Source organism: Pimephales promelas, chromosome 21, assembly GCF_988280905.1.
Source record: "Pimephales promelas chromosome 21, fPimPro1.hap1.1, whole genome shotgun sequence".
Classification (NCBI taxonomy): domain Eukaryota; kingdom Metazoa; phylum Chordata; class Actinopteri; order Cypriniformes; family Leuciscidae; genus Pimephales; species Pimephales promelas.
The window spans coordinates 9034961-9323318 of NC_142789.1; the positions used below are offsets into that span (position 1 = coordinate 9034961).

The 288358-nt window shown below is 43.5% G+C and overlaps 3 protein-coding genes and 5 long non-coding RNA genes across 10 annotated transcripts; 3 read left to right on the forward strand and 5 right to left on the reverse strand.

Moving 5' to 3' along the window:
• Window positions 1-50380: 50380 nt before the first annotated feature.
• On the reverse strand, window positions 50381-52721 carry LOC120473642 (uncharacterized). The gene is made up of 2 exons (XR_005621637.2): window positions 51653-52721; window positions 50381-50833 (listed from the first exon to the last, which is right to left on the reverse strand). It is a non-coding gene; the product is annotated as an uncharacterized LOC120473642 (long non-coding RNA).
• A 38318-nt stretch (window positions 52722-91039) lies between these two features.
• On the forward strand, window positions 91040-95601 carry LOC120487527 (uncharacterized). Its single transcript, XM_039683726.2, has 14 exons — window positions 91040-92047; window positions 92126-92200; window positions 92332-92406; window positions 92493-92588; window positions 92716-93031; window positions 93266-93551; window positions 93664-93687; window positions 93771-93980; window positions 94081-94166; window positions 94323-94427; window positions 94542-94656; window positions 94734-94815; window positions 95069-95233; window positions 95309-95601. The coding sequence occupies exons 1-14, from the start codon at window positions 91968-91970 to the stop codon at window positions 95565-95567; spliced, it is 1974 nt and encodes a 657-aa protein (XP_039539660.1). The 5' UTR covers window positions 91040-91967; the 3' UTR covers window positions 95568-95601.
• A 50-nt stretch (window positions 95602-95651) lies between these two features.
• LOC148970122 (P2X purinoceptor 7-like) lies at window positions 95652-100019 on the reverse strand. The gene is made up of 3 exons (XM_089125328.1): window positions 98199-100019; window positions 96592-96765; window positions 95652-96405 (listed from the first exon to the last, which is right to left on the reverse strand). Exons 1-3 carry the CDS (start codon window positions 98235-98237, stop codon window positions 95899-95901), a joined length of 720 nt encoding a protein of 239 aa, XP_088981454.1. The 5' UTR covers window positions 98238-100019; the 3' UTR covers window positions 95652-95898.
• On the forward strand, window positions 98840-199137 carry LOC148970123 (uncharacterized). Its single transcript, XR_016148699.1, has 2 exons — window positions 98840-98926; window positions 198705-199137. It is a non-coding gene; the product is annotated as an uncharacterized LOC148970123 (long non-coding RNA).
• draxina (dorsal inhibitory axon guidance protein a) lies at window positions 101317-214662 on the reverse strand. Of its 3 annotated transcripts, none has more exons than XM_089125326.1 (7): window positions 214552-214662; window positions 166297-166792; window positions 153861-154096; window positions 112449-112569; window positions 112087-112179; window positions 107292-107381; window positions 101317-103389 (listed from the first exon to the last, which is right to left on the reverse strand). In XM_089125326.1, exons 2-7 carry the CDS (start codon window positions 166769-166771, stop codon window positions 103277-103279), a joined length of 1128 nt encoding a protein of 375 aa, XP_088981452.1. In that variant the 5' UTR covers window positions 166772-166792; window positions 214552-214662; the 3' UTR covers window positions 101317-103276. The 3 variants fall into 3 exon arrangements, with proteins under 3 accessions (XP_088981452.1, XP_088981453.1, XP_088981451.1); XM_089125327.1 differs by having other exon boundaries at window positions 153897-154096; window positions 166297-166789; window positions 214552-214658; XM_089125325.1 differs by having other exon boundaries at window positions 166297-166789; window positions 214552-214658.
• LOC120467198 (uncharacterized) lies at window positions 141038-142895 on the reverse strand. Its single transcript, XR_016148638.1, has 4 exons — window positions 142515-142895; window positions 142320-142388; window positions 141806-141874; window positions 141038-141676 (listed from the first exon to the last, which is right to left on the reverse strand). It is a non-coding gene; the product is annotated as an uncharacterized LOC120467198 (long non-coding RNA).
• Window positions 214663-244428: 29766 nt separating the features above from the next.
• LOC148970124 (uncharacterized) lies at window positions 244429-245042 on the reverse strand. The gene is made up of 2 exons (XR_016148462.1): window positions 244664-245042; window positions 244429-244555 (listed from the first exon to the last, which is right to left on the reverse strand). It is a non-coding gene; the product is annotated as an uncharacterized LOC148970124 (long non-coding RNA).
• A 24477-nt stretch (window positions 245043-269519) lies between these two features.
• On the forward strand, window positions 269520-274494 carry LOC148970125 (uncharacterized). Its single transcript, XR_016148535.1, has 5 exons — window positions 269520-269668; window positions 270501-270580; window positions 270731-270840; window positions 271111-271214; window positions 274126-274494. It is a non-coding gene; the product is annotated as an uncharacterized LOC148970125 (long non-coding RNA).
• The last annotated feature ends 13864 nt before the right edge of the window (window positions 274495-288358 follow it).

Sequence of the window (288358 nt, forward strand, 5' to 3'; positions counted from 1 at the left end):
TCGGTTGCTTCTTCGGTGGCACCGGCTGCTTCGGGCAGCGCTCCAGATGATGATGCGATGTCGATCACAGCATCACTAGGCGGGCTTGACTCCTCGGGAAGTGAGGATGCGGCCGCGTTGCCTCCCTCGGGAGCGTCAGCGCCACCGTGTCTGATCCCGCGATGATGGCCGTGCATCTCGGGTAGGGTTGGGAATCGTGAGAAATTTTCCGGTTCCGGTTCCGATTCCGGTTCCGCCAAACGATTCCGGTTCCGGTTCCGGTTCCCATTCAATTAAAAATATTAGTAAGAGAAAAATCCACAATCCTTTTTGTGTTTATTTCTATAGTACATGACAAATTAGTTTAACAGACTGGTAATGTAAATAAACTCAAAATATTATTAAGCAATCTTTGCAAAAAAAAAAAATATATATATATATATAAAGAAAATTAAAAAATTCTGCATTCTCTATAATAATTTAGACCTCTTCTTTATTGTATCTCCAACAGTGAAGAATACCCTCTCAGAAGGAATAGTATGCTTTAACACACATATGTGTGTAGAACAGATTATTTTTTAAAACGGTTTGAATGATTGATTCATAAAGACTTTACTTATTTCATTACTGGATAAATCGGCGCTCTAGCAGTTAATAAACAGAACTGCATGCGTCTTGCGGAAGAACATTGTTGCCGGAGCTACTTCTCTCTGTTTATGTCCATGACGAGTCACGCAGGCGTTGGGCTACTCCGCAGCAGCTGCGATCCGCCGGCCAGTCTAAAGAAGTCCGAGTATTAACGCTTATTACAGGCTTTACGTAGTGATTCAAGATAAGACAAAAACACGGTTTGAAAAAAAAACATTATGATGCACTCGCTCATTGTATATATTTTGTAAATTCTGAACACAAAAAATATACGGACTGCATCTGTTTTGACCACTACCGTCAATGTTTACTCAAACTATAATCTCACTAATTCTGTAACGGAAATCATTTGAATATGTGAAACAAATAAATATTGAGACTGTGATTGTAAAGCAGTTTCATATCGACAACTGCTTTCTCTCTCTCAGCGCAAACAGATTTGAATGTAGGCTAGAGAGTGACTCGGCGGTCGGCGCGCGCAGCGTGCGTGTGTCTGTGTGTGACAAATGCAGCGCGTGTGAGAGCAAATCGCAACTTCAGTGGTGAAGTTTTTGTCATTTAGGAATAAGACGGCGTCTTCTACTCCCAGCACTTCGCCCACATGATGATATCGCATCGGCATCAGAACCGTTTTCGGAACCGAAACTTAGGATTTTTGCACGGTTCCGGTATTTCTTCAAAAACACAACCGGTTCTGGAAAAGAACCGGTTCTCGGTTCCCAACCCTAATCTCGGGCCTCCGTGAGCGTCGGGTGGGGGTGGAACTCCGCCCTATCCCGATCTCTCGCGGCTGAATAATTGATTTTTGGGTAACGCTGCCGCCTCACGGCCACGGCCAACCCCAATTTCCTTTTTTTCCCCGAGTTGCATGCGGAACTGACACGCACTAAAAAATAAATAAATAAATAAATAATTAAAAAAAAAAAAAAAGCGTGCTTCAGTTCCCCGCCCTTCCTCCCCTTGGCGATGCGGCTGTCTGTGGGTACGCTGGGGCTCCCCCGGTTATCCGGCGGTTGCTCTCAGATGCCCCTCCAAAGCCTATGGGTTCTCGTCGTCTATGGCGGCGCGATTCTGTAGAGCGGCGGGACAGGCAGCCTCCGCCCTGCATATGATGAGCACCTACAAAGCTAGCTGCTCAGGAATGTGCACGAGGAGGTGACAGACCAAGCGAGCTGCGAGCCTGCCGCCTACCTTTCCCTTAAACGGGTCACGGAGGCGGTCGCTCGCTCCCTTGGTCAGGTGATGCCCGCCTCTGTGGTCCAGGAGCATCATAATGTTCGGCGGTGCGGTCCAGGACTTTGCCCAGCACTTCTCGACCGCCTAGGAGCAGACGAAGGCGGTTTCTCTGCCCCGACGGCCAGCTGCTGCCTCCAACCAGCCATCGGCTCAGACGCCTCCACCAGCTCGCCGCCGAGGACGCCCCCCTGCGGCTCCCTTCCCTCCCACGCGGCCCCAGCAGCAGCCTTCAGCCGGTTCGCGTCGCGGAGGAGGCCACAGGTAAGCGTCCCCCCCCCCCCTCAGGCCGTGTGCCCCGCTAAACGCCAGGCGAAGCGATGTTCCTGAGGCGGGCCGCTCAGTGATAGTGTCATGGTTTTTCTCAGGAGGCGGTAGCAGGGCCCCTCCTTCCCCGGTGGAGGGCCGGTGGAGAATCTTTTGTTCTAGCTAGCTCCCTGAGCTGGTTGAGGAAAAGCTGACACTGTCATTGAGCACACAGACTGGAATGAGCGCACACGACGTCCAGTGCGTCGCCCCGTTCATTCCTCTCTGTCTCTGAGGGCGCGGAAGGGTGCGTGTGTCGTCCCCGTGCTACGCCAATCCCTTCCCCCTCTATCGCCAGACCCCCGGCAGAACAGACCCCCGTGGAACGCTCTGCCTTCCCTGGTCTCTTCTGTCGGGGAGCGGGCTTCGACGGTGCATCCGGACGGGGTAACTCCTGCACGCATGCCGGTCGACCCGCCTCGCTGCCCCTCCGGGGGGACGTCTGTGGTTCGCATGACCCGCTGGCTCACTTCCTGGAAGCCTGGCTAGCGCTTCCTGGGCTGTCCCGCTGGGTCATCAGAACAATCAGATTCGGCTACGCGATTCAGTTCGCACGGTCTCCTCCCCGTTTCAGGGGAGTTCGCTCCACGATGGTCGGTGGCAACACCCCGGTCATGAGAGCGGAGATTGTGACCCTGCTGGAGAAGGGTGCAATCGAGACGGTCCCTCCAGCCGAGATGAGGTCCGGGTTTTACAGCCCCTACTTCATTGTCCCCAAAAAGACCGGTGGGTTACGACCGATCCTGGACCTGCGCATTTTGAACCGTTCTCTCCATCGACTACCGTTCAAAATGCTCACAGCCAAACGCATTCTCGAATGCGTTCAGTTTCAGGATTGGTTTGCAGCGATCGACCTGAAGGACGCGTACTTCCATGTCTCCTTTTTGCCTCGACACAGACCGTTTCTTCGGTTTGCTTCGAGGGCACGGCATATCAGTACACGGTTGTCCCATTCGGGTTAGCTCTGTCCCCTCGCGTCTTCACGAAGATCGTCGAGGCAGCCCTTGTCCCCCTTCGCGAGCACGGGGTTCGCTTCCTGAACTATCTCGACGACTGGCTGATACTGGCACACTCTCGAGCTCAGGTTTGCGAACACAGAGACCTGGTGCTCCGGCACCTAGCCCGTCTGGGCCTTCGGGTCAACCGGGAAAAGAGTAAACTTTGCCCCGAGCAGAGGATCTCTTTTCTCGGCATGGAGATAGACTCGGTCGCCATGTCCGCGCAGCTCACGAACGAGCGCGCGCACTCACTGCTGACTTGTCTTCGACAGTTCGAGGGCAAGAGTGCGGTTCCACTGAAACTATTTCAGAGGCTCCTGGGGCATATGGCATCCGTGGCCGCGGTAACGCCGCTCGGTTTGCTTCATATGAGACCGCTTCAGCTGTGGCTTCGCGATCGAGTCCCGAGGTGGGCATGGCATCGCGGTTCGCTCCGAGTTCCAGTGACTCCAGCGTGCCGCCGAACCTTCTTCCCGTGGTCGAACCTCAGCTTCTTACGGACCGGCGTCCCTATTCAGCGAGTTTCCAGGCATCTCGTTGTCTCCACGGATGCGTCTACCACGGGTTGGGGTGCCATGTGCAATGGGCATGCAGCCGCCGGTTCCTGGACAGGAGCCCAGCGCCTCATGCACATCAATTGCCTCGAGCTGCTGGCAGTACGGCTCGCCCTGCACCACTTCAGAGCGTTGCTCTCGGGCCAGCACGTGCTTGTCCGTTTAGACAACACTACGGCAGTAGCATACATTAACCACCAGGGGGGTCTACGCTCGCGCCGGTTGTCGCAGCTCGCCCGCCACCTCTTGATATGGAGTCAGAAGCACCTGAGGTCCCTTCGTGCAGTATACATTCCTGGAGACCGGAACCTGGCAGCCGACGAGCTGTCACGGGTCCGTTCCATCTCCGGCGAATGGCGACTCCATCCCCAGTCGGTCCAGCTGATTTGGGACCAGTTCGGGGAGGCACAGATAGATCTGTTCGCCTCTCGGGACTCGTCCCACTGCGCCCAGTATTATTCCCTGACCTGGGGTACGCTCGGCTCAGATGCGCTGGCGCACAGCTGGCCACGGGGCCCACGCAAGTATGCGTTTCCCCCAGTAAGCCTCCTTGCACGGGTGTTGTGCAAGATCAAGGAGGACGAGGAGCAGGTCTTGCTGGTAGCCCCCTACTGGCCCACCAAGACGTGGTTCTCCGAACTCATGCTCCTCGCGACAGCACCTCCTTGGCCTATTCCTCTGAGACAGGACCTACTCTCTCAGAGACGGGGCACTCTGTGGCACCCTCGTCCCGATCTTTGGAGGCTACACGTGTGGCTCCTGGACAGGACGAGGCAGGTTTGAGTTCGCTGCCACCTGCGGTGGCGGCAACCATCACTTCCGCAAGAGCGTCGTCCACGAGACACCTTTATGCGTTGAAGTGGAACCTCTTCGTCAATTGGTGTTCTTCTCGCAGAGAAGACCCCCGGAGGTGTTCGATCGAGGTCGTGCTTTCCTTCCTGCAAGAAGGGTTGGAGCGCAGGCTGTCGCCCTCCACCCTTAAGGTTTACGTCGCGGCCATTGCCACTTCTCATGTAGCAGTGGAAGGTAAGTCCTTAGGGAAGCACGACCTGGTCATCAGGCTGCATCCGCCTCGTCCTCCCCTCGTACCCTCTTGGGACCTCTCGGTAGTTTTAAGTGCTCTGCAGAGGCATCCCTTTGAGCCTTTGCAATCGGTAGAGTTAAAGTTTCTGTCCATGAAGACAGCACTCCTGGTTGCATTGGCCTCCATCAAGAGGGTAGGGGACCTGCACGCATTCTCCATTGACGAAGCGTGCCTGGAGTTCGGGCCGGCTTACTCTCACGTGATCCTGAGACCCCGGCCTGGATATGTGCCCAAGGTTCCCACCACTCCCTTCCGGGACCAGGTGGTGAACCTGCAAGCGCTGCCCCTGGAGGAGGCAGACCCAGCCTTGGCACTGCTCTGTCCGGTACGTGCTCTCCGCACCTATGTCGACAGAATGCAGTGTTTCAGGACCTCAGACCAGCTCTTTGTCTGTTATGGGGGGAGCCAGAAGGGAAGGGCTCTCTCAAAGCAACGGCTGTCCCACTGGATAGTGGACGACATTGCTTTGTCTTACCAGCAGCAAGGCTGTCCGTAGCCCCTTGGTGTGACGGCCCATTCCACTCGGAGTGTGGCCTCCTCTTGGGCTTTAGCACACGGTGCCTCGCTAACAGACATCTGCAGAGCTGCAGGCTGGGCGACACCCAACACCTTCGCCAGATTCTATAATCTGCGAATTGAGCCAGTGTCCTCTCACGTTCTTGTTTCGGCCAGTTCTGGACCTGCTCACGTGTCTTCGCTTGCTCGCCACTCCACTCCCCGGACTGGATAAGTGCGATATTTCCTCAGTTCTTCCATTGAAGTCTTGAGTCCTCCAGCACCGACGATGCGGGCACCACTGCTGTTGCTCTGGATGCTGGCTAGGTGCCTCCATGCGTACGGTTCCCCCATGGTAACCGTCTCATGTGTATTATACACTGTAAGCCTCTCTGAGCATGTGTCTTCCCTTGGCAAGCCATCTGCCACCCCTGGAGCTGAAATCTTAGCAGCCACCTGCGGTTGGTGCTCCAGTGTCTCCATATGCGTTCCTTCGTGGCCATATGTGTATTCTTAAGTACTCCCTTCGGTAGGCATCTGGTAACATGTCCCTCCCGGGATATGTTTCCCAGTGTACCTTGGTAATCCTGTGTCAAAGTAGAATCCCTAAAAAAGAGAGGAGGGGTCCAGACTTTCGCAGGGCACTGGAAGACAGCTTGAAGATGGCGTGATGGCACAGACCCCCAATCTCCGTCACTTCTGACGTAACTCGAAGTGACTACGAAAGGGAACGTCTCGGTTACGTATGTAACCCTCGTTCCCTGAGTAGGGAACGGAGACGTTACGTCTCCCTGCCACTTCTGCTGTATCGCTGGGTAGACGCCGAGTTCAGTCTTGGCTCCTCAGCGAAGACATACTGCGGTTGCGTTCACTTCCTCCTTTTATACTCACGGAGTAGGGCGGAGTACGCTATGCAAATTTCCGCAGCCCCAAGGCATTGCATGCCATTGGCTCGTTTTTAAATACTCGAAGAGGATTGGCTTTCTATGCGAAACCCCCAATCTCCGTCACTTCTGACGTAACATCTCCGTTCCCTACTCAGGGAACGAGGGTTACATACGTAACCGAGACGTTATTTATGTATGTTGAAACTTGGTCAGCCAATCTTGTTCACTTTTAGCAGACTGCAAGTTATTTTTTCTTAGCACAAACTTTATCTACAATGGAATACTTTTTTTTTTTCAATTCGTCTTAAGGGATAATGAGATACAAATTTTAGACGTCTTCAGATTTAAGATATAATAAATTAAGCACGTGCATTTATATTCATCTTTATCAATAAGTATATATATACATATATATATATACATACATATACACACACATATACATACATATATCATTAAAATTATTAATTAAATATTTATTTTATAACTTTAGCTTATTTCATACTACACTACAATAATCTCCCAGGTTAATATTTTGAAACAATTGTTCTCCTTTACTATTTCCTTTACTTACATCATTCAAACATTCCTTGTCCCCTATTTTTAACCATAGGCACAGTCAAGCAGACACACAGGATCCCACAGACACACACACATACACATACATGTACATAAAAGCTAAATTCTACTCACAGTTTTTCTCACTGTTTTTATAATCAATACATTAACAAACAACTGATTAACCTTAATCAGTACCGATGATAACCTTATCATCAAACATACATATAAACTAAACAATAGCTTCCCCGAGCAGACCATTGTCAAACAATGCGGTAACCGGAAGCTAAACTTACCTGTATGCATGCTATCCTATTAACCTTAATAAGAAATACAGTGTAATGAATCTTGGCCAGGCGAATTACATCAACACATACTACACGCACACACAAACCTTTCACTTCCCCCACACATCGGAATGTGTGGAATGTTTTTGAACAAAGAGAAGGACTTTTGGTGTTTAAAAACATTCAACAAAATGTTTTCAATGGTTTTTATGTATATGTGTCTTCCCCATGTCACAGTGAAATAACTTTGTTTGGTCACAGTTTAAATAGGAATTAAAAATACCTTCGTCATGCATTTGAAACATAAGTGTATATTCCTTTGATATAACATAATGTTCCTTGATATCTCTAGAATGCTTATTGAATGAAACACTCGAATATGCATAGAGATGTAAAGTAAAGTGTATTTTTAATTCGTTGTACTGCCAATGAAGATCAAATTGCTATTGCAAAACCCTCATTTAACACACCCCCTTCCACGAGAAGCGCGCGCTGAGGAACAAAAGAAAGCTTCCCGCGTGCAACATCCACTCTCCGATTGGCTCAAGCCAACAGGAAGGGGATGGATTTCTCCAAGGTGATAAATGTGAGAACGCAGGTCCGCCCTGTCTCTCTTCTGAACTTTCCAGCGCTCAACATGTAAACCTCACGGGACTCTGATCCAACGATGGATCTTTCCTTTTGTTCGTCTAAAAGTTTCATCTTTTCCTCAAGTGGACTACCAAGTTCGTCTTCCAGGAAAGGAAGTGGACTTTGCCGAACTATCTCCTCGGGTAACGTCACCTCAAAAACTCTCAGCCTTTCAAACACTGGCGCTAAATGCCGACGAACGCCACGTGACTCCCCACGGAACAAAGCAGCCATGAACGAGCCGGGACGGGCCGCGCAAACGTGCCGCGGCCGCGCTTCACGTGAGGCACGCGCGCAGGACAGGCGCGCCCCCAGCCGACACGTGGCCCGAACGGGCCGAGCAACGAGCCCACGACTCACACAGACCCAATGTGCCTTGCAAGTATATCTTCTTTTAGAGCTTCTAAGAAGCATTAAGAAAATGTTTTTGGTGGTGTTCAGAAAGGTTAACTGACTGTTTTGATGAACGTAACTCTCTCTCTCTCACAACTCACTCTCTCTCTCACTCTCTCTCCAACTCACTTAACTTGCGCGTATCCATTGTCTAAACGCTCTGCGTCGTCTTAGTTTGTGTTTAATGTTTGTAAATACCTGTATCATTGTAACGTAGTGAATGCTTAAGTAGTAACTTTATTAAATATAAAATATGCTTACCTTGACTGATTGTCTTGCTCATGATACGGGTCAATGAAATGTCAATTTAAAGCTACACGCTTTACAGAACTATAAATACCTAAGAGGGTATTTGGTTATAGAGCAGGGAAGGCAGATTCTAGTGGCCACAGAATTTGTTTTCACAAGCTATATAACTTAATTGAGCTAATTGATTTTACCTGTCTTGTAAAACGTGGTCCTTGCAATCAATAACAATTAATTTGTGGTTGATTGTGGGGATGCACATGTATGCATATGGGTAAAATTAATAAATTAACATGTAAGACCGGTCTGATCCAAATCTGTATGAATAATTATTAATTATCAATTATTAATTATGATATGCAAATTCCCCCCCCTGATCAGAACCGACCCAGAGTCTTAACAAGATACCACTGAGAACCTTATCAGTAACCTTAAACTTTTTTGAGCTCCCCCTTGCAGACCATTGTCATACAATGCGGTAACCGGAAGCTAAACTTATCTGTATCTTCCCCGAGCAGACCATTGTTATATACAATGCGGTAACCGGAAGCTTAACTTATCTATACCTTTTTTTAGCTACCCTGAGCAGACCATTGTTATACAATGCGGTAACCGGCAGCTGAACTTATCTGTACGCATGCTATCTAATTAACCTTAAGAAATACAGATAACCCTGATAACTTATCAGTAACCTTAAACTTTTTAGAGCTGCCCCTTGCAGACCATTGTTATACAATGCGGTAACCGGAAGCTAACCTATCTGTACGCATGCTATCTTATTAAATAAGAAATACAGATAACCCTGATAACCTTATCAGTAACCTTATCAGTATATATTCCCTTTTTAGTACCAAATTAATACCAATATTTATATAATTTGCATCAGACTACACAAATACTGGCAAACGAGAGCTCCGCTTTTACGATTTATTTTATATCCTCGAGGCCTTCTTATTAGACTACATGCAATCATTTCTGGAATGAGAGATCCCCTTTCAAATTTTGTCTTAGTTCTTTGAATTTAAAGAAGCTTATTTTAAATGTCTTACCGCAACAAGCAAATGTCTGGGTGAACTACACAAACTTTTTTAAGCAAATACTGCTTACCTCGTGGCCACTTTTAGTTTGTGTCGTTCGTCCAGCAAAGCTCGCCGCAGTTCAACATCAGCTCCTGAAAGTGTCCCATCTGGGGTGCCACTTGAAGTGGTTTCTGTCTTTTTAAATAACTTCACAGAGATCTCTAATGCGAGAAATATTAGACTTCATTCACAAACAAAGCCAAGCAACTTCTGCAGCATAGTTGCTCTAACGCTCTGGCCTGCTGGCCCTCCGGCCCTATTGCGCTATTGCCCTCTCGAGTCTTTTGTGTTCAGAGTTATATACATACATCCTCTTCCATAGAAGGTCAGACACCCTATAGATAGTTTTAAAAATACATTGTACCATGTGACATACTGAAGTATTCTGGTGTATCAGCATTGGGCTTCTAAAAGTTTCAGGAACTAAATGTGGTTTCTTATATAGCTAAGTTACTTGTTTTCTAAATAATAAAATCTTCTACACAAGTTAGGGGGGAAGTTGGAAGCATATACACGGTTTAGGTGTCTTACTTGATTTTCAAAATCAGGAGTTAGATCACTGAAATACTTAGTCATCAGTGGTTGGCACACAGAAGAGATTTTGTCCTCACAAATCTGCCTAACTTTCAGAACCGCATAAAACTCGTTCACAATATCAGCAATTCTCTGGAACCTAGTGTCTAAGTCACTGATGATACTATCCATAGCAGTGTAAAACACAGTATTCCGAAACTCTGTTTCTGAATCTTCCTGAGATGTCTCCTCTTCACAGGTTTCATCATGGAATCTTTTTCTTTTCTTCTTGCGACTGCACTCCTTGCTTAACTGAGGAGTAACTTGAGTCTCTCTAGCTATCAACTTTGCCTCAGCTAGGAGAGACCCCCATGCATCTCTCAGAGACTGCATCTCTTCTGTCAAGGCTCTGACATTGGCTGCCTCTATGTCAAGTGAGATTTTCCCTGACTGGAGAATAACGTTCCTGTCATCAATGCTCTGCAGTTCTTTCAGCCAGATAGTGAGAAGAAGAATAGCATCAAATGACATGAAGTATTTTCTGAGACCATTTGCATCTGATCTTGCTTCATTGGTGAGACTGCAAGTCATTAGTATGCCATCAAGTGCATTGATGACAGAGGGTAGGTGCTTTGCCACAGGTTTAACAGCCTCAATCCTTGCACTCCAGTGGGTATCAGATAGCTGATGCAATGAGCAACCTGTTTGCTCTTTGTAGATTGCCCAGCGCTCTGGGCTGCAACTTACAAATGTGTACAGGCGATTTATGCAGCCAAAAAAAGGTGGATACATCTGGACTTGATTGTGCAGCATGTACTCCAACAAGATTTCATGAATGAGAGGCACAAGGTGAATAAGTAGCTAGCTTGTTTTTCCTCAGTATTTCATCTTGGACTCCCTTTATCTTCCCTGACATATTTGCCCCGTTGTCATATCCCTGTCCTCTGCAATCACTGATGTCAATTCCATGCTCACAAAGAACTCAATCATCTCAGCTATCTCACTCCTTGTCTTTTTGTAAAAATCCTTGAATTCAAGGAACCTCTCAGTGATGTCCCACTCATCTTTTTCTTTGTCATATTTTACATACTGTAGCATCACCACGTTTTGCTCTGTATGGGAAATGTCTGGTGTGGCATCGGCGATGACTGCATAATAGATGGCATCCTTCCTTTCCTGTAGAATTCTTTTCAGAACTCGTCTGCCACATAAGTTAATGAACTCATTTTGACTTTCAGAGCTAAGATAATGTGTTACCCTGGTTTGTTTTCCTTCTTTTTGTTTTTGCTTGTTGTCCCTGATTTTTTGAAAGTGCTCTTTCAGCAAAGGATCATAATGTGACAAAAGCTCCAGTGTGCATAGGAAATTGCCATTATGAATGTCATCTAAGTCACTTGTTTTGCCTCTGAAAGGCAGGCAGGTAACATCTAACAGTCTCTCCAGGATGGCCCTATTTTTCTCTGCTTGGAACTCCCTGTTTAACAGAGAGTCTAAACCTTTATCTTGTAAAACAGATCTTTGCAGATTTTTCCATCTTAAGTAGCAGTCTCTGTGTGCATCACTCCTCTCATGGATTGGGAGTTTATTGTACATGCGACACCACTTTACATGACACATTTTAAACCCATTTTGACCAGGCCAGTGGCCAGTGCAGGAAGGCTTTTTCTGTATATTGGAGAAAAGCACACATGGTATGCAATAAAGCGACTGATTGCTTTGACTAAAAGTAAGCCAGTCTCTCTTAATTTTTTCTCTCTTATTGGCTGACTTTGTATAATTCAAGTATTCAGGAAACGGCTTCCCCTCTGAATCGCATGGCATTTCCACTTTCTTTTCTCTCATGGTCACAGCCAATTTTCTTACTATGTCCTCCCTATCCTGATCAGTACAAACTGCTGGCCACAAACCAGGGTCATTTGTCACAAGATTTTCTTCCCTTTCAAATCCCTCAACATTCAGTCCATCCTCTGCATCTGAATTCTCATCTCCATCTTCACTCTCTGCCATCTGTGTCTCACTTGCATCTATACCCTCTTCCACCTCTTCCTCCACTTCCTCAGTTCTCCCTGACAAACAGGAAGAGGGTCCTGGAACTGACAAAGTATATAGCATTTCCTATAGCCAATCTTTTCCATGCCTCTTATATTTTGTGTATCACTTTCAGACATTAATGTGTTGCCATTAAACCAATACTAATAGCCGCTCACCTTCTTCATGTGGGAGTGCAGTGGCTGATTCAGATATGCTGGAGTTAGGGGTTGGGAGACAGCCGGACCAGTTGCTGGTGCTGGTTCATTTTTATTTATTTATTTTTTTTTTTTTTGTGTAACATGATTTATGACATGATTTCTAAATGACTGACCGAAGAAATAAATAAATACAATACAAATACAATACAATTTGACTCTGTTTGGAACGAGGCATGATTTGACAAAGTGAGTTTGACTGCATGGAACGTTTTATTTTTATTTTTTCCAGCATTTTCTTGACCTGGGAGAAAATTGAGTTCCCCTATAATGCACTTTTAACACTAAACGGCCACCAGCAGTCATTTTAACCACAACATTTAAACTAATAATTATCTTTAACACCAGAACGAACAAGGCGTCATTTTGACCGTTTTTAAATTTCCATAGTCAATAACTTTGTCCAATAACTAAGTAAATCACAAAACCTTGCTGCTCCCTGACTTTTCCTAAACTACACGATTTTTCATTAAAACTAGTTTAAATAATTGTGTGAATAAAAACAGATATATAATCATTTCTACCTACAACGTCCACATGCAATCATTTTGCGTTGTTTATTCAGTTTAGCCGACGGTCTGGATCAGATAATGTGAAATTATTATATGAATATGGTTGGCAGAGATGAATCATGCTGTATTTGACAATATAGGGGCATTGTAGTAATATATCTCCACATCATCTTCAAAAGATGCACTGAAACCTCACAAACAGCTGATAGTTTGTACAGTAGCTGGCGGATGATTTTTTTTATCAGAGTTCATGAAGTTAGACTGCTTGCAAGACAGCAGGTGCAACAGTGGACCGCAGCATGGTGCTGAAAGTGGGTGGCGGAGCAGGGCCGGCGATTGCCTAGGGCGCCAAATGGGTTGGGGGCGCCGTGGGCGCGCGCTCTAGTGTCGCCCTGGACCTACTTCACATTATCTGCGACTCCCCATTAATTGAGAAATCACAGAGTTAAGGCCAATTTATACTTCTGCGTCGAGGGTGCGCCGTAGTGTACGGCGTTGGCTACGCACGTAGGCGACGCCGTTGTGAGCATTTATACTTCTGCGTTCAGGTCTTGGTTGCTCTGCAGTACTGCTCCGAAACGCTAGTTGGCGGCGGAGGGTTTTAATGTTCCACTGTGTTTAGATTCCTCGCAGCTAGGTTACTACAAGCAATAGCGATTGAAAGAGAGCTGATCATGTTGGAGTTGGAGCTTATTGAGGTGGAAAAACAGTTCACTTTAGTGAAATTACTAAAACTGAAAGGCAGAAACGAGAGAAGATGTCGGAGGAGATGGTACGTGTGAAAATCATAGACAGTGGTGGAAATGCGTGAGAAGGTACGTGCGGAAATGCGTAGGAGGAAATGCAATGCTACCAAGCCGACCAATCACCGATCTTGCGGTCCGCGTCGTCGCGACGTGTAGTAACATTTTTGAAGAGGTGCGCGTCAGGCGACGGCGAAGGGTACGCGGCATGGGACCATAGACTGTAAAAAAATATGGACGTAGTGTCCGTGACGTCACCCATAGGTTTCTGAAGAGCGTTTTTGAGGCCTAAAGTGGGCGTGGCCGGCCGGCGCCATCTTGGCAGTGCGTCACCTCTCGTCACTACCGGATAAATTAAAATGGGCAAAGAGGCGGGACGCGGGTGGAGCTGAGGTGCTAATGCTATGCTACTGCTCTACTCCCTCGCGCTGAATTGACAGCTGATTGAAAAAGTAAAGCCAATGGTTAAAGTTCATGTTTTGCCCTTCGAAATATTATAATAGTTAAGACGTAACTAAAAGTGAGACTATTTACTTTACTTTTTTATCAACTTTATTAATCTCACAAGGGGCATGTATACAAGTACATAACACAGATCACACACATTTCTCACAACATACAGTCAACTATCGCATCGTGATGCATTATTATTCTGCTAGTTACAAATCTATTAATTACTTAAATATTGCTCTAAGCTTGTGCATGTGACAGTGATTCTTCAAGGCAAGCACACGTCGGCATCTCACGTCAAGTTCGTAAAGAGCTTTAATTTAGTCCATTTTACAATTTGATTTTGGCCGCCTCTCAGTTCCCTATCGTAGTCACTTCGAGTTACGTCAGAAGTGACGGAGATTGGGGGTTTCGCATAGAAAGCCAATCCTCTTCGAGTATTAAAACACGAGCCAATGGCATGCAATGCCTTGGGGCTGCGGAAATTTGCATAGCGTACTCCGCCCTACTCCGTGAGTATAAAAGGAGGAAGTGAACGCAACCGCAGTATGTTTTCGCTTCGGAGCCAAGAGAACCTCTTCACTCCTCAAAGCTGATTCAAGACTCTTCGAGACGAGCGTCCTCTTCAGTGTTGGTGTGACGGCGGTACCCAGCGAGATTCTGCATTGCCTGCGATCTGTGCAGTGGTTTGCCAGACTTTGCGCTTCTCCCTGGTAGCCTCAGCGCTGAAAGAGTGAATTTCTCTCCTCTCTGTAAAAGAGCTGCACGCGGCACGTCTTTTTAAAGATGGCTCGCCCGTGCCCTTCTGGATGTGGTAGATTTCTGTCGTCATCTGATGGTCACGAACGCTGCTTTGTTTGCTTGGGCATTCAGCATGCAGCAGCAGCGTTCGTGGATGACTCATGTTCCTTCTGTGGGACCATGACCATCTCCACACTGAGGTCGCGGCTCAATGATCTCACTAGAGTGAGAGCCCCGGTCCCCCCTACTCGATCGGCTTCCTTCACGAGAGGGGGCCCGTCGACCCGGGGACCGGGCGATCTAACGGTGACGGTGTGGGATAAAGCCCCGACGATTCCTCGGGCCACACCTCCCGCCTCAGTGCGTGAGCCAGCGGGCGCTAGTTCGACTCGGTCGGTTGTCTCTTCGGCGGCACCGGCTGCTTCGAGCAGCGCCCCAGATGATGATGCGATGTCTATCACAGCATCACTAGGCGGGCTTGATTCCTCGGGAGAGGAAGATCCGGCTGCGTTGCCTCCTTCGGGAGTCCCAGCGTTGTCCGCGTCAGATCCCGAGATGACGGCCATGCTGTCTCGAGCCGCTGGGAGTATCGGGCTAGAATGGAAACCTCCATCCTGCCCCGACCTCTCACGGATGGATAATTGGTTTTTGGACAAGGCTGCCGCTGCAAAGCCACGGCCGACTCCAATACCTTTTTTCCCCGAGCTGCATGCGGAGTTATCGCGCTCTTGGGGGGCTCCTTTGTCCACTCGAGAGCGCGATCTCTCCCCCGCCTTTCCCCCCCTCGACGGCGGGGCCGCCCGTGGGTACACTGGGATGCCCCCGGTGGAGCGCTCTGTTGCGATGCAGCTGTGTCCACAGAGCGCCTCCACCCGTGGTCCTCCTAAGCACCCATCCAAAGCCTGTGGGTTCTCGTCTGCTATGGCGGCGCGATCCTACAGAGCGGCGGGACAGGCGGCCTCCGCTCTGCATGCTATGACCACTTTGCAGGTCTTCCAAGCGAAGTTGCTCAGAGACATGCACGAGGGCGGGACTGACACGACGGCATTCAAAGAGCTGCGGTCCGCCACTGACCTTGCTCTCCGGGCAACGAAAGTGGCTGCTCGCGCCGTTGGTCAGGTGATGGCCACTAGCGTGGTTCAGGAGCGTCATCTGTGGCTCAACCTGTCGGATACGCGGAGCGCTGAGCGGACTCGTCTGCTCGACGCTCCGCTGTCCCAGGTTGGCCTTTTCGGCGGTGCGGTCGAGGACTTCGCCCATCAGTTCTCCACCGCCCAGAAGCAGACGGAGGCCATCAAACACATCCTGCCCCGACGACCAGCTGCTGCCTCCACCCAGTCGTCGGCACAGGCGCCTCCCCCTGCTCGCCGCCGAGGACGCCCCCCTGCGGCTCCCCTCCCTCCCGCCCGGCCCCAGCAGCAGCCTTCACCCGGGCCCCGGCGTCGAGGAGGCCGCAGGCCGGCGTCACAGCCCCCTCAGGCCGCTCGCCCCGCTAAACGCCAGGCCAAGCGAAGATCCTGACACGGGCCGCTCAGTGACGATCTCGAGTCTTTCACAGGAGGCGGTAGCAGGCCCCCTCCTTCCCCCGGTGGAGGGCCGGGGGAGAATCTTTTGTTCTCAGCTCCCCGCTGCTCACCCACGGGTGGGCAGCACCCTGAACTGGTTAAAGAAAGACTTGACATCCTCACTGAGCTCACAGACTGGAGTGAGTGCCCCCGATGCCCCAGGGTGTCGGCCCACTCACTCCTCTCTGTCTCGGAGGGCGCGGAAGGGTGCGTGTGTCGTCCCCGGGCTACACCAATCCCTTCCCCCTCTCTCGCCAGACCCCCGGCAGAACGGACCCCCGTGGAACGCTCCGCTTTCCCTGGTCCCTTCTGTTGGGGAGCGGGCTTCGACGCATCCGAGCGGGGTAACCCCTGCACGCGTGCCAGTCGACCCGCCACGCTGCCCCTCCGGGGGGACGTCTGTGGTTCACATGACCCCGTTGGCTCACTTCCTGGAAGCCTGGCTAGCGCTTCCCGGGGTATCCCGCTGGGTCATCAGAACGATCAGATTCGGCTACGCGATTCAGTTCGCACGGTCTCCTCCCCGCTTCAGGGGAGTTCGCTCCACGATAGTCGGTGGCAATGCCCCAGTCCTGAGAGCGGAGATTGCGACCCTGCTGGCGAAGGGTGCAATCGAGACGGTCCCTCCAGCCGAGGTGAGGTCCGGGTTTTACAGCCCCTACTTCATTGTCCCCAAGAAGACCGGTGGGTTACGACCGATCCTGGACCTGCGCATTTTGAACCGTTCTCTCCATCGACTACCGTTCAAAATGCTCACGGCCAAACGCATTTTCGAATGTGTTCGGTATCAGGATTGGTTTGCAGCGATCGACCTGAAGGACGCGTACTTCCATGTGTCCATCTTACCTCGACACAGACCGTTTCTTCGGTTTGCCTTCGAGGGCCAGGCATATCAGTACGCCGTTCTCCCATTCGGGTTAGCTCTGTCCCCTCGCGTCTTCACGAAGATCGTCGAGGCAGCCCTTGTTCCCCTTCGCGAACACGGGGTTCGCATCCTGAATTATCTCGACGACTGGCTGATACTAGCACACTCTCGAGCTCAGCTTTGCGAACACAGAGACTTGGTGCTCCGGCACCTAGCCCGTCTGGGCCTTCGGGTCAACCGAGAAAAGAGCAAACTTTGCCCCGTGCAGAGGATCTCTTTTCTCGGCGTGGAGATAGACTCGGTCGCCATGTCCGCGCAGCTCACGATCGAGCGCGCGCACTCACTGCTGACTTGTCTTCGTCAGTTCGAGGGCAAGAGTGCGGTTCCACTGAAACTTTTTCAGAGGCTCCTGGGGCATATGGCATCCGCGGCCGCGGCAACGCCGCTCGGTTTGCTTCATATGAGACCGCTTCAGCTGTGGCTTCGCGATCGAGTCCCGAGGTGGGCATGGCATCGCGGCTCGCTCCGAGTCCCAGTGACTCCGACATGCCGGCGAACCTTCTTCCCGTGGTCGAACCTCAGCTTTTTACGGACGGGCGTCCCTATTCAGCGAGTTTCCAGGCATCTCATCATCTCCACGGATGCATCTACCACGGGTTGGGGTGCCATGTGCAATGGGCATGCAGCCGCCGGCTCCTGGACGGGGGCCCAGCGCCTCATGCACATCAATTGCCTCGAGCTGCTGGCAGTACGGCTCGCCCTGCACCGCTTCAGAGCGTTGCTCAAGGGCCAGCATGTGCTTGTCCGCTCAGACAACACTACGGCTGTAGCGTACATCAACCACCAGGGGGGTCTACGCTCGCGCCGGTTGTCGCAGCTCGCCCGCCACCTCTTGATATGGAGTCAGAAGCACCTGAGGTCCCTTCGTGCAGTTCACATTCCTGGAGACCGGAACGGGGCAGCCGACGAGCTGTCTCGGGTCCGCCCTATCTCCGGCGAGTGGCGACTCCATCCCCAGTCGGTCCAGCTGATCTGGAAAGAGTTCGGGGAGGCACAGATAGATCTGTTCGCCTCCCGGGACTCAGCCCACTGCGCCCAGTTTTATTCTCTGACCTGGGGCACTCTCGGTTCGGATGCGCTGGCGCACAGCTGGCCACGGGGCCCACGCAAGTATGCGTTTCCCCCAGTGAGCCTCCTTGCACGGGTGTTGTGCAAGATCAAGGAGGACGAGGAGCAGGTCTTGCTGGTAGCCCCCTACTGGCCCACCAAGACGTGGTTCTCCGATCTCATGCTCCTCGCGACAGCACCTCCTTGGCCTATTCCTCTGAGACAAGACCTACTCTCTCAGAGACGGGGCACTCTGTGGCACCCTCGTCCCGATCTCTGGAGGCTGCACGTGTGGCTCCTGGACGGGACGAGGCAGGTTTGAGTTCGCTGCCACCTGCGGTGGCGGCAACCATCACTTCCGCAAGAGCGTTGTCCACGAGACACCTTTATGCGTTGAAGTGGAACCTCTTCGTCAATTGGTGCTCTTCTCGCGGAGAAGACCCCCGGAGATGTTCGATCAGTGTCGTGCTTTCCTTCCTGCAAGAAGGGTTGGAGCGCAGGCTGTCGCCCTCCACCCTTAAGGTTTACGTCGCGGCCATTGCCGCTTCTCATGAAGCAGTGGAAGGTAAGTCCTTAGGGAAGCACGACCTGGTCATCAGGTTCCTGAGGGGAGCGAGGAGGCTGCATCCGCCTCGTCCTCCCCTCGTACCCTCTTGGGACCTCTCGGTAGTTTTAAGTGCTCTGCAGAGGCATCCCTTTGAGCCTTTGCAATCAGTAGAGTTAAAGTTTCTGTCCATGAAGACAGCACTCCTGGTTGCATTGGCCTCCATCAAGAGGGTGGGGGACCTGCACGCATTCTCCGTTGACGAAGCGTGCCTGGAGTTCGGGCCGGCTTACTCTCACGTGATCCTGAGACCCCGGCCTGGATATGTGCCCAAGGTTCCCACCACTCCCTTCCGGGACCAGGTGGTGAACCTGCAAGCGCTGCCCCCGGAGGAGGCAGACCCAGCCTTGGCACTGCTCTGTCCGGTACGTGCTCTCCGCACCTATGTCGACAGAACGCAGTGTTTCAGGACCTCAGACCAGCTCTTTGTCTGTCATGGAGGGAGCCAGAAGGGAAGGGCTCTCTCAAAGCAACGGCTGTCCCACTGGATAGTGGATGCCATTGCTTTGTCTTACCAGCAGCAAGGCCTTCCGTGCCCCCTTGGTGTGACGGCCCATTCCACTCGGAGTGTAGCCTCCTCTTGGGCTTTAGCGCACGGCGCCTCGCTAACAGACATCTGCAGAGCTGCAGGCTGGGCGACACCCAACACCTTCGCCAGATTCTATAATCTGCGAATTGAGCCGGTATCCTCTCACGTACTCGTTTCGGCCAGTTCTGGATCCGCTCAGGTGTCTTCGCTTGCTCGCCACTCCACTCCCCGGACTGGATAAGTGCGATATTTCCTCAGTTCTTCCATTGAAGTCTTGAGTCCTCCAGCACCGACGATGCGGGCACCACTGCGTGGCTCTGGATGCTAGCTAGGTGCCTCCATGCGCACGGTTCCCCATGGTAACCGTCTCATGTGTATTATCCACTGTAAGCCTCTCTGAGCATGTGTCTTCCCTTGGCAAGCCATCTGCCACCCCTGGAGTTTAAATCAGTAGCCACCTGCGGTTGGTACTCCAGTGTTCCATATGTGTCCCTATGTGGCCATATGTGTATTCTTAAGTCCTCCCTTCGGTAGGCAGCTGGTAGCATGTCCCCTTCGGGATATGTTTCCCAGTGTACCTTGGTAATCCTGTGTCAAAGTCGGATCCCCAAAAAAAAAAAAAAAAAAGAGGTAAGGCTCGGGGGTTCAGTCTTTCGCAGGGCACTGGAAGACAGCTTGAAGATGGCGTGATGGCACAGACCCCCAATCTCCGTCACTTCTGACGTAACTCGAAGTGACTACGATAGGGAACGTCTCGGTTACGTATGTAACCCTCGTTCCCTGAGTAGGGAACGGAGACGTTACGTCTCCCTGCCACTTCTGCTGTATCGCTGGGTAGAGGCCGAGTTCAGTCTTGGCTCCTCAGCGAAGACATACTGCGGTTGCGTTCACTTCCTCCTTTTATACTCACGGAGTAGGGCGGAGTACGCTATGCAAATTTCCGCAGCCCCAAGGCATTGCATGCCATTGGCTCGTGTTTTAATACTCGAAGAGGATTGGCTTTCTATGCGAAACCCCCAATCTCCGTCACTTCTGACGTAACGTCTCCGTTCCCTACTCAGGGAACGAGGGTTACATACGTAACCGAGACGTTTCTCAGATGGGTCAAACCAAAGATATTACCTCAGAACTTCAAGTAAATGAACTAGAAATCCGCGCTCATTCAAGGGTGTGCATCTGTTGCATGGACGGAGAGAAAGCAATGAAATCATCAGACATCCATTAGTGCATGCGAGGGAAACAGCTGGAAACACAGCGCTGGTTATTCTCTCCATGCTCAACACGACGGAATCCAACGGCGTGCACGGGCGAAGGTATAATACATATATTAAATTGTATGAAATAATCCCGGAAAAGCACAAACACAGCTGAGGGTGACGCTAACAGACAGCAGACAAACGACTAGCAGTGAAAGCAGCGGCACCTGTCACTCAAGTGTCCACGCCCTTAATTATGCAGAACGTTAAGGCTTAAATATCATTTAAACAGATGAGTTGTAAAAAAATTCACCCCCCTCACAGTTGTCATGAAGGGAAAAATGAGCTCTATAGGCCAAAGCCACGTTTTGCTCCAGGCTGTAAACATGTTTTTTTCTGCTGTAAAGTTGGGCATTTTAACATGGGGGAGATACAGATTTGACTCGCTTCTGCAGCCTGCCTCAAGCGGCCACTCGATAAATTGCAGTTTAATTCACTTCCGTGTTGGCTTCAAGCGGGAGACGGGGAGGTTGCCGCTTGCATGGGACGCGTCTGTGCGTATGCTACGCCGTACCTACTGCGCGCACCCTACGCAGAAGTATAAATTGGCCTTTAGAATGAGAAGCGAAAAAAATTGTGCTGCTGCTGATGACACTGTGGAGTGACGCTCGAGTGATCAAGTATTCCAATGTATATAAAAAAGCTTTTATTCGATTCCTCTGTCCTCCTTTCCTTTCCTCGCTTCCTTCCCTCGCGTCCTACAGGGGGTGGAGCTGAGACGCATGGAAAGGAAGCAAGAAAAGGAAATGAGGATGCACAAATAAGAAATGAGAATCACCCATACTAGGCATGGGCATGATTAATTGACGATCGAATGATTGATCATTAAGAATTTCATCGATCATGTTAATTTGTTATCGATTATCATTAAAATAATGCTGCTACGTTGCGTAGTGTGAGTGAGTGGAAAGTGAACGTGTTCCCCGGGCTGGTCATGTTTTTGCGGAGGGTCTGCATTCCGGCAACGTCAGTCCCCTCATCAGAGCGGCATTTTCAGCGGCTGGACTGAAGCATTTGTTCACACCCGACGCGTCCGCACGAGCGTGATGGTGTGTGCGGCAAAAAGTGTGCGCGCAGTCTGACTCTGCAGAGACTCAAGTGCCGTGCACACCGCCAGGCGCAATGGGGTCTTGCGGACCCTACGCGCACGACCACCCACACCGCAATGACGTCAATTTTGCCGCGCGCCCTTCGCGCTCTTGCGGATGCGTCGAGTATAAACAAGGCTTCACTCGCGCTGAAGAGCCAGGCGAAAGTGTAAACAAGGCTTGACAGTCACCATGCAGTTTGCAGTCGTGTCTGACCCCAGATCATGTCATCAACATGCTTATCTTTCTCAATAAAAATCAGTAGACTGGAGCAGAAGTTGTATGCAAGTTATTTTTTATGAGGCTTTAAGTAGCCTAGCCTAATGTTAGGTAGGCTAATCTCTCTCACCCTTTCTCGACTCCGTGCCTTGGATAGTTGAGTTACATTTTGACAAAACCTGTCAGATCTAAATATTATTATGTTTTTGGTTAAGTTATTTTTTGTATTATTTATTATTTTGGAACAAACGTGGGTCTCACGTGGGCCAACTCGCAGCTGCAGGTTCAGTTGCGTTAGAGCACTGCCGCGCATCTTCAAATTTAGCCTAACCGAACGCCCAGTTTAACTGCCACAAGTTGATCATCTTGTAATAAATATCTAATCGAGGAAAAACACGCTGTATTTTTGTATTTTCATTGCATTTTTAAATTATAAAAAGTTAAACAAATAATAAATTTGCATAAAAATATTAATGATTAATCGATAGTCGATCGTTAATTCTTTCGACGATCGACTAAGAAAATTTTTGCAAAAGCGTAAATATCCAACGCACATGGCACCCTTTAACGTAAAATGAGACGCAGATATATTTGGGCAGAAGGTGCCCCCTAGTGGTCTAACCCTTACCCTACACCATACCTAAACTTAACCATAACCACAGCGTCTCATTTTATACATTAAAGGGTGCCATGTGCGTTGGATATTTACGCTTTTGCAAAAGCGTTGTATATGGCGCTTTGGGATGAGAATGCGTTGCCCTAGTAGAGACATACTGTAGTCGAGCATATTGCCCACTTTTTGGAAAGCTGTTGGAATTGTGTTTTCTTAGCTTTTGATTGTGAATTCTGTTAAGTCATTGATAATGTTGTCCTTTTAGTGGTGTGTTGGCCACATTTAACATAAGAACAAACTGCAAACTGAGTCATGAATTGCTGTTGGGGCTTTTTTGCTTAGTTGAAGGAAAAATTCTTGTTATGCTGGGCTGTATACCAGTTCACACTGAATACCAGTGTTTACTTTGGTTGTTTAATTAACATTAATCACACACACCACCAGGTGTCTAAAGTTACTGTAATTTTAAGACCTAACTAACCAATATCCTCATGAGACCCATAAGGGGTAAAAAAGTTTTGTAAATGTGTTTGTTTTTATACATACATCTTTACATTATTTAGAGTATAAGAAGCAAATGGTGACATATTTTATCTCCTATAAACACCACCCTTGTGAAAAAAAGTGCACTTTAGTGTACTTTTACAAAGTGTACTTATTACAAAAATAATACACTTTAAATGTATACACTAAAGTGTGACTTAAATGCAATCTTTTCGGGGAACTGAATGCAAATTAAGTGTAATTTATTTCAAATATATCACATATTAAGTTTAAATAAAGTGTAATAAGTTGCAATTAAGAGTGATTTTTTTTGGAACAACTTAATTGGTACTTTAATACAACTTTATATATACTTTCAGAATTGCTTCAAGTGTATTTAAATTATAGTTAAAGTGCACTACACAATATAATGACACGCAATTAATGTGATTAAAATTTTACTTGTCAGTTAACAATACACTTAAGTGTGAATTAAAAGCAATGTTTTCAGCACACTGAATGCACATTAAATGTAATTAAGATCAAATTTCTCATATATTAATTTAAAATAAAATCTAATAAGTTGCCATTAAGAGTGATTTTTTTAAACAACTTAATTTGTACTTTACTACAACTTTATATATACTTTCACAATTGCTTCCAGTGTATTTAAAATACAGTTAAAGTGCACTACACAATACAACGACGCAATTAATGTGAACTAAAATATACTTTAATGTCAGTCAACAATACACTTAAGTAAGAATTAAAGCTGCATGCAGCATTTAGCAGGGTTCAAGCAGTTTAGGCCTTTAAGGCCTTTAAAGGAACACTCCGACTTTTTGGGACTTTAGCCTATTCACCTTACCCCCCAGAGTTAGATAAGTCCATACATACCTTTTTCATCTCCGTGCGTGCTATAAGTCTGTTTGACGCACCCACCGCTAGCCTAGCTTAGCACAAAGACTGGATGTGAATGGTTGCAGCTTTCATACTGATCCAAATGAGTGGCAAAATAACGCAAACGTTTTCCTATTTACATGTTGTGGTTTGTATAGTCACAGAGTGTGCAAATATCAAGGCCATATGAGACACAGACATCTTTTGACCGTATAAATACTATATTTTCTGAAGGGGAAGCACTGCTACTTGGGCAGAGTGATAACAATCACCTGAGACGCACCGTGACGAGGAGCAGAGAGTTCGCTTCGCTCAGCGTTGGAATAAAGAGTCAGCAATTACTAACGTTAGATAGAAAAGCATAGTTTATCATGGGTGTTTGCTTTATTGTATGAGCTGTGACAATAAACAGGGGAGACCAGGTAATACAGTACCATGTTTCATTGATTTCCAACCAAAAACGCACCCAGATTTATAAATATCACATGAATAAATAATTATTATTACAGGAATCAATATATTTTAAATGCAATTTATTAGCTGAACCAAATGTATTCAACAGTAGCCTATATAATATACAGTATTGCATTACTATAGGATAGAATAAGGGGAAAGTAATAGCACAAATTGTTTTTGCACAATGAACTCACAGCCTATCGTACCCTTTTGCACGCTCAAGTTCGTTATTTCCATGTTTATTTCAAATTTAGGCTAGGCGCGCAGGGTGCAAGTTCAACGCGGTGAACGCGCTCGTTTTTTTTTCCCAAGCGCGTCCGCACCGCATCAATATAAAAACATATTCATACCCTAATCATATAATAGTCTCACTAACGTTACATTAGATCTGGCTAAAGGCACTGTTACAGTAGGTCATCTAAAAACATAACGGAACACTTACCTCAGCCACAGGTGATCCACTTGTCCTGTCTGTGCTATCGATGGGATGGCCGTATCCTTCAGCACATTATGGTCCGTGTGGCAAATTCCATTTTTTCAAAATAGTCGTCCTCATTGAAATGTACCGAGCAAACATAATGTCCCTTGATAATCTTAGGTGTGTTTGGATAAATATCCAGAGTAAGTTAGCCATTTCTTCATCCAGTCAGCGTTTTTAGTTGGAATTCTGTGAAACATGGTTACCTCCCGTTTACAGTCGCAGCTATTTACAATAGAGCGAAAACCCATGACTCTAAACTACGCTTTTACTATTTATAAATTGCTGACTCTATTACCCAAACACCGAGCGAACTCTCCGCTCCTCACCACGGCGTGTCTCCGGTGATGCGGTTATTACGCCGTCAAAGTAGCAGTGCTTCGCCTTCAGAGAATAGTTCCCAGGTTTTATACGGTTAAAAGATGTCTGTGTCTCATTTGACTTTGTTATTTGTACATTATGTGACTATACAAATCACAACATGTAAATAGGAAAACGTTTGCGTTATTTTGCCACTCATTTGGATCAGTATGAAAGCTGCAACCAGTCACATCGAGTCTTTGTGCTAAGCTAGGCTAGCGGTGGGTGCGTCAAACAGACTTATAGCACGCACGGAGATGAAAAAGGTATGTATGGACTTATCTAACTCTGGGGGGTAAGGTGAATAGGCTAAAGTCCCAAAAAGTCGGAGTGTTCCTTTAAGCACAAAAGCATCAAAAGACATTAAGTTTTATGTAGCAAGCATGATTTACCATGATATACCATATTTAGAGTCAAGTATATCTCCATCTTTGTTCAAAGTAAAAAAAAATATCATACTTTATGATGCTAGTTTTAATTTAAAAAGAAAAAAAAATTAAAAGGAAATTTCTTTGGCATTTCTTTCTTTTTGTTGTATCTAAAACGAACTGAACCATGACACCAATGCATCGCACACAAAATCTTATACACCGAACCGTGAATTTTGTGAACTGTTGCACCCTACCGTTTCTTTTGGGATGAATGATTCAACAATGATTCAATTTCCGCAATTTGTGAAGAAAAATAAAAACTTTCAAACCCAATACTGGAATACAAATGAATTCTGATTCTGAATCCAATACAAATGGAATCCGATATTGGATTTGACTCAAAACACAATGCCTCACAATTCCTTCCAATAATCCACCTTGACTTTCAGTTGGAGATTTTTAGAGATTAGAGACTCAATGAACAACATCTCAGCACTAAATTATAAAGTCCGTCTCATAGACGCCTGTATCAAATACAAGCCGGTGCATTTCGACGATATGGAAAAAATAAGAAGCCCAGACTATATTTGTAGTTTAATGGTATTTGGTTTTTTTTCATATTACATTTCTATTGTTAGTTTGAATTAATTTGACAGAGAGCATTTACTGAGGTTGACCAAGCTAGTGCCATTCAGAGCTGCCAACTCTCATGAATTCTCCGCGAGACACGCAATTGACACTTTTTACACGCTCTCACGCCACACATCAATTTTGTCATGCACAGAAAAGGACACAGAGAATGACAAACAAGATGGAGCAGGTTAGTTATGATATATAAAAAATCTCAGCTCTCAGATTTTGTAAATTGTATTACGCAATTCAAACAATAAATACACTTTTGGTGCTTGTAAATGTTACACGACAGAGTGCACGTGAACCGATCATCTCTACAAGCTGATTGTAAAAGAACTCAAAAACTGTTGAAAGAAACAGTATGTTACAACTTACCAGAATATATTCCTTATGCATAATATCGACCAATAATTTTTTAAAATCTTCCCAGAACTGAAATGTAGTAGTGGGCTGTTTCCACATGATTGACATCAGGTTCACGTAGATGTAGACCCACAAGCCATGCGAGTTATTAGTGTATTGCAGTTTGACTGAATTCAAGGTTAATATCTCGGCAGCACTATAACTTGTTATTTTTTTAATGACATTTTTTCTTCTCATTCTTTTGATGCGTGTAGCTCATTTTTGGGATATTTTAACTTCAATTTTTACAGATGGCACCTTTAATAACACTATATATGGTAAATTATTGTTTTTGATATTTGGAATAAATGTTAGGTTCATTGACCTATGTAGCGTGTAGCGCACACGTAACTGATATGCTACACCTAACAATGCTATTCTGTATGGGCCACTGCAATCAAAAGCAAGGAACGTCTTTTAGAGGGAGGAAACAACGAATGCAGGTGAGTGTATAATCAAAGATTAAGTTCTTTATATTTTGTTTTGATTAAGTTTAACCAAATAAACCAATAACATTTAGTGAACAAAAGGGAAAATCATTTATCAACTGTTTTTTTCCTCTAGGGTGAAAAATTCAGCAACCTCAATTCAATACAGTGTTCACACTCAATTCAATGTGGAAATAAAAATAAATTGAAAAAACACCACTGTGTCTGTTCTTTTCACACCATGACCAAAACAAATTACATTAACAAAAATACAAAACCCCAATTGTGTGAATTTTAGATGTAAATATAAGTTTGATTCACACACAGAGCAATGATTCAGAATCTTCTTTACAGCAATTCACTTTTCTCGAACCTCAGAGTCCAACAATGTGAAATAGAATCACTGAATCCAATGAATTTGACTCAGTTGAACAAAACACAAGGGATGGATGATTCAGTTCAAGGAGTCATTTGACTCTTCGGATCAGTTAGAGTTTCAAAAACAAAGTTCTCTCCTCTCAAAGGCAAAAAAAATCGACGTAAACTCAGAAAAATGTCCCTTATGTGTCCAAAGAGTCCCTTATATGTCCAAAACAAACAAAATCAGAACAGTCCTACCATTTGATGGTCTCTCAAAGCACAGATCAAGGTAGATTTAGTCCGAGGACAGCTAGCTCGCCATTTGTGCATGTATAATCGTGTCGTTGGACCGACGATTCCCCTCCAGGAGATTATACTCGACACAAAACAGGAATACTCACAGGAATCACGTTCACATGCGTGGAAACAGAACACAAAACAAAAAAACCCAGCCTTGCAAAACACAAGGCAATGCAACAATCAGTATCTGATTCAAATATACATATACACACATCTCAATTATCATATCAACTTTTATAAATCAAATCGCTCTCATATCATGACACAATTATGCATTTTTTCCCTTTTTACACGTGGTAGCTTTAGCCCATGTGCTATTCAATTCAGCTCGTGCATTACATGCGGCCTGATCAACTCAGCTCTTTACTAAATAATTTTCGAGATTTTAGCACATCTGTTGTATGAAAAGTAGATTAATATCTGGATTTTCACTCACCAAGGTGATATATATAATCAGTCTCATAAAAGAAAGATTCTCATTATTCCACTCCGTTTCGATTCGGTCCAAAGTCCATCCATCTGCTCGTCTCCGATCAATTTACTCTTCTCTCATCTTTGTCAACTTTTCAGCTAACGTGTCCAACTCCAATTCTTCAGATGCACTTAGTTTTAAAGAATTTGAGCTTGTAGCACAAAGGTTTAAAGAAAATGCTCCGCATTACTGTCTCATCACATCCGATCTCTCTCACTCTCTCGTATATTCCCGCTCTGACAGCCCCCGCGTGACTCATGGTGCCTTGATCAATGCGCTGCTCAATTAATTGGCTCACTAAGGTGTCAGTCACCACAGCGCGATGTGATTGGGTGCATTCCTTTTTTCATCCAGAATATTTTTTTTCTGTTAACCCCTTACTTACAAAGGAATCAGGCTCTTCAAATGATGCAACAAAAGCTGTGCTGAGTCCCTGCAACAATGACTGTACAACCAGTGAAAGGGGGTTACCCAACCTAGGGCACTGCAGTCTCTTTGGCGGTTCACACTGTCTTTGCGAACGTCTAGGGACATCTGCCACATTCTGGCCAATCTCACCAAGTCTTGGTGAATCCTCAAATCAACAGATTCGTTCTGTGTCGGGCCATCAGTCCTTTCATTCTCTACACTGACATTCTCTCCATTGAGAGTTCCAGATGGGGATGTATCAGACTCCTGGGTCTGCAGTCCATTCTGCGCAGGCATATCACATATGACATCAAATCCTGTAGAGTCTCTCAACTGCAATCTCCTTTTTTCAGGTCCATCACGCTGACATTCATCTTCATCATCAAGTAGGTCAAGTAAGTCCCTTTGTGGCTCCACTAAAAAAGGATGCTCAGTGTCTGCGCTATTATCAGCTCTGACTTCTGGACATCTCCTTGCAGTTACTTCGCCTCTTGACTGCTCTTTGGGCCTAGAATTGGAGAAAATCCTACTTTCAACACTTGGTAGGTATCTCGGTGTGTAGTAACTTGCAGAGTCATCTTCAGATTCAGAATTATGAGGGTCACATTCAAACTCTCTTGTCCCAGGGTTTGCTCGAGTTCTAGGCTTACAAGGTTTTTCAGTTCTTACTGACTCAATTCTGTCTTCCTCTTGCAGAAATCCACAGGGTAGTAGCAAATCGCGATGGAGCATGCGGAGTGGCCCATCCTTGCCCTCAGGTCTAACAGTATATACTGGTAAGTCGCCAGCTTTCTTGATCACAACGTAAACTTCTTTCTCCCACTTATCTGCCAACTTATTCTTTCCACTTAGTCTGACATTCCTCACCAGAACACGATCGCCAACCTCAAGGAATGAAACGACCACTCGCTCATCGAACCTCCGCTTATTGCGCACAGCTACTTTTGCAGCATTCTCTCTTGCTACCCTGTAGCTCTCCTTCAGTCGCTCCTTCAAATTCCTCACATAACTCGAGTGAGACTGGGAAGATTCATCAGCTGTGTAAAGACTCTGGGTCGGTTCTGATCAGGGGGGAATTTGCATATCATAATTAATAATTGATAATTAATAATTATTCATACAGATTTGGATCAGACCGGTCTTACATATTAATTTATTAATTTTACCCATATGCATACATGTGCATCCCCGCAATCAACCACAAATTAATTGTTATTGATTGCAAGGACCACGTTTTACAAGACAGGCAAAATCAATTAGCTCAATTAAGTTATATAGCTTGTGAAAACAAATTCTGTGGCCACTAGAATCTGCCTTCCCTGCTCTATAACCAAATACCCTCTTAGGTATTTATAGTTCTGTAAAGCCTGTAGCTTTAAATTGACATTTCATTGACCCGTATTATGAGCAAGACAATCAGTCAAGGTAAGCATATTTTGTATTTAATAAAGTTACTACTTAAGCATTTACTACGTTACAATGATACATGTATTTACAAACATTAAAACACAAACTAAGACGACGCAGAGCGTTTAGACAATGGATACGCTTAAGTTGAGTGAGTTGGAGAGAGAGAGAGAGAGAGTGAGATAGAGTGAGTTGTAGAGCAAGTGAGAGAGAGTGGGTTACGTTTGCCACAACCGTCAGTTAACCTTTCTGAACACCAGTAAAACACTTTCTTAATGCTTCTTAGAAGCTCTAAAAAAAGGGTATACTTGCAGGGCACATTTGGTCTGTGTGAGTCGCGGGCTCGTTGCTCGGCCCGTTCGGGCCACGTGTCGGCTGGAGGTGCTGTCCTGCGTGCGCGCGTCACGTGGAGCGCGGCCGCAGCGTTTTTGCACCGGCGCGTGCATGGTCGGTTGCGTGGCTCTTTGTTCCGTGGGGAGTCACGTGGCGTTCGTTGGCATTTAGCGCGAGTGTTTGAAAGGCTTACAGTCTTTGAGGTGACGTTACCCGAGGAAGTAGTTCGGCAAAGTCCACTTCCTTTCTTATGAGACGAGCTTGGTAGTCCATTTGAGGAAAAGACGAGACTTTTAGACGAACAAAAGAAAAGATCCATGGTTGGATCAGAGTCCCGTGAGGTTTACATGCTGACGGATCGCTGGAAAGTTCAGAAGCGAGAGAGGGCGGACCTGCGTTCTCACATTTATCACCTTGGAGAAATCCATCCCCTTCCTGTTGGCTTGAGCCAATCGGAGAGTGGATGTTGCACGCGGGATGCCTTCTTTTATGGTCCTTTGTTCCTCAGCGCGCGCTTCTCGTGGAAGGGGGTGTGTTCGATGAGGGTTTTGCAATAACAATTTGATCTTCATTGGCAGTAAAACGAATTAAAAATACACTTTACTTTACATCTCTATGCATATTCGAGTGTTTCATTCAATAAGCATTCTAGAGATATCAAGGAACATTATGTTATATCAAAGGAATATACACTTATGTTTCAAATGCATGACGAAGGTATTTTTAATTCCTATTTAAACTGTGACCAAACAAAGTTATTTCACTGTGACATGGGGAAGACACATATACATAAAAACCATTGAAAACATTTTGTTGAATGTTTTTAAACACCAAAAGTCCTTCTCTTTGTTCAAAAACATTCCACACATTCCGATGTGTGGGGGAAGTGAAAGGTTTGTGTGTGCGTGTGTGTGTTTCAGAAATTCGCCTGGCCAAAATCCTTACATCTCCCCCCTTTTCGTTAGGTGAAGTCCTTGTGTGACTTCATCGAACGACACCATCGCAATGGACGGATGGCAGGTGAATCATGAGGGTCAGGTGGCAGGCGGCGGCTAGGCTGAGGTAGGGGCTCAGCTTGCTGAGGTTTGACGCAGTCTCCAGCGTGGTACCCTCTTCCTGAGGGTCCCGTGGTGGCTGTGGAGGTTTGCATTTCCTTGCCTCTTGTGCAGCGTGGATGTCAAGCGTCAGGGTGTGGTTGATTACCGTAGAGGTACCCAGTGCAGAATCAGCTGCAGTCCAGGATTGGACTACCGGTGAGGCAGTTGTGCAGTGCAACAGGTGTGCAGTTGAGACACAGCGGTCACTGGGAACAAGTCCAGTTTGGCTGGACCCCTCCTATCATCGTTCATAATTCCAGTTCTGGAATCAGGGTGAAATCGTGGGTTTCGTCCTGGCTGGGACTTGACTCAGGCTCGGTTGCAGCAGGGTAGCTCGGGTCTTGGAGCAAAGGCTGCTTGGTGAATTTTAGCAAAGTCATTCTGGCAGACAGTGAACAGTTGTCTCGCTGGAGCTCACTTGTCTGGTTCAGTAGAATGCTGTGTGCGTTGCGGATTTATCACAGTTCCTTTCAATTTCTTGATGGTCTGTGAGGAGGCACTCTGTGTTGTGAGTTACCTTTTGGCTGTGGGATTTCAGTTCGTTTGGTTGCTGGACAGGCCGGTGTTTGACTGCGTACTGACAGCAGCGGCGTGGGAGTCCATTTAGCTCTGCTTGCGTGGCAGTCGACCATATGCTGCCTGATGTCGGACCCGGCGGTGAGGCGGTCGACAGTAGCTGTCCTCTGGTTGGCTGGAGGCACAGGAAGACGACCACAGCAGCATCCTGTAACAGAGACAGGGGAGAGAGAGAAAGGGAGGAAAGAATTCAGCGGCTGTCGGCTGGGACAGTCTGATGCCTTTGAGGATGCCGAGATGTCCTGGTGCTGCGGTGTGCAGCCCACATGGTGCGTGACTGGGCATACACTGGCATATCCCCCTTTCTGCACCGTGGCAGCACAAGCCGTGGCGAAGTGATGTCACGAGGTGCATGAAACTGAGTTGTAGGGCCGTTGAGCAGCATGTTCTTGGTGAGCTGCCTGATGTTGTGTCCGACGGCAGGCTTGGGAGGTCGGAGGGGTAAAGAGGTGGTATTCTCAGAGTTCATTTGGTTAGTCAAAGTCTTTAGTGAGCTGAAAGGTGCAGAGTAGCAAGTTCACCTCTCCATTTGGTGCTGAGGCTGTGCCTTCATGGCTGGCTGCGGGAGTTCTTGTGACCTCTGTGACCTGCCAGTTAGGTTCTCTTGACCTGTATGACTGGAGGGGGAGGGGTTCTTGAACTTGAGCTCAGGCATTCAGTTGTTTAAAGTCTATTAAAGGCTCAAAGCGATCTAACAGATCTTGGGCAATCAGAAGTGGGTACGTGATCGTTCGTGATCGGTACCCTGGGTGAATCAGGCTCATAGGACCAAAAGGATGAATGGGAGCTACCTGTTTTGAGCCAGAAGTTGTTTTGGCTGTAGGGTTTTCATTCAGCTCACATGTTTGGGCTTTGAGAGTGGGTTCTTGACTCTTAGCTTTAGCAGTGAGTCTTTCGAAGAGTTGGGCTAACCTTAGGGTGATGTTTGAGCTAGTGTCTGACAGGCCTTCGAGGCTCAAATGATTGTCTCTCGTGGTGGCTATGTAGAGTCTTTTGTGCCACCCCCCTTTTGTTTAGGGTTCCCAGAAGTTTAGGCATCTGGGCTGGTGTTGTGATCGATGAGCGGTTAGGGCCGGTCTTGTGTGGGACACCGGACTGTCATGCTCAGGTTGTGCAGCTGTCAGTTGTGGTGGCTGCTTGGTGTTGTCGCTTTGTGATGCGACAGTGAGCTCTGTGGTCTGATGCTGACGAGCAGTGTTCTGGGTGTCTGGCTTGGGTCTTGCGCTGAGACATAGGATGTCTGACTTGTCTTCCTTGTGATGTCTCGTGCAGAAACGCTTTCAGTACCTTCAGGATTTCTGCCGTCTGTGACGTGGCTGCACTGTTGTTATCTGATGTGTGCTCAGACTTGTGCTTACCAGTGGCGTGTTGAGAGGGGTACCGCTCTGGGCTGGTTGGGCTTGAGTCTCTTGGTGCTGGGGGTGCGGCCCATTCTGGGTCGCCGGCTGGCTTCCAGAAATGTTTCAGAGCTCTTGCTCTGGGGCGTTAGATGAGCACCATGACTGTTGTGTTGCCCTCTGCTGGCCTGGAACGGTTTAACTCTCAGTGAAGGTGTTTGTGATGTGTGGGGTGCCTTCTAGAGGCAGCTCTGAGTCGTGCTCAGAGACAGGTTAGTTTGAGGGTTTTTACACAGTCTTTTTGGACAAAGTCTTTGCTTAATGTGAGCTTTGCGGGCCCAGTCTCGTAGCTGAGGTAGACATGCTACAAGCACAGGCCAGGGTGCTTACCGACTAACTCACTGTGGGATGCAGGTTTTAAGGGAACAAAGTTCTGAAACTGGTATCCTTTTCATACCTGGTGGTTTGCTTCTCGAAGTAGGCTTGCCGAAGTCGGTGGAATTTCAAGTCGGTCTTACTTGATGTCCCCGGCGGTGATAACCCTTGGTCTGATTCTGGATCAGGGAGTTAAGCGATCAAAGCTTATTGCAACAGCTGGTAGTCCATTTTGACAGTCTCTGTTTGACGATCTAGGAAGCTGTGCACCTCGACTGGACGTAATCCATATCAAGCAGAATCTGTTTCATGCAGTCAGGTTGGTTAGACAGTTTGCAAGTGAAAGTCTTGTCTGCATGTCGTGGGTTGATGTAGGGTTCCGAGCGAATGTCGGGACCCTTCTGGTTAGCTTTGTTACATCCTCTTTGGAGCCATGCCGTGGTTTGGGGCAGTGGTTCCTTGGCAGGTTGAGGTCGGGTTAAGCAGGGGCTCTGTGGCATTCTGGCACACTTGTTGTGAGTGACTAATGCATGGCCCTAAAAGTTCAGAACTACTGCTTAATAAGTTAGTTAAGTGTTTAGCATAAAGCTAAGCGTCTCTTGTGTCCTTATCTTAGCTGTGAATGTTAGGGCTAAGTCTTGTGTGGTTCCGAGCGTATTTCCTGGAAAGGACATATCCGAGATGAAATAAATAACGTAAGGTGGTCCTTATGACTAAATTATTTCTCTGGACTTAGCTGGTGGTCCACTATGGTTCGACGAAGTGAACAATAATAGGAAAAGGACCGCTTTCTTATTTAAATTCTGCTTGTTATTGACCCTCAGGACTCTAGTAGTGCCCTAGTAAATTGTTGAAATTACTTGCGTTGCAGGGTCACAAACGAGTGCATTGGTTGAAACTAAGCCAAAATAACAAATAAGGGGGTCTCTGTTTCCTTTCTGGGCCCTATGAGGAATAGAACCACACTCGGACAAGAGAGGAAATGAAATTAAATCATATAGATGACCTAAGGGAATAGCTGCTTGCTATTATCATCAAGGTCAAAGGAATGAAATAATCAATGAGGCAAAATAAAATTAACATTAAAGCAAAAGGAAATAAAATGATCAAAACACGGGAACGATCTGAGGTCGAGAGTGTTCAGTGGCATTAGTGACTAAACTTTGGATTTGCTTTGATCAACACTATAGTGGGTTGTAGCGGTTGGGTGTTCAAAACCACATTGTGTGTCCCTCCAAAGCTTTAGTCAACATGCCGATGAAAATTCCTACGGTTACACGCGTTATTCTGTAGTTAGTTACGCAGTTTTTATGTAGTTAAACTTAAGTTTAATTAACAAGGCATCTGCGAAGTTCGTCCTTAACGGTTAGCACGGAGTATTCCTAACCCAGTGAAGGTAAACTTTAGCTAATAAGAATGGTAAACATGGAAAGTGAGTAATTTAAAACCCTAACTGGTGTTGAGAAAGTATTCTAGAATACTTTGCACTGTGGAACACGAGCGGTGAGTAAGGGTTCACGTAAATGATGCTAACTGTTAACTGTGGAGGTTATTCAGCTTAGCCTATGTTGGATGGGAGCTAGGTTAGGTTAGCTTAGCCTAAGTTAGCTTGATGCTAAGCTAGCTTAGCTTAGCCTAAGTTAACTTAGTGCTGGGTTAGTTTAGCTTAGCCTAAGTTAGCTTGATGCTAGGCTAGCCACCCAGGCTGGTTTGTTTACAAAAGTGACATTACAAGGTAACACTTCCTGTGACAAGTTGTTGTCATGGGAACCGTGTCGCTAGGCTAGGTTAGCTTAGCCACCCAGGCTGGTTTGTTTACAAAAGTGACATTACAAGGTAACACTTCCTGTGACAAGTTGTTTTCATGGGAACCAGAGCGTGTCAGAGCAATTCAACAGTACCTGAAGAATGTCTGTATATTTTACATGAATCATGCACGTTTTAACGGGTTAAAAGGAGGTGCCTATACTTTATGATTTTCAAGAACTTTGGTTGCATTCAGTAAAACGCAAATGTGTTTTGGCATTTGCTGATTTTCTCATGGAACTCTGTTCTTTACTTTACACGTCTTCTATTTGTTTACAGAGTAAGGAAATAGATTTGCTGCAAGTCAAAGCTTGTCTTGTTCTATTTGTTTACAGAGTAAGGAAATAGATTTGCTGCTGAGTCAAAGCTCGTCTAAGCATATATAGGTACGTCTCTCTCATGCATGAGTGTTAGCTCTTCCGCGAGTAACTTGTTTTGATCGTTTAGTGACTTTCTGCTTGTTGATGCAGCTAAAATTTAGGTGAATTACATCGATCTAACAATAAAATCAAGGCCTTTACTCTGTAGAAAGGGGAGCGTCTCCCAGGTCTACCTACATATAACTCTGTCCTGGGCTTCCTTCGTCAGGAACAGGTTTAGTCATACCGCGATTTGGATTTCTTTTTAACCAAAGCAGAATAGATATCGGTACAGATTACAAGCTGCTGAGGTGATACCTTTGTTACACAGACTTACGCTTTAATGCTGAAGTTCTTGATATCAGTTGGGACTCTAAGGCTGTTTCTTTTTTTCAAAGTAGAGATGTCAATTTCAGCTATTTGTTTTATCTGCATTTAGATAAGCCAGCGATCAAAATGCGTGTTGCACGTTGCGTTTTAGTTGGGTCGCGATGATCGAGTGCACGCCTGTAGGTTAACAATAGTTAAAACTCGGGTGATTTTACTACACTCTGTCGTCAGGGTAACGTACTGTATGCCCTGTTCGGAGTTGGTGTTTTCTGTAACTCTTCACTGTCACGAAACCTAATGTTTAACGGTGCTGATTTAAACAACATCTAGAAACTGTCTGTTTCAAAAGAGTCGTGCATAGTCCGTCGGCCGTTGAGGCTTACATGCCTATCTCAGATTCCTTTAACTTAGTAAAATTCTAATTCTACAAACGCAGAGTCTTGCACGGTGTTCGTGCTGTGTGTCTTCTGGTTCTGCAGTTCAGAATAATTTGGGGTTTGAGGAATTTTTACTGGGGGCCTTCACGCCTCGTTGAGTGGGCATGGTGTGGGGCCGAGAGAACTATGGTGACTGACGGGTTTTTGGAGGGAAAGTTTCTTGAAACTGGCGTCCTCCTCAGTTACAGGTTCGTTGTAAGTTCCACAGAAAACTCGTTCGGAGCCGGTGGTGATGGTACAGGCCCTCCGGGGTCTGTCTTGCTGGGTGTCGGTGTCGTGTTCACCGGTTGGAGACAGCAGGTGAAAGGTCACTGTCTTGTAGATTGTCAGAGATGTTGTGGAAGGCGGGCTTTTCCACCCCCCTTTTTCAGCTCTTGTGCATTGGCTGAAATGTGCAGACTGGTCAGGGGAAGCTTGTGGTGTGTGTCCTCCCCTTTCCAGTCATGCTGCAGTCTATCAGAGTGTTGCAACTCTGTGGGTCAAGTTCGTGTTCGAGATCTTGTCTCTGCTGAACGAGCTTGTGGGTGGTCGCACGGGCCTCTTGCGCAGGCCGTGGCTTTTGAGTCTCTTTCAGTTCAGTCTCTGCTCTTTGCAAGAGACTTCACTTTGTCGGAGTTTCTCGTTGAATTCCTTTTACTTCTTTTCTCTGACTATTCTTCTTCAGTCTATGTAGAAAATTAGACAGGGCAGTTTGAAGTCTTTCCACTTCCTTCGGTAGCTCTGGGTCGTTGTCATCCTCGGCGTTACAACCTTGTGCTCCAGGGCGATGCGGCTCCTTTCGCGGAGGCGTGCGTGTGCGTTGAGCTGGTGAGCGAGGTTGTGACGTGTCTGGCCCAGTCTTTGTCAGCTGCTCTTGGCTCGGGACTCTGAGTCGCTGGTGGCTTTGGGCAGGGATGGAGATGTCATGAATCTCAGCCATGTCTCCAGGTTGTCCCAGGTCGTCCCAGCGGGTTGTGGGACTGTAGGACTGGAACATACTGGCTTCACTGTGGACGAAAGGAACACAACACACACAGACAGACCAATGCCAGTTCGACTACTTTTAACGAGCTATAATACAGGCTAAGCCGTGTATGAGAATTTTGGTTAACTGATGCAGACAGTTAAACCGTTTGGTGGGACAATTTGGGTAGGTCATCATGGGTCTGAATGAAGGTTTTTGACAGGGCGCTAGCTTAGGGGTCACCTGTTGGTGCTAACGACTTGGTTGTCAAACTATTCTTCAGCTTTCCTGGGTGTGTCAGAGAGGTTCTGTCTCTAGGTGAACTGAAAGGAACAGAGCACAACAGAACAGAGCAATGGCAATCTAGCAAAGTTTGAAGTAACATGCAACCATCAGAGATGGGGAGGTCTGTACTAAAATGGCAGTAGTACACCAGCAGTGTTAGAAAGGGGAAGAAGAGAAGGCCTAAGCCTGTTTGGAGCCGGTTTGTGGCTCGGAGAGGAGGAAGCTAATCACTTCAAATTACCAGGGGAATCTCTAGATTCTGTGGCAAATAGTAAGTGGATGGGTTTTAATACCTTTCCTAGTTTGCCTAGGGTGAAATGAGGTCATTCTGGCCGGAGTCAGCATCGTGGTTGGTCCTTCTGTCGCCCCACACATGACAGCAGTGTCCCGGGCCTTTCGGTGCATCTGTACCGAGGTGCGCCCTCTCAAGCAACTTGACCTTGAACACAACCGGCGGTGCCAGATTGGTGATATCGTGTTGCGGGCCGCACCAACAGAAGATACAGAAAAGTCCGAGACTCGCGCTCAGTCAGTGATGGTGACGCAGATCAGACGAACCAGCTCGCTGGACCCCAGGCAGAGATGACTGTCAAATCATCACAGCACGAGAGAGATTTCTACTTGCAAACACAAAACAGGATGAAGAACAAGTTTACTCAATGTGAATTAAAGCTCCTCTATCTAAATCAAATTGAGTGTTTTTTTTGTAGAAAAATCAAAGGCAACAGCTTTACTTAAATTATGGTATAAACAAAAAGGAAATTATGACAATGTTACTTATCAGAATAACCTAGCCTCCATTCAGGAAAGGGATAGAGTGCAGCAATGAAGAACACAGGAGGAAGCGAGCTGTAGTGGCGGGTTTTGGCCACTAAGGGTTTTGGGCCACTTCCTGCTAGTGTTTCACCGGGCTGACAGAGAGCTTGATTTAAATTGCATTCAAACTGATTTAAACACAATTCAAATTGAGCAAATGCATAGGGGTTAAGTAACCATTAGATTAGTAAGGATACAGTTGTACCGAGACCAGATCAAAATTATTAAAAATAATTTGAGGAGGAAATATAGAAATAAAGCCATAAACAATTCCCAATGGGAAATGAGAGAATTAATTCAAATTAACTTCGAAATTTGTCTGTTTCAAACCAAATTTGAATAAGTGTAGGAGATTAAAGGTTGGTGTCATATTTGATGATAATCACGATTACGGTGAGGGATCAGTGATAACCAGAATACAACCAACAGAGAGAGCTATGCAGAAAAGAGTGATGTTAGCTGACGACTCAGAAAAGGGACGGCCACAAGGGGGCGCTTTCCTCTAAGTGGTCATCAGAAGCTGCTAAGACTTAATTCTGAATTTTAAATTCAAACGTGGTTTGAACCAAATTCAAAACAAATGCCCACAGTCAAGGTAAAGAAAATCATGTTATTACAACGAGGCTGTAAATTGCACATGCATTGAAAGTTAGAGAAACTAGTTCAAAATTTCAGTAAGAAAATAGGAATTTTCTAACGGAGAATTTTGAGGAAAAGATGACCTAGCTGTTAGTGTCCACACGATGGCGCCACTGCGCTCACACGGGGTAAAGTCAGGACACCGGTGGAAATTTGATACTGCAAAGCACTCAAGGGCGCACCCTAGTGTCTGGCAGTAGTATTACAACCACCTGCTGCCCCTGTGATATTCTCAGAGGGAGAATAATCACAAATATTACGGAATTTTAAATCTCGACGGATTTCTTTCCGGTACGATATTTTACAAGCACGTTGGCAGGATTTTTTCCTTTTCGCTGCGTTGTGCAAAAGAAAACAGGAATTACTCGTCTGTTTCAAAACTCCAAATAACATTTATCACAACTAGTATTAATAATGGGAATGTTTTCAGTTTTGGATTTTTTTGGTGCTATATTTGTTTAAAAAACGTTCGCAGGTTTTCTTCGCTGCATTGTGCAAAGGAAAACAGGAATTACTCGTCTGTTTCCTGCTCCAACAGGCATATATCAAATAGCACTTATGATAATATGCTTGGCGGTTTTATACATTGAGTCGCTAAGTCAATGTTTTTTTTTAACCAGGAGCTTATCGTTACTCTAACGATTATAATATAGGCCTTTTAAGAACAGTAAAAGAGCATCGTTTTACCGTATCTTGTCTTCCATTGTTCAAAGAGCTTCGTTCGGACAATGGAGTTAAAATATTAAAAGTGTCGTTTATGCGCAGAGGTTTTTCTTCCATCTGTGCCAGAACAAATTTAATACTATGGAAACTGCAGTTTACTTTTAGCAATTAACAGTGACTAAAATGTTTGAACATTTAGCAGCTTGTTAAATGTGCTTGACTGAGGCAGCTTTCGTGCCCAGATCAGTCGTATCGTGAGTTCGCAAAGCGTTCACTCCGATGCGCGCGTGTAATATTAAATATTACATAAACAATATTAAATAACAATATACACATTAGCTTGAAATTGATTGCTCATAAACAAGTTTGAAATGCCCGCATTCTCCACCATTGTAAAGACTCTGGGTCGGTTCTGATCAGGGGGGAATTTGCATATCATAATTAATAATTGATAATTAATAATTATTCATACAGATTTGGATCAGACCGGTCTTACATATTAATTTATTAATTTTACCCATATGCATACATGTGCATCCCCGCAATCAACCACAAATTAATTGTTATTGATTGCAAGGACCACGTTTTACAAGACAGGCAAAATCAATTAGCTCAATTAAGTTATATAGCTTGTGAAAACAAATTCTGTGGCCACTAGAATCTGCCTTCCCTGCTCTATAACCAAATACCCTCTTAGGTATTTATAGTTCTGTAAAGCCTGTAGCTTTAAATTGACATTTCATTGACCCGTATTATGAGCAAGACAATCAGTCAAGGTAAGCATATTTTGTATTTAATAAAGTTACTACTTAAGCATTTACTACGTTACAATGATACATGTATTTACAAACATTAAAACACAAACTAAGACAACGCAGAGCGTTTAGACAATGTATACGCTTAAGTTGAGTGAGTTGGAGAGAGAGAGAGAGAGTGAGATAGAGTGAGTTGTAGAGCAAGTGAGAGAGAGTGGGTTACGTTTGCCACAACCGTCAGTTAACCTTTCTGAACACCAGTAAAACACTTTCTTAATGCTTCTTAGAAGCTCTAAAAAAAGGGTATACTTGCAGGGCACATTTGGTCTGTGTGAGTCGCGGGCTCGTTGCTCGGCCCGTTCGGGCCACGTGTCAGCTGGAGGTGCTGTCCTGCGTGCGCGCGTCACGTGGAGCGCGGCCGCAGCGTTTTTGCACCGGCGCGTGCATGGTCGGTTGCGTGGCTCTTTGTTCCGTGGGGAGTCACGTGGCGTTCGTTGACATTTAGTGCGAGTGTTTGAAAGGCTTACAGTCTTTGAGGTGACGTTACCCGAGGAAGTAGTTCGGCAAAGTCCACTTCCTTTCCTATGAGACGAGCTTGGTAGTCCATTTGAGGAAAAGACGAGACTTTTAGACGAACAAAAGAAAAGATCCATGGTTGGATCAGAGTCCCGTGAGGTTTACATGCTGACGGATCGCTGGAAAGTTCAGAAGCGAGAGAGGGCGGACCTGCGTTCTCACATTTATCACCTTGGAGAAATCCATCCCCTTCCTGTTGGCTTGAGCCAATCGGAGAGTGGATGTTGCACGCGGGAAGCCTTCTTTTATGGTCCTTTGTTCCTCAGCGCGCGCTTCTCGTGGAAGGGGGTGTGTTCGATGAGGGTTTTGCAATAACAATTTGATCTTCATAGGCAGTAAAACGAATTAAAAATACACTTTACTTTACATCTCTATGCATATTCGAGTGTTTCATTCAATAAGCATTCTAGAGATATCAAGGAACATTATGTTATATCAAAGGAATATACACTTATGTTTCAAATGCATGACGAAGGTATTTTTAATTCCTATTTAAACTGTGACCAAACAAAGTTATTTCACTGTGACATGGGGAAGACACATATACATAAAAACCATTGAAAACATTTTGTTGAATGTTTTTAAACACCAAAAGTCCTTCTCTTTGTTCAAAAACATTCCACACATTCCGATGTGTGGGGGAAGTGAAAGGTTTGTGTGTGCGTGTGTGTGTTTCAGAAATTCGCCTGGCCAAAATCCTTACAGCTGGTAATCCAAAGGCCAAATCGACAGGGAGCCAGGGTTGCCTCCCGAACATCAACTCGTATGGTGAGATCCCAGTTGAGTCATTACGAGTACAGTTGTACGCGTGTACCAGTGGCTTCACATAACTCTTCCAGCAGGTCTTTCCCTCATCATCGAGGGTCCCCAACATCTGGAGCAGCGTCCTATTGAAACGCTCCACGGGGTTGCCGCGAGGGTGATAAGGTGTCGTTCTCACTTTACGTATTCCGGCTATGGTGCAGAGCTCCTTAATCAATTTCGACTCGAAGTCGGGCCCTTGATCACTGTGGAGTTTCTCCGGGAATCCGTAATGGACTAGGAAGTCATCCCACAGGCATTTGGCCACAGTTTCAGCTTTCTGGTTTCTGGTGGGTATTGCCACAGCGTACCTGGTGAAATGATCGGTGATCACTAGAATGTCTTTTGTACCACTTCGATCAGGTTCAAGTGACAGAAAGTCCATGCAGACTAACTCAAGGGGTCTGCTTGTCACTATATTCACCAGGGGTGCAGCTCGCTCAGGGGGAGTCTTCCGCCTCACACAGCGCTCACAGGTCTTTATTTTCTCTTCCACAGTTGTCGCCATCCTTGGCCAGTAGAATCTGGATCTAACGAGGTCTAGGGTCCTCTCGATCCCTAGATGGCCCATGTCGTTGTGCAAGCTCGTCAGCACCATCTCTCGGAGACCTACAGGTAGCGGCAACTGGTAAAGTACACTTCCCCGGTCCTGTCTCCTCCTAAATAACACTCCATTTTTGAGCTCAAATTTGCTCCATTCTCTCAGCCATAAGGCTACTTCCACAGGTTCCACTTTCCCAACTGGTTTCTTACCAGACTCAAGATAATTGATAACTACTTTAAGTTCTGGATCAGCCCTTTGGTGTTCCTTCAGCTTCTCTTCAGACATTTGGGGAAGAATTGGAAGACCATGAGCGTCCTCTTGCTGGAACTCTTGGGGTATTCCATCAACACCGAGAGACAGCGACTCAAACACAGTAGGTTGGGAGTATGACATGTCAGGATCAGTACAGCTCTGATACACTTGGTGTCTCTCGCAGAGAGCTTTCACCGCTGCTGGCAGTATCATTGGTTGTTTGGATTCTGCTAGATGGTGAAGGGTGAATTTCTTGATTCTTTCACACTCTTTTTGAGAGATTAAGTCATCCAGAGGTCTGTCCTGAGGACGTCTTGAGAGTGCATCTGCATCCAGGTTTCGCTTGCCTGCTCGATATTGAATTTTGAAGTTAAATGTCGACAGGCTGGACAGCCACCTATAGCCAGTTGCGTCGAGCTTCGCAGACGTCAAGATGTAGGTGAGCGGGTTGCTGTCCGTTATCACAGTGAACTCTCCTCCATACAGATAATCACTGAATTTGGTCGTAACTGCCCACTTGAGCGCGAGGAACTCCAGTTTATGCGCTGGATATCTTGTTTCACTCTTAGTTAAACCTCTGCTTGCAAAGGCAATCACTCTCATTCGACCTTCTTGCTCTTGATAAAGGGCAGCTCCAAGTCCTGTGGTGCTCGCATCCGTGGTCAGCACATACGGAAGGCTGGGATCTGCAAATCCGAGGACTGGGGCTGAGGTCAACTTCTCCATGATGGTATTGAAGGCCCTTTGGCACTCTGGAGTCCGTCGGTCTCCAAATTGCTCTTTAGGATCTCTGTACTGTATACTTTCCTTCGGGCTTCGTCTCTGATTTTTCTGCAGAGGGGGGTAACCAACAGTAAGTTCGTTGAGAGGTCTTGTTATCTTGGAAAAGTCTTGGACGAACCTTCTGTAGTATCCAGCGAACCCGAGAAAGGACTTGAGGTCTTTAAGATTTCTTGGCCTTGGCCAGGTCTTGAGGGCTTCGATTTTGGATGGATCTGTCTCAACGCCATTTCCAGACACTATGTGACCCAGGTAACGGACTGACGTCTGGAAGAACTTGCACTTCTTTGGAGAAAGCTTCAGTCCGTAATCTCTCAACCGTTTTAGAACTTGGAGGAGTCTGGTCTCATGTTCTTCAAGAGTCTTAGAAAAGACTATGAGATCATCAATGAAAATGAGCACTTCTCTCCTGTTAAGATCGCCCATGCACTGCTTCATTAGTCTTTGAAAGGTACTCGGTGCATTTGTGATCCCTTGGGGCATTCGGTTGAACTCCCAGAACCCTAATGGACATACGAACGCTGTCTTCTGTTTGTCAGCCTCTTCCATCTCAACTTGGTAGAAACCCGATTTCAAATCAAGAACTGAAAACCACTTGGATCCAGTTAGAACGGAAAAGGCTTCTTCCAGATTTGGCAGAGCTTAAGCATCCTTTATGGTTCGGGAATTCAACTTTCTGAAGTCGATACACAATCGCACATCGTTGTTCTTCTTCCTTACAACTACTACTGGGGAAGCGAATGGGGATTCAGATTGTCTTATGACACCGGCATCGAGGAGCTCTTTGAGGTGTCTTCTCACTGCATCCACATCTTGTGGGTGGATGGGTCTAGAGCGCTGCTTAAATGGTGTCTGGTCATTAAGATTGATACAGTGTTTGACCTTATCAGTGTGGCCGTAATCCAGCTCGTGCAGTGCAAAAACATCTGCCATGGAGTTAACTAGATCCGTTATCCGCTCCTTCCATTCACATGACAAAGGAGATTCACCGAAGTCGGGAACAACTTTGACTTGCGAAGGATTTGCAGCTTTACACTCACGGCCACTCATGGAGTGGTTTCCTTCAATCACATGCTGGACGGCATGTACTTCGGCTAGTACTGCTCTTGGAGGGATTGTTAAATCAGTCTGTGTCTCGTTCTTCAGCACTATTGGTATCTGGACGTTGCGCTTCGGAGGTAAGGAGTGCAGACTGTTCGCCACCAGCAGCCCGCCAGGCAAGAAGGATGATTCTAATGGTTCCACTGTCACCCAAGTCTCCGATAACGGCCCAATGATATTGACACTGCAGTCGAGAACTACGATACTTCTGACTGCTACAACTTCAGGCGTACCGCCTTTCACTTTAACTTGGCCCAAGACGCTTGCACTTGCTCGTTGTCGTCTTGCTTTGAGAACTCTTAACACAGCTCGATACCCATGGTAATACGACTTAACTTGGGGCATGGCCGCTTGTGCATGATCAGCATACAGGACGTCCAACGTGTTGGTACCTATGAGGATTTGGGGTGCATGCGTCAAATCTGGGACAACTAGGGCCAACGTTGGAACTTCAGCTTCAATGCCTAAGAACTCCTGTGGAAACCTCAGAGTCAATTCAACATATCCTAAATAGGGAACAGCCTGTCCATTTGCCCCTTCAACTTCTAGCAGGTGGTTCAATGGTTGCATGGGATGCTGCGACAAGTGTCTGTTGTAGAAAGACAGGGGAATTGTCGTTACTTGAGACCCTGTGTCCAGCAAGCAGTTCACGCTCCTCCCTTCGACTTTAATTTGTGCAGTGGATTTCATTCCAACCAGTCCATCTGGTAACTTCAAGGGGCTTCTAGTATCGGCCTGCTTGTTAAACACTCGTTGATGCTTAGGGCGTTTGTGGAAGGGGGGGCGTGGTTTAGCGCTGTCTGCGGCGGGAGAGCGGGGAAGTCCAGTGCCACCGGCCAACGTCGCTGGACCAGGCCCGGCGCCCCGCCCTCCGCCTCGAAGTGGGACCCTGTCGGGGAGCGTCCTGCCATCTTCTGGCCCCGTGCTCTCCCCTCGCCAATCCCTTGACCCGTTGGCGGGGAGGCCTGGGCCGGCCTGTTGGCGTTGTGGGGACCCGGGCACTTTATTGATAGGTGTCCACTGATGGAGGTGGACACCTTCATTCGGGTCCCCTATGCGCCACAGGCCGCCCCCGATCAGACTGGGCTGTATCAGATACCTGTAAGTATCGAGGGGGCTACGTATCAAGCTTTGGTGGATTCAGGTTGTAACCAAACCTCCATCCACCAAAGGTTGATTCAGCCTGGGGCATTGGATAAGAGCCGCGAGGTTATGGTGCGGTGTGTGCACGGCGAGGTGATGGGATATCCCGTCGTGCCAGTTATGATCCAATTTAGGGGACAAAAGCATAGTGTGGAGGTGGCAGTTAATCCGCACCTCCGGCACCCGCTGATTCTGGGAACTAATTGGCCGGGGTTTCAATCTTTATTGGCATATTTGTGTGCGGGTGCTCCTGGGCAAAAACAACGGCAACGGGCGGGGGCGACTGTTCAGGTGGGCGAAGCTGTGCCGGGACCGTCGGCGGCTGTTTCAGGGGAACAGAGCGGGGCTGAAAATAACATCTTTTCAGACCGTGATGACTTTCCTCTGGAACAGTCCCGAGATGACACGCTGAAAAACGCGTTTGAGCAGGTCCGCGTCATCGACGGACAGCAAGTTCGGCCAGAACAGCCGCTCACGTACCCGTATTTTGCCGTGATTAAAGACCGGTTGTATCGGGTGACCCAGGATACCCAGACAAAACAAGATACAACCCAGTTATTAGTTCCTAAGAGCCGTCGGGAAATGCTTTTCCAGGCGGCTCATTGTAATCCGATGGCTGGACACCTCGGGCAGGCAGCCACATTAAATCGTTTAATGACCCGATTCTTTTGGCCGGGCATTCATGAGAATGTGCGCAGGTGGTGTGCGTCTTGTCATGAATGTCAGTTAGTGAACCCTCCGGCCCATAGTAAAGCACCATTGTGCCCCCTGCCGTTAGTCGAGGTCCCCTTCGAGCGAATTGGCATGGACCTCATCGGGCCATTAGAGCGATCAGCACGGGGGCATCGCTTTGCATTAGTCCTGGTGGATTATGCAACGCGATACCCTGAAGCAGTCCCACTACGCAATATTTCGGCTAAAAGCGTTGCGAGTGCGCTGTTTCAATTAATCTCCCGGGTGGGAATCCCAAAAGAGATTCTCACTGATCAGGGCACGGCGTTTATGTCACGGACGATACGCGAACTGTATGAATTATTGGGCATTAAATCGATTCGCACCAGCGTCTATCACCCACAAACAGACGGCCTGGTGGAACGATTTAATCGCACGTTAAAATCCATGATTCGTAAGTTTGTGCGGGAAGACGCCAAAAATTGGGATAAGTGGTTAGAACCCCTCTTGTTCGCAGTACGGTAGGTCCCCCAAGCCTCCACGGGGTTTTCCCCCTTTGAGCTTCTCTATGGCCGCCAGCCCCGCGGGGTTTTGGATGTCCTTAGGGAGGCTTGGGAGGACGGACCTTCTAATAGCAAAAACGAAATTCAATATGTCCTGGACCTGCGAACAAAACTCCACACTTTGGGGCGGCTCTCTATGGAGAACTTGTTACAGGCTCAGGACAAACAAAGTCGGCTGTACAATAGGGGGGCTAAGCTACGTAAATTTGCACAGGGAGATAAAGTGCTCGTATTACTTCCCACATCCAGCTCGATTACTCGCCAAGTGGCAAGGACCGTTTGTGGTTACACGGCGAGTTAATGATCTTAACTATGAAATCGTTCGTTCAGATAGGGGGGGGAGCGCATCAAATATACCACCTCAACCTCCTTAAAAGGTGGAATGAGGTGGAGTCAGCGATGCTGGCGACGGTGGTGAGTGGGGAGGAGGATCTCGGGCCAGTGGCGAATGTAAAAGTGCAATCCCTCCCTCTGGCCACTTGCGGAGACCACCTCTCGCCGTCCCAGGTCGCTGACATTCAGCAGTTACAAGCGGGTTTCGCAGATGTGTTCTCGCCCCTCCCTGGCCGAACGAATCTCATACAGCACCACGTTGAGACGGAGCCGGGCGTGGTGGTTCGCAGCCGGCCGTACAGATTACCTGAACACAAGAAAAAGGTAGTTCAGGATGAATTAGCGGCGATGCTGGATATGGGAGTAATCGAGGAATCCAACAGTGACTGGGCAAGCCCGATAGTTTTAGTGCCTAAAACCGACGGCACCGTCCGGTTCTGCGTGGATTACCGCAAGGTGAATGCTGTATCGAAGTTCGATGCATATCCAATGCCAAGGGTTGACGAGTTACTCGATCGGCTTGGCACGGCTCGTTTTTATTCGACACTGGATTTAACGAAGGGATATTGGCAGATCCCCTTATCTTCAATTTCCAAAGAAAAGACCGCTTTCACGACGCCGTTCAGATTACACCAATTTGTCACCCTTCCGTTCGGCTTGTTCGGGGCACCTGCCACCTTCCAGCGCTTGATGGACCGGATTCTACGGCCGCATGCTGCATATGCTGCGGCGTACTTGGATGACATTATCATCTATAGTAATGATTGGCCGCGGCATATGCAGCATTTGCAAGCGGTCCTCAAGTCGCTGAGGAAGGCGGGGCTCACGGCCAACCCGAAGAAGTGTGCGATTGGGCGCGTGGAGGTCAGGTATCTGGGCTTCCACTTGGGCCACGGGCAGGTGCGTCCCCAAATTGACAAGACAGCAGCGATTGCGACCTGCCCGAGACCCAAGACCAAAAAGGAGGTTAGACAGTTCCTGGGGCTGGCAGGATATTATAGGAGATTTGTGCCTGATTATTCGGACCTTGCTAGCCCGCTGACTGATCTAACTAAAAAGGGGGCGCCAGATACCGTCCAGTGGACGGAGCAATGTCAGCAGGCTTTTACCCGGATAAAAGCAGCTCTGTGTGGCGGCCCGCTGTTACAGGCTCCTAATTTTTCTCTTCCTTTTTCTCTGCAGACAGACGCGTCGGACAGAGGACTGGGGGCGGTCTTGACCCAGGAGATAGAGGGCGAGGAGCGGCCGGTGCTGTACATCAGTCGTAAGCTCTCTAAGAGGGAGACGATGTACAGCACCATTGAGAAAGAGGCATTAGCCATCAAATGGGCCGTCCTCACTCTCCGCTATTATCTCCTGGGTCGGGAGTTCACCCTCTGTACCGACCACGCTCCCCTGCAGTGGCTCCACCGCATGAAAGATGCCAACGCGCGGATCACCCGTTGGTATCTGGCACTACAACCTTTCAAATTCAAGGTGATCCACAGGCCGGGTGCACAGATGGCGGTGGCTGACTTTCTCTCCCGGAGGGGGGGGGGGGGAGGCTGCAGGCCGGACGGCTCCCCGGCCTGAGTCGGGCGGTGGGGGTATGTGGAAGGGGGGGCGTGGTTTAGCGCTGTCTGCGGCGGGAGAGCGGGGGAGGAGTCGAGCGGGAAGTAAGCGGGTCAAGTTCAAATGATAAACACCTGTCTGTAATTCCAGTGATTGGCGTTGGGAGAGGATTTAAGCGGGCCAGTTGGACACATCATTGAGAGAGACTGGAGCTTGTGTGCCCGTGTGCTGAACTGGAGCGGTTCATTGATCCTGATCGGAATCTAAAGGAAGCTGTGAATCAGCGGGAAAGAGTTTTGTTCTGTTGTGACTGAGATATTGTCAAGTGTGCTGAGGAAAGATTATTACTTGTGTATCTAATAAAACACACGAGCTCCAGTATTCGCCGACCCCTTGTCTTCTTCCATCACCTCCGTGAACCCTGAACTTTGTCACAGCGTTGTTTACTTTTCTCAGTCTCCATCAGCCCTGCCACAGAGACTGACTTTAATTTAAAGGCTCCGCAGCAAGTTCTTGTTGGAAGTCCCACTCAGCCTGCCTTTCTCTCAGCTTCCTTCTCTTTTCTTCAACTCTGGATGGATTTGGGGGACTTTCACAGTTGATGGCTAAGTGGCCGTCATCCCCACAACGGAAACAATTCCATGGTCGAGGCCGACTGGTCTTAACCTGTTAACCTTCAGCTCCACAAGGGGGCTCACAGCTGAAAATGACATGCCTGGATAACAATAAATACAGCTCCTGAGAACAGTGTACCACAGGCACAATTAAGGTATCTTTGGAAAGAAGACAGTTGGGACTCTACTAACAATCAATCAGATTTGATAATGCTCAAACAGAAAAAAAGTTATAAAAGTTAAAAGTGCCTCAAAAATAATGTGCGCCACAAAAATGTTTTAGTATTTCATGTACAAATATATAAAAATAGACCTGGAGTAATTCAGATAGATAAAGGATTGAAAGCCACAAGTCTCATCAGTTTATATTTCAAATTTGAGGAAGATATAATGAACAATGGGGTTCCTGCAAACTTTTTTCCAAGACTATGTCAGTTCCCTTTCTCCCTCCCCCTGCCTGAGGCACATCCCCAGAAATAACATGCCCAAACTAAAATATTTGCAGTTGCTCAACTATTTGCACTACATGCACAATTTAGACATGTTTAAAAAGAAGACACTTTAGAGTGTATTACCCAACTGTTAAAGTTGAAAAAACTTACACAGACAAAAAGTTATAGAATTTAAAGTGTCTTGAAGATAATTTATACTGCATGTAATATTTTACAATTTCATGTAAAAATAAATGAAAACAAACCTGTAGGAATCCAGTTAGGTAATTGATTGAAAGACATAAGTCTCATCAGTTTATATTTCAAATTTGAGGAAGATATTATGAAAAATGAGATTCCTACAATATTTTTTCCAAGACTATGTCCAGGTACCAAGAAACCTCCTTGGATACATCAAAAAGCAACCTAATGACCAAATGTTATGCAGGGCACTGCAAGCTATTTCAGTCAATTCATAAAATAATGCAATTATAAAATAATACACACAACCATTAGACTTTATGCAAGTGATTTATTTGCACAACAGAACAAAAAAATATATGTAAAATACATAAGTAAAATATTATGAAATATAAAAAATAAATAACTGAGGTTCTTTGCAATAGAAAATACAAGTGATATAAATACTGTACTTTGTTGGCTTGGCCTTCATATATTGCTTTAGTCCATTCCTAGCTTTTGATGCCACCATCCTCTGGTCAATTGCAATGTTCTGAAAAGTATGGAAAAAGTGAAGAATAGTGAAGAAACTGAGAGCTTGCATCTCTGGCTGGTGCTTGGATGCCATTCTTCATCTGAAGATTCAACTTGATGGCTGTTGCATGGGAAAGAATGGAAAGATAATTAGCACTGCATGTCAAGTAAATAATTCTGTTTAGTTTCTATATAGCTGGCCATTCATTCAACAATCAAACTGATGGGCAGTCGTTTACACAGCATTCGTACTAAAGCTCATCCATTCAATCAACAATCAATGGCCAGTGATATAGACAGCATTCATATGGATGACCAGACAAAGAACCAACAATCACACTGGTGGCCGGCCATCAGACAGGAATGTGGCATTTTGAAAGCATACAACTCCTTCCTATATAGCACATATTTTCTGCAATTCTTCCCACCAATTTCTGCAAAAAAAAAAAAAAACAAAACAAAAAAAAAACAATATATATATATATATATATATATATATATATATATACATACAACATATACATTTACAGTACAACATACATCATATTTACAGTACAAATATTTGCATTTGTACTATAAATATTATGTATATTAGACTGTAAAAATATACAGTATGTGTGCTAGGAAAAAATGTATATTGCACAGGTGTCCAGCCCCTCCATCCTTCAGATAGCACACCACATGTGCCAGAAAAAAACGGCAAACAACTGCATAACCGTACAACGCATATAAATACATATATACAAATAAATAAATGCATATAAAGTAGCATAATCTTTTCAGACACAACTTTACACAATGCATTTTCCGTATGAAACAACTGGAAACCAAACACAATAACACACTCTCTCTCTCTCTCTCTCACCCACCCACACACACACAGACACACATACAATGTATAATGTGTGCATGTTACATAATTATGTATAAAGCAACTCACCGAAAATTGGATAATCTTTTCCGCCCTCAAGCATAATTATCACCGTCGTCACGATCTTCTCATCACTCATCTTCTCATCAATGTCGACATAATCCATCTTCGAGTGATCTCGAATAACTACTTCAGCAGAAAAATACTTCTTTTGACAAATCATTTTATGACAGTCTGCATGTCTGCACGAACAGATGTTTGTTAGCTACCTCTTAGCTTGTTATCTTAGCTCTTAGCTATAGCAGGCCTGTCAAAACATGACCGCGGTGGGTGTGGCTCTGCAGAGCCTGAAGTTTAGCTCCTCTACCGGACGGAGAGCAAATAAAAACATATGTTCGTGTGAGAAATTCAAACTTCCCGGGCATCGTTGGAATCGTGCACTGGTTGGCTACATGTTTTACCAGTCATATCATGTCGTTTCTTTTATTGGCTTTCGTTATAAAGACAGAATGATATGATGTGCATATCATGACGTCAAAAAAACGGACTGCAGTGTTTGCATATTTTGAACTAGATATCGCTTATCTTTGTATTTGTGTGTGTGTGCGCGGTCGTAATTTGTTCATTACACTCTAAGCAACACACCCATATAAGGGTCTGCTACCGGGAGTCTGTTTTCTATGGACTATTTTATTGCATAACAAAACCGCATGATATTCACCCTGAAGAAACGCGATGTAAACAAAGGAATTACCATGGATATTACAACATTATTTTTTCTTTGGACAAAAAATGCTCTATGGGATGTTATTCAGTGGACCCTCAGCTTTCCATTCAATCTGGAATTTTTAACAGTGGATGCGTGTCTGGCTCGTCATTACAAAATAATGGTGAGTACTCCGTTTTTGTTTACGTGCGTTTTTATGTGTACTGCTTACCTAAATGCAAGAAATACATTTGTTATAAGCTTTCCATCGAAAAACAGTGCACTGACATCGATGCCCGAGGCTTAGACCTTTAAAATTATATATAGTTTGCCAAGATTAATGATCTTCTTTCATGTTAAATCCATTCATAAACATTAAACTAGTGGGGGGGGGAGGGCTTCAGAGCGCCGTCGGTTGCCCGAAGGTTAACTGGTTAATCTCGGTGTGCTTTGGTCTGTCAGGTTTGTGTTTGCTGTTCTCCTCTGCGCCTGGTCTAGTCAGGTTCCTTCTCTGACTGAGGGATCTTTCAGACTGGTATCTCTGGGCTCCAGAAGCAGCAACTTGGACTTTAAGCCCTGCTATCTGTTCTTTCAGTTCTTGGAGGTCACTCATCGCTGCTTGCTCTCTCACTTCCTGATGAGTAGCTGTTTTAATGGCTGCAACTTGGCTTTGGAGAGCTGCAATCTCTTTCTTCAAGATATCTACTTCAACCATTTCAGGGGGTTGCACTTTACACTTCTGCTTAGAGGCTTTCGGCTTGGGAGCAGCAAGAGCTGGGGAATCAGTGTCCTCCTCCGATGTGTTGCAATAAGTAGACTGTTGGTGTGCTCCTGCACGCAGTTTAAGGGGAACTGATTGGGGCTTACTCGTACCCAAATGTTTCCTCATTCTCTCCTCCTTTGATGTTTGCTTATCTTCCACTGTACGGATGAGTATGGCTAATTCAGCAAAAGGGGGTGGGTCTGTTTTTTTTCTCTCAAGCTGCAGATCAGCTATCAGGGCATTGTCCCAGCAGCCGCGGCAGAACTGCCTCAGCAGACAACGGTCTCTTTCACTTTCTGCAACTCCATTCCGTCTAATGGCAGCACTCAAAATTACATGTAATCTGTGAAGGTAGGTGGATGACCTCTCGCCAGGATTCTGCAGGGTGCTTATAAACTTGGCTAATAATTCGTCCCCATCTTCCACCGACCCATAGACGGACTCCAGCAGCCTAAGACACTCTGATCATGGAGCATTCGGGTTCACATGTTTGATTATGTCTGAAGCAGGTGGTAACAAGCTGTCCAGAATTTTCCGCGTCTTCTGCAGCTCAAGAAGGGATGGATCGTTTAGTAAGTAGTCAACACTTGCCCTCCATGTGTCGAAGTCAGGCTCATTGTTTGGACGAGGGCTCCTGACGGAGAAAGCTTTCAGGCGGATTGAGGCACTGTGTGGGGACACGGGATCACTTGTCCTCACAATGTGTTCCATCACTATTCTCTGGATGCCTGAAGGGTTCACAGCAGACATAGGGAGGTTAACTGATATAGATTCAGCAGAATTAGCATCTGCATCGTTCGAAAAGTGGGGCGATGAGGCGCCTATGTTCACCTTGACTGGGTTTTCAGGCTCTATTCTAAGTTCGGAGGGTGACTTGAAACTTTCCAACCGCGAAGGAGTGCTAGTCGTACTTGTCAAGGGGCTTGCCGCTAAGGGGTCTTGCTTTTGCCCAGTACCTGCTCTACGCGATACATCAGCTTGAGCTTTCACTCCACTAACCTTCATCAATTCTCGTTGCAGAACATCTCGTAGGGTCTCCCCATTGGCGCTTGCTATCGCTTGTAGTTTTTCCAAGCACTCGGCGGTGGCGCTACTAGTGGTGGAGGAGTAAACAGTGCTCAGAGCACGCACATGGAACACAGTGTCTGCATCAGTAGGGCTCACTAAGGTTAGCGGCAGCTTGGGCTCAAGATCGCACATGGCTGAACTGTGCGTGAACTCGACTACTACATTACGATGAAACTCAGATTGTGGATCGTCGATCAGGAAACTGCGTCGTATGGAGCCAAATTTCAAGAGACATGCCTCTAGAGCTTGATCTGATTCAGTCAGTGTTATGCCACTAACGATTACTGCATTTTGCACATTAACATCTTCCTTTTCCACAACATCCATTTCTGTCAGATTCTCAGTACGTACTTGTATCGATGATTATTTACCACAGTCGCTGTTGTGTCCTCTCTCCTGGCTGGCTCGCCAAAGTTTGTAGCGTGTAGCGCACACGTAACTGATTTGCTACACCTAACAATGCTATTCTGTATGGGCCACTGCAATCAAAAGCAAGGAACGTCTTTTAGAGGGAGGAACCAACAAATGCAGGTGAGTGTATAATCAAAGACTGAGTTCTTTATATTTTGTTTTGATTAAGTTTAACCAAATAAACCAATAACATTTAGTGAACAAAAGGGAAAATCATTCATCAACTGTTTTTTTTCCTCTAGGGTGAAAAATTCAGCAACCTCAATTCAATACAGTGTTCACACTCAATTCAATGTGGAAATAAAAATAAATTGAAAAAACACCACTGTGTCTGTTCTTTTCACACCATGACCAAAACAAATTACATTAACAAAAATACAAAACCCCAATTGTGTGAATTTTAGATGTAAATATAAGTTTGATTCACACACAGAGCAATGATTCAGAATCTTCTTTACAGCAATTCACTTTTCTCGAACCTCAGAGTCCAACAATGTGAAATAGAATCACTGAATCCAATGAATTTGACTCAGTTGAACAAAACACAAGGGATGGATGATTCAGTTCAAGGAGTCATTTGACTCTTCGGTTCAGTTTGAGTTTCAAAAACAAAGTTCTCTCCTCTCAAAGGCAAAAAAAATCGTCGTAAACTCAGAAAAATGTCCCTTATGTGTCCAAAGAGTCCCTTATATGTCCAAAACAAACAAAATCAGAACAGTCCTACCATTTGATGGTCTCTCAAAGCACAGATCAAGGTAGATTTAGTCCGAGGGCAGCTAGCTCGCCATTTGTGCATGTATAATCGTGTCGTTGGACCGACGATTCCCCTCCAGGAGATTATACTCGACACAAAACAGGAATACTCACAGGAATCACGTTCACATGCGTGGAAACAGAACACAAAACAAAATATAGCTGCGAGCAGCGATGGCGGGCCCAAGCCGGTGGCACCGCAACCCCGGTTCCTTTAGTTACCTAAAGGCACCCGGGTAGCGGTGCCGAAGGCTTTGGCCCTTTTATGATTAAATGTTAAAACGGCTTGCCATACTCTGTCATTTCGACTAGTCACAATTATGTTACAGATGTCTTAAATGATAATACAAACTATCCAAAATGTAATTACGAATAGACAGAAAGACGTTGTTGATATCTACAATGTTAATTCCGGACAGGCAAACTTAGCTTTTAAATGTTAAAAGGGCTTGCCATACAGGGACGTAGGCTCAGAGAGAGGCTCACCATATTCAAACCAAAATATCTGACTTCCTCTTGGTCCGAGCTAATGACTATGTATTAGAAAGTTGTCCGGCTTGAGGAGTACAATGTATATACCGATTTTTGTAACTGTAGATAAAACTAACAACCCCACTTTTGTCAAAAGGTGGCGCTATTTAGTCCTTGCACATTGCCCGTTTCTGAAACTTTGCACGTCTACTGGCTAATAAATGTGATGTATCTGTTGAGTTTCAAGCAATTTCAATTTCAATTTGACTGTTGAAAAGAAGTGCGCCGATTAGATACTCAGGATCGGTATCGGCTCTGACACTGCCATCTTTGACGAGGCTGATTCAAATTCTATATTGTGCATATACTATTCTGTTAGGCACAAAGGCACAAAAACTTTCTAAAGTACCATAAAGTTTTTGTGTACTGTATTATTAGTGTTCTGAAGCTATTATGTGATATAGAAATTAATATTTAAGTCATTAAATTCAAGAACACAAACTTTTCCCTCTCTGCGCCTGTCAGTCATTCTCCATTCAGCATTCAAACAGCACGTCACATTCGGTTACAGTCAATGATGAAACGATCTTCAATGATTCAATGTTAATCCTATTATACTGGATCTTTAAGATAAAGGTCTAAAGGTCTATATTTTCGAATGAAGAAACTTTTTCTTGCTGGACTTTATTGCTGTAACTTAATCGTGTTACTTTCTACCGGGTGTCGGACGCTGTCGGTTAGATCACAACACTAGAGTCAGAGCACTATAATTGTTCTTCACGCACACAGTAACTGAAATTTAAAACCTTTAAAAGAAAAGGCTCAATAAACTATTGCATAGATAGATAATGTATAATACACTGTTCATAAATATGTATTTCCTTTGTGCTTTGAACTTTTCAATACGGACTCAATGCGCTGTAACTTCATGTGGCTTCAAGCACATCATTCTCCGCTCGGGATGCACATAAGTGCTTTGTGCTGCACCGTATTGGAGCCGTAATATCATAATGCAGTGACGTAATGACAGATTATTAATTGCCTTTCAATTATATGTTGCTTTATAGCAGCCATGGCTATATTTTTTTTAATGATTTTTGTTATCTTGTTTTTCATGAATGTATTTTTCAAAAATAAGAGCAATGTGTATTATCTATTAATAATATGGTTTATAATAGCATTTTTGTCATAGATTATGACAAAGTAATCATATGATCCACCAGCGAGGAACCAGCAGAACAGAGTGAACATTCTTTCTGTTTAGTTCAATCCTACTTAATAGGAATTTATTTAAAATGCTCGCTCTACTCCACACCATTAATGTCTTGTGCGGACATCCGTATTTTGACTTTCGGTTTTAAGTAAGCGATTTAAAAGCTCCCAAGTCCCAGCGGAGTCACACGTTGATTAACCGGTGGGAATATACACAATAGGCCTACCTGATATTGAACACAAGAGGGCAGTATAGCACTACGTATGACTCAGATTATTATTTTTTTATGAATTTTACAACAATTCTGGCTGTTTTTGAACGTAAACACAATTCTTAAATGAAAAAAAAGGAAAAATTGGGGAAGTTATAATATTTGTATAATTTAATTTAGAAACAAATGATGTATAATTACATTTTTAGAAGATATGAGGCTTTTAGTGTTTACTTTTTTGACATTACTTTAATCTTTTGCCATAGTTGCACATGTCTATTGGCTAATAAATGTGATGTATCTGTTGAGTTTCAAGCAATTTCAAGCAAGCTAAGAGTCCCAAAAGCATCAAAAAATAATGTTAAAGTTTGTTTCGTTGCCACGGCATTTTGAAAGTGACACACTTCCTGCTGCCAGTTGGTGGCGCTATAACTTTGACTCACAATAGTCACATCCATGTGATCGGTCTCTTACAGCGAAAACACTGCTGAAGTTTCGTCAAGATCAGTTAATGTATGCTGAAGTTATAACACACATCCTGTTCCATGTTTCTCGCCATAATTTCGTTTCCTCGCCACGGCCAAACCGTTCGAGATATCAAAAATCCCGTGGCACTTTTTCATCCTTAATGTCTTGACTTCACGCTGATCGAGTTTCGTCGAATTTGGTTCAGTGCTCTAGGAGCAATAATTTAAATTACATTGCATGTGTTTTAAACACAACCCTAAATAGCCAACTTCCTGTTGGGCTGGGGTAAAAAGTAAGAGTGTGAAGTATATATGAAACGATGAGATCTATATGTGTACCAAGTTTCATATTATTACATGCAAGTGTGTTTGATTTATGGACCAAATTTTCAGACCAAGTTTATTGACCAAGTTAATCTGATTAATAAACTAATTATATAAAACTATTGTCAATTCACTACAATTAAACTAGTTATATGCCTTTACTTATAAAAAATAAAAATAAAAACTTATTTAAAAAATACCAGGCTTGAGAAATGTATTTTCTTTATGCAGGTCATACACACAGCAGTGAAATGGTTAAGCCCCCTCCCCCTGCACACACACACACACACAGACAGCCAGCCAGCCAGCCAAAGGCTCAGAGTGGCCATATTCAAACAAAAATATCTGAGTTTCTGTGGGTCCTAGCTAATAAGTGTCAATTAGAAAGTTGTCCGGCTCGAGGAGTACAATATACATACCAATTTTTGTAACTCTAGTTAAAACTAACCACCCCACTTTTGTCAAAAGGTGGCGCTACTGAGCCCTCACCACGCCCGTTTCTGCAACTTTGCACATGTCTACTGGCTAATAAATGTGATGTGTCTGTCGAGTTTCATGCAATTTGAAGCATGCTAAGGGTCTCAAAAGCATCCTAAAAGCATCCTAAAAGAAGGGCAAAGTTTGATGCGTCGCCACGGCAACAGTTTCAAAGATATCAAGAATCCATTCACAGGTCTACATCTGCCGTATGTTTACATTATACAGATGAAGTTTGAAGCAAATCGGGTAAAAATAAAAGGGTGATTTCAAAGCATTTTGAAAGTGACACACTTCCTGCTGCCAGTTGGTGGCGCTATAACTTTTACTCACAATAGTCACATCCATGTGATCGTCCTCTTACAGCGAGCACACTGCTGAAGTTTCATCAAGATCAGTTAATGTATGCTGAAGTTATAACACACTTCCTGTTTCACGTTTCTCGCCATGATTTCGTTTCCTCGCCACGGACAAACCGTTCGAGATATCAAAAATCCCCTCGCAAACTTTCATCCTCAATGTCTTGACTTCACGCTGACCGAGTTTCGTCGAATGTGGATCAAAGCTCTAGGAGGAGTATTTCAAATACCATTGCGAGCGTTTTACAAACAAACCTCAATAGCCGACTTCCTGTTGGGCTGGGGTAAAAAGTAAGAGCGCGAGGTATAGATGAAACGATGAGATCAACATGTGTACCGAGTTTCATATTATTACATGCAAGCGTGTTTGAGTTATGGACCGAGTGTTCGGACCCCGTTCCAGGGGGCGCTGACGAGCCCCCCTGCCACGCCCAGGTACCAGCTTCAGCCCGGCTCTGATGGCCGCGGGTTCTGACCCGTGTGCAAAGTTTCAAGAGTTTTCGAGCACGTTAAGGGCCCCAAAAGTGCCCAAAAGGTAGTAAAATAATAATTATTATAATAATAATAGAGAAGAAAAATAATCGCAAGGAAAACAATAGGGCCTTCGCCCTTTCAGGGCTTGGGCCCTAAAAAACCCAGCATTGCAAAACACAAGGCAATGCAACAATCAGTATCTGATTCAAATATACATATACACACATCTCAATTATCATATCAACTTTTATAAATCAAATCGCTCTCATATCATGACACAATTATGCATTTTTTCCCTTTTTACACGTGGTAGCTTTAGCCCATGTGCTATTCAATTCAGCTCGTGCATTACATGCGGCCTGATCAACTCAGCTCTTTACTAAATAATTTTCGAGATTTTAGCACATCTGTTGTATGAAAAGTAGATTAATATCTAGATTTTCACTCACAAAGGTGATATATATAATTAGTCTCATAAAAGAAAGATTCTCATTATTCCACTCCGTTTCGATTCGGTCCAAAGTCCATCCATCTGCTCGTCTCCGATCAATTTACTCTTCTTGACATCTTTGTCAACTTTTCAGCTAACGTGTCCAACTCCAATTCTTCAGATGCACTTAGTTTTAAAGAATTTGAGCTTGTACAAAAGGTTTAAAGAAAATGCTCCGCATTACTGTCTCATCACATCCGATCTCTCTCACTCTCTCGTATATTCCCGCTCTGACAGCCCCCGCGTGACTCATGGTGCCTTGATCAATGCGCTGCTGCTATTGGCTCACTAAGGTGTCAGTCACCACAGTGACTGTGATTGGGTGCATTCCTTTTTCCATCCAGAATATTTTTTTCTGTTAACCCCTTACTGGCAATCAATATTATCTGGGTTACACCTAACTTTTTATTGGTTTTGATTAAACATAGTATTTGTATTTGATTGTTGGGACCCCAGGAAGAGAAGGCTAATGAGGATCCAAATAAACAAATAAAATCAGAACAGCCAATACCAACAATTTACTTAGGGAAATATATTTTTGCCTTTTTTGACAGTAATAGAATCTTGTCTTGCCTGATCTACACCACTTTTTTTAGTAGTCCTCAAAGTGTGCCCATATATATTTTTTTCAAAGCTCTAAATGTCACCGTTACAAAAACTATAAGGCCAAACCTGGCATGTTTGGTATCATTGGACTCGTCAAGGATTCAGGAGTGTGAAGAGGGCACTCCCATGAAAAACGCAGGGTTGAAAATTCTCAGGCTCCTTCAGGGCATTGTGCCTATGACCTATACTGAGTTTTTTGAGATACACCAATGTTCTCATGGACTATAAAGGTTCCCTGGACAAAAAGAATGCATGACAATTTTTATTTGACTAGTGGTTGGTTGCGGTAATGGCCATTTTCATGACTTTTTTCTCTGTTATAGCGCCACCAAGTGGCCAATCATCGCGATTTTTTTCATGTGACCTCAGAATGAGCTCATGAAAAGGTGTCCCAAGTTTAGCAAAAATATCTCATTCCAGTCATAAGTTATAACCGTTTTAGTAAAAGTGGCTCTCGTGCCATCAAACATTTTGGTTCCCCTTAGCAACCGACAATTCAAATTGTGAAATTTTTGGTAACACTTTATTTTGATAGTCCACTTTAGACATTCAACAAACTATAAGTAACTTTGCCGCTACATGTCAACTAACTATCATTAGACTATTAGTAGACTGTCAGCATAATATCTGCTAACACTTTATTTTGTTGGTCTCCCAACAGACATTCAACTGACTGTAAGTAACTTAGCAACTACAAGTCAACTTGTTCTCCTAACCTGAACCCTAACACCTAACCCTAACCTAACAGTCTACTGACAGTCTACTACAGCCTACTAATACTCTAATGACACTTAGTTGACATGTAGTTGAAAAGTTACTTATAGTTAGTAGAATGTCTAAAGTGACTATCGAAATAAAGTGTAACCAAATTTTTTAATGATTATAGACAGTGAGACTCCACAGAACATTTCTGCAGTGGTTTGGTTCAGATCGGGCCAAAAACCTAGAAATAGTTCTCAAAAGTTTGTTTTTCCAAAAAAACGCAATTTACTCGAAACTGTCGAAAAAAGTAGGTTTTACGAAAAACGCAAAATACCCGAAAATGTACCCAGGGTGACGAGCCAATCCGAGGCATGCATCTTGTCCGGCTAGAGCCAAGGATTCCAACGATGTAAGACACTTGAGCCTACACCCGACGGTTGAGGAGTTATGAGCCATTTCGTACTTTTGCCTGCTATAGCGCCCCCCGTCAGGCCGATCGGGGCGTGCCTTTGTGACGCTGTCGGCGGATATGAGTACTACCAGCCCACAAAGTTTCAAGTCTCTAGGACTTACGGTTCGTCCTGCACGATCAGTTTTACATGGAGAATGTTGCATTATGGGTAAATTAACAATAACAATGGTTTCAGCACTTCGTGCTTGAACCCCTAATAATAGGGGCTTAAAAGGGACTAAAAAGGCCTATAAAAAGAAAACCGTTGGGTCTACCCACTAGACGCTTGCACTGCTGCGTTCCAAAAACTTTATCAAGCTTTTTAACATGTGCCTTGGAGTGGAGAGGGTCGCTTTTTGCCTTTTTTTGCTATTTTTCATGGAAATGTGGTGTTTTATTTTTTCACCTTTTAAACTGCGCCACCTCCACCGATGGCCCGATCTCCATAAAACTTTGCACGCTTCCTTAGAATAATATGGCCAGTGTTGGGGAAGTTACTTTTAAAAAGTAGTGTTTGCTCGTTACTCGTTACTTTTTAAAAAAGTAATCTGTTACTTTACTTAGTTACCCCCTTTGGAAAGTAACTTTTTACGTTACTCGTTACTTTTACGTTACTTTTATGTTCCTTGACTTTGGGCAGAACCCAATATATGTTCCTAAATGTGTTGGCCTACATAAAGTTCTACTATGGATGACATAACAGTTATTTCTTTTGTGCTCTTTATTATAAAAAATAGTATCAAGGCTCCTTGGGAACAACACGGTAACCTCAAATATGTCTCAAAATAAAACATTCATGCCTCATCTAAATCCAACAAAAAAAAATAAAAAAACTTAAAAATGGCTTGATGTTGATGGCTTGTGTAAATAAAATGGCATAATACAGCTTAGAGGCAAAGACATTTTAGCCAAAATAAAATCAAGCACAACTTAAAGCATGACTAGCCTCAGAATTAAAAAGGCTTTGTTAACTAAATATGCTGGTCCTTCTTCACAGTTTGATGGCAGATAAAAGAGGATATTGGGCATAGGCTTGGGTTGTTTATAGCATGGGTGGCAGGCAACCTATTCCACAACTGCAGAAAATGGGTGATTATACCTCATTAGGAGCAGTCTTTCAAACCGTTTATCTGAAAGTCTGTTTCTTCTGGGGGTAAGCACAAGACCTCCCAGGCTGAACAGCCTTTCCACTGGTGCACTGGATGGTGTGGCAGTGTTGTACTTCATGAACACAGCTTTTACTCGGGGGAAACGGTTGAGAGTTTCTATCTCTGAGCCTGATCTCATGTATTCAAGTACCTCTGAGTCTGCGCTAAAGGCCATTGCATCTTCCTCCTCATCAAAAGCAAAAAAGTCCTTCTCATTGGCGCTGCTGTGTGCGGCAACCTCTCTGTTTTTATTCTCAGCCGGCTCTGCAACATGGGGTAGAGTGCGGCACTCCGCGATGAGCAGGGCACGTGCCGCTTCTCTCCGCTCCGCTCCCCCTATCCAACGAACTTTAAATTTTGGCAACGTCAAGGCAGCCAATAAAGCTTCCCTGCTCTCCAACACCGGTGCGAATCGCGTCTTGATAGCCTAGGAGGACGAAATAATATAGAGAAGACAAGCTTAGTTTTCAGAAATGCCTCTCTATAGCACACATTGTGTATTATCGTGCAATTTATACGCGAAAATGAGTTTTCACGTGCATATGATACGCAGTTTTTGCGTGCATTTGATACGCAGTTCATTTGCGTGTAATAGACACGACACGAACCCCAATTGGTTGATAAAACATTGATTGAAATTAAGATACAATTTATGAAAAAAAAAAAAATTAACTTTAAAGAAAGGCTTTCTACAAAAAAAAAAAAAAACGGTGAAGTAGTCAAAATCATGTCTGCCCACTCCATTTGTCTCCCGATATATTACGCAAAATTATGATCTTACTCATGGTTTTCACTTTTCATATTATCAACATAGATGAAACAATTTTTTTTTTTTACATAAATATGAAACTAAATCGTTTTTTTTTTTAATGACTAGGATACAACACGTAGGCCTGTTACTTACTTTCAGATAGGCTATTAAGAATTGGCTTACCTGTACAATTACACCCGGTAGGTCTGCTGTCATCCTTGATAGTCCATTTTGGAGTGCGAGCGTCCTTGACATCAGGGTCTCCAGGGTTGGTAGAAGACAACCATAGTAACAATTATCTTCACCTTGCAAGATATCCAGTGCTACTGTCAGTGGTTTCAAAACACTGCAGTATTCCTTTAGGAATAGATGTTCGCGCTCTGTCGGGCCTCTGATGTCCAGTCTAGTACAAAGCGTATTCAAATCTTGGGCCGGGATGTCACTGATACGGGACAAGGCATCGTGGAAGGAATTCCACCTTGTTGATGTAGGCACGATCATTTTTTCCCCACAGATTTCATCGACAATCTCAGAGGCCACGGTAGAACGGCTTGCCTTTGTCCAAAGAGCAGCACACTTCGCCGTTGCACTCCTGTACACAGATTTTGAGTCAGTATTAGATGACAGCCATTTGTCGATGTCATTGCACGAGATCAAATTGAGCGTATGCGAAGCACACCTAAAATGCGGGGGAAGAGAAAACTGTCCTTCTGTGGTCCCAAGCAACTCTTCCACATCTGTGAAAACTACACCTTGCTCTGCATCCTCCTCCTCTTCCTCTTCGTCAGGCTCAGGGCGTGCATACATCTTAAAAGCTTTAACAAAATTCGACCCGTTGTCTGTAACGGTGGCGGTGATCCTATGTGAAAGGCCAAACGTTGAGTGAATCTGTTCCATTTCAAAGCCAACAACATCATATGTATGCCTGCCCTTTATTCGTTTGCATGCGATGGCAGCTTTCTCACGATTCAAATTGCGTGGATTGATCCAATGCACGGTGATTCCCAGAAAGCTTCTGTTATGGCTACTCCATATATCCGCAGTGGTTGACACATACTGCAAACTTTCGAACGTTTTCTTTAATTCAGTCTCCATTTTCAGATAACATTCGTCCAGATAGCCCGTGAAAGTTCTACGATCTGACCATGGCCGCCTGTCTCCTGTTATTGGTATTTTGCTTAGTATCTTTCTGAAAGTGGGAGATTCGACAGTACTGATGGGCAACATTTCATCGACGATGAACGAAGCGACAAGTTTGTCCAACTCTTGTTTAGTTACCTCCTGGTGGTGAAAATGAAGTTTTAGCTGCTTATTTGGAGTTGGAATCGACACATCATCATTTCCCCGGGGATCTTGAGCGACAAGCTTCATGTTAGCATGTTTTCCTTTCAAATGCTTGCTGAGGTTCGCAGTTGAGTTAACGGCGGTGGACAAAAGTTTCTCGCCAGGACACAGTGTGCACCTTACACTCACATTCCTCCCCTTAGTTTCAACGAGTTTGAAGTAGTGGGAATACTTCCATCCCTCAAAAGTTAGCGTTGGCTGCTTCTCGCTTGCCATGATTGCTCTGAGTCTGCTACAGCCTCTGTCCGTTGCTACCGTGTTTGTGAGTATTGCGCGCGCAAGCGCGCAGCTGGGAAAAAAGTGTCGCTGTCAAATTTTTCCATGGGGAAAGTAACGTTGCGCCGAATTTAAAAAGAAACTACATTTCGTTACCAAATTTTTAGTAGTAACGCGTTACACTACTTTTTACCCGAAAAAGTAGTTACGTTACTGTAACGCGTTACTTTGTAACGCGTTACACACAACACTGAATATGGCGCACATGCTCAGCTAATTTGGTGAACTTTTGAGCAGAGCAGACAATTTTTCAGTCACTTAAATGTCATTCTCCATATGATTTTATGGTGCATATTCCCCAAGCGGAAACCTCCCCGTCTCTCTCTTGAAGCCAACACGGAAGTGAATTAAACTGCAATTTATCGAGTGGCCGCTTGAGGCAGGCTGCAGAAGCGAGTCAAATCTGTATCTCCCCCATGTTAAAATGCCCAACTTTACAGCAGAAAAAAACATGTTTACAGCCAGGAGCAAAAAGTGGCTTTGGTCTATAGAGCTCATTTTTCCCTTCATGACAACTGTGAGGGGGGTGATTTTTTTTACAACTCATCTGTTTAAATTATATTTAAGCCTTAAAGTTCTGCATAATTAAGGGCGTGGCCACTTGAGTGACAGGTGGATTCTTGCAGCCGCTTTCACTGCTAGTCGTTTGTCTGCTGTCTGTTAGCGTCACCCTCAGCTGTGTTTGTGCTTTTCCGGGATTATTTCATACAATTTCATACATGTATTATACCTTCGCCCGTGCACGCCGTTGGATTCCGTCGTGTTGAGTATGGAGAGAACAACCAGCGCCGTGTTTCCAGCTGTTTCCCTCGCATGCACTAATGGATGTCTGATGATATCAGTGCTTTTTCTCTGTCCATGCAACAGATGCACACCCTTGAATGAGCGCGGATTTCTAGTTCATTTACTTGAAGTTCTGAGGTAATATCTTTTGGTTTGACCCATCTGAGAAACTGAGAGGCGGCCAAAATCGGATTGTAAAATGGACTGAATTAAAGCTCTTTACGAACTTGACGTGAGATGCCGACTGATATGTGTGCTTGCCTTGAATCACTGTCACAAGCACTGTGCACAAGCTTAGAGCAATATTGTAAGTAATAAATACATTTTTAACTAGCAGAATAATAATGCATCATGATGCACATAGTTGACTGCTTGTATGTTGTGAGAAATGTGTGTGATCTGTGTTAATGTACTTGTATACTCTTAACTAATTGCCCCTTGTGAGATTAATAAAGTTGATAAAAAAAGTAAAGTAAATAGTCTCACTTTTAGTTACGTCTTAACTATTCTAATATTTCGAAGGGCAAAACATGAACTTTAACCATTGGCTTTACTTTTTTTATCAGCTGTCAATTCAGCGGCAGTAGCATACAGTAGCATTAGCACCTCAGCTCCACCCGCGTCCCGCCTCTTTGCCCATTTTAATTTATCCGGTAGTGACGAGAGGTGACGCACTGCCAAGATGGCGACGGCCGGCCCCGCCCACTTTAGTCTTCAAAAACGCTCTTCAGAAACCTATGGGTGACGTCACGGACACTACGTCCATATTTTTTTACAGTCTATGATTTTCCCCCAACAGTCAAAGGGCCACTTGTGGACCGACATCCATAAAAGTTTCCAGGCCTCTATTGGGTCAGTTGACGCATGCGCACGCCCGGTTTTGTGAGGTTTTATGCAAATCAGGCAGGTAGAGGGCCGCTTTCATCCATTTAATGGGATTTGCCATAGAAATACTTCATTTTGGCACCTTTTTAACAGATATAGCGCCACCAAGTGGCCAGTCGCCCCGTCCTTTTTAACGCAACCACAGAATGAGCTCTCACACAGGTGCGTTGAGTTTAGTGCAAATATCTCGTTCCGTTCACGAGTTATAGGCCATTTAGTCAAAGGGGCTCCTCCGGCCACTTGGGACGTTTTGGCGGCCCTTAGGGACCGTGAACCCAAATTTCAACTTTTTTTTGATAATTATTGACAATCGGACTCCATAGAATCTCGCCGCATTGGTTTGGTTCCGGCCGGGCCAAAAACCTAGGACTATTTCGCAAAAGTAGGTTTTACAAATAAAACGCAAAATACCCGAAAATGTACCCAGGGTGACGAGCCAATCCGCATGCATCTTGTCCGGCTGGAGCCAAGGATTCCAACGATGTAAGACACTTGAGCCTACGCCCGACGGTTGAGGAGTTATGAGCCATTTCATACTTTTGCCCGCTGTACCGCCCCCGTCAGGCCGATCGGAGCGTGCCTTTGTGACGCTGTCGGCGGATATGAGTACTACCAGCCCACAAAGCTTCAAGTCTCTAGGACTTACGGTTCGTCCTGCACGATCAGTTTTACATGGAGAATGTTGCATTATGGGTAAATTAACAATAACAATAGGGTTTCAGCACTTCGTGCTTGAACCCCAAATTAAATGCAATTTTTTCGGTGCACTGAATACACATTAAGGGTAATTAATGTCAAATATATCACATATTAATTATAAATAAAATGCAATAAGTTGCCATACAACACGCATAATCGCTTTTCAGCGTTGACTTAACGTTACATTACTGTATAAATATATGACCTACCCCAACCCCGTCCCTAAACCTACCCGTCACTGGGTTAATAGTTTATGAGTCTTCCCCTACCATCCTAGGAAAAAAAAAAGTTAGCTCTCCAGATGTAGATCTACATTTTGCTTCGTTTCGCTCTGACATTTAATAGTGTGTACACACGCGGAATCACTCAGACATTTAACGGCATAGACCTATTTTACATACTTTTGAGATAGCTCAAAATGCGTATAGATAACACGCCACTTGACTTGAAAGTGGCGTGTATGTTTACGCAAAAGGTATAAACATACACACCATGATGTCATGTTGGTCATGGATATTGATTTGGATTTTGAATGACAGAAAGAAAAACTGACTAAAATGCAATCCAAAGAAATTCGGCGTTTTACGACAACAGCATCATTAATTTAATCACTATTCTTCCACTATATACCCTTGTGAAAAAGAAGTGTGCTTAATTGTATTGAAAGTGTACTTTTTGTGTGCTTAAACTCATGAAAGTATACTTTTTGAAAAGTGTACTTGCAGATAATATAATATAATTACAATTAAAGACCACTTAAGGGTAACTTAAAGTAAGTACACTTTCATCACATTATTTATAAACACACTTAAGTGCACTTTTAAAAATGCACTTGGTAATAATATGTAATTAAGTTTAACTTAAAGTAAGTACACTTTCATGACAATATTTATAAACACACTTAAGTGTACTTTTTAAAAATGCACTTTGTAATAATATGTAATTAAGTTTTACTTAAAGTAAGTACACTTTCATGACAATATTTATAAACACACTTAAGTGTAGTTTTTAAAAATGCACTTTGTAATAATGTCTAATTAAGTTTTACTTATAGAAAGTACACTTTCGTGATCATATTTATAAACACACTTAAGTGTACTTTTCACAAATGCACTTTGTAATAATATCTAATTAAATTTAACTTAAATTAAGTACACTTTCATCACAATATTTTTAAATACACCTAAGTGCATGTTTTAAAAAATCATTTTTTAATAATGTCTACTTAAATTTTAGTTAAAGAAAGTACACTTTCATGTTAATATTTCTAATCACACTTAAGTGCATGTTTTAAAATATTCCCTTTTTAATTGTGTCTACTTAAGTTTTACATTTTAAATAATTATGATTTTATATTGTTTTAAAGTTATTAAATGAAATGTATTTTGATGAATTGACTAATATACTAAATAAAATAATAATTTTAATGGAAAAAATGGAAAGCAATTCATTTTAATTTTAACCCAAGTGTGTTGTCCAAAAACAATTAGTTCATTTATTTTAAATGTGTTTAATCTAGAATATATCGACTGTGTGCATTAATGCACTTGGAATGTGTTTTTCCAATAAATTTGCAATACAGTATAATCCAGGACAACTTATTGTTGACATTTTTGGCACTTTTCTACATAATATATGACAATAAAATGTAATTTATGAGAGGAGTCTTAGCAATGTGTGGTACTTTACATATGTGAGAAAGTCAATTAAACACATTTAATTGCAATCTACACTGAACAAAAATATTGACTTTTAGTTGGTTGAAAGAGTAGCGTTTTGTGAACTTACAGAGTATAACAACACAAAGAGTTAGAACAACTTCAACTTAAATAGAAAAGTTGAAATAAAAATATACTGTATATGAACACGGTGTTTAATGCGCATGCGCCAGACGTCATGATGACGCACTACTTCCCTAGAGTTTGAAAAATGCGCTGTTGTGTTTCTGTAATCGCGATGCATGAGGAAATGAAAACAAGAGAACAAAAGGAGCGCCACGTTTGGCTGTTTGCAGATGAGATGTTATACTGCAAATAATTAGTCAAGTAAGTATATCTTGATGCTTTCCTTATTGATTTTTTTTTCACCGCAGTTGATATTGCGATGAGTGCTTTTTAATCGCAGATAATAACGTTGCTATACGCAATATAGATTCGGGAGCTAAATTGATCATGTTTCCAATAATTTATGTGTGACGCTGATGAGGTAATTCATCACATCACACATTCATCAACAGTTAGCAGTCAAAAGTTTATGTACACCTTGCAGAATAAACTGCTTCATCAGGGTAGTACTAAACAAAAAGACAACATATACATTTTTGTGTTCCCTCTTATTGCTAAAATTACTAACATTTTGCAGATACTGCAAGGTGTATGTAAAACTTTAAAGGGAAAATATCTATCACTTTCATTCATTTGAGCCAAATTTAATAATGGACTGGATCTGTTTTATAAACAATTTTTTTTACTTTTTTTTTTCTCAAGGTATTTTTTCCTGACTTTCCTGCCTCTTTGGAACAAATCCACATTTACTTTGGAGAGCACCGGGACATTGACATAAACAGGACTTTCCAACTACTTCAAAACATTTGGTGACAAATGATTTTGGTTTTCTTGTTTTTTTGCCTTTGGATTTCTTCATTTTTATTTTATTTTTATTTTTTAGACAAAATTATATTCACTGTAATGCTGAAGTAAGCATTTTGTCCTCTTTAATGTTGGTGCTACGAAAAGGTTTAAGAGCTAAAATTAACCAGGTTTGTTAACACTTTAATTAGGTTTCATTTGTTAATATTAGTTTATGTATTAGCAAAACATGATCTAAAAAATTAGCATTTTTTACAGTATTTATTAATCTTTTTTAAGATTAGTTAATTCAAATATAGTTTGTTAAAGTTAGAACAATTTATAGTTATTGTTCATACAAGTTCACAGTGCATTATAATTTTAGTGCACAACTTTTGAATATAATAATGCATTATTAAATGTTGAAATTAACATTAACTAAGGCTAACAAATGCTTCAAGTATTATTCATTCTTAGTTCATGTTAACTGAAGGAGTTAACTAATAATACCCTTTTCATTACCCGTTTGAATCTTAGTGTTCACATTTTGCAACATTAATTCATGGGTTGTGTATTTGATGTAATGTGTGTTTGCTTCTAAAATGATGTTTGTACTGGTAATCCCTAGGTTATGGAGACCAAATTACCCCAACAGTATAGTAATACCAGTAATTTACATGGAAACAATCTTATAAATCATACAGAATTATGTTTTCTGAAAATGTAAAAAAACAAAATATGTTTTCTGTGATGATAGTTTTAGGTACCTTTGTATGAGGGAGAAAATTATTGTGCATATAAGCATCATTGCCCCCAGACTCTTTCTAAATGAGAGTTAAAGGGATATTTCACTTTAAAATTAAAATTCTGTCATCATATACTCACCCTCAACTTACATTTAAGTGATCTTATGAATCACTGACAACTCTTAAATAACTGGTTTGTAAATAATGCTATACTTCATTAAGAAATTATTAATTGATCATTAACAAAGTATGAAACTACAATTATTAAACACATTATAGATATGCTTATAAATCAAGAAAAAAACATTTATTGCTGTATTTAGAAACTTATTATTAATGTCTATTAATGCTTTAAATGATTAACTGTTAACTTATGCTTATAATGAATAATAGTGTGCAGTTAAGTGTTACCTTTCTTTCTTCTGCTGAACACAACGAAGATATTTTGAAAAATGTCAGTAACCAAACAGTTAACTGGTCCCATTGACTTCCATAAGTAGTAATAGGATGCACTTTATGTCAAAAAGATGATTGATTGACAGGTGACCCGCCCCTTCCCGCCCCTTTCCCACGCCCCTTTTGGCATAGGATGAAAGGGTTGAATCGAGAGCAAAGGAGATAAGAGGTGATAAAAAGTATCAAAATGAGATAAAAAGTATCAAAAATGAGATAAAAAGTATCAAAATGAGATAAAAAGAGAGACATCTGGGTTAGCGAGATAAGATCAAAAGGCATCAAATGGGTTTGACAGTTAGTTTTATGACCTATTGACCGCTTTGATAATGTCATTTTTAACATTTGTTTTTAATTGTAAAGATAAGATTAAAGGGATCAAATTGGATTTGACAGTTAGTTTTTTAACCTATTGACCACCTAGCCTTGATAATGTAATTTTTAACAGTTGTTTTTAATTGTAAAGATAATATTAAAGGGATCAAATTGGATTTGACAGTTAGTTTTTTAACCTATTGACCACCTAGCCTTGATAATGTAATTTTTAACAGTTGTTTTTAATTGTAAAGATAATATTAAAGGGATCAAATTGGATTTGACAGTTAGTTTTTTAACCTATTGACCGCCTAGCCTTGATAATGTTGAATTAAAGATAAAGTCATGGAATTCCCCTCCCTGCCAGGTGTCGCAGGGTTAGTGAGAAAAATAGTTTTACTAATAATGCTACATATCTCACAATAATTAAAGTTGAAAAGCATTCAGTTCATTTAAAATAAAATAAAAAAGATTGAGTGATTCTCTCTATCACGCAGGCAGATAGGTGCATTTATGTCTCTGTGTGAGTTACACAGATTTTTATGTTTAGTTAAAATAAACAAGACTATAATTCCTTTCAAAACAACAGGTAGTGTGTTTTGCTAATCATTTATTTTCCAGTTATAATCTGTTGAACGCTATTTCATCTGTTGGGAGACAAGCATGAAATGCAGCTGATGGTTTGATGTACCTCGCAGTTCACGGTCAGGGTACAGATAAAGAACCAAAATTCAAAATACAATAAAATGTCCATACATTTAAAGTTAAAAAGATCCCAGATTGATCCCAGATTCACAGCCAGGTCACTATGTCACACAGTCGTCTGCCTATGTGTGTGAGAAAGAGTTGATATCAATAAATTACTTTAGACCTCTCTGAATCCTGAAAACCTCAAAGTCAGACGGGGGCCCGGGCGCACTTATCTGTGTGTGTGTGTGTTACATGATACCCTCCGCATTCCTGAAGACACTGTGGAAGTAAGGACAATTTATATATATATATATACTAGGGCTGTGCAAAAGTTAATTGCGATTAATCGCATCCAAAATAAAAGTCTGTTTTACTTAATATATTTGAGTGTGCTGTATATAATTATTTTGTATATATAAATACCTGCATATTTAAGAATTATTTGCGCTTAAATTCTGTATATATATATAAATACATAATCTATATTATATAAATATAAATATTTTATATATGAATAACACATTTTCGTAAACATATACATGCATGTGTGTGTATTTATATATACAAAATAATTATATACAGCACACACAAATATACTATGTAAACACAGACTTTTATTTTGGATGCGATTAATCGCAATTAACTTTTGCACAGCCCTAAATACATATATATATATTATAATTACTTTCACTATACATGCTACCACTAGGCTCAATTTTTAGGAATCACACGGTATCTTTTAATTTTAATGCAGACGACACTCAAATCTATCTCCCTTTGAAACATAATGACAAGCAAGGCCTAGAAACTTTGCTTGCCTGCTTATCTGACGTACGGTCCTGCATGTCCTTGAAATTTCTGCACTTGAATGAGAGTAAGACTGAAGCAATTGTTTTTTGGCCCCTCTGTTGGAAAAGCAAACCCCGAATACTGACTACGATTATTTAGACTCTAAACGAGAGCACACATTACTTTTTTTTTTACGATTTTATTATCTCTAAATTGGTTGCCAGTGTGTTATATAAATTTTGTTGCTAGTTTTAAGGCTTTGACTGGTCTTGCACCATCCTACCTGTCAGATCTTTTAAATGTGAAAAAATTAACAAGATCGTTGCAATCCTCAGACAGCATTATACTGCCATATCCAAGATTCAAGTTGCGAGGATCGTGCGTTTTCAGCGGCCGGTCCTAGGATATGGAATAGTCTTCTTCCTTTATCTGTGAGGTCCGCATCATTTGTACATGAATTTAAATCTAAGCTACAGTCTAATGTTTTTACTCTTGCATTTCATTCATAACGTTGGTTTCTCTAAACCCTAACCTAGTGTTTTATAGTTTGTTATTAGTGCATTGTGTGTGTGGTTTGTTTTTTACTTCTCCATTTGTACAGCACAGTGGTCAGCTTCTGTTGTGCTTTATAAATAAATGAAATTAAAATAAATGAAATGATATATGTCATACTAAAGTTGAAAAACATTATGTTCTATATAAATTAAATGGTTATAAAATTTACATCTAGTCATTTACAAATATAATATTTAACACTAACTATAGTTGAAAAACACTGATCTTCAAAAGTATATAAATGAAATGGTTATAAATGTGCAATTATTAATTTACAAATATAATATTTCATACTATAACATTGAAAAACATGCTGTTCTTTAAAAGTATATACATTAAATATAAAAATAAACTATATAAAAACAATATTTCTCTCTCTCTTTCTCCCTCCCCCTCTCCCTCTTTCTCTCTCAAACACCCAGCGCACGGCAGACATGTTCTGTGTGGGTGTGTTCATTATGAGAGTCACTTTCACGAGGATGTGTCTGCCTTACACAAAATCTTACAAGGGGTGTATCACATCATTGTCACACCTGTTTCGCTAAGAAAACATAAAATCTAAACATGTTTCTACATATGGTAGCTATATGACATTAGTCTAGATTTAAGAATTTATTTCAAAGAATAATCGTAAAAGTTTGAATATGATCTTTTAAAAAATTGTTTAAATTAAATCTTTATAGTTTGAATACATTCGTATCTTCTATTTATCTTTTAGAAGATTACTCTAATGATTGACTGTAACGGCGACCTAAAGTATAATTTTTATTAATATAGCCATAACGATTTTTGTACTGTAACAGCATATTCGAGATGAACCATCACACCCTCATAGAGACGGAGGAGTTACAGGACAGATAAGCCTCTGGGCCACAATTATGTCACAGCGTGTGCAATGCTAGTCTGCTTTTCAGAGCTTTATTTATTGTAAATTCATTTAAAAGCATACTCTTAAAAGTTTAGATCTTTTAAAATGAAAAGATTGTTTAAATCAAATCTTTAAAGTTTTATTAAAATCGTATCTTACAAGACTTCTGTATAATATTAATGATTTGCATCAAATTTAACCTAAGTTATATTTTGACTAAATTTCGTTTGTTCAAAAATAAAATAAAAAATGTTATAAATCAAGATCTGTGCTTTGGTGTCAAAGAGTAAATATTTCAAAGAGTATTTTTGTCCATGTCGCATGAAATGAAAGTTTGTCACAATGTTTTTGTTTTAAAAGAAATCCTTGGACTGCTCTTATTTGCTCTTATGTAGATTAAGTTGTATCATTTAGAAAATCACCACATATTTTCAGAGACGCAATGTGACTCTGTGGTCCATGACGCAGCAGAAGTAAAGTTGGTATTGAGCAAATATTTAATTTTACTCGTCTTAATTCAAAGCATGATCTTACTTTTTCCACGGTAGCTATGACCTATTGTATGTAGGTACGATATATCATTTTGACTTTTCTTGTATCCCCCAAACTATCCTTATTCATTGTGGAAGCAAACAAGGGGAGAGCTGATGATACTATAGCAGAAAGCATGCCCCTTTGACCTCTTCAATTCAAACACATAGTGCTCTCTAGCGCCGCGCTTTTTGAAATGCGTGTTGCGACTACGGTGACCGTAATGTGCCGAGAAGCTACGACATGTCATCCAATAGCACTTTTTTGAGTTTAACTATACACATTCTACCGTTACGCCGCCTATATGATGAATTACACAACCTTGTAATTTAGACCGTAACATTGACTTACCTGTCGAGAAGAAAGCAGGACTTCAGCGTCCCTTTCAAAGACTTTCTCCTTCATTAGCTCTATCCACCTGGGAAAACCCATCCCGATATTTACCCTCATTTTGAATTTGCCAGTCACGTTTCCTTTTAGATTACATTTTTAAGCTTTATCATAACTACGAGGATTGCATTATGAAGCACCGCGCAGTGCGGCCTTTCAAGCGCCTCTCACTGACCTCCTTGGTCGCTTCAGATGGTTTCAGTCAGCCGGTTCTGAATGAAAATGCGTTGCGGTGACTAGTGCTTTTTTTTTTGTCCCTCTTCGTTATTATAGTTTTTCAAAATGGCGGGACGACATGGAGGCCTCCATGGACTCACCCGTCAGATCATTGTCAGAGCTAATTTTACACCAACGAGATCATATTTATGAATAAAGACATTGATTTTAGCTATAAGAATACTTTTTAAAATATAATGTACCTTGAATTTCAGATGTGTAAAACTTTAAATTTTACAATTACATTTTTCAACCGAGTCAATCTACACGTGAGAGATCTTCAGAAGTCATAACTTCAGGGATCCAGAGAATATTTAATTACCCTTAAAACCAAAGATTAAGTTTAATGACACTAGTTTTTGCAATGTCACTTTTTAAATGAAAATCTTACTTTAATGTTTGAACAAAAAATTCAAAAGTGCTTCTTCATATTTGCTGTGCTCTGCCGCAAGGCCATAAACTGGTTCTTTTTGTTTTATAAATTGACTTTTCTAATTTCTACAAATATCAGCCTGATAAATATGGACTTAATACACAATGAAACAAGATAATCATGCTACGAAATACGTCTGACACAATGTTTTTAAGAAAAGTAGTGTTTTTAAAATTTACCTAAACCATGATAACAGATTCTTTCTTTTGACAGACCTACAGAAATGCATGTTGATTACTAAGTTTCATGCATAGTGCAACCATGCAATGATTGAGAAAGCTAATATTGGTGTAATATTTGTTCAGTCTCACCCTCACGCTGATCCAGACATAGCTTTACTAAAAGGAAATATCATGGAAGTCGAAATATCAAACTTTGTTCAAAAATTGTTCTCTGACCCGAAAATAATCAGATAATGGAATGTTCAAAAACTACAATTAGATATTCTCCTGCTTAGTATGTGTGTAATTAGTTGGGCTTAAATATTTGGATGTATTTTGTCACACCATAGCGATGCAAAGTACCACACTTTTGTAAATCCCGTGGACTAACTTTAAAACATATTCTTTATACAGGAATCACACGTGTCCAAAACAACCATGTAAGATTCAACAGACCAAATCACTAGGAAAAGCACTGTGTATAATAATTCATACACAAAAGTTAACAAATGATGGTTTTATTACTATTCAGATAGCTAGTAGATGATACTGTTTCACATTTTGTATGTTGGACCGTATGTATTTTAGGTGAAGACTTTTCTTTTACAGCAGTCAATATTCAGTGTTTACCTGCAGATAACATTTCACGGAGTAAAATCTAGAGATCAACTTGCTAAAAAGTAAATACAACATACAGAAAATTGATCAGTTTTAAATGTTTGTAATTGACATTTTATATACTAGTCGATTACGCCGTTTAAATCCTGCTTCTTTTTGCTTTTGTACAGTATGCAAAAACTAGTCTCCGACCGTGGTCAAACATATAGGAATTTATGAAAAACATGAACAGATATTTCTACACAAGATATTTCTTTCAGAACATCTTTCAGCTATGTCTACAAGACATCGACATGAAAAATGACTATTGCTGTTTTTTTTTTTTTGTTACCTATAAAACTATTATACTTCAAACTCGTCTAGAACAGTCATAGATACGCAGGTATTTTGTGTATGTGGCTAAACAACGGTTAGGCTAATGAATTTAGTTGAAAAGTGGTATTTTAATGTGTAGGCATCAGTCTTTTAGGCCTGATTCAGAAAACAGGCATTGTGTTTTATGTCTTAACCCATTTAATCCCACCGGTCACAATTGTGACCGCAGCTTTTTTTCTTATTTCTGGAAGCCCTAAAAAATGTTGTTATTGACTTTGGGCAAGAAATTCAACTTTTAAATGACAAAATAGACTGTCTTGATTAAAATCAATTAATGTCATGTGACTAGTGTGAAAGGTCACATGACCAGATCAGTTCACTTCCTGCTTGCACATCTAGAAGAAGATTTCTTCCTCAGACTACTAAAATAAGTAGTATATAAAACATCTTAATTTACAGATAGAACTATCAAATTTTGTGCATATATTCTTTAAAGGCTCTACTACTGATATATTTTGAGAATTATACTCCTGAATTTATATTTTGCTCGCAAGACTTGTAAATTTGTTTACGGTCACAATTGTGGCCGGTAGTATAACAGTATAACAGTGCTTCAATTGAAAACACAGGTATTTGCAGATATTGCCGGGTATTGGCAATCCTAAACTGAATATGCCACATCTGTGAGGAGGATGGATGATCTCGGCGAAGGAGAAGTGCTCACTAACACAGATTTAGACAGATTTGTGAACAATATTTGAGAGAAATAGGCCTTTTGTGTACATAGAAATGGTCTAGATCTTTGAGTTCAGCTCATGAAAAATGGGGGCAAAAACAAAAGTGTTGCATTCATAATTTTGTTTAGTGCAGTTATCAGTATCCCAGAAACGTTCAATGTGTTGGACCTTCTCGACGTGCATGACCCCCCTTCCCCCCACCCCACACCCCCAAATTGAAAGTAACTGTGATAGTGATAGCTCAGATAGGGAGTCCCAGGGTGAACGGCCCATTTGCCTGGTAGACTATTGAATGGCGATGCAGAGGTGAACTATCTGGAGGATTGTGCAGATGTTCATGAGAACCAAATGGTGTGCCCCACACATGACCACAAACAACCCTTTCTATAACATTCGGCCCATCTTCAATGCACTGAAAGAGTGCACACACATCTACCTGAAACTGGCCTAGGACAGGGCCCAAGTGTAGACATGGTCTAGCCCATAGGGGTCTAGCCGAACAAGCAGAAGTTCCTCCAGTGTGTAACTTTGTTCATAACAACCTTTTCACCTCACTAAGCCTTCTTCACGAAATGACAAAACGAGATATTGGATGTCTTGTAATGAATGTGTCAATAGGTCTAATTGAAGAATTTGAATGAATTCTGACTATGTAGTTTCCCACCGGTCACTATTGTGACCGAGTATAAAACCTAATATTTCACTAACTTAACCAACATAAAATCAAAAAAGGCATATTGTTTGAGTGTTAGGGAGGTCTAAGGAGTAAAATGCATGTACTCAAGTTGCAAGAAAAATGTGGGATTAAACAGGTATGAAAATTAAGCAGTTTGTGGCCTCTTCATCAAAATCTTTTAACATATACTAAATATCAATTGTTAGATAAATTATATGTGAAACAGGCTCAGTAGCATTAGAGCCGGATTCTTGTTTATATTGAACATTGTTATTGAACCGCATGTTTAACGGCGCTAGTGTTCTTAAATTGTTTACCACAGTTTCATTTTTAACAACACTATCGTAACACTTATCGTATTTTGTACGGTGTCTTCTTTACACTTTCACCCCATGGATATCTGTTTCCTACAGTTAGCTGTAATGTTAGTGAACTCTAGGTCTTCTCTTTTTCATATACGACAGTATTCACATGGCTTGATTTACAGTTTTTCTCGATTGTTTACACACATTTTCTGAAAGAATGCCTCATATTCTCAGAACTCTACACACAAATCTAAAAACACACACACAATCGGCAAAACCCCTCAATTCTCCTGCAAAATGAAACTTTACATTCAAAACAATGTTATTTCTTCTCAAAATGGTATTTTGTTTTCAAATGACACACACAAACCATCATATGAATAGACATTTATAAGAACCAGTTGAACACTGATGTGCTCAAAGTAAAACACTATGATGAATGGAAAACACTTCTTCTCCATTCATCATAATGCCTTAGGCCTTTTTTGTTCAGTGTTACACTTACTACAGACATTACATATATAACTGTGTTGTAAAATATTTGAGAATACTGTTTTTTATACCCAGAACACACAAATACACGGTAACAAATATATTTAATTTTTCCCACAAAATCAATGGGAGATAGATCGCACATTTTGTACACCTCAACCAACACAAAGTTGCACATACAGTGGTCCACATACAAAACAACAGAATTTTTTATGCTGTTACAGTAAAAAAAGAAATAAAAAAATATCTATGCTGCATCCTCTCTTTGGTTTTGGTATTTTATGCTAAAGCCCTGATCGCTAATTGTAAAACTGTGTGAAATATGTTTGCCCATGTGACGAGTCAGTGTGAGTATTTGAATGGCAGTGTGTTCCTCATGAAAACAAGAGATTTTCTGCATGAAAACTGTGCCAAATGCAGAGAATTTGTGTAGTGTTTTGAAAAAAAGTGTGTTTTAGAACTGCAATTTGAGTGTAAAGCAGGAATTGTGCTTGTAGTTCAGTAGAATTGGTTCAGGGGGTTGGTGAATGAGTTACATGTTGTGGTCATTGTGTCTCAAGTACCAGAAAATGTGTGTAAACAATCGAGAAAAACTGTAATAAATGGTGGTTTAAACCATCGTCTTCACTTGAGACATATACCACCCTAGTTTTTAAATAGCACTTCATTGTATATTTGAACCCTTTATGCAGATATAAAATACCGATCTCTGAAATATTTTTTCGTGTAAAACATCTATGTAGGTCGTGTACAACGTCTATGTAAATCTATCTATGTTTTTAAAAATACAGCGAAACAAAGAATGAAGGCATCTTTCAATAAGTGACCCTCAAAATCTTGGCATACAAGAAAACGTCTCGGTTACGTATGTAACCCTCGTTCCCTGAGTAGGGAACGGAGACGTTACGTCAGAAGTGACGGAGATTGGGGGTTTCGCATAGAAGCCAATCCTCTTCGAGTATTTAAACACGAGCCAATGGCATGCAATGCCTTGGGGCTGCGGAAATTTGCATAGCGTACTCCGCCCTACTCCGTGAGTATAAAAGGAGGAAGTGAACGCAACCGCAGTATGTCTTCGCTGAGGAGCCAAGACTGAACTCGGCATCTACCCAGCGATACAGCAGAAGTGGCAGGGAGACGTAACGTCTCCGTTCCCTACTCAGGGAACGAGGGTTACATACGTAACCGAGACGTTCCCTTTCGTAGTCACTTCGAGTTACGTCAGAAGTGACGGAGATTGGGGGTCTGTGCCATCACGCCAACTTCAGGCTGTCTTCCAGTGCCCTGCGAAAGTCTGAACCCCCGAGCCTTACCTGTTTTCCTTAGGGGATCCGACTTAGACACAGGATTACCAAGGTACACTGGGAAACATATCCCGAAGGGGACATGCTACCAGCTGCCTACCGAAGGGAGGACTTACGAATACACATATGGCCACATAGGAACACATATGGAATCACTGGAGCACCAACCGCAGGTGGCACTAATTTCAGCTCCAGGGGTGGCAGATGGTTTGCCAAGGGAAGACGCATGCTCAGAGAGGCTTACAGTGGATAATACACATGAGACGGTTACCAAGGGGGAACCGTACGCATGGAGGCACCTAGCCAGCATCCAGAGCCACAGCAGTGGTGCCCGCATCGTCGGTGCTGGAGGACTCAAGGCTTCAATGGAAGAACTGAGGAAATATCGCACTTATCCAGTCCGGGGAGTGGAGTGGCGAGCAAGCGAAGACACCTGAGCGGATCCAGAACTGGCCGAAACGAGTACGTGAGAGGATACCGGCTCAATTCGCAGATTATAGAATCTGGCGAAGGTGTTGGGTGTCGCCCAGCCTGCAGCTCTGCAGATGTCTGTTAGCGAGGCGCCGTGCGCTAAAGCCCAAGAGGAGGCCACACTCCGAGTGGAATGGGCCGTCACACCAAGGGGGCACGGAAGGCCTTGCTGCTGGTAAGACAAAGCAATGGCATCCACAATCCAGTGGGACAGCCGTTGCTTTGAGAGAGCCCTTCCCTTCTGGCTCCCTCCATGACAGACAAAGAGCTGGTCTGAGGTCCTGAAACACTGCGTTCTGTCGACATAGGTGCGGAGCGCACGTACCGGACAGAGCAGTGCCAAGGCTGGGTCTGCCTCCTCCGGGGGCAGCGCTTGCAGGTTCACCACCTGGTCCCGGAAGGGAGTGGTGGGAACCTTGGGCACATATCCAGGCCGGGGTCTCAGGATCACGTGAGAGTAAGCCGGCCCGAACTCCAGGCACGCTTCGTCAACGGAGAATGCGTGCAGGTCCCCCACCCTCTTGATGGAGGCCAATGCAACCAGGAGTGCTGTCTTCATGGACAGAAACTTTAACTCTACCGATTGCAAAGGCTCAACGGGATGCCTCTGCAGAGCACTTAAAACTACCGAGAGGTCCCAAGAGGGTACGAGGGGAGGACGAGGCGGATGCAGCCTCCTCGCTCCCCTCAGGAACCTGATGACCAGGTCGTGCTTCCCTAAGGACTTACCTTCCACTGCTTCATGAGAAGCGGCAATGGCCGCGACGTAAACCTTAAGGGTGGAGGGCGACAGCCTGCGCTCCAACCCTTCTTGCAGGCAGGAAAGCACGACACTGATCGAACATCTCCGGGGGTCTTCTCCGCGAGAAGAGCACCAATTGACGAAGAGGTTCCACTTCAACGCATAAAGGTGTCTCGTGGACGACGCTCTTGTGGAAGTGATGGTTGCCGCCACCGCAGGTGGCAGCGAACTCAAACCTGCCTCGTGCCGTCCAGGAGCCACACGTGCAGCCTCCAAGATCGGGACGAGGGTGCCACAGAGTGCCCCGTCTCTGAGAGAGTAGGTCTTGTCTCAGAGGAATAGGCCAAGGAGGTGCTGTCGCGAGGAGCAAGAGATCGGAGAACCACGTCTTGGTGGGCCAGTAGGGGGCACCAGCAAGACCTGCTCCTCGTCCTCCTTGATCTTGCACAACACCCGTGCAAGGAGGCTCACTGGGGGAAACGCATATTTGCGTGGGCCCCGTGGCCAGCTGTGCGCCAGCGCATCCGAGCCGAGAGTGCCGCGGGTCAGAGAATAAAACTGGGCGCAGTGGGACGAGTCCCGAGAGGCGAACAGGTCTACCTGTGCCTCCCCGAACTCGTCCCAAATCAGCTGGACCGACTGGGGATGGAGTCGCCATTCGCCGGAGATGGGGCGGACCCGGGACAGCTCGTCGGCTGCCCAGTTCCGGTCTCCAGGAATGTAAACTGCACGAAGGGACCTCAGGTGCTTCTGACTCCATATCAAGAGGTGGCGGGCGAGCTGCGACAACTGGCGTGAGCGTAGACCCCCCTGGTGGTTGATGTACGCTACTGCCGTAGTGTTGTCTGAGCGGACAAGCACATGCTGGCCCTTGAGCAACGCTCGGAAGCGGTGTAGGGCGAGCCGTACTGCCAACAGCTCGAGGCAATTGATGTGCATGAGGCGCTGGGCTCCTGTCCAGGAACCGGCGGCTGCATGCCCATTGCACATGGCACCCCAACCCGTGGTAGATGCATCCGTGGAGACAACGAGATGCCTGGAAACTCGCTGAATAGGGACGCCGGTCCGTAAGAAGCTGAGGTTCGACCACGGGAAGAAGGTTCGGCGGCACGCTGGAGTCACTGGAACTCGGAGCGAGCCGCGATGCCATGCCCACCTCGGGACTCGATCGCGAAGCCACAGCTGAAGCGGTCTCATATGAAGCAAACCGAGCGGCGTTGCCGCGGCCGCGGATGCCATATGCCCCAGGAGCCTCTGAAATAGTTTTAGTGGAACCGCACTCTTGCCCTCGAACTGTCGAAGACAAGTCAGCAGTGAGTGCGCGCGCTCGTTCGTGAGCTGCGCGGACATGGCGACCGAGTCTATCTCCATGCCGAGAAAAGAGATCCTCTGCACGGGGCAAAGTTTGCTCTTTTCCCGGTTGACCCGAAGGCCCAAACGGGCTAGGTGCCGGAGCACCAAGTCTCTGTGTTCGCAAAGCTGAGCTCGAGAGTGTGCTAGTATCAGCCAGTCATCGAGATAATTCAGGATGCGAACCCCGTGTTCGCGAAGGGGAACAAGGGCTGCCTCGACGATCTTTGTGAAGACGCGAGGGGACAGAGCTAACCCGAATGGGAGAACGGCGTACTGATATGCCTGGCCCTCGAAGGCAAACCGAAGAAACGGTCTGTGTCGAGGTAAGATGGACACATGGAAGTACGCGTCCTTCAGGTCGATCGCTGCAAACCAATCCTGATACCGAACACATTCGAAAATGCGTTTGGCCGTGAGCATTTTGAACGGTAGTCGATGGAGAGAACGGTTCAAAATGCGCAGGTCCAGGATCGGTCGTAACCCACCGGTCTTCTTGGGGACAATGAAGTAGGGGCTGTAAAACCCGGACTCCACCTCGGCTGGAGGGACCGTCTCGATTGCACCCTTAGCCAGCAGGGTCGCAATCTCCGCTCTCAGGAGTGGGGCATTGCCACCAACTATCGTGGAGCGAACTCCCCTGAAGCGGGGAGGAGACCGTGCGATCTGAATCGCGTAGCCGAATCTGATCGTTCTGATGACCCAGCGGGATATCCCGGGAAGCACTAGCCAGGCTTCCAGGAAGTGAGCCAACGGGGTCATGTGAACCACAGACGTCCCCCCGGAGGGGCAGCGTGGCGGGTCGACTGGCACGCGTGCAGGGATGACCCCGCTCGGATGCGTCGAAGCCCGCTCCCCGACGGAAGGGACCAGGGAAAGCGGAGCGTTCCACGGGGGTCCGTTCCGCCGGGGGTCTGGCGACAGAGGGGGAAGGGATTGGCGTAGCCCGGGGACGACACTCGCACCCTTCCGCACCCTCAGAGACAGAGAGGAATGTGTGGGCTGACGCACTGGAACGTCGAGCGCACTCATTCCAGTCTGTGGGCTCAGTGATGATGTCAAGTCTTTCTTAACCAACTCAGGGCGCTGCCCACCCGTGGGCGAGCAGCGGGAACTGAAAACGAAAGATTTTCCCCCCGGCCCTCCACCGGGGGCAGGAGGGGGCCTGCTCCCGCCTCCTGGGGAAAAACTCAACTCCATCACTGAGCAGCCCGTATCAGGATCATCGCTTACCTGGCGTTTAGCGGGGTGTGCGGCCTGAGGGGGCTGTGACGCCTGCCGGCAGCCTCCTCCACGCCGTGGCCCGGATGAAGGCTGCTGCTGGGGCGGGGCGGGAGGCAGGGGAGCCGCGGGGGGGCGTCCTCGGCGGCGAGCAGCGGGAGGCATCTGAGCCGACGACTGGGTGGAGGCAGCAGCTGGTCGTCGGGGCAGAACATGTTTGATTGCCTCCGTCTGCTCCTGGGCAGTGGAGACTGCTGGGCAAGAGTTCTCGACTGCACCGCCAAAAAAGGCCAACCTGGGAGAGAAGGGCGTCGAGCAGACGAATCCGCTCAGCGCTCCGAGTGTCTGCCAGGTTGACGCTCCTGGACCACACTAGTGGCCATCACCTGACCAACGGCGCGAGCGGCCACTTTCGTTGCCCTTTTGGAGAGCAAGGTCAGTGGCGGACCGCAAATCTTCGAATGCCGTTGGATCAGTCCCGCCCTCGAGCATATCTCTGAGCATCTGCGCTTGCACAGTGCTCATCGCATGCAAAGCGGAGGCCGCCCGTCCCGCCGCTCTATAGGAACGCGCCGCCATGGCAAACGAGAACCTACAGGCTTTGGATGGGTGCCTAGGAGGACCACGGAGGAGGCGCCCCGTGGACACAGCTGTATCGCAACAGAACGCTCCAGCGGGGGCATCCCAGTGCACCCACGGGCGGCCCCCCCATCGAGGGGGGAAAGGCGGGGGAGAGATCGCGCTCTCGAGTGGACAGAGGAGTCCCCCAAGAGCGCGATAACTCCGCATGCAGCTCGGGGAAAAAAAGGCAATGGAGTTGGCCGTGGCCTTGCGGCGGCAGCTTTGTCCAAAAACCAATTATCCCTCCGTGAGAGATCGGGGGAGAATGGAGGATGCCACTCTAACCCAATACTCCCAGCGGCTTGAGACAGCATGCCGTCAGCTCGGGATCCGACACGGGCAGCGCTGGCTCTCCCGAAGGGGGCAGTGCAGCCGCATCCTCATCTCCCGAGGACTGTAGCCCACCTAGTGATGCTGCGATCGACATCACATCATCATCTGGAGCGCTGCTCGAAGCAGCCGGTACCACTGAAGAGGCAGCCGACTGAATCGAACTAACGCTCGCTGGCTCACGCACTGAGGCGGGAGGTGTGGCCCGAGAAATCGTCGGGGCTTTATGCCACACCGTCACCGTTAATTCGCCGGGTCCCCGGTCGACGGGCCCCCTTTCGTGAAGGAAGCCGATCGAGTAAGGGGGACCGGGGCTCTCACTCTAGTGAGATTTTTTTTTTATATATAAAAATATATATTCTATATATAAAATATAATTTTTTTATATATATATATATATCTCTTTTTTTTTTTTTTTTTTTTTAACCTCAGTGTGGAGATGGTCATGTCCCCATAGCAGGAACATGAGTCATCCACGAACGCTGCTGCTGCATGCTGAATGCCCAGGCATACAGAGCAGCGATCGCGACCATCAGATGACGACAGAAATCGACCGCATCCAGAAGAACACGGGCGAACCGTCTTTAAAAAGACGTGCCGCGTGTAGCTCTTTTACAGAGAGGAGGAAATTCACTCTTTCAGCGCTGAGGCGACCAGGGAGAAGCGCAAAGTCTGGCAGACCACTGCACAGATCGCAGGCAATGCAGAAACTCGCTGGGTACCGCCGTCACACCAACACTGAAGAGGACGCTCGTCTCGAAGAGTCTTGTAATAGCTTTCAGGAGTGAAGAGGTTCTCTTGGCTCCGAAGCGAAAACATACTGCGGTTGCGTTCACTTCCTCCTTTTATACTCACGGAGTAGGGCGGAGTACGCTATGCAAATTTCCGCAGCCCCAAGGCATTGCATGCCATTGGCTCGTGTTTAAATACTCGAAGAGGATTGGCTTCTATGCGAAACCCCCAATCTCCGTCACTTCTGACGTAACTCGAAGTGACTACGAAAGGGAACACAGTACATTATCAGAAAATTACTTTTGTCGCTTTTTCTGAATAATCTCACCAAGTGTGGGTGCTTGATAACTGTTATCAAGCGGTAATGACGTGTTTTACGCGATATTGATATCACGTTTTAATTTCAACTCGATAAATTTGAATGCGCTAAAGGTTTATAACTGAACGTCTTACAGTTTTTCTCGATTGTTTACACACATTTTCTGGTACTTGAGACACAATGACCACAACATGTAACTCATTCACCAACCCCCTGAACCAATTCTACTGAACTACAAGCACAATTCCTGCTTTACACTCAAATTGCAGCTCTAAAACACACTGTTTTCAAAACACTACACACAATTCTCTGCATTTGGCACAGTTTTCATGCAGAAAATCTCTTGTTTTCATGAGGAACACACTGCCATTCAGATATTCACACTGACTCGTCACATGGGCAAACACCCGTCACACAGTTTTACAATTAGCGATCAGAGCTTTAGCATACAATACCAAAACCAAAGAGAGGATGCAGCATAGATTTTTTTTATTTCTTTTTTTACTGTAACAGCATCAAAAAAATTCTGTTGTTTTGTATGTAGACCACTGTATGTGCAATTTGTGTTGGTTGGGGTGTACAAAATGTGGGATCTATCTCCCATTGATTTTGTGGGAAAAATAAAATATATTTGTTACCGTGTATTTGTGTGTTCTGGGTCTAAAAAGCAATATTCTCAAATATTTTACAACACAGTTATGTATGTAATGTCTGTAGTAAGTGTAACACTGAACAAAAAAGGCCTAAGTCATTATGATGAATGGAGAAGTGTTTTCCATAGTGTTTTACATTGAGCACATCAGTGTTCAACTGGTTCTTATAAATGTCTATTCATATGATGGTTTGTGTGTGTCATTTGAAAACAAAATACCATTTTGAGAATATATATCATTGTTTTGAATGTAAAGTTTCATTTTGCAGGAGAATTGAGGGGTTTTGCCAATTGTGTGAGTGTTTTTAGATGTGTGTGTAGAGTTCTGAGAATATGAGGGATTCTTTCAGAAAATGTGTGTAAACAATCGAGAAAAACTGTAATAGTGGGTAAAAGTTAACTTACAGCCCTAAAAATTAACTTACACCCTATCCACTTTTCAAACGCTTGTTACGGAGCTTATTGCAAACATTCACGCATCCATATGTTTTAAAATACATATTTAAGTGTAATTAATAGAATTCTCTCTGGCGGCATATGCATAACTTCTCCTTGACTTTACTTCTGATTTAATGAGGCTTTAATCCATTATAGCCTTTTACGACGTCATGACCACGACACCACCTCCAGCGGGGGTTAGGGCGGACCATAATCGCAGGGCTGATAAATTTACACAGAACCCATTCTCAGTCGGGGATATTCAAATGAAATGACCCATCATACCATTGATCAGCTCTACCAAACTTTGATGTCTTTTTTTTTCCAGTAATAAACAAACACTGTTAAGTTGTCTTGATTGATACTGTGAAGCAACTGCGACACAATCTGTATTGTGAAACGCGCTATATAAATATATTTGACTTAACTTGACTTAATATATAAAGTATTTATATAGAATCCTATAGAAAAAATTATGAGCTCGGACATGACCACAAAATATTTTTTTATTTCAACATAGTGAAGTAAAACAATAATGACATTTACAGGTGATCGAGCAAGAATAAAAGATTTTGGCACGCAATCAGGTTTTTCTCTAGGACATAGTTCGCCATACTTTCAACAATGCCATCCACATCTGTTTTTAAATTTTTTGACAACAGTGACACACAGAGATCTGTTACAAATGTACACATACAGAGTAGTTCGTCGACTTCAAATTCCGCACAAGATTTATGAATCACATCCAAAACTTTTCTGAGGATTATGCCGGCTGGTTCTTTGCCGTTTATAAACATAGGCGTAACATCTGTCCAAGATCCAACCAACCCTCTTATGACTTTCATTTCTTTTTTGAGATTTTTCACACGCTTTGTATCCCTCGCGCAATCGTTGTTGTCATCAAACGCAGCCTCGATGATCCTGTGCATCAAGCTAACCATCGGACCTCTAAAATGATCTTTAAACATAGAGTCTTGTATAGCTCTTAAACGACAGTCTTTCCCCGTGGCGCACTCACACGCCGGATGATGCAGTGCCCCCGCTACGACTGAACTCGACGGGGAGTCGCTCTCCATCAGGTTTTGCGTCACCATTTAAGAAGTTGTTTGATTTTTCGGTCCCCTATTTGATGATGAAAGATTCTCTATTCTCCTGGAAGTCTCTACAGCACAATCGTCCAGGCCTTGTGATTCGAAAAAGCGTAGTTTGCGTCAGACAAACAGGAAGGTTGAAGCGGCCTTTGACAGTCTGTGTAACAACCAGACAATGTTCCTTCGACTTTTGTTCGATGAGATGTTATAGTAGCACAGCAGTCCGCAACTATTAGAGCTAGCGCCAGGGGTTGTGTGTGATGACTGAGAATGGGTTCTGTGTAAATTTATCAGCCCTGCGATGTCGCCGTTACAGTCAATCATTAGTGTAATCTTCTAAAAGATAAATAGAAGGTACGAATGTATTCAAACTATAAAGATTTAATTTAAACAATTTTTTAAAAGATCATATTCAAACTTTTACGATTATTCTTTGAAATAAATTCTTAATAGACTAATGTCATATAGCCACCATATGTAGAAACATGTTTAGATTTTATGTTTTCTTAGCGAAACAGGTGTGACAATGATGTGATACACCCCTTGTAAGATTTTGTGTAAGGCAGACACATCCTCGTGAAAGTGACTCTCATAATGAACACACCCACACAGAACATGTCTGCCGTGCGCTGGGTGTTTGAGAGAGAAAGAGGGAGAGGGGGAGAGAGAAAGAGAAAGAGAAATATTATTTTTGTATAGTTTATTTTTATATTTAATGTATATACTTTTAAAGAACAGCATGTTTTTCAACATTATAGTATGAAATATTATATTTGTAAATTAATAATTGCACATTTATAACCATTTCATTTATATACTTTTGAAGATCAGTGTTTTTCAACTATAGTTAGTGTTAAATATTATATTTGTAAATGACTAGATGTAAATTTTATAACCATTTAATTTATATAGAACATAATGTTTTTTCAACTTTAGTGTGACATATATCATTTCATTTATTTTAATTTCATTTATTTGTAAAGCACAACAGAAGCTGACCACTGTGCTGAACAAATGGAGAAGTAAAAAACAAACCACACACACAATGCACTAATAACAAACTATAAAACACTAGGTTAGGGTTTAGAGAAACCAACGTTATGAATGAAATGCAAGAGTAAAAACATTAGGCTGTAGCTTAGATTTAAATTCATGTACAGATGATGCGGACCTCACAGATAAAGGAAGAAGACTATTCCATATCCTAGGACCGGCCGCTGAAAACGCACGATCCTCGCAACTTGAATCTTGGATATGGCAGTATAATGCTGTCTGAGGATCGCAACGATCTTGTTAATTTTTTCACATTTAAAAGATCTGACAGGTAGGATGGTGCAAGACCAGTCAAAGCCTTAAAACTAGCAACAAAATGTATATAACACACTGGCAACCAATTTAGAGATAATAAAATCGTAAAAAAAAAAAAAAAAGTAATGTGTGCTCTCGTTTAGAGTCTAAATAATCGTAGTCAGTATTCGGGGTTTGCTTTTCCAACAGAGGGGCCAAAAAACAATTGCTTCAGTCTTACTCTCATTCAAGTGCAGAAAATTCAAGGACATGCAGGACCGTACGTCAGATAAGCAGGCAAGCAAAGTTTCTAGGCCTTGCTTGTCATTATGTTTCAAAGGGAGATAGATTTGAGTGTCGTCTGCATTAAAATTAAAAGATACCGTGTGATTCCTAAAAATTGAGCCTAGTGGTAGCATGTATAGTGAAAGTAATTTTAATATATATATATATATATATATATATATATATATATATAAATTGTCCTCACTTCCACAGTGTCTTCAGGAATGCGGAGGGTATCATGTAACACACACACACACAGATAAGTGCGCCCGGGCCCCCGTCTGACTTTGAGGTTTTCAGGATTCAGAGAGGTCTAAAGTAATTTATTGATATCAACTCTTTCTCACAAACATAGGCAGAAGACTGTGTGACATAGTGACCTGGCTGTGAATCTGGGATCAATCTGGGATCTTTTTAACTTTAAATGTATGGACATTTTATTGTATTTTGAATTTTGGTTCTTTATCTGTACCCTGACCGTGAACTGCGAGGTACATCAAACCATCAGCTGCATTTCATGCTTGTCTCCCAACAGATGAAATAGCGTTCAACAGATTATAACTGGAAAAAAAATGATTAGCAAAACACACTACCTGTTGTTTTGAAAGGAATTATAGTCTTGTTTATTTTAACTAAACATAAAAATCTGTGTAACTCACACAGAGACATAAATGCACCTATCTGCCTGCGTGATAGAGAGAATCACTCAATCTTTTTTATTTTATTTTAAATGAACTGAATGCTTTTCAACTTTAATTATTGTGAGATATGTAGCATTATTAGTAAAACTATTTTTCTCACTAACCCTGCGACACCTGGCAGGGAGGGGAATTCCATGACTTTATCTTTAATTCAACATTATCAAGGATAGGCGGTCAATAGGTTAAAAAACTAACTGTCAAATCCAATTTGATCCCTTTAAAGGCACACTATGCAAGATTTGTACCTTAATATAACAGCTCCAAAGTCGTTTCGGTGGTAAGCAGAGTCATAGTAGGGCGAATCATCCTGGTAGTGAAGCTTGGGGAGGACGCCGCCGGAAAAACCAGCCATGCAAGTTTGAAAGTGGCGCCCCTGACAAGTCGCGCGATAGTCACGAAATGCTTTACGGCAACGACGTCACACACATCAACAACATATGAGGCCACTTGCGCGAACAGTGTATAGTCTGCGGTATCTTGCCGAAGAAGAAGAATCCGAAGCTGAACCCACTTTCGCGCAAAAAGGACGATGGAAAAATCCAAGAAAACTCGGTCGGAAGAGTCTAGAAAAAGAAAGCGAGAGTCGGACCGTGTTAGAAACCGGACAAGAGTCCCACTCGGTCGTGCTTTTACTCGCTGGCGAGAGATTAAAACCAGCACTGGATGCAACAGCGATGCTGACCTGGCGATCTTGCTGATGGACTTGTAAGTAAATCTCTTATTTGTAATCTTGTTTACATTCTATGTTGTTATGCTGACTTATAATTTGCCATTTTTTTACGGTGCTGTTCATTCATCCATTGTTGACAATTAGACCAGTTCAATAATTCACATCTCTAGATAGACTTCCTAACAAACTGTCGTTTCTATATATATTTTTCTTTATGTTTTTTGACTCGCTTGCCAGCTGGTCTTGTGATGTGTATTTATCACGAAACAACTTAGTCCTTTTCTGATTTCTTATGGCGTGTGTACTGTGCATAATATACAAACTTTAGCTAACTAATAGTGGACTTTAGTGGAATTCAGGAATTTCCACGTAGTTTCAAACTGATTGTTTCAAACAAACTTCAAGCTTGTTCAGTATTACTTTTGCTGCTGAGTAAATACTGATAATATCCTTTAATTGTAGTTACCAGGATAAGGTAGTTATGTCTACACCCAGCAAGGGTCACATAAGACCGCCAATTCCACCTGTGTCCAGTATAACAGAGGAGTCAGACTGTGAAGGGTATGTTTTTATGCTCAATGATAATACTCCAAGTAAGACATAGCACATTGTAAACAAATCATTTATCTATTCAATTAGGCATGAAGACTTCCCTGTACCTGGTGTCCAGCCATTGGTCACAGAGACAGAAGAAGGTGATGTTTTGGAATCCAGGTGAGATTGTTTTTTGATTATATAATTAGAAAATATATATTATGCATTATATATATTATATATAAACCTACACACACACAGACACACACACATACATACATGTTAATAAGTTATTTTTACTATCATTGCAGCATGCATTCTCTAAGCATTGCAGAAGAAAACGACTCTCCAGATGAGGGGGATGCCAATGACTTGAGGAACAGCTTGTAAGTATTGTGCTGTACTGGTTATTATTTGCCTTCCACTGACATATCCCTCCAGTCTGATGTTCATCCGTGTATCTCTTGTACAGCATTGAAATGGATGATTGTTGGGTTGATCCTTCTCATAAGGACTGGAAGGATGAGGACAGCTCAGATGAGGATTATTTTCCTTTTCTTCAGCTACGGTAAATTTCATGTTGTGCTGTGTTCATTATCACAACTACACACTTCTTTCAATGTAAATTTTTTTTCTACATTCTGGTTTTTATTTAGAAGGTAATCAATGTCCATATACTCTGCTTCTATACACAGAACTGGTCGGGTCAACACAAACAATCTTGCTGAAATAAGCTTAGATGAAGCTGTGCTTGATGTTGCCACACCCAATCCTCCTGAACTTGAGTCACAATACATCCCTGAACAAGAACGAGTTCTCTGTGAGGAAGATCTGGTGGGGAAAAGTGCCAACATCACCTACAACAACAACCTCCATCAGCTCGCCATGTATTTGATGCTACCACTACAGAAGTGCAACTACCTAGACCGTGTTTCTGGTGTAGCATGCAGCGGTGAACCGCCATTTCGGGTGAGCCTGAAACCTCGGGGGACTGGAGTCATTTTGGAATGGGTAAGATAAGATGAATGCATTTGGATAGGGGACTTAGTGAACTGGTTGTAAACAGTACAGCTTTGATAAAATTAACATAAAGTTAAGATATTGGTGTTGGCAACAAGCAATAGATAATGAGCTCTACATTACTTATGCATTTGTGAGTTTTTGTGCTAAAGCTATTCTACAAATTTGACAGGACTCTAACCAAATGTGTGCAAGTGTTTAAACAAAATTATTTTTTGAATGCAGTCATGCCCCTTTGGACACATTCTTTGGAAATGGAACTCACAGCCAGTTTTGAAGTACGGCATGCAGGGGGGTGACTTCATGCTGGCTACAAATACTCTTCTTTCTGGCAATAACTACAGGAAGATTGCCCTCCTTTTTCAATTTATGAAAATGCCAATGGTTGCTGAGGGGACTTTCTTCCGAATTCAAGATGCTTATTGCATTGATCCAGTCCAGGAATGTTGGGAAAAAAATCGGGCTGTCATTATAAACCGGTTGTGTCAAGAAGAACATGTCGTTGTTCTAGGTAAGGTGTTGCATATTCGTTAACCACCATTACATTACTACTATTATTATATTTAGCTGTAATGGTGTAGAAAATATGATTCTAATGGATGTATTTTTGATCTATTCTCTAGGTGATGGCAGAATGGACTCTCCAGGTACTATGTTTTTGATCATATTGTATAATTGCATGTGTACAGTCCACATGCTGACGGCTGAATTTATTAATTTTTTTTAATAGGACACTGTGCCCAATACTGCACTTACACAACTCTTGAGCAAGAGTCAAGAGACATTGTGCACATTGTCACCGTAGACAAGCGTGAAACAAACAGGAATTCCGTGATTATGGAGAAGGAGTGTTTCATCAGGACCATGGACTCACTAATCCAGGAAATTCCGGTAAAAGAAGTTGTCACGGATGCCCACCCACAAATCTCTGCCTTGCTAGGTAAGGATAAGTTTTTGGATGTAATTTCTAGAGCCATCGATTTTTTTTTTTTTTTCTACTAATAATTGTGTCATTACAAATGCGTTATTATTGGTTTCAGATCCAAAGCGTGGGCGCTACAAAAATATTCACCACTCTCTTGACATATGGCATGCTGCCAAAAATCTTGGAAAAAAGTTGCGACGAGTATGTAATCATCGTAATTTATACAGTATTCTACAACTATTCTATGCCCTTAAAGATGAAGACTGATTCTTTTGACTTGCATTATTGTCTTGGTAATTAAAATTTTTGAAGCCAAATATTAACCTTGGCTTTGTTTCCTTTTTATCATTCAATCAGGCTGGCACAATGAAAAATCAGAATTCAATTCTAGCCTGGATGAAGGACATCGTTAACCACTTTTGGTATTGCTGTAAGCAATCATTGTCCGAGGAGCAGTTCAAGGTATTTTATAAGTCTTTGTAATGTCGCTGTAAAAAAATTTCTTTGTGCATGCAGAAAATTTTAGTTTCTAGGCTAGCTGTATGTACAGTAATCTATGTTGGTGCATTTCTACAGATGATGTGGCATGGTGTCCTACACCATGTCCGCAATCAACATTCGTGGGCAACTGGATGCTGTGATCATGAGCCTCTGGATGAAAGCAGCCAAAACAAGCCATGGATCCAGGAAGGTTTGAACAATTTTAGCCACCTGATGTTCATTTGCTCAGCGATTGTGATTTTTACTCTCTTTGATATGTGATTACAGGTTCAGCAGCTCATCAGGCACTTACAGCAATCGTGCTTGACAAGCGCTGGTTGAGCCAGGTGAAGAAGTTCATCAACTTCAGGTATGCATCAACTGTCATGCAATTACAAATGCACTAAAGTAGCAATTGTATTTATTTTAAAATGTAAATACTTCAATTACACTTATGCATAGCCATGTTCTACTTCATTCACAGTTCTGATAGATGTGTTTTTGTTGTACATTTTTATAAAACTATGTTGAATGTAGGCTAGAAATTGTGGCTGAACAGTGTTTGTCTTTTGCCTTTGTGGTAAGAAGTGTTACTATTGTGTGCCTCCTTCCTTTCCCTCCAGGACCACTTCTGATTTTGAAAGCTTCCAAAATCATATACTGATGTATGCGGCAAAGCGCTTCGCCTACAGCCCACCTGTATACAGGACGCGAGTTTTGCTTGCTGCATTGGATTACAATAACCACAATCATCGCCAGCCAGCCCGTAACAAGGATGGACACAAAATGTATGTATTTACTGTAACATCTGCACTTTGAAAAATTTTGAAATCACTATACTAAAATCTACACTTTCTTTACAGATATAGAAGATACTTCAATAAAAAATCAAAAAGCTGGAGTGTCTACACCACAAAGGAGAAGAAGCAGTACAGCTACATACAAGACCTCCAGAAGTCCATTATTGGGAGAAGGATTGCAAGTGGGAGAGGCCTTCCCCGCAAACAGACGCTCAGGTCCGATGATCCAAGGCGCAGGGGTTTGCTAGCTGATGTACTGCCACCACCCACTGCAGAACTAGTGCAGGCCCACATCGAAAGAGGACACATTCCTCCACACTGACTGTAATCTGGTCCTTGTAAATATTTGTAATAAAAGAAGCATACTATTGAACTTTTTGAACAATGTCTTTATTTTAATGCAAACAATTTTTTAAAATTTTAAATAAGTTAAACTAATAAATAAAATATATATAATATAATAATATATATTTATAAGTAATATAAATAAATATACGTAAACTTAATATCAAAAATTTAAATAAATATAAGTAAACTTCAAAATTGTAGAGGTAACTAATAATAAAACATTAAATTAACATTCCAAAAAAGTTTTTTTACATAAGATGTTGTGTAGTACTATCTGTATAAGTGTATTAAAAAAAAAAAAAAAACTAATGAAGGCGGCGCACACGGAATCCTGTATATTGTCCTCTTGGGTCGGGGAATTTGATCCTTATCTTCCAGACACAACAGCTGGGGATCACCACTCTGTTGCCCACACCCAGGCGGCCATGCTGCCACAGCACAAACTGTCTGTAGGCAGCATGTCTATATTGACGCTGTTCTACACCCGGCTCCTGGCTGTCATCAACAGCAAAAATGTCATTCCAGGCTGCACGGGCCAGCCGCAACACCCCCTCATCCAACACATAGAACTCCATGTGTGCCATGTTGCTTATGCAATTTTCAGGGATCTGGCGACAGCAAAGCCTTTCCAGGTCTGTGTCCATTTCTCTGCAATTGGTGCAAGTGCACCAATGCAGAACATCTCCAACAGGGTCAGGGCTCTGGGATACCTCAAACATGGCCATCACGTCGAACATAAGACCTGGCAACCTTGTGAGAATTGTATCCAACAGCCTGTCCTTCTGCACAGACTCCAGGGAATGCAATTTTACCTACAATGCAAAACAATTACTTATTATATTTTGATATATATATATATATATATCTATATCTATATCTATATATATATATAATATATATATATATATATATATATATATATATATATATATATATTATTATTATTATTAATAAGGCTGATGTATCTACAATAGCGTCTTGACCAATAATAAACAAACCTTCATTTCGGATGCACGTCTTGAACGCAGCTCCTGTAGCCTCAGCTGCTCCTCAGGGTCGAGAGTTTTTGCGCCCTTCCACCCTTTTGACGTCCTCCTCCGCTGAGGTGTCTTTTTCTTTGTTTTGGCCCCAATCGCCTGAGGGATATCAGACGACGCTGTTGATGTTGATTCCTGCGATTATCGTGAGGACAGTGGTCAACATCTCTCATAATTATTCGAACATTTCAAAGCCCAGTGGTTATAAATAATGCAAGTGAGCACAATTTACTAACTATTATTATAATTCGCTATAATCATGTCAGACATGTCTAATGAAATCATAACAGACAATGTTATGAAATAATGCGACGTACATTTTACTTTATTTATGTCATTTGACATTTTGTAATGTTTATATTACAATAAAAAAATGAAATTATACAATTGTCCTAGAGCATAGACTGTTTACTTGTAATTTAGCAGAAATCAAGTAAAAACGGTGTAAGCCAGCAAACGCGATAGGCAACTTTGTAAGGGTTAATGCCCGACGAGGTGTCCATTGTCAGGTTTTAATGGACGACGGCGAGGCGTAAACCGGCCGACGCGCAGCGGAGGACGGTTGCCTCCGCCGAAGTCCATTAAAACCTGACAATGGACACCTCGGAGGGCATTAACCCGCTTATACCATGGTCACTTGCCAAATAAAACATTAGTTTATATTTTAATTAGGCTAAATCTAGTTTTTACAAATAATAACTTGACTGACTGTTTATCTAGCAACCGGAGATATTTATAGTCCGCTTAGCTCGTATCCCTTCAGGTTCACAAATGCATTTTTTTTTCATGAAACACAAAGGTAGGCATAGTTTTTTTTTTATTACACATAAAACAATTAATCAAACAACAATAAAAAAACAATTAGCTCTGAGCTCCAGCGATTTGCGCTTAACGTTATAGAGGGCAAAAATTAATCAGATCAAAGAGAGGGTCATTTGCCTCAGGCTCCTTAGGCTTGAAACGCTGTAACGTTCAGCCTTCTCCTGCCTTGGTTGTCTGGACAGCTGCGTAAAACTCCCGCAGGGTCTCATTCAGGGGTGCGTTTCCCGAAAGCATCGTGTTATCCAACTATGGTCGCAAGTTACGTCGTTACCAATAGAGTTCAATGGAGCAGCGCAGCAGCGGTGTAATTTCCTCCGTTTTATTTACATTTTTTCTTTCTTCAGCAGCATACCAGTCGTCAAAGTTGCCATATTCTCCATAAATGTTAAAAGAAATAGCACGAAGTCGCTCATTGTTGTATTAGGCTATAATATCATAACGTTAGATGATTAGATAGAACGTTAGCATGTGACTGCCTGTTGCTATGGTTACTCACAGCCGTTGTAGGCAGCGCATTTATTTATTAATTTCGAATGGTAAACAGGCAGTTTCACCAGAACTACTTTACTAGGTGTCCTCTATCACTTTTTAACGGACACCCTGCAGCCAATCAGAATCGAGTATTCACCCAGACCATGGTATAAATGATGATAAAGTAGCCCAGCCTAACACTAGACATATAGTTTTTATTAATATATTAACCTTGCAGTAGCATAATATATTAGTGTGAAATCGCGAAACATTACCTGATCAAAATCTTCGGAGTCTACCTGTGCCTGTTCCATGTCCAATGCTTCTTTCCAGGGAGGGGGTGTGTGGCGGCGGCGAGTGCGGCTATTTACGACACTGCAAGTACACCACAGCGGCTCTAGGGGTCGCTGTTTTACAAAAACACCGAAGGTGCATGGTGTGCCTTTAATATTATCTTTACAATTAAAAACAACTGTTAAAAATTACATTATCAAGGCTAGGTGGTCAATAGGTTAAAAAACTAACTGTCAAATCCAATTTGATCCCTTTAATCTTATCTTTACAATTAAAAACAAATGTTAAAAATGACATTATCAAGGCTAAGCGGTCAATAGGTCATAAAACTAACTGTCAAACCCATTTGATGCCTTTTGATCTTATCTCGCTAACCCAGATGTCTCTCTTTTTATCTCATTTTGATACTTTTTATCTCATTTTTGATACTTTTTATCTCATTTTGATAGTTTTTATCACCTCTTATCTCCTTTGCTCTCGATTCAACCCTTTCATCCTATGCCAAAAGGGGCGTGGGAAAGGGGCGGGTCACCTGTCAATCAATCATCTTTTTGACATAAAGTGCATCCTATTACTACTTCCATAGTAGGAAACACAATACCATAGAAGTCAATGGGACCAGTTAACTATTTGGTTACTGACATTTTTCAAAATATCTTCATTGTGTTCAGCAGAAGAAAAATTCATACAGGTTTGAAACAACTTGAAGGTGCGTATAATGACAGAATTTTCATTTTAAGTGTTGTAACCGTTTGTTTCTTGGGTTTTTTCTTGTGCATCAACAGAAAGGTTTTTATGTATTTATTTTAGAGATTGTTTTGTCAGTAAATATAGAGGGTTTTAAATTGAATTTGTGTTGATTGTAACTATATAGGTTATTAAGACTTTTTTGTCCAAATTTGAAATAAATTGCAACTATGTTTTTTTTTTAATTAAAAAAATTTATTTAATGTAATAAACAAGTACACTATTATATAATTAAAGTATATTTTTGTTGACATTATTTGCTTGTCAGTATATTTGGAAGTACACTTTTACCATATTTCAAAAATAACTCTTAATATCAACTAATAGCATTTAATTTGAGCTTAATCTGTGATACATTTGAAATCAATTACATATAATATGCATTAAGTTTGTCGAAAACATTACACTTAATTCACACTTAAGTGTATTGTTGACTGACATTAAAGTATATTTTAGTTCACATTAATTGCATCATTATATTGTGTAGTGCACTTTAACTGTATTTTAAATACACTGGAAGCAATTGTGAGAGTGTATATAAAGTTGTATTAAAGTACCAATTAAGTTGTTCCAAAAAATCACTCTTAATGGCAACTTATTACACTTTATTTCAACTTAATATGTGATATATTTGAAATAAATTACACTTAATGTGCATTCAGTGCCCCGAAAAAATTGTATTTAATTCACACTTAAGTGTATTGTTGACTGACTTCAAAGTATATTTTTAATCACATTAATTGCGTGTCATCATATTGTTTAGTGCACTTTAACTATAATTTAAATACACTAGAAGCAATTATGAAAGTATATATAAAGTTGTATTAAAGTACCAATTAAGTTGTTCCAAAAAATCACACTTGATTGGAACTTATTACACTTTATTTCAACTTAATATGTGATATATTTGAAATAAATTACACTTAATGTGCATTCAGTACCCCGAAATTTTTTTTTTTAAATCGCACTTAAGTGAATTCATTTAAAAGGGTTAGTTCACCCAAAAATGAAAATTAAGTCATTAATTACTCACCCCCATGCTGTACCAACCCCGTAAGACCTTCGTTCATCTTCGGAACACAAATAAAGATATTTTTGATTGAATCTGAGAGCTAGATCACTCTTCCATAGAATGTCTAAGGGACTGGCTCTTGACGGCCCATAAAGTCATTAAAGAAAAGGTTTAAATATTCCATGTGCCTACAGCGGCTCAATTATACGTTTATCAAGCGACGAGAATACTTTTTGTGCGAAAAAAACATAAATGACGACTTTATTCCACTATTCCATTACTTCCTTATGGGCGCATGCGCGAGAACTGAGACGAGGACGTTCTCATTCGTTTACTTCTTGTTACCGGCTGCTCACCGCTTAGGAGTTTTACCGCCCCCTACCGTATAAGATGATGTGCTGATATAGCTGGAAGCGCAAAACTTTCTGTTTACAAGCAGAGGAAGATGCGCACTGTACATACGCTTTTCAATTAGCGTATTTTCCGCACTATAAGGTGCACTTAAAGCCTTTAATCTTCTCAAAAAACGACAGTGTTCCTTATAATCCGGAGCGCCTTATATATGGATCATCATTTTATACGGGAGGTGGCGGTAAAACTCCTAAGCGGTGATCAGCCGGTAACAAGAAGTAGACGAATGAGAACGTCCTCGTCTCAGTTCTCGCGCATGCGCCCATAAGGAAGTAATGGACTAGTGGAATAAAGTCGTTATTTATGTTTTTTTCGCATAAAAAGTAGTCTCGTCGCTTGATAAACTTATAATTGAGCCGCTGTAGGCACATGGAATATTTAAACCTTTTCTTTAATGACTTTATGGGCCGTCAAGAGCCAGTCCCTTAGGCATTCTATGTAGGACTGATCTAGCTCTCAGATCCAATCAAAAATATCTTTATTTGTGTTCCGAAGATGAACGAAGGTCTTACGGGGTTGGACCAGCATGGGGGTGAGTAATTAATGACTTAATTTTCATTTTTGGGTGAACTAACCCTTTAAAGTGTATTATTTTTGTAATAAGTACACTTTATAAAAGTACACTAAAGTGCACTTTTTTTCACAAGGGTAGTTATGCTAATTTAACCTTTGATGTGCATAATACATTCTCTAATTGGACATATTTCTCTAAACTAAATTACATTGTTTCCCCTCCAACCCAGGCTCACTGTAAATAAGTGCCTGTGTTGGCATTTCTGCAAAATGAAATAACTTACGGTCTACACTATACATTAGAGTCACTACTACTCTAATCACCTAAAGTGTTTAAAAAATGCATTTGCTGAAGCAACCATGTCATTTTAGTTCTGTCACGCACGGGAACGACAAAAAGGGGTTGAGGACTCAAGTGCAGAAAAAATTATAATTTATTACAAAAACAAAACAAACACAAAGCAAAAACCCACGAGGGGGAAAAACACGATAAATACAAATTAAACACAACAAAACCTGAACATGTCGAGGATCACAGGGAACGGGAGACATAAGACAAAACAACGATCCGACAAAGACTGCAAACAAGAGGAGACTTAAAAAGGGAACAAATCAAGAGGGGACAGGTGGAAGAACTAAAACACTAATCAGGTAACGAGGGGGAGGGATCAGACAATGACGAGCGCACATGGCCCAAAATAACAAAACACCCATGTGCAACACAAGACAGGACAGGTATGTGACAAGTTTGCTCTTTTTATTGTGACCTGAATTGTATATGAAGCTGGTTATATGATGTAGATGTCATAATGTATTTGTTTTTAAATTATACTCTATGGTAAAAGCGTTTTGAAATGTATACTGTAATACTGTTTATTAAAGTTGTTGCCGTTTTACTGTTTCTAGTGTTCGTTTCTGGAAACTAAAGTAAATTGTTTGTATAGGTATTTTGGAGTGTTGTAGGTAGAGGCATATATTTCTAATAAGCCTAGCTCTTTCACTTCTGTTTTCAGATGATTCAATAATTCAAAAATAAATACTGGCCAAATTTGAATATATTAATTCTGTAACCTACTGTATTGAACTGTAACTACACACATGTTAATAAAGTGGTCTCAAATTCAGTTTCTGGAGACCCATAGCCCTGTAGAGTTTAGCTCCAACTCAACTGCTTGGAAGTTTATAGTAATCCTCCTGAATACCTTGATTAGCTCCGGAGTTTGAGACCTCTGTGTTAATAAGTGATAACATGCAGACAATTCAATTGTCCATTAGTTGGCTTTGATTAATTCCATAGTCCAAAAAAAGTAATTTGATGACATTTCATGAAATGACCAATTGCAGACAAATTTAATCAGCGGCATTTCAAAATGTCCTTAATATCTTCTAGTGTTTCTAAAAATAAAAAAAAAATAAAAAAATGTGAGAAATTCTATTTCCTGTCTCAAATTCTAATTCTGTATCCTGATTTCTCAATTCCTCCTTATAAGCCATTCTAAATTTAATTCTGAATGGGGCACAACCCTGAAAGATTAGTACAGTATGTACATTTAAAAAATGGATAGCTCCAGTTAATGATGCTTATTGGTCATTAGCTGTGTTTTATATACGATAAAGCATGGCTATGACACTTCATTGAACAGTTGACCAAAGTGCTGTACAGAAAAATGATCACATGAGGCACAAAATTACATACTGTTAAAACTGTTCCATGTATGATGTATTTCAGTAAAAGTAACACATTTCTGTTTCAGATATGGTACAGTATTTTCATTGAGTGATACTTTTGAAAGGAATGGGTCTGGTTTAAATTAAAAATTGTAAACCAACTTTTTTAATGCTGAGAGATGAGCATATGTGTGTGTGTAAGAAAATAACATATTGTGTTAAAAAAATTACAACGCATGTAAACAATTCCTAGTTCCGTGTTTTTATTTGAGCTCCATTAGATGAGGAATTACATCTAGAATGTTTTTCTTGCTTTTTTTATTGTCACTGTCATTTAATGGTGGAAGGATGGAATTAAATAATTTTATTTTTTAAAAAGTAGCATATTAATCCACTTTTTTATATAATAGTTTTTTTGTGTTGGTAATTGTTTTAAAAAAGCAATCAGGTACCCTACTCAATGAGTGCAGTATTTTGAATACAGTCACAGATGAAGGGGTTGGGTTGCAGGCACTCTGCTTTGTATCATGCCTAACAGTGCCTTTCAGTCATGACTGTATTCAAAATACCACATGGCCTCTTGTAACCTCATTGCTTATACTGTGGGTTGAGTTAGAGCAAGCTTTGATGGATGTTTAACTTTGGCCCACATTCTTAAGGCTCAGTCCATTATCAGTCATGGGGTATGAGGATGCATCTCTTTATATGTCAGATGGTGATGAAGGCCCCTTGGTTGCTGTTGGCTGATTCTGGCTCCACACAGCGGCCACGTCTTCGGGTCACTCGCCTCTTGCGGTGGAACTTGGCATAACAACGCAGACCTAAAGAATATGATATTTACATTATATTCACATGTATTCATTTAGCAGACTTTTTCATCCAAAACTACTTACAAATAAATGTATTCTTTGATTGAATAATGAAGTCAAGAAGTTTTTTATTGAATCATGAGAAATCATTTCCAGGTCACATTTCACTATGACTACCTATCACCTGATATCTGGCGCTATCTAACAACTGATATGTTTGGGTGAGTAGCTTGCTCATTCAGTTCTCAAGGAGGCTGAATTTGAGTATTACGATATATTTTCTATGAAGAACCCTGCGACAGCTGAGGGTTTACACAAAGTATCTATTTTTTTTCACTTTTAAGATATAGCATTTTGAAATTAAGATGTAAAAAATCGAGCATTTTAGGAAGAAACCTCTGGCGCCTAAAGGGTTATGGTAGCATTCCAGGGACCACTTTATGGCAGGGCCCCTTTCTAACTGCAGGTGTGGAAGAAGATGTCCCACACTGTGATTTGATCCTTAGTGAATGAGCATAAACAAAGGTTTAAAAACATCAGATAAAATGCTAAGACAACTGCCAGACACCTCAAACAGGGTAGGAACCTTCTGCACCCAACACTACCAAGGAAAGGGCTTCTCATTGGACTACAGGTTGACTCTAACCACCAAACTCATTCCTAAGATTTAAGCAAGAACTATACAGGTACATATTCTTCCAGGATCTCTCAGATGCAGCAACAGTGGCTGAAACAAAAAAAAGGCAACAGAGATCTATCTAAATCCATTCATACCTATGTTTGGAGGCCACAAATTGATATAAATGGCAACACATCCACTCTATCTTCATGCAAAGCACAGTTCATGTTAATGGTTATTGACTTAACACAACAGTTCACGAGACAGATCTATTTAAAGATAACCAAATGCATGGACGATGACTTAATCATTTCTCAAAGTGTTTGGTCTCTATCTGTACCATTCAATGCCTTTAATAATTTAAAATATATATATAAAAAAAATATAACATTTTAAATATAAGACACTGTTTTAACACTGTACTTTATAATATGATTTCCACACTAGGGTGGGCAACACCGTGGCTACTTCAGACACCATTGGCCAATCAGAATCCAGGATTGGAAAGGCACCAAATTTCAATCTCCTCATCAGAATGGGATAAATATGTCCCCTTGGTAGACACACCCTTGTTCTGCGTCTCCAACTCAATTGGAAAGGAGACACTAACAGACACGCCATGTCTTGAGTTTCTTTTATATAGCTTTCGGCTGCACTCTAGCTGCAAAAGGGCCCCAGCATTGAGAGACCTCAGCTGACCCTTATGGTTCCTCCAGCAGCGCAGGCCAGTCAACAAAGGACCTTTGCATCAGTAGACATTGCCTTTCCCACACACCTCAGTGGTGCAGTTCAAAGGACCCTGTGAAAATTCAACTGACCCAGCTGCCCAGTCCACTCTTTAAGGTCCCTCTTGGCACAACTGAAGTTCAGCATCCTCCAGCCCAGCATGGCAATGACTACTGGATCGCAAATCTGTGCCCTTCCCACTGCACGCTACCCGCATTACCAGTGGAAGATGCTGCTGGACTAAAAAATCACTATGTCATCTGTGACTTGAGTAGAAATTACAACACCATGGAGAGGCTTCTCTGAATGAACCTGGCAGAAGTCGAGGAGAAAAAGATAAACTTTCTCCTTGATGAGCCAGTTTCGCCCTCTGAGCTCTTCGACACATCTATAAGATGGGAATTTCAAAGAGACCAATATATAACACCTATATACGCGACCTCTATACCACGCCATTCCAGGTCCACGCCCCAAGCTTCTAAAGAGGCCTGGCCTGTCTTTGTCTGAGGTCTGAGGTAAGCGTCGCCAATTGTGCTCCTCCACCTCACAGGAGTAAAATGCAGAGAATGCAAAAGAAAACAGGATTTGAGGGAAGTAATACAGAGCAAACACACCCAGCATTCTCGGGATGCAGAGGCCATCACCTGCCTCCTTCCTTCTTTTCCCCTAAGTGTTGCTAGGTCTCCCCTTGTGACACCTCTACTCATCAGGGGTGTGCCCCCTGTGGTGACAGGCAGGATATTTTTTAAATCCTTGGTCATATTTCCCTTATGATATTCTTTGAATACCAGGCCCTGAGCTAAGCTGCCCAATGTAGCCAGGGTTTCTGGCCCTAGGGAATAGAGTCACAACGACCCCTATGACAGGGAACTGTGACGCTGGATCAGTGCCATTGAAGTCATTGACTATGACTTGTCATGTCAGCCATATGGCACTAATTCTTTCAGCATGGCGGAGTAGGTATTTGTTTCCAATTAGCGTCCTAGGACGCAGTGAGTTCCCATTCAAAAGGAAAAGTATTGGGTTACGAATGTAACCTTGGTTCCATGTAAAGGGTAATGAGACATTGCGTTTCTTTGCCATGCTTCAGGCATGTCTGCCCACGTCTCCTTCAGAATAAACGTGGATGACGTGTAATGCAGGCGCCCTTTTAAACTCTTGTCATACTAGTAGTGACATAATAGGCTATCACCGGCCAATGTTATTGTCGTGCTTTGACACGTGCTTATGACACCAGTCATGTCAGAGGCATTTCACATTAGAATCCTAGGATACAGTATCTCATTACCCTTTTCAGGGAACCAATATTATATTCATAACCCGAGACGTTTTCTGCAGAGCTGTTTTATAGATGAACTTAACTAATTCCATAATTGATTAACTTTTCACTGTTCTTGAACTAAACTGAATTCAGTTCAGTATTGTATTGTCTAAAGTGCTACATGAATAAAAGTGACTTGACAACGTAATATATAAAATACAATTTATTATTTCTATGTCTTGATTTATTGGTGAAATATGACTTGGACATATTCCTGATGGGTTTTGTGAGATCCCTTTTTTTATACTTTTTAGTATCTCTCTAGAATGTTAATTTTGCCTCTAAGAAAACAACGTATTCTCATCCCAAGGCATCATATACAACACTTTTGCCAAAGCTTAGACATCCAACGCACATGGCACTCTTTAGCGTCAAATGAGAAGCTTCGGTTATGGTAGGTTTAGGTATGGGGTAGGGTTAGGGTTAGACCACTAGAACCCCTTTTCCACCAAAGCATTTTGATAGCCGGTTCGGGGCTGGTTCGGAGCCGGTGCCTGCGCGCGAACCAGTTCTTTGTGTTTCGACAGCCACCAGTTCTCGGCCGGGAGACTATTTGCTGGACTAGAACCATTCTTTTACCACGTCATGCTTACGTCGGGGGCTGGGGCGGGTTTAGATGTGTCCTAAATATCTTTTCTGACCATAATATAGGATTGCAAAGCCAGGAGAAACATTTGCAGAAACACGATGGAGTCTGCATTTGTAATTTTTATGCTTGAAGTTGGCGCAAGCTTTTCCATTTTTTTATTGAAAACATTATAAGCAAAGAAGAAAACAGTCACAATATAGAACAAATAAATGGAAAGAAAAAAAGACACAAGACAGGGGTACATAACTTATCAGAAAAGATTACATATCAAACGAAAAGATTAAAAAAAACTTACATATTTCAATTGTTTTTAAAGCCTTCTTGGTATAAGAGTTAGAGATAATCCCAAAGTAATGTACTTGCAAGCGTTTCTAGCTAAGACAAATGGCGACGTACACAGTGGCGTAACGACGTCGTTCCCTGGGCGCTCTAGTCAGTGGAAAAACAAACAGGTTCTGAACGTGTTCGCAAGTTGAACCAACTCCGAACCAACTTTGAACCAGCGGGTATGGGAGGCGCCTTCTGCCCCATATATATCTGCATCACATTTGACGCTAAAGGGTGCCATGTGCGTTGGATGTCTACGCTTTGGCAAAAGCGTCGTATATGACGCCTTGGGATGAGAACAGGCTCAAGAAAACCAGAAAAGTCATACCCACCTTCCTCACACATGCAGTCATCATAACACTTGTTGTTTAGACCATGATTGTGAGGTTTGCACTCATGTTCTCTGAGGTCACAACAAGAACCTGATCGTAGCACAATGAGATAAACCACAAAAGTAAACACTGGCAAGTATTTTCTAGTATGTTTTTGCTAATGAATATCATGTTATTTAAGTAATTTTCTCAAAACATTAAAATTGTGTAATCTACTCACACTCATAATTTTAAATGATACTGTGGAACACAGAAGATGAATTTTTGAGGAAAACAAACTTTTTATCAGAGGGTCATTATTAGTCTTTTCGGTAACACTTTAAAATAATGGTCCGTAGTTAACAAGTAGCTATGCAGGAAGTGATAGGTAGTACTGCATTAACACCGAAGTTAATACTATTAACTAATATGGAAGCAATATTAACTAAGCATTAAGTAATAGGTAATTTAGTACAAAGGTAGTTCCTTGGTAGGTATTTGATTGTTACTAAATAAATATATCCTCATTGAGAACTACTTGTGAACTAAGAAATAATAACCAATTAATTACTAATCAGAAAAGTAACATGTCTAAAAAGTGAACAATTGTGGGGGTTTTACTCTTAACATGGTCATAACATTTCAGAAGCATGTGCCTCAAATGGGTTCTTTGTGGAAACCAGTTTATGAAGTTTATATATCCCCCCAAATACATTAGCTAGGTTGAGATTGTGACCACTACTCTTGCCAGGATGAACGCATGTTCTCTGTTTATTTAAAACTTAAACATAAAATAATACTAATAATGACAGTTTTAAAAAATAAATCTTAAATAATTAGGAAGTGATGCTGACACTCTCATGATTGGATTAGTTCACTATTAAGAGCTCTATTGAATGTCAGTCACATATATCTCAGACTCCAAAGACCTATAACTTTATGTTACAGTAGCTGCCTGAGGAGGACTTCTCTTTAGGACATGAATATAAACATTGATGTTCACTTGTCAAAAACAATTTGTATCTTTAATGAAGAAATTGGCTGCATTTATGTTACGATAAGTGCAAAACCACATCTTCCAGATTACAGTTTGTTAGAACATTAGTGCCTCACAGAACCTGTACAGTATGTGTCAAATATAAAATTAAATTACTTGTATCATTTGTGAAAAACATGTTTACTCCTCACTAACTACTTAAGCGTTACCTTGTCATCCCGCAGGAACTACTAGTGATGTGGCCCATTATTTTAAAGTGAAAAACAGGTTAACTCCTAACTAACTACAAGCGTTACCTTGTCATCCCGCAGGAACTACTAGTGATGTGGCCCATTGTTTTAAAGTGAAAAACATGTTAACTCCTAACTAACTACAAGCGTAACGCTTGTAGTTAGTTAGGAGTTAACATGTTTTTCACTTTAAAATAATGGGCCACATCACTAGTAGTTCCTGCGGGATGACAATGTAACGCTTAAGTAGTTATTGAGGAGTTAACATGTTTTTCACAAATGATACAAGTTATTTAATTTTATATTTGACACATACTGTACAGGTTCTGTGAGGCACTAATATTCTAACAAACACTGTAATCTGGAAGATGTGGTTTTGCGCTTATCGTAACATAAATGCAGCCAATTTCTTCATTAAAGATGCTAATTGTTTTTGACAAAGTTATAGGTCTTTGGAGTCTGAGATATATGTGACTGACATTCAATAGAGCTCATAATAGTGAACTAATCCAATCATGAGAGTTTCAGCATCACTTCCTAATTATTTAAAGGGCACCTATTATGGAAAATTCACTTTTACATGGTGTTTGAACATAAATGTGTGTTGGCAGTGTGTGAGCAAAACCACCCTAGAATGATAAAAATCCATCCAGTAGTTTTTTTACAATCTCAATAAATCATATGCACTGCCTCAGAACGAGCTGTTCTGAGATCCAGCTCTTTGTGACGTAGAACGGGAGACAGGGGGTTGATTGACAGTGTGGCTGTGGCCTAGACCCCGCCCTCGGTGATCTGTACACACACCATCCTTCATTGTTTCAACGTCGACAGCCGGTAATGTCTCTGTTGGAAACGTTTATGTTCTGTCGTGGACTCGTGGGTTAATCCTGTTGTTGTGGTTTAAAAGTTAATCCTCAAGTGTGGATTGTCGTCTACTGTTTGCGATCCACCGTCACCTCCAGTAACAGTAAGTGTATTTTATGATTTTTGAGCAAATAGTCTTTTCAGTCAATGTCAGCCAATTCAACAACAAATGCGTCTAAAGTTATTGCCGTCATAGGATGTCTGTGTATATAATTTAAAACCTTGTTTGTAGTGTGTAACCACACATTTATAAATATATATATTTTTAAAGGTATTGTATTAAAAACTGCATATATGTTGGTGTTCTGTAAGTTAGCCATCTTCTCACATTTGCCACAGAAGCACCTATGACAAGTAGCTAAACATGACGCCACAGGTCCCTCGCATAAATGTAATTTCGCTCGTACGTAGCAAACTTTATCACAGAATGTGTATGTAGTTTCAAAAAATTGCGCTAGTGTCTGTGTGTGTGTGTTGGACATCCATCATTTCAAATGGGACGCTCATACAACTCTAAAGTACATAAAAGTATCAAATAACCATACCGAGACGTACTGGTCCATTCTCATTTGTTTATTCTGCCGGAGTCTCTTCATAATATATATTCGGATTCAAACGTACTCTGAATGACATTCAATACGGCGCGTCTCTTCACTCTCTCAGTACCGACTGCCTGCCATAGGTATCAAGTTACGCCCTCATCCAATGGCAGGGCGGGGATATGCAGCTCATTTGCATTTAAGGTGGAATACCCCCTGAAACAGCTTATTTTTAAGCAGGCCCCAAAATGACATTTTAAAATGGTTATAATAAATTAACTGTGGGGTATTTTGAGCTGAAACTTCACAACATTGATGGTGCCTTTCCAGATGTGTAAGCTGCCCATGCCACACGCACTCATGCAACCCCATACCATCAGAGATGCAGGCTTCTGAACTGAGCGCTGATAACAACTTGGGTTGTCCTTGTCCTCTTTAGTCCGGATGACATGGCGTCCCAGTTTTCCAAAAAGAACTTCAAATTTTGATTCGTCTGACCACAGAACAGTTTTCCACTTTGCTAGAGTCCACTTTAAATGAGCCTTGGCCCAGAAAACGCCTGCGTTTCTGGTTCCTGTTTAGATATGGCTTCTTTTTTGACCTATAGAGCTTTAGCCGGCAACGGTTAATGGCACGGAGGATTGTGTTCACTGACAATGTTTTCTGGAAGTATTCTTGAGCCCATGTTGTGATTTCCATTACAGTAGCATTCCTGTGTGTGATGCAGTGCCGTCTAAGGGCCCGAAGATCACGGGCATTCAGTATGGTTTTCCGGCCTTGACCCTTATGCACAGAGATTGTTCCAGATTCTCTGAATCTTTGGATGATATTATGCACTGTAGATGATGATAACTTCAAACTCTTTGCAATTTTTCTCTGAGAAACTCCTTTCTGATATTGCTCCACTATTTTTTGCCTCAGCATTGGGGGAATTGGTGATCCTCTGCCCATCTTGACTTCTGAGAGACACTGCCACTCTGAGAGGCTCTTTTTATACCCAATCATGTTGCCAATTGACCTAATAAGTTGCAAATTGGTCCTCCAGCTGTTCCTTATATGTACATTTAACTTTTCTGGCCTCTTATTGCTACCTGTCCCAACTTTTTTGGAATTTGTAGCTCTCATGAAATCCAAAAGGAGACAATATTTGGCATGGCAATTCAAAATGTCTCACTTTCAACATTTGATATGTCATCTATGTTGTATTCTAAATATAATATTGAAATTTGAAACTTCCACATCATTGCATTCTGTTTTTATTCACAATTTGTACAGTGTCCCAACTTTTATGTAATTGGGTTTGTATATATATATATGTGTGTGTGTGTGTGTGTGTACACTGTGTACTGTAGCCAGAGATCAATTATTTATGTATGACATTATCAAGTATGACATAAGAGGGAAACATTGCATAAAAAAAATTCTACAGCAGTTTATATCTGCTATAAAAGAAGTGATATCGCCATCTACAGGGCATTGAAGGTACTATTTCGTGTGCATTTTGCTTTTACACACCCAAACTTGTCAACAAGGCTATTTTACGCAAAAAAGCATAAAGCAGGGAGTTGTTGAATCACAGGAGTATGATATGGTTGCATCTGGGGATCTGAGGCAGAAACCAGCGTATCTGGTAGGCTTTGACCAAGTATTGTTAAAATCAAGTACTCTGACTTTTAAGTCATATTGGAATTTGTGACTTGTAACTTGTAATGGAGTCATTTTCGCTGTAAGGTATCTGTACTTTGACTCAAGTATGGTTTTCAGGTACACCTCTGAAAAAAAGAGAACCTTCTGTGTTCCACAGTTGGGGGGGGGGGGGGGGGGGGGGATAAACACTGGTTTGTAACACCATGATGACAAGTAAATAATGGCATTTGTCATGTTTGAGTGAGCTTTTCCTTTGATCAGTGCTTGTCAAACCAATTTTGAGGACCCCCCTTCCACCACCCACCCCCACCAGCACCACCACCATGGGACATTTTGGATATCTCCCTCATCTAACATCTTATTTAACTCACCACCTCATCAGTAGAGACTGCGAGACTTAAATTGGGTGTGTCTAACTTCAAAGACATTCAAATGTGCAGTGGATGGTGGGGTCGTCTTCAGAACTGGTTTGAGAAGCACTGTCTTTGATAATGGTAATCTTTATGGGGTTTACATTACAATTATAGGGGTGCACTGACCAGGAAGGCAGTCCAGATGATGGTCACATGGTTCAATGACTTCGGAATCAAGTGTTGTGTTCCCATTGCTCTTGTTTTTGCTGCGGCGTTTATCTTTATAGATAGAAATAGACAGACACAGGCCTCCTATAAAATCCTTAATTCAGAAACAGCTGTGAGTTTGCAAATTATTTAGGCACAGAGGTTTAAATATCTGAGAAAACTTCATCCAATCTTATAATCAAATATTTATCCTGATCATTGAATATATATTGGTCTTAGCACTCCAAGAATTAAAACAAAACCTACTGTTGGAAAACTACTGCTGTCCATCTGATGGACAATAAAATAACTGTTTAGACCTTGAGAATGTGCTTTCATACCTTTTCTTTTGTTGGATGGCCAAGTGTCTGCAGGCTTCATATCCTCGTAATCAGTCCAGTCAAAGAGCGTCATGTCCAGAGTGGGCATCACCTCCCCTTGAACCTTCCCTCGACCAGACTTCTGAATAAGACAGATTTAAAACATGGTTTTAAACAGGTTTATTCTGGGTGATCAACTTGACATCACAAGGTGCTAATTCAAAACCTGTGATATGACAACTTTGCATTCATTTGCATTACAGGACAACTATGAACAAAAACTAGGCATATATTATTCATTGGACCAAAACCCTGCATATATAGTAGAAGGATGTTATGTTACTTCATCTTCTATAATTAAATATCTAGGTATTACATTGGGAAGCAAATTGTTTTTTGAAAATATTTTTTTTTTCCATTTTAACAAATCTCCTTCTTCCACCTTATGCCAAACTATGGAAAGTGTTATCTGCTTTTGATGCAGAAAAACTAGTTCATGCATTTTTGACCTCAAGACTAGATTATTGTAAGGCACTTCAAGCTGGCGGCCCTGAATCCTCCATAAACAAGCTTGAGACTGGCTAACTGTTCAATTAAATGGCTTAGCTAATTTGTATTTAACCAATCTTCCATCACACTACAATACGATATCAAAGTCCACTCAAGAAGGTACAGCTTTTTTGGCATAATTTGGCATAATTTTCCAGAATTTCTAAATTCTGACATAGTCTGAGGATGGTCTGAGAACCTCTTCTGTGGGGTTAATAGAGACTGCACTAGTTCCATTTTGGGTGCCGCCTTACTTGCGAAAACTTGATGACGTCAACTATGCAAATTATAGCAAATTATATCATAATCATCACAATTCACAAGCTGAAATCCTTAATCACCATTCTTTCTGGTTTAACTTAATACATATTTTCTTAGAGCTGTATATTATTGTCACATGGACAGTGAAGGACGGGCTTCAGCATTTGTTAATCTTTGTTAATGTTAATTTCAACATTTACTAATACTTTTAAAATCTTGTTACCATTAGTTAATGCACTGTGAACTAACATGAACAAACAATGAACAACTGGATTTGTATTAACTAATGTTAACAAAGATTAACAAAAACAGTAACAAATGTATTGGTCATGGTTAGTTCATGTTAGTTAATACATTAACTAATGTTTAATAAATGAACCTTATTGTAAAGTGTTACAACATTTTTCTCCAATTCCTCTCCACCAGTGGAGTTTTTTTTTCTTTACACAAGCTTTACACATATCTATCCAAAGTTGCGAATTAAACCTAAAATTTTGAATATCACATATGCGAATAAAGACCCTTTCCATCATATGTGTTCAAGAGAATAACACCTTCACTATAGTGGAACTGGTGAAAAGAATCATTAAAGGGGGGGTTGACTGCGATTTCACTTTTTTCATTTTAAATAGTGTGTAATGTTGCTGTTGGTGCATGAACAGTAGCCTATATGCAAAGTTGCAGTGCTGAAAGTTCAATGTAAGCAGAGATATCATCTTTTAAAAATCAGGAAGTATATTGCCTACAAAAACGACTCGATTGGGACTACATCTAGAATATAGTACGTCACTAACCCACACATTTGCATCAACCCTCCCTCCGGAATATGCAGAAAAGGACATGGGCATATTTCAGCAGCTCCAGCTCGTCGAGTGAGTTGTTCATCCAGCTGTCAGGTCTTTTGTATTCGAACTTCCCACAAACGCTGTACTTCGTCAACAATGGATACAATTTATGTTTGATTATGTTCCTGAAAATGACGATCGTAATCTAGCTCTCTGTGCTGCGCATTTTACGGAAGACAGCTTCCAGAATCTCCACGAATTCAATACCGGATTTAACAAGAAACTGTTAATAAAACATGAAGCAGTTTCAACTTTAAAACCAGAGGCAGCAGTTGTTGGGCCACAACCTGTAAGTAGGCTAAGACTTAATCATTTTAAATGTATTTTCATGTATAATTCCAGACGTAGCCTTGTGTTTTATTTTTTTCAAATGCCATGCTTTATAGCCACTATAGGCTACTAGTAATGCTATTGTGTCTACGACAAACGCGTACAAACATTGTGGACCTGAATTTTGTATAAGTACTAATGTTTTAAACATATTTTTCATTAATATATGCTTTATGACGTTATTTTCGATTTGATGAAGAACGTAAACTTGTCAACGTGTTTAACATTAGTAGCCAGTCAAATGCTATTGTGTAAAACAAACGTGCATAAAGTTAAAAAATGTTGCAAATTATCATTCAGAAACGTTTAGTAAGAGCCGTGTGTGGTGAGGTTCTGTTTGACTCTCTTCATCGCCGCTTTCTCGGTCTGATTCTGCCTCAAACTGATACTGCAGTTCGACACATATTTACATCTGGACCGGAGCTCACGTTTCGCCCGTAAAGGTAATGGGCGTTAACCTTCCGGACAACGTGAGCGACAGTTTAGCCAATCACAACACACCAGCCCAAACTAACCAATCTGAGCCCACTACGTGTTTCTGAGGGAGCGGTTTCATAGAATCAGGAGGTCAACTGCTTGTTCGAGGACAGAGGAGAGCGCGGCTGACAATAAAGGTGAAGTTTATGAAAAATAAGACTTTTAAAAAAGGAAAAACCACGAATACATGTTATTTTGCACCCCATAAACACAATCATGCAAAGAAAAAAAGCAGTCAACCAACCCTTTAATAAATAATGAAAATGTGCTGCAACAAGAGAAGCCTGTGACAATTTTCCAGACATTTTTTACATTATAAATGACTTGTGCCTCATGCAATACCCCAATGAATGGCTGCCCAAAACCTACATTATAAATGACTTGTGCCTCATGGAATACCCCAATGAAAATGAATGGCTGCTTATGTGGGGTTAAAGAGATTAAAGGAAATGTAATGCTAGATTCCCTATTTATTTGAACCAAAAGACATTGTAACATTGAAACATGACGTGGTACATCCAATCCTGGCAAAATAGATATCCTCGGATTCCACATGACGCAAGGAATCGATAGACACCAATTTTATGAATTTGTGACAAACTGTTCACAAGTTACAGCCTATGAATCAACTCTGGGTCGACCTTGTTAAATTTGCGACATCATAACTTTTTTTTCCAGTAGGCTATAGCAAAAAAATCGGGAACATTACTTCTATGTGATTACTTCTATGTGATTCTATTGAGAAACGTTTTTCTCTGACAATTTTGGAAAAATTTTGAAGGAGAAGCAGCGAAAAACTGTTTTACATTCGCTCCAATATGGTGGCCAGTCACATTGTTGAAAAATAACATATGAGGTATCGCTGAATCTGGCATAACCCAAGGAATATATTGACATAAAGAAATCAAATTTCAAGCAATGTTAGCAAAAGTTATAGCGTTTTTTTCAAAACACAATGATATCTCTGGAACACTAGGTGGTGCTGTGATCAAAAATTCAAAATGGCGGACACGTGGTACATCCCATCATGACCAAAATCTATATCCACTGATTCGGCATGATGCAAGGAATTATATACCCCATAGATACCACAATTATGATTTTCTGAGAAAGTTTTGAAAAGTTTTTGGCCAAAATATCAATTTTGCATATCTCAAAATTGAGATGACACTGTTCCTAACTTGGAACCTCAGAACATGCTTCCGATGAAGTGTACCAATTTTCATTTCGATTGATCAAACTGTGGCCGAGATACAGCCTCTTAGCCAATTTTGGGTGGACCTTGTTAACTTTACGACATTATAACTTTTTTTTCTAGTATAAAAAAATTCTGTTCTGTTCAAAAATTCGTCTCAGTCAAAAACTGAAAAAACTGAGTACTGTACTTTTCAAAATAGCCACTACTTTAATGTGCGGAGTCTTAATGTAAGGTATTGGGTGTGATCAGCATGATGAGTGGAATCAGGTGTACTGTTTCATGTCTCTAGATCAAAGGCTTCAAAAGTTATAACCTGTCACAGTTTCACTCCTCACATGTGTTTCCCTGTTTGTGTTTCCCACCACTGATCAGTCACCATGGACACCAATCACCTTCATCACAGCTGTTAGTCATTTGTTAATTATCTCTGTGTATTTAGTTCCTGCTTGTGCTCTGTCTGTTGTCCAGTATTGTTTTTATCACACTGATGTGTGCGCGTGCTCCCTTTGGCTTCTGGAATAAACTGCTATTATTTGGATTTGCTTGCCTTCATGAACTCTTTTGAACTTGCCTCACGGAGCATCGTGACAGAGTACCGGACACAAACTAAGAACGTGTTTGTGTATTTTTCTTTTTTTTCTCCTGTTTTCGTGTTCAGTGTTTTTGTTCCGTTTTCATCCCTGCATTCTACATGGACTGGGAGGCTGTAAGACTCATGTGCCTTGAGCAGGGAGAACGCTCCCTCGAGGAACACATGGAAGTGTTTTTGGATCTCGCCTATCAGACCACCTTCCCGGACGACTGCCTGTGCACGTTCCTGCGAGGTTCTTCAAGGAAGCTTCACGTCATATGTGGAGTGGGTGCTGGCGTCCTGCGGATCTGCGTTCACCGTCGATGCCGCCAGCCCAACTCCCCATCCAGTGCCCAGCCAGAACCACCCCGACGGCGAAGACTGACGACCTGAGCCCACCGCAGGTAGCGCAACGGAGACCGTGGCGATGAATGAGCCCGCGCCTATAAGAGCGACCGAGGATCACATCGCCATGGAGCCCGAGCAATGCGCGCCTGACCAGGTGTGTGAGCCGGCTGAGCCATTCATCGCTGAGGGAGTTCTGGTGGACTTCGAGGGTTCAGAAGTGAGCCCCCCTCAGACCTCTGGACCTCAGCCTTTGAGTCTTAAGACACAGCTGCTCCTTTGCGCTTAAAGAAGATTAAAGAAAATAGTCCAACGCTGTGGTACAACAAGCTCACTCTGCCCTCAAGAGAGCAGCCAGATAAATGTAGCACAACTGGAAGAAAACAAAACTAGAAGTTTTTTGAATTTCGTGAAGAGAGATCACAAGTGTGTACAGAAAAGCCTTAAAACTGCTAGATCTGCTTATTTTTCAAATCTTTTAGAAGAAAATCCTAGTATTTATTTGACACAGCGGCTAAATCAACAAGAAATAAAGCTTCTACTTCTTTAGTTTCCAAAAAACATAGCAGTAATGATTTTTTATGAACGTCTATACTTATAATATTGATAATATTTGAGAGAACTATGCAACCATATACACATCAGGCAGTGCATTGTAGTGTCCCTGATGAAAAATTCAATTCATTTGTTGCAATAGGAAAGGAAGAATTATTAGCATTTGATACCATTGACCACAACACTCTTTTAAATAGACTTGAAAATTATGTTGGCATTAGTGGAATTGCATTAGCATGGTTTAAATCATACTTATCTGACTGTTAAAAGTTTGTAGCAGTAAATGAAGAAATGTCTTATTGATCACAAGTTCAGTATGTAGTACATGTCTAATAATTGATGACTGCTCTGTCAAGGGTGTGACTGCCTGGGTGTGCTCTTTGATACCAATCTTTCATTTGAAAGCCATGTTTCTAGCATCTGTAAAACCACATACTTCCATCTTAAAAATATAACTAAATTATGACATATGCTTTCAATGAAAAATGCGGAACAGTAAGTTCATGCATTTATGACCTCAAGGCTAGATTATTGTAATGCTCTTATGGGTGGTTGCCCTGTACACATAATAAACAACCGACAGCTGGTCCAAAACGCAGCAGCTAGAGTTCTTACCAGAACCAGGAAGTATGACTATATTAGCCCGGTTCTGTCAACACTGCATTGGCTCCCTGTTAAACATTGTATACATTTTAAAATATTGCTGATTACTTACAAAGTACTAAATGGTTTAGCTCTCCAGTACGTGAGGGAGCTCTTAACACATTATAGTCCTTCACGTTGATTGCAATCTCAAAATTCTGTGCAGTTGATAATGCCTAGAATATCAAAATCGACTGCTGGTGCTAGATCCTTTTACTATTTAGGACCTAAACTCTGGAACTGTCACAATTATGTCTAGTAAGCTTAGTTTTCATGGACATTTAGACCCCATTTACACCTGGTATTAAAATGCGATCTGTATCCAGATAAGTTATCCGGATAATAAGTACTGATTCCATTTACACCTGGCCACATAAATGTGTTTTTGCAAAACGGATATAAATCCGATCTTCAACTCCCGCGTTATATGCAGATTTAATGGATTACACGCCACCTAAAGCAACAGATATGAGCTGCATTTTGTTGATCATCAGCTAATTTCCAAATCAAAGAATTTTTATTTGCGATGTTTGCACGTTGGCTTGATGAATAGACGCTCATCTGCGGTGATGCGTGTCGCAGTAGCGCCATCATATCTGACTATAACATGACATATAGCCTATATAACACGCTCTCACTCGTTTATTATTTTTTTTTTGCATTTTTGGGAGGAGTAAAATATACATATGTGGTTTCAACAACCAGATTGCGTTTACACCTAGTAAAGATCCGGACACAATGCGAGCCAGACTACCTCCAGATGTGGTGAGGCAGATCCGATCACGATCCGATCACAACGCATTTACACCTTGCATTAACATGCGTTTTTTATTATTCGAATAACTTATCTGGATACAGATCGCATTTTAATACCAGGTGTAAATGGGGTCTAAGTTTGTATTCAACTGTTGCCTGCTTCCTTTGTTCAATTTCCCGCCACTCATCAGTTTCCATGGACACTCATTAATTATCACAGCCGTTTGTCATTGTCTCATTATCACTGTGTATTTAAGTTCCTCTGTGTGCCTACTTCTGGTATTGTTGATGTGCAACACTCTTTCTACTTGCTCTTCCTACACCTTGTTCCTACATAATCTGAGTCTACTTTAATTTTAAATAAAAGGCCTTATATCTGATCTTCTCTGCCTTTTGTCTTCATCATCGGACTGACAGCGTTACAGGAACAGTCTTCCTAACATTGAAGCAGACACACTCTGTCAGTTTAAAACTAGATTAAAAACACATCTCTATAACCTGGCATACACATAGAAAATTATACATTCCTATTATTCAAAACAGTTAAATGATTATTAGGCTACATAAATTAGGTCAGCCAGAACCAGGAACACTTCCTATAACACCGATGTACTTGTTACATCATAAGAAGAATGGCATCTACGCTAATGTTAGTCTTTCTGCTTATTCCGAGGTTTACTGTAATCAGCTGGATTCAGGTCGCATCAGATGGTGGACCTGCACCTAGACACGACCACAACGCATGGTGTAGTCAGGCGGATCCGGGCCGTATTCAGACCACATAGAGGACCTGCACCTAGGCACGACCACAACGCATCCTTGAAGTGTCAACAGAGATTGTATCAACTAGACTCTCCCATGTGAGGCCTCATCGACACGACAGCCATTGTAACTGATCCTGAAAAAACCCATCTCCATACCAGCGTGATTCCGATCTTCAACCAAAAAAATATATATTTATATATACTTTTTAACTGAAATTTTTTGGATTGAGCTGATCTGCAATGCACCGGGAACTACGTCATCACGTTGAAAGGTCAGGTTCAATATCACTGGCGCCAGCGGAAGTTTGCCCCACTGTTTACAAAGCGACCCACTGTTTACAAAGCGACTGAGCAAAGGAGGATAGTTCAAATTGTATTGTATGTTGAATGACATATTTATGTCTTTGTATCATATTATTGTTTAAAATGGTCCTTACATGTGTGTATCCTGGGAGTAGTGTTGTCAAAAAACTCGGTACTTCGGTACCAAGTCGGTACTAAAAAAAAAAATGTTACGGTACCAGCTTTTCTAGGTACCGAGTACCAGGTTAATCCAGTTCTGTTCTAGACGCGATGTCTGAAACGTGCACAGTTGCGTCCTCTTTAACGCTGATATGGCTCTCTCTCTCTCTGAATCCACTTGTTGAAACGAAAGGAGGAAAGAGCCACATATGGAAATATTTTGGATTAGGCTAATGTCACGTTGCCATAAGAGGCCGATTACATGCAAATTTGCGATTTCAAATATAGGCGCGATTCAAGCGCGCTCATAATAAAAACTCGTTGGCGTTGCATAGCAACGACAGACGCCGCGTGAGAGCAAGCGCTTTGGAAAGAATAAGCACGCGCAAAAATATAATTAAAAAACACGCGCGACATGTGAACGGCCTCTAAAGTGCTTTCGGGGTAGTTTTACGAGTACATGAGCACAGTAGTATCCACCCGACACCAGAGTACTACTGGTATTAGTATTGTCATTTAATGTCAGTGCCAGTACTAGGCGTATTCTTGCCTTTATAACTCAGCAGGTTTAAAAAGCCTTTTTAAAATTAAATATGAATGCAGTTTTAGATTAAATAAAAGGACAGTCAAGTCAAATAAAACATGTTTTATGGTAATGCTACAAAGATACCATTCATCAACATTACTTAGTTATCAACACATTGAGTGAACAATATATTTTTACAACATTAATTAATGTTTGAAAATGTTATTTATTACAAACACCTGATTGTTCATGTTTGTTCACTTAATTCATTGTGCATTAAATAAATAATGGATTAAAACTTTACAAACAACTTTAAAAATGTGTTAGTGTATACTATTGTTTATTTTAGGTCATTTTATCTAATCTTTTTCTAAAGTGTTTATAATACAAATGTACAGTTTCCATACTTGTAACCGTGATAAACACTTAAATATATGTAGATTTAAACTAAGCTTTGGTACCGAAATTGGTACCGAGAACCGTGAATTTTAACTGGTATTGGTACCGAATACTGAAATTTTGGTACCGTGACAACACTACCTGGGAGTTTAAATCTCATCGAGCGTGACCTTTCAACATGATACATAGTTCCCGGGGAGTTGCAGATCAGCTCAATCCGAACATTTGTAGTTTAAAAAAAAAAATATATATATTTTTTTTTTGTTGGGGGAATGATGGGGTGGTCATGGCGCAGTGGATAAGACACATGCCTTTGGTGTGAGAGACCTGGGTTTGAATCCACTGTGAGACAAAAACAGAGTCTCTTATCAGAAAACAGTCTCTTATCTTGATGCAGGATGACCAGAACTGAAGACGGACTGAGAACGGGAGCAGGAAGATGGGATCTGGACCGGAATGCTGGATGAGACTTCGAGCAGGTAAGTATCAGGTAGGTGAGGAATCAGGTAAGCGGGAGTCCGTTTGTCTAGTGTATAGACGAGACCAGACACTGACTGAGTGAACTGGACTGACTTAAATAGTGACGGTAGATTGGATGATTGATGAAGGCGGGAGGTGGTGACAGGTGATGATGATTAGAATTCCGGTGAAGCAGATCGAGTGGGCGGAGTGAAGGTGTCTGGCGCTGAAGCTGGTGTGGGTGTGTCCGTGACAGTAGCCCCCCTCCACGGCCAGCTCCCGCTGGCCGAAAGGACCGATGACGGGGACGACCACGGCCTCTGGGTGCTGGACGATTCGGATGGGTAGAGTGGAAATCCTGAAGGAGAGCGGGGTCTAGGATGTCCTCACGAGGAACCCAACACCTTTCCTCAGCACCAAAGCCCTCCCAGTCGACGAGGTATTCCAGTCGGCCTCCCCGTCGTCGGGAGTCGAGGATCTCGTGGACTCTATAGATGTTATCGTCCTCAGGGTCCATGGGAGGAGGAGGAGGCACGTCTTCAGCACCAGACTCTGGGGAGGAAGGAGTGAGAGGATTAGTGTATGGCTTGAGTAGAGACACATGGAAGGATGGTGAGATACGATAGTGAGCAGGGAGTGATAACCAGTAGGTGACTTCGTTGATCTGCCTCTGTATAGCGAACGGACCTATGGATCTGGGACTCAGTTTACGACAGGGCTGCCGGAGACGGATGTCCCGAGTTGAGAGCCATACCAATTGCCCGGGCTGGTATTGAGGTGTGGTGGAACGTCGAGCATCGACTTGGCTCGTGTCTCCGGACAGCCCGCTGAAGATGTACATGAGCTGAGTCCCAGACCCTCTCACTCGTCTGGAACCAGTGATGGACTGCTGGAACGCTCGAAGGCTCTCCGGACCAGGGGAATAATGGAGGTTGGAAACCGAGTACGCACTGGAACGGAGTGAGGCCGGTGGTGGATTGGCGAAGCGAATTCTGTGCATACTCGGCCCACGGCAGATAGCGACTCCAGCAGTCCTGGTGGTCGTGACAGTATGACCGCAGGTATCTCCCGATTTCCTGGATCTTACGCTCAGTCTGACCGTTGGACTGCGGATGGTATCCTGACGTGAGACTGACCGAAACTCCCAAGAGGTTGAAGAAGGCCTTCCAGACATGTGAAATGAACTGGGGTCCATGGTCTGATACGATGTCCTCGGGGATGCCAAAGTGACGGAACACTTGCTGGAAAAGTGTCTCAGCAGTTTTAAAGGCGGTGGGTAATCCGGGAAGTGGAATGAGTTTGCAAGCTTTTGAGAAGCAGTCTACCACCACGAGAATGCAAGTGTGAGAGTCAGAAACAGGAAGATCGGTGATAATATCCACTCCCAAATGTGACCAGGGTCGTGTAGGTACTGGTAGTGGCACAAGTTTCCCCTCTGGAAGTCGGCGAGGTACTTTGGACATGGCACAGACTGAGCAGCTCTTGACATATAGGGAAACATCCTGGGTCATACTGGGCCACCAGTCTACCACCACGAGAATGCAAGTGTGAGAGTCAGAAACAGGAAGATCGGTGATAATATCCACTCCCAAATGTGACCAGGGTTGTGTAGGTACTGGTAGTGGCACAAGTTTCCCCTCTGGAAGTCGGCGAGGTACTTTGGACATGGCACAGACTGAGCAGCTCTTGACATATAGGGAAACATCCTGGGTCATACTGGGCCACCAGTAGCGTTGTTGTAAGAGCGAGAGGGTTTGTTGGCTGCCTGGGTGTCCAGAGCCCGGAGATGTATGAACTGAGTCCATGAGGGAAAGAGTCCATTAAGGGACAGATTGAGTCGTGGTGGTACATATACCCGTCCCTCAGGACCTCCCGGCGGAGCAGGTTCCGTTAGGGTGGCTTCGGCGATGTGATCGTCCAAGCTCCACTGGATGGGACTGACTACTATGGCTAGAGGGAGAATGGTCTCAGGAACAGATGGACTCGAGTCCGGTTGAGTCTGGCAGGAAAGAGCGTCCGCTTTGATATATTTGCATCCAGGGCGGTAGGTAACAGTGAAATTGAAGCGAGTGAAGAAGAGCGCCCATCGGGCTTGGCGAGGATTGAGTCGACGAGCTTCGTGGAAATATTCCAGATTACAATGGTCGGTGATGACAACGAAGGGATGTTGAGCTCCCTCCAGCCAGTGTCTCCATTCCTCCAAAGCAAGCTTGATGGCCAGTAGTTCCCGGTTGCCAATATCATAATTCTGCTCTGCCGGGGACAGTTTCTTGGAGAAGAAGGCACATGGATGGAGTCGAGGTGGATTCCCCTGCCACTGTGAGAGGACAGCTCCTACCCCAGATGTCGAAGCGTCAACTTCCATGAGGAAGGGAAGGTCTGGATCTGGAAGGACGAGGGTAGGAGCTGAACTGAAGGTCCTCTTCAGCTTTTCGAATGCGTTGATGGCATCCGAGGTCCAGGACAGAGACTTGGCCCCATGTTTGAGGAGTGAAGTGATGGGTGCGCTGATCTGACTGAATCTTTGGATGAAGCGGTGATAGAAGTTGGCGAATCCCAGAAATAGTTGCAGTTCTTTACGGGTGGAGGGTTGTGGCCAGTGGGTGACAGCGTCCACCTTCCTCTGATCCATGGCAATACCATGAGGGGTGATGACATAGCCCAGGAACTGGATGGTGGTTTGATGGAACTCGCACTTCTCCAGCTTCAAATAAAAATGATGTTCTCTCAGACGCTGAAGGACGAGTTGGACATGATGGACGTGTTCTGACAGGTTGGCCGAGAAGATGAGGATATCATCAATGTAGATGATGACGAATTGATTCAGGTAGTCCCGGAATATTTCGTTCATGAATGCTTGGAAAACGGCTGGTGAGATGGACAAACCGAAGGGCATGACAAGATATTGATTGATTGAAAACTTTATTGAACAACAATCAACATGGAAGTGTTTAAAAGGATAAAAACACAAGAAAGCCCAAGGGCTTGTTTCCATTGTGGTCCTTCATGGAAGACGAGAAACAGTACATAGACAAAATAACATTTAAAACAGTAGAGAAAGAGGGCATACAAAATACAAACACACAAAAAAACAAAAAAACAACAACAAAAAAAACAGATAAGAGCACAATAAAAAGAACGAAAAAGAGTCAGATTCCCAGATAAACAAGCAGTCAATTACAATATTCCTACTACTACATGCCTTTCTATTTCTATTTCTATTTCCTTTCTTTTTATTTTTATTGGTTTAATAACCAATTTTTTATTGAAAATTTTAAATAATAATAGGAAGAGCTCAACAGTTTAAGGTTTGAAGGTAAACCATTCCACAAGACAGCTGCAGAGTATAGGAAAGAATACTTTCCCACACAGCTCTTAAAACGACAAGGCCTATAATCTGTGGAACTCCCCCTAGTACAGTAGTTGTGCGTATCACTAATTTTTGAAGAGTAATCACTTAAGTACTTTGGTGCCAGATTATTTCTTATCTTATATACTAAACACAGTTTAAGTTGAGAAACCCTCTCCTTCACTCTGAGCCAACAAAGGCGGGAGAAATGATCTGGAAGAAGATGAGTTTTAGGATGCACCTTAAGGATCACTCTAATTAATTTATTTTGACAGATCTGTAACTTGTCTTTGAGGCCTTTAGTAATACCTGTGTACCAAGATGTGCAGGCATAGTCAAAATGACACTGAACAAGCGCATCGGCCAAGATTTTTAAGGTTTTACCGTCTAAGAGGCTAGATATTCTTGCCAGGAATTTAGTCCTTTTGAGATAACTTTTCGGGCCATGCACTCCCCTGATAATTTATTATCTAGTATACAGCCCAAGTAAATAACTGTTTCCTTGGCTGTAATTTCAACATTACCTAGGACCACCCTAAACCCCATAGCCTTTTTAATTTTATCTCTGGACCCAAAAAGAATTGACTCTGGCTAACAGACAACAAGTTGTCTCTCCACCTTGGCAAAACAAACACTAAGGTTAATGAGTTCTAAACTAAGCAGCCTTTCCACCTCTGATTTGTCTTTATGAGAGACTAGAATAGCTGAGTCATCTGCAAATAAAAACAAATTGCAGTCTATGGCTGACGACATATCATTGACATATAATAAAAAAAAGAGAGCACCCAAAATACTCCCCTGGGGGACTCCACAAGTTAATTTAAGTGGTGAGGAAAAGTCCCTTCCACATCAACCACCTGTTCTCTGTCCACCAGGTATGACCTCACCCACTGAAGAGATGCAGGAGAAAATCCTAGTGCTTTTAGTTTGTATAAAAGGACATCATGCTGAACCGTGTCAAAGGCCTTTTGAAGATCTATTAACACGATTCCACAATAATTCCCCTTTTCTACCTCTTTCCTAATAAAGTCTGTGAGATAACGCAGACTACTAAAGCTAAAGCCTGATTGGAAGTCAAATAAAAGGTTGTGTTCTGTTAAGTAACTATCTATTTGCTCATAAATTATCCTTTCCACAATTTTTGATATTGAACACAAGATAGATACCAGGCGGAAATTTCCAGGATCGGATCTGGGCCCCTTTTGAAATAAAGGTATCACTCTTGCCACCTTAAATTTACTAGGGAAATGGTTATTTTCAATAGATAAGTTAATAAGATAGGTTATGACAGGAGTAATTATTTCAGCAGCATCCTTAAGAAATCTGGCAGGGATATTGTCAAAACCAGTGGCCTTGGAAGGATTTAGGCCTTTGAGTTCTCTTACGAGAGGTTCTCTCGTATTGCGTAAGCTAGCTTACGCTACGGGAAAGATTCATCTTTGCTGAGAAGTTGAAGCCAAAAAATTATTCCATAATTTTGTAATCATTGTCAACGCAGTCTCTCTGAGGCAGACCATGAGCGGGCTAGCTAGCAGCTCATTGGTTCGCTCAGGGAGAATGCACGAACCTATGGGAGAGCGGCGCTGAGCCCGCGGCCAATGAGCGGACGGCGCTCGCTCATTGCATCAGAGCCTGCCGAAAGGGGCGTGGCTACAGTGTATAAAAGTAGCTCTCCCAGACTAGTTCGTCGATTCTTCATCATTCAGCGAGCTACACGCATCCGCTGTCCTGGGAAGAAGCCGCCGTCGCCAAGAAGGCATCTTCTAGCGAGCTCCGGAGACTGAGGAAGCCGGCCGTCTGCCACCTTCAGCCGCCCAGCAAGCTAGCGCCATCCGACGCCGTATCCTTTTTTATTCCATTCACAAAAGAGCTTGAGCGTCTTTTTCAAGATGCCTCGAATTTCCTGCGGCTCATGCCGCTCTTCACTCGAGGAAGGAGACCGCCACCCCATCTGCGCTCTCTGTCTCGGAGTGGAACACGCAGAGCTCGCCCTCGCCAACGGAGGATGCGACTACTGCGAGGATCTGCCTCTGTCCGTCCTGTGGGCACGACTGCAGGCGGTCAAAACCGCTCCCGCGCCGCCTCTCACTTCGCCGCGGAAGAAGAAACGTCGCGCCCAGAGGCTGCCGGAGCCTCCTGCGGATCCATGCGGGCCGCCGCCGCCGCCCACCGACCGCTCTCCCTCTCCGCACCAGCCGGACATACAGTTGCCGCCGAGTGGCCGCTCTGTCGCCTCCGACGACATCGCGGATGAGAAGGACTCCTGTTCGCTGCACGCTTCTGACAGCGAGGACTGGTCGTCGATTGGCTCTTCGACGAGAGAGTCTGCGGGGACTCGCGCCGGCATCGAAGAGGAACTTCTGCGTCTCCTCTCACAGGCCGTCGACCGTCTGGGTCTCGAGTGGTCTCCTCCCCCCGAGCAACCACCGAACCGTAATGCATGGTAAATTCCTGCACCGGCGCCCGGCCCCCGCCTGCAGCCGGGCTGCACCATTCCTGCCTGAGCTACACAATGAACTCACTAAGTCCTGGAATGCCCCTCTTTCGGCTCGAAACTGCTCCGATGTGTCCGCCTCGCTGCGCTCGGTGGACGGAGCCGCCGAGAAGGGTTATACCGCCATGCCGCCCGTCGAGGACCTGGTCGCCGCTCATCTCATCCGTCCTTTCCCTTTCCCTTCACGCTACTAAAGCCTCCGCTCAAGCCCTGGGGAAATGCATGGCCGCCCTCTGTGTCGCTGAGAGACACTTGTGGCTCACGCTTACCGACATGAGAGATTCAGAACGCGCAGTGTTCCTCAACGCGCCTATCTCTCCGACCGGCCTCTTCGGATCTGCCGTCACGGGCATCGTTGACCGCTTCTCCGAGGTACAGAAAGCGACCCAGGCCATGAACTTGTTCCTACCCCGCCGCGCTAGCTCTTCGGCAGGCCGGTCTCACAAGCCCCCTGCTAGAACCCCTCAGCAGCGCCCGCCTCAGCAAGCTCAGCAGCCCCAGCGTAGACAGGGCGGCCGGCCTCGCTCTCGCTCTGACAGCCGCCGCAGACAGCCTGCCCCCCGGGGGCCTCGACCCAAGATCACGCTGAAGCCTGATCAGCAAAAGTCTGCCTAGCACAGCTGAGAAAAAGACGGCTCCCTCCCGCTGCGGCCGGACCGCCGTCAAAGCTTCGCCCTCTGTTAGTCCCCGTCTCCTCGCCGACTACAGTAGAGTTCACCGCCACAAACAAGCCGGTCTCCCTGCCCGCTTGCGAGCGACAAAAAGCCGTTTTCACGGCTACCCAGAGAGTTCACAAAAAGAGCATAAAAGCCTCAAGTGTAAAAAATGTGCCCACAAGCATGTGTTCACGTATACACACAAGCACCATATGCCCCGGGTCTCACACAGAGCCCATTCACACGGAGCGGTCACTAGCCGCTCTAGTAGCAGAGAACATAAACACGCCCACGAGCCCATGCGCGTGTCCCCCCTCTGCTCGCTCTGTCACATGGCCCATAAACTCCTCTCTGAGTGTAAGTCCCGTTGCCACTCACATTGTAAGCGCGCCCACACCCAGTGTTCAGCCCGCTATGTGCAGCAACCAGGGCGAAATCGCCATTCAACCGCTAGTCGCATGCTACGAAGCGTGGGAAGCCATCCCCGGCATCTCCCCGTGGGTCTTAAGCATCATAAAGAATGGCTATCGATTACAGTTTCGTCGCCGCCCGCCACGCTCGCGCGCTCGGCTCGAATCTACTGTCAGCCCAGCTGCTATGAACACGCTTCGCTCAGAAATAGCCAAGCTGTAGAGTCCCGCCATCCATGGCCGAGTCGGGGTTCTACGGCCGTTACTTTCTGGTTCCCAAGAAAGACGGCGGCCTCAGGCCGATCTTAGATCTCAGGGCTTTGAACAAAGCGCTCATGAAGAGACCGTTCAAAGTGCTCACAGTCAAGAAACTCCTCGCGCACGTCCGCCAGGGGGACTGGTTCATCTCTCTAGACCTGAAAGACGCCTATTTTCAGATCCAGATAAACCCTCATCACAGGCCATTCCTACGGTTCGCCTTCGAGGGTCAGGTTTACCAATATGCCGTTCTCCCGTTCGGCCTATCCTTAGCACCCCGTACGTTCACGAAGTGCATGGATACAGCGCTCGCTCCTCTGCGGAGTCAGGGGCTGCGCATTCTAAACTATCTGGACGACTGGCTGATTCTAGCAGATTCCCAGACGGAGCTTCTGTCGCACCGCGCAGTTCTCCTCAACCATCTGAAAGCGCTGGGACTCTCTGTCAACTGGACAAAGAGCTCTCTCCAGGCCAGTCAAACTATTTCATTCCTTGGAATAGATTTGAACTCTATCACAATGACGGCTCGCCTATCCACACAGCGCGCGCCGTGTTCAGCGTCTAGGCGCCTCTTTTCGGATGGGTACCCACACATCCCTGAAATCTTTTCAGAGGATGCTGGGTTATATGGCCTCAGCCTCCGCTGTGCTACAGCTGGGTCTTCTGCACATGCGCCCCCTTCAACTCTGGTTAAAGAGCCGCGTATCCCACCGCGAGTGGGCTACAGGCCGCCAGATGATCAAGATTACTCAGACATGTATCTCTGCACTGCAGCCATGGTCAGTAATCGAGTGGTTCCAGAGGGGCGTTACCATGGGAACCTTTTCTCGCCGAAAAGTCATCTCGACAGACGCATCCAACTCGGGTTGGGGTGCGGCCTGCGAGGGCTCACCGGCCGCCGGCCGGTGCTCGAGCCAGGAGAGTTCCCTACACATAAACTGTCTGGAGATGATCGCGGTTGAGAACGCGCTGCTGTTTTTCCTCCCACGCATACATGGTCACCACGTCCTGATTCGCTCAGACAATACGGTCGTGGTATCTTACATCAACCGTCAGGGCGGGGTCAGATCCAAGAATCTCTTTCCACTGACGCGCCGCATCCTATTGTGGTCCCAGAGTCACCTGCTTTCGCTCAGAGCGACGCACGTACCGGGCCATCTGAACGACGGCCCAGACATGCTGTCCAGGAACCTTGTCTCCCCCGGAGAATGGTCCCTTTACACTCAAACAGTCCAAACATTGTGGCGCCTATTCGGCAGAGCGGAGATAGATCTTTTCGTGTCAGAAGAGAACGCTCACTGCCCGATATTCTTTTCAAAGAGCGAGGACGCGTTAGCCCAGGATTGGCCCCGCCGCCCGCTCTATGCTTTTCCCCCGATCTCTCTGCTACCGCAGGTCATTCAGAGAATCAGGGACTCATAGCCCCGCGCTGGGAGAATCAGATTTGGTTCCCGGAGCTTACGCGGCTGTCACAGACAGCCCCGTGGCCCATTCCAATCAGAGCAGATCTCCTCACTCAAGCCCGCGGCTCGATCTGGCATCCCCATCCACAGCGCTGGGCGCTTCATGCATGGGTGACCAACGACTACGCGTCGAATTGCCAGAAGGGGTTCTGAACACGATCAAACACGCCAGAGCGGAATCTACAAGAAAGCTCTATGCTGCTAAATGGTCTGTGTTCTCTAGATGGTGCACCGGCAAAAATTTGGACCCACGGTCGTGCGAGGTTTCGTCTTTGCTCGTGTTCCTTCAGGAGATGTTGGATAAGGGCAGGTCCCCATCCACCCTAAAGGTTCACGTGGCAGCCGTCGCGGCGTTCGTTGAACCCCGGCGCGCCCAGTCTTTGGGCAAAGACGAGCTAATCATCCGCTTCCTCAGGAGAGCCAGAAGGATGAACCCCCCTCGCCCCCCCACGGTGCCAGTCTGGGATCTTTCTATAGTCCTAGAAGCTTTAAAAGCCCCACCGTTTGAACCACTCGAGTCCGTGGAACTAAAATACCTCTCGCTAAAAAACGTTTTTCTGACTGCACTCGCCTCAGTAAAACGTGTGGGGGACATTCACGCGCTGTCTTCAAGCGCCGCGTGCCTTGAGTTTGGACCTAATGACTAATGACGAATCGTCATTCTGAAACCTAGACACGGTTATGTTCCGAAAGCGATTGGTACCCCCTTCAGGGCGCAAGTGATCTCTCTATCGGCGCTGCCTGCATCCGATAGCGAACGTGACGCTGATCGCCTCTGCCCGGTTCGGGCTCTCAGAGTGTACACTACACGCGTTGCTGCGTTCAGACGCTCGGAGCAGCTGTTTGTGTCGTTCGGTGGCCGCACCAAGGGATTAGCCGCCTCAAAACAGACGCTATCCAGGTGGATAGTAGATGCGATTGCCTCTGCTTATGCCTCAAAAGACCTGCCTTGCCCACTGGGCATCAGGGCTCATTCCACCAGAGGCATGGCCTCATCGTGGGCATGGTCCTGTGGAATTTCCATTCACGACATTTGAGTGGCTGCGGGATGGGCCTCCCCCTCCACTTTTGTCAGATTTTACAACTCGGAAGTTCCCGCCTTACAGGCTAAAATTCTGGCGGTCTAGTACTATACAGCTCTCCTATAGGAAGCCGCACTATTGGGAGTTCTATCACAACCGGCTCGCCCCTTGTGTTTCCCCTATGTGCTTATGCATTATACGTTCACGGCCCACTACGCTGGCCGCCTTAGGGCGTTTTGCACTAGATGATAACGGCCGCTATGCTGGCCGCCTTATTGTCTCCGTCCACTTAAGATTCCCCCGGTGTTCTTCCCCCCTGGGATGTTTAGTGGTTACATAGCGCGCATGGCGTTGACCAGATGTTTCCGTAGCGTAAGCTAGCTTACGCAATACGAGAGAACCTCTCGTAAGAGAACGAATCGGTTACCTAACGTAACCTCGGTTCTCTCTAGATGAGGGAACGAGTATTGCATTCCCGGCCGTGCTTGCGCCACCAGCATTTCGCTTCATGCTGAAGAATCGACAAACTAGTCTGAGAGAGCTACTTTTATACACTGTAGCCACGCCCCTTTCGGCGGGCTCTGACGCAATGAGCGAGCGCTGTCCGCTCATTGGCCGCGGGCTCAGCGCCGCTCTCCCATAGGTTCGTGCATTCTCCCTGAGCGAACCAATGAGCTGCTAGCTAGCCCGCTCATGGTCTGCCTCAGAGAGACTGCGTTGACAATGATTACAAAATTATGGAATAATTTTTTGGCTTCAACTTCTCAGCAAAGATGAATCTTTCCCGTAGCGTAAGCTAGCTTACGCAATACTCGTTCCCTCATCTAGAGAGAACGTCTCGGTTACGGATGTAACCCTCGTTCCCTGAGTAGGGAACGGAGACGTTACGTCAGAAGTGACGGAGATTGGGTGTTTCGCATAGAAAGCCAATCCTCTTTGAGTATTTAAAAACGAGCCAATGGCATGCAATGCCTTGGGGCTTCGGAAATTTGCATAGCGTACTCCGCCCTACTCCGTGAGTATAAAAGGAGGAAGTGAACGCAACCGCAGTATGTCTTCGCTGAGGAGCCAAGACTGAACTCGGCGTCTACCCAGCGATACAGCAGAAGTGGCAGGGAGACGTAACGTCTCCGTTCCCTACTCAGGGAACGAGGGTTACATCCGTAACCGAGACGTTCCCTTTCGTAGTCACTTCGAGTTACGTCAGAAGTGACGGAGATTGGGGGTCTATGCCATCACGCCATCTTCAAGCTGTCTTCCAGTGCCCTGCGAAAGTCTGGACCCCTGAAAACCTTCCTTAGGGGATCCCGCTTTAACACAGGAATACCAAGGTACACTGGGAAACATATCCCGGGAGGGACATGCAACCAGATGCCTACCAAAGGGAGGACTTACAAATACGCATATGGCCGCAAGGAACACATATGGAATCACTGGAGCACCAACCGCAGGTGGCTACTGGAATTTAACTCCAGGGGTGGCAGATGGCTTGCCAAGGGAAGACGCATGCTCAGAGAGGCTTACAGTGGAAATACACATGAGACAGTTACCATGGGGAACCGTGCACATGGAGGCACCTAGCCAGCATCCAGAGCAACAGCAGTGGTGCCCGCATCGTAGGTGCTGGAGGACTCAAGGCTTCAAAGGAAGAACTGAGGAGATATCGCCCTTATCCAGTCCGTGGAGTGGAATGGCGAGCAAGCGAAGACACCTAAGCGGGTCCAGTACCGGCGGAAGCGAGTACGTGAGAGGACACCGGCTCAATTCGCAGATTATAGAATCTGGCGAAGGTGTTGGGTGTCGCCCAGCCTGCAGCTCTGCAAATGTCTGTTAGCGAGGCGCCGTGCGCTAGAGCCCAAGAGGAGGCCACACTCCGAGTGGAATGGGCCGTCACACCAAGGGGGCACGGACGGCCTTGCGTTCTGTCGACATAGGTGCGGAGAGCACGTACCGGACAGAGCAGTGCCAAGGCTGGGTCTGCCTCCTCCAGGGGCAGCGCTTGCAGGTTCACCACCAGGTCCCGGAGGGGAGTGGTAGGAACCTTGGGCATATATCCAGGCCGGGGTCTCAGGAATACGTGAGAGTAAGCCGGCCAGAACTCCAGGCACACCTCGTCAACAGAAAGTGCGTGCAGGTCCCTTACTCTCCTGATGGAGACCAATGCAATCAGGAGTGCTGTCTACATAGGACAGGGCAAAAACTCTACCAACTGCAAAGGCTCCAGGGGAGGCCTCTGCAGAGCACTTAGATCTACTGAGAGGTCCCCAGAGGCCACGAGGGGAGGGAGGCGGATTTAGCCCCCTCGCTCCCCTCAGGAACCTGATGACCAGGTCATGCTTCCCATAGACTTACCTTTCACTGCATCATGAGACGCGGCAATGGCCGCGACATAAACCCAAAGGGTGGAGGGCAACAGCCTACGCTCCAACCTTTCTTGCAGGAAGGAAAGCACGACTCCGATCGAACATCTCCGGGGGTCTTCTCAGCGAGAAGAGCACCAGCTGACGAAGAGGTTCCACTTCAACGCGTACAGGTGTCTCGTGGACGACGCTCTAGCGGAAGTGATGGTTGCCGCCACCGCAGGTGGCAACGAACTCAAACCTGCCCCGTCCCGTCCCGGAGCCACATGTGTAGTCTCCAGGATCAGGACGAGGGTGCCACGGAGTGCCCCGTCTCTGAGTGAGTAGATCTTGTCTCAGATGAATAGGCCAAGGAGGTGCTGTCGCGAGGAGCAAGAGTTCGGAGAACCACGTCTTGGTGGGTCAATAGGGGGCTACCAGCAAGACCTGCTCCTCGTCCTCCTTGATCTTGCACAACACCCGTGCAAGGAGGCTCACTGGGGGAAACGCATACTTGCGTGGGCCCCGCGGCCAGCTGTGCGCCAGCGCATCTGAGCCGAGCGTACCGTCGGTCAGGGAATAAAACTGGGCGCAGTGGGAAGAGTCCCGGGAGGCGAACAGATCTATCTGTGCCTCCTCGAACTGGTCCCAAATCAGCTGGACCGACTGGGGATGGAGTCGCCATTCGCCGGAGATAGGACGGACCCGTGACAGATCGTCGGCTGCCAGGTTCCGGTCTCCTGGAATGTATACTGCACGAAGGGACCTCAGGTGCTTCTGACTCCATAACAAGAGGTGGCGGGCGAGCTGCGACAACCGGCGTGAGCGTAGACCCCCTGGTGGTTGATGTACGCTACTGCCGTGGTGTTGTCTGAACGGACAAGCACATGCTGGCCCCTGAGCAACGCTCGGAAGCGGTGCAGGGCGAGACGTACTGCCAGCAGCTCGAGGCAATTGATGTGCATGAGGCGCTGGGGTTCTGTCCAGGAACCCGCGGCTGCATGCCCATTGCACATGGCACCCCAACCCGTGGTAGACGCATCCGTGGAGACAACGAGATGACTGGAAACTCGCTGAATGGGGACGCCGGTCCGTAAAAAGCTGAGGTTCGACCACGGGAAGAAGGTTCGGCGGCACGCTGGAGTCACTGGAACTCGGAGCGAGCCGCGATGCCATGCCCACATCGGGACTCGATCGTGAAGACACAGCTGAAGCGGTCTCATATGAAGCAAACCGAGCGGTGTAGCCGCGGCCACGGATGCCATATGCCCCAGGAGCCTCTGAAATAGTTCAGTGGAACCGCACTCTTGCCCTCGAACTGTTGAAGACAAGTCAGCAGTGAGTGCGCACGCTCGCTCGTGCACTGCGCGGACATGGCGACCGAGTCTATCTCCATGCCGAGAAAAGAGATCCTCTGCACGGGGCAAAGTTTGCTCTTTCCCCGGTTGACCCGAAGGCCCAGACGGGCTAGGTGCCGGAGCACCAGGTCTCTGTGTTCGCAAACCTGTTCTCGAGAGTGTGCCAGTATCAGCCAGTCGTCGAGAAAAATCAGGGTGCAAACCCCGTGTTCGCGAAGGGGAACAAGGGCTGCCTCGACGATCTTCGTGAAGACGCGAGGTGACAGAGCTAACTCGAAAGGGAGAACCGTGTACTGATGCCTGGCCTCGAGGCAAACTACGCGTATGAAAGTACGCGTCCCTCAGGTCGATTGCTGCAAACCAATCCTGAGGCCAAACGCATTCGAAAATGCGTTTGGCTGTGAGCATTTCGAACGGTAGTTGAAGGAGAGTACGGCTCAAAATGCGCAGATCCAGGATTGGCTGTAACCCACCGGTCTTCTGAGGACAGTGAAGTATGGGCTGTAGACCCGGACCTCACCTCGGCTGGAGGGACCGTCTCGATTGCACCCTTCGCCAGCAGGGTGCAATCTCCGCTCTCGTGACTGGGGCATAGCCACCGACCACCGTGGAGCGAACTCCCCTAAAGCGGGGAGGAGACCTCGCGAACTGAGTCGCGTAGCCGAATCTGATCGTTCTGATGACGCAGCGGGACAGGTCGGGGAGCTCTAGCCGGGCTCCCAGGAACTGAACCAGCGGAGTCATGCGAACCACAGACGTCCCCCCCGGAGGGGCAGCGGTACAGGGAGACCGGCATGCGCACAGGAGTTACCCTGTGCGGATGCACAGTCGATCCCCGTTCCCCGACAGAAGAGACCAGGGAAGGCAGAGCGTTCCACGGGGGTCTGTTCTGCCGGGGGTCTGGCGATAGAGGGGGAGGGGAGTGGTGTAGTCGGGGGACGGCACACGCTCCCATCCGCACCCTCAGAGACAGAGAGGAATGAACAGGGCGACGCACTGGACGTCGTGCACTGACAGTGTCAGCTTTTCCTCAACCAGCTCAGGGAGCTAGCTAGAACAAAAGATTCTCCACCGGCCCTCCACCGGGGAAGGAGGGGCCCTGCTACCGCCTCCTGAGAAAAACCATGACACTATCACTGAGCGGCCCGCCTCAGGAACATCGCTTCGCCTGGCGTTTAGCGGGGCACACGGCCTGAGGGGAGGGGGGGGCGCTTACCTGTGGCCTCCTCCGCGACGCGAACCGGCTGAAGGCTGCTGCTGGGGCCGCGTGGGAGGGAAGGGAGCCGCAGGGGGGCGTCCTCGGCGGCGAGCGCGCGGAGGCGTCTGAGCCGACGGCTGGTTGGAGGCAGCAGCTGGCCGTTGGGGCAGAGAAACCGCCTTCGTCTGCTTCTAGGCGGTCGAGAAGTGCTGGGCAAAGTCCTGGACCGCACCGCCGAACATTTGGATGATGCTCCTGGACCACAGCGGTGGGCATCACCTGACCAAGGGAGCGAGCGACCGCTTCCGTGACCCGTTTAAGGGCAAGGTAGGCGGCAGGCTCGCAGCTCGCTTGGTCCGTCCTCTCCTCGTGCACATTCCTGAGCAGCTAGCTTTGTAGGTGCTCATCATATGCAGGGCGGAGGCTGCCTGTCCCGCCGCTCTACAGAATCGCGCCGCCATAGACGACGAGAACCCATAGGCTTTGGAGGGGCATCTGAGAGCAACCGCGGGTGCGCCCTGCGGACGCAGCTGCATCGCAACAGAGCGTTCCACCGGGGGAGCCCCAGCGTACCCACAGACAGCCGCATCGCCGAGGGGAGGAAGGGCGGGAAACTGAAGCAAGCTCTCGTTTTTTTTTTTTAAGTGCGTGTCAGTTCCGCATGCAACTCGGGGAAAAAGGAAATTGGGGTTGGCCGTGGCCGTGAGGCGGCAGCGTTACCCAAAAACCAATTATCCATCCGCGAGAGATCGGGATAGGGCGGAGTTTCACTCCCACCCGATGCTCACGGAGGCCCGAGATAGCATGGCCATCATCGCGGGATCAGACACGGCGACGCCGACGCTCCCGAGGGAGGCAACGCGGCCGCATCCTCACTTCCCGAGGAGTCAAGCCCGCCTTGTGATGCTGCGATCGTCATCGCATCATTCTCTGGAGCGCTGAACGAAACAGACGGTACCTCAGAGAGGCAGACGTCTGAAGCGATACAGCGCTCACTGGCTCTAACACTGGAGCGGTGGGTGTGACCCGAGGCTTTAACTAACGTCGGGGGGAGTGTCACACATTCACCGTCATATCACCCTATCCGCGAGTCGAAGAGCTTCTATTTTTAGAAGCAGAACGAGTAACGGACACGGGGACTCTCACTATCAGATCATTGAGTCTCGATCACAGTGTAGAGATGCTCATGTTCCCCTTTAGAAGGAACATGAGTCATCCGCGAACGCTGCTACTGCATGCTGAAGCCCAGGCACACACAGAGCAGCGATCGCGACCATCAGAAAATGACATGAAACGACCGCACCCAGAAGAACACGGGCGAGTCGTCTTTAAAAAGACGTACCGCGTGCAGCTCTTTCACTTAGAGAGGAGGAAATTCACTCTTTCAGCGCTGAGGCGACCAGGGAGAAGCGCAAAGTCTGGCAGACCACTGCTCAGATCGCAGGCGATGCAGAATCTCGCTGGGTACCGCCGTCACACCAACACTGAAGAGGACGCTCGTCTCGAAGAGTCTTGAACAGTGAGAATGGCTTTCAGGAGTGAAAAGGTTCTCTTGGCTCCGAAGCGAAAACATACTGCGGTTGCGTTCACTTCCTCCTTTTATACTCACGGAGTAGGGCGGAGTACGCTATGCAAATTTCCGCAGCCCCAAGGCATTGCATGCCATTGGCTCGTTTTTAAATACTCGAAGAGGATTGGCTTTCTATGCGAAACCCCCAATCTCCGTCACTTCTGACGTAACTCGAAGTGACTACGAAAGGGAACCGAGGTTACGTTAGGTAACCGATTCGTTTTTTGAGTACCATCTCCTCTGTCACTTTTTTAAAATGAAAAGTATTTGACTGGACTCTTCATAAAACTTGTGTACCCTCTGTGGGTCACTAAAAACACCTGACACAGAAGGAAGCTTCTGTACCAGATTACTTGCAATTGTTGTGAAAAAATTATTAAAAGTATCTGCCACCACTTTTTGTCATACAATAGAGATCCATTTATATCTAGGCCTATTTTACCTTGTTTTTGCTTAGGGTTCTCTTTTGTCCCCAAAGGCCTAAGAGTTTCCCACAATTTCTTGGGATCCTTTTTATGCTCCTCAATTTTAGACTTTAAAAAAATCCCTTTTCGCCTCATCCACCATTCGCTGAACCTTATTTCTAAGAACCTTATATTCCTTAAAAAGAGCAGGTAGTTTGGATCTTTTAAACTCACTTAATATTTTATCCCTTAAGTGAATAGTGTCCAAAATATCATCATTTATCCAAGGCTGTGATCTTTGTTTAATTCTAGTCTCTTTTGATGGAATCGCTTTCAATCCATTTTCTTAGAAATTCTTGATAAGATAGTTCCATGCTAAATCATCACATATATTAGTAATTTCCGTCCAGTTGATACTATTTAGTATGTCTTGAAAGTTATCAACAGTATACCCTTTTAAACTTATACTCTTAACAGATTTGTGACATTTAATCTGAGCCCTTTTAACTTTCCTGGTACAATAAGTTAAAAAATGGTCACTAATTCCATAGACAATGACCCCACTTTGTAAAATTTTACTTGTTTCAGATACAATGATGTGGTCAATAGCAGTTTGGCTATTCTCAGTTATTCTGGTTGGAACACTAATTAATTGGGTTAGACCATGCATTTTCAGAAAATCACAAAAGCCATTATATAATGGACCTTCTGTATTTAAAACATCAATATTATTATCTGCCATTAAGATGACTTCCTGGTTAAAAAAATTATGACAGCCTGCACTAACACATTCCAAGGTTTTGATAAAATCGGTCTGTAAGCAACACCACACAAAATTGGTTTGCTTTTTGGAAATAAAATATCAATCCACACAGCTTCAAGATTTACAATATCTAAGTCCCGTCTTAGATTGAAATCAATATCAGACCTCACATATATACAAACCCCGCCCCCTTGTCTATTCCGGTCTTTACGGATGATTACAAAGTTTTCAATTTCAACTTCGGAGTCAGTGATATAAGAATCTAACCATGTTTCCGAAAAACATAGTATACTTGCATTGATTTTCCTGGCCAGGTCACGTACCTCCGTAATCTTTGGCAGTAAGCTGCGAATGTTTAAATGAAAACAATGAAGGCTCTTCGATGCAAAAACGGATAGTAGTTCCTCAGTGAAGACCAAGTTGTTACTTCTCACGGTAATGGCCTTCGGCAGCGGATCTACAGCCGATACTCCCGGTGTCTCCAGACAAACATAGCGAGTGTCCGCCTCCTCTCCCCCCCCCAGGCCGCCTCCTCTCCCCCCCCCAGGCAACAGACCCGTCAGTGCTGCACGTCCTCCAGGCGTCAGAGACTCCGCTGACCGCAGCCGACCCGTCCTCGTCTCCTTCGGTGCCCGGCATCCACCGGCGCTGGGCACCACAGCCTCAGCAGCACACCGCAGCTGCACACCCATCCGTCCCGGCACTCGGCATCTGCCGGCCCCCGCGTCCACAGCCGCGCTCGCACCAGGCATCTCCCGCCACGGTCGCTAGCATCCGCCAGCCGCATCGCAAACCACACCGGACGACGCATCCATCAGACCCAAAGACAGCCCGTCCCCCAGGTCCACATCCTCGACCGCAACAAGTGGTAACGTTAGGTGGCTAATCGCTTCCCCTGTTTGTACCTTTTTTGGGAGGTTTTCTCCGAGTGCAGTCTCTGGACCAGGGCATTGGTGTATATCGCCAGATAGCAATAAGTAGAGCAAGATTATCAAACCATTGTTATTTTGGCGTTTTCTCATGGCTCGGGGTTTTCGCCTTTGCCCAATATGAGGAGACTTAGCCCAAACGCAAGCATGAATTACACCTCTTCCAAGCCGAAATGTTTGTAGCCTGTGCCCGTTGTTTTTGAACTCATACTGATATAAATTTGAACTCCTTGGCATTGGGAGGAAATATTTTTTCTCTTAAGATTAACTTCAATGTTTTCAGTTTGATTTACACAAAGGCTTGATAATAGAGAATACAATAGGAGAGCGGAAAGCACACCTGTCTCACCCACCGCCATCTTGAATGGACTAGCCTTCAAACATTGAAGGTTGCATTGATTGGATGCGAGATCGCTGACATCTGATGCGCGTGCTAAAGCACGGACAGCGAAAAGGTATGTACACAGGAAATTTTGTCATATCATTATAAACTGATGAATTTGTTGACTAAATGCTGCATTAGTAGAGAAAGCACCGCACAACAATATGTTTGTTTGCTTTCGAGAGTGGCTGAGAGGACGCACATTAGTAGTACCATAGTGTCCTGCTGGTGTAATGAAAGCGGTTTTCCACTCGTCACCTTTACGGATCCTGATCAAATTGTAGGCGCTCCGGAGGTCAAGCTTGGAGCTTGGATTTCGACCATGTCGGTAGATAGTAATTAACGCCGTCTCGCTCTATCCTACGGTGGCCGCTAGAGTGCGAAATTGTAGAGCATATCGTCGCTGTCGGACGGAATCCTCGCATCTCCAAAACCATAATTTTTCAGGAAATAAACAAAACTGCGTATTTGAGTTATTAAACATTGTATCGTTAAAGTTGGTATTATACCTTATATTGCTGTTATATACAGTTGTGTACCAACATTAACACAACATTTCCCCAAAATCAAGTTTAATCGGAGATCCGAGGTTTATGACTTGGGAGCAGGGAGATACGAGACTCGCTGTCATTGATAAGAATGGAACGACGCAGACTTGCTGCTACCAGCAGAGTTCATTTAAGTCCGCGGTCACGTTGAGCCTTTTGACGAGACAAGGTTTTAAGAGCTAATCTAAGCTTATGGTTGTGGTTACATATCTTCATAAACTCTATTTTAAAAGTTTATGAGCTAAAAGTGATGCAATACACACAAAAAACGAGCTGACTAGGCGGTCTAATAGGCGGAAATGAGCCTAATCTGCACGCAAACTTACCTTTGTGGCTTACGGGCTTCCTTCTGCACCTAAGCATTACAGCTTTCGATTTTTAACAAAACAGGCCTACTCAAATGTATCTAACCTAACTATTTTCACTCGTTATTACCTAAAAAACAGACAGAGACAGAGTTATCCAAAGAAAAGCAGTTTTTAGAGATACAACTCTTTACATTCGATTATCATGAAAACAAATCCCAGAGAACGGTCGACTCGGTATCAATGTGTTATTAAACCCCAGGTTCATTTTGCCAGTTCTCCTTTAATACTGCATCCTATATTAAGCTAGTGAAGTAAATTGTCATAAAAGCTGTGAAAGTCCTTTGGGATGACTTCCTTCAGGTCTTGGAGGTGTTTGAATTTCAGCTCTGTGATCTTCAGGCGGTCTGAATAGAGTGGGGTGGCTGTCTGAGGTGGAGTTTCGGAGTTGGTGACGTGGATGTGAATTCCAGTCATCTGAGTGGTTGATTTTGAAGTCCATCGTTCCATTGTTGTTGTACCTAATAGCACAAAATATAACACAACAACATAATCACTGTAAGATCTGTAAGCTCACAGTCTTTTCCTTGGAGGTGCGTCTTCCTTAGCATCTGAGCATGAATGCTGTGCATCCGAGTCCTCATCGCCTGCACCATGGAAAACTTCAAAATACACACACAAACCAAACGTGCATGAATGAGTTACATCTTTATAAACTGTCAACAGTGAGGGCTATAGTTGAAGGACCTTATCCAATTTAATGAGAAAATGTAGAAAAGGATCAAACCTACCCGTGTCAATCTGCACCTGCTCTGGAGCCAGCAGTGAGGCCTCCTCTTCCTCCAGACCACCAGAGAAATCTTTTCAAACACATCGTACAACTAGTGTGATTTTTTTTTTTTTTTTTACATTGTGGTAACACTTTACAATAAGGTCAGTTAGTTAACATTAGTTAACTACATTAGTTAATATGAATTGCACATATACAGCATTTATTGATCTTTGTTAATGTTAATTTCAACATTTACTAATATTTTATTTAAATCTTGTTAACATTAGTTAATGCACCATGAAATAACATGAACAAACAATGAACAGCTGTATTTTTATTAACTAACGTTAACAAAGATGAACAAATACAGTAACAAATGTATTGCTTATGATTAGTTCATGTTAGTTAATACATTAACTAATGTTAACTAATTAACTTTATTGTAAAGTGTTACCTCTATTGTTGTGAAATCCATGTAGAAAAGCAGAAAGCAGAAAGCAGAAAAGCAAAATGTAGAAAAGCATCAAACCTACCCGTGTCAAACTGCACCTGGTCTGGAGCCAGCAGTGAGGCCTCCTCTTCCTCCAGACCACCAGATAAATCTTTTCAAACACATCGTACAATTAGTCTGATTTTTTTTTATTTCTATTGTTGTGAAATACATCTGCATTAAAACTCATTCATTTTGGCATGTGAAATCATGATTATCTCTCAGAAATTCACTCTACCAGCATGCACCACTGTATCCTCCACCACTGTTGCTTCCTCTCTCTCAACGTTACACTATCTCCATCAGAGGTCTCGCGGTCTATTAGGGCCCTTGCCTGATCATATGACACATTGACCATCTGACAGAGCTCCTTTAAGGACACAGACATGGTTGCTGCAAAAAATAAAATAAATAAAGGTCAAATGATCGTTTCACTAAGTTATATGGCATGTTTACGTATGATAACAAGGCAAGAGGCCAGCTAGCTTGCTTAAAGTGATGAACATGACGGAATGCCTTGAAATTGTAAGCTACAATCCTGACATAGCACATTAAATTATTATGTTGTTCCTCAGATGAGTGCCAGAACTAGCGTTAGCAGGGGTCAAGAAATTTTTATTTAAAGGAACACTCCGACTTTTTGGGACTTTAGCCTATTCACCTTACCCCCCAGAGTTAGATAAGTCCATACATAGCTTTTTCATCTCCGTGCGTGCTATAAGTCTGTTTGACGCACCCACCGCTAGCCTAGCTTAGCACAAAGACTGGATGTGAATGGTTGCAGCTTTCATACTAATCCAAATGAGTGACAAAATAACGCAAACGTTTTCCTATTTACATGTTGTGGTTTGTATAGTCACAGAGTGTGCAAATATCAAGGCCATATGAGACACAGACATCTTTTGACCGTATAAATACTATATTTTCTGAAGGGGAAGCACTGCTACTTGGGCAGAGTGATAACAATCACCTGAGACGCACCGTGACGAGGAGCAGAGAGTTCGCTTCGCTCAGCGTTGGAATAAAGAGTCAGCAATTACTAACGTTAGATAGAAAAGCATAGTTTATCATGGGTGTTTGCTTTATTGTATGAGCTGTAACAATAAACAGGGGAGACCAGGTAATACAGTACCATGTTTCATTGATTTCCAACCAAAAACGCACCCAGATTTATAAATATCACATGAATAAATAATTATTATTACAGGAATCAATATATATTAAATGCAATTTATTAGCTGAACCAAATGTATTCAACAGTAGCCTATATAATATACAGTATTGCATTACTATAGGATAGAATAAGGGGAAAGTAATAGCACAAATTGTTTTTGCACAATGAACTCACAGCCTATCGTACCCTTTTGCACGCTCAAGTTCGTTATTTCCATGGTTTTCAAATTTAGGCTAGGCGCGCCGCGCGCAGGGTGCAAGTTCAACGCGGTGAACGCGCTAGTTTATTTTCCCCAAGCGCGTCCGCACCGCATCAAGATAAAAACATATTCATACCCTAATCATATAATAGTGTCACTAACGTTACATTAGATCTGGCTAAAGGCACTGTTACAGTAGGTCATCTAAAAACATAACGGAACACTTACCTCAGCCGCAGGTGATCCACTTGTCCTGTCTGTGCTATCGATGGGATGGCCGTATCCTTCAGCACATTATGGTCCGTGTGGCAAATTCCATTTTTTCAAAATAGTCGTCCTCATTGAAATGTACCGAGCAAACATAATGTCCCTTGATAATCTTAGGTGTGTTTGGATAAATATCCAGAGTAAGTTAGCCATTTCTTCATCCAGTCAGCATATTTAGTTGGAATTCTGTGAAACATGGTTACCTCCCCTGTTTACAGTCGCAGCTATTTACAATAGAGCGAAAACCCATGACTCTAAACTACGCTTTTACTATTTATAAATTGCTGACTCTATTACCCAAACACCGAGCGAACTCTCCGCTCCTCACCACGGCGTGTCTCCGGTGATGCGGTTATTACGCCGTCAAAGTAGCAGTGCTTCGCCTTCAGAGAATAGTTCCCAGGTTTTATACGGTTAAAAGATGTCTGTGTCTCATTTGACTTTGTTATTTGTACATTATGTGACTATACAAATCACAACATGTAAATAGGAAAACGTTTGCGTTATTTTGCCACTCATTTGGATCAGTATGAAAGCTGCAACCAGTCACATCCAGTCTTTGTGCTAAGCTAGGCTAGCGGTGGGTGCGTCAAACAGACTTATAGCACGCACGGAGATGAAAAAGGTATGTATGGACTTATCTAACTCTGGGGGGTAAGGTGAATAGGCTAAAGTCCCAAAAAGTCGGAGTGTTCCTTTAAGCCCCACGAAAATCACGCTAGCTGCCTATCTCACCTAGCAGCTAAAATGATGACAAAACCAATAACGTTACATAGCAGCTAACTAAGTCAACGACAGGCAATTTTTGCGGTTTAAATTAAATTTCCTCGTCAGAAACAAAACCATGGAAGACTTCAATCAACATGATAAGTTAACTTAGCTAACTTACCGTCTAATGCAAGACATAGCAGAAAGAAAAATCTAGCATCCTCAGAAATCAACATAATTAGACTACATTACACTTGCACTACCATTACTTCGATCGAGATAAAACTGTTATATAATATATAAACTGTTATTATACAATTCATATAACTAAATCATGAATAAGGACATTTACCTCAGAGGACGTGTTGCTCAGCGACTTCCAATCTTGAGGGGAAAAAATGCCACGAAGCTCCCAGGCAGTGCGGTGGCGCCAAGTGAAGAAGGGGTGGAGTTACGAGGTTTGACAGACAGTTGAAGTGTCCAATGGAGTTAAGAGGTTTGCTCACAAGCTATTTTCAACACTTTCGATTGGGTAATAATTTGTAAAAATAACAGACCCACGTGGAGACTGACCAATAGCATCGATTTGTGAAAAAATATGAAATTGACCAAATTTGGACATACGAGGTTTCCGCCCGACAGCGACGATATGTAGAAACTGATGAATTTCCCTATCTTAACCAGAACAGTTGATCTTGTATGGAGATAGTATTGTTAGACTGAGAGAAAACTTCTAGAAAATGGGCTGAGAAGGCGGAAAAAGTCTGAACTACCGAACCATTGTCCTTCCAAAGAGCGTGGGCCCAGCGAAGGGCTCGTCCACTGAGCAGGGAAATGATAAGCGCTACCTTAGATCCTTCCGTTGGAAATTGATGTGAATTCATCTCCATGTACAGCTCACACTGTAACATAAATCCGTTGCACTTAGGGCTGTCGCGGTAACCGCAATATTGTAGTACCGCGCTTCTGACAAGTCAACCGCAGAGGATAGCACGTAACCGCAGCAACCGCGATATTCACGTTTTTTTTTTTTATAAGGCTATACCCTTCTTGTTTTGAACTTAATGCATGTGTATTGAATGTTAAACAAGTTCATAACGATAACAAGACTGTTTATCATGGTGATGTGTAGCCTACAGGCTTCACATAGACAGTGAATGAAAGAGATCGGCAGAGCGCGTCACGCGCTGCGCGTGCAATTACCTGCGTCTGTCTCTGAAGTCGTGAAAAGCTTGTGTCAAAGGGAAGCGAAAAATTTGTCGAATCATCATTTTAACGTTCTCTTCACGGGTATTTTCCCATAAATCCACGTCAGCAGCAGCTCTGGTCAGCATCCCACAACACAAGGAAGCCGAAATAAAATCAGTGAGTCACGCATTGAATCAATGGGTCTCTAATAAGTGAAGCATCAGCTTCAGCATTGCCTATGCGACGCATTGCTGCTCCGCTGAGCCTTGAAAAGTTGAATCTCAAAGTTAAAAATAAATAACATCTTGTTGAATCAGCTTTTTTAAACGTGTTCGTTGAATGAACGGTTCAATGATTCGCTCAAAGTCCGTTGTCATAACAATATGCGCGCTGAGTGAAAGTCTTTCAATGCGCATATATGTAGACGCTGTTTAGTTTCGGTTACATTGGTTACTGAAAATGTCCTCGTTTTTGTCCACATCGTAAACATTATTTATATAGCAACAAAAACATATAATTAATTAAATAAATAAATAAATAAATGGCGGTAATACCGCATATCGCGCTATTGAGCCACTCAACATTACCGCAAGGGAAATTCCATAACCGCGACAGCCCTAGTTGCACTCCCCCTCCTCGCCTGAGAAGGGCGCTGGCTGGGCCATGGGACTGACAGAGGCAGACGAAGAAACTGGCGTGGTGGAAGTAGCGGGGGTGGATGAGACGATCCGTGGTATAGCTGGCGTTGACGGTAGGGTTGAAGTAGCGGTTGTGGTTGGCTGTGTTTGCATCTTGTTGGTCTGGTCTTCTGTCACAAATCCGGAAGACACAGATGGGTAAGTTCAGTGAGTTTATTGAAACAGATGTATCAGTAAAACCAGGTGAGTAACGGTAGCCAGAGATTTGCATATCAGGATGAACAGTTAATAAACAGAGTCTCTTATCTTGATGCAGGATGACCAGAACTGAAGACCGACTGAGAACGGGAGCAGGAAGATGGGATCTGGACCGGAATGCTGGATGAGACTTCAAGCAGGTAAGTATCAGGTAGGTGAGGAATCAGGTAAGCTGGAGTCCGTTTGTCTAGCGTATAGACGAGACCAGACACTGACTGAGTGAACTGGGGTGACTTAAATAGTGACGGTAGATTGGATGATTGATGAAGGCGGGAGGTGGTGACAGGTGATGATGATTAGAATTCCGGTGAAGCAGATCGAGTGGGCGGAGTGAAGGTGTCTGGAGCTGAAGCTGGTGTGGGTGTGTCTGTGCCACTATCATTTTGCTAGATAAGAACCTTTTCCTCAGCTGCAATCAGTTGAAGCACTTCAAAGACCTTTGAAACTGCATTGATTTGGACTTCAAAACTTTGGTGTCCATTGTCCATTATTAGAAGAAAAATCCAGAAATGATTTCCTCAAAAAAATAATTATCTCTTCCACTGAGGAAAGATAAATATGGATATTTTGGATAGCATTGGAGTGAGTAAATTATTAGGAAATTTTCATTTATAAGTGAATGTAACCCCTCACACCCGGGTCCTACTCGCCCCGCTCCGAGCGGGCCTCGAACCCGGATCTCCGGCGTGAGAGTCGGACGCTCTAGCAAGGAGGCTAAAGACTGCAGCCTCTAGCGTCTGTCGCTAGAGCGCCTATTGAGATCGGAGAGTGAGGTTTACTCGCACAGCAACTACTAGCTGGCCTCCGTTACACTCACCCCCCTAAACCTCACTCTCATCCGGGTCACGGCACCAAAGATATAACCCTCTTTCTCTCTCTCCGCGCGCTCACTGGCCTCTAGCACCGCCTCTACTGCTCTGCGTTGTGTTATGGATGATCGTGGGTGGTGGTAGAAAGCGACACGGAAGGATTCGGGATCGTGGCTTGACCGTTTATTTTCACAGCACAGCGTCTATAACGTTGAAAACATGAACTGAGCTTAAGTTTTAAACTAGCAAAGTACATTTCAATGCACGTGCAATTCAACAACATGCTCATGCTGCTCATATCATCACACAAAGCTTTGCGTTAGCCACAATACATCAATCACATTCTATAGGAAAAAACTAAAAATTTTTTAACTCTCTGCATTTAGGTCTTTAACCGTTTACAACACAAAATATCTCAATAAACTGAACTTTTGTGCGATAACAACAAATATATTTTACATTCTTTTTCCCCACTACCATTAACGTGGCTTACCTATAACGTTGAAAACATGAACTGAGGAAAATATGACGCACCACTCACGTATCACGCTACGGTATCTCAAGAGGCACACATAGCGCTAAAGGCACTCGCATCAGTTTTAACATAATAGTATTATGGGGACACCTAGTGGACAAGGCAATACACTGCCTTACATGAACTAATCCTTTACGTGAGAGTCACAACCTCTGTAAATTCCAGTCTTATCAGTCTTCCGGTGTCCTGTAACCAGACACCTGGTTCTGCCTGTGTGTTAGCTTATTTGGGATGCTAGTTCCAGTTTTTGGAAAATGGTTCACACACATGTACCCACACAGTTTGTTGTGATATTGGTTTTGGCAGATTTTTCACTAAATATAAATAATAATTTGTGTGTGTCTGATTGGTTTAGATGCTACATTAGTTCAAAAATTAAACTTGGAAGTATTTGTGCACCAAATATAGAATGTTAGTTGAAAGAAATGATAACAAATATGTGAATGGAAAAGATGACTATGATAACCTTAAAAAATTTAAAGGATAAATATGATATTTTTTACTGAGTTTTTAAATTGAGGTCCAATCAGGGGCGTAGCAACCGGGGAGGACACGTCCCCCGCACTTTTAGAAACAGGTGATTCTGTCCCCCGCATTTGTTCTCTGATTTGTTACTTAGACTTGAGTGAACTAACATTCAGCCATAAGCCTCAAATCTCTTGTTGCTCTTACGAATTTTCATGTTCATTTAATCACTTTGCTGTTTGGCACCCCAGAAAAAAAGCAGAGGACGATTACATAATTTTTTTCCAAACACACACTGTAAGTATAATGTGTTACAGTATGTTGCGATGACATGAATCACACGTAGAGTGTCCTTGTTATTATGATTTAACCTAACGCAGTAAGATGTGTAACCCGTTTGGACCTCATCACGTCGCGCCGGATTGTGCCGAGTGTGTGTTAAATGCTCTCCAACTTGTAAAAGCGTCTGTTAATGAGACATAACAGATTATTCCCACCAGGCACACAATGTCATAAGACGTTGATAATTGGTTAAATTTTGTTTGCGACGTCGGGTGACCAAAATTTAATGTAAATTCAACATCTAATGTCAATGTTAAATTGGTGTCCAAAACTGAATACATTGATTTAGGTTTCATTGATTTTTATAAAATATCTGTTTGTAAAATTACTGTAGGCTAGATGTAATCTGCATACTCATTGAACACTTTTTTTTGGTCCAACTGTTAAGAAGTAAGATAAAAGTTATTGTTCAAATGTAGTTTAACTGATATATTGTAAATCACAAAATATCTTTATTTCATAAAAATAAAGTATAGATGTCCACAGTCCACAGTTTACAGCATAAAGTAGGTTGCTGTAAGCTATCATGGCATATTCCGAAAATTGCCACAACTGTAAATTGCCAATTGCTATTCCATCTAGAATTTATTATAAACATCACCTTTCAGCCTTGCAGCCAAAGTCTGCATATTAATGTGGGGGCATTATTTCAAATATGCCGCACTTTTGTTTGCCGCATAAATTGCAGATTTCCGCGCAAAATATCAGGGCTTGTATGATTTCATAATCCTCGCATTTTCGTTGCAAAAAAGTCATATCTTAGCAGAAAAATGTTGTGTTTAGCCTGAAGCTGGTGTGGATGTGTCCGTGCCACTATCATTTTGCTAGATAAGAACCTTTTCCTCAGCTGCAATCAGTTGAAGCACTTCAAAGACCTTTGAAACTGCATTGATTTGGACTTCAAAACGTTGGTGTCCATTGTCCATTATTAGAAGAAAAATCCAGAAATGATTTCCTCAAAAAAATAATTATCTCTTCCACTGAGGAAAGATACATATGGATATTTTGGATAGCATTGGAGTGAGTAAATTATTAGGGAAAAAAGTCATATCTTAGCAGAAAAATGTTGTGTTTACTTTACACAAGAGCAGTCATTTCCCCCTGTTGCCATGGGAACATTATGCAGTGACGTAATTACACGATGTAAACATCATCAAAAAGCTGTAAAACAGGAAACTTTTTTAAATATATTTTATTTATTCATTTTCCCAGAAGTTGTAGCATATTCATTTTGTAAAGCTACAGAAATTGTTTGACTCATCAGTTTTTTTAAATTTGAGCCATGTGTTTATTAAAGTCTGAAATAAAACAGAAAAATTCCAGCACTTTCTGTGATGTAGTATGTTTGCTTATCATAGGAAGTAATAAGAAATGACTCTTTACATTAAGGTAATAGCTTAGTGAGAACAGGGTGTTGGGGAATCACTTTATCTATCTTTTTCAACAAACCGCAGTTTTTGCAAGTTCACGCAATTTCGTTGCATATTCCATCGTATTTATTAAGAAAACTTGCCGCATAATCAAGGATTTTTGCCCGCAACAATCACAAAAAAACTCAGCATTTTTCTGGAAGGACTGACCTTTGGATCACATCACCAAACAGCTTTTGTTGGGTCAACCCCACCCCCACCTCCACTTTTATAATGGCTTCTACGCCCCTGCGTCCAATGGGTACACAAGCTTATAAATCATACATAAGTGATAAGTGACAGTCATACATAATCTGTGCAAAGTATATTCCTTTATAAAATGCCTTATAATAAACACGAACAAAACCGGACACTGAAGTGAAGACAGGCAGGAACTTAAATTCACAGTGAAGATGGTTACAAAATGACAGGCAGCTGTGATGGAGGTGATCCATGTCCATGGAAACAGATTGATGGTGGGAAACTCAGACGAGGAACACACGAGGCAAATCAAAACAAACAGACAGTCCAAAGAAGCCTAGTGGTGACATTAATATTATTGAGATTACAATGAAATACTTGTTTAATTTCTTTTTCTTCTTCTCTATCTTCTGCAATTAATTAAGTCTGACTCTCAACATTTCATGTTAAAAATAGCCATTTTCTAACCCATACATGCTTAAACAATCGCCTGATGGGCTGAATGAGCCCTTCTCTGATCACTGAGATCGCCTCTATAATCCTGTACAGTAAAATAAATAAGAGGGATTCAGGCTCGAATCTGAGACTGGCCGTGACGTCATGCGCGTTCACGCTTGCCTGGCTATGTGCCTATGTCTTGCAGGTAGTGTATTCACCGCCATTCTCCATATCAGAGAAGACAACTCGAGCGACACAACTTTAGTCAACTTTCCACAAAAGTAGAAAATGGATTCAAAGAAGCTGTTTAGCCTACACCTGGTCACTTCATGCGTTTTCTGTGATCGGATAGCTATTAGATCGTGAAAAGACCAGGTTGCCCTCCGAAACGCATTCGAGGCGGATTTGAATCCGATCGCTCAAATCACTTGAGGACGTGGTCTGGGCCGTATTCCAGACAAAACTGGACAAGTGTAAATGCATCTGGTTGTTGAAAGCAGGCTATAGGTTATGTCATGTTATTTTAGTCATATATGATGACGCGCATCACCTCAGATGAGCAGCTGAGTGTCTATTCATTAAGCCAGCGTGCCGCAATCTATCGCAAATCAAAGTGAAAGTAAGTCGCAGACGACACTACCATCTTCATTAAAAGTAAAGAAATAAAATGATCTTACCAGGCAACCAGGGCTGTTGCCGCTCTCTCTTATTGCTGTCTTTGCTGATTTTGAAATTAGCCAATGATTAATAAAATGCAGCTCATAGACTATCTGTTGCTTTCGGTGACGTGCACTTCATGAATTCTGTAGCCTATATAGCGTGGGAATTGAAGATCAGATTATATCCGTTTTGCAAAAACACATTTATGTGACCAGGTGTAATGGAATCGTTTTGATAAATCAGATATCCGATCTGAGAAAACGCATTGTGGCCAGGTGTAAACAGCCCCAAAGAGACCGGCTTGTAGTTCATTCCAAACCCCAACGCAAACTCCACGTGAGACAAAGAAAATACAACTTCTGTCAGTCCAGTGCCAGTCGTCGGAATAAGACGAGAGTCAACATCGGGAAGGCTTTTAACAAATGGAGAGATCTCCGGTCTGCTCTAGGGCTCAAACGGGTCCTATACAAAGTAATAACTTATATTGTTCATGAACGTGTTTCCATAATTATACAATCATGCGTGGATACAGTAAGCACATAAAACAGTTCAATATGGAGATAGATGGAAACAAAAACCGACGTTTTCTACTACCCCTGTTTTCCCCTCACACATACATAAGTGTGTACTCGAATGCCTTTCCTTTCATATATTTTAAATGACCTGCAGATTTATAACTGTATAACCTCATTATGACTGTAACAAAAGATATGTGCCGCACAGTGTGCGGCTGATGCTCCTTTGGTTATGAGCAGCTCGCGTGCAAACGTGCGTGTATGTGTGTGTGAGCGCGCACGCAGTTTCGCTTGTCGCCAGAGGGGACGTAGTTCTGAAAAAACTCAGATACTTGCGTTTTGCGTTTTGAAAAATGGTCAGTGCACCCGACACATGGTTGTGGGTGTGTATTGGGCATAACGTGCAAAAAAAAAAAATCTAAGTCTCATCTCCCATTACATTTAAAAGCCACGCTCTCGTGTCATGGTGGATTCGCTACTTACATGGCAGAACTTGCAAGCAGAAAGACTGAACACTTCTGCAGAGAGGAAACGGATCTGCTCATGCACGAGGTTAAAGCGCACAAGCAAACCATCTACAGGACAAGCCGGATTACACCATATCTACCATATGTACACAATAATAATATTTTACATTGTAATCCTTTTATTTTCAATATTTGGCATGTTTGTGTGCTGCTGCGTGACCCTCTGTGTGTAATAAGCAGAGTGCAAGCGCATTGTGCACCTGGCTTTAGGCGTACAAGAATAATGCGTTCTTTAAATTACAAAATAATAGTCTATTTCAGTTGCCTCAATAGCAATGTGCCAACGTGGCGCAGGAAATGATAATGAAAATGATAACAAAGTGTCGGGCTGAAACTGGCGAAAAAAAAAAAAACTTGTGTCACACCTGCCACTGCATTGCGCCAGGTGTATGAGAGGGCCTAGAATGTACACCACAATCAGCTTATGCTGAAATTGGCATGATGGCCCACCCACAGATGCTAATGTAAGCTAAGCCCAGATCTCTTTGTATCACATTCGCCAGCTTTCATTTTATTTTTTTGATTGTATTATTAAAAACATGATGTTTTTACTGCTTTGTAAGCATTTGCATTTCAATGGGGAAATGCAAATTTAGTTTTTATTAATATCAGTATCCAGGCCTAGTGATGCCTCTCAAGGGAATTTGAATAAATACAGGGAGTGGTAAAAATATATCTAGGGAGAAGAACGGAGCAGAACAGATGGCTGTGAGAAAGAGGAGCAGGAGGATGGGCAAGCAACATCTCACCCCTCACTCGCTCTGTTGACAGCTCGCATCCTCCATCTTCTCCCTAGTGTAATTTTACTTGTGTACAATCCAGCCCTAGGCGGCACTCTGTAATAAGCACAGCACAGAAGCACAGGTAAATAAATATGTGTGATGAAGCACCATACACCACTAGGATGACAAGTACCTCCACTACTGGCTCCAAACAGCATTTCACTATCTACTGTATATCTGCCATGGCGTGCAGTTCATATGAGGATGTTCATTTTGGGATCTAACAACAAAATGACAGAGTGGAAAAAGACTCAAAATGTCCAAGCAGCTATATTTTTTACAATAACATAAGGTTGCTGGTGAGGTGTTTAACCAAGGTCTTAAATAAAAAAATCTTTTTCCCCCAAACAATGCAAAAAGGCTTCAGCAAATTTTGTTGGCAATCCTCAGAGTATATGAGAGGAATAATAATATATAATACAATAATATATATCTTAGAAAACTAAAGAGTCTGAACAACACAACAGACCTTCATATTCAAGGACGCTTCTGCTCGCCAGGGTACCTGGGGTTTGGTGGAGGCTGGGGGCAGTGTTGGGGGATGCTCGTCGATTGCCGTGGTTACCAAAATGGGGGAGAGACGGGAGGGATCTTCAGTGAGTGGTGCATTGTCGTAATTGGGAGAGGAGGTGTAAAGACCATCCTCAAATGCATTCATGTCCTTCAACAAGGAGTCTAATTCTGGTTCAGGGTCATAGAGATCCCCTAAGAGAAAAAGAGAGAGAAACTATGGTTGGTTTTTAATCAAATTAGCATTTAATACGGTGGCCGAGAGAGCTCACCGCGCTGCAACCTGATGAAGACGAATGCAAATACAAAAAAACGTTTGCAACTATAAAAACGCGTGTAAATACAAAAAGACATCCGCAAATTAAGAAAAACATCTTCATCAGTTCCACAACACACGTGTGCTCCAAGTACTCACAACACAACCAAATACAGAAACGCGCTGCAAACGTTCACAACACCACCAAATACAGAAACGCGCTGCAAATAACACGGTCCACAACGGAAATGTTTCCGGGGAACCAAATAAGTGACGGACCCGACTGGAACCACAGGACGTGCTTACGCCGCCTTCACACTGGCAGTTGAAATCAGCTCCGATGCGGCTGCGAAACGACCGGAAGTCATTCATTTCCTATGGAGATTCGCAGACCGCATGCGAATGGGTCCGAAACGGGTCCGACCGAGTGCGGTGCGAAGAAAATCGTGTCCGTTGGTCATCCGGATGCGTTCAAAAATTTGAACTCTTGCGAAAAGCTACGGACGGTTCCTATCCGACAATTCCAGCGGAAGTTGAGCGTTGCTATGGTACTGATAAACAAACCTGAATTATTAACTTTTAATAAAATAAATATTGATTTTATAACGATAATTTGTGATGTCATTTTTTATTTTCATGACTTTCTAACGTTTATAAGGGCAGTTAATACAATTAAATTGAAGGTAGACATTGAACTATTGACCACTATATCACATTTTTTAGCCGACCTGACATGTCAACGTCCTGAGCAACTTTCCTCACGCAGCATAACCCTAATCAGAGAGATCATACAGAACTGACACAATCAAACTTTAATCTCTCCGCCATTTTTGTTCTACCCGCGTCCGACGCTTTTCACTGTGTAGTACGACGTCCGTTGGGAACGTATTGCGTATTACGGAGCTGATTTCAACTGCCAGTGTGAAGGCAGCGTTACAGCAAAAAACCTTTATTGACAAGAAGTCAAAGCCTATATTTTTTTTTTTTATAAATAAACTATACTATTAAAATAATATTGTATATATAAATAATATTATACTGTTATATTTTTTTGTAGTTCGTCTATACTCCTTGCTTACTCAAAATTCTACTTTGTTTTATTTAATTTCTTTTGACTTTTCCCCGCAAAACACAGAGATTCAAATTATTATGACATACAACTTGTGTACATTATAAAACATGTGTTAACAATATGTTCAATGTCATCACAATACAAATGAGAAAAGAACAATGATCTGAAAACTAAACTAAATAAATAAAAATAAAAAAGATCTAGAAGAAGCTTTGCTTGAAGAGCTTTGCCGTCTGCCCTTTGAAGGGAGTAGGGCATAGGGAAGCTCACGAGCAATAAACAAGTCCCAGTTGGGTCCATCAATTATTTGGTTCCCCGGAAACATTTCCGTTGTGGACCGTGTTATTTGCAGCGCGTTTCTGTATTTGGTGGTGTTGTGAGTACTTGGAGCACACGTGTGTTGTGGAACTGATGAAGATGTTTTTCTTAATTTGCAGATGTTTTTTTGTATTTGCACGCGTTTTTATAGTTGCACACGTTTTTTTGTATTTGCATTCGTCTTCATCAGGTTGCAGTGTTCCTTATTACAAACATTCCTTATTATTATTATCATTGCTGAAAACAGTTTTTTGTTGTTTTTTTTTGCTTTTAAAAAAAGCGTAGAAGCAAAAGCGTTTTGCTTTTGCGCGTAGAATGCTTTTATTCAGCAAGGATGCATTAAATTGATCAAAAGGGACAATGAAGACATTTATAATGTTACACAATATTTCTATTTCAAATAAATGCTGGGTTCTCTTACGAGAGGTTCTCTCGTATTGCGTAAGCTAGCTTACGCTATGGGAAAGATTCATCTTTGCTGAGAAGTTGAAGCCAAAAAATTATTCCATAATTTTGTAATCATTGTCAACGCAGTCTCTTCTGAGGCAGACCATGAGCGGGCTAGCTAGCGGCTCATTGGTTCGCTCAGAGAGAATGCACGATCCTATGGGAGAGCGGCGCTGAGTCCGCGGCCAATGAGCGGACGGCGCTCGCTCACTGCGTCACAGCCCGCCAAAAGGGGCGTGGCTACAGTGTATAAAGGTAGCTCTCCCAGGCTCGTTCGTCGATTCTTCATCATTCAGCGAGCTACACGCATCCGCTGTCCTGGGAAGAAGCCGCAGTCGTCGAGAGGGCACCTTCTAGCGAGCTCCGGAGTCTGAGGAAGCCGGCCGTCTGCCACCTTCAGCCGCCCAGCAAGCTAGCGCCATCCGACGCGTATCCTTTATTCCTTCACAAAAGAGCCGAGCGTCTTTTTCAAGATGCCTCGAATTTCCTGCGGCTCATGCCGCTCTTCACTCGAGGAAGGAGACCGCAACCCCATCTGCGTTCTCTGTCTCGGAGTGGATCACGCAGAGCTCGCCCTCGCCAACGGAGGATGTGACCACTGCGAGGACCTGCCTCTGTCCTCCCTGCGGGCTCGACTGCAGGCGGTCAAAACCGCTCCCGCGCCGCCTCTCACTTCGCCGCGGAAGAAGAAACGCCGCTCCCAGAGGCCGCTGGAGCCCCCTGCGGATCCATGCGGGCCGCCGCCCACCGACCGCTCTCCCTCTCCGCCCCAGCCGGACATACAGTTGCCACCGAGTGGCCGCTCTGTCGCCTCCGACGACACCGCGGATGAAAAGGACTCCTGTTCGCTGCACGCTTCTGACAGCGAGGATTGGTCGTCGATCGGAGCAAGCTCAGCAGCCCCAGCGTAGACAGGGCGGCCGCCCTCGCTCTCGCTCTGACAGCCGCCGCAGACAGCCTCCTCCCCGGGGCCTCGACCCAAGATCGCGCTGAAGCCCGATCAACAGAAGTCTGCCTAGCACAGCTGAGAAAAAGGCGGCTCTCTCCCGCTGCGGCCGGACCGCCGTCAAAGCTTCGCCCACTGTTAGTCCCCGTCTCACCGCCGACTACAGTAGAGTTCACCGCCACAATCAAGCCGGTTCCCCTGCCCGCTTGCGAGCGACTAAAAGCCGTTTTCACGGCTACCCAGAGAGTTCACAAAAAGAGCATAAAAGCCTCAAGTGTAAAAAATGTGCCCACAAGCATGTGTTCACGTATACACACAAGCACCATATGCCCCGGGTCTCACACAGAGCCCATTCTCACGGAGCTAGCACTATCCGCTCCAGTAGCAGAGAACATAAACACGCCCATGAGCCCGTGCGCGTGTCCCCCCTCTGCCCGCTCTGTCACACGGCCCATAAACTCCTCTCTGAGTGTGAGTCCCGTTGCCAACCGCATTATAAGCGCGCCCACACCCAGTGTCCAGCCCGCTATGTGCAGCAATCAGGGCGAAATCGCCATTCAACCGCTAGCCGCATGCTGCGAAGCGTGGGAAGCCATCCCCAGCATCTCCCCGTGGGTTTTAAGCATAATAAAGAATGGCTATTGATTACAGTTTCGTCGCCGCCCACCACGCTCGCGCGTGCGGCTCGAATCCAATGTGAGCACGGCTGCTATGAACACGCTTCGCTTAGAAATAGCCAAGCTACTGCAGAAGGGCGCTATAGAGAGAGTCCCGCCATCTATGACCGAGTCGGGGTTTTACGGCCGTTATTTTCTGGTTCCCAAGAAAGACGGTGGCCTCAGGCCGATCTTAGATCTCAGGGCTTTGAACAAAGCGCTCATGAAGAGACCGTTCAAAATGCTCACAGTCAAGAAACTCCTCGCGCACGTCCGCCAGGGGGACTGGTTCATCTTTCTAGACCTGAAAGACGCCTATTTTCAGATCCAGATAAACCCTCATCACAGGCCATTCCTACGTTTCGCCTTCGAGGGTCAAGTTTACCAATATGCCGTTCTCCCTTTCGGCCTATCCTTAGCAGCCCGTACGTTCACGAAGTGCATGGATACAGCGCTCGCTCCCCTGCGAAGTCAGGGGCTGCGCATTCTGAATTATCTGGACGACTGGCTGATTCTAGCAGATTCCCACCCGAGGGCTCACCGGCCGCCGGCCAGTGGTCGAGCCACGAGAGTTCCCTACACATAAACTGTCTGGAAATGATCGCGGTCGAGAACGCGCTGCTGTTTTTCCTCCCGCGCATACATGGTCACCACGTCCTGATTCGCTCAGAAAATATGGCTGAGGTATCATACATCAACCGTCAATGGTCCCTGCACACTCAAACAGTCCAAACGCTGTGGTGCCTATTCGGCAGAGCGTAGATAGATCTTTTCGCGTCAGAAGAGAACGCTCACTGCCCAATATTCTTCTCAAAGAGCGAGGATGCGTTAGTCCAGGATTGGCCCCGCCACCCGCTCTATGCTTTTCCCCCGATTTCTCTGCTACCGCAGGTCATTCAGAGAATCAGGGACTCACGCCACTCGGTGCTCCTCATAGCCCCGCGCTGGGAGAATCAGATTTGGTTCCCGGAGCTTACGCGGCTGTCACAGACAGCCCCGTGGCCCATTCCAATCAGAGCAGATCTCCTCACTCAAGCCCGCGGCTCGATCTGGCATCCCCATCCACAGCGCTGGGCGCTTCATGCATGGGTGACCAACGACTACGTGTCGAATTGCCAGAAGGGGTTCTGAACACGATCAAACATGCCAGAGCGGATTCTACCAGAAAGCTCTATGCTGCAAAATGGTCTGTGTTCTCCAAATGGTGCACCGACAAAAACTTGGACCCACGGACGTGCGAGGTTTCGTCTTTGCTCGTGTTCCTTCAGGAGATCCTGGATAAGGGCAGGTCCCCATCCACTCTTAAGGTTTACGTGGCAGCCGTTGCGGCGTTCGTTGAACCCCAGCGTGCCCAGTCTTTGGGCAAAGACGAGCTAATCATCCACTTCCTCAGGGGAGCCAGAAGGATGAACCCCCCTCGCCCCCCTACGGTGCCGGTCTGGGATCTTTCTATAGTTCTAGAAGCTCTGAAAGCCCCACCGTTTGAACCACTCGAGTCCGTGGAGCTAAATACCTCTTGCTAAAAACCGTTCTTCTGACGGCACTCGCCTCAGTAAAACGTGTGGGGGACATTCGCGCGCTGTCTTCGAGCGCCGTGTGCCTTGAGTTTGGACCGAATGACTCCATAGTCATTCTGAAACCTAGACACGGTTATGTTCCGAAAGCGATTGGTACCCCTTTCAGGGCGCAAGTGATCTCTCTATCGGCGCTGCCTGCATCCGATAGCCGCACCAAGGGATTAGCCGCCTCGAAACAGACTCTATCCAGGTGGATAGTAGACGCGATTGCATCTGCTTATGCCGCTAAAGACCTGCCTTGCCCTCTGGGCATCAGGGCTCATTCCACCAGAGGCATGGCCTCATCGTGGGCATGGTCCTGCGGATTTTCCATTCACGACATTTGTGTGGCTGCGGGATGGGCCTCCCCCTCCACTTTTGTCAGATTTTATAACTTGGAAGTTCCAGCCTTACAGGCTAAAATTCTGGCGGTCTACTACTATACAGCTCTCCTATAGAAAGCCGCACTATCGGGAGTTCCATCACAACCGGCTCACCCCTTGTGTTCTCCTATGTGCTTATGCATTATACGTTCACGGCCCGCTACGCCGGCCGCCTTAGGGCGTTTTGCACTAGATGATAACGGCCGCTATGCTGGCCGCCTTATTATCTTCATCCACTTAAAGATTCCCCCGGTGTTTTTCCCCCCCTGGGATGCTTAGTGGTTACTTAGCGCGCACGGCGTTGACCAGGTGTTCCCGTAGCGTAAGCTAGCTTACGCAATATGAGAGAACCTCTCGTAAGAGAACGAATCGGTTACCTAATGTAACCTCGGTTCTCTCTAGATGAGGGAACGAGTATTGCGTTCCCGGCCGTGCTTGCGCCACCAGCGTTCCGCTTCATGCTGACAGAATCGACGAACGAGCCTGGGAGAGCTACCTTTATACACTGTAGCCACGCCCCTTTTGGCGGGCTGTGACGCAGTGAGCGAGCGCCGTCCGCTCATTGGCCGCGGACTCAGCGCCGCTCTCCCATAGGTTCGTGCATTCTCTCTGAGCGAACCAATAAGCCGTTAGCTAGCCCGCTCATGGTCTGCCTCAGAAGAGACTGCGTTGACAATGATTACAAAATTATGGAATAATTTTTTGGCTTCAACTTCTCAGCAAAGATGAATCTTTCCCGTAACCTTAAACTCTCGTCTCAGGCCCACAAGGAAGAAAAGAAATAGTCGAATAAAGTCGTTATTTTTGTTTGTTTTTTCGCACAAAAAGTATTCTCGTCGCTTGATAAACATATAGTTTAGCCACTGTAGTCACATGGAATATTTAAACATTCTCTTCAATGACTTTCTGGGCCGTCAAGTTTCAATCCCTCAGGCATCCTATATAGCAGTGAGCCACCTCTCAAATTTAATCAAAAATATCTTCATTTGTGTTCCGAAGATGAACAAAGGTCTAATGGGGTTGGTACAGCATGGGGGTGAGTAATTAATTACTTAATTTTCATTTTTGGGTGCACTAACCCTTTAATGGGATATTTTTTTTCCAAACCTGTATGAATTTCTTTCTGCAGAACACAAAAAAGTGGAGGTGGGCAGCTGTTGACCTCAACTGGGGATATCGTCAGATGGTGGAAGGAATACTTCGAGAATCTCCTCAATCCCACCGACACATCTTCCATTGAGGAAGCAGAGGCCGAGGGCTCGGAGGTGGACCATCACCTAAGGTAGTTAAGAAAAAGCTTCTCGGTGGCAAGGCACCGGGGGTGGATGAGATCCGCCCTGAGTACGTTAAGTCTCTGGATGTTGTGGGGCTATCTTGGCTGACACGCCTCTGCAGCATCGCATGGTGGTCGGGACAGTACATCTGGACTGGCAGACTGGGGTGGTGGTCCCTCTTTTCAAGAAGGGGGGCCGGAGAGTGTTTTTTCAACTACAGGGGGATAACACTCCTCAGCCTCCCGAAGAATGTCTATGCCAGTGTACTGGAGAGGAGAATTCTGCTGACAGTGGAACCTTGGATTCAGGAGGAACAGTGTAGTTTTCGTCCCGGTCGTAGAACAATGGACCAGCTGGACTCTCCTGGACTCTCACATGTGTTTTGTGGATTCGGAGAAGACATTTGACTGTGTCCCTCATGGCATCCTGTGGAGGGTGCTCTGGGAGTATGGGGCCCTCTGCTAAGGGCTGTCCGGTCCATGTGCAACCTAAGAAGGAGCTTGGTTTGCGTTGCCGGCAGTAAGTCAGACTTGTTCCCGGTGCATGTTGGACTCTGGAAGGGCTGTCCTTTGTTACCGGTTCTGTTCATATTTTTTATGGACAGAATATCTATTTTCAGCCAGGGGCCGGAGAGTGTCGGGTTTTGGGACCACACAATTTTGTCTCTGCTTTTTGCAGATGATGTTGTCGTGTTGGCCTCATCAGACCAGGACCTTCAACGTGCTCTGGGACGGTTTTCAGCCGAGTGTGAAGTGGCTGGGATGAGAATAAGCACCTATAGTCCGAGGCCATGGTTCTCAGTTGGAAAAGGGTGGCTTGTCTGCTTCAGGTAGGTGGAGAGTTCTGGCCTCAAGTGGAAGAGTTCAAGTATCTTGGGGTCTTGTTCACAAGTGAGGAAAGGAGATTAACAGACAGATCGGTGCAGCTTCTGCAGAAACACGATCAATGTACCGGTCTGTTGTAGTGAAGAAGGAGCTGAGCTGTAAAGCGAAACTCTCGATTTACAGGTCGATCTACGCTCCTTCTCTCAACCAATGGTCATGAGCTGTGGGTCATGACCGAAAGGAAAAGATCCCGGATACAGGCGTACGAAATGAGCTTTCTCAGCAGGGTGGCTGGGCGCTCCCTTAGAGATAGGGTGAGGACCTCAGTCACTCGGGAGGAGCTCAGAGTAGAGCTGCTGCTCTTCCGCATTGAGAGGAGCCAGCTGAGGTAGCTTGAGCATCTGTTCTGGATGCCTCCTGGATGCCTTCACAAGGAGATATTACGGGGAGAGATTATGTCTCCCGGCTGGCCTGGGAACGCCTAAGTATTCCCCCGGAAGAGCTGGAGGAAGTATCTAGGGAGAGAGAAGTCTGGGCGTCTCTGGGCTTAGACTGCTGCCCCTGCGACACAGCCCCGGATAAGTGGAAGATGATGGAGTCAATAAAACAACTCAAAGTTTTTCAAAAGATCCCTGGGGTCAGTTTGTGAGCGTGACAGAAGTTTGATGCTGTCGTGTGAGAACAAGCAACAGCCGGCATTTCCTCCTCCCGAGTGCCTCATCTTCTTAATCTCCTCACGTAAATGATTCGATTTCGATGTCACGTTTACCCATGCAGGATGGCTTACCCTCCGCCGGTTGACCAATGCTGTCAAAATTATTCTTTTTTTTGTTTGTTTGTTGATCGAAAGGACAAAATAGAGAAAACCTTGGAAGCCGGGTTAGTTAAAGCGCTGCCATTACTGTTTACATTGCATGGAATGGTGCGTTGTGATTGGTTTAGCGGATATGTCGCATTTTGCAGAAAAGGGAGACTGGCTTTTGTCGCGGTTTGGAAAGAAAGGGAGAAAACATTTCATAATAACACGGCGGATATCGCATTTTACGTAAAATTCAACATTGTTTCGTATCTGGTCGGTATTGAAAAGTCAAATTTTTGCAGTAACTCATTTTTTTTTTAAATGGCGTTTATCGCGTTTTGGAACCAAACTCTTCAATTGTATTGAATTTTTAGCGTGATAGCAATGGGCGTGGTTTAAGAGGACAGCGACAGAAGGACAACTGGAAGACGGAGACTTCCGAAGATTTTAGGTAAGTGAATTTTGCTGTTTGTATGAATAAAATACGTTTATCACAATGCTAATTTACTTAGTTTTGCAGCATTTGCTAATGTTTTAATGAAGTTAACTAGATCAACTGTGGTATCTCTATTGAGTAACGTTAACGTAACGGCTTGAGTAAATGGCTAAAGTTAGCTCAGCTTAGCTAAAATGAACAAGTATGAGCAAGTACAGCATGACAGTGCTTTTATACTAATCTCACCACACTTTAATACAACACTGTCTTTTCTCCCTGCAGTATCTCCAGAGACCCTCTCAGGGTTCAGTCCAGTCCGATGAGCCGGAAGCTGAAGTTGTTTAACTGTTACTATTACTATTTTCCATTGAGTCTGATATTGGTTTTGCCTGTCCTGTTTCTTCTATATTTGAGTCTGATACTGTTTCTTCTATATTTGAGTCTGATACTGTTTCTTCTATATTTGAGTCTGATAACGTTTTTGCTATTTGCTATTAAATTCATATTGTCACTTCAACCCTAATCAGTTGATTGGAATATACTGTACTTGGGTTCAATTCAACTCGACTTCAGTGGACTACATTACACATATTATAGACATGATTCATGGGTCTTTTTTAAATTATCTTTATAGATATTTTTGTCTTAATTTTAAAATCTGAAAGTTATTGTTTTAGGTTCATCATATATTATATAAATTGTGTAACGGTCACCAGGTGGAGTGACCTTGAGAGTCACCAGAGGGCACTCCACACCAGATGTTCATGTTTCACTCACAACTACATTTCCCAGAACTCACCTGTACCTCATTCACTGATTGCATTCACCTGTGTCTCATCCTGTTAGTCTGTCTATATATACCTTGTGTTCACATTCACTCACCGCAAAGTCTTGTTGTACTGTGTGTCTGCATTTTCATTTTTCTCGTGTTTGTCTTCTGTTTTTGACTTTGGATTGTTCTAGGATTTTGATTATTGCTGCCTGCCCTGACCTCTGCCTGTTTCTTGGATTCCCACTGTGTGTTCTCCATTGCCCTGTCTGCTGATTCTCGACCCTGCCTGTATGACTATTCTTAATAAGGCTGCATTTGGATCTACATCTCCCAGTCTCGGAGCAGTTCATAACACATTGTTATATGAAAAAAAAAAAACATTAAGAAAGGTTTTAATAAGTGAATGAAACGTTTTTCATTATGTTAGAATGTTTGAAGAAGTTCTTATAACCAAGCAAGAATGTTAATACAACGTTTATATAACGGGAGAACTGAACGTTCTAATAACGTTTCAATGATGTTCTTATAACCAAGAAATAACGTTAATACAATGTCTAAAAAACTGGACGTTTTGAACGTTCTAATAACGTTTTCAAAAACTTTCTTATAACCAAGAAATAACGTTAATACAATGTTTATATAACGGGAGAATTGAACGTTCTAATAACATTTTCAAACACATTCTTATAACCAAGAAATAAAGTTAATACAACGTCTAAAAAACTGGACGTTTTGAACGTTCCTAGAAGATTCAGAAATAACTGAAATAATAATTTTTATAACTTAATGGGAACATTATGAAAACGTTCTTAGAACCTAAAATTTGCTGGGATATTAGTATTATAACTTGTAAGGTAAAATAAAAGTTTCTGTCTTAATTTTTTGTAGTTAGTTTTAAATAATAATAATAATAATTATTATTATTCAAATAAAAAGAAAAATGAATACAAATGTGAACACTGTCACAACTAAAAAAAGAGTCCTCTCCCTTTTTTTCTCTCTGTTCAATCGGATCACTAAAAGAAGTCTTGGTTCTTGTAAAGATTGAAGCCAATTGTGAAATCGAATGCAACTAATGCCACTGAGAATGGTTTCTTTGTTCTTTTGCCTGGATGTTACAACAAGAAATATACAACATCAGAACCATGAACATGCGAGTACGTTGTTAAATTATTATATACATTTACAATTAAAATCTCTTTTTTTTTTTTTTTTTTATGTCAAAGAGGATTGGCTGATTAAAAAAAAAAAAAACGTTTGGAAATCCCTGCCAAGGAGAAAAGAAAATCATACAAGTCTGAAGCATATGTGACTGAGCAGATGTCAACAGAATTGTCCTTTTTGGTAACAATTAATTCTGATAGTCCACTTTAGACATTCTACTAAATATAAGTAACTTTGCAACTACATGTCAACAAACTCTCATTAGAGTATTAGTAGACTATTTGCTTAATATCTGCTAGCACTTTATTCTGATGTTCCCCCGACAGACTATAAGTAACTTGGCAACTGCAAGTAGACAGCAGGGCTGTAGTACTCGAGTCCGGTCTTGGACTCGAGTCCGGACTCGAGACCGTTTTTCTATGGTCTCGGACTTGTCTCGGAAAAATTCACCTCAAGAACAGCTGGGCATTAACAAAAGTTATTTTTCACGGATTAGCTATTGCTTTAACACTCAAAACTGTGTCAATTTCGGTCTTCGTGAGTATAATGGTCTAAACATAGTCTGTTTTGTCTTTAATAACCATAAAACTCATGCCAGGCAGTATAATGAAGAGAGAATCCATGCACTAGCTCTTAAAGTGACAGTAACCATATGTGTCGGTCATTAATTTTTTAGTCAAAACAACAAAAGAGAGCTTTAAGTTAAAGGAATCAGGATTAATGTGTTTAATTTATTCAGAACTAAAATACTATCCAGTGTTATTTTCCATTTGATTACTTTATTCAGTTTCTGTCTATGAATACTAGTGTTAGACCTATTCAAAAACGTTTCTCTTTATTTGTCTTTATTTGTATCTTTATTGTATTTATTTGTGTAAATTTTTTCAATTTAAGTGAACAATTTAAATCAAGCCTTGTGTTGTGTAAATTTTTAACAACATTACCCCATTGTAAAAAATGCAATGAGCACAAACATTTAGGCAAGATCAATTTAATAATTTTGTTTGGCAAAAACGAAATTCAGGCCCTGAAGACTTTTTTTATCCCCTGTCCTGGACTCGGTCTTGACTCAGACTCGAACCTTTTTGGACTCGGTCTTGACTTGGACTCGAACCTCTTTGGACTCGGTCTTGTCTTGGACTCGACAAAGGTGGTCTTGACTACAGCCCTAGTAGACAGTATATGAAACTGAACCCTACCTAACCTGACTAACCTGAACTAACCTGAACCCTACCTAACCATACCTACCTAACAGTCTACTAACAGTCTATTAATACTCTAATGAGAGTTAGTTGACAAGTAGTTGCAAAGTTACTTATAGTTAGTAGAATTATCGAAACAAAGACTATCGAAATAAAGTGGAACCTCATTTTTCTGTGAACAATGCCTTTAACCTTTCTGTGTAGAATATAAAATCTTTTCTGGCTTACCATACTTAGTTAGCCAGATAACATTTTACATTCTTTCAGAATGTTCAGAAAATCTTTATTACCTTTAGCGCGACCTTTGTCTCTTTTGCTTCCCTGCTTTCTGTGCTCAGCCAGATGCCCATGACCACGTCTCCTGGCTTTACGATTGAACTCTCCCTCTGGTGAATGATTTCCTCGCCGCATATGAGCAGGACCCCTGACTTCATCGTGAACCTCCACCCTCATACTGTCTCCAGGCTCCATCTCCAGCCTTACAGGACTCAGGCCATCTAGACTTGTCCCATCATACTCCAGTCGGTCCACAGGCCTTCGAGAGAGCAGCCCAGCATTATTACTCTCTTTGCATGACCAGTGTCTTCTTTGCTGGCTGTCACCCAGAGGACCCATGTCAGGGTCTGGCTTGGAGTCAGCGGTGGAGGTGGAAGACCTGGTCAGACTCTGTTTGGCATTTTCAGATGGGATCTCAGAGCTGTGCGAGGTGTGGGACAGTGTGATAAGGAACAGGGCAAAGAGATGACACAAGCCTGAAGCTGCCATCTTCAAACACAGCGCCACCTGCTGGTTAGGGGAAAATCAGGTCAGCTCAAAACAGACAGAGGGATACAGTATATTTGCACTTTAAATACATTTGAGCATACAGATCTTATTTATTACATATGTAGCAGGTAGGGTGGTTGAGATGGGAAGTGTAGTGTGAAGCCCCGCCCACTGGCTCTGATTATGAGCAGGTGGCACAAGTGAGGCGTCCCTTTAAATGTGTTGTGAGAAATGGATAGGAGAACATTAGTGTGGTGTGAACTGAAGAGTAAGCTTCTTGGAGCATCAGCTGTGCAAACGGGAGAACCTCGGCCTGGCGTCTGGGCGTGCGTATGGGAATTGTGTGTATCATTCACTGGTCACGAGTCTACTGAGAGTTCGATCGCATAACAGCGAGAATTAATTCCTATACGGGGGTGCAGCAATAAGCAACGCTGGCGGGAGTGTGCACAGCCACTAGCAAACCACACTGGTAAGACATCATTGGTGCGGTGCAGACCGTACCAATTTGTCTAGGGGGTCAGGAAAACGAGGATTGTCTTCGTCTGTCCAACCAGCCACTGTTTTTCCTGAGTTAATTTGGTTTGATTGCATTCCTGTAAATGTATGTGCGTGCTTTGAAAAAAAAAAAAAAACATCTGCCACCATTGTCACATGAAGACGGCTGTCCTGTTAAGTTGACTGTCTTCTTGTATCTGTTTGTCTGCAATATTGATATCATAATAGGCCTCTGGGCATTGTGCAATATTTCATGTGGGGACAGCGTTCAGTCTGCAGTGTTCACTAGTGTGAAGTGTATTGCAGTGTTGGAGTGTGTGTGTGTGTGTGTGTGCAGTATCTATTTATTCACTTTATATTTATGTATTACGATACTTTTATTCACTGTAAATATTTATTGTAAATTGTCTGTTGCTGCCTACAGGAATATATTGCTGTTGTCGATTGCCAATTAACATATTATTGCTTTTTGTGTTTGATAAAGTCTATATTTGAATACATCAGTCCCAGTTCTGTTCCTTTATTGGACACAACCGGCCGAATGATATAAAAGGGGAGTGTGGTTTTGGATTCTTTTTATGTAACCAAATTTCATGCTTTAGAGCGCCCCCTGAAGGTCACACATATAAGGGATCATTCATTCCTATATCATTAACTATAAGGGGAGGTTACACCACATGACGTTTAGAACTAACTGACTTGTCATAAAGTCATCAAACTTTTTGATAATGTAAGAGACTAATGGACCCTTTTCAAATGCTGCCATGACACGTATTAATCTTTCAATATTTTTTACATTTTCATTTTTAAAAAGTTGAATATACATTTATGACTCTTTTTTTCTGTGCTTTATTAGCTTTGCATAAAATCACAGAAAACTGGTAAAAAAAAAAAAAATTTCTTGCACACTAAATTTAGTCCTAAATTTCAAATGCGTTTTTCCGTATTCGTCATTCGGTGGAATTGTCAAAACACCTCTCAAAATGCTTGCTATGGATGCAAAAAAACGCAGAAAATCTTACCAGATCTGAATTTTTTTATGACTGATGAAAGTTTCTGAGGCAGTGTGCAAATGTGATTGACAAAACGCGAGGTCGTATTTATTTTTTACCGTGAGGAAAAATTTCAGACGAAAATTTCGTACTCAGTATGCAGGGACCTTAACGCTGCTAAAATGAATGTATCTAATATAACATTTGAGGGAGAGACAGCAAATTTGACATCTTTCTCTCTTCTGAAAAATGTTATCAATCTCTCTTCTATCTTTTAGAAAGTCATAGAAATGTTATTGTAGAGTTTGCAATTGGGGAAAATGAGTATGCAAAGAAATATTTATATTTGTTGTAGTTTGTTTTCGCTCCAAAAAAGCATAATTATAATTTAAAAACATGCTCATCATGGAAAATGTGTTATTAAAGTCACTATATGTATAAATTACATATTTAACGTATTTATGAATAAATTAATAGATTAATCATGTTGTTAACACACTTACAGACTACTCATAATATCCCATTAGATTGAAAGACCACTCATAACATCTAACTGCACATCTCAATGTTTGTGTACAAGAATCCAGCCCTGACAAAATTTTTGGATGTTATGGCCAATATCCCCATAATAATAATGCTTATTATAATTTATCTTAGTTAGCTAAGCTTAAATTCATCGAAACTGGAAAAAAGACTCATTTTCTAAAGAAAAAACTTTCGACTAACGCATTGGGGCTAGAAGTTTAAATCAGGACATCTCAAACCAGAGCATCATAGTACACCCACAAACATACTTACATATTTAAATAATAGCTTTTTAAATAATAGCCTTGCTTTGCTTTGCTTTGACATGAAATAAACAAGAGCTCAAAGGCAACCTAAATGTGTTGAGAAAACTTGTCAGACTAAATATCATGTTTGGATTCCCACTAGGTCAAGAATAAGAGGATCCAAAGGAAGAATCTTTCCTCAGGTGGCATATCAAAGTCAAACTTATGAGGAGGTTCTTACCATGCATCTTACCATGCAAATCAGTGACATGGGTCTTACTTTGATCATCTGAGGTCTCCTCGCATCCTCAGATTTTCCCTTTAGTAAATCTGGCCCCTTCACTCTGTGTTTTGTCCCTGATAGCTGTTTGTGTTGCCTCAGACATCAGGCATCTATCCCTGCATTTGGTGCAATACTGGAACCAGAGGTACTGATTACAAACATGCCAACTTTACATCTAAGATGTCTTTATATTTCTGATTATTTGTCATATTTTTAATAATAGAGAAAGGAATCCATCATTATTATTATGATGGATTCAAGTCATGTTGGAATGTCACCAATAATTACTTGTGGGAAACTCAGGAAGTAAAGTTTATATAGGGGAGAGCGGGGCACAACCTAACACATTTTTGTTTTGGCTCAATTAATCAATTAATTTAAACCTAAAAAAAAAACAATTAGGTTAGATTAATATTTTTTTACACAAGCAACATATACATCTCTGCTACAAATGAACACTTTTTTCTAGGACCTACCATTTTCGTACAGTTGCACTGAAAGTGACAGAAGTGCAAATGTTACAACTTACCCCATATGCAGGGTTAATTGTAACAGACAGAGGGGTTAGTTAACACTTTTGTGTAACACTCATAATTCAGAAGAATTTTATTTGTATAGTTTGATATTGTTTGCGCATCTGTATAGACAGATATCCATACATCCATCCCTCATCCAGTCATCCTTTTGTGGATCAATATCATGGATAGAGACATAGAAAGGGCTGCACAGTTTTGCAATAAATAATAATAAATAAAATTATAAAATATTGTAATTGCAATAAATTAGATTTGTGTATGGCAGCTGCATGTACAATTATTATTATTAGTAATAATAACAGTAATAATAATACAAATGAGCTTAAAATAAACATCTAAAGGGTTTATCGCATTCAAAACAGGCCATATTTTTTATAAATAAACAAGTTATCATTCATAGTACACTACATTTTAAACATTTTAAATTCCAACGTTGTTTGTGAAAGTCCAACAAATTTAAATGTCTACTCAAACCTGAAAAGTTGTGTGGCTCCCTGTTTTCATTTGATTATCCTTGTACACTTGGCGGCTTAGTTGTAACACTGTGCTACAACTAACCCCGCTGTGTATTACATTTTAACCCTAGCTAACAGTCGCTAGGAATTGCTAACATGTTTCAAAACGGTGCTATGTTTGAGCCAACAAGACAGTGATTCAGGCAATATAAAGTTAGATTTGGAAACATATACACCCAACTCAGAAACCGAAAAAAAAATCTATGATAAAAAAATTTACTTTCATGGTGCCAAAACACTCTTTGTCCAGTATCTTCAAGAAATATAATCAAAACTTTCCGCAAATTCGCAGGAGACCAACTTCTGGCAGCGAGAGAAAAAGAGCGGAAACACAACCTGCTTGATCCTTACAAACTATGTAAAAGGTCCATGTTACATTTAACCTCGCGTTAGGTTGTGCCCCGCGCTCCCCTACATTTTTTTGTATTATTGATGAGGAATAGCAATGAGGCTTAGAAAATACCATTCATTCAACCGGTTATGTGGTGTCAGGCTTGTGTGATCAAACCAATTTTTTTCTAGTAATAACAAACTTCCTGCCTTTATTAGCAAGTGAAAAGAGAGCAAGAAATATGAAATTGCCCAACAAGATTCCACTGGTAAGACTATTTAGCTCAATTCAATTTCACATTCAATGTAAAAATTGAGAAGAAATTTATTAGAAATGTGCCCAAGCCCTTATTTGAAAGGCACGGTTAATGACTCCAACGCATTGTATATATATATATATATATATAGGGAGCGCGGGGCACAACCTAACACGGTTAAATGTAACACGGATCGTTTACATAGTTCGTCATAGTTTACATATAAAATTTTGATTATATTTCGTGAAGATACTTGACAAAGAGTGTTTTGACACCATTAAATTAAATTTTTTCATCATAGATTTTTTTCGGTTTCTGAGTTGGGTGTATACGTTTCCAATTCTAACTTTATATTGCCTTAATCACTGTCTTGTTGGCTCAAACATAGCACCGTTTTGAAACTTGTCAGCAATTCCTAGCGACTGTTAGCTAGGCTTAAAATATGTAATACACAGCGGGGTTAGTTGTAACACTGTGTTACAAACAAGCCGCCGAGTGTACAATGATAATCAAATGAAAACGGAGCCTCACAACTTTTCAGGTTTGAGTATACATTTAACTTTGTTGGACTTCCACAAACAATTGTTTAATATTTAAAATGTTTAAAATTTATGAAAAAATGAATGAAATGAATGATAACTTGTTTATTTATTAAAAATATGGCCTGTTTTTAATGCAATAAACCCTTAAAATTATTATTTTAAGCTCATTTGTATGATTATTACTGTTATTATAATAATCATTGTACATGTGGCTGCCACACACAAATCTAATTTAATTGCAATTACAATATTTTATCATTTTATTATTATTTATTGCAAAACTGTACAGCCCTTTTCTATGTCTCTATCCTTGATATTGATCCACAATAGAAGGATGATTGGATGAGGGATGGATGTATGGATATCTGTCTATACAGATGCACAAACAATATCAAACTATACAAATAAAATTGTACTGAATTAAGTGTGTTACACACAAGTGTTACAACTAACCCCTCTGTCTGTTACAATTAACCCCACATATGGGGTAAGTTGTAACATTTGCACTTCTGTCATTTTCAGTGCAACTGTATGAAAATGGTAGGTCCTAGAAAAAAACTTTAAGTGTTCATTTGTAGCAGAGATGTGTATGTTGCTTGTATAAAAAAAAAAATCTTAATCTAACCTAATTATTTTTTTAATTAACTGATCCAAAACCAAAATGCATTAGGTTGTGCCCCGCTCTCCCCCTATATATACTCACATTTTTTTTTTTTTTTTATAGAATGCAATCACAACCAAATACACTGCATCCTGATTTCCTATGGGCTACGCTGAAAAGGTATCTACACATGTAGAAATATGCAAGTGAAATCCTTATTTGTTAAGGTGCTACATATTAAGATATCTTCATTAGGCAGCCATTTCACAGTTTAGTCACCAGATCAATTTTACCTGGCACAAATGTTTTTTTGTTGTTGTTTTGGGTTTTTTTTGTGTGTGTGTGTTTTTTTTTTTTGTGTGTGGTACATTAATGAATTCAATTATATGGATAATTAAAGGTCGGATTGGAGATTTTTGGTTGCAAAAAGGTGGATGAAGCAGCAGGCATTTAACTATTTATAAACATAAACAAAGAAGGTAATCTAAATCCCAGGAGTAGAAAAGAAGTAACTTGTACTAGTAATGTAGTTTGGCATCTGCATGAAGACAATACTGATTGGCCAAAACATGGCTGAACCAAATGCAGGTCTTAAATGTACAGGAAATAACAAGCCACTAAACTAGAAACAGCCTGTTTCTAGTTTAGTGGCAAACAGGTGTAGGTTTCAAACAGGTGTAGTATAGAATAATCAGTTACTATGGAAACAAATTAGTGACTAGAACAAAGGAAACCAAAAGGAAACACAGGAAACAAGAGTATACAAGCTAAAAGTCCATGGAACACAAACTGAAACTGAACGTAACACATAGGTCTCGCCAGGTTTTTTGTTGTTGTTGTTGTTGTTTTTTTCGTTAAAGTGGAAGGAACATGCACAAATGACACATACCCTATCACCCTAATACTGTGTAATTAAGAGGAATTTACAGTGTAACTTTCTGTAATTGTAGTCTCCCTATAATGTACTTACATGTAAGTATAAGGGAACAATATGAAGAGTTCAGATGCAAAAGCCTCTAAATGCCATTTGAAATTTTCTTCTTTAATGATGATTTTTATCAAACTTGTATATTTAAGTTCAGTAATTTCACTTAAATAACAATTAATAGGTAATTATCATTGCCATTTAAGTGAAATTACTGAACTTAAATATACAAGTTTGATAAAAATGATAATTTTAGAAGAAAATTTCAAATGGCACTTAGAGGCTTTTGCATCTGAACTCTTCATATGTAAAGTTTGGGGAATAAAGGGGTGACATAGCCTGGATGCCAGCCCGAACTCCGCCCACAACATTTTTGGTCGGGAAGTTCGGTCTGGACTCAATCCATTGAGTAATTATGATCAGTCAAAAAATGATCGGGCCAATCAAATTGCCAGGGCGGGCTTTATACGATGATGGACAGATGATCTGCAGGGACGTAATCATCACATTATCAAAGAGCGCTTGTCAAAGATGACTGCAGCTGGAGAATTGAGATGTATAGATTCCGCTGTCGCGTCTTTTGTAAAATAAATCGACAGCGCATTCATTTTAATAGACAAACAGAGAACTGCAATCAAGGCATTTGTCGATCGGAAAGATATTTTTGGCGTCCTTCCTACATGATTCGGGAAAAGTATAACTTATCAGCTGGCTCTGACGGTCGTTAAGAAGATGGGACGTAATGAAAAGCCTGTGATCGTTGTGGTTTCTCCTTTGGTGGCACTCATGGAGAAGTAAGTAAAAGAAGCAACACTCGTTATTTAACTTCTAAAATAAATAAAGTTAGGCTACGTTCTGTATTTAAAAATTGTGCTATGCAAAGGAGTTGACTTACTGCGTTGCTCTGACTGGTTGTAGGTCTACCGACTATCTAATTGAGTGCAGAGGTTTTTTTTTTCCTGGTTCGGTTACGACATGCCTCATAATCAAAGCACAACGGAGGAGTTTCAGACTCATATTCTCTCTTGAATATGAGTATGACAAAGTCAGGCTAGGGGTGACAACCAGGAGAAATAAATTTTGAAGCAATTTAATTTGGGAGAAAAACAATTTGGGAGCAATTTAGCGAGAACATTCACTGCATACCTTTTTGTAGCAATTGTGTATCAATATGTAGGCTTTTTAAAAATGACAGGGTACATCTATGCATTTATAAAAAAAATAAATATAAAATAAAAAATTTGATAGCAAAAATAAAGATGTTTAGGTTTGGGCTAACATGTTTCAAGGGAAGAAATGCTAAGATTATTGTAATTTTTTTTTAAATATACTGGAAATATATCTGGTTTCATGTGGTTACAGTGTAAGTGGTCCTTGTAAAATAAATAAAGGTTTCCGAGTTAGTGATATAAGATTATGTATGCATTTTAATGTACTTACCCAGTAACATGGAACAGCCCACAATGTCACACTTACCCTGTAACTACATGGAACAAGAGGGTAACAACAAGCACCTATACATGAAACAAATCTTTCCCCAATATTTAAGCAAAAGTTGCAATACTTTTCATTTTCAGTGCACTTTTGTTAAAAAGATTACTTTATAAATGCATCGATATATACCCTGTAATTCTACAGTACGTACTGGTTCACCATTATTTCAAAATGGTATGTTCTTGCTAAATTGCGCCCAAATGTGAGATTGTTGTATCATAATAGTAGAATAAGTACCCCTTAGTTCTAAAATACTTACAATATAAATATATATTTTTTTTAATTCTCCTGGTTGTTACCCCTTTATTCCCCAAATTTAAAATATTGTTCCCTTATACTTATATTGTAAGTACGTTATAGGTACACTATAATTACCGAAGATTACACTGTAAAATCGTTTTTAATACGCAGTACTTACCGGGCTGTAATCTAAAGCGTTACCGGATTTTCATATATTCAGCCAGCCCAAATGAATAATAGGTGTACTTTAATTTTCTCAAATCTAGGGCTGTAGTCAAGACCACCTTTGTCGAGTCCAAGACAAGTCCAAGACCAGGACTAGTCGAGTCCAAGTCAAGACCGAGTCCAAAGAGGTTCGAGTCCAAGTCAAGACCGAGTCCAAAAAGGTTCGAGTCCGAGTCAAGACCGAGTCCAGGACAGGGGATAAAAAAAAGTCTTCAGGGCCTGAATTTCGTTTTTGCCAAACAAAATTATTAAATTTATCTTGCCTAAATGTTTGTGCTCATTGCATTTTTTACAATATGGTAATGTTGTTAAGAATTTACACAACACAAGGCTTGATTTAAATTGTTCAATTAAATTTAAAAATGTTACACAAATAAATACAATAAAGATACAAATAAAGACAAATTGTCTTTATTGTCGAGTGTGTAGTATCGCAGCAGCGCTTGATGCTTGCTGTCCACAACATATGAGAGAAGAGAATACGCAGCACCGTTGAACGCTCATGCTGTTTGTAAAATTGCGTCTGGCAGATACTTATTAAAAGAATGATTTGATTTTATAATCTGTGTGGATTACGATTGCTGGAATATCCCACATTATAAATGGGAGATCTGCAGGAACCATTAGAATTTTGTGCAACACCCAGTAACTATAGTAACAGCATGAGAAGACGCGCTCCGTTGTAGTGAGCACTTGGTCGGTTAATTTGGGCATTTTCTAAGTTAACGTTACCCTGATAGGCTAGTAATAAATGAACACACATACAAAAATGTTGGACTCGGTCGAGACCAAAAGCCATATTTGGCAAGACCTTTGGCCGAGACAAGTCCGAGTCCGAATCCAGCGAGTCCGAGACAAGTCCGAGACCATAGAAAAACGGTCTCGAGTCCGGACTCGAGTACTACAGCCCTGCTCAAATCTTTCACATAAAAAGACTTTCCGTACTGTAATCTAAAGCGTTACTGAAAATCCTAATGTGTACAACCAGTGGTGTAGTCTACGTGATACGCAGGTATACGCCGTATACCCACTAGAAAATGTCAAGGATTTGCGTATGCCCACTAGGAAATGTCGTCGTTTTGTGAAATAAATTTCCTACGACATCAGCCCCCCTAAACGTAAGGCGACAGAATTTCGTGTTCCCAATCTATTATTAGTTTCAGTGCACGAGCAGAGAGCACGTCAAAAACAGAGGACAGGGTGTGTTTGTGTGTGTGTGATTTATTTTGACCTCACTCAGACTGTCACCACGGTCTAACCTTGAATGACGCCATTCTTCCGCACGTAGAGTGATGGATATTATTTATTAATAGATTATATGATTTTCAAGAAGTTCTGTTTGCAGACTCATTTTGAAAGATGCTTATGAAGTGATTCGTCACAATCTATATATTAAGGATATCTGGTTAACTGTGTTTAACTAATACCTGCAGTTTAAGGAAGTGTTTGATTTGATTAATGAATGGTGATTCGTCACAGTCTATGTTAATGGCATTGTCACTTGTGTTTTTCAACTAAATGCCGGTAGTTTATTTTAAATCTTGCAGTTCAACTCCAAGAATTAATTAAAATACTGTGATTCGTTACAGTTAATCTGTTTATTTACTTAGTCCTCTGATCATAGGCAATGAGTCACTCAAGATGTTGGTTTTGCCAAACTGGCTTACAGTCAAGAGATGGGCACCGTGAATGTCCCTCCTGTTTGGGTATGCAACATCTGTTAGATGATATTGAAAACCCACGTGCAGCTGCAATTGTCACAGACTAGAAGGACACAGATGGATGAGTATAAACCAGGTTTATTGTGACAGGTGATATGGTCAGACAGCTGGTGAGTATATATATATATATAGAAAGTTCGGTAATGGAGCGGGAAACAGTCTGATAATGTATCTCTTATCTTGAGCAGGTCTGGAAGACGGAGAGCGGGGGCAGCGGACGGATGACCAGAGGAAGACCGGGGACCAGGAGCGGATGAGGAGCAGACAGGACTGAAGCAAGCGGGTAAGTATTCCTTGTAGCAAGTGGGATTGTAGCGGGAGTCTGTAGCCGATGTGTCGACGAGACCAGACGGTGAGTGACTGTGAGGAGTGAGTTTATAAAGGGAGGATGATTGGGACGGTGATTGAAGCGGACAGGTGACAGTGATTAGAATGCTGGGGAGCTGGAACGAGTGGGCGGAGTGAAGGTGTCTGGTGCTGACGCAGATGGATCCGTGACAGCAATAGAGCTAACTTTGCAGGAAAGAGTGCAGAGGGCCAAGCATTTAACTGGTGGCAAACAAATGATTCCCTGTAGTTCCTCTCACAAACGCAAGAGGCCTGATGAGTCGATCAGGTCTCCACGTTCTGACATGCCTCAAGACAAACGAGAGAGGGCCACAGTAGTGCAAGAGCCCAAGGACGATACTCAGTTACAAATATTGGCAGCATTACGTGACCTAGCTGGTAAGCTTGAAACACATAACACTTCAATATGCACACAGCCATCTGCAGCCCCTATTGCACCCTCTTCTGGAGATGAGTTGACATCACATCAGGAAGAGAGGGATGATTCTATGGATGCCGTGTCACTGCATGCAAATAATTCCCTTTATGGTAGTGAGGAGGATATTAGCGATAATGAGGAAGATGAATCCAGGTCCGAAGTTTCAGAAGGAAACCTGCATTCTGACATTCTTTCACGCATTTTAACTGCAGCAAAGATCCTGGGCCTTGACGCTCAGGAAGAAGCTACTGCTCCAACCCCCACACAAGGTGTATGGACGAGTATTTCCCCTGCACAGCCCACTGTGTCCATTCCTGTGGCTGACGATTATTTCCAGATGCTGAGGAAAGCCTGGAATAATCCAAAGGCTGCACCCCAGTTTAATGCAGGTTGCAGGCGGTTTGTTAAATTAGATTATCCCCTTGAGAGTGGTATGGGGAACATGCCATCAGTGAAGCGAGAGATTGCAGCCTTAACTACTTTGGGACCCGATAAGGTTACAGATAACCCTCGTTGTCCTGGTAAAGAGTGCCAAAAGACCGATCGGTTAATGAGCCAAGCGTATAATGCAGCTACCCGAGCAGCTCAATCAGGAAATGCTTTAGCAATAGTTCTGGCTGCTTTGAGGAAGGTTGTTAATAAAGAAGAGCATGATATGACGAGTTTAATTGACACAGCACTCATCACACACTCACAGCTTACTAGGGATATTGGAGCATCTATGCCTTCAGCTATCTTAGCCAGAAGACAAATCTGGTTGGCACAGACATCTTTGCCTGAAGCTATTAGGAGGGACCTGACTAATATGCCAGTGGTTCCAGGTCGGATATTCTCACAGTCTCTGCTGGACACTGCTAATCAAGCAAGACGCAGAAGGGAATCAGTTCAGCAGACATTTGGTGGACCTACCAAATATGGCCATAGAGGAGCCCATTCCTTTCAGCCCCCAAACTTTTCTCGTTCAGAAACTTGGGGGTATGACAGAAGGCGAACCAGGGGTTACCAATTCCATGATAGAGGCACCAGACCATTTTACCAGCCCCCCCAGACTGACCAGTCTCATACTTCAGTCAGGGGAGGGTCATTTAAAAGACGTACTACCAGGGGTTTCAAACCCCGGGGAGGCCAGGCATAGCGGTCTTGGAGTCGCCGGAGAGTACTCCCAACTATGCCTGGACAGTTGGGAGAAAGTAACATCAGATCCTTGGGTTCTAGATACCATCAAGACAGGATACAGGATACAATTCTGGCGGCGCCCTCCTACTTTTTCAGGGGTCCAAATGACCATAGTCAGAGTCCCAGTCCAGGCACAAAATTTGGCCAACGAAATCAAAGTCTTGGTACAGAAAAAAGCAATTGTACAGATAAGTGCCAGCAAACAGTTCACTGGGTTCTATTCGAAGTATTTCCTAGTATCAAAGAAAGACGGGGGACTTCGACCCATTCTGGACTTACGACAGCTGAACCGATTCATAAAAGTATTGCCCTTCAAAATGTTGACTACAGTTCAAATTCTGGAATCCATAGAACCGGGAGAATGGTTCACTTCCATAGACTTAAAGGATGCATATTTCCACATACCCATCTGTCAAGATCATTGCCCGTTTCTTCGCTTTGCGTTTCAAGATCGGGTCTACCAGTTCAGGGTCCTTCCATTTGGCCTGTCTCTGTCTCCAAGGGTCTTCACCAGAGTGGTTTCTGCAGCCCTTCGTCCTCTTCAATGTGCAGGTTTGAAAATTATGTCATACCTGGACGACTGGCTAATTTGTGCTCCTTCTCGCAGCCAAGTAATGAAGAACACAGAAATGGTCCTTCAACATGTACAGTCACTGGGTTTCAAGATGAACTGGGAAAAGAGCGATCTAAGTCCCAGACAACGGACAGTGTTTGTGGGAATTTCGCTGGATTCCCAACTGATGACTGCATCTTTGTCACCACAGAGGGTGGAACAGTTGGTCAGTCTAGCTCAGTCATTTCGTCTGAACAAAAAAATGAAGTTAATTCAATTTCAGCGATTATTGGGCATGATTGCAGCGGCAGTGACTGTGGTCCCACTCGGCCTTCTCAGAGCCCGTCCACTACAACATTGGTTGAACAACTTCCACCTGCACCCCAAATTACAAAGGCTTGTGAAGATAAGGGTTACACGAAGATGTATCCAAATGTTACGTCCCTGGAATACGAGGACGTTACCATCACAAGGGGTTCCTCTAGACAACATCCCAGCAAGGCGATCTGTGATAACGACAGATGCTTCTCTAACGGGGTGGGGAGCAGTTTGGGAAGGCAGGTCAATCAGGGGACTCTGTGAATCCCCTTGGACCTCGGAGCACATCAATGTGCTGGAACTCAAGGCAGTCCATCTCTCCTTGAGGGCTTTTCTCCCGTGGTTGCAGAACAAACATGTTTTGGTGAGAACAGACAACATGTCTGCGGTGTACCACATCAATCACCAAGGCGGCACCAGATCGGTGCGATGTCTCCAGGTGACAAAGGAACTACTTTCTTGGGCATTTCTGAAGCTCTCGTCACTCAGAGCAGTATACATACCAGGAGTAGCAAACACAGCAGCAGACCTGCTGTCCCGAACTGGACCTCTCCCGGGAGAGTGGCGTCTCCATCCCGAAGTGGTGAGGATCATTTGGGATCAGTTCGGAATGGCGAGGGTCGATCTGTTTGTGACTACAGAGACAACTCATTGCGATCTATGGTATTCCCTGAACAACCAGGGAGGTCCCTTGGGGATAGATGCACTATCTCAGGAATGGCCGGAGGAATTGTTGTACGCTTTCCCCCCCTACCTCTGATTCACCTTGTGCTCAACAGGGTAGCATTGGGTCATCACAAAGTTTTACTTGTGGCCCCCAGGTGGCCAAAAAAGCATTGGTTTCCGAAACTTGTACGTTTGGTCCAAGGTCAACCTTAGCAGTTACCAAAGAGAGCCGATCTTCTCTCCCAAGCGGAGGGCCAAATCTGGCACCCAAAACCAGAGATACTACAACTGTGGGTATGGCCCTTACTCAGACCCTCTCTAAAGACTTAGACGAAGCTGTATTGAGGACAATAAATAGCTCTAAGGCACCTTCTACGTGGAGCAACTCTTCTAGCAAGTGGCGGATATTCTCAACGTGGTGTCAAGACCAACAACTAGATCCAGCCAAATGTGACATCAGTTTGGTTCTACGTTTTTTTCAATCATTGATGGATTCGGGGAAATCAGTTAATACCATAAAGGTCTACATTGCAGCCATCTCCCACTTTCATGTGTCAGTGGATGGTGCAAGTATTGGCAAACACCCTTTGGTCTCTCAATTTCTTAGGGGTGCACACCGTTTACATCCAAGAAGAAGTATGAGAGCACCTGCTTGGGACCTTTCTATTGTCTTACACTCACTGACCAAAGCACCTTTTGAACCTCTGGAGCAAGCCGATCTCAAGTTCTTGACATGGAAGACAGTCTTCCTATTGGCGATATGTTCAGCAAAAAGAGTTGGTGAATTACACTCTTTGTCAGTCAGTGAAGAATGCTTGAGATGGAAGGCGGAAAAAATGGGGGTTTTTCTTTGGCCAAACCCATCATTTCTACCCAAGGTCCTTAAACCTAGTACAATAAATCAGGTGATTGAGCTTGATGCTTTCCGTCCAGATCCCCTTTGTTCAGGCGCTGGATTAGATAATTCTTCTCTGTGTCCTATTAGAGCTTTGCACACATACATTGAGCGTACTCATCAATCACGGCAGTCACACATGCAGCTATTCGTATGCTTTGACAAGAGGTGTGCAGGCAAACCGGTGTCTAAGCAACGATTGTCTCATTGGGTAGTGGATACAATTTCACAAGCTTATGTCAATCAGAATCTACCTATCCCTGGCGATCTGGTGGCTCACTCTACCAGGAGCATGGCTACTTCCTGGGCGGCACTTAAGGGGGTAGCACTCTCAGCGGCCTCTTGGAGCACCCCATACACGTTCACTAGATTTTATAGGATTAACCCCCTGAGCCCGACGGCGTCGTCGACGATGCCACACGTCACCTCCGATAAATGTTTACATAACTCGATGACAGATTTATCGATTTTCTTACCGTTTTTTCCAGCAGAAAGCTAACGAGCTAGCCATCACGGGGGTGTCTTTCGGGTCTTTCTAGCCTTTACAGAAGGTTTTCTATCCAGCCTGGAACTTGTGCTTCCTTTCAGAGGTTTTCAGCAATAAATCCAAACGCTTTATGTCAAACTTTGATAATCTTGAAGCCCATAATTCATAAATATTCGGTCATTTTTGCCGCTAGCTTGATGCTAGCGGACATCCTGGATATCACGTGATGTTTTCACGTGATGGTTTTTGACCAATTACAGGCTGATCCGTTGTAAACATTGGTGTGCGTCATTACGCATGAACCAAGCGCTGATATAGTGTAGAGAGATAGAGAGACTCACGGAGACGCGCGATTCACAGAGAAACACAGCGAAATGGACGTAAATAAAGCGCTGGTCTATTTTGGTGCATTGCAGGATGAAGGATTTTCAGGAGAACAGAGCTTTTTGACAGATGAGGAACTAGATTACCAGGATAGACCCAGCTGAAGTGCCATTTATTTATTTACTGTAAAAAAGTATTATAGTAGTATAAATGTATTATAAAAGAATAAAAAGAACATAATAAATAAAAGAATAAATAAAATAGAAATGCAAAACCTGTGATGTGGCCCTCTGTGTGATTACTGTTTTGAGGCTTGGCACCAGTGAATTTCATGAGGCCCCAAACGCCTGGACTTCTTTTGGAAAAATGTCAATATTTTTTGTTCTGTACAAGTTATAATGTTTATTCCTGTGCTCCAGGACTCCAAAGACATGAACAAACTATTTTCCAGAGGAAAATTGCTTAGCTTTTATTTATTTGTGTGTGATTTCAATACATAATTGAGTGATTCCATTTCCGATTTATTTTTTCATTTGTCTTTATGGTCCCATAACTTATTTTACATTCAGGTGACATCAATGTAACACAAATATGCTGAAAGTTCAATTTGTCCTGAAAAAAAAGAGGTGTGTCAATTGTCTGTGCACCAAAGGGTTGATATTTTACAAGCTTTTTTAGTAAATGACACCAGACGGAAAATTTATTGTAAAAATACCCTTAGGTCTCAGAGGGTTAATGTGGCAAATCCGAATTCTTTGGGGTCTGCTGTATTATCTGTGACTAAATAAATCCCTCGTGACCCTGGTGGTATAAGTCATCCAAGGTTAGACCGTGGTGACGGTCTGAGTGAGGTCGAAATAGATCGTAAGTTATGACCATATGGAGTAAAAACGAATGTGTTGAGAATATAATAAAAATTGTAGCCTTTATTACATTAAAAAAGCGGTAGTATATCACAGTATACTCACTACAAAAAAGTAGACTACACCACTGTGTACAACATTCCATAGAGAACATATTAAAGAAAAAAGCTCCAAAAATGTTTTTCCGGTTAAGATGCATTTAAAACTATCATAGGTGGACATTACTCACCATATCCTTGGTGACTGGAGAGCACATTAAGAAGACTTAGATTGCAGCTCCATCTCACACCATTATTGCCTTTTAATTGGTATCACAGAGCTATGATTTAGGTAATGAATCAAGCTCAATGAAATAAAGCAGAATTTAATGAGAGTCTGGTAGCTGATGGTAATGAGAAGAGTTTAGTATGCAATGGTTTATATAACAATGTGCAATACAATATTTGTTTATAAAAAAACATTAAAAAAAACAACCGAGGCTGACCAAAGTGCTGTACAGAAAATAATAAAACTAAGAAAATAGAAAAATAAAACAACCAAAATTAAAAAGCGCACAACAATAGTATATTTTATATATACTATTTTAAGAATAATATTTTAGAATATAACAATAGTATATATTCGATATTAAAGCCTTTAAAGAGTTCTAGAATGAGTGTAAAGACGGAGCAGATCAGTCAAATTATTAATTGATTTTTATACATTGTAGAATTGTAAAAACAATTCTTTATTTGACAGGTAGCCAGTGCAGTGCAGATAAAATAGGAGTTACTGGTTTAAACACAGCAGGGTTTAGGACAACTTTCTCCCACCAATCTTTGCCATGAAATCTCGTATGGACCATTTTACTCTATTATGGATCATGTAATTATCCATAGATAATTATTTTGAGCCCGATCTCATGAAAGTTCGTATCTATAGCACGAATGTCATTTCTCGTGGCATTTATACGACAAAAACGTTTTTTGCGTGTATATGGTACACGTTTTTCACGTGCATATAATACGCACTTTTTGGCGTATAATACGCACGAACTCCCCCCTAAACCTCCCCCCTAAATCTACCCCAGGGTTTTTTTTGTGCATAGCATAAGCACGTAAAAACCATTTTTGGCATATAAATGCCACGAGAAATGACATTCGTGGTATAGATACGCATCTTCATGAGACTGTGTTGTTATTTTAGGAGCTACAGTGGCACTAGAACCCTGTAGTGCTCCACATATTTGGTCTATATATTGTTTAGACATTTATTTAAGTAATATAACTCTAAAACAGCATAAAAACAACACAGGCTCATTTGAAAAATGTGCACGTCACATCATTTCTGCAAAGAGTGGCACCTAAAAGGTTCTATAGAGTGCTGCAGCTGTGACGTCAAAACCCTGACTAATTTGCCAGTAAGGTAAGGTTTTTTTTTTCAATTTATAAGTAAAGTATAAGGACTGTGGTAAACATAACTTGATGATACTTGGACTTTTTTTTTTTTTTTTTTTTTTTGAAGCTATGATTATTTTTAAAAATATTTCTAATAAGTAAAGAGAAGAGAATGTTTGGGGTGTAAGTGTGTGCAGTTTATGTTTAAGTACGCAACGTCCCAAGTATCGTCAAGTTATGTTTACCACAAACCTAATTTTACTCATAAATTGAAAAATAAAACAACCCCAATATAAAATCCCATTGGAAAATCTTGAGTTTTGACGTCACAGCTGCAGCACTCTACTGTGTTCGGAAATACCAATTACACTTAACCCTTCCCTAAACTTAACCGATAGTGTTAACAAAAGCAAATGTAAGAAAAAAAATAATTTACTGAAGCAACCATGCCATTTTTGCTTGCTTCCACAATACTTTGAGCTCGAGTACTCGAGCAATACTCGAGTGCTCCACATTGCAAGTGCAATGAGGTGAGCTTCTGAACACATCAGAAAAGCCATATGTAACTAATTATGTAATAGAAAATATGTTGATGTTTTACTGCCGCTGCGGTGAATTGTACTTTATGTATTAGTATGCATTTGGCATTTTGAAAAAAATATAGGTAATGGCATGTCTTTCCAATGAGCCAACACATTCTCATCCCAAAAAGTCATATAACTGACGTCTTGGGACGTCTTTTGACCATACGTCAATATCCGCCTTTTTAGGGCCCCCTTAAACGTCGGTAGATGGCGATCCCGGGCCGTCGTACAACTGATGCTTTACCTTTAACGTCAGTTAGGTGACGGGTTAGGTTTAGGGTTAGGTTTAGGTCTGGGGTAGAGTTAGGATCCCATAACCTCATCTACCGACGTTTAAGGGGGCCCTAAAAAGGCGAATATTGACGTATGGTCAAAAGACGTCCCAAAACGTCAGTTATATGACGTCTTGGGATGAGACTGCGTTGATGTTTCATAAAAACAGTATAATTTCTTACTTTAACGTGTCAGCCTGGGTTGCTTGGTGACCCTCTAGAATATTATATGTCATGCTCTAGGATTTCTTTTTAAATTTCTGTTGGGTTAGGGTTAGGGTTAGGGTTAGGGTGGTGGACCCTTCATTCTTGCGTGCATATGTGCCTGCGTGTGTGTGCGCGCGCACGCGTGTGTGTGTGTGTGTGTGCGCTTGTCTTCCTTGCCTGTGTCTGCATTTATCAGTTTTGCCTGGATTTACTATGTTTGTTTGAATAAATTTTTGCTGCTAGTCAATATTTTTTTCTATTCTCATTTGCTACATAAATCTACAACATTTTGAAAAACATGAAATGTTAGATCAAATTATCACAGAAATTATCACATTCACTTTTGTGAAAAAAGCTTTTCTAAAAAAAAATGTTTCTTAAAAAAAGCCAAATTTCCACGTGCATCATCAAAAATCGGTTATTAAGAAAAGTGCAGAGCTGAATTTTTGCGCCATCTAGGGTTTTTATAAGAGAAAAAAAAATCAAATGGGCCAGTTGGCCCCGCTGTACCCTACGCGAGAATGTTCCAATGGCTTTATGCATAAACATTGTATTTGAATTATGGCGGCAACCCTAATATAGAATTTGATGTGCATGTAAATTCATAAACAGGACCTGAAAACATTTCAATGCTATTCTACAGTGATATGTAATGCTCTTTACATGTGCAGAAACTTTGTTTGGATGCATTTAGATTGAATTTATTTGAATTAATTTAAGTCAGACATAATCATATTTTGAGTTTCTAATGGCAGTGTACATATCGGTTTTAGCATTGTGTTAGTGCTACCACCATTAGCATTAGTATGAATTAGTGTTTGTATTGAGTTTGGGCATGCTTTAATGCGATTAGGGTTATGTTTACATTGTGTTGATGTCAGCATTAGTATATTTAGAGACTCTGAGACCTGTCTCTTTCTTCAATGTGGGAAAGGGGTAGTTCATCAACCTGGCACCCTGCTCAGGCAGCCATTTTGCTCTGCTAAGACAGCGGTATATGATAAATCAATAAGGATGGGGTATTGATCTTTTGTGGGTCGATAGTTGGACCAGCCTTTTCAGCCAGAGATGCAAAAATGCACCTCACACCCTGCAGAGATACTTGTATAGGGTTGCAAGCCAGGGGACTTTATTGTGGGCTATTTTAAAACTCGTCTACAAAGGCTAAGTGAAGGAAATTATGAGGCTGGGTAGCAAATCTCCAGCAGGAAAAAGGAGTTGCAGGCGCTTCATTTGGGAATACATTCGGACTGCTTTGGATTTTGTTAGTCAGTTATACACTGTGTGCTTTTCACAGCCGGAGAGGGTTTGGAACGACTGCTGAGCTTTAGTTTTCACACAATTGCTAGTCTCTATTCAGTATAAGCACTCCCCCGTAGACTTTTTAGAATGACAAATGTGTTTGTTAGTAGTTCATTAGTCTCTCATGCACCACACAAAAACAACATTAAAGATAACTAAAGAAATGAACAGAAATCGAACATTTTAAAAAAATGTCAGGAAGCTGCTCAGATTCCTGAAAGGCTCTCCCAAATGTATAGTCTGGGTGATTTGAGTTCATGCTGATCCAATACAAAAACTGCCCACTGTCATGTGACTAACAGGTGGACCTCTGAGGGGGCTGAAGGATGAAATTAAGTCTTGAGATGTGGGGGTCGTGACTTGTGCAGCCTGCAGGGCTTTCTAGGACCTCACCCACAAAGACCACACATCAATTAAATAGGAGCCATGGTACACATACACAACATCTGATATGGCAAAGGCTCAGTGCTCAGCCTTAAGGTAAGATGCTGACCATGAGATGACAAGAGAGGAGAGATGTTGAGGGGGTGGGGAATCTTATGTATCCAATGCATGATTTATAAAGATGCTGGGCAGTGCAAAATCAATAATACAGCCATTGGCTGTACACATTTTGCCTATTTGTTCTACATACAATTGCTATGTGAGTTCTAAATTTCTAAAAAGAACTTGATCAAAACATATATAATTCGTATACCAGTTCACAATGCTGAATTGGACTTTGACAGAAAGAAACAGTTATTTGGTACTAATAATTACTGCAAATTTACACATTTTCTGAAGAAAATGCCAGATGTCTCACTGTATGTTAGCCTAGAGTGCTGTTTCTATGTTGTTTCTAAGATGTTAGTAGCTTATACCATGCTGTTTTGTAGTTACTAATGGTGTTATGGTGTTATACAGACATGTGGAAGTTAAACAAAATTACTCACAGATTATATAAACACTGTCTAAGAAGTCATCCATTCTAAAGTCCAAAGTGGTACTGGCTAACAATATGAACAGAGACTCAATTAAAATAAACAATTAAACATGGACAAACCACAAAAGAAAAATCACAATTAGGCCAATCCTCTTGGATATCAACAGCAAGAAAAGGCCTCCATACAAGAGTTCAAATGAATAAATAAAAACATTAAAGTAATGTCAGTCCATCAAACACTCTACACTCAAGCACTGATTCACAACAGAGACAGGAAGGAGGATCAACAGTGTTAAACAGGCAACGATGTAACACGCTAGCCAGCCACCTGTTAACTTGAGCTAATAATTGAGTCCAATACTCCTTGGCCAAATGTGAAGAAGGCAGCCGGGTACGACATAACTTTAAATCTGTGAACATGTAACGGGAAGAGTATAGGCAAAGCAGCAGATGTTCAGCGTCAATGTAGCCAACTTGCGGCCGCATCCCCGGTTAAATAGCACTCCCTAAAATGCACAGAATGTCAATTTACAAATAGTTCCCACATTAACCATTCAACTATTACTCAGTATAGCAACATGATTGTCACAGGCCCTGAGCTCTGATTGCTGATCACAGGGCGCACACTTGGTGAAAGGGCTGCTGCCGCACCGGGGATTTCCTTTTCAGTTGGTAAACACGGTGATGTTTTTTATCCCTCTGGTCACTTCACTAACGCTAGTTAGCAAGTTTTATTAGCTTGTTTCTAATAATTGTGACAGTTGGTTAGTTTAGTTCATTTGAAATGGAGAAGCGCGAACCGAAGCCGGATTAACATTTTCATTAGTAACTTAATTTCTGCTCTGTACTTCATACAAAACTATTACAATACTGCCAGAGAGAAGACTGTGACTGCAATGCTTCATCATGTGAACAACTTTTGGTATCGGTTTTGACGGTTTGACACACACACACACACATACACACACACATACCTGTAAAAAGTGATTAAAAAGTTTTAAAAAAAAAGTATCTTATGCTCACCAAGGCTGCATTTACTTTGTATTTAATACAAAATACAGTAAAAAAAAAAATATTGTGAAATATTATTATAATTTAAAATAAATGTTTTCAGTTTTTTTTCATAAATTATTTTTTGTTTGTTTTATTCCTGTAATAGCAAAAAAGGAAATTTTTGTGATAAAAAAAGGAAAGAGAGAAATTGATAATTTTATTCATCAAGGATGCGTTCAATGGATAAAAGTGAAGACATTTATTGTCACGGGGTGGGTGCAGGCAGAAGAACAGGCGTATTCCAAAGAGCTCCAATACGAATGTTTAATATAAATAATCCGAAGACAGGCAGAACACAGAGTAACATTCACATTGACCGACAAAGACAGAATGAAACAGAGGGAACTATATACACAGAGGAATCAGGCTTAATGAGGTGCAAACAGATGAAACAGGACGCTGAACGGGAGGCTGATGAGGGAGTGAGTTCAGGTGTGCAGACGAGAGGATCATGGGAAGTGTAGTGCAGGAGACGCAGACAGGATGGTGCAGACGCAGACTGTGACAGAACTCCCCCCCTCCTGGGAGGCGTGACCTCACGCTGCAGAACAGAGGAAGGAGGGGGGACGATCTGAGGGCTGAGCGGGGCGTGGCCAGGGCGGAGCAGGCTGAGGGCGTGGCCAGGGCGGAGCAGGCTGAGGGCGAGACCAGGGCGGAGCAGGCTGAGGGCGAGACCAGGGCGGAGCAGATAGAGGGAGGACCCCTGGTGGAGCCGATGGAAATGGGGCTGACGACACCAGGGGGCCGACTGACAGGGGCGGAGCAGATGGGAAAGGAGACCAAGGTGAAGCTGAGGGACTGACGAAGTGTGGTGCTGATGAGGGACTGAGGGAACATGGTGACACCGCAGGCTCCGGTGACTGAAGTGATGCCAGGGGCACAGAGGGACACGGTGAGGACAGAGTGAGTGAGGGCTGACGGGTGACTGGAGGGAGTGAGGAGTCCAACTGAACTGGAGGGGTGACACAACGGGGCGGAGCCAGAGGAAGGAAGTCCATAGGTGAAATGAGGATGACGAGGAAGCGAAGGGAATCCGGAGAGACGAGGGAGCCTGGCCGAGCTGGTGGACTGAGGGACCATGGAGGAGCTGAGGGAGGTACGAGCCTCGGGGGAGCCAATGGGACCGGGGGCCGAGGAAGTGTCCATGTGGAGGAAGCGGGAGGTGAAAACTGAGGATCCAACGACCAGGCTGGGTCAGGAGGGCTGGCAGACAGAAGGGCTGACAGATGAATGACGGGAGGAGGTGGGAGAGGGAGGCTGGGTGGGATCCTGGTCTCTGGCTCAGGCTGTACGGTCTCTGGCTCAGGCTGTACGGTCTCTGGCTCTGGCGGGACGGTCTCGGGCTCTGGCGGGACGGTCCCTGGCGCTGGCTGGATGGTCCCTGGCGCTGGCTGGACGGTCTCTGTGGGGCTGGACGGAACCAGCGATGAGGAAGATTCTGGCTCGGCAGGGCTGGACGGAACCAGCGATGAGGAGAGCTCGGGCTCGGTGGGGCTGGACGGAACCAGCGGAGAGGAGAGCTCGAGCTCGGCGGGGCTGGAAGGAACCAGCGGAGAGGAGAGCTCAGGCTCGGCGGGGCTGGACGGAACCAGCGGAGAGGAGAGCTCTGGTGTTGGAGTGGGGCTGGTGCCGTCATCGATGGTGAAGGGAGATCCGCAGGACACCAGCACCCACTCCACATATGCTGCGAAACTCCCCGGGGGACCATTCCCGGACAACTGCTCTCTGGTGGCGGTGTTGAGGCCAGCATATAGAAAGCTGCAGAGGCTGTCGTCCGGGAAGGTTGTGGATGGAACGAGGGAGAGAAAATCAGTCAAATGATCCTCCAGGGACCAGTCTTCCTGCTCTAAGCAGAGTAGTTGGACCGCAGCGAAGGTATCCATACTTTTGGGGTCGGTCAATCTGTCACGGGGTGGGTGCAGGCAGAAGAACAGGCGTATTCCAAAGAGCTCCAATACAAAGGTTTAATATAAATAATCCGAAGACAGGCAGGCAGAACACAGAGTAACATTCACATTGACCGACAAAGACAGAATGAAACAGAGGGAACTAAATACACAGAGGAATCAGGCCTAATGAGGTGCAAACAGGTGAAACAGATGAAACAGGACGCTGAACGGGAGGCTGATGAGGGAGTGAGTTCAGGTGTGCAGACGAGAGGATCATGGGAAGTGTAGTGCAGGAGACGCAGACAGGATGGTGCAGACGCAGACTGTGATATTTATAATGTTACAAAAGATTTCTAAATGATTTAACAAATTAATAAATATATTTTTAAAGCCAATAAATGCTGATAATTGAACTTTCTATTAATCAAAGAATCTTGAAAAAAGTATCACCATTTGCACAAAAATGTTTAGCAGCACAACCACTTTTAACATTGATAACATTGAAATGTTACCTGAGCACCAAATGGTTTTGAAGGGTGAAGGAGCATATCAGGATATGATTCGCTCAAAAAAAAAATCGCTCAATTGTATATCAATATTCAATCAAAACTAATTATATTTAAATATTAATATGTCAATTATGTCTACATATGGTCTACATATGTTTACCCTGACGGTATCCCTGTGATTTAATTTGTGATCGGACGATTTTGCTCGTCCAGCGAGCTAATCATGCGATCAATATCAACTCTCACACAGAAATTCTTTCAGAGACAGGAAATGAAATTTCTGGCCGTGAAAATAACTTTCCTGTTTTCACAAAGGTAGCCTGCTAAAGTTAATTAAAGTATTAAAGCTTGTAGCTAGATCGTACACTTTAGTGACCTGGATATGAGCAAGAGACATGAATCAATAGAATATAAATGATTTAATAAAGGCAGAACTAAATATACAATTACTAAGGTTACATAGGATATACAAACAGATAACAAGCAATACAACGTGAGAGAGATTTGGCGAAGTTCACCTAGACCAGGGGTCGGGAACCTTTTTACCAAGAAGAGCCAAAAAAACTAAACAAAATTGAGAATTTTTTCAAAAGAGCCAGAGCAAAGTTTACACTCGTTGACAGTGTTGGGGAAGCTACTCTGAAACTGTAGTTTGACAAGCTACAAGCTACTCGTAAGTTAAAGTAGTTAAACTACAGTCAAGCTACTCTTTTGGAAAAGTAGTTAGCTACACTACAAGTTACTATCAAAAAGTAGCTAGCTACATTAAAACTAATTTTGCTTTTTTGAACAATAACTGAATAAGTGTCTGAGGACAGAAGGGGACAACAATACTTTTTGAAATCATAATTTTATTGCATTGTTTTAAACACTAAAACAATGCAATAAAATTATGATTTCAAAAACTATTGTTTTATTACACACAACACCCAAATATCTCAGATTGTTTGTCAAAAGTGCAAAATTGTAACCAATAGGCTACAACATTGCAAGAAAAAAATATACATCCAACGTAAATTGCATGTAGAACATTTTCTCAAAAATACCGATTGAACTTGGACAAATAAGGCCATGGGTAATTAACGTTAGTTGTTTCTCCATCCTCCACATCTTGCTCCATCATCATGTGTGTGTCAACACACTTCTGTACGTCAGTGAAATGTTAGCCGCAGATGTGTGATTAAACAACAGTTTGCGGTGATGGCAAAAAAATGAGTTTGTAATCTTACAAGAAGAAGAATATCCTAGCAGCGCGCTGATTCGCGCAGGCTCGACAAACACAATGTAGCTTTTGCTCGAGCTACACCGCTACTTGCTGCAAAAAGTAGTTAGCTACTGGAAAAGCTACACTGTTTAAAAAGCAACTGAGCTACTGCCAAGCTACTCAAAAATGTAGTTATGTTAGTAGCTTCGCTACTTGTAGTTAACTACTCCCCAACACTGCTCGTATATTAGACAAATTTACAACAGTAATATATAATAACAACAGTAGTAATATACGACTTGCACTAGTAGCAGTTCTGGTAGTTATATAACGTTACAACAACACTTTTTTCCAAAAAAAAAAAAAATGTGTGTGGGGTGGGGCTGACTAGCTTTCGCGAGGCACATAACATACGCGCGTGTTATGCGCGCAGCATGTTCTATGTCGCTCTATTCCGGGAGATTTTAACTAATTTTCGGGCATCAAGGAGACCGGAGACGCTCAATATGCTTCCGGGAGACTTGGGATTTCTGATATTTTGTTCACTGACATGCTGGTTTCTTAGCACACTGGACGAGAAGCGCAGCGCCTCATTTAAAATTCAAACACTTTATTCCCTATGACTCCGCCGTTTACACCTGGCCACTTCAAGCGTTTTCTGAGATCGGATAGCGATCCGATCGTGAAAAGACCAGGTGTAAATGCCCCCCGAAACGCATTTGAGACGGATTTGAATCCGATCGCTCAAACCACTTCTCAGGAGGTGGTCTGGGCCGCATTCCAGACGAAACTGGACATGTGTAAATGCATCTGGTTGTTGAAACCACATATGTAAATTTTACTCATCCCCAAAATGCTAAGAAATAAACGTGTGAGAGCGTATTATAGGCTATATGTCATGCTATTTTAGTCAGATATGACGACGCTACTGCGACACGCATTACCTCAGATGAGCAGCTGAACGCCAAGCCAACGCGCCGCATCGCAAATCAAAGTGAAAGTAAGATGCAGACGATTAACACTACCATAAAAGTAGTCTAAAGAAAAGAAATGATCTTACCAGGACTGTTGCCGCTCTCTTTATTGCTGTCTTTGCTTTTTTTGAAATTAGCCAAAGATCAAATTTCGGCTCATATCTGTTGCTGTCGGTGACGCGCACTTCATTAAATCTGCATAGCGCGTGAATTGAAGATCGGATTTATATCCGTTTTGCAAAAACACATTTATGTGACCAGCGTGTAAATGGAATCGTTTTGATAAATCAGATAGCTATCCGATTTGAGAAAACGCATGAAGTGGCCAGGTGTTAACAGCCCCCTAGGAGTGGTGACCGGCGGCACATTCAGTGTCTGTCCGCGGCGCCCAGCAACGGCTCAGCAGAACCTTGTTCGAAATCCTGCTTTGCCAGAGTGCCATTTACATAGTTTTATATAAAATTTACTTTTATTTGTATCAAACCGTCGTTAATGTAGGCTACATACTGACTTCACTGTGTGCTGCAATTTATATTTACTTTTACATTCATTTTCAGAAATCAGCTGCTTAAAGGAGAATTGCTGAGGTAAAGTGTTCTGCAGACTTCAACGATTGTATTTAATTGTACAGTACAATTATAACATAGTACAGACATTATCTTAATTCCATAATGTCTTTAGTTTAAACATTACAATATTGCCGGCCATAAACCTGCGCGTCCGGTGTGCAATAACGTTACCTCTTTCCTAGACGCGGCGCGCGCTTCTCGTCCGGTGTGCGATACTTCTGTCCTAAGACGCTTCTCGTCCGGTGTTATGACACCACACAAATTGAGAAACGGGCATCATAAACAAGTGATTAACAAGTGCTGCATGGTGCATCTCAAATTGTCTCTTAATATTTTACTTTTTGAGAGACTTTTTCAGTCAGCATTTGAAAATTGGGAGAGCCATATAAAATCCTGAAAAGAGCCATATATGGCTCGCGAGCCATAGGTTCCCGACCCCTGACCTAGACAGTTTAACCCTTTTGAAACAACATGGAAAACACAAACTTAATGTTCTGAAAGCTCGGTAAAGAAAGATACTTGCAAAGGTATTTGGTTCTTTTTGTTTGCTGAAAGGCTGCATTGGTTGAGCGGCCTTAGGACAAATCCTTGATTTTCTTCTTTACCACTTATTTATAAACAAGCACTTTCTATTTTTATATTATGTGAACTTATCCTCGATAGTATTCCTTATAAAAAACAATTGGATTGCTTTGACATCGCTACTTATATCCAACCTCCCTAAATCCTGGCTACTAGCCTTTAGCCCGCTAGCATTCCACGCGTGCCCTCTCGCCTATTGATCGTCTCATTTTACACCCGTTTCACTGAATCCTGGTTATTTCCGACATTTCAATCCTAAATTAGTAGTGATAGTTGTAGTATCACTACTAATTTACTGATCATCCGTTATAATGGCGAACATATCAGATGCGTGTCTAACATTACCTTTGAGTGCAGATGAAGACACATTCGAGCTCTTCACGGTGAAGCAGGAGCTGGAATACGTCGAGAAACAGATCCGCGGTCTGCTGGTGAAGCAAGCCGAGCTGCTGGATCGGCGCTCAACGCTTGAAGCATCACGCGCCGACGCTAACAAATCAAATCACTCTTTGACTCCGAGTTCATCTACGCCGTACGTTACTCTGCCGAGGAAGATGCGATCATCTAAGGCTTCATTCACTCCGGCACCGAAACAACATGGACCATGGATCACACAGCGGAAGACTCGAGCCAGAGCTGCCTCTCCGCCCCTCCCGGTCTTCGAGATCTCCACCCGGAACCGCTTCTCCCCTCTTCGCGAGCCGGAACGCGATGACGCCGTGATCATCGGCACATCCATAGTCCGCCATGTCCGCGCTAATTCGGATAAAGGTAAAGTGCGCACTCACTGCTTTCCTGGTGCTCGTGTTCTTGATGTTGCTGCACAGGTTCCCGAGATCCTGAACGGGGACGAGCGCGTCGGAGCTGTTGTGCTGCACGCGGGAGCGAACGACATCAGGCTGCGGCAGACGGAGGTTCTGAAGAAGGACTACAGGAGCCTGATAGAGACGGTACGCAGCACAGCGCCTAAAGCAGCGATCATCGTGTCTGGACCGCTTCCCACGTACAGACAAGGACAGGAAAGGTTCAGTAGACTTTTTGCATTAAATGAATGGTTAATGTCATTGTGTAATGAACAGGGGCTGCACTTTGTAAATAACTGGCATCTGTTTTGGGAAAGACCGAGGCTGTACAGCACAGATGGTCTCCATCCCAGCCGAATCGGAGCGGCTGTGCTGTCGGACAACATTTCCAAGACATTACGCACCAGATGACTAATGAGTCAAAGTCCAAATTACAGCCTTTGCGGTCCAAACTTAACTAATAAGCATAGTGTGGAACATTATATAGAAACTGTGTCTATTCCTCGTTTAGTGAAGCCAAACAATAAATCTAGTGTAGGATCTAGCAAAAATCTTATTGTAATTAAACCAGAAAATCTAAATATCAGTCAACAAAAACAATTTCTAAAGCTAGGTCTCCTAAACATTAGATCGCTCACACCTAAGGCGGTTATCGTAAATGAAATGGTCACAGACAATAACTTCGATGTTCTGTGCCTTACTGAAACCTGGCTTAAACCAAATGAGTATTTCGGTCTAAACGAATCTACTCCGCCAGGATACTGTTATAAACATGAGCCTCGTCTGATCGGTCGTGGCGGCGGTGTTGCAACAATCTATAAAGATATTTTTAATATTACTCAGAAAACAGGTCACAGGTTTAATTCATTTGAAGTACTTGTGCTAAATGTTACGCTCTTAGATGTAAGAAGGAAATCTATATTATCTATAGCCCTGGCTACTGTATATAGACCTCCAGGGCCATATGCTGAATTCCTAAAAGAGTTCGCAGACTTTCTCTCGGATCTATTGGTAAATGTCGATAAAGCAATAATTGCTGGAGATTTTAACATACACGTAGATAATACAAATGATGCTTTAGGGGCTGCGTTTACAGATTTATTAAACTCCTTTGGGGTCAAACAAAACGTCAGTGGTCCCACTCATCGTCTAAATCATACACTAGATTTAATTATATCATATGGAACCGATCCAACTGATATAGATATTATACCGCAAAGCGATGATGTCACTGATCATTACATGGTGACTTGCATAATACGTACTGCTGAAATATTTCATGTTGCGCCACGTTATAGACCAGGCAGAACAATCCTTCCAACCACTATAGATGGATTTTCAAATAGCTTACCTGATCTATCTAAGCTGCTAAGTGAACCCAAACAAACAGATGAATTAGAGGAAATGACTAGCAGTTTAAGCATCATTCTTACTAGTACATTAGATATTGTTGCGCCAATTAGATTAAAAAAGGTTCGAGAGAAAATTAAAGCACCGTGGTACAACAGTGCTACGCATGCTATCAAGAGAGAAACTCGCAACTTAGAGCGTAAATGGAAACAAACTAATTTAGAGGTCTTTAGAATCGCGTGGAAAGACAGTATGTCACGTTATAAAAAGACACTAAAAACAGCCAGGGCTGAGCATCTCCGCAAACTAATCGAAAATAACCAAAATAATCCAAGGTTTTTATTTAACACCGTGGCTAGACTAACAAATAAACAGACATCACCAGAGCAAAATATACCTTTACAGTTTAGTAGTAATGATTTTATGAATTACTTCAACGCGAAAATAGAAAGCATCCGAAACAAAATTATAAATGTACAATCCGCTATGGTGTCTTATGATTCAGCTTCAATTATGGACCCTCTAGAACAACTAAACCGCTTTACAACGATAGGACAGGAGGAGCTAAATAAACTTATCATTGCATCTAAACCAACAACTTGTTTATTAGATCCAATACCCACTAAACTACTGAAAGAACTATTACCTGTAGTGGAAGAGCCTCTCCTCAATATTATTAACTCGTCTTTATCTTTAGGTCATGTCCCAAAAATATACAAGCTGGCTGTAATAAAACCGCTCATTAAGAAACCGCAATTAGATCCAAATAACTTGGCAAATTACAGACCCATTTCAAATCTTCCATTTATGTCCAAAATACTTGAAAAAGTAGTGTCCGCTCAATTGTGCTCTTTTTTGCAAGAAAATGATATCTATGAAAAATTCCAGTCAGGATTCAGACCGCATCATAGTACAGAAACTGCGCTAGTTAAAATTACAAATGATTTACTTTTAGCTTCTGACCAAGGCTGTATCTCAATACTAGTCCTACTTGATCTTAGCGCTGCGTTCGACACTATAGATCATAAAATACTCTTGGATCGACTACAAAACTTCACCGGTGTTCAGGGACAGGCATTAAGCTGGTTTAGATCGTACTTATCGGACCGTTCTCATTTTGTCTGTTTAAATGGGAAAAAATCAAAGATAACGTCAGTAGACTATGGAGTACCGCAAGGATCAGTTTTAGGCCCTCTGCTATTCTCAATATATATGCTGCCACTTGGTAATATTATAAGAAAACATGGAATTAATTTCCACTGTTACGCTGACGACACTCAATTATATATTTCATCACGACCAGATGAAAACACTAACTCATCTAAAATGACAGAGTGTCTCAAAGATATAAAATGCTGGATGACGCGTAATTTCCTGCTATTAAATTCAGATAAAACGGAGGTATTACTTATTGGTCCAAAAAACTACTCACAAAACCTCTCACAATACAACTTTAATATAGACGGATGTCCTGTTACTTTATCCACAACAGTAAAAGACCTGGGTGTTATACTAGACCGCAACTTGTCGTTCGAAAATCATATTTCATATGTTACAAGAACAGCCTTTTTCCACCTTAGAAACATTGCTAAGCTACGTAACATGCTGTCTATTTCTGATGCAGAAAAATTAGTTCACGCATTCATGACCTCAAGACTAGATTACTGTAATGCTTTATTAGCTGGTTGTCCTGCATCCTCAATAAACAAGCTACAGTTAGTACAAAATGCAGCTGCTAGAGTTCTTACTAGGTCAAGAAAATATGATCATATAACACCGATTTTATCATCTCTACACTGGTTACCTATTAAGTTCCGCATCAACTACAAAATACTACTACTGACCTATAAAGCCCTAAATGGTTTAGCACCTATGTACTTAACGGACCTTCTTTCGCCCTACAATCCACCGCGTTCCTTAAGATCACTAAATTCAAGGCTTCTGGTCATTCCTAGGATATCGAAGTCCAGTAAAGGAGGGAGGGCGTTCTCGCATTTAGCTCCAAAACTCTGGAATGGCCTTCCCGATACGGTCCGAGCCTCTGACTCGCTGACACAGTTTAAAACTAGATTAAAGACGCATCTCTTTAGTCAAGCATTCACATAATGCTTACCTTCTAGTCCTCTGTTATGCCATACGGAACCGTTTGCCACTGAAACTGCTTAACGCACCAGTGGGGCTCGACAGCCTCTTAGACAAACGGGTCGGCGCGTATGGTTGGGTTGCGGAGAGTTCGGGTTACGGAGAGTTTGTGAGTTATAACGGAAATTATTATGAACATCAGCTATGCTAATTATTTCCCATCTGCCTTTCTGCTGTTATCTCGGGACGCTTGTCCCGAGAAAAATGGCGTTCGTCAGGTCCAGTTTTGTGTCCAGCCTCTCACGGGGATTTCGGATGCCCCAACGCCTGTGATGAGACGACTCAACGCCTGTGATGAGACGACTCAACGCCTGCGATATGTTATGGCGCCGTTTGATTCATAAACAATATTTATATTTAATATTTATATTTAAACAATATGAATGTAAGCCAGAGGAGAACTGGCCCCCGACTGAGCCTGGGTTCTCCCAAGGTTTTTTCTCCATCCAATCTGATGGAGTTTGGTTCCTTGCCACTGTCGCCTTGCTTTTGGCTTGCTTTGAGCTTGCTCAGTTGGGGTTATTTATTTAGTGTTTAGCAATGTTGTTGATCTGTGTTGTGCTACTTACATGTTATCACTGTGAAGCTGCTTTGATACAATCTGTATTGTGAAAAGCGCTATATAAATAAATGTGACTTGACTTGACTTGACTTAGTTCCTGCGCATGGCGTCGGCGCACCACGTGGTTTGGGGGGGGGGGGGTTGTGGTCCTGTGCACGTGTTCGAACAGAGGTGTCTTTGAGGTAAAATTACCAAAGAAACAGTTCAGCTAAATTCACTTCCTTTTCTGTGAAATGAACTTGGTAGAAAATACTTAAAAGAATAAACAAAACTTTAGACAAAAGAAAAGATAATTCCCCAGGGAGGGAAAAACCTGAAGTTACAAGACGAAGGAGGATAGGAGAAAGTAAGAGGACAAGACCGGGAGGGGGAAGCGCCAACATCCTTTAAAGGACGCAGATCATGCCCCTTCCGGAGCAACATTAACCAATGATATTCGGCAAAACTCAAAGGCTTTCCTTTGTCCTGACGATATCTTATTTATGACAGGAATCGAATCTAGTCTTTTTCACTCCAAAGATGGGAAAACGTAGTAAAATACTGTATATTTCTATGCATATCTTTGTTCACACCACAAGTGTTAGAGGTATCAAGGACGCCATGTAACGGTTATTAGAATAGACAGTTCTATTTAAAATGCATAATGAAGGTATTTATAACTGTGAAGTTTGAAAAATGTCAACCTGGGAGACTCCAGATTCTCTACTATATATATATATATATATATATACATACACACTCACCTAAAGGATTATTAAAAACACCATACTAATACTGTGTTTGACCCCCATTCGCCTTTAGAGCTGCCTGTTTCAGGACTGCTTCTATGTGGCATGCACAACCATTTCTAGGGTTTACAAAGAATGGTGTGAAAAGGGAAAAACATCCAGTATACGGCAGTCCTTTGGGTGAAAATGCCTTGTTGATGCTAGAGGTCAGAGGAGAATGGGGCGACAGATTCAAGCTGATAGAAGAGCAACTTTGACTGAAATAACCACTCATTACAACCAAGGTATGCATCAAAGCATTTGTACAGCCACAACACGCACAACCTTGAGGCGCATGGGCTACAACAGCAGAAGATCACACCGGGTACCACTTATCTCCACTACAAATAGGGAAAAGAGGCTACTATTTACAAGAGCTCACCAAAATTGGACAGTTAAAGACTGGAAAAATGTTGCCTGGTCTGATGAGTCTCGATTTCTGTTGAGACATTCAGATGTTAGTCATAATTTTGAATAATACACCATGTCACAAAGCTTGAATCATTTCAAATTGGTTTCTTAAACATGACAATGAGATCATTGTACTAAAATGCCCCCCACAGTCACCAGATCTCAACCCAATAGAGTATCTTGGGATGTGGTGGAATGGGAGCTTCGTGCCCTGGATGTGCATTCCCCAAATCTCCATCAACTTCAAGAAGCTATCCTATCAGCAGTGTTGGGAGTAACGCATTACAAAAGTAATACATTACAGTAACATATTACTTTTTGCTGTAACACAGTAGTGTAAGGCATTACTAATCAATTTTCAGTAATATTTTACTCGTTACATGTTCAGTCAGGCTTGTATTACAGTTGTATTACAGTGTATTGTCTGCTTTTACTTCTTAAAGGCAAAAGACTATGTGAAAGTTTTAAAGCAGTCTTTTTGTGCCAGTTCAGAGCGGTCGCGTCTGTAACATTGTTTTTTCCTCATAAATGTGTAGCCCACACGAAAACTAAAATGCCAACCCCTCCTCATCCGATTTGCGCAGTGTAATTAACAGAATTACAAAAAAAATATTTTGCCTCCTATTTTTTTTGTCACGCATGAATGTGTGTCTTTTCCCTAATATTAAAAATAAAACATAGACTGATATTTTTCTAATGTCTAATGTCTGTCCTTTAAAGGAACACTCCGACTTTTTGGGACTTTAGCCTATTCACCATATCCCCCAGAGTTAGATAAGTCCATACACACCTTTTTCATCTCCGTGCGTGCTATAAGTCTGTTTGACGCACCCACCGCTAGCCTAGCTTAGCACAAAGACTGGATGTGAATGGTTGCACTTTCATACTAATCCAAATGAGTGACAAAATAACGCAATTGTTTTCCTATTTACATGTTGTGATTTGTATAGTCACAGAGTGTACAAATAACAAAGTCAAATGAGACACAGACATCTTTTAACCATATAAAACCTGGGAACTATTCTCTGAAGGCGAAGCACTGCTACTTTGACGTAGTAATAACCGCATCACCTGAGACACGCCGTGGTGAGGGGCGGAGAGTTCGCTCAGAGTTTGGGTAACAGAGTCAGCAATTTATAAATAGTAAAAGCGTAGTTTACAGTCATGGGTTTTCGCTCTATTGTAAATAGCTGCGACAGTAAACAGGGGAGGTAATACCATGTTTCACAGAATTCCAACTAAAAACGCTGACTGGATGAAGAAATGGCTAACTTACTTACTCTGGATATTGATCCAAACACACCTAAATAGATTATCAAGGGACATTATGTTTGCTCGGTACATTTCAATGAGGACGATTATTTTGAAAAAAATGGAATTTGCCACACGGACCATAATGTGCTGAAGGATACGGCTATCCCATCGATAGCACAGACAGGACAAGTGGATCACCTGCGGCTGAGGTAAGTGTTATGTTTTTAGATGACCTACTGTAACAGTGCCATTAGCCAGATCTAATGTAACGTTACACTCTAAAAAATGCTGGGTTGTTTTAACCCAACTTTGGGTCAAATATGGACTAACCCAGCCGTTGGGTTAAATTTTTACATTACATTTTTAACCCAACATTTCGGTTTTGTCCATATTTGACCCAAAATTGGGTTAAAATGACCCAGCATTTTTTAGAGTGTAGTGACACTATTATATGATTAGGGTATGAATATGTTTTTATCTTGATGCGGCGCGGACGCGCTTGGAAAAAAACGAGCGCGTTGAAATTGCACCCTGCGCGCGGCGCGCCTAGTAGCCTAAATTTGAAATAACCATGGAAATAACAAACTTGAGCATGCAAAAGGGTACGATAGGCTGTGAGTTCATTGTGCAAAAACAATTTTGTGCTATTACTTTCCCCTTATTCTATCCTATAGTAATGCAATTATACTGTATATTATATGCTGCTGAATACATTTGGTTCAGATAATAAATTACATTTAAAATATATTGATTCGTAATAATAATTGTTTATTCATGTTCTGTGATATTTATAAATCTGGATGCGTTTTTGGTTGGAATTCAATGAAACATGGTACCTGGTCTCCCCTGTTTATTGTCACAGCTCATACAATAAAGCAAACACCCATGATAAACTATATGCTTTTCTAACGTTAGTAATTGCTGACTCTTTACTCCAACACTGTGTGAACTCTCTGCTCCTCGTCACGGTGCGTCTCAGGTGATGGTTACCCAGACAGCAAACTGACATTGAATCAACGTTGATTTTGCTCATCGAATTAACGTTGAACCAATGTCAGATGCGGCATTCTTCAAAGCTAAATGAAAATTGAAAATTGGTTTGCTTTCGTAACGTTGAAACAACGCGTTGATTTCAAGTTGATTTTCCGTTAGTTTTGAAAGAATGACGCGTCTGACGTTGGTTCAACGTTAATTCGATGAGCAAAACAATGTCAGATCAACGTTGTTTCGATGTCATATTTCCACGTTGATTCAATGTCAGTTTGCTATCTGGGTATCACTCTGCCCAAGTTTCAGTGCTTCGCCTTCAGAAAAGTATTTATACGGTTAAAAGATGTCTGTCTCTCATATGGCCTTGATATTTGTACAGTCTGTGACTATACAAACCACAACATGTACATAAGAAAACGTTTGCGTTATTTTGTCACTCATTTGGATTAGTATGAAAGCTGCAACCATTCACATCCAGTCTTTGTGCTAAGCTAGGCTAGCGGTGGGTGCGTCAAACAGACTTATAGCACGCACGGAGATGAAAAAGGTATATGGACTTATCTAACTCTGGGGAATATGGTGAATAGGCTAAAGTCCCAAAAAGTCGGAGTGTTCCTTTAAGGAAATAGCCTATATACGTTTCAATACATGTATTTTCTGAGAATTTTTATTTCAAGTTTTGACTGCAAATGTTATGTCCATAATGCTGGACTTCCCCAATTTTAAATAATTTATCCTCAACTAGTTTTGTGGTGTAGGTCTACGTATTTTATAATGTTAACTTCAAATAATACTAATAGCCTAATTTTAGGATAAGGCAGCATTGGATCTGGACGGTAAGAAGAATAACGCTGGGAGTTGGAAGAGGTTTGTCGATTTCGGTTTCATATTGCATATCGTTACAGCCCCAAAGTTAAGTACTATTTAGTTATTTTGGTGAAAGTAACTCAAAAGTAATACATGAGTAATGTAACGCATTACAATTCTGAGACAGTAACATTGTAAGGTAATAAATTACTTTTAAATAACAGTAACAAGTAATACCTAATGTTTTACAGTTTGGAAGTAACTTGCACAACACTGCCTATCAGTACGGGCCAACATTTCTACAGAATGCTTTCAGCACCTTGTTGAATCAATGCCACGTAGAATTAAGGCAGTTCTGAAGGCGAAAGGGGGTCAAACACAGTATTAGTATGATGTTTCTAATAATCCTTTAGGTGAGTGTATATATAGCCCCTTTCACACAGCGAGTTGATCCCGGGAAATTGCCAGAAGGCCTTCTGTGTGAACGCAAACACGACCTGGGATTGTTTCTGGGATTGATCCCGGGTTGGGACCTAGTAACATTGCCAGAATCAGTCCCGGAACGCGCGCTGTGTGAACAAAAGCCAGGACCAATGCCGTAAGGGTGTGTCATAGTGATGACGCTCGTGCCATCGCGCTACTCTGTTGCTCTAGAAGAAAGTTTGTGTTCGTCATCAACAAAGAAAGGACGAACAAATACCTGCAAACTGGAGCGAAGCAGAGACCAGGAGCTCTATCCGTATTGAAGCTGAGATCGTTCACCAGCACGTGTACGGTATGCGCGTTTACATGTTTTTGACACGTCCGTTATACGTCTCATCCTGACGTCATTTGTCTTCCCGGGATTTTTACGGGTTGTGTGTGAACGCACTCTCAGATCCCGGCAAATCACTGGCAGTGTGAATGAACCGAAATCAAACAATTCCGGGACAAATGCTGGGTCACATTATCCGTGTATTTTCTGGAATCTCTGTGTGAAAGGGGCTTATGTATCCTATGGAAAAGCATTCCAGTAACCTAGTCGTCTGCAGTAACACAAGAAACAAATCACAAACACATACTTCAATGTCAGACACATTCATATGAGATACAAGACATAGAAGTATAGCCACAACAATTAGAGATCTCAGTGGATTCGTGTAGAGCTTCAGTAGTCTATAGAGCAATGGCAGACAAGTTTGGATTATATAAGATATTCAGCAAAGGGTCACAGCATGGAGCCTGGGATGGTGCTGGAAATTCAGTGAAAGACAACGAGAGAACCAGAAAGAGAATAAAAGAAAAACAGAAAGAAAAACAGCAATGGGGGTGGAGTAAGCACAGAGGATATGTGTGAGCACAACATGGTGTTTAGATCCTACCACTGTGTGAACTGATAAAAGCCTCCACAAGCGACTTGGATGATATTGTGCAAAAGTTTGAAAGGAATGTGAAGCTCACTAATGAACTCAGTGACATTTCAAGAGGAGGGAGAGAGCTTCCACTGTGAGGTCTTCAACATCACCTCCTGCTGAGATCTGGGGCTCCATAAGCCATCTGCTGCACCCCTGCTACCCAAAAAGCAGGAGAAAAAAAGCTTTTCAAAGAGATGAAAGGTTGAAGCTTTTCCTCTATACTTCCTCAACTGGAAGATCTAAGAAAGTTACAACTTTTTGAGAGTTGTCTGAATGAGGTGGATTTAGACCACATACGGGACACAGAAAATATTTTCTTAGTTGTTACTAGCTAACTTTAATTGGTTTCTATTCTGGGAAGTATGTAGGTCTACCTCAGTAAGGGTTTGCTTGAGTTTGTGTGTGAATATGGTCATATTTGATGTGTAGAAGCAGTTGCTTGGACTCTAATTGACATGATGGGATGCTGCCCATGGCAGATTCAAACTCACAGGTTTTCACACCTACTAAATCTCCCAGACCATGAAGACAAGAAAAGTCATCAAGAAAGAACACTTTTGAATAGTCTCAATACTATTCTGCTACAAAACTAGTGAGTTTTCTTACTGTCTGCCTACATAGCATCCCCAGTGAAATGGAGCCTCAAGTGACAGATTTGGAACGCAATAGCCAGCTATGTCTGTCTAAGAAACAGTGCTCCTCAGGCAGAGAACATGTGTGTGTGTGTATATATATATATATATATATATATATATATATATATATATATACACACACACCACAAAGACACAAGAAAGACCAGAAAGACACACTTTTTATCACCATTTCTAAGCTTTGCAACTCTGCAAATATATACAGCGCACGTGAAATTACAACATTTATTGATGCCAGAAAAATATGTATCTAAAACATTGTCCAGAATTGTAGTTTGTAGTTCCTAAATGTATGTCATTCAATTATATAATGTTAATATACTTTGTAATATTTGAGCTATTAAAATCTGTCTTCCCATAAAATGGACTTATAATAATAAACTAGTAGGAGACCATATGATTACAAAGTTTATATACATATATAATATTGATTATTAGGTCTATCACACATGCAATGGTCTACTGTTCTTTGTATTGATGTATTGATTGTGATACTGAGGTGACGGGCTGATAGTACCAAAGCAAAAATTGTATAATAAAACCCAAATCCACAGTCTATAATAAAACCAATAATATCCCTGTAACAATTGTCACAAGTACAATTTCATACTTCAAGCAAGAAAAGAGTATTGCTTTATCACATAATTTATTTAAAATTCTTGTCAGATATGTTGCTGCTGGTCTGTATAAGCACATTATATGTGACTAAGATCAAGATAATAAAAACACACACACACACAAAACGTAATTAGCTTTGCAAATTTGCGAATGTCATCCTTCCAAACTTGCACTGAGAATCTGAGATAAGGTTGACAGAAACTAGTTTCTGAATTTCACACATAGCCTCCTAAAATAAAATAAAATAAAACAAAAGAATTCTTTAAAAGAGGGAAATAAATGCATACACAAATGAGAGCAGCCATCCCTTAACAAACAGTTTCAGCAATTTCACACCTCACATTGTTCGTTTTGGCAGCTCTAAAAGTGTCAAGGATACAAAGCGCGTAACAACAGGCTAAGTGTTAAAATTGCATAAAGAGAATCCATCTGGTGCCAAGAGAGCTCAGGAAAAGTAAGAGAGTGATATCACAACTGGCTCCCTGCAATGTGTCCCGTTATCTTCTAGCTAAGCATCCTGGCAGAATGCTCCTCATCCTCACAGCAGGGAAACCTCCTTCATTCTGTCCCCAAAAAACGGAAGAAAAAACTGACAGATGTACAAGCACACACACACTGCAGTCATTTTTGGCACGTTGTGAGGCGTGAAGACAACAAAAAGAAGGCAACCTGGAGAACCACGCCATTTGATCAACCATAAAACTAGTCTACATGGAAACATCTCTGTTGAATCAAAGTAGCTTCTGTATAAGATAAGTGGGAGAGAGGGACAGTGTCTCATTTGTTAAGCAATAGACCAGCTGTCTCCAGTGTCCAACAAAGACTAATTCCCAGTTAGCCAGCAGGACATTGACGCTGGAGAACAAATCACACAAAGGTCTTTATTGATCTGCTTTCGGGTTTCTTAATTGCTGAAGCGATTGGAAGTGTTTGGGTTGGCCTCCATTTGGAGCATCTGTTCTAAACAATCACACTCTAGCTAGAATCAGCAGAAGGTCATTCGATCATAAAATTGATGAGTTCTTTGATATTCAGTCAGCATTGTGCAGTCTACTGTATTGCATGACGTGATCAATACGTGTGATCTTTTAAAACATTTATTGATTAGAAGTGTGGCTCTGTAAGAAGAATGCACATTTGAGCACACAATTACCAAGCAATATTAAAGCCATTTAAGTAAAATAAAATAAAAAATAGTTCCTAACAACGGCAGCAAGAGAATGACCACAAAGAAACAAGACAATCACACTTTTCAGCACCATTTCTAAGCTTTGCAACTCTGCAAATATGACCATACAGCACATAAAATTCCAGCATTTATTGAAGCCAGATAACAATTCATTCAAAACAATGTCCAGAAATCAAAGAATCAAGTTCCCTATCGTAGTCACTTCGAGTTACGTCAGAAGTGACGGAGATTGGGGGTTTCGCATAGAAAGCCAATCCTCTTCGAGTATTAAAACACGAGCCAATGGCATGCAATGCCTTGGGGCTGCGGAATTTTGCATAGCGTACTCCGCCCTACTCCGTGAGTATAAAAGGAGGAAGTGAACGCAACCGCAGTATGTTTTCGCTTCGGAGCCAAGAGAACCTCTTCACTCCTGAAAGCACTGTTCAAGACTCTTCGAGACGAGCGTCCTCTTCAGTGTTGGTGTGACGGCGGTACCCAGCGAGATTCTGCATCGCCTGCGATCTGAGCAGTGGTCTGCCAGACTTTGCGCTTCTCCCTGGTCGCTTCAGCGCTGAAAGAGTGAATTTCCTCCTCTCATTGAAAGAGCTGCACGCGCACGTCTTTTTAAAGACGGTTCGCCCGTGCTCTTCTGGGTGTGATTGATTTCTGTCGTCATCTGATGGTCACGATCGCTGCTTTGTATGCCTGGGCATTTCAGCATGCAGCAGCAGCGTTCGTGGATGACTCATTTTCCTTCTGTGGGAACATGACCATCTCTACACTGAGGTCGAGACTCAATGATCTCACTTGAGTGAGAGTCCCGGTCCCCCCCGCTCGATCGGTTTCCTCCATAGGGGGCCCGTCGACCCGGGGACCTGGTGATTTTACGGTGATGGTGTGGGACAAAGCCCCGACGATTCCTCGGGCCACACCTCCCGCCTCAGTGCGAGAGCCAGCGAGCGTTAGTTCGATTCAGTCGGTTGCTTCCTCGGTGGCACCGGCTGCTTCGGGCAGCGCTCCAGATGATGATGCGATGTCGATCACAGCATCACTAGGCGGGCTTGACTCCTCGGGAAGTGAGGATGCGGTAGCGTTGCCTCCCTCGGGAGCGTCAGCGCCGCCGTGTCTGATCCCGCGATGATGGCCGTGCTATCTCGGGCGTCCGTGAGCATCGGGTGGGGGTGGAACTCCGCCCCTCCCCGATCTCTCGCGGCTGAATAATTGGTTTTTGGGTAACGCTGCCGCCTTACGGCCACGGCCAACCCCAATTTCCTTTTTTCCCCGAGTTGCATGCGGAACTGACACGCACTAAAAAATAAATAAATAAATAAAAAAATAAATAAATAAATAAAAAAGCGTGCTTAGTTCCCCGCCCTTCCTCCCCTCGGCGATGCGGCTGTCTGTGGGTACGCTGGGGCTCCCCCGGTCAACCGGCGGTTGCTCTCAGATGCCCCTCCAAAGCCTGTGGGTTCTCGTCGTCTATGGCGGCGCGATTCTGTAGAGCGGCGGGACAGGCAGCCTCCGCCCTGCATATGATGAGCACCTACAAAGCTAGCTGCTCAGGAATGTGCACGAGGAGGTGACGGACCAAGCGAGCTGCGAGCCTGTCGCCTACCTTGTCCTTAAACGGGTCACGGAGGCGGTCGCTCGCTCCCTTGGTCAGGTGATGCCCACCGCTGTGGTCCAGGAGCATCATAATGTTCGGCGGTGTGGTCCAGGACTTTGCCCAGCACTTCTCGACCGCCTAGGAGCAGACGAAGGCGGTTTCTCTGCCCCGACGGCCAGCTGCTGCCTCCAACCAGCCGTCGGCTCGGACGCCTCCGCCAGCTCGCCGCCGAGGACGCCCCCCTGCGGCTCCCTTCCCTCCCACGCGGCCTCAGCAGCAGCCTTCAGCCGGTTCGCGTCGCGGAGGAGGCCACAGGTAAGCGTCCCAAGAAAAGAGCCCCCCCTCAGGCCGCGTGCCCCGCTAGATGCCAGGCGAAGCGATGTTCCTGAGGCGGGCCGCTCAGTGATAGTGTCAGGGTTTTTCTCAGGAGGCGGTGGCAGGGCCCCTCCTTCCCCGGTGGAGGGCCGGTGGAGAATCTTTTGTTCTAGCTAGCTCCCTGAGCTGGTTGAGGAAAAGCTGACACTGTCATTGAGCACACAGACTGGAATGAGCGCGCACGACGTCCAGTGCGTCGCCCCGTTCATTCCTCTCTGTCTCGGAGGGCGCGGAAGGGTGCGTGTGTCGTCCCCGGGCTACGCCAATCCCTTCCCCCTCTGTCGCCAGACCCCCGGCAGAACAGACCCCCGTGGAACGCTCTGCCTTCCCTGGTCTCTTCTGTCGGGGAGCGGGTTTCGACGGTGCATCCGGACGGGGTAACTCCTGCACGCATGCCGGTCGACCCGCCTCGCTGCCCCTCCGGGGGGACGTCTGTGGTTCGCATGACCCCGTTGGCTCACTTCCTGGAAGCCTGGCTAGCGCTTCCCGGGGTTCCCGCTGGGTCATCAGAACGATCGGATTCGGCTACGCGATTCAGTTCGCACGGTCTCTTCCCCGCTTCAGGGGAGTTCGCTCCACGATGGTTGGTGGCAATGCCCCAGTCTTGAGAGCGGAGATTGCGGCCCTGCTGGCGAAGGGTGCAATCGAGACGGTCCCTCCAGCCGAGGTGAGGTCCGGGCTTTACAGCCCCTACTTCATTGTCCCCAAGAAAGACCGGTGGGTTACGACCGATCCTGGACCTGCGCATTTTGAACCGTTCTCTCCATCGACTACCGTTCAAAATGCTCACGGCCAAACGCATTTTCGAATGTGTTCGGTATCAGGATTGGTTTGCAGCGATCGACCTGAAGGACGCGTACTTCCATGTCTCCATTCTCCCTCGACACAGACCGTTTCTTCGGTTTGCTTCGAGGGCCAGGCATACCAGTACGCCGTTCTCCCATTCGGGTTAGCTCTGTCCCCTCGCGTCTTCACGAAGATCGTCGAGGCAGCCCTTGTTCCCCTTCGCGAACACGGGGTTCGCATCCTGAACTATCTCGACGACTGGCTGTTACTAGCACACTCTCGAGCTCAGGTTTGCGAACACAGAGACCTGGTGCTACGGCACCTAGCCCGTCTGGGCCTTCGGGTCAACCGGGAAAAGAGCAAACTTTGCCCCGTGCAGAGGATCTCTTTTCTCGGCATGGAGATAGACTCGGTCGCCATGTCCGCGCAGCTCACGAACGAGCGCGCGCACTCACTGCTGGCTTGTCTTCGACAGTTCGAGGGCAAGAGTGCGGTTCCACTGAAACTATTTCAGAGGCTCCTGGGGCATATGGCATCCGCGGCCGCGGCAACGCCGCTCGGTTTGCTTCATATGAGACCGCTTCAGCTGTGGCTTCGCGATCGAGTCCCGAGGTGGGCATGGCATCGCGGCTCGCTCCGAGTTCCAGTGACTCCGACGTGCCGCCGATCCTTCTCCCGTGGTTGAACCTCAGCTTTTTACGGACAGGGTCCCTATTCAGCGAGTTTCCAGGCATCTCGTTGTCTCCACGGATGCGTCTACCACGGGTTGGGGTGCCATGTGCAATGGGCATGCAGCCGCCGGTTCCTGGACAGGAGCCCAGCGCCTCATGCACATCAAGTGCCTCGAGCTGTTGGCAGTACGGCTCGCCCGGCACCGCTTCCGAGCGTGCTCTAGGGCCAGCATGTGCTTGTCCGCTCAGACAACACTACGGCAGTAGCGTACATCAACCACCAGGGGGGGTCTACGCTCGCGCCGGTTGTCGCAGCTCGCCCGCCACCTCTTGATATGGAGTCAGAAGCACCTGAGGTCCCTTCGTGCAGTTACATTCCTGGAGACCGGAACCGGGCAGCCGCGAGCTGTCCCGGGCCCGTCCCATCTCCGGCGAATGGCGACTCCATCCCCAGTCGGTCCAGCTGATTTGGGACCAGTTCGGGGAGGCACAGTTAGACCTGTTCGCCTCTCGGGACTCGTCCCACTGCGCCCAGTTATTCTCTGACCCGCGGCTCTCTCGGCTCGGATGCGCTGGCGCACAGCTGGCCACGGGGCCCACGCAAGTGTGCGTTCCCCCAGTGAGCCTCCTTGCACGGGTGTTGTGCAAGATCAAGGAGGACGAGGAGCAGGTCTTGCTGGTAGCCCCCTACTGGCCCACCAAGACGTGGTTCTCCGAACTCTTGCTCCTCGCGACAGCACCTCCTTGGCCTATTCCTCTGAGACCGGACCTACTCTCTCAGAGACGGGGCACTCTGTGGCACCCTCGTCCCGATCTTGGAGGCTGCACGTGTGGCTCCAGGACGGGACGAGGCAGGTTTGAGTTCGCTGCCACCTGCGGTGGCGGCAACCATCACTTCCGCAAGAGCGTCGTCCACGTGACACCTTATGCGTTGAAGTGAAACCTCTTCGTCAATTGGTGTTCTTCTCGCTGAGAAGACCCCCGGAGATGTTCGATCGGAGTCATGCTTCCTTCCTGCAAGAGGGGTTGGAGCGCAGGCTGTCGCCCTCCACCCTTTGGATTATGTCGCGGCCATTGCCGCGTCTCATGATGCAGTGAAAGGTAAGTCTATGGGAAGCATGACCTGGTCATCAGGTTCCTGAGGGGAGTGAGGGGGCTAAATCCGCCTCCCTCCCCTCCTGCCCTCTGGGGACCTCTCAGTAGACCTGGGTGCTCTGCAGAGGCCTCCCCTGGAGCCTTTGCAGTCGGTAGAGTTTTGCCCTGTCCTATGTGACAGCACTCCTGATTGCATTGGTATCCATCAGGAGAGTAAGGGACCTGCACGCACTCTCTGTTGACGAAGTGTGCCTGGAGTTCGGGCCGGCTTACTCTCACGTATTCCTGAGACCCCGGCCTGGATATATGCCCAAGGTTCCTACCACTCCCCTCCGGGACCTGGTGGTGAACCTGCAAGCGCTGCCCCTGGAGGAGGCAGACCCAGCCTTGGCACTGCTCTGTCCGGTACGTGCTCTCCGCACCTATGTCGACAGAACGCAGTGTTTCAGGACCTCAGACCAGCTCTTTGTCTGTCATGGGGGGAGCCAGAAGGGAAGGGCTCTCTCAAAGCAACGGCTGTCCCACTGGATAGTGGATGCCATTGCTTTGTCTTACCAGCAGCAAGGCCTTCCGTGCCCCCTTGGTGTGACGGCCCATTCCACTCGGAGTGTAGCCTCCTCTTGGGCTTTAGCCCACGGCGCCTCGCTAACAGACATCTGCAGAGCTGCAGGCTGGGCGACACCCAACACCTTCGCCAGATTCTATAATCTGCGAATTGAGCCGGTATCCTCTCACGTACTCGTTTCGGCCAGTTCTGGATCCGCTCAGGTGTCTTCGCTTGCTCGCCACTCCACTCCCCGGACTGGATAAGTGCGATATTTCCTCAGTTCTTCCATTGAAGTCTTGAGTCCTCCAGCACCGACGATGCGGGCACCACTGCGTTGCTCTGGATGCTAGCTAGGTGCCTCCATGCGCACGGTTCCCCATGGTAACCGTCTCATGTGTATTATCCACTGTAAGCCTCTCTGAGCATGTGTCTTCCCTTGGCAAGCCATCTGCCACCCCTGGAGTTTAAATCAGTAGCCACCTGCGGTTGGTACTCCAGTGTTCCATGTGCGTTCCTATGTGGCCATATGTGTATTCTTAAGTCCTCCCTTCGGTAGGCAGCTGGTAGCATGTCCCCTTCGGGATATGTTTCCCAGTGTACTTTGGTAATCCTGTGTCAAAGTCGGATCCCCAAAAAAAAAAAAAAAAAAAAAAAAAGAGGTAAGGCTCGGGGGTTCAGTCTTTCGCAGGGCACTGGAAGACAGCTTGAAGATGGCGTGATGGCACAGACCCCCAATCTCCGTCACTTCTGACGTAACTCGAAGTGACTACGATAGGGAACGTCTCGGTTACGTATGTAACCCTCGTTCCCTGAGTAGGGAACGGAGACGTTACGTCTCCCTGCCACTTCTGCTGTATCGCTGGGTAGAGGCCGAGTTCAGTCTTGGCTCCTCAGCGAAGACATACTGCGGTTGCGTTCACTTCCTCCTTTTATACTCACGGAGTAGGGCGGAGTACGCTATGCAAAATTCCGCAGCCCCAAGGCATTGCATGCCATTGGCTCGTGTTTTAATACTCGAAGAGGATTGGCTTTCTATGCGAAACCCCCAATCTCCGTCACTTCTGACGTAACGTCTCCGTTCCCTACTCAGGGAACGAGGGTTACATACGTAACCGAGACGTTTTTGTGGTTGTAAAACTTAAGATATAAAACTGGCAGCTGCGCTTGCCGGGTAGTTGTTGTTTCAAGTATTAAAGGACATCATTTGTCAATTATATAATGTTAACATATTTGAGCTATTCAAATCTGTTGATAATAATAACACAGTATAAGACCTGTTCCTAGTTTCAATATTTAGTTCAGCAACTACCATGAAGGCAAATAAATTAATAATTATAAAAACATAACTTGATAAAATTAATATGAAAAAAATCAATATTGACTTCAATTTGTATTTTTACGGTAAAATTACGTAATATATGTATCAATTTACTGTTTAACACTATACGGTTTTTACTATCATTTTACTTTTTTTTCATTTTTTTATTGTATTATTTATATTATCTGCTACATTATTCTTTCTACATCAGACTGACCAAAGGTATTCCATCGATCATAAAGTCACAAAGATGGATCAAGTTTTTATAATGATGTGTGCAAAAGATCCGTAGGGCCTATTTGGTAGATCTTTTTGGAGTCTAATTAAAATTCACATGTAATTGCATGCTTTCAAACTCAGCGGTCCACTCAAGTCACACAATTAGCTACTGTTTTGTTGCGTTCATGTTTTTATTTGTAGTTAAAGCGCTTTGAGCTCTGGAAAGGCGCTAAATTAAACTTATTAGTATTATTATCACAATTATGAACATAAAGATATTATCAAGCTTGTGGTCTCACAGTTGTGCGCACACAGACGCACTTTCTTATAGCTATTCATTATTTTTAAAATAAGGAGGTCTGTAAAATATACAGGCCTATGGAAAATAAAATAGTACGCAAATTAAATTGATAAATTGAAAATAATCACATTTGCTCTTATAAATCAATGAAGTAGTGTATATTAAGAAGAAAATGCGATTGTATAGGAGGTATCCTGATTAGAAAAACGTGGAAATGCTGATCTTTGTTAGTTTTAAAACAAAACTGTTATCCACATAATCTTTCTGTCAAACATAATTTTGCGATTTGAAAATAATACAAACGGGCGAAAACCCATACTTATAACAAGAATAATAAGAACAGAAAAGAGACAAAAGTTGTGTCTTTTTTGCTCTAATAGTAGCTAAATAATAAATGAACCCCCGGGCGAATTGTATAGCCTACTAAAAAGCTTCACATGTTCGAATCTGTGACAAAATCAAACAAAACGATATGAAAATGTTTAAAGCATAATAACGAGTATAAGAGCAGGACTCTCACCGTGTATTAATCCGTTGAAAGGAAGCTGAGTGAAGAAGCAGATCATAGATAAACTGTCTCGGGCACTGGTTGTTGAGCGCGCTCCCTGATGCGCGCCGCTGGGAAGGCTGATGTCAGTGATGATGAGAGAAAATCACCGAATTTCACTTCATATTTATCCCACAGGGAAAAGGACTAAAATTAAGCAGAATTTCTCACAAACAGGCTTCCTCACACATGTCTCCTCAGAAAAGCCCTCATATGGTCACAGGGCAGTCGTTTATCATTTTTTCTTTTTTTATTAAGCATAGTAATAATTGTATCTGTTTTAAAATGTATATCTGGAAGTAAAATTATGTAATTTGGCATAAATAAAAGAGAAAAGAATAACACAGCGAGAAAGTATATTTAGGTATATGCTATACTGTCTCTGTGACGATCAGCAGCCGTGGTGCCCTCGAGAGCCACTAGAGGGCACTCTCTCCCCATGTTCTGTTTCCCCATGGACTCTTTGTGTTTCATTATGTTCAGCTGTGTTTCTTCATTGGTCATTGAGTTCCTTATTTAAGCCCATAAGAGCCCGATGTGACGTGGATGTCACAAACACTAGTGATCTTCTGAAAAGTTTTTTTTTAAAGCATTATTCCTCAATTTCAACCCAGGAAGTCCCTAAGGAACATTTAAGGAACATCCAGGTTCAGTCATGTGACAATGTGTGCATTTTTGTTGCCATGGTAACATTTCCAAAATGGTGGCCTGTTTGGTGCGCACATGTTGCAGTGTCAGCAATTTTTATAAACACTTGTTTTTGTTATTAAGGTATGTTTCAACCCATGCAACAATTCTAATGTTTTAATAACATATCCTTGATTACACTTGACCTGATTTTAAAACATGTTTTGTACAAATTTATATAAAACAAGTTTTGTAAATGTTGTTGTGACATATGTGTCACATCGGGCTTTTAACAGTAAAACAGTAGGTGGAATTTTGATGTGACGTATGTGTCACATTAAGAAAAATGGTAATGACCTACTCAAATAATTTAGCTGATTCAATTATTTTTGTGTTATATATATATTCTGCTGCTCAATTAAAAACATATTTAAACATATGTAAACCAAAAAAAGTCAAATTAAAATTATAACATTGCTAAAGGGTAACTAACCCCATGATCATAGCCTGACTCCACCCACTGGCAATATTTGAAAAATGCTGGAATAGTGGGCGGAGGCCAGCGGAGGGAGGGGGGGGGGGGGGGTGTTGGGGGTTGGGGCGTGCACCTTAAACACATATCTCTGTAGGCTGGGGTGTGGTTAGCTTGTGCCTGCTTATAGTCCAGGCAAAATAGCCCATTTTGGAGCCAAAAATAGAAGTAATTGTAAAAGAATTTTTTTCAGCATAGATCATTTCTATGAGGTGTCCAGAACAACATACTAAAAGTCCTAAGAAATCCTAGTTGAGGAAATATGTTTAATTCGCATCAATCCGAGATGTGTGCCAGTAAGGCCAGACAACAATACACTCCAATGGGGCTATTTTTTTCCTTTACTCCTATCAAAATAAAACTTTATACAATGAAAGTACCCATGTAAAGTAACAAATTTTGTATTACAAGTTTCTTTGAAAATGAATTTTATTATGCAAATGAGCTATACACTCATCGAATATGCCCAAAATACACCCAAATAGGCTTAATTTTTTCCTTTACTCCTACCACAATAAAACTTTACACAATGAAAGTCTACAAGAAAAGTAAAACATTTTGTATTAGAAGTTTCTTTGAAAATGAATTTGAATATGCAAATGAGCAATTTACTAATCGAATATGCCCAATATACACCCTAATGGGCTTATTTTTTTTCCTTTACTCCTATAAAACTCACAATTAAACCTCACAGAACAATGACAGTGAAAGTATACATGAAAAGTAACCTTTTTGTTTTACAAGTTATCTTGTAAAAAAAAATTTATGTAGTTAGCAGAGCCGGACCGTATCAGAGTACATTTACTTTAGTACAGTACTTAAGTACAATTTTGAGGGATCTGTACTTTACTTGAGGATCATTTTTGGGGAGTACTCTTGACTTTACTCAAGTACAATTGAGAGGGAAATGTTGTACTATTTACTCCACTACATTTCTATCCATAACAGTGAGCACCCATTACTACTTCTAAAAAAAATGAAAATAAGAAAAATCTCGGAAACCCTCAATTTGTTGTTTCCCTCTCAAACGTGATTGGATTGTGCAAGCGCCTAATCTGGGTTTCCCCATGCTGTCTTGCCACAGCGCGATTTTATTCACGCTGCTAGGCAGCCTGGACACCATGAACAAAATTTTCGCCTGAGCTAGGGAACCAATCACAGAACGAGGAGGGAGCGGCAAGACGATGATGATGTCTATGCAACACCGAAGCAGTTTGTGTATCTCTATGGATCCATTTTGGCAGCGGACGCGAAGTTACCTTTTGATACAGTCTTTGTACATACTGTAAAACTTAAAATAATAGCCTGGGCTCTTATTTTCCCAAATCATCGAACTGCACCGGCTTGTATTTGAGACAGGCGTCTGTATGGAACCGGCCTTTATAATTTAGTGTTGAGATGTTGTTCAATGAGTCTATAATCTCTAAAAATCTCCAAATGCTCCACCTGAAACTGCGATCTTCCAACCTTTTAGTATCGTGTCAATTGATTTGATTATGCGCAAGGGAGAGAGAGCAAGACAGCGCTCGTGTTGTTTGAAGACGTAAGAGTGCGCGCGCGTGTCCGTTGAGCTCTCTCTGCTCCTTATGTGTCCTATCAAGTGCAGCAGTTTCTATTCTACATCACTCACCGATCAAAATAGGCTTTGGCGGGACAAAAATGTGCTTTGGCAGACGCCAAAAAGCGGACGATCTGACGGTTTTAGAAGATTAACAACCCGAAACTAAAAAACAGACCTGGCCTCTATTTGAGACCAGCTTTTATTTACACAAACCTGCAGCCACACCAGGCGTGTAAAAGAGACAGACTATTTGGGACTCGCTATTATTTGAAGTTTTACTTTAAATCTCCTAAATCTCTGACCCATCGTCTTTTTCCTCGTCTAATTTTCTGCTGTTCTACATACGTCATCTGGTATCATTGAACCGATTGGCTATGAGCTACGTACAGACGCATTTGATAGACATTCGTAGCACCCAATAATATGGCTCCGGGCATTCATAAACCACGCCTCAAACACGAGAAAATGAACATGTGGTTTCTAGACAATGTTTCATTCTCAATGAGACGTGGTCTGATATCAGCAATTACCTTCAGCTTTCCGCCAAAGTCAACTCCATGGTCAGATTTAGATAAGAGACCAAACCATGGACGAAACAATGGATGGAGACGCAGCCGGCCCATCCCGGGAATGTGCCGACCCGTGGCCCCACCTATATTCTGAATAGTGACTGAAAAGTGACCCCGAACTCATCTCCAGTGGAACCTCAAATTCTCCTTCCAACGTCAACATCTGCGAAGTTCCATAGTCTTCGGGACTTTAAACAAATGATGGTGTGGAAAGGGGGAAGTGAACGTATGGACCCAAAAGACGGGGGGTGGCATGTTTTGGATGGGGGAGTTTTGCCAATAATGACCGATCAGCCTGCGGCACCACCAGAAATTCTAGATGTAGTCCGCTGTAGTTGCAAGAAAGACTGTGGCACAAAGAGAAGAACATGCAAAAAACATGGACTCCCTTGCACTGCCATTTGCAGAGAATGTCGTGGTACTAGCTGCACAAACTCACAGTTGCCTTATCTATCAGATGAAAATGAGGGGAAGAACTAAGCAAAGAACAAACCAGGAACTGATTTGAGTATGCCAGAACCAAGAGCCACAGAGAAGGGGTCGAGGATAAAATAAAATAAGAGAAAACAAAAATTAAAAAACACCCAACCCTCCCCTGAGGCTTGTGTCCCTCTGTGACCCTGAAGACTATACCGGCGGGGGTTATACCCCTGCCAGGTACTAACAAGCCAGGCAGTTTTCAGGTTAGAGGCCAGTCTAAAAGCAGCATTGCCATCACCCATTGGCAGTAGGATGATTGGATGAAGATTGGGCCGATTTGTCATACATATGAAGAGTGTTTCTGCCTATGCAAATTATGACATATTCAATAAGTGTATAGCTCATGTGCATATTCAAATTAATTTCAAAAGAAACTTGTAATACAAAATAAGTTACTTTTCCTGTATACTTTTACTTTGTAAAGTTTTATTGTGGTAGGAATAAAGCAAAAAATTAAGCCCATTTGGGTGTATTTTGGGCATATTCGATTAGTGTATAGCTCATTTGCATAATAAAATTAATTTTCAAAGAAACTTCTAATACAAAATGTTTTACTTTTCTTGTAGACTTTCATTGTGTAAAGTTTTATTGTGGTAGGAGTAAAGGAAAAAATTAAGCCTATTTGGGTGTATTTTGGGCATATTCGATTAGTGTATAGCTCATTTGCATAATAAAATTCATTTTCAAAGAAACTTGTAATACAAAATTTGTTACTTTTCATGGATACTATCATTGTATAAAGTTTTATTTTGATAGGAGTAAAGGAAAAAAATAGCCCCATTGGGGTGTATTGTTGTCTGGCCTTACTGGCACACATCTCAGATTGATGCGAATTAAACATATTTCCTCAACTAGGATTTCTTAGGACTTTTAGTATGTTGTTCTGGACACCTCATAGAAATGATCTATGCTGAAAAAAATTCTTTTACAATTAGTCTGTCGTAAAACGCTACTTTGCCTGGACTATTATGTCACATCACAACTTCCAATAGGAAAATACAACTGCAGTAGCCACCGTTCAACCTGAAGAGGGCAGCACTCAGATATTTTTACACCATATATTGTAGAATTAAAACACTTTATACCCAAATGTCCAAAAAATTCAATGAACAGCAAAAATAAAGCCCAGTCTTACAGATCATTTACTAAAAAAAGTTGGTTTAGGGTTTACCCTTTAATATAATGTATTTTGAAAATATTTTGCATACACTTGTAACTAAAACAGGTATGCAACATATGGTATAAAACACCATATTTATTTTTATTCAGTTTGCACATTTTCGAGTAGTGAAAAAATAATCAAAAAATTTGTTTCTGGTTAAACCGTATACCTGAAAAGGTAGAATTTTGCAATGTTATTGCACTACATGCATGTTCAACATGTTGACCTCCAGTGTGAGGTAGTTATTTATTTTTATTCAGTTTGCACATTTTCGAGTTGTAAAATAATAATATAAAAAATTATTTCTGATTAAACCGTATACCTGAAAAGGTCACAGTTTTGGTCACAGTTATGTGGTTTTGAAATATGTGGTAAAGCAAATAAAATGCAAAAACTATTACTTCTGAAAAAGTTTTTTTTTTGTTTTATTTATCTTCCCAGAAAAGTTATTATTTTAAAAATGTTGTGGAAAAGAAAATAAACAAAAAAAAATGTATTTAGCAAGAAAACTGAAAAAATATTTTTTTTTTCCAAATGAGACATAAAAGCCCAATGTGTCATATATGTCACATAAAAAAAGTAGCATAAACGCCCAATGTGACATATATGACACATTACAGATCTTTGACAAGGAGTGGTTGTATTTAAAAAACAACAGCAGAAACATGTTTTAAGTGGTCCATTTAGTATGTTTTATATGCCCCGTAATTTTCCTAAAAGGGGAAATTGGTCCGGGTTCTTGTGGGTTAAGCTTGAGTTTTCCCTGTGTCCCTTGCGAAGTCTTGTTACCCTGTAAGCGTGCAATTCCGAGCGTTATTCCTTGTTCTGTGTCTCCGTGTTTCCCTGGACTCTTGACCCTTGCTTGTTTCCTGGACTGCTCTCGAACCTGTGCTGCCTGCCTCGACCATTGCCTGTTTAGACCACGAGTTTCTGGATTGCCCCTTTGTTTAAGTGTTTGCCTGTGTTCATGTCTGCTTGTTTTAATAAAGTGCTGCACATGGATCCGACCGTCTCTGTCCGTACGTTACAGAAGACTTCGCCAAACGAGGATCCAGCAGACTTTCAGCATCTATCCGCCGTGGTCAAGACCCGAGCTTCTATGCTAGCCTCACATATAGTTTTCAGCTGGCGAGACTAACTTCTCTCCTCGAGGAACTAGCTAGCTCCGTGCAGTCATGGTCTCCGCAGAGCTCAAGCACAGCGGCTAATCAAGCCCAAACCCCCGCTGCACCTGTTCCACCGCAACCCAGTGTGAGTACCGCATGCAGTAATTCCAGTACGCCGTTTCCTGAGAAGTTTAATGGCTCACCTGAAGCGTGTGAAGGATTTCTGCAGCAGTGCAGCTGGTACATTAGTCATCAGCCCCAGTTTTACGGCTCGGATACCGACCGCATTTCTTTCATCTGCTCACTGTTGACTGGAAAGGCTCTGGAGTGGGCAGGCGCGTTTTGGGAACCAGGTCGGATGTCGTTTCCTTCTTTCGACGTGTTTACCGCCCTGTTCAGAAAGGCTTTTGAACTCCCCGCAGAAAAGGAGGGTCCCGAGGAACTGCTCTTTTCCCTGCGCCGGGGAGGTTCGTATGCGGCGGATTTCTCTCACTCACTCCGCACGCCGCATAAGCCTCAACTCGCTAAACTGTTTGATCCTCCCTTAAGGACCGTCAGAGGAGCTTCTAAGCATATCGTTCCTGCCAAACCCACTCATCATGTCGGACCCCTCGAGCCCGTATCCCGCACTGGCCCTGTTAAAAGTGCTGTTCCTAAGACAGCGGAGGTGTCGCGGGTCGAACCGGAGTTTGAGCGCGTGCCAGCCGATTCGAGTGAGTCAAGTGCCGAGCTGAGTGAATCAAGTGAGTCAAATACCGAGCTGAGTGAATCGAGTGCCGAGTCAAGTGCTGAGCCGAGTGAATCAAGTGTGTCCAGTGTTGAATTTAGTCTGTCCGCTGAATCTCCTGTTCAAGTGAGCGCTGAATCTCCTGTTCAAGTGAGCGCTGAATCTCCTGTTCAAGTGAGCGCTGAATCTCCAGTTCAAGTGAGCGCTGCATCTCCAGTTCAAGTGAGCGCTGCATCTCCAGTTCAAGTGAGCGCTGCATCTCCAGTTCAAGTGAGCGCTGAATCTCCTGTTCAAGTGAGCGCTGAATCTCCTGTTCAAGTGAGCGCTGCATCTCCAGTTCAAGTGAGCGCTGCATCTCCAGTTCAAGTGAGCGCTGCATTTCCAGTTCAAGTGAGCGCTGCATCTCCAGTTCAAGTGAGCGCTGAATCTCCAGTTCAAGTGAGCGCTGAATCTCCAGTTCAAGTGAGTAAGTTGTCCAGCCCTGTGACGCGCCGCGGCAGGAGGAGGAGAAGGAGGACTCGTTCGGTTCGCCAGGCCCCGGTGAGCGTGCCCAGACTCCTCGCCCTGCCGGCCCCGCCTCTGCGCCTCGCCCTGCCGGCCCCGCCTCTGCGCCTCGCCCTGCCGGCCCCGCCTCTGCGCCTCGCTCTGCCGGCCCCGCCTCTGCGCCTCGCTCTGCCTGCACCCTTCAAGCTCCGGGAGGCCTTTCCTGTACCCGTTCACCACCCAGAGGTTCCTCCCGTGAATTTCCCCAAGTATTTTTTGGGGGGGGAGCAGTAGGTACTCGGTGGGGGCCATGGAGGTGATCCTGACATGGACCTCTGAGTCTGTGAGGGCCATGGAGGCGAGGCTGTCATGGACCTCGCCTGTGTCTGCTCCGCCCTCGTCTCTGTCGGAGTCTGCTCCGTCTCCGCCCAAGTCTGCTCCGCCCTTGTCTGAGTCTGCTCCATCCTGGTACTCTTCCAAGCTTACTTCCCCATGGTCTCTTGCCCTGCTCTGGTCCCCAGGCCCCAGGCCTCTCCATGTGCCTGGCCTCCTGCCTCTCCATGGGCCTGGCCCTCCATCCCAGCCCCCGTTGACCTCCCCCCGGAGCTCTTAGGAGCGTCTGGAAGCCGTTCCTTAGAGGGGGGGTTATGTGACGATCAGCAGCCGTGGTGCCCTCGAGAGCCACTAGAGGGCACTCTCTCCCCATGTTCTGTTTCCCCATGGACTCTTTGTGTTTCATTATGTTCAGCTGTGTTTCTTTATTGGTTATTGAGTTTCTTATTTAAGCCTGAGTTTTCCCTGTGTCCCTTGCGAAGTCTTGTTACCCTGTAAGCATGCAATTCCGAGCGTTATTCCTTGTTCTGTGTCTCCGTGTTTCCCTGGACTCTTGACCCTTGCTTGTTTCCTGGACTGCTCTCGAACCTGTGCTGCCTGCCTCGACCATTGCCTGTTTAGACCACGAGTTTCTGGATTGCCCCTTTGTTTAAGTGTTTGCCTGTGTTCATGTCTGCTTGTTTTAATAAAGTGCTGCACATGGATCCGACCGTCTCTGTCCGTACGTTACAGTCTCCTTCCTGTCCAAAAATTCTATTTTATAAAAAACTTTTTCCAAATTTGTTTAAAATTTCTATATATATAAATGCATTATTAAAATGTAAGTATTCTGAGAAAAAGAGTATAAAAATCGAGTGACTCTAGACCATTTAATCGGCACTAAACACAGCTCATTATTTCCAACCAGGACGAAACAAAGGATTGGCTTAGGCGACTGTCACTTTCTCGCAACCATGGACCTGTCTTTTGCCACACAGGACCTGCCCACTTGCGCGTATCCAGATCATACCTGTTCGCATGCCCTTATTTGAGCTTGACTCGACGCAGGTCCTCTTGTCCAAGAAGTGATACTTGCCCTGCACTTCGACCACCCCGTCCTCGGCCTCTACTTCCTCGGCATGGTTGCTCTCTTGGACCCCGGATCTGTCCTCGAGCTGACGATGCGGTAGCCTACTTGTCTCTGGAGTGTAGTCCTCATCAGAGTCAACAATGCTTTCAGCATGGAAACTCTTACATGCCGACCACCATATATGTTATGAATCTTACACAAAATTCATCTTCATCACAGTGTAAATGATAGCAATGGAAAAACCTGTAGGCTATCATGCAACCTGTTTTTAGCTTTGCCTTAACTAGCTCGTTAGCGAATCAATAAATATATATTTTAAACTTTACCAATAGCTTGATAGTGAGTAATAAAATACATAATATTTGTTTATCTTCATAATGATAAAGTTCGATTTTTTTATTACATGTGATTCTGACATGTCACTACATGCACTGTGCTCCTTCCTCTCCGCTCTTCTCAGGTAAATTATGCGTCTTCAGTTATTCAAGGTATTTTTGTCTGGTATCGTATCAAAGTCATAATTAAAGGGTTAGTTCACCCAAAAATGAAAATTCTGTCAGTATTTACTCACCCTCATGTTGTTCCAACCCCGTAAGACCTTCGTTCATCTTCGGAACACAAATTAAGATATTTAAGATATTAAGATCACTCCTGCATACTAGTCCATAGGCTTCTTGAGGGAATGACTTGCTGTCCTTGAAAAGTCATTAAAGACATCCTTAAAATAGTCCAAGTGACTACAGGGGCTCAAATTTTAAGTTTATCAAACGATGAGAACACTTTTGTGCGCAAAAAAACAACAAAAATAACAACTTTATTTCAACGTTCACACACATCACACACATGACCAGCGTCGGCCAATAGTGAGCCTACGTGTGACGTCCCTTTTCACAATCACACTATGTTAACTGACTACAGGCCCATGGAGAAGGAAGTGAACAGTTGAAATAAAGTCATTATTTTTGTTTGTTTTTGCGCACAAAAAGTATTCTCGTCGTTTGATAAAGTTAAAATTGAGCCACTGTAGTCACTTGGACTATTTTAACGATGTCTTTAATGACTTTTCAATGCCAGCAAGAGTCATTCCCTCAAGAAGCCTATGGACTAGTATGCAGGAGCGATCTTAATATCTTAAATATCTTAATTTGTGTTCCGAAGATGAACGAAGGTCTTACGGGGTTGGAACAACATGAGGGTGAGTGTAAGAGCCATATTTCACATTTCAAAATGTATATTTTCATATTTTATTGAGTAAATTTGATACAATCATCATTTATGTTAATTAATATTTCATTGTTGAATATACTTCTTTAATTTATATTTGTTCTCTCTGCGCATGTGCAGTAACGTTCATTTTTGGTAGCACATGGAAAAAGTTAGGAGCTCATGCAATTAGTGCAGAGGCTCGGTGGAAGAACACAAAGCTTTTGACCATTTTTTCTAGCATATTTTGCCTAATAAGTAGGCTATTTCTCTACAAACAAGTTGTTGAGAAGACATCACAAAACTTGTGGAATAATTAAAGACGTTCACATGTCCCGTACATGTAAGTCAAAAGCTTTGGCATTGTTTAAATGTGTTTACAAGTGCGCACTTCAATGCACGTTAATGGAAGACTGTGCGTGAGACGTCAGAAGGACTCCCAGACAGCAAACTGACATTGAATCAACGTGGAAACGACGTCTCTCATGACATTGAAACAACGTTGATTTTGCTCATCGAATTAACGTTGAACCAACGTCAGACGCGGCATTCTTCAAAGCTAAATGAAAATCGAAAATTGGTTTGCTTTCATAACGTTGAAACAACGCGTTGATTTCAAGTTGATTTTCCGTTAGTTTTGAAAGAATGACGCGTCTGACGTTGGTTCAACGTTAATTCGATGAGCAAAACAATGTCAGATCAACGTTGTTTCGATGTCATATTTCCACGTTGATTCAATGTCAGTCTGCTATCTGGGCTTGCTTCGCTTGTTGTGGCCAAATAGTGCTGTGCAGGATATTGGAGTTATAAATGAATGAAGATCTATCATATTTTTGCCTGCAAGAAGTAGTAGTTGTGTAACTTTGATTGTAAGAAAGATTGCACGTCTTGCAATGTCACAAATGGCGGACAAAAAGACGACGACGATGACGACGAAGATGTTGTTACACGGTCTGAACGCAAGAGGGCGCTAACGGACAAGGGTTTGGAAGAGAAGCTTAATCACCAAATAAACGCCAGACGAGGCAAGTTGAGACAATTAACTGCAAAATCAAATGAAAGCGTAGCGCAAGTTCTGCCAGGAAGACTCAATTGTCACGTCATTATTACCTTCTCATCTATCCAATCGCGTTCTAATACGTGAAGTATAAAAGACCCTTACTTGCACTTGTCTGAGTTCGCAGATGCTGACGCTTCACTTATGTTCTCGTTCAGTCGCCAGTCAACATGTCCAGGACACGCATATTGTTTACATTTATCGACATCCGACTATGTCCCGCTCTACCTCCTGCTGCACGTCGAGGTTCCCGCGTTCAGTATCGCATCTCTCCATAGGCACAGCGGTCTTCGGAGAGTATTGATCAGCCAAGGCCTTCATGAGAAATTCTGCTCCTTAGACTGGTGCCATTTATCCCGCAGATCACCGATCCACCGACGTGAAATAACTATGCAAATCACGAGACGATCTCTCACTGGTTCAAGTTCAAACTTCACTTCCAAGGCTTTCAAGTCGTTTTTGGTATTTTTGGTAGGTGCTTCCAGCAGCCACTGTTAATGTGTCTCCTCTACAAGATTAAACTTCATTCCGGTAAGTATTTCTCCGTTGCTTCCTACACGGCTGAGTTGAAATTGGTGTCTACGATGAACGCGTGTTCTGATTATTACGGCTGATCTGCGGTCTGCAGAGGGGCCGGGTAGCTTGCATGCTCGTAGCAAGTGTAAGCAAAGCTTCGCGTTACTGATATTCCACAGTTATGTGGTTATTTAATTATATCAGCTTTTTCAATACCATGCTCTGTTTGTTAATACCCACCAAAACTGTGTTCAAATAAGCTTAAGAGTGCTTAAGAGCTTTATGCATATGCAGTATTGCGCTTCTTAACGTTCGCTTTAATTCATCACCAGAGTTCGGTTGCGTGTGTATTTAAAAACCAAAAGCACGTTATCATTGGCCTTTATGCATACTGCAGTGGACTAGGATGGCAGTAATTTACATATTACTAGCGTAATAGTAATTTCACAAACAACTATTTCACCTAATGGCTACTTTAAATTCATAAAGTCACGGTCACGTTATACTTCAAATTATATAAATAACATCGGAAATGTGTTGATGTAAAACTTAACTTTCTGGCGGCTACTTAATCTACTGATATGCGTTATAGGAATCATTTATGCGAGGGGCATTTTCACATAAACCCAGACTAAAAGGAACAAGGAGTTGTGTGGCGCCGTTCAAAGTTACATATACTTGGCCAAAAACTGCCAACTCAATAATCATATTAGTATACCACTAATCAGTGAAGGAGACTCGAGTGACATTGTCTTAGTCAACTGCGTGATTTTCATGTCTACGCACCATTTATTCAAGAATCTCAACTGTCGTGGCCAGCGTCTTCCAGCTATGTATGGGGTTATTTCTGCAAAGAGCAACTTGGGAGCCATGGCAGACATTTGCTGTACACCTGAGAAAAAATATTTAATATTTAATTAAATAATAATAAATAAATAAACTCTGGTAATGCTCGACAATCACATTGTTTTATTAAAAAAAAAAAAAAAGTGTATAAAAGTGTATAATTGTGCCTCCTTTCTTTCGCAGGATATGCACGGGTATGCTGGGTTTTGCCCAGAATGCCTTAAAAATAATTGAGTAGTAATGGTCATTTCGAGGGTGAGTAAGCATCTTGTTTCGCCTCCACATTTGGATGTGGTAGGGCTGCTGCCTCCAGCACAGGGATCGGAGTTTCAACAGCTCGGTGCAGCTTCGATTACCATCACTGACATTTTAACTTTTTCACTTGTTCAACTGGAATCGCATAAGATGTAGTCTCAGGAAGTGTCAACATAGTCAACATTCCAGATGGTCGTTGATGGATTATGTAGCTCATGCGTAGTTATCTCTAGTCACCAGTTAGGTTATTCTGTCTCGATATTCTATATATCATGTCCTGCTGGCAGGATCAATTATATTTAGGCTGTGATGAACTAACCCGGGAGGAATGTTACTAGCTCCTCCCAGCACTGTTGTATTCTTTAAAGCAATTTTCAAATGAATTCTTCCACTGTTTGAACTTTGAGTGTTTAACCTTGCAGATGTTGGTTATGCTTAAAACAGCAGCATTACACTCCAAGTCAGAAAGCAAAATCCACTCAACCCCTTTTGATTACGTCTGTCTGCAGTGGTCCCTTCTTATCGTTATAAGATTATAGCTGTCTGTTACAGCATTCATGGCTCATTCCAGGTGCTAAATACTCCAGATTTTCCCCACAGTCTTTTCTAAATTCGTTCCTCACCTAATTCCTTCCTCAAAGAATGACTATAAAGGCTTTGCATCATATTATCAATTTATAAATTGGGATTAAATTCCGTCCCTTCTCATCTACGATCAAATTACTATCTATCATAACTAACAGAGCACTAATCTTTAACCTGGTTCAGGATTCGTCAGTCCTGTCCTCTATAGCTGCAGTCTATCTCCCTCCCAGTATACTGGTCATCCTTCAGGATCTGGGCAGCCACTACAGCAGCTGATCGTGGCATTCCATTTCAGTTATTAATATCCTGGACAGATGGTCTTCCTCTGCATCGGAGTTATATAAGACCCGGTCTAAAGATCATTCTCGAAGCTCAGCAAGCATTGCAGTAACGATTCAGGTAAATTCCTATGCAATTACTGGTGGTGGTGTATGCTTTATCTATCTGGTGATAGTTTCAGCTCGAATAATTCGCCTTGCGCCATCACTGGCTATATGGTCCTTAGGGGGCTGGCTTTGTGCAGCCTAGTGGCTTTCTAGGCACGTTTAGTTATGCACAGCTCTAGCAGCCTAGCGGCTCAGCGAACCTAGTCTATGCATGGATTAACATGACCTTATCTCTGTATGGCTCTGCGTGGCTTTGTCTATGTGGCTCAGTGTGGCCTCGTTTGTATGCTGCTCAGCGCGGCCTCGTCTCCGTGGGGCTCAGCGCGGCCTCGTCTCTGTGGGGCTCAGCGCGGCCTCGTCTCTGTGGGGCTCAGCGCGGCCTCGTCTCCGTGGGGCTCAGCGCGGCCTCGTCTCCGTGGGGCTCAGCGCGGCCTAGTCTCCGTGGGGCTCAGCGCGGCCTAGTCTCCGTGGGGCTCAGCGCGGCCTCGTCTCCGTGGGGCTCAGCGCGGCCTAGTCTCCGTGGGGCTCAGCGCGGCCTCGTCTCCGTGGGGCTCAGCGCGGCCTCGTCTCCGTGGGGCTCAGCGCGGCCTCGTCTCTGTGGGGCTCAGCGCGGCCTCGTCTCTGTGGGGCTCAGCGCGGCCTCGTCTCTGTGGGGCTCAGTGCGGCCTCGTCTCTGTGGGGCTCAGCGAGGCCTGTCTATGTGGCTCAGCGTGGCCTGTCTATGTGGCTCAGCGTGGCCTGTCTATGTGGCCCAGCGTGGCCTGTCTATGTGGCTCAGCGTGGCCTGTCTATGTGGCTCAGCGTGGCCCTGTCTATGTGGCTCAGCGTGGCCCTGTCTATGTGGCTCAGCGTGGCCTGTCTATGTGGCTCAGCGTGGCCCTGTCTATGTGGCTCAGCGTGGCCCTGTCTATGTGGCTCAGCGTGGCCTGTCTATGCGGCTAAGCGTGGCCTGTCTACGCGGCTCAGCGTGGCCCTGTCTACGCGGCTCAGCGTGGCCCTGTCTACGCGGCTCAGCGTGGCCCTGTCTACGCGGCTCAGCGTGGCCCTGTCTACGTGGCTCAGCGTGGCCTCGTCTACGTGGCTCAGCGTGGCCTCGTCTACGTGGCTCAGCGTGGCCTCGTCTATGTGGCTCAGCGTGGCCCTGTCTATGTGGCTCTGCGCGGCCCTGTCTATGTGGCTCTGCGCGGCCCTGTCTATGTGGCTCTGCGTGGCCCTGTCTATGTGGCTCTGCGTGGCCCTGTCTATGTGGCTCTGCGTGGCCCTGTCTATGTGGCTCAGCGTGGCCCTGTCTATGTGGCTCAGCGTGGCCATGTCTATGTGGCTCAGCGTGGCCTTGTTTATGTGGGTCAGCGTGGCCCTTTCTATGTGTATCAGTGTGGCCTCGTTTTATGTGGCTCAGCGTGGCCTCGTATATATTAAATAAATAAGTGATAAATTAATTTAAGCGTGAGTAAATGCGTAAATGTCTCATGTAATTCAGCAGCAGAAAAGTATCTTCATATTAAGTTAAGCATGCTCGACTTTAGATCGTAGAGTTCCGTTCCCACTGCAATATCGATGGAACTCTACTATCCATGGAAATTGATATACCCATGTTGACTACCTGTTTGCTAACTCTTTTTCTTCTTCTATTTTAGGAACCACATAACATACTTCTGGTGGGTATACTTTTATTTCATGTTCTTTGGGGGTGGGCTTCGTCCAGTGGAACTATTCTTCCACTCATTTTTGGGGGTCGGCTGCGCCCCTGCCTTCATCTTCAGGCAGGATATGCAGAATCCATACCCTCGGATCGCGAGTTACGGACGGGGCCCACGCCAAAGAACTTTATTGCATATATGGCTTGCTGGGCTGTTTATAAAATGTTTTATCGTACAGTATCTTATCTCCCGAGTCTTTCTGGTAGAAATGAAAGCGTAGCGCAAGTTCTGCCAGGAAGACTCAATTGTCACGTCATTATTACCTTCTCATCTATCCAATCGCGTTCTAATACGTGAAGTATAAAAGACCCTTACTTGCACTTGTCTGAGTTCGCAGATGCTGACGCTTCACTTACCACCATCCTCCCCACCTCCACCAAGACGGTCTTCGCTCCATCCTTCCCACCACCACCACCAGGTCGGTCCCTTCCAAAACTCCAAGTGGGGGTCGGCTGCGCCCCTGCCTTCATCTTCAGGCAGGATATGCAGAATCCATACCCTCGGATCGCGAGTTACGGACGGGGCCTACGCCAAAGAACTTTATTGCATATATGGCTTGCTGGGCTGTTAATAAAATGTTTTATCGTACAGTATCTTATCTCCCGAGTCTTTCTGGTAGAAATGAGATTGAATTGCTTATGGAGAACATTTCCAACTTGAATGATGTTGAAAACAAGCAGCTTAAACTCTACAAACGGATGTTTGAAGAATTTATTGAAAGTAATGCAACAGTGTTGTTGTATTTGAAAGATGAAGAGCATGATGCTGATCAGGATTTTTGGTTTCAGCCTAAATTATTATGCTGCAAAAAATTCATGGAGAAAGTGAAGTTATGGATTGAGGAAACTAAACAGTGCATTAAGATGTCTCAAATCTGTGATAATGAAGTCTCGCCAAAAGACAATGTGTCAATGGTGTCATCTGGGACGGTCAGGTCTAATAAGTCAAAAAGTAGTACTTCATCTGTTTCCAAAAAATCGTCAATATCAACAGCATCATCAGCTCGGCTTAAGGAACAAGCTAATAGAGCAGCTTTGTTGGCTAAAGCAGCCGCTTTAAAGGAAAGGCAGGCGTTGGAAATGAAAGAAGCAAAGTTAAAGGCTGAAATGGAAAAGTTGGAAATAGAAACGGCTCTTGCAATGTCTGATGCTAAAATTAAAGTGTATAAAGATTGTGAAGAACAATTACAGTATGCAGATCAGAATGTGGCAATGCAAGCAGAAGCAGCCGATGTAGTCATTCCAAAACAGGAGCATTATGAATATGATGACTACAGTGTAAGACCAAGGTATGATAAAATGCTATCACGTCCTGAAGCAGTTCACTCAAGTATACCTGCAAGTGTCAGAGCAAAGAAAACAAACACTGCAAAGGAATGGTCAATACCAGTCAATGAAACATTGTGTGGTAACACTGATGCATCAGAATTCCAAAGAGTGATGCAACGTCAGACAGACATCACAGCAATGCTCGTAAAGAATCAAAAGATGTCGTGTTTACCTCAACGTGAGATTACCTTGTTTCATGGAGATCCACTTGAGTTCAGATCTTTCATGAAGTCGTTTGAACATGCTGTTGACTCCAAAGTTGAGAGTAGTGCTGACAAGTTGTACTTTCTGGAGCAGTACACTAGAGGTGAGCCCAGAGACATTGTCAAGAGCTGCCTGCACATGCCAAGATCGTGGTTATGCAAAAGCAATGAGTCTATTGCATGAGAAGTTTGGAAATGAGTTAAAAAAAATTGCAACAGCCTTAATGCAAAAGGCATTCAAATGGCCTGAAATAAAGTCAGAGGATGGAAAATCTTTAAGTGCGTTTTCATTGTTCCTGGTTACTTGTCGCAATGTAATGGAGGACATTGAATACATGGATGAGTTGGATAATCCTACCAACATGAGGATTATTGTGTCAAAATTGCCCTACAAGTTGTGTGAAAGATGGAGAGCCCATGCTTACGAATATGAGGAGCACAATAGAAGAAGAGCCAAATTCATTCAGTTGGTTGAGTTTGTTGATCGCCACTCAAGGGTAATATCAAACCCACTTTTTGGAGATCTGGATGCTTTGGCAGGTGACAAAAAACACGCCAACAAGTCATTTCAAGGAGCTAAGCTGAAAAGAGAAGGAAAAGGAAGTAGCAGTTTTGCAACCGACTTAAAACAGTTTGGTGAAACTCAAAAGGATTTGACAATGATGAAAAGCAACATTGCACCAGTTATCAGTGCTTACACTAAACCTTGTGCATTCTGTGAGAAAAGTCATACATTGGAGCAATGTTATCAGTTTGGTGCTAAGCCATATAAAGACAAATTTGACTTTTTAAGAAAGAATGGATTTTGTTTTGGGTGCTTAATCAAAGGACACTTGAGCAAAGATTGTAACAGAAGAAGCACATGTCAGCTGTGCTCAAAGAGACATCCTAGTATGTTGCACTTAACCACACAAGACAAGAGTCCTGAGAAGGAACTGGTGAAAGTTGAACGAACTGAAGTTACCACTTTACCCACCTCAATGAGTCACGAGACAAGTGCCTGTACTGGGGCCGGAGACGACTGTGTTCTTGCAATAGTACCTGTCAAGATAAAGTCAAAAAAAGTGATAAGTGTGTGGAAGTGTATGCCTTTGTGGACCCAGGCGGCTCTGCCACTTTTTGTACTGAGGCATTAGCAAGACAGTTGAGTGTCCAAGGCAGAAAGATTGACATGATGCTAAGCACCATGAACTCAAGCAAACGAGTGGAAAGTTATATGCTCACTGACTTGGAAGTGAGTGCTTTGGAAGAGAACAACTTCATTGAACTTTCCAAAGTGTTTAACACAAAAGAGCATACCAGTTTCAATGGCCTGTAACAAGAAGAGGAATCCTGTCAGTTACAAGCTCCATCTATGACCCCTTGGGTTTTCTCGTGGAGGACTCGGGACTTCAAAGGAAGAACTGAGAAGATATCGCACTTATCCAGTCCGGGGAGTGGAATGGAGAGCAAGCGAAGACACCTGAGCGGGTCCAGTACTGGCGGAAACGAGTATGTGAGAGGACACCGGCTCAATTCGGAGATTATAGAATCTGGCGAAGGTGTTGGGTGTCGCCCAGCCTGCAGCTCTGCAGATGTTTGTTAGCGAAGCGCCGTGCGCTAGAGCCCAAGAGGAGGCCACACTCTGAGTGGAATGGGCCGTCACACCAAGGGGGCACGGGCGGCCTAGCTGCTGGTAAGACAAAGCGATGGCATCCACTATCCAGTGGGACAGCCGTTGCTTTGAGAGAGCCCTTCCCTTCTGGCTCCCCCCATGACAGACAAAGAGCTGGTCTGAGGTCCTGAAACACTGCGTTCTGTCGACATAGGTGCGGAGAGCACGTACCGGACAGAGCAGTGCCAAGGCTGGGTCTGCCTCCTCCAGGGGCAGCGCTTGCAGGTTCACCACCTGGTCCCGGAAGGGAGTGGTGGGAACCTTGGGCACATATCCAGGCCGGGGTCTCAGGATCACGTGAGAGTAAGCCGGTCCGAACTCCAGGCACGCTTCGTCAACGGAGAAAGCGTGCAGGTCCCCCACCCTCTTGATGGAGGCCAATGCAACCAGGAGTGCTGTCTTCATGGACAGAAACTTTAACTCTACTGATTGCAAGGGCTCAAAGGGAGGCCTCTGCAATGCAATTAAAACTACCGAGAGGTCCCAAGAGGGTACGAGGGGAGGACGAGGCGGATGCAGCCTCCTCGCTCCCCTCAGGAACCTGATGACCAGGTCGTGCTTCCCTAAGGACTTACCCTCCACTGCTTCGTGAGAAGCGGCAATGGCCGCGACGTAAACCTTAAGGGTGGAGGGCGACAGCCTGCGCTCCAACCCTTCTTGCAGAAAGGAAAGCACGACCTCGATCGAACATCTCCGGGGGTCTTCTCTGCGAGAAGAACACCAATTGACGAAGAGGTTCCACTTCAATGCATAGAGGTGTCTCGTGGACGGCGCTCTTGCGGAAGTGATGGTTGCCGCCACCGCAGGTGGGAGCGAACTCAAACCTGCCTCGTCCCGTCCAGGAGCCACATGTGCAGCCTCCAAAGATCGGGACGAGGGTGCCACAGAGTGCCCCGTCTCTGAGAGAGTAGGTCCTGTCTCAGAGGAATAGGCCAAGGAGGTGCTGTCGCGAGGAGTATGAGCTCGGAGAACCACGTCTTGGTGGGCCAATAGGGGGCTACCAGCAAGACCTGCTCCTCGTCCTCCTTGATCTTGCACAACACCCGTGCAAGGAGGCTCACTGGGGGAAACGCATACTTGCATGGGCCCCGTGGCCAGCTGTGCACCAGCGCATCTGAACCGAGCGTACCCTCGGACAGGGAATAAAACTGGGCGCAGTGGGCTGAGTCCCGAGAGGCGAACAGATCTATCTGTGCCTCCCCGAACTGGTCCCAAATCAGCTGGACCGACTGGGGATGGAGTCGCCATTCGCCGGAGATAGGACGGACCCGTGACAGTTCGTCGGCTGCCAGGTTCCGGTCTCCAGGAATGTATACTGCACGAAGGGAACTCAGGTGCTTCTGACTCCATAACAAGAGGTGGCGGGCGAGCTGCGACAACCGGCGTGAGCGTAGACCCCCCTGGTGGTTGATGTACGCTACTGCCGTAGTGTTGTCTGAGCGGACAAGCACGTGCTGGCCCGAGAGCAACGCTCGGAAGCGGTGCAGGGCGAGCCGTACTGCCAGCAGCTCGAGGCAATTGATGTGCATGAGGCACTGGGTTCCTGTCCAGGAACCCGCGGCTGCATGCCCATTGCACATGGCACCCCAACCCGTGGTAGATGCATCCGTGGAGACAACGAGATGCCTGGAAACTCGCTGAATAGGGACGCCGGTCCGTAAGAAGCTGAGGTCCGACCACGGGAAGAAGGCTCGAGTCACTGGAACTCGGAGCGAACCGCAATGCCATGCCCACCTCGGGACTCGATCGCGAAGCCACAGCTGAAGCGGTCTCATATGAAGCAAACCGAGCGGCGTTGCCGCGGCCGCGGATACCATATGCCCCAGGAGCCTCTGAAATAGTTTCAGTGGAACCGCACTCTTGCCCTCGAACTGTCGAAGACAAGTCAGCAGTGAGTGCGCGCGCGCGTTCGTGAGCTGCGCGGACATGGTGACCGAGTCTATCTCCATGCCGAGAAAAGAGATCCTCTGCACGGGGCAAAGTTTGCTCTTTTCCCGGTTGACCCGAAGGCCCAGACGGGCTAGGTGCCGGAGCACCAGTTCTCTGTGTTCGCAAACCTGAGCTCGAGAGTGTGCCAGTATTAGCCAGTCGTCGAGATAGTTCAGGATGCGAACCCCGTGCTCGCGAAGGGGAACAAGGGCTGCCTCGACGATCTTCGTGAAGACGCGAGGGGACAGAGCTAACCCGAATGGGAGAACCGTGTACTGATATGCCTGGCCCTCGAAAGCAAACCGAAGAAGCGGTCTGTGTTGAGGCAAAATGGAGACATGAAAGTACGCGTCCTTCAGGTCGATCGCTGCAAACCAATCCTGAGACCGAACGCATTCGAGGATGCGTTTGGCTGTGAGCATTTTGAACGGTAGTCGATGGAGAGAACGGTTCAAAATGCGCAGGTCCAGGATCGGTCGTAACCCACCGGTCTTTTTGGGGACAATGAAGTAGGGGCTGTAAAACCCGGACCTCATCTCGGCTGGAGGGACCGTCTCGATTGCACCCTTCGCCAGCAGGGTCGCAATCTCCGCTCTCATGACGGGGCATTGCCACCGACCATCGTGGAGCGAACTCCCCTGAAACGGGGAGGAGACCGTGCGAACTGAATCGCGTAGCCGAATCTGATTGTTCTGATGACCCAGCGGGACAGCCCAGGAAGCGCTAGCCAGGCTTCCAGGAAGTGAACCAGCGGGGTCATTCGAACCACAGACGTCCCCCCGGAGGGGCAGCGAGGCGGGTCGACCGGCATGTGTGCAGGAGTTACCCCGCCCGGATGCACCGTCGAAGCCCGCTCCGTTCCACGGGGGTCTGTTCTGCCGGGGGTCTGGCGATAGAGGGGGAAGGGAGTGGCGTAGCCCGGGGACGACACAAGCTCCCTTCCGCGCCCTCAGAGACAGAGAGGAATGAGTGGGCTGACGCACTAGGACGTCGAGCGCACCCAATCCTGTCTGTGTGCTCAGTGATGATGTCAAGTCTTTCTTTAACCAACTCAGGGTGCCGCCCACCCGTGGGTGAGCAGCGGGGAGCTGAGAACAAAAGATTCTCCCCCGGCCCTCCACCGGGGGAAGGAGGGGGCCTGCTACCGCCTCCTGGGAAAGACTCTTCTTCATCACTGAGCAGCCCGTCTCAGGAACGTCGCTTAGCCTGGCGTGTAGCGGGGTGTGCGGCCTGAGGGGGCTGTGACGCCTGCCTGCGGCCTCCTCCGCGCCGTGGCCCGGGTGAAGGCTGCTGCTGGGGCCGGGCGGGAGGGAGGGGAGCCGCGGGGGGGCGTCCTCGGCGGCGAGCAGCGGGAGGCATCTGTGCCGACGACTGGGTGGAGGCAGCAGCTGGTTGCCGGGGCAGAATGTGTTTGATTGCCTCCGTCTGCTTCTGGGCAGTGGAGAACTGCTGGGCAAAGGCCAGCCTGGGAGAGTGGGGCGTCGAGCAGACGAGTCCGCTCAGCGCTCCGAACGTCTGCCAGGTTGAGCCAGAGATGGCGCTCCTGGACCACACTGGTGGCCATCACCTGACCAACAGCGCGAGCGGCCACTTTCGTTGCCCGGAGAGCAAGGTCAGTGGCGGACCGCAAATCTTTGAATGTCGTTGGATCAGTCCCGCCCTCGTGCATATCTCTGAGCATCTTCGCTTGGAAGACCTGCAAAGTGCTCATCGCATGCAAAGCCGAGGCCGCCTGTCCCGCCGCTCTATAGGAACGCGCCGCCATCGCAGACGAGAACCCACAGGCTTTGGATGGGTGCTTAGGAGGACCACGGGAGGAGGCGCTCTGTGGACACAGCTGCATCGCAACAGAGCGCTCCACCGGGAGCATTCCAGTGTACCCACGGGCGGCCCCACCATCGAGGGGGGGAAAGGCGGGGGAGAGATCGCGCTATCGAGTGGACAAGGGGGCCCCCCAAGAGCGCGATAACTCCACATGCAGCTCGGGGAAAAAAGGTATTGGAGTTGGCCGTGGCCTTGCGGCGGCAGCTTTGTCCAAAAACCAGTTATCCATCCGTGAGAGATCAGGGCAGGACGGAGGGTTCCATTCTAACCCGATACTCCCAGCGGCTCGAGACAGCATGGCCGTCAGCTCGGGATCCGATGCGGACAACGCTGGTACTCCCGAAGGAGGCAACGCAGCCGCATCCTCATCTCCCGAGGACTCTAGCCCGCCTAGTGATGCTGTGATCGACATCGCATCATCATCTGGAGCGCTGCCCGAAGCAGCCGGCGCCCCCGAAGAAGCAGCCGACTGAATCGAGCTAACGCTCGCTGGCTCTCGCACTGAGGCGGGAGGTGTGGCCCGAGGAATCGTCGGGGCTTTATGTCACGATCCACACACAGGAAACAGGGATTAAATCCAAGAGCAGTTGTTTATTTAAAGGGTAATCCAAAATCGTAAACCAGTCCAAGCAAGGGTCAAAATCCAAAGGCAATCCAACATATACAGGAAACCAAAAACAAGCCTCAAAGAAAACAGGACCTCAGAAGTGGCGTGATAATTGAAAGGACTCCATGGCACACACTGAAACAGACAGGGTATATATACACACAGGGAATGACAATGATAATGGTGAATTGGCAGAGTGCAATGATCAGTGATGAGGAACAGCTGAGTGCAATGATAAAACAAGGATCGTGGAAAATGTAGTTCCAGAAGTGAATGACACAGTGGGGAAGGAGGACATCTAGTGGACAAACAAGGGAACACATCCAGACACTGTGACATAACCCCCCCTCTACGGAGCGGCTACCAGACGCTCCACGACAACATTAAAAAGCATGACACAAGAGTTCAGGAGGGAGGTGGAATGGTGGAGGATCGGGGGGAGGGATGGTGGGCCAGGTCCGTGAAGGGAGACAGGAACAAGGGGTGAGAGCTTAACCGAGGACCAGGGCGAGACACAGAGTCCATCGGGCGGCCAGGGCGAGACACATAGTCCATTGGGCGGCGAAGAGCCCTCGGGCGGCCAAGGCGGTGAAGACTCCTCGGGTGGCCAGGGCGGTGAAGACCCCTCGGGTGGCCAGGGCGGTGAAGACCCCTCGGGCGGCCAGGGCGGAGAAAACCATTCGGGTGGCCAAGGGGGAGAAGACCCTTCGGGCGGCCAGGGCGGTGAAGACCCCTCGGGCGGCCAGGGCGGTGAAGACCCCTCGGGCAGCGAGGGCGGTGAAGACCCTTCGGGCGGCCAGAGCGGAAAAGACCCTTCGGGCGGCCAGAGCGGAAAAGACCCTTCGGGCGGCCAGGGCGGTGAAGACCCCTCGGGCGGCCAGGGCGGTGAAGACCCCTCGGGCGGCCAGGGCGGTGAAGACCCCTCGGGCGGCCAGGGCGGTGAAGACCCCTCAGGCGGCCAGGGCGGTGAAGACCCCTCAGGCGGCCAGGGCGGTGAAGACCACTCAGGTGGCCAGGGCGGAGCAGACCTTTCGTGTGGCCAGGGCGGTGAAGACCCTTCAGGTGGCTAGGGCAGAGATGCTCTCTCAGGAGCAGGCACCGGCTTGGGACCAGACACCGGCTCAGGAACAGACACCGGCTCTGCCTCCGGCTCTGGAACAGGCACTGGCTCTGCCTCCGGCTCAGGAACAGACACTAGAACAAAAACAGTTACAAGGACAGACACAAACACAGACACAAACACGGGGTCCAGAACCGACATGGGCTCCAGCTCTGGAACAGGCATAGGCTCTGCCTCTGGAACAGGCATTGGCTCTGCCTCAGGTACTGGAACAGCAAAGACTGGCATCTCCAAGATCCGAGCCAGACGCTCCAGATAGTCCGTCACAACCTTGGCGGCCACGCCAAAGGGGATCTCTGGCTCTGTCTCAGATGGAACTTGAACAGTCTCTCGCTTGGCAGACGGGACAAGAACAGTCTCTCGCTGGGCAGACAGGACGTGAGCAGTCTCTCGATGGGCAGACGGGACATGAACAGTCTCTCGCTGGGCAGACAGAACTTGAACAGTCTCTCGCTGGGCAGACGGAACGTGAGCAGTCTCTCGCTGAGCAGACAGGACATGAACAGTCTCTCGCTGGGCAGACGGGACGTGAGCAGTCTCTCGCTGGGCAGACGGGACATGAACAGTCTCTCGCTGGGCAGACGGGACGTGAGCAGTCTCTCGCTGGGCAGACCGGACGTGAGCAGTCTCTCGCTGGGCAGACGGGACGTGAGCAGTCTCTCGCTGGGCAGACGGGACGTGTCTCCTTCTCCGGCCCACCGGAACCGGGACCACCGGGACAGGAATCATCTCCCGACGACCTCCTCCACTGTGGCCTCCACGGGTCCCACGAAACTTGACCAGCCGGGTCCCTTTAAAAAACTCCCTTCTCTCCCGCTCGCCGGCTGGGGAAGGGACATTGTAAAACATACCGCTGGATTTAGGGTGGAATGATGGAGTCCTTCTGTCACGATCCACACACAGGAAACAGGGATTAAATCCAAGAGCAGTTGTTTATTTAAAGGGTAATCCAAAATCGTAAACCAGTCCAAGCAAGGGTCAAAATCCAAAGGCAATCCAACATATACAGGAAACCAAAAACAAGCCTCAAAGAAAACAGGACCTCAGAAGTGGCGTGATAATTGAAAGGACTCCATGGCACACACTGAAACAGACAGGGTATATATACACACAGGGAATGACAATGATAATGGTGAATTGGCAGAGTGCAATGATCAGTGATGAGGAACAGCTGAGTGCAATGATAAAACAAGGATCGTGGGAAATGTAGTTCCAGAAGTGAATGACACAGTGGGGAAGGAGGACATCTAGTGGACAAACAAGGGAACACATCCAGACACTGTGACACTTTATCCCACACCGTCACTGTTAAATCACCAGATCCCCGGGTCGACGGGCCCCTCGTGAAGGAAGCCGATCGAGTAGGGGGGACCGGGGCTCTCACTCTAGTGAGATCATTGAGCCTCGACCTCAGTGTAGAGATGGTCATGTTCCCACAGAAGGAACATGAGTCATCCACGAACGCTGCTGCTGCATGCTGAATGCCCAGGCATACAAAGCAGCGCTCGTGACCATCAGATGACGATAGAAATCGACCACACCCAGAAGAACACGGGCGAACCATCTTTAAAAAGACGTGCCACGTGCAGCTCTTTCAATGAGAGGAGGAAATTCACTCTTTCACTCTGAGGCTACCAGGGAGAAGCGCAAAGTCTGGCAGACCACTGCTCAGATCGCAGGCGATGCAGAATCTCGCTGGGTACCGCCGTCACACCAACACTGAAGAGGACGCTCGTCTCGAAGAGTCTTGAACAGTGAGAATGGCTTTCAGGAGTGAAGAGGTTCTCTTGGCTCCGAAGCGAAAACATACTGCGGTTGCGTTCACTTCCTCCTTTTATACTCACAGAGTAGGGCGGAGTACGCTATGCAAATTTCCGCAGCCCCAAGGCATTGCATGCCATTGGCTCGTTTTTAAATACTCGAAGAGGATTGGCTTTCTATGCGAAACCCCCAATCTCCGTCACTTCTGACATAACTCGAAGTGACTACGAAAGGGAACTGCACGGCTTTAACAATGCAAGACTTAACAAGGGCTGAAAACGAAATCATCAAATTCAGTCAATGTCAAATATTCAAAGAAGAAATTTCTTCATTGCAAAAAGGTAAACAATCTGTTAAAAAGAACAGTTGCCTTTCTAAACTGGATCCAATACTTCAGGATGGATTGCTGAGAGTTGGAGGTCGTCTTGGTAGATCTGCAATGCCTGAGCATGTGAAGCATCCTATCATTATACCCAAACATTCACACGTCACAACGTTAATCTTAAGAAACATTCATGAGAGAATTGGACATTGTGGAAGAAATTATATTCTCTCAAAGTTGCGACAAAATTTCTGGCTTCCTTCTGCAAACTCCATTTTCAGAAAGTTTCTCTCTAGATGTGTGACATGTAGAAAGATAAGAGCAAAGGCTGTAGAGCAGAAGATGTCAGAGCTGCCACACGACAGAATAATGCCAGATCAACCACCCTTCACCAATGTTGGGGTAGACTACTTTGGACCGTTTGAAATCAGACAAGGTAGAAGCAATGTTAAAAGATATGGCGTACTGTTTACCTGTTTAACTACAAGAGCTGTGCATATTGAAGTTGCACATACACTGGATACGGACTCGTGTTTAAATGCCATCCAACGTTTTGTGTGCAGGAGAGGGCAGGTGTCAATCATGAGAAGTGACAACGGTACTAATTTCATTGGTGCTGAGACTGAACTGCGTAAGGCCATTCAACAATGGAATCAATCAAAAATTGAAAGCACTCTCATGCAGAAAGGAATACAATGGATATTCAACCCACCTTCTGGATCCCATTTCGGTGGAGTGTGGGAAAGACAGATAAGGTCTGTTAGAAAAATCTTGAGATCTGTTTTGAGAGAACAAACACTTAATGATGAAAATGTGCATACATTCCTGTGTGAAGTGGAAGCAATAATAAATGACAGACCACTTACCACTACTACCGATGATCCAACAGATCTTGAACCATTAACACCTAATCACTTGTTATTAATGAAAAGAAAACCAGCCTTACCATCTGGACTTTTTCAAAAACAAGATGTATATGCACGGCGCAAGTGGAGGCAAGTTCAGTATCTTGCTGACTAGGGTTGGGTATCGAGAATCGAGTATCGATTGGAACCGAGACTAACTTTTTGTTTTTCCCGGAATCGTTCAAAAGTTAAAATTTCGATTCCTAGTTTCGATATTCACAGTCCGCCGAGCGGAAGAAGAAACCGCTGAACAACACCAACGAAGAAGCGTCTACCGGAAGTGTTGGCATAACCACGCGAGTCGAACATGAGTACCTTACGTCGGCGATCCAAAGTATGGCTTCGCTTTTCTAAAAATAACGAAATCTCGGCAAAATGCAAAATTTGTGACAAAAGGAGTATTTTTACAGAAGGAGTATTTCCTTCAGAAAGGATTATTTCCTTCAGAAAGGCTGTTGGTTAGCAAGGTTAGCTAAACTTTTTTGACCCTGCCTCTTAAAAGAATTGGAATCGAGAATCGTTAGGAACCGGAATCGAAACAAGGAATCGGAATCGGAATCAGAATCGTTCAAATTCAAACGATACCCAACCCTATTGCTGACCTATTCTGGAAGCGATGGGTGCGTGAATATTTGCCCTTACTCCAGGAGCGTCAAAAATGGCATCAAGTAAAGAAATATCTTGCAATTGGTGATGTCGTCCTGATAATAGATGATTCTTCACCAAGAAATTCATGGGTCTTTGGAAGAATTATAAAAGTGTTTCCAGATAACAAAGGACTGGTAAGACGTGTGTTGGTTAAAACTAAGACCAATACATTGGAAAGACCTGTTGATAAGTTGTGCCTTATCTGTGAGATAGACTGTTAAATGCTCTATCAAGGACTGTTTCTATATCACACAAAGAAATTGATAGTTCAAAATTGTTTATGAGCACTTAAAGTGCAATTAGTGCAGAGGCTCGGTGGAAGAACACAAAGCTTTTGACCGTTTTTTCTAGCATATTTTGCCTAATAAGTAGGCTATTTCTCTACAAACAAGTTGTTGAGAAGACATTGCTAAACAAGAGGATTGTGCTGTATGTTGATTTGGAATAATAAACAGGATATACGAACTACACGGATTTCGAGTGTGAGTAACGTTTCAAAGAAGAACGCGTCAAAACTTGTGGAATAATTAAAGACGTTCACATGTCCCGTTTAGTGAGTAAATACTGACAGAATTTTCATTTTTGGGTGAACTAACCCTTTAAGTATCGTGAAAACAATGACTGAAAAGTTGGTGAAAGCCATACAGAGTGTCCATCAGCCCGCACCTGCACCCATTGCTCCAGCGCTTCAACCGGGTCCGGTACAGATTGAAATACCTCACAGTGCACTGACTGTTAATCCACGTTTAGCTTTTCCAGAGAAGTTTGATGGGGCCACACCAAGACTGCATCAGGGAAGAGATGCCGCAGCTGAATTTGCTCTGACGTTTCGCACTCTCGCTGCACAAACTGTGTGTGGAAGATACATTAAAACTGCTGTTCCGTCAGGGATTAAACACTGACTAGCAGTCAGAACTAGCATGTCGTGATGAGGACAGAACCCTGGATCAATTCACTGACCTTGCCATTCACGTTGACAACCTTATTCGCTCTCGGAGATCTAACCAACCTACATGCTCTTTCAGCAAAATGAATCAACTTAGTGACAACACGGAACCCATGAAAATCGGGCGAACTCATCTTTCCACAGAGGAATGTGAGAATGTGAACGCCATGTCTGAGTGGCGCTCATCACGGTCGCCACGGCTGTTTTGTGTGTGTGGGCGGGCAGCACATATTGGCTCAGACCTGTGGGCCCTCGACCAAGAGGGCTGCCGCCCTTCCAGAGTCTTCGGACAATATGGCCGCCGTCACGCCTGTTTCTTTGGACAAGATGGCAGACTCTATGCCTGTCTTCGGACAAGATGGCCGCCTCTGCGCTGGTGTCTTCAAAGAAGAAGGCCGCCTCTGGCCCTGAACCGTCGGATCGGCCCTGCCCCTCTGAACTGTTGGCTCCTCCCTGACCCCCTGAATGTGTGTGTGTACAGTTTTTATAGTTATAGATTTTTTTTATTTTTTTTTATTGCAAATTAAAGAAACATACAATAACAGAGAACAGAAGAGAAAAACAAAATAAAATAAATAAATACAATAACAATAAGAGAGGGGTTACAGACATCAAAATAGATTGCATAAAGTTATACAAAACAACACAATATTAAAATTTGTTAAAATAGCAAAATTAAAGGTTTTTTACAACAGACTCAAGAATATTATGTGTTCTAGAAACCTTAGAGCTTAGTGGTTTCGAAAGATTTTTAAAGGAAGAAAAAAGGGACTTCATATCTGATGAGAACATTCTAAAATCCGGCTTACAATGAATGGTTCTGGCTTTGTGAAGATGAAACTTGCCCAGAAGACAAAGCAAAAATACAGTATAATTAAAATTAACATCATTAAAATGAAAATCTGATAAAAAAAAAAATAATAAAAAAATTATAGAATCTGAAATTTGTACCAGTTTCTTGCAACAGAAAAAAAACAAGGTAACATCTGACCAGAAAGTTTTAGAAAATGGGCATTGATAAAATAAATGAAGAATAGATTCTTCTTCAATATTGCAAAAGGAGCATAAAGAAGATACATTCTCAGAAAACTTGCTCAAGAATAGATTACAGGGGTAATATCTATGAACAATTTTGAAATGGAGTTCTTTTATTTTATTAGGAATAAAAAGTTTATGAGAAAAAGCCCATAAGTAATTCAAATCAGAGTTTGGATAACAGATACTCCATTTAGAGCGAGCTTTAGGAAGAGTTCTTGAAGTTGAAGAAAGAGCATTCCTAATAAAGAAGTTGTTGCATTTTTTATCTAATATATTAACACCATTGAAAGCAAGTGTAGGAATAAAGTTGTTTAAGCGGTTGTAACTTAAATGCGCTTTAAACAAGGTTCTTACACTTACAGGAATGCTTTTTTAATTTTTTTTTTATTTATTTAACAGTCAGACATACATACAAACAAACCAACATAGTGCAGTAGTGAGCAATCTTGTAAATCCATAATTCCAGCAGTGGCAAGAGTGATTTAAAGGTGCAATCTGTAAAAAAGTTGAGTATCTATTAACAGAAATGCAATATGACATCCATAACTATGTTTTCAATGGTGTATAAAGAACTTACTTAATTAACCGTAATGTTTTTATTACCTTAGAATGAGACATTAATAGCTCCATAACCGCGGGAATCCCCTTCTATGAAGGTCGCCACATAGACATCATATAGGTAGACGCCCTATCGACCGCTACTGCCTATTGGCACGGACGAGAATTGGAGCCGCCATCTTAAACCGGTCATCCGCTCCGCTCAGTGTATTCTGAATGGCAGGTGAAATGAGCTGTCAGCGCATTAAATTAATCATATCTCACTGAATACTTAACTGATTTTCACGCGTTTTTTTTTTTTTTTGCTGCAAAGGTCATTCATGTAGCTATGTTACAGGACACATGGTTCGGCGTATTTTAATATCCATTGTAGGTTAACAGTAATATAATATTCTGATATAAGATATAAAGTGGCCAGACACAATATATGTGATTAAGGATATAGTGTATTTTATAAATCACACACTATAAATATAATAAAGAAGCAGAAACAGATAGTAGCAGTAAAGTAAGATATTTTAATAAGTTGAAGAAACAGTTTATGATTGACACACGCACATACACATACATACACACGAACAGACACACTCTTTCTCGCTGTCTCTCTCTCTCTCACTCACTCTCTCTCTCTCTCTCTCTCTCTCTCTCACACACACACACACACACGCACACACACACTTTCACACACACAGAACGCAGCCACCGAATCCACCGAACGCAGCCACCTGTAATAAAAATTGAGAAGAAGCTTTTCAGCGTGTTTGTGTAACGGGTCCCAGCCAGGAGTCCGTTAGCAGATATATTTTAATACTCCTGGTCGAAGTGCTCTGGAAATATTGAAAATATTACTTAGTTAGAAGAGACACGGGACAACAGTTGCTCTTTTTCCATTCAACCGGAATATCATTTTATTAACAACATTTCAACCTTATATCTGCCATAGAGAATTATTCCTGTTATTTTTGGTTGCTCTGTACTGAAACACAGGTAATATCCACAATTGGATAACACGAAATTACATATTCGTCAAAATGTACATTTCCACATAAATGTATCTTCACATATTTCCTCAACCTTCACAGTTTTCTCTTAAACACACATTTTCTCTCTAAACCACCTTCTCTGTTATCTCTCATTAAACGAGTATTTCTGTATACATTATACATTTTACATAAATTTAAGTGTTCACTTAATAAAACAGAATAGATCCCATTTGCAGTTAGGTTAGGTTCAATTGAATTACATTAAACAAGAACAAACTTCAATAGTAAACATTTGTCTCCTAACTTTTACTCTTGATTTTTATGAACTGAAACTGTTTTACAGTCTAATATTACCACATGTGTGCATTCAATGCTACCACGTGCGTTTCACCCAAAGCTACATCTGTGAATTGCTTTTACTCTATACATTAGCGTTTTATTTATTACCCGTAATGTATAGTCTTACACACACAGTAACTTTACACATAGACAGTAATAACTCATAAATATCCTGAGCCGTTAGGAATATATAAAAGGAAACCTTAGCGCGAGCATCGGCCGCCATTTCCTCATCTTTACACTGTTTTCTTTAGACTTTACCATTTACACACTTAACATACCTTTCGCTTGTCAAACACACATCACCGGGGATTCAAATTAGATTACAACTCTTAGTAGTCATATAAAAGTTGTGACACTAACCTGGAAATATTGAAAATATTACTTAGTTAGAAGAGACACGGGACAACAGTTGCTCTTTTTCCATTCAACCGGAATATGAGCTTGTCTTCTTCCGCGCCTCGCTAAGGGTCCCCGAGTGACGCGACTGAAAGGTACTGCCACCTAGTGTCTTTTCTATGAAACAGCATGTCATTGTGTGCTTCTGTGTATTCTCTCAATATTATTTAACTTATAATAAAAGGAAAGAAAGCAAAAGATAAAAATCTAAATAAAACCTACTTTTGTGAGTGTCACATTTGCATCAGTATAACGTTAATTTCTAAAAATTAAATTCGGACAACATTAAGGCTATACCTTATTTAATTGTATGTGGATGTAGGAGGGGAAAATGTCGAGACTAAAGCCATATTCGGATTAACTTTACAAGGGTAGATGGAGTAAGTTAATGTAATTTTACCACAGGACTTCTGTAATATCAATAGCCAAATCGCATGTGGTAAGATATAGGTTATCAATAAAACTAAAAGTTGGAGAGGTAACTCAATTTGCGCATCGCTGTCATGCGTGTATATTACGTTGCTTCCTGATGTGCGCAAACACAAATAACCTATACAACAGGGCAGTTGAATGCTTATCTGACAACCTCGAAGCTTTTGTAATTATTACTTTTTTTATTATTTATTGTAATTATTAATTATAACAGTTACCCCACCTCTCCATGCCGGGTGAACACCGGCTGATGCAGTAAACAGCATTTCACAACGATTTCAGTACAGTAATAGCAAATATCCTTGCTCCTTCTCGATTATCTGGTAATATTCTATTCACAAAATACAACCAATAGTACGGTAATGTTAAGACTTACTTGTGAAAAGCCCTATTTTCGGTGGTCCGGCGATTAGAACAGGAAAATGCTCCACAGTGCTCTGGCATCTTATCTGCTGCCACGCAACGAAACTAGGAATACGACCGGTTCAAGATGGCGGCCGGATTTCTCGTTTTCCAGCGGCCAATAGGGTATCTAGTCTCTATGGGCTATGTGCACAATCGTAGTTTCGAACTTCCGCTTTTGTCAGAAGTTGGCGTATCAGTTTCCGGTCTACGACTGGTCACCCGCATCCACTAATAAACAAGTGCTGCTGTTGTACGAAAAAAGAGTTCTTAAACACATCTAAGTTCCCAAGAACTGTAGTGGATCTAACCTCCGTTTCACACCCGTTTGCAGTGTGTGTTGCGGTGCAGGAGAGTGCTGTTAGTGCGTTCACATATTATGATGCGTTTGCACAGTGAATTGATCCGCGGCTGTACAACAAACACATACTTAATATTTTTATTATTTTTTGCGCGTCGATCAAAATGTCTATTTTGTGCAGCCACTGCGCACGAAGGTTGGTGTTTATCAGGAAGCAGTAGAAGCTCAAATGGCTGTTAGCGACTTGAAGCAGAGCAAGTGCCGCACAGCAGTCTCCTACGCTCCATGTAAACAGGTTAGGGCTTTCACTTTTCACTGGTGTGGTACATATAACAGCAGCACAGCGATCGTTTCCACACCGAATCTATTTCTGCTGTGCTGCAAACGCTGGTGGTCAAAATGATAAAGATTGACCTGAAAATGTAGTAATTTCACCATAAATGCGTTTAATTAAATAAAATAGTAATCTCACCATAAATGCACATTTAATCAAGGAAAACTACAATTTACTTCAACCAGGCGACAGAATGAACTCGTCTCGATCATGGAGGTGGAAAAATAAGTTTTGTGACATGCAAGATCTATTGTTTTGAAATTAAGATGCAAACGAAAAGGCAAGTCGACTGCTTTTGTCAATTTCAAGTTTTAATTTAAATTATTTGCGATTTTAATATAGGAAATATTTGACCACTTGCTTGAGCAACTTGTAAGTGTAGCACTAAGAATGTAAAATGGGACAGATATCAAAGCACCCCCCTTTAAATTTCAAACTGTTCATATTATCATTAGTTACTTGTATGACTTTCATTGTGTTCAATTTGGTGAGACTCGGAGTCGCCAGCAGGGGGCACCCGGGAGTTGCGCGGCGCATGAGTGGCTGACTAGTTAGCAGCATAGAAGTAGTCCAGCACGAGATGAAGCGCGAATGTGCAGAGAAATGTGCTCCTTGTTTGAACATTGCATTTTCTTGTGTTTCATACAGGTAAGCTGACAATAACCTTACACTGGTATATGTATAACAGTATTATATTCTTATAGAGCCATAGTTTGTGCCTGAAACGTTAACAAAAGTGAAGTTTTAACGGTGATTAAGAGTTATGTCGTGAAATGGCGGACGGGAGTGTTAACTATTTAATTAGTAGAAAACTAGTAACTCTTAACGTGAGCAAAACGGAGTAATAAAGGTTTAGAAGCATATATACTCGACGTGAGTGTGGGATGAGGCATAATTAACCGAATATATGTGTATGAACATTGATTGAAATGCGTGTAGAGACAAGTCTGGGCAATTGGAGTTAATGAGGCACACGTGACTGTTCTTAGCCCTCGTATATACACGTGACCCTCATTTAGCATTGCTTTGTCAGCCATTACATGTAAAAATAAAGGACGTTCATACTGTTAAATTAAGAACCATAGTCAGATTGAGAGGTAAAACAGTTTATTAATAATTTTGTGAGTTCATAGTGATAACACAGTAACTGTTAAATGGTTAAAATTTAGTTCATAATGTAGTCAGGTCATTAGCATATTTCATGGAAGAGTAAAAAGATTAAAGACAAGTTAAACAGTGATATGAAAGAGTATTAGGAATACACGTGCAGTTATCAATGTTAGAGTAATGTGGGTATAGACTGAACTATTGCTGATGCCTGAAAATCTATTTTAATTCCAAATACTATTCACATGCTTGTTTGAGTTTAAATGTATGACTCATAGAGTTTATTGTACTTTAAAGATGTTATTTTTCAGACCTTTTCCTTTTATATCAGTTTAATAACGGGCATAGCACATGTTTAGATCCATGTTAATGTGTTTGTGTAAAGAACATGTATTTTCTGAAAATGGAGTATTGTAAGGAGTCTAGTCTAGTGTGACGTATCAGCCTAGACATCAGTCATGCGAGTCAAGATAATTTGTGAATATATCACAGGATAAGAGTATAGAAGTAGTCCAGCACGAGATGAAGCGCGAATGTGCAGAGAAATGTGCTCCTTGTTTGAACATTGCATTTTCTTGTGTTTCATACAGAAAAATAAATGTGTTGCACCCGGAAGTGACATTGCCTCTTTCCAAAAAGTGTAACATATTTTGGCGAGCCAGCCAGGAGGAGGCGATAGAGTGACCAACACCATTAACCCCCTCCTTCCCAACGAGTCGATCCGGAAACAAGATGGACGCCAGTCAGATCCTGCGTGATCAAGTGAGTGCAGCTCTGTGGCAGCTAAGGGAAGAGTCTCTCTGGGAGGTCTGCAGGTACATGAAATGTGATGGCCTGGACAGTGAAGAGTCCCGCAGCAAGACACGGAGGGCGCTCATCAAGATGGCGGAGTGCGTATTGGATGATCTAGAGGAGAGCGAAGAAGGTGATCAAGTTAAACAGTACTGTGTTGATTTATTGACATACATTGAAAGACAAAGTAAAGAAGGTCGTCAACCAGATGCAGTGAAGCCATCAGAGAAGCCAGCTCCAAAGGAAGAAGAAAAAAAGCGTTTTGCACCACCCAGTCCCCCTGTAAAGAAGGCAGAGTCCTCGCTCAGGAGCCGACTAGAGCCAACTCACCCATTGCCTGAGGTAACCATGCGAAGAGAGTTTAAGATCTGTGGTCAAATTGGAGAGGGTGGTCAGAGGGATAAATTGTCGTACCCCAGTTTAGTTCGACAGATTGAGATGGGAATAGAAAAAGGGCACACGCAGACTGAAGTAGTCGAAGCTGTGATCAGGGCTGTCAGTCCAGGGCTGCCTTTGAGAGACATGCTAGAGATTAAACGTGGTCTGACCCTCAGTTCACTTCTCACCATCCTGAAAGGCCACTATCGTGTAGATAGCTCCACTGCTCCTTTACCATCAGCTACTAAACATCTCTCAAGAGCCCAAAGAAACTGTCCTGAACTTTGTATTCCGTGCAATCGAGCTGAAAGAGAAGCTGTTATGGAAAGCAGCAAATGAGGACACAGATGAACAGTACAGCCGAGCCGTCATTCAACGCAAGTTCCTCCGCTCAATTGAAACTGGACTGTTAAGTGATTCTGTGAAATTCCAAATTCTGCCCTACCTCAGTGATTTGAGTATTTCAGATGAAGAGCTTATACAGAAAGTGGATGAGGCGGCCAAAGTCGAAAGTGAGAGACAAGAAAAGCGCAAGAGATCCACCGCTGGTAAGACGCCCAAAGTGCAGGAGCTTCAAGCAGATACTCAGGTAAAATCCAAACCTGCCCAGAGCCCCTCTAAACTTAAGGAGTCCAACCCAGCAGCAGAAATCACAACAGTAAAAGGGAACGAGACTAAACCTGACAGCATGAATGTACAGCAGATGATGGAAGAACTTCGTAAAGAGATGAAGCAAATGTTTCTGGCTGTAATGGAAGCGAACCCCCGTTCTCCTGAACAAAGGCCGAGAGAAAAAGGTTGCAAGAAATGTAGGGATGAGAGAACAGGTGAGAGCTGTTCACACTGTTTCAAATGTGGGAAGGAAGGCCACTTCTCTCGCGGATGCAGAGCGTTGTCGGGAAACGGGCAGGGGCTACTGAGATGGGGCCAGCAGTAGTCCAAGTAACAGCGCCCCAAAATGAGCAGCCACCACCCAGCTCAGTCATTCAACCGACAACAGCCCTGGGAAAGAGAGCATCGGGCGCCTCACCTGCTGTAAGTGTAGTTCACTATATACCACCTCGACACCAGCCACAGTTAGTAAGCCTTGTAGGAAGCCGATGTATGGTGGACTGTTTCATGGACAATCGACCAGTCAGAGCCCTGTGGGACACGGGAGCACAGTCCAGTATAGTGAATGAGCCCTGGCGACTGAGCTGCCTTCCTCACACTATTGTCAAACCCATCTCAGAGTTGTTGGGAGATGAGACCCTGACAGTCTTTGCTGCCAATGACACGCCCATTCCATATATTGGCTGGATTGAAGTCAGTTTCAGATTAGGCAGTGACCCCACCAAGATGAATGAACTTCAAGTACCAATGCTTGTGTCAAGCGACCCAGCAGTTGCCAGCGACCCCATCATTGGCTACAACGTCATTGAGGCGATCATTAACCGCAACGAGGAAAAGACGAAAAGTGAAAGAAAGCAGTTGGCACAGAAAGTGAGTAGAGCCCTTGCAATAACAGTGAAAACTGCTCATCAGGTAGTCAAGTTGATGCAGAACGGTGATTCAGATTCGGAGATTGGTGTAGTTCGTACCTGTGGAAAAAAAGTGCCCTTACCAGCTAACCAAGTCACCACTGTCTACATAAGAGCACATGTGAGTTCACGAACCCAAGGTCAACATATGTTCTTTTCACCTGACTTACTTAATCCTCCTCCAGAAGGTGTTATTTACAATGATGTACTGGTCCAGATCCCAGAAAGGAGAGTTCCATACATACCCATCTCCATGACCAACACGACTGATCACACCATCTGTCTGGACCGTCACAGGGTGATTGGATATCTGGAACCGGTCAAGACCGTATACACAGCGCCTATAAAGATTAATGAGAATGAGACAAGGGCTGAAATGAAGGACAGCACAGTGACAAAGACCAGTGAAGCAAGTAGCACACCACAACCAGATAACACTCAGGCGAGTAGGCCAACTTCATGGGACCCTCCTGTGGATCTCTCCCATCTCTCGGAAGGACAGCAGGAGGTGGTAAGGAGGATGTTGCGGGAGGAATGTGAAGCGTTTTCCTTTGACAGTGACGATGTGGGTTGTATACCATCACTCAAGATGCATATCACCCTCCGCGATTCGAGCCCTGTACAAAAGACCTACATGTCTGTACCCAAGCCTCTGCACAATGAAGTTAAGGAGTACCTACAGGATCTGTTGAGAAGAGGGTGGATCACACCTTCTCGATCCCCTTATTCATCCCCAGTGGTGTGTGTACGTAAGAAGGACGGAAGTCTTCGTCTTTGTGTTGACTTCAGAGAACTTAACCGTAAGTCAGTCCCCGACCGCCATCCGATACCGAGGATTCAAGACATGTTGGATGCTCTAGGTGGGAGCTCGTGGTTCTCGGTCTTAGACCAGGGTAAAGCGTACCACCAGGGTTATCTGGATGAGGAGAGCCGCCCGCTCACAGCTTTCATCACACCCTGGGGGCTCTATGAATGGGTGCGCATACCCTTTGGCCTGAGCTCGGGACCCGCAGAGTTTCAGAGGAGCATGGAGCATTGTCTGACTGGGCTGAGGGACACAAGTTGCCTCCCGTACCTGGATGACAACCTGGTACACAGTTGTAGCTTTGAGGAACACGTGGAGCACATCCGTCTTGTTCTCCAGCGCTATAAGGAACACGGTGTGAAGCTGACCCCAAAGAAGTGTGAGCTGTTTAAATCGAGTGTGAGGTTTCTTGGCAAGTTGGTGACTGGAGAGGGGTACACAATGGACCCTGCAGAGGTGGCTCCGGTGCAGGCGTTAAAAGAGAAGACCCCTGCCACAGTGGGTGATGTGCGCCAGATCCTTGGGTTTCTCTCTTACTACAGACCCTTTATTCCCAATTTCTCCCGCGTGGCTCACCCACTCTATGACTTACTCACAGTCCCTAACCCTGAGAAAGGCACTCTAGACCAGACCATGAAGAAGCCATGTAAGACAGGAAAGAAAAACAAGGGTCACTTACCATCGCAGACACCTATAGAGTGGAACAGCTCCCATCAGGAAGTATTGAATCAGCTGGTAGATGCACTCACGAAGCCGCCTGTCCTCGGATATCCAGATTTCACCCAACAATTTGTATTGCATTGTGACGCATCCCAAGTTGGCCTGGGTGCGGTGTTATACCAGAGACAGCAGGGGAGGATGAGAGTGATTGCCTATGGCTCCCGCACCTTGAGTACAGCAGAGAAGAGGTACCATCTGCACTCTGGAAAACTGGAGTTTTTAGCGTTGAAGTGGGCCATCTGCGAACGGTTTCGGGATTATCTTTATCACTCCCCATCATTTGTGGTATATACAGATAATAACCCGTTAACGTATGTGCTCACAACCGCAAAACTCAACGCAACAGGACACAGATGGGTGGCGGAGCTGGCCGATTATAACTTCACAATCAGGTACCGCCCAGGCAAAAACAACTCCGATGCAGATGGCTTATCAAGGATGCCGTTGGACTTTGAGGACTACATGTGTAGCTGTGCGGCTGAGGCCAGTCAAGATGTCATCAGTGCATCTATGGAGAGAGTTACAGCGGAAAAGACAAGCCCTTGCCGGGGTGTTGGGTGGATCCAGGTCAGTGCTTTGAGCTTAGTGAAGGACCGGGAGACCAGCAAACCTCTTACCACAGATCAAATCCGCAAAGCGCAGGAAGAGGATGAAATCCTGTCCAGAGTCCTCTGGTACAAGTCACAGAACAAGAGGCCAAGTAGATCTGAAGTGAAAGCAGAGAGCCCCGCAGTGGCCATATTGCTGAAACAATGGCTCAAGGTTAAAGTTGGTCCAGATGGCGTCTTGCGCCGCAGAACTTCCCGTCGAGAACAACTGCTGCTCCCCAAAGCTTATCATCCTCTGGTCTTCAAAGAACTGCACCAGGACATGGGTCACTTGGGGGTCGAAAGGACACTCGACCTGGTACGAGAACGATTTTACTGGCCACAGATGAGCAGGGATGTTGAACATTTTGTCAGTAAGGTGTGTGAATGCCTCAAGAAGAAGAAGCCGAGTAAGCAGAGCCGTGCACCTCTGGTGCCCATTCAGACCACTTATCCATTTCAGCTCGTCTCGATAGACTTCTTGCATTTGGAAAAATGCAAGCATGGCTATGAGTATATACTGGTGGTCATGGACCATTTTACTAGGTTTGCGCAGGCCTACGCAACAAGGAATAAGTCGTCCAAAACAGTAGCTGACAAGATTTTCAACGATTTTGCACTCAAGTTCGGGTTCCCAAGCAGACTACATCACGACATGGGCAAAGAGTTTGAGAACAGACTGATGGCGAGCTTAAAGAAACTCTCTGGCATCCAGGGCTCACACACAACGCCATACCACCCCCAGGGTAACGGGCAGGTGGAAAGGTTTAACCGTACCCTGTTGTCCATGCTGCGCACCTTGGAGGACGAGGAGAAGGAGGATTGGAAGGAGTCCCTCGCGAAAGTTGTCCACGCGTACAACTGCACCAAGAACGAGGCAACGGGTTACGCGCCTTATTTCCTTATCTTTGGACGTTCTCCTCGCCTGCCCATTGATCTGTTCTTTAGTCTTGAAAAAGATGAGGCCCACGACACCTATGATGACTACGTGAGTAAATGGAAGACAAGAATGCAAGAGGCATACGAGATTGCGGCTAAAACAGTGGTCAAAGGAGCAGTTCGTGGAAAAGTCCTCTATGACCGGAAAGTGCAGGGAAGAGACCTCCAGCCAGGTGATAGAGTCCTTCTCAGAAATCTCACTCCCAGAGGCGGGCCTGGAAAAATTCAATCTTACTGGGAAGGTCAGGTGTACAGAGTGAAGGAGAGGAAAGCTGATGGGAGTCCCGTTTATGAGATCAGTCCAGAAAATGGCAAAGGAAGGGACAGAGTGGTTCACAGAAATCTTCTGTTGCCCTGTGATTTCCTACCTCTTGATCAGCCACCAGCAGGGCTTCGTCAGCCATGGAAAGACTCCCGGAGCTCCTCAAAGAAAAGAACCAAACCACAACAACAGCAGCAACCAGAGCCAAGTGACACCTCTGACGATGAAGGCAGTGGTCCCTACCAATGGAATCTGAGATCTGGCAGCGGGAGACAGCAGAGACCCACTCCACTGAATCCTCTGGCAGAACCCTTTCACCCACTACAAAGCGAAGAGGATGTGCCACTACAAAGCGAAGAGGATGTGCCACTACAAAGCGAAGAGGATGTGCCACTACAAAGCGAAGAGGATGTGCCACTACAATCTCAGAGACCTGATTTGAGTTCTGACCGGTCTGAGAATGTTGAGTCAGAGGCCGATCCGCTGGTTCGGACGCTAGGAGAGCGACATGCGGTAGGACCTCGACCCCAGAGACTGAGACGTCAGCCGGTTGTACTGAGTTATGACACATTGGGTCAACCGTCCTTGGTAAATCGAGACTGTAAGGTAACAGAGAATCAGGTAACGCAGACGAAGGGTTACTGGAGGCCTTGGATGGCTGAGGTTTTCTAAAGTAATGTTCCCTTGTTCTGGGAAATGTCAGGAGACATTTAATTTTGTGGGGGAGAGTGTAGCACTAAGAATGTAAAATGGGACAGATATCAAAGCACCCCCCTTTAAATTTCAAACTGTTCATATTATCATTAGTTACTTGTATGACTTTCATTGTGTTCAATTTGGTGAGACTCGGAGTCGCCAGCAGGGGGCACCCGGGAGTTGCGCGGCGCATGAGTGGCTGACTAGTTAGCAGCATAGAAGTAGTCCAGCACGAGATGAAGCGCGAATGTGCAGAGAAATGTGCTCCTTGTTTGAACATTGCATTTTCTTGTGTTTCATACAGGTAAGCTGACAATAACCTTACACTGGTATATGTATAACAGTATTATATTCTTATAGAGCCATAGTTTGTGCCTGAAACGTTAACAAAAGTGAAGTTTTAACGGTGATTAAGAGTTATGTCGTGAAATGGCGGACGGGAGTGTTAACTATTTAATTAGTAGAAAACTAGTAACTCTTAACGTGAGTAAAACGGAGTAATAAAGGTTTAGAAGCATATATACTCGACGTGAGTGTGGGATGAGGCATAATTAACCGAATATATGTGTATGAACATTGATTGAAATGCGTGTAGAGACAAGTCTGGGCAATTGGAGTTAATGAGGCACACGTGACTGTTCTTAGCCCTCGTATATACACGTGACCCTCATTTAGCATTGCTTTGTCAGCCATTACATGTAAAAATAAAGGACGTTCATACTGTTAAATTAAGAACCATAGTCAGATTGAGAGGTAAAACAGTTTATTAATAATTTTGTGAGTTCATAGTGATAACACAGTAACTGTTAAATGGTTAAAATTTAGTTCATAATGTAGTCAGGTCATTAGCATATTTCATGGAAGAGTAAAAAGATTAAAGACAAGTTAAACAGTGATATGAAAGAGTATTAGGAATACACGTGCAGTTATCAATGTTAGAGTAATGTGGGTATAGACTGAACTATTGCTGATGCCTGAAAATCTATTTTAATTCCAAATACTATTCACATGCTTGTTTGAGTTTAAATGTATGACTCATAGAGTTTATTGTACTTTAAAGATGTTATTTTTCAGACCTTTTCCTTTTATATCAGTTTAATAACGGGCATAGCACATGTTTAGATCCATGTTAATGTGTTTGTGTAAAGAACATGTATTTTCTGAAAATGGAGTATTGTAAGGAGTCTAGTCTAGTGTGACGTATCAGCCTAGACATCAGTCATGCGAGTCAAGATAATTTGTGAATATATCACAGGATAAGAGTATAGAAGTAGTCCAGCACGAGATGAAGCGCGAATGTGCAGAGAAATGTGCTCCTTGTTTGAACATTGCATTTTCTTGTGTTTCATACAGAAAAATAAATGTGTTGCACCCGGAAGTGACATTGCCTCTTTCCAAAAAGTGTAACATATTTTGGCGAGCCAGCCAGGAGGAGGCGATAGAGTGACCAACACCATTAACCCCCTCCTTCCCAACGAGTCGATCCGGAAACAAGATGGACGCCAGTCAGATCCTGCGTGATCAAGTGAGTGCAGCTCTGTGGCAGCTAAGGGAAGAGTCTCTCTGGGAGGTCTGCAGGTACATGAAATGTGATGGCCTGGACAGTGAAGAGTCCCGCAGCAAGACACGGAGGGCGCTCATCAAGATGGCGGAGTGCGTATTGGATGATCTAGAGGAGAGCGAAGAAGGTGATCAAGTTAAACAGTACTGTGTTGATTTATTGACATACATTGAAAGACAAAGTAAAGAAGGTCGTCAACCAGATGCAGTGAAGCCATCAGAGAAGCCAGCTCCAAAGGAAGAAGAAAAAAAGCGTTTTGCACCACCCAGTCCCCCTGTAAAGAAGGCAGAGTCCTCGCTCAGGAGCCGACTAGAGCCAACTCACCCATTGCCTGAGGTAACCATGCGAAGAGAGTTTAAGATCTGTGGTCAAATTGGAGAGGGTGGTCAGAGGGATAAATTGTCGTACCCCAGTTTAGTTCGACAGATTGAGATGGGAATAGAAAAAGGGCACACGCAGACTGAAGTAGTCGAAGCTGTGATCAGGGCTGTCAGTCCAGGGCTGCCTTTGAGAGACATGCTAGAGATTAAACGTGGTCTGACCCTCAGTTCACTTCTCACCATCCTGAAAGGCCACTATCGTGTAGATAGCTCCACTGCTCCTTTACCATCAGCTACTAAACATCTCTCAAGAGCCCAAAGAAACTGTCCTGAACTTTGTATTCCGTGCAATCGAGCTGAAAGAGAAGCTGTTATGGAAAGCAGCAAATGAGGACACAGATGAACAGTACAGCCGAGCCGTCATTCAACGCAAGTTCCTCCGCTCAATTGAAACTGGACTGTTAAGTGATTCTGTGAAATTCCAAATTCTGCCCTACCTCAGTGATTTGAGTATTTCAGATGAAGAGCTTATACAGAAAGTGGATGAGGCGGCCAAAGTCGAAAGTGAGAGACAAGAAAAGCGCAAGAGATCCACCGCTGGTAAGACGCCCAAAGTGCAGGAGCTTCAAGCAGATACTCAGGTAAAATCCAAACCTGCCCAGAGCCCCTCTAAACTTAAGGAGTCCAACCCAGCAGCAGAAATCACAACAGTAAAAGGGAACGAGACTAAACCTGACAGCATGAATGTACAGCAGATGATGGAAGAACTTCGTAAAGAGATGAAGCAAATGTTTCTGGCTGTAATGGAAGCGAACCCCCGTTCTCCTGAACAAAGGCCGAGAGAAAAAGGTTGCAAGAAATGTAGGGATGAGAGAACAGGTGAGAGCTGTTCACACTGTTTCAAATGTGGGAAGGAAGGCCACTTCTCTCGCGGATGCAGAGCGTTGTCGGGAAACGGGCAGGGGCTACTGAGATGGGGCCAGCAGTAGTCCAAGTAACAGCGCCCCAAAATGAGCAGCCACCACCCAGCTCAGTCATTCAACCGACAACAGCCCTGGGAAAGAGAGCATCGGGCGCCTCACCTGCTGTAAGTGTAGTTCACTATATACCACCTCGACACCAGCCACAGTTAGTAAGCCTTGTAGGAAGCCGATGTATGGTGGACTGTTTCATGGACAATCGACCAGTCAGAGCCCTGTGGGACACGGGAGCACAGTCCAGTATAGTGAATGAGCCCTGGCGACTGAGCTGCCTTCCTCACACTATTGTCAAACCCATCTCAGAGTTGTTGGGAGATGAGACCCTGACAGTCTTTGCTGCCAATGACACGCCCATTCCATATATTGGCTGGATTGAAGTCAGTTTCAGATTAGGCAGTGACCCCACCAAGATGAATGAACTTCAAGTACCAATGCTTGTGTCAAGCGACCCAGCAGTTGCCAGCGACCCCATCATTGGCTACAACGTCATTGAGGCGATCATTAACCGCAACGAGGAAAAGACGAAAAGTGAAAGAAAGCAGTTGGCACAGAAAGTGAGTAGAGCCCTTGCAATAACAGTGAAAACTGCTCATCAGGTAGTCAAGTTGATGCAGAACGGTGATTCAGATTCGGAGATTGGTGTAGTTCGTACCTGTGGAAAAAAAGTGCCCTTACCAGCTAACCAAGTCACCACTGTCTACATAAGAGCACATGTGAGTTCACGAACCCAAGGTCAACATATGTTCTTTTCACCTGACTTACTTAATCCTCCTCCAGAAGGTGTTATTTACAATGATGTACTGGTCCAGATCCCAGAAAGGAGAGTTCCATACATACCCATCTCCATGACCAACACGACTGATCACACCATCTGTCTGGACCGTCACAGGGTGATTGGATATCTGGAACCGGTCAAGACCGTATACACAGCGCCTATAAAGATTAATGAGAATGAGACAAGGGCTGAAATGAAGGACAGCACAGTGACAAAGACCAGTGAAGCAAGTAGCACACCACAACCAGATAACACTCAGGCGAGTAGGCCAACTTCATGGGACCCTCCTGTGGATCTCTCCCATCACTCGGAAGGACAGCAGGAGGTGGTAAGGAGGATGTTGCGGGAGGAATGTGAAGCGTTTTCCTTTGACAGTGACGATGTGGGTTGTATACCATCACTCAAGATGCATATCACCCTCCACGATTCGAGCCCTGTACAAAAGACCTACATGTCTGTACCCAAGCCTCTGCACAATGAAGTTAAGGAGTACCTACAGGATCTGTTGAGAAGAGGGTGGATCACACCTTCTCGATCCCCTTATTCATCCCCAGTGGTGTGTGTCCGTAAGAAGGACGGAAGTCTTCGTCTTTGTGTTGACTTCAGAGAACTTAACCGTAAGTCAGTCCCCGACCGCCATCCGATACCGAGGATTCAAGACATGTTGGATGCTCTAGGTGGGAGCTCGTGGTTCTCGGTCTTAGACCAGGGTAAAGCGTACCACCAGGGTTATCTGGATGAGGAGAGCCGCCCGCTCACAGCTTTCATCACACCCTGGGGGCTCTATGAATGGGTGCGCATACCCTTTGGCCTGAGCTCGGGACCCGCAGAGTTTCAGAGGAGCATGGAGCATTGTCTGACTGGGCTGAGGGACACAAGTTGCCTCCCGTACCTGGATGACAACCTGGTACACAGTTGTAGCTTTGAGGAACACGTGGAGCACATCCGTCTTGTTCTCCAGCGCTATAAGGAACACGGTGTGAAGCTGACCCCAAAGAAGTGTGAGCTGTTTAAATCGAGTGTGAGGTTTCTTGGCAAGTTGGTGACTGGAGAGGGGTACACAATGGACCCTGCAGAGGTGGCTCCGGTGCAGGCGTTAAAAGAGAAGACCCCTGCCACAGTGGGTGATGTGCGCCAGATCCTTGGGTTTCTCTCTTACTACAGACCCTTTATTCCCAATTTCTCCCGCGTGGCTCACCCACTCTATGACTTACTCACAGTCCCTAACCCTGAGAAAGGCACTCTAGACCAGACCATGAAGAAGCCATGTAAGACAGGAAAGAAAAACAAGGGTCACTTACCATCGCAGACACCTATAGAGTGGAACAGCTCCCATCAGGAAGTATTGAATCAGCTGGTAGATGCACTCACGAAGCCGCCTGTCCTCGGATATCCAGATTTCACCCAACAATTTGTATTGCATTGTGACGCATCCCAAGTTGGCCTGGGTGCGGTGTTATACCAGAGACAGCAGGGGAGGATGAGAGTGATTGCCTATGGCTCCCGCACCTTGAGTACAGCAGAGAAGAGGTACCATCTGCACTCTGGAAAACTGGAGTTTTTAGCGTTGAAGTGGGCCATCTGCGAACGGTTTCGGGATTATCTTTATCACTCCCCATCATTTGTGGTATATACAGATAATAACCCGTTAACGTATGTGCTCACAACCGCAAAACTCAACGCAACAGGACACAGATGGGTGGCGGAGCTGGCCGATTATAACTTCACAATCAGGTACCGCCCAGGCAAAAACAACTCCGATGCAGATGGCTTATCAAGGATGCCGTTGGACTTTGAGGACTACATGTGTAGCTGTGCGGCTGAGGCCAGTCAAGATGTCATCAGTGCATCTATGGAGAGAGTTACAGCGGAAAAGACAAGCCCTTGCCGGGGTGTTGGGTGGATCCAGGTCAGTGCTTTGAGCTTAGTGAAGGACCGGGAGACCAGCAAACCTCTTACCACAGATCAAATCCGCAAAGCGCAGGAAGAGGATGAAATCCTGTCCAGAGTCCTCTGGTACAAGTCACAGAACAAGAGGCCAAGTAGATCTGAAGTGAAAGCAGAGAGCCCCGCAGTGGCCATATTGCTGAAACAATGGCTCAAGGTTAAAGTTGGTCCAGATGGCGTCTTGCGCCGCAGAACTTCCCGTCGAGAACAACTGCTGCTCCCCAAAGCTTATCATCCTCTGGTCTTCAAAGAACTGCACCAGGACATGGGTCACTTGGGGGTCGAAAGGACACTCGACCTGGTACGAGAACGATTTTACTGGCCACAGATGAGCAGGGATGTTGAACATTTTGTCAGTAAGGTGTGTGAATGCCTCAAGAAGAAGAAGCCGAGTAAGCAGAGCCGTGCACCTCTGGTGCCCATTCAGACCACTTATCCATTTCAGCTCGTCTCGATAGACTTCTTGCATTTGGAAAAATGCAAGCATGGCTATGAGTATATACTGGTGGTCATGGACCATTTTACTAGGTTTGCGCAGGCCTACGCAACAAGGAATAAGTCGTCCAAAACAGTAGCTGACAAGATTTTCAACGATTTTGCACTCAAGTTCGGGTTCCCAAGCAGACTACATCACGACATGGGCAAAGAGTTTGAGAACAGACTGATGGCGAGCTTAAAGAAACTCTCTGGCATCCAGGGCTCACACACAACGCCATACCACCCCCAGGGTAACGGGCAGGTGGAAAGGTTTAACCGTACCCTGTTGTCCATGCTGCGCACCTTGGAGGACGAGGAGAAGGAGGATTGGAAGGAGTCCCTCGCGAAAGTTGTCCACGCGTACAACTGCACCAAGAACGAGGCAACGGGTTACGCGCCTTATTTCCTTATCTTTGGACGTTCTCCTCGCCTGCCCATTGATCTGTTCTTTAGTCTTGAAAAAGATGAGGCCCACGACACCTATGATGACTACGTGAGTAAATGGAAGACAAGAATGCAAGAGGCATACGAGATTGCGGCTAAAACAGTGGTCAAAGGAGCAGTTCGTGGAAAAGTCCTCTATGACCGGAAAGTGCAGGGAAGAGACCTCCAGCCAGGTGATAGAGTCCTTCTCAGAAATCTCACTCCCAGAGGCGGGCCTGGAAAAATTCAATCTTACTGGGAAGGTCAGGTGTACAGAGTGAAGGAGAGGAAAGCTGATGGGAGTCCCGTTTATGAGATCAGTCCAGAAAATGGCAAAGGAAGGGACAGAGTGGTTCACAGAAATCTTCTGTTGCCCTGTGATTTCCTACCTCTTGATCAGCCACCAGCAGGGCTTCGTCAGCCATGGAAAGACTCCCGGAGCTCCTCAAAGAAAAGAACCAAACCACAACAACAGCAGCAACCAGAGCCAAGTGACACCTCTGACGATGAAGGCAGTGGTCCCTACCAATGGAATCTGAGATCTGGCAGCGGGAGACAGCAGAGACCCACTCCACTGAATCCTCTGGCAGAACCCTTTCACCCACTACAAAGCGAAGAGGATGTGCCACTACAAAGCGAAGAGGATGTGCCACTACAAAGCGAAGAGGATGTGCCACTACAAAGCGAAGAGGATGTGCCACTACAATCTCAGAGACCTGATTTGAGTTCTGACCGGTCTGAGAATGTTGAGTCAGAGGCCGATCCGCTGGTTCGGACGCTAGGAGAGCGACATGCGGTAGGACCTCGACCCCAGAGACTGAGACGTCAGCCGGTTGTACTGAGTTATGACACATTGGGTCAACCGTCCTTGGTAAATCGAGACTGTAAGGTAACAGAGAATCAGGTAACGCAGACGAAGGGTTACTGGAGGCCTTGGATGGCTGAGGTTTTCTAAAGTAATGTTCCCTTGTTCTGGGAAATGTCAGGAGACATTTAATTTTGTGGGGGAGAGTGTAGCACTAAGAATGTAAAATGGGACAGATATCAAAGCACCCCCCTTTAAATTTCAAACTGTTCATATTATCATTAGTTACTTGTATGACTTTCATTGTGTTCAATTTGGTGAGACTCGGAGTCGCCAGCAGGGGGCACCCGGGAGTTGCGCGGCGCATGAGTGGCTGACTAGTTAGCAGCATAGAAGTAGTCCAGCACGAGATGAAGCGCGAATGTGCAGAGAAATGTGCTCCTTGTTTGAACATTGCATTTTCTTGTGTTTCATACAGGTAAGCTGACAATAACCTTACACTGGTATATGTATAACAGTATTATATTCTTATAGAGCCATAGTTTGTGCCTGAAACGTTAACAAAAGTGAAGTTTTAACGGTGATTAAGAGTTATGTCGTGAAATGGCGGACGGGAGTGTTAACTATTTAATTAGTAGAAAACTAGTAACTCTTAACGTGAGTAAAACGGAGTAATAAAGGTTTAGAAGCATATATACTCGACGTGAGTGTGGGATGAGGCATAATTAACCGAATATATGTGTATGAACATGGATTGAAATGCGTGTAGAGACAAGTCTGGGCAATTGGAGTTAATGAGGCACACGTGACTGTTCTTAGCCCTCGTATATACACGTGACCCTCATTTAGCATTGCTTTGTCAGCCATTACATGTAAAAATAAAGGACGTTCATACTGTTAAATTAAGAACCATAGTCAGATTGAGAGGTAAAACAGTTTATTAATAATTTTGTGAGTTCATAGTGATAACACAGTAACTGTTAAATGGTTAAAATTTAGTTCATAATGTAGTCAGGTCATTAGCATATTTCATGGAAGAGTAAAAAGATTAAAGACAAGTTAAACAGTGATATGAAAGAGTATTAGGAATACACGTGCAGTTATCAATGTTAGAGTAATGTGGGTATAGACTGAACTATTGCTGATGCCTGAAAATCTATTTTAATTCCAAATACTATTCACATGCTTGTTTGAGTTTAAATGTATGACTCATAGAGTTTATTGTACTTTAAAGATGTTATTTTTCAGACCTTTTCCTTTTATATCAGTTTAATAACGGGCATAGCACATGTTCCCAGCCAACATGTATATGTGGGCCCCACATGGTTTATGCTTGGGCTACGTGGGTACCAAGTGGGTATGGTCCCAAAATGGGCATCTTTTCTGGGGCCCACTTGGGTCAGCTACGTCGGTCCCACATGGGCAAAAATAAGTGGGCTCCCTATGTGGGTCCTAGTTGGGTCACTAATGGGAAATGAGGGCATGGGCTCAAAATGGGTAACACAAATGGGGCCCATTTGGGTTTATCAAATGGGTGAGACATTGGCAAATACAACCAGTCCCATATAGGCTGCCTGCGTGGGCCCAAGGTAGTACCCACATAGATAATCTCTATATGGGTTATGAATGGGAAAAATATATGGGGTCCACTTTCATAACCCATATGGGTCAGACATGGGCAAACACAATCAGTCCTATATAGGCTGCCTACATGAGCCCAATGTGGCACCCACGTTGGTAATCTTTATATGGGTTTTGAATGGGGCAATACATATGGGACCCACATGGCCAAACTATATCGGACAGACATGTGCAAACACAATCAATCCCATATAAGCAACCTATATAGGCCCAAGATAGTTCCCTCATAGGTAATCTCTATATGGGTTCTGAATGGGAAAAACATATGGGGCCCACTTTGATAAACCGCATGGGTCAGACATGGGCAAACACAAACAGTCCCATATAGGCTGCCTACATGGGCACAAGGTAGTTCCCTCATAAGTAATATCTATATGGGTTCTGAATGTGAAAAATATATGGGGCCCATTTTGATAAACCGCATGGGTCAGATATGTGCAAACACAAGCAGTCCCATATAGGCTGCCTACATGGGCCCAAGGTAGTTCCCTCATAAGTAATATCTATATGGGTTCTGAATGTGAAAAATATATGGGGCCCATTTTGATAAACCGCATGGGTCAGATATGGGCAAACACAAGCAGTCCCATATAGGCTGCCTGCGTGGGCCCAAGGTAGTACCCACATAGATAATCTCTATATGGGTTATGAATGGGAAAAATATATGGGGTCCACTTTCATAACCCATATGGGTCAGACATGGGCAAACACAATCAGTCCTATATAGGCTGCCTACATGGGCCCAAGGTAGTTCCCTCATAGGTAATCTCTATATGGGTTCTGAATGTGAAAAATATATGGGGACCATTTTGATAAACCGCATGGGTCAGATATGGGCAAACACAAGCAGTCCCATATAGGCTGCCTGCGTGGGCCCAAGGTAGTACCCACATAGATAATCTCTATATGGGTTATGAATGGGAAAAATATATGGGGTCCACTTTCATAACCCATATGGGTCAGACATGGGCAAACACAATCAGTCCTATATAGGCTGCCTACATGGGCCCAAGGTAGTTCCCTCATAGGTAATCTCTATATGGGTTCTGAATGTGAAAAATATATGGGGCCCATTTTGATAAACCGCATGGGTCAGATATGGGCAAACACAAGCAGTCCCATATAGGCTGCCTACATGGGCCCAAGGTAGTACCCACATAGATAATCTCTATATGGGTTATGAATGGGAAAAATATATGGGGTCCACTTTCATAACCCATATGGGTCAGACATGGGCAAACACAATCAGTCCTATATAGGCTGCCTACATGGGCCCAAGGTAGTTCCCTCATAGGTAATCTCTATATGGGTTCTGAATGTGAAAAATATATGGGGCCCATTTTGATAAACCGCATGGGTCAGATATGGGCAAACACAAGCAGTCCCATATAGGCTGCCTGCGTGGGCCCAAGGTAGTACCCACATAGATAATCTCTATATGGGTTATGAATGGGAAAAATATATGGGGTCCACTTTCATAACCCATATGGGTCAGACATGGGCAAACACAATCAGTCCTATATAGGCGGCCTACATGAGCCCAATGTGGCACCCACGTTGGTAATCTCTATATGGGTTTTGAATGGGGCAATACATATGGGGCTCACATGGCCAAACTATATCGGACAGACATGTGCAAACACAATCAATTCCATATAAGCAACCTATATAGGCCCAAGGTAGTTCCCTCATAGGTAATCTCTATATGGGTTCTGAATGGGAAAAACATATGGGGCCCACTTTGATAAACCGCATGGGTCAGACATGGGCAAACACAAACAGTCCCATTTAGGCTGCCTACATGGGCCCAAGGTAGTTCCCTCATAGGTAATCTCTATATGGGTTCTGAATGGGAAAAACATATGGGGCCCACTTTGATAAACTGCATGGGTCAGACATGGGCAAACACAAACAGTCCCATATAGGCTGCCTACATGGGCCCAAGGTAGTTCCCTCATAAGTAATCTCTATATGGGTTCTGAATGGGAAAAACATATGGGGCCCACTTTGATAAACTGCATGGGTCAGACATGGGCAAACACAAACAGTCCCATATAGGCTGCCTACATGGGCCCAAGGTAGTTCCCTCATAAGTAATCTCTATATGGGTTCTGAATGTGAAAAATATATGGGGCCCATTTTGATAAACCGCATGGGTCAGATATGGGCAAACACAAGCAGTCCCATATAGGCTGCCTACATGGGCCCAAGGTAGTTCCCTCATAAGTAATCTCTATATGGGTTCTGAATGGGAAAAACATATGGGGCCCACTTTGATAAACTGCATGGGTCAGACATGGGCAAACACAAACAGTCCCATATAGGCTGCCTACATGGGCCCAAGGTAGTTCCCTCATAAGTAATCTCTATATGGGTTCTGAATGGGAAAAATATATGGGGCCCATTTTGATAAACCGCATGGGTCAGATATGGGCAAACACAAGCAGTCCCATATAGGCTGCCTACATGGGCCCACAAGGTAGTTCCCTCATAAGTAATCTCTATATGGGTTCTGAATGTGAAAAATATATGGGGCCCATTTTGATAAACCGCATGGGTCAGACATGGGCAAACACAAACAGTCCCATTTAGGCTGCCTACATGGGCCCAAGGTAGTTCCCTCATAGGTAATCTCTATTTGGGTTCTGAATGGGAAAAACATATGGGGCCCACTTTGATAAACCGCATGGGTCAGATATGGGCAAACACAAACAGTCCCATTTAGGCTGCCTACATGGGCCCAAAGTAGTTTCCACATAAGTAATCTCTATATGGGTTCTGAATGTGAAAAATATATGGGGCCCATTTTGATAAACCGCATGGGTCAGACATGGGCAAACACAAACATTCCCATAAAGGCTGCCTACATGGGCCCAAAGTAGTTTCCACATAAGTAATCTCTATATGGATCCTTAATGCGGAAATATATACAAGTATAATTGTGAATATAATGAACTATGGAATAAATATAAATTGTGCATCTGTAAATGACTTCATAAACTATACACTTGTAAAAAAAACATATCTGTGCAATCATTAAAACATTTATATACAGTATATTTATGATTTACAGTATAATCCTTGTTAAAATACCACTAACAGTTGACCATATTTAGTAGTGAGGAAATTTCACAAATGGACTTATTCCACAGGTGGAAACCTATCATGGTACCACGCTTGAATTCACTGAGCTCCTGAAAGCAACCTTTGTTTTTACACATGTTTGTAGAAGCACCTGCATACCTAGGTGCTTGATTTTATACAACTGTGGCCATGGATGTGATTGAAACACCCCCATTCAATAACTTGGATGGGTGTCCCAATACTGTTGGCAATAGTATTGGTATGTGGATACAGTATAGGCCACGGCTCTTCAAATCCAGTCCTGGAGTGTTGGAGTTCAGCAGATATTAGTTCCAACCCTAATCATTGACACTAAATATTCAAACTCAAAGTGTCAACTTTTAGTGGTTTAATTTTGTTACTGCAAACTTCTGAGTTACTGCAATATGCTTATCTCAATATAGTTATACAAATGGTTCAAAATATCCCGAAAATGGTCACTGTACAATATGAAGAACGGGTTACAGAAGCTACTTATCTATCAAAATATTCTAATGACTTGAGATGGCTAGAATAAATCAAACCCCTAGCATCAGCCAAATGCCCTTATTCAATGGAAATACTCAAGAGTTTTCTGGTCAGTCAGTTAGTGACAATGTAATTCTAGAGATTTTAAATATTGGGGTTAGGGTTAGGGTTTTGATTATTGAAAGAGACTCAGTCCAGATGATGAAATAGCCCAAGTAAAAAAAGTTAGAATGCAACATGCAGTGTTTGAAGGGAAAATCAAAACTAAATTCAAAAATCACATTTGCAGCGAGTACAGAATGCACACAATGTACACAATGTAACATTTTAATGCTAAACAGTTGAATTTTTTTATCTGTTTGTTGAATCAATGTCATGTCTTCAAGAAATCCATAACATTTAAATTATTATTATTTCTAATTATTAATTTCTAATTATTATTGTAGCATTTTATGATATTTTGATCAAAACACCACTTCAAAAATATAAATTTGTGTTGAAATAGAATCAGTATATTATTAACAATAATAAAAATAATGGATATAATTTCAATCTCAACAAGTGCAGAATAAACTTTTTTTGCTTTGTGCGATTTTGTTTGGGGTTTACAATTTTGTGTGTGTGCCTAAAGTTTAGCTTGCAGGATTACATTTTTATTCACACACTTTCATAAAAACAGTAATCAAATAATATAGCCTACAAATTAAATTAAACACGGATTTCTTAAAAAAAAAAAATCATTACCACTTTTTTTTTTTTTTTTTTTTAATCATTACCACTGAAACAATAGAGTGCCGAAGTGATGACGTCACTTTGTAGGACAACCCGGAAGCTAGCAGCGCATGGGTTCCCTCGGTAAAAAAGCAATGCATTTTCCCCATAGACTTTTGGAAAATCGCAAAAAATAAGATCTGTGTTTAACAGAGGGTTGTGACCCTTACACGTTTTGTCTAGCAAGATAATCTTTACAAGTTAATCCAAAATTTATATACATTTTGAAGCATAAAGATTTTAAAAAACACAATCAGACACAATAAAGTTTAAAAAAAAAAACACACGCAGGTTATAATTGTGTGTTCTATGTCATAGATCAAAACGTGAAAATATTTAGAGGCTCTGTTCACCAGAGACCTTATTTCAGGAGATTTAGCAAAAACCCATTCAAAAAACCCATAGGCTTTAGAGCGAGGGAACTGTAATGCTAAAATGCAAATTCACTTCTGCGTTTTGGCCTACAGAGTGACGTCGTAACTTCGGTTGTTTCACCTTCTTTGATCATGATTGGTTAATCTGACTGTCATCTATGTAACTGGCCAATGACAACTGTGCGCGCCTTTTTACTGGTCAAGTTTGAAAAATCAAATACATTTGAGTTGATGACGACGGCTGCTCAGCAAGATTAGATTACTCGGTCTTTCAATTATTATTTTGAACTAATTTGCGATGTGACATGTAAACGAAGGAGAACAGAAGATGTGAACACACAGAAGACGCTCAGACTGGATGCGTGAGATCCTGCAATATTGGCGATCAGGTAAGAGAACATTTTTCTGTCTCCACTATCATTTTAGAAAAACTGAGATCCACTAATATAAACGTTTAGGTATTACATTCAAATAAGTGGATGAGAGTGTTAATATAGTTCATGGTTGAATATGCAGATAAACAAAACGTATGTGAATGGAGTTCATTAACTACCCAGAAATGTTCTGTGTAACTTAACGTTAACGTTACATACGAGAGTTTTATAAACGGATAACGGACGTAGGCTACTAAGTTACCTGCAGTTGTGTTTGTAACGTTAACATAACGGGTAGCTAACCATATTTATCTGAAAGCAACGTTAGTGCTTCTGAGTAGCTAAGTGTATTTGATTGTGCTAAAGTGGAACTATTGCAAATATACTTTTGGTACACTTAATAGTGGTAACGTTATTACTTTATTTTTTTGTCGTAATATATATATATATATATATATATATAAAATGTTCATTGTGTAATAAAGTCTTCTTAGGTGATGTGTCATTATGTTAATGAAATTGAAGTATAATTAGTATGAAATGTGTTCTAATATATTCTGGTAGAAGTTATTTATTTATTTACTAGGGAAGTAGAATCCAAATGAGTAAAGTGACTGATATATTGTGAAAAGCGCTATATAAATATGATTTGACTGATAAAACGGTCATTTACTCTCTGAAACACTGGAATCTACAGAAGAGTTGAGAAATGTTATTGGTCTAACGTTAAATCTCTTATATTTTAGTAGATGCCCGTTTCTAAATATTTTGACATCACCTCTTAAAAAACTGATAACTGCTAATGATAAGAGATTTGTTTATTTTTTTATTATTTTTATATATCAAGCACTGGAAGAAGATTTTTGGGAGGAGAGCAGGCACCCAACAGAGACAAATCCACCACGGCATGATTATCAACTTCATTATGTAAGTCAGTTTTAACCATTGCTTCTAAACCTTACATTGGGATTAATATATTATGTTGTCAAAAGTATTATACTCATCATCAAAAGTCATATCCTCTACCAGTGACAAATCTGGGTAACTAATTATCTTTATGTCTTTCTTCCTCTAAAGTGACAAAGAAAGGAGAACATGTCACCATCATGAGCCCTTTATTTAGTTCACGGAAGAACATCAAGGGAAAGACCCTCAGACGTGTCATAACAGGATAAATGTGGCTACAGGTAAAATTGTTTGATGGTTTGTTTGATTTTGGAGTAGCAATTTCTTTTTTTAAAGCTTTAATTGATGTGATGTGACATGTGTCCCCAAACTCGGAATTTGTGCTCTTCATTTCATCCATTCAAGTGCACACACACACACACACAGCAGTGAGTATTAAACACACACAGTGGAGACCGGGGAGCTATTGGGCTATTTTTCATGTTCTCTGAATGTTTTATAATGGCAAATGTTGGTACGATATTGATACGTTTTGTTTTAATATTGTTAAGGACGCATCACCCCACCCCATCCCAGATTGACCAAGGATCCAGATGAGTACTGGCAATTTGGTGGAGGATTGCTCTTTATCTACTACATTGTACTGTCACTTCCGGTATGGATTTATTAACCTTGTTGAGGTGTTTTGATTGTACTTAATTTAATAAATTTTTCAAAATTAGATTTTACATAATTTAATTAGAGTATTTAGCCCATGATTTACTCATCCTCAAGCCATCCTTTGGTGTATATTAGCCCACGTTCTTCTTTCAGACAAATACAATCAGAATTTTATTAATAAACACCCTGACGCTTCCAAGTTTCGTAATGGCAGTGGATTGCAACTATTAGTTTAAAAAAGCTCAAAAAAGTGCATCCATCCATCATAAACTCCACACGGCTCCAGGGGGGTTAATAAAGGCCTTCTGAAGCAAAAATTTTGTTTGAAAAATATCCATATTTAAACTTTTTAAAGTAAAACAACTAGCTTCCAACTAAATGGCCATAAGCAGCCTACTTGCAAACTTATGCAATTGACCTGTGGCTAAGCCACGCCCCCTCCACTCACTTGGACAAACAGTCAACATTCGGGGACAGGCGCTATGGCAGACATTTTACAGGAGGCAATTGGTGATTTTTGGAGACAAAAATATTATATATCATCTCAAAGTCACCTTAAGGGCCTTAACTATGCATTGGAGGGTTATATTAATAATTTTATTGTTGAGAAGGTCGATGAAAAGCTTCAGCTCCAGGCAAAAATGTAATTTACAGGTCACAATGTAAACGTGATATACCGCATATCGTTGCCATCACCGTTTGGTGCTACAGTATTTACATGAATCATTCAGCACAACATTGTTAACATTTGTTATCTCGGTTATTTACAGATACGCTAATTAAGCTAAGTGACATGATGTACAAAGCAACTAGAAGGTTAACTTTAGTTGTTGTTGTGGTCTACCGCGGTGCATGACTTAATCGCATAACTTAATCCAGAGCAGACACTTATCTCTGTTGAGAAGTGGCTTGGGAAAGGGTAAAGAAATACACACCGTCGCCCAGTCTCTCGGGAACCTAGTGTCGGAGTTGTATGTACCCCATGCACACCGTTTGACCATTTTAAACTTAAAATGACAAAAAAACCTAATGAAAACTGACTAACTGCAATGCATTTCAATGGACGTGGAAGCAGAGAATGTCCGAGTGTATTAGGTTAGGTGCGCACTGGTCATCGTGTTTGACTGAATGGCTTAGCCATAGGTCAATTTGTGACGTCAGAAGTAGCGTAGTGCATAATGGTGTAGAGTAAATATCAACTTAAAACCACATAAGTTGCACTTTACACTTAAGTGCAATCTGTATGTTCGCTTGGCCGGAAGCTGGTTATTTTATTTAATAAAGTTTTAAATATGAATATTTGATAATGCTTTAGATTACAGCCTGGAAAGTACTGCGTAATTAAAGCGATTTAACAGCGTAACCTTTGGTAATTATAGTGTACCTATAACATACTTACAATATAAGTATAAAGGAACAATATATTAAGTTTGGGGAATAAGGAGGTAACAACCAGGAGAATTAAACAATTATACTGTAAGTATTAAAGGACTAAAGGGTGTTTATCCTACTATTGTGATAACAATCTTACATTTGGGAGCAATTTCACCAGAAAATTGTACACTGCGTACCTTTTTGAAATAAAGGTGAACCAATACCTACTCTAAAATTACAGGCTTTTAAAAAAAATTACAGGGTACATATGCATTTATAAAGTCATATTTTTTACATAAGTGCACTGAAACAAAAACTATTGCAACTTTTGCTTAAATATTGGGGAAAGATACACTTGTTTCATGTGGTGGTGCTTGTTACCCCCTTGTTCCATGTAGTTACAGGGTAAGTACAATAAAAATACATACACAGTTTTATATCACTGACTTGGAAACCTTTATTTATTATACAAGCACCACTTACCCTGTAACCACATCAAACAAAATATATGTCCCAGTATTTAAAAAAAATTGCAATAGTCTTAGCTTTTCTTGCCTTGAAACATGTTAGCCAAAACTTAAACATCTGCACTTTTGCTATAATTTTTTTTAAAAATATTAAAGAATTGTATAAATGCCTATACATGTACCCTGTCCTTTAAAAAAAGCCTATACAGTAATGATACACAATTTTTACAAAAAGGTTTGCAGTGTATGTACTCTGTGTAAGACTGTTGTATCATAATAGTAGAATAAGTAACCCTTATTTCTATAATACTTACAGTATTAATATATATTTTTAATTCTCCTGGTTGTTACCCCATTATTCCCAAAACTTTACCCATTTACTTACATGCAAGTCCTTTATAGGTACACTATAATTGCAGAAAGTTACACTGTAAATTCCTCTTAATTACATAGTACATTCCGGGCTGTATTTTAAAGCGTTACCGAATATTTTTCTTACACAAACTCATGGCTTTGCTTCAGAAGGCGTTTAATAACCCCCTCCCACTGTATATGCGCTCTTTTGACTCTGTTGATGCCTTCAAATGCAGACTAAAGTCTTATTTATTTGTTCAGGCTTTTAATTAGGTACCTGTGTTACATGATATGATCATGTACTGTCTATGCTTTTATTTTGTGTATTTTATGATATTAATGTTTTTGTTGTAAGGCACTTTGTTGCCTTGTACCTGTGAAAGGTGCTATATAAATAAACTTTTACTTACTTACTCAGTTAACCTAACCCTAATATCTGGCCGATTGATCGGAGCATTCCTAATTTTACTTTAAAAGTAATCATAAATCATTATACTTATTATGCATACTTTATAAACTGTTTTTTATTGATTTCCTAAATGCCCTTCCAGTGACATTCCAAAACCGTCACCATTCCTATATAATTTTTTTGCTGTTTTTTTTTTTTATCCTGAGTAGAAATTGTTATTCTGTCATAAGGTATTGTGACGTGTAAGTAACATGATTTTTCTAAAATCAAAATCCCTAAAAAAAAAAAAAAATGTTTTGCAGAGGCTCTTAAGAAGACAACACAGATCAACTGGCAAGGAACTGAGAGGGAACTCTCAAAATAGTCCAGGACAAGAGATGGAGGAGGAGAGTGTCTAGATGCGCAAATGACTGTCTGCAGTGTAAGCTGTACTGATAAATGTACTGTATAGTTGCTGCTTCTTCTAACTGTCACCAATTTATATCCTGTTCAAATGTTCAGTAAAGACTGGGTCAAATACAGGTTCAAAATATGTATTTTAACAAATAGGTATTAAATAGATACTCTTTAATCTGACATAAATCTGCTTCTTTAAATATTGTCCCTGGAATTTCAGAATATAGCATAATATGATGATGAGTAATTTTAATAAAATTGAAAATATTTCAATATCACTGTGTGCTCTAATGCTTTAAAACTTGTTTGTGTGGTGTTGCTACTCATTTAGATGGAGCCCAGATGATCCCTAATTGGGCCACATGCACATGATTCCTAGTTGGGCCCCACCTAAAGCCCTGTGAAATCCTGTATAAAAGAAATCCTGAATCCTGAAATCCAGCAAGTTGCTGGGGCCAGCATGGAACCTATGGACAAACCCACTTAAAGCCCATATTTCAGCCCATATAGTAACCTTGTAGTACCCACAAAAAACTAAAGCTGGGACCAAGATAGGTCTTGTGCATGTGGCCCAGTTGGGGCCCACCTGTTTATAAGTGCGATCCTACATGAAACCCACCTGGGCGATTTACATGGCACCATTATGGAACCCACGGACAATCCCATACAGAGCCCACTTTTCATTTCAAAGCCACATGGGACCCACATACAAATGTCGGCTGGGTTAAAGCTGGGCCCGAGATGGGTCTTGTGCATGTTGCCCACTTGGGTCCGGCCTAGTACCAAGTGTAATCCTACATAAAATTCATCTGGGCAATTAACATGGGGCCATTATGTAACCCGTGGACAATCCCAATCAAAGCCCATTTTTTAGCCCATTTCAAACCCACATGGGCCCCACATATAAATATCGGCTGGGTTAAAGCTGGGACCGAGATGGGTCTTGTGCATGTTGCCCACTTGGGTCCGGCCTAGTACCAAGTGCAATCCTACATGAAATTCATCTGGGCAATTAACATGGGGCCATTATGTAACCCGCGGACAATCCCAATCAAAGCCCATTTTTCAGCCCATTTCAAACCCACATGGGCCCCACATATAAATATCGGCTGGGTTAAAGCTGGGACCGAGATGGGTCTTGTGCATGTTGCCCACTTGGGTCCGGCCTAGTACCAAGTGCGATCCTACATGAAATTCATCTGGGCAATTAACATGGGGCCATTATGTAACCCGCGGACAATCCCAATCAAAGCCCATTTTTCAGCCCATTTCAAACCCACATGGGCCCCACATATAAATATCGGCTGGGTTAAAGCTGGGACCGAGATGGGTCTTGTGCATGTTGCCCACTTGGGTCCGGCCTAGTACCAAGTGCAATCCTACATGAAATTCATCTGGGCAATTAACATGGGGCCATTATGTAACCCGCGGACAAACCCAATCAAAGCCCATTTTTCAGCCCATTTCAAACCCACATGGGCCCCACATATAAATATCGGCTGGGTTAAAGCTGGGACCGAGATGGGTCTTGTGCATGTTGCCCACTTGGGTCCGGCGTAGTACCAAGTGCAATCCAACATGAAATTTATCTGGGCAATTAACATGGGGCCATTATGTAACCCGCGGACAATCCTACATGGGGCCCATTTTTCAGCCCATTTCATACCCATATGGGCCCCACATACAAATGTTGGCTGGGTTTAGATCCATGTTAATGTGTTTGTGTAAAGAACATGTATTTTCTGAAAATGGAGTATTGTAAGGAGTCTAGTCTAGTGTGACGTATCAGCCTAGACATCAGTCATGCGAGTCAAGATAATTTGTGAATATATCACAGGATAAGAGTATAGAAGTAGTCCAGCACGAGATGAAGCGTGAATGTGCAGAGAAATGTGCTCCTTGTTTGAACATTGCATTTTCTTGTGTTTCATACAGAAAAATAAATGTGTTGCACCCGGAAGTGACATTGCCTCTTTCCAAAAAGTGTAACATAATGCATGGAGTAACTTTGTTTAAATTGTGTTTAAACGTGCATACTAATCGCAATGCTGACACAACTTTTTGTTTTTAAAAATAAGTTGCAGCATAACTTCTGGACTTTAAATAAAAATAATAAGTATGTGTTTGTTGTACAGCCGCGGATCAGTTATTCACTGTGCAAACGCATCATAATAGCCTATGTGAACGCACTAACAGCACGCTCCTGCACCGCAACACACACTGCAAACGGGTGTGAAACGGACGTTAGATCCACTACAGTTCTAAGAAACTTAGATGTGTTTAAGATCTCTTTTTTTTTCGTACAACAGCAGCACTCATCTTCTTTATTTATTAGTGGATGCGGATGACCAGTCGTAGACCGGAAACTGATACGCCAACTTCTGACAAAAGCGGAAGTTCGAAACTACGGTTGTGCACATAGCCTATATGATATCTATGGGTCGCCATGTTGTGACGTCATATTCCTACCGTAGCCGAACACGAACAAACAGCGCTACAGAACGCATTTCATCACTACGGCAGCGAAATGACACGGACGGGCGCATGCGTGAGCGTCTGTTGTTGAGGAGTTCACGAGAGGCCGGGACAGAGAGGGGAGCGCGATCTGGAAAACGATTACTGTGATCTCTCTGAAATTTGCGCTAAGAGGAGAACGAAGTGCGAGTTTGTTGGTTGGTGAGTTGACTAATGCCGAGTTCAGACTGCATGATTTTAGCCACGATTTTGGCTCGCCGACAGGTTTTGAGAAATCGCCGACAAATGCCCGAAATCACAGGCAAATCGGCGCTCGTTCACGCGAGTGACAATCACGCAGTGTGAATGAACAAAGACGCGAACTGAGAGAATCACCGACGAGTCGCCGACGCCCGTGAGATATTTGGCATGCTAAATATCTGGACCTGTCGGCGATTCAAAATCCTGCTGTGTGAAAAGTGTTTTGACTGAAAACTACATCGGCGATCACCGGCAGCCAGTGAGAGAGCAAGATACAGAGCAGCAGGGAGTTCGGGGAGGAGTTATAGATCACATATCAACATGATATGGCATTGTTTCAGGAAAAAAAGCTTCTTCTCGGTCTATTTGGACACAATAAATGGAAGAAAAATTAGTAGAAATTTGGCAGGAGCACTCGTGTCTGTTTCACCAGCTGTACCACAACCGGGTCGAAAAAAAAAGTCTCACGTGAGAACTCCGGTCTTGCACGTGTGGTGTCGCGCGTTGTTTCCTTTTCATATCTCACGCGTGTTTGTTGTGAAATGTAGTTTGCGTGCAGCGTGCTAGACAGAGTCTGTCGGCGATTTTTCTAAAGTCATGCAGTGTGAAACCTTCTGTCGCCGATCCATCGTCCAGTGTGAACACAGCAGCGACTGAATGCTGGCCAAGATAGTCACGCAGTGTGAAAAGAGCAGCGACCTGGCTACTTTGAAAATCGTGCAGTCTGAAAGAGCCATAAGAGGTGGTGGGGGGCGGCTTTTGGCCGACGGCCTGTATAGGTCCGGTAGCGGTGCTGCCTCACAGCTTCTAGTTGCTCATTAAACTAATAATCTGGATAGGCATGGCAGGGAGACAGGTGGATGGTATGGATTACAGTGAGGTAGAGGGAAATGGTAGTGATGAGAGGAGGGAAAGTGATTGGGAGGAAGTAGGGAGAATGCATAAGGATAAGAAGGAGACTAGCCGTAAAAGAAAGAAAAAAAAAGGTAGTGCTAGTTCAAATGGGACGGAAAGTGAAGAAGATGTAGGGAAGGAATCTGCAGTAAGATTGTTTAATGTAGTGGTACGCTTTGAGGGAGAAGGAGGAGTTAAAAAAATGGATCCACTTAAGTTAACTAAAATAATAAGAGAAAAGGTAGGAGAAGTGAAGTATGCCAGAATTTTGGGAGATGGAAATCTTCTAGTAGGATGTAACAATGAAGTGCAGATGGAAAAAGCAAAGAAGATGAGTTGTATTGGAAAAACAAAAGTAGTAAAAGTAGTAAGAGTGGGGGAGAAAATAAATGCCGGAAGTAAGGGAGTGATGTATGGAATTCCACTTACTATAAATATGAAAGAGTTGGTGGAGAACTTAAGAATGAAGAACAGGTCCGTTAAAAGTGCAGTAAGAATGACAAGGGGGGTGGAGAAAGTAGAAACAGAATCTGTGTTGGTTGAGTTTGAAACAAAGGAGGTACCAAAAGAGGTATATTATGGATTTATGAGATACAGTATAAGAGAGTATGTACCCAAACCAATGAGATGTTATAATTGCCAGGAATTTGGACATACGGCTAAGGTATGTAAAGGAAAGAGGAGGTGTGCTAGGTGTAGTGGTGATCATGAATATGGAAAGTGTGGAGAGGAAGTAAGGCCAAAATGCTGTAACTGTGGAGGGAATCATAGTGTGGCATTTTGGGGATGTGAAGTGATGAAAAAAGAAGTCAAAGTACAACAGATCAAATTAAAAGAAAACATCTCTTATGTTGAGGCTGTTAAGAGAACAGAGCAGGAAAAGAAGAATCAGAGTGAAGAAAGTACAAAAAGGTTGAACAGGGAAGATCATCAAGGAAAAAAGGAATAATGGGAGGAGAAGAAGAAAATAGTGACATTTATAGCAGGGGTGATAAATGCTACGGCTGAAGTCAGGTCTAAAACTGAAAGAATCCAGATTATTGTTAAAGCAGCAATTCACCACTTAGATATGGCAGGATTAAAGTGGGAAGAAGTGAGGGATGAACTCAGTGTACAATCGAGTCAAGAGACAACATGTTAGCTAGGATGCAATTCATGAAAATTGGGCACTTCTGGAAAAGTTTTTGATTTTTGGCAGGGTGTTAGGTATAGGCCTAAGGTTTTTAAAAAACCATGGATACAAGTTGGGGTCGCCCCCCTAGTGGCAGTCATCCATAAAATCCAAATTGGCCCCCGGCGAAAAGAGAGAAGGTTATATCTCATCTTCCTTTAGTCTTAAATTGTTGTATAATGTAATTTTTTCTACTTTGTTTGATACAAGTAATCAAATTCTGATATATTCTTCTTATTTTAAGTCAATTTACATGTTAAATCTGTTATCATAGTCATATTTAGCTCAAATAAACTGTCAATTTCTCTGAAAAAGTCACACTGAAATATTACTCAGGGCCCTCCCATATTTTTACCTCCAAGGTATGCTTTTCTTTGTTGATAGGACAGGTCTTTATCACTATAGTGTCAAAAATCACATGTTGTGACCAAAGGGACCATTGTTGAGGCTTTAAATCTGAATCAGGTGTGTTAAATAAGGGAGACATGCACAACATGCAGAGCAGTGGGTCGCGAGGACTGGAGTTGAGAACCCCTACTTTAAATGAACACAACTTAAGAACTATGCCACAGTGAAAAGTTATATTGTTAAGGATCAATACTGCATTTTAGTCAAATAACATCAAAAAACAATACATACTTAAACACCATGTATTTATAAAAATAAAAATAATTTTTTTTTCATCATTATTAGTACAGCCTCCCTCACACTTGCTCAATAAGGTACAGCAAAGTCCAGCTCGGTGGCACTTACAGTTGCCCTTACAGGCAACCACACAGCCACAGTTGAGGAGGAGTGAGCATCCCTTACTGACATCTTCCAGATCTGTCCAATGTGGCACCCAGACTTTGGTTCAGTCATTCCATTCCCAACCCTACTCACTGGGGTCTGGAATCTCTGGAGTTTTGGAGAGGGACTGCTTCCAGACAAAAGCTGCAGTGTACAGGGCACACTTCCCATGCAGGAATAAGGCATGCTGGCTAGGGGGGATTGAATCCAGGGACTTGAGGCCATGAGTGAAAAGAAGCATCCGGGCTTCATTGACTGACTTGACACCGTAGTTCTTACTATACATGAGTACAGTCAACAACTGAAACAACTCATCTTTATTTTGACTGTCCTTGAGGAACCTCTGCCATTGAGCTCCCTTTGGCAGAGGTATCTTAGTGGAGACTCATGTTCTGTACCCTGCTTTCCCACCACGCTTAACACGAGTCTGGGATTTGAGACTTGCCTCTATATACTTGTCCCAGACTGCATCCACTCTTGTCGTCTTGTCAGTCATCAGGCTGTGTATTACTGCTGCCATATCAAGCACAACCACAGAAGCTTCTTTGGCTGATGGAGAGGGGCCAGGATATATGGATGAATGAATGAATGAATAGCAGCAGCAGCAGCAGAAGATCATACAGATTAACAGAAGATTTTAAGTAAAGACTAGCCGATTGAAAATGGTTGCGGCAGAAGCAGAGCTTAAAGGTGCCGAATCCTTGTTCACCCTATCTAAGACAAACAGAAAATATGATACAAACCTGGCATTCCTGGTAAGCACCTAAGAATATCTGACTTGGTTCCTGACTGCAGCTTGCCTTGATCAGACAAAGATGGAGGCTCACGCTGATTCTCAAGCTTGAAGAAGTCATCGATGTTCAGATCAGGACGGGCTCGTAGGGACATGAAGAGCTTGGTGACAAGAGCTGTATTTGCCTTGGCAGACCCCAACTCGCGGGCACCCTTCTTCAGATCCACGGGTGGCCTGTTCGTGAATGTGAACAAATTGGCCCTTGGAATGACATCAGATAGGGGCTTGGTGGCTTTTTCTATTCTGTCGCTTACAAACTCTGTGAACATGGCTAATTGCCAATGTTAGGAGCTTCCCTGAGGGATCTCATGATCAAGGACCTCACCAGTGTCTAGGGTGATGAGCTTGTACCCATTTCTTTGAAGAGATTGACTATTTTATCTTCCTTTGCAAGATCGCATAGTTCTTTCAGATTATTGAGGAACTTCTTCTGTTCAGCAGCTGAGGACTCTGGATGTTCCAGACTTTCCTTCTCGCTTGAGGCAGAGAAACAGGCAACCTCAAACTCATCAATGGTCTGTAGCACTTCCGGTTTTGAGAGCTTTTTTATCACCTTCTCCTCCTGCAGGCCATGAAAGCCCTTTGAACCACTGTCCTCCTTTCAGAAACTTAATACTGTGTTCCTGGCTCTGATCAAGCGTCATAAGGGAGAATTTTTTATCTCCACGTTGGACCACAATCTTCCCCGCCATGAACGCCTCGAGGACTGCTGGATGGGTATCTGGCAGGTTTGCTTTAGGAATACTGGCATCCAACGGGCATAATTTGTATGCCCAAAGGCAAATAACCAGGGGCACAAATCTTCAAGGGCATTCAGGGTCAGTGGCCAATTCCCCACTCTCTGACCCAGGATGAGGCGGCAGGTGATCATGAGGTAGTCTCTAACTGTTAACCAGTAAGAGGTTGTTGGAGCATTATCCCTGTCGACTCGTCCACATCTCCATGCTTCCAGGCCCATAGCCCTCTTGGCAGTTACTCCTCATATGCCTGTATTTTGAGTACGAGGAGCCAGGCAAGGGTAAGCTGATGGGCATACCGTGTACGTTTGACATGCTTGCCGCATAGTAGAGATGCTTCAACACCAGTATTGAAGATCTTTGCAAGGGCAAACAACCGGTCCCATCCAGAGCCAGCTAATTGAGAAATGAAGCTGAATTTCCCAATATTAGATAGCTAGCTAGCAAGCTACCAAGAGCTAGCAAGCTCAGTAATCAACATGGCGAATTCAAACTACTACACTAGGAATGTGGGCAAGTCAGTCAGTGTACACTTAAAATATGTAAAATAACTGTACACTTACTCACATATGGTCCTTGTATCATATCAAGTAAAAAAAGTGTCATCATACAACAATTTAAGACTAAAAGAAGCTGAGATATAACCTTTTCTCTTTTCGGCGGGGGCCAATTTGGATTTTATGGATAACTGCCACTAGGGGGACGACCCCAACTTGTATCCATGGTTTTTTAAAAACCTTAGGCCCATAACTAACACCCTGCCAAAAATCAAAAACTTTTCCAGAAGTGCCCAATCTTCATGATTTTTCACGTATTCCTTCCCAGCTATGTATAGGGTAGTAATTTTTGTAATGCTAATCCTTCAATGGAATGCAAGAAGCTTGATTGCAAATGGACAGGACTTCAAACAATTTATACGGAATAGAAGAGAAAAGCCGGACGTTATATGCATTCAGGAATCCTGGTTAAAACCCAATTTGGACTTTATAATATATGGATACGTATCAGTTAGACAAGATAGGGAAAATGGTGGTGGAGGGGGATGTGTTACATTTATAAGACAAGGGATTTCGTATAGGGTGTTAGGTATAGGAAAAGAACAAGAATATGTAGTGGTAGAAATATGGAGTGAAAGGAAAAAAATTGTAGTTATAAATTATTACAATCCGTGTAGGAAATTGGATATAAATAAACTTGAGGAAATAGAGGGGAAAGACAATAATAATATTGTATGGTGTGGGGACTTCAATGCGCATAATTCATTGTGGGGTAGTGAGAAGATGGATAGTAATGGACAAGTAATTAAAGAGTTATTGGATGAGGAAAACCTAGTATGTTTAAATGATGGAAGTAAAACAAGGATAGAGGTTAGTACGGGGAAGGAATCTGTACTTGACCTTACACTGGTGTCTAGCAGTATGGCAGCGATATGTAATTGGAGTGTATATAAGGATGGGACAATAGGAAGTGATCACTACCCAGTATTATGTAAAATTAATATTTCATTACCTCAAAGTGTAGAGGAAAGAGGAGGAAGATGGATATTTGAGAAGGCTAATTGGGAACATTTTCAAAGAGAACGTGATAGATGTTTGAGCCAGATTGAGTCTAGTGATGATATAGAGACAATGGAAGATAAAATAAAGAAAGGTATAATAGCAGCGGCAATGGAGTCTATTCCAAAAAGTAAAGGTAAGGTAATGAGGAAAATTATACCATGGTGGGATGAGGAATGTAAAGAAGCAGTCAGAAATAGGAACAAAGCATTTAAAATAATGAAAAGAACTCATAATTTCAGGCACATGATTCAATATAAATATGCTCAGGCAATAGTAAGGAAAACAATTAGACAGGCAAAAAGAACATATTGGAGGAACTTTTGTAGTTCAATCGGGAATACAACTCAGATTGGAGAGGTGTGGACAATGATTAAAAAGATGGGTGGTGAAAGGAGAGAATGGAGTTACCCAGTTTTGAGTAGTGGAAATGAAATTGCAGTGACAAATAAGGAAAAGGCTGAAATGTTAGCAAATACATTTGTCAATGTGCATAGCTCTAATAATCTATCTGAAGAAGGGAAGAGAGGCAGAGAGAAGACAAAATCTGAAAATGTAGAGATATTAAGGAAGATGGGAAAAGTAGAGGATGAACAAAATGTACTTTTTAACATGGGAGAATTAAAGAGAGCAATGGCCAAAACTGGGAAGACTGCGCCAGGGAAAGATAATATATATGTTATAGCATGTTGAAACAGTTAAGTGAGGAGGGGAAGAATAAGTTATTGATGCTATACAATAAAGTGTGGGAGGAAGGGAAAGTACCAAAGAGCTGGAAGGAGGCAATTGTTGTGCCGATAAGGAAACCTGGGAAAGAAGCTAGTAAACCTAGAAGTTATAGACCTATTGCTTTGACGTCTCATGTCTGTAAATTAATGGAAAGAATGATAAATGAAAGGTTAATGTATTTTATGGAGAAAAGAGGCATGGTAGTTGAGTGTCAAAGTGGGTTTAGAAGAGGTAGGAATACTATGGATGCAGTATTGTGCTTGGAAGATAATATAAGAAAAGCACAAGTAAATAAAGAGACAGTAGTGGCAGTATTTTTCGATGTAGAAAAGGCATATGATATGCTATGGAGAGAGGGACTAATGATTAAATTGTATAATATGGGAATTAGAGGAAATTTTCTTAACTGGATAAAGGATTTTCTGGAAGGAAGAACAATACAGGTTAAAGTAGGAGCAGACCTATCAAGTGAACATGTTATTGAAAACGGAACTCCTCAGGGGAGTGTTGTAAGTCCCACATTATTTTCAGTAATGATTAATGATATATATGACAATATACCATTAGGTATGGGAAGATCACTTTTTGCGGATGATGGGGCAATTTGGAAAAAAGGAAGAAATATAGAATATGTAGTTAAAAAAATTCAAGAAGGGATTCAGCAGGTTGAGGAGTGGGGAATAAAGTGGGGTGTCAAATTCTCTATAGAGAAGACTAAAGTAATGTTTTTTACAGGGAAGAAAATCAAGAAAAATTAAAGCTGCAAGCAGCGATGGGCGGGCCCTCGCACCTGTAGCACGTCGGGTTGTGAGGCGGCCGCGTTGCATATTCTGGAGCTCAGCCGGTGCGGCTGTGAATTTACTACGCTTCATTAAAGGTCACTTCCTGTTGCCAGCAGGTGGCGCTATGACTGTGGGTGAATGTCGGCATGTAGATTTGTTCAGGGCGGGACTCTTGTCAAATGTGTAAAATTTAGTGCAGATCTGGGCATTTACAGCCAAGTTAATACAACTTCCTGTTTCATGGCGAATCATCGACGCCACGGACACGCCCATCAACGAAAATGCGCAGATAGCACAACTTTACATCGTCAATGCCTTTAGAAGGGACAGCAGAAATTTGAAGTCGATCTGACTAAATCCCTTGGAGGAGTTTGTTAAAGTACGTAATGAGTAAATCATCCAAAAATGGCGGTAAAATTAGAAATGGCCGACTTCCTGTTGAGTTTAGGGCATCGCTCCAAGAGACTTTTCTGTGCGTCTGGACATGTTACATGTACCACAGAAATTTCGTACATGTCGGTCAAACATGCGACGGGGGCTGCTTTGTTAAAAGTCACTTCCTCTTGCCACTAGGTGGCGCTATGAATGTGGGTGAATGTCGGCATGTAGATTTTTTCAGGGCGGGACTCTTGTCAAATGTGTAAAATTTCGTGCAGATCTGGGCATTTACAGCCAAGTTACTACAACTTCCTGTTTCATGGCGAATCATTGACGCCACGGACACGCCCATCGACGAAAACGCGCAGATAGTAAAACTTTACATCGTCAATGCCTTTAGAAGGTACAGTAGAAATTTGAAGTTGATCCGACTAAATCCCTAGGAGGAGTTCGTTAAAGTACGGAGTGTGTAAATCGTCTCAAATTGGTCGCCAAATTCAAAATGGCGGACTTCCTGTCGAGTTTAGGGTATGGGTTCTTGAGGCTTTTTTGTGCGGCTGGTCATGGTAGATGTACCACAGAAGTTTCGTACATGTTGGTCAAACAAGCGGCGTGGGCTGCTTCGTTTAACAAAACCCGTGCACAGTTCTGATTCCAAATGAACTTGATGCAACGGAACTTGTACAAGACCCATCTCTATGCCCTGAATTAAGACATTACTCCCACATGAAGTCTGATCAGAAAATGGGAGTACATCTGCACTGATGAAAGACTGCATTGCTCCAGTGTCACGCAACATTTTTACTCTAATCTGCTCATCTGACTTTCCCGTAACAGAAATCAATCCTTCTAGCAGAAACGGTGCATAACTAGAATCAGGTTTATCACTATCTTCGACCGTAATAGAATCGACCAGTTTAACAAAACCAGCGCTCTTAGGTACAGAATTCGGTTGCTTTCGTTTCAACACAACACAATCAGCGATTACATGACCAACTTTGTGGCAATAAAAACATTCTCGATCCTCTTTTGATTTCACAGTAACTTTCGGTCGAAAAGAATTACTCTGATTCACATGAGACGTAACGTTAACTCTCTCAGAACGTGCAGGAATAAACACATTTTTATGCGTCAATACAAATTCGTCCGCAAGAACTGAAGCTTGCGACAAAGACGACACTTTTTGTTCATTCAGATAAACAACTACACGCTCCGATACGCAGTTCTTAAAGTCTTCTAAAAGAATTAACTCTCGCATCTCTTTAATATCATTCACCTTACTTGACGTGCACCACTTATCAAACAAAAGGCTTTTCTCTCTCGCAAATTCAACAAATGACTGATTAGAATTTTTCTTGTGACATCTAAACTGTTGCCTATAGGCCTCTGGCACAAGCTCATAGGCACGCAAAATCGCAAGTTTCACCACCTCATAATTCACGCTATCCTCTAAGGACAACGTAGCGCAAACATCTTGAGCCTTACCAGTAAGCTTGCACTGCAACAGCAAAGGCCAAACCTCTTTAGGCCAGTGGAGTGTAGACGCAATTCGCTCAAATACACTAAAATAGGAATCAACTTCTGTTTCCCGAAACTGCGGCACAAGAGAAATATGTCTACTGACCTCAAAGTTGGTTCCCACTGAGTCAGACCCCGCAGAAGCATCAGCGGGCGGTAATGGTTGTACCACTGGAACAGGTGTCACTTTGTCTGCATTCAACTCAAGTTCACGCAGCTTAATCTGCGTCTCTGCAACAATTTCAAGTCTGCGGACTTCAAGTCGAAACTCCAAATCCGCTCGACGGACTTCTGCCCGTTCGCGTGTCTCCATCTGGAGTCGCGCTATACGAACCTTCAGTCGTGCATCACCGCCTGTAAACTCATCGGAGTTTGGCGAAAAAGGATCGAAGGGCGGCAAAACGGATTTCCCTTCAGAACCCTCCAGCTCAGCTGTATCGCTCTGCTCCTCCCCCTCCGAATGCCTGTTAGCACCAGGAACGCCTTCCCCTACACCTGTAGGCAACACTAAAACACCCAGTTCCACCAACCTTTGAGATACAGTAGACCTAATCTCTTTTTTAAGCCGCTGCTTCGAAACAGCAATCTGAAAATGAGCAGCGATACACAGCAAATCATCTTTTCTACATTTATCTAACTGCTCCACTGTAGGTGCACTCACAAAGGTCTCTAAATCAAAATCAGCCATACTAACCTATGTAGCTTAGGTATTAGAACTCACACATTACTGTCTCCCTCATACAGTACAAACTCTTCAAAACAAACAAAAGAAACGAAACCTGCACATGGATCCTCCACCAACCACACCAGCAGTAGTCAATATCTCGGGAAAATAATTAAATTATCCCGGACGAGCCCCCATTTAATGTTACGAACCGTTGTGGGTCTAGGGTTGGTACCGCAACATTTATATATTGAACATACTGCTGAAAGTGGAGTGTGGTGGACAAACACATGTCAGACTCATTTTGAAGAAAAAAATAACTGGAATTTATTTCTGTAAGCCGAAGCCATTGAGTCCAGTCAATAATAATAATAATAATAATAATAAGTGCTACATACAATAAATGATAGGGTGAATAAAACAAACAAACAATAAAAGGAAAAGAACAAAAGTGGCGCCAAAAGAAAGAACACAAGATAACAAAACACTCCTTACATCTAACCTAATCTAACCAAAGAAAAATGTAGAAAATAAACCGAAATCTTCGGTGCATCCGGCACCCTAACTCACTATCTAATAAAACAAAAATACAACGGGTGGCGCTCACTTCTTACCTGGTGTTTCTAACAATTATCTGCTACGGGTACCATGTATATCGCGATATACTTGCCTATGTTCTTTTCCCCGAAAAGCAAACAAAAGCTAACAACACGAATGAATATCACCCATTCAAAATAGATAAACATGTCGCATAAAGCACATAATGCAACTCTCATTCCGCTAGTGACCTCAAATCACTTTACAAAGAGAGAACAGAGTTTTCTACCATAAGCTACAACAAAGGAGAGACACTGGGACAATGAACGCAACATCCTTTTAACCAGCTGGGACGACCTCCAATTAGTCACCAAGCCCCGCCTTACGGATGAATGGCGTCCGACTCGGCCAATCCCAGCAACCTATAGGCAGAGATCAGGCGATAGAGACAGAGAGAGAGTAATGAGCAGCATAACGACTAACAGGTGATAAACACATCAATGTACACAGAATAACAAAACGCCACACACACACGTGGAACGTAACAGAGATCCACAGTCAATGTGTACCGAATCAGAGATACTGTCACAGGGAAGGAAAAAGTCGTACACAGAAACCTGCTGCTCCCTGTAGATTTCCTGACATTCCCTGGACAGGAAGGGAACCTGGCATCCCTTGAGGAGTCACAGTCTGATAACTGTTGTGCTGGTGCACAGAGCTCTGTGGAAGTGGCTGATAAGGAGGATTCTCAGACGCGCACCATGAACTGGCTCATGCAGTCGCCGGTCTTAGCGGAAGTGGAGAGTGAGAGTGTTTCTGAGGAAGACGTCGTTGAGAAGGCCTTATCCGCAGATGCCTCTGGAGATGATCAGTCAG

Excerpts from the sequence above, each read along its gene's own strand:
- draxina (XM_089125326.1), bottom strand. The coding sequence starts at position 166,771 with ATGGCAGCTTCAGGCTTGTGTCATCTCTTTGCCCTGTTCCTTATCACA. Across the intron at positions 154,097-166,296 it reads AGACAAAGGTCGCGCTAAAG|GGGATCTCTATGACCCTGAA; the intron begins GTAATAAAGATT and ends TTTTTCTCTTAG. Across the intron at positions 112,570-153,860 it reads AAGCGTCCTTGAATATGAAG|AAGTCTGGTCGAGGGAAGGT; the intron begins GTCTGTTGTGTT and ends TGTCTTATTCAG.
- LOC148970122 (XM_089125328.1), bottom strand. The coding sequence starts at position 98,237 with ATGGAACAGGCACAGGTAGACTCCGAAGATTTTGATCAG. Across the intron at positions 96,766-98,198 it reads ACTCCGAAGATTTTGATCAG|GAATCAACATCAACAGCGTC; the intron begins GTAATGTTTCGC and ends CGATAATCGCAG. Across the intron at positions 96,406-96,591 it reads GACGTGCATCCGAAATGAAG|GTAAAATTGCATTCCCTGGA; the intron begins GTTTGTTTATTA and ends TTTGCATTGTAG.
- LOC120487527 (XM_039683726.2), top strand. The coding sequence starts at position 91,968 with ATGTCTACACCCAGCAAGGGTCACATAAGACCGCCAATTCCACCTGTG. Across the intron at positions 94,167-94,322 it reads TTGGAAAAAAGTTGCGACGA|GCTGGCACAATGAAAAATCA; the intron begins GTATGTAATCAT and ends TCATTCAATCAG. Across the intron at positions 94,657-94,733 it reads CAAGCCATGGATCCAGGAAG|GTTCAGCAGCTCATCAGGCA; the intron begins GTTTGAACAATT and ends ATGTGATTACAG.